The sequence below is a fragment of the Vicugna pacos genome, chromosome 8, assembly GCF_048564905.1.
Source record: "Vicugna pacos chromosome 8, VicPac4, whole genome shotgun sequence".
NCBI classification, from domain to species: Eukaryota; Metazoa; Chordata; class Mammalia; order Artiodactyla; family Camelidae; genus Vicugna; species Vicugna pacos.
In genome coordinates, this window is record NC_132994.1 from 43,652,118 (window position 1) to 43,891,352 (window position 239,235).

General features: G+C 35.1%; 2 protein-coding genes across 8 annotated transcripts; one reads left to right on the plus strand and one right to left on the minus strand.

Annotated features, from left to right (window-relative positions):
• Positions 1 to 31,922: 31,922 nt before the first annotated feature.
• Positions 31,923 to 197,775, plus strand: HSF2 (heat shock transcription factor 2). 7 transcript variants are annotated; one of them, XM_072965811.1, is made up of 22 exons: positions 31,923 to 31,976; positions 45,844 to 45,970; positions 68,755 to 68,908; positions 76,940 to 77,019; positions 93,428 to 93,598; positions 95,205 to 95,306; positions 126,388 to 126,493; positions 153,459 to 153,540; positions 154,037 to 154,105; positions 160,509 to 160,633; positions 178,845 to 178,953; positions 179,112 to 179,239; positions 180,140 to 180,264; positions 182,257 to 182,332; positions 185,246 to 185,307; positions 186,193 to 186,280; positions 187,779 to 187,927; positions 188,328 to 188,567; positions 189,215 to 189,320; positions 193,409 to 193,462; positions 196,235 to 196,319; positions 196,773 to 197,775. In XM_072965811.1, the coding sequence occupies exons 10-22, from the start codon at positions 160,616 to 160,618 to the stop codon at positions 197,063 to 197,065; spliced, it is 1,533 nt and encodes a 510-aa protein (XP_072821912.1). In that variant the 5' UTR covers positions 31,923 to 31,976; positions 45,844 to 45,970; positions 68,755 to 68,908; positions 76,940 to 77,019; positions 93,428 to 93,598; positions 95,205 to 95,306; positions 126,388 to 126,493; positions 153,459 to 153,540; positions 154,037 to 154,105; positions 160,509 to 160,615; the 3' UTR covers positions 197,066 to 197,775. The 7 variants fall into 7 exon arrangements, 6 of the variants coding, with proteins under 6 accessions (XP_072821912.1, XP_072821911.1, XP_072821910.1 ...); XR_012074976.1 differs by lacking the exons at positions 31,923 to 31,976; positions 45,844 to 45,970; positions 68,755 to 68,908; ... (5 more) ...; positions 154,037 to 154,105; positions 160,509 to 160,633 and adding exons at positions 167,559 to 167,795; positions 194,838 to 194,923 and having other exon boundaries at positions 196,773 to 196,937; XM_072965810.1 differs by lacking the exons at positions 31,923 to 31,976; positions 45,844 to 45,970; positions 68,755 to 68,908; ... (5 more) ...; positions 154,037 to 154,105; positions 160,509 to 160,633 and adding an exon at positions 166,857 to 166,892.
• Positions 197,776 to 203,326: 5,551 nt separating this feature from the next.
• Positions 203,327 to 234,372, minus strand: SERINC1 (serine incorporator 1). Its single transcript, XM_006200109.4, has 10 exons — positions 234,227 to 234,372; positions 218,374 to 218,535; positions 215,335 to 215,504; positions 209,554 to 209,633; positions 209,187 to 209,324; positions 207,361 to 207,530; positions 207,163 to 207,253; positions 205,680 to 205,824; positions 205,345 to 205,575; positions 203,327 to 204,020 (listed from the first exon to the last, which is right to left on the minus strand). Exons 1-10 carry the CDS (start codon positions 234,263 to 234,265, stop codon positions 203,885 to 203,887), a joined length of 1,362 nt encoding a protein of 453 aa, XP_006200171.1. The 5' UTR covers positions 234,266 to 234,372; the 3' UTR covers positions 203,327 to 203,884.
• Between the last annotated feature and the right edge of the window lie 4,863 nt (positions 234,373 to 239,235).

Consider the following 239,235-nt stretch of genomic DNA (forward strand, 5'->3'; position numbering starts at 1 on the left):
CTAGAAAGTACGTCCACTAACCAAGAGGTAAGCCCAGGGCAGGAGGAACAAGAGGAACAGGAGGTCCTCTCTCCAGGACCCACGTGAGTTTGGATGATCTGTGCCAGGTATGTGGCTGCTAGAAAGTAGAGACTCCAGCAATGAGCAATCCGCACAGAATACAGGGAACTCATAGGAAGAAAGCCCAGTTAACTTGGAAAATGAGGGTAGGACAGCCACACACGTATCAAGGTACTGGGTTCAGAGAAAACAAAGAAAAGCAAACTCTTTATTTCTTCCTCTCTTAAAACAAATCTGAGGTGGGGCTGAAACTACAGAAAAGAATTATGAATCCCAGTGATAGAGGGTTTGGAGACAGGAGCCACCGAGGACACTGTACCTAATTTAATGTCTGGCACACGGTCATTGCCCCAGTTGAATTTGTTGGCTTCAATTAATATAAGAAGGACAACATTTGGCATGGTCAGTTCCTTGTAAAAGAATATAGATGGCAACCTTTAAACAAAACAAAAATCTAGATGGAAAAAGAAGAGGGTAATAAAGATTTTCCTTTTTCACATCCTAGGAACTGACTCTTTAAGTTTACATCTCTAATAGCTTGTTAGCTAAACTTAGTAATAAAATATCTATACCCCAACAATGGAAAGGTCTAAACTTTAAAGTGGGACTGATAGCAAGAGATAAGTAATGCTATAATGCAATCCAACAGTAATCAATCATTTCTCTTAGATGACCTTTTCCCTGTATTTTTGCTAAGTGTGCAAAAGTGAAATTTAATGACACCACTGGAAGCTTCCCAGGAATAAAGCTCTCTTACTTTTATAATTAGGTACATCAAAGACAAACATAAAACAAAATTAGATACACTTTTCTTACTACATTTTCAGACTATACTATATACTTTTCAGCTTATATTTTCAAATGTATAGTTTGAATATTCAACTTATTTGATTAAATTGGCATTGATGCCAAAACTAAATCCCTTTTTCCTCTTCTGTCCTCAAAAGAAACTATGGTAATGTAACTTCTGTGACCATAAAAGCACTAAGTATAAAAAGGAAGAAACATACCATATGAAAGCAACAGATACTATTTTACAATAAAACCAGACTATTTTTAAATGATGCTATGAACCCTAGGAAATATATTTTAGTTACTTGAAATTTATTAAAAGTAATTATACTCATTATAAAACAAAAATTGCCAGTGTTGCTATTCTCTAAAGCCATCAGGCAGCAGCCAGTGAAGTGGGTTTATCTGCTTGAGCATCACACTGGCCTTCAGCTATTTCCCTCTGCTCAGATTTGGACCATTAAAACATGTGGAAACAAGAGAGGCTGACATTTAGGCAAATGTTTGAAAGGTTTTGAAAATTTACCTAGAGGCAAACATTTAAATCTATAACTAATGTGAAGTTTTAAAAACTTCAATCTTGCAATTACAACAGGTCATCATACAACCAATTTAGGTAAACGTAACATAACATAGGCGCTAAAAACATGGGCTTTGGAATCAGACTTAATACTGGGATCTGATCTGCACTTTCTCTCTTATTAAGTAACTTGGGAAACATTTTTAAAACTCTCTAAATCTGTTTCTCTTTCTATAAAAAAGTGAAAATAAAATTATGAGTTCCCTTGTGGAATGTACTTAGGGTTAAATTAAGATTATATATTTAAAGAACTGAGCATTTCCTGGTACAGAATAGGAACTTTTTCTAGAATCTTCATTCTTCTCCTCCTTCTCCTTCCCTTCCTCCCCCTCCTCCCCCGCCCCTCCCCCCTTCTTCTCCTTCTTCTTCTTCACGGAGTAGCTCTTAGGAAGCCTTCAGACGAATGTTGGAGATATAATTCTGGTACAGCAGATAGCAATGCCAGCCACTGCTGGTGGGCAGGCAACCACTGACGTTCACCAGAAAGCCCCTGTGGTTGCAGAATGTTGGCTCCCAACACTAGCCCTCACTTCAGCTAACAGAAAAGGCTCCCCATGATAAATGTTACTAATGTTTCTAATGTGCCCACTAAGTATTGGAAGAGAAATTCCAAGAGCTCTTCCAAACCTAAACAAAATTATTGGATTTGATTCAAGCAAAAAGTCTGCTCATTCCCAAACTGTTTGAACTAATCCCCAGAACACAGAGCAAAATGGTTTTTGCTCATTTTAATTAGGAGTCTCTTTTTGATGCCTGTGTCATCTAACAGCAGGAGCCTAAGGAATACTTCCCTTGTTAGTCATTAAAGCTGAAAGCTACAAAGCATTCATAAAACTCAAGACTCCAGTTCTCAACAATCATCAGCCTCTAAATTTAATAAACTCTCTAACCATAGTCTTCATTGACAGTATAATGAGTGACCAGTATACCCTAAATGAACCAGGGTTCTTTGTCTAGCCACACATTGATTCTGATAGGTGGAAAAGGCCAACACAGAAGGGGAGTTGCTGTGAAGTTAGCAATATTGCCTATTAAACACCTTTCATCCACACACACACTGTGAAAGGTCTGAACAATCATGTTATTCTTCTCACATGCCCACTCCAGTCTACACATTTAACTTAACACAGCAGATCTCCAGGGACCTGAATCTGTGGTCTTTTTAACATTCTATGTTCTACTTAGACAAAATGGAGTACAAGAAATGACTCTTCTGTGTGCCTAAGGAGAATGCAAAAGTGTATATTTATATCAGCCCTTGTGTGGCACTACATGTGAACTGGAAATCAGAATTATTTCCTACTGCCTTCTTATTTCTTTCTTTGAATACTGTGTACAAAATGGAAGGGGCAATAGAAGTGAAACAGGTGATCTGCCAACAGATAGAAATAACTCCACTTCCATCACATCTCAACTATTAGTATAATTCACCTTTCACCATAACAGTGCCATTTTCACCCTACACTGTGACAGCTGGAAAGAGTCATCTTCTAGACACCAGGCTGTTACCAACTGAGAGAAATCACTGCCCACAGACAATGCAAAATTGTTCAACTCTACTAACTAGCTTGCACACCAGCATAAGTAACTTTCTAGTCACTTCAAGGAGAATTCTGCCACCATTTTCAGTTCCCTTGCATGGTAACAGGAATGCAATCTCAGCAGATAGGAGGCCCACCCACTTATCCTCTACTCACAGCCTGCTCCAGCCACACAAGGAGGAGACATTACTACCACTGGGTGTAGATGCTCGTCTTTATTCTCCTGTTGAGAAGGAAGTGACCTGTTGAGGAGGTCTGCTGCTGCTGGGCCCTTGGTAGAGGATTCTGAGAAAAGCTTTCTTGTGTGTGGAGACAGAGCTGGGGGATGGGAAATGCTTGAGTGGGGGACTAAATAAGTTACAGGTTGACACCCATTTTATCCCAAAAGGTGGAGAATAATAATATGCGAGGAAGGTAGAAAAACAATGCAAATATAGTGTTTTTTATATGCTAATAGTACCCACTGTTTTATGATCTCTGCAGGTAGTGCAAACTTCTACAGGTGAGATATAAAAGGAGTCTGTTTTTCAGGAAATACCAACACAGGTGGGAAATGATTTTGAAAAGGGGGGGAAGAGAAAAAAAAACAATGAAATGCTCAGAAAATTTTCCAAGTTTTTGATAACTGTATTTTATATGACTAAATAAATTAAGACTATTTCTTCAACAAAAAGTTTATTTTTTCAAGCTTTTATTGAGTAAACACTAAGTATTCTTGAAATAATCTGAGATGTGAGGAAAAATGTATTCACAAAGAAGTGTTAATTTTAGATTAATTTACAATTAGTAAGAAAACAAGGAACATTTTAATGTCCAACCTATTGTTTTGTTGTTGTTGCTGTTGTTTGATTAAGAAAATTATCTACTCCAATATAATGGGGTAATATGTAGCCCTTAAAATGTTGTTCACAAAGTTTTTATTTTTATGAGAAGATACCCATGAGATAAATAGGAAAAGTAATGTGAAACAGAAAAATCAGTATGTTTGATGAGAGTTGAGTTATTCTGCTTGAGAGAGTGGAAGCACTTGTTTTCTTTCTCTCCTGGGAGAAATAAGACTGAGAAGAGAAGGGAGGAAAGGGACTAGGAGAAAGAGCCAAATAACATGAGGAAATCACCCAGGAACTTTAAGAATTTCTAATACTCAATTTTAGGGATGCTTTGCCAGAGTAAACCCTGTTTGGTCCTCTAGGGCCTTCACCTCAGAGTCTGACACAAGCCGAGTCCTTGTGAGAGAAGGGTATTTGGGAGAAACTCAAAGACAGACAACTGATTTCACCTAAGAGTCAATGCTTGGGTAGATATAAAAAAAGAATTTCAAATGAGAATTTGCTAAAGGCAGTAAGCTAGAGCCTGAAGTGACCAGGACACTTGGGAAGGGCCCCGGGCTTTTAAAAGAGCACATGATATAAAACCCTATAGCAAGCAAGTAGCAGAGCAAAATCTACGCATGCTCTTTTCCTCCTCAACTGTTCATCTGTAGGCTTTCCAAATCATTCCTTAATGGAAATGATTACTTTGATAATTAGGAAAAATAACAGTAAAGCACCGAAATGAAGACATTTCAGTACCCACATGAAAGGACCAATCAGAATCTGTCCAAGGACACCTGGGTAACATTCATGCCTGCAGATAGAGTATCATGTGGTTGTAAGGGAAACCTTAACGTGGCTAAGCCTAGAAAAGACAGCATCAGACAAATCATACAGAACGTGGTTGTGTATTTTAAAGGAACATAGAAAAGTCTTGAAAATACAGAAGATGCTATAGTTGATCAAATGGTACAGTCATTTGGTAATAATAACCATGGAGTCCTTACTGAGAAAGGCCTTGTGATAAAAGCTTTATTGTATAGTTTTATTTAAATATCTCAATAAACCTGAGATAAATGCTTTGGTTATCACTATTTTAAATATAAAAAGATGAGGCAGACAAGGATTAAATAACTTAGCTCAATGTTACTCATATATTAAGTGGTATAACCAAGATTTGAACCCAAATAGACCAACTCCAGATCTGCAAAAAACAAAAATAATAAGGATTTATTATGTGCAAGGCATCATGTTAGAGATCTCATTTAGAATGCCTATGTAATCTACAAAACAACCTCTTGAGATAAGTACTATTATTATTTATATTAATGAACAATAAAGCCAGGTCATCCTGACTTATAGGGAAAAGTAACTTATTTGTTCATAATTTGTCATTACTCATGGTGCCAAGATCTTTTTATTCTCTCATTTGAATATAAACTTTGAGCCCCACGAACAAAAGGTACATTATCATTATCATAAATCTGTTTATTATTTGTATAATTATGCATATATTCATTTAGAGGACATTGTATAATAACCAGATGTTAATGTTTTCCATGATAATAATGTGAAGATGACTTTTGGGCAGGAAACGTATTTCAGCCTATCAAACTTGCTTAGATATACCTGTATCATTTTGTGAATTGCTTAAGTGTTTATGATTCATGGTTGCTATCAGTAGTATGGTTCAAGTGATCTCAGTTGATTTTAATGTCAGTTGACATAAAGCATCGTTGAAGTGAAAAATTTTGTGGATTTGTTGGAGGTAATATAAGAAGAATGGAAAAGAAGAAAAGAAAAACAAAAAAGGCAGAATATTTAAAAAATTATGCTTCCCAAAGCAAAGGAATAAGCTCATGAGAATGAATACCTGATGACTGGGCTGTGTGGCTGCACTTCATTTCAGATGATGACAGCACCCCCTGGTGAACAATGTTAAACTTCAAAATTTCTCCAAAATAGCATACGCTCTAAAATCTGCAAGTGGCTTTGAGAAGTAGCTCCTTGGTCCTCTTTCTTTCTCTCCTCTCCTCCCCTCCTCTCCCCTCCCCTCCTCTCCCCTCCCCTCCCCTCCCCTCCTCTTCGTAAGTAAGTAAGTAAGTAAGTAAGTAAGTAAGTAAGTGCCAACATTCAGTTTACTTCATCTCAGAAGCTGTTCCAATGCCAATTGGAGTTTTATGTAACATGCAAATTCTAATTCCAGAAACAAATAAAAATTAGGGGGGGCTTGAGTATCTTGGATTAATCAAATTAGTTGCAGAGCATACTAATTTAGAAGAAGCAAAAGCCTATAAATTTTACCTACAAATTATACCAACATTTTTTTCTTCATTTTCATGTATAAATTTTAAATTTTCACTGGGCTGAAGTGCATATATTCACACACTTTGCTTCCCTACCTCTTTTAGATCTATACTCATTCACTTTCTCAGTGATATTTTTATTGATTATCTTATTTATGAACATAGCCCCAACACCCTTCTTCCCTTATGCCTTTCTCCTGCTTTGTTTTTCACCATGGTCAGGATTGTCAAGCACATTTTTGTCCAAATCAAGACACCGTGAGAGTGAAAAAGGATACTATTAGTATTTACACAGGGACAAACAGGCAATGGGAACGCTGTGACATGGCCACCTCACGCACAGTACTTGTCATCTTCTAATGTATTAAATTTTTTTTTCTTTTCCTTTTTTCTTGGTAAAAACTCACAATGAGCAGGGAATTCTGTCTGTTTCTTTTTTCTTTTTTTTCTTATTGCTTTAACCCCAATGTCTAAAATAATGTGCTCTGTAACACTGGTTAAGCAAATGTTTACCTGCTGTGGTTATTCACTCTGGCTGCAAATTCTTATTTCACTGACAGGTAGCACTTACTACTCCAACCCTTGAATCCAGGCTGGATCTCCGACTACCTTAACCAACAGAATGTGGCAGGAATGCACTGTGACAATTCCAGGCCTGCCCTTAAGAGGACTGACTCAGAGAATTCTTGTCCTTGGCTTGCTTCCTCTTGCAATCCAGCCACTATGCTGTGAGGCTACTCTGCTAGACCAGCCCAGCTGAGCTTCCAGCCAACAGCCAGGATCAATGACCAGGTTTTGAGTGAGCCACCTTGTGGGTTCCAGCCCATTTGAATCCTCAGATGATTGCAGTCCTAGCCAGTATCATGTGGAACAGAAGAACCGACCAGGAAAATCCCAAAGAAGTAATAAAATGGTTGCTGTTGTTAAGTCACTAAGTTGTGGGTGGTTTGTTATGCAGCAGTAGATAACTGAAACATCTGCTGTATCTAGGCTAGGCACCATGAAGGCAAAAAGTGAATAGGAAATGATTGGTCTTAAGGAACTGTGAGTTTAAAGAGGGAAAAAAAAAACCTCATTTATATGAATAAGGTTTTCTTGTAAGTTGATTACTGGTATAAAAAGCCAAAAGTAACTTGGGAGTATGTAGGAAGGAGATGTTGAAGAGGAATTTGGGGAAGTAAAGACAGTCTCATTAAGTTGGTGGGCAGTAAGGAGCACATCACTAGACAGAATCTGACAGACGTGAGGGCAGAGTTACTGGTGGGAGCAAAGCTAACTGCATGAACACAGAGGTAAAGAAGCATGGATACCTATTTATCTAATAGCAAGGAGTTCAGTTTGGCCAGGGGATGGGATATACAAAGAGAAAAGAAGCCAGAAAGGAGGATTTGAAATAGGTCATGGAGCTTAAATGTTATGCCAGTAGTTGTATTTCTTTCATGGTCAGAAGTCAGATGATTTTTTTTCTACATCTACTATTTTCCATCACTGGTCATATAAATGTTATGTATAATCACTGTAAGTGGAAACTTTTTAAATATAAAGAAAATAAAATCACTTCAAATTTCTCTTCCCGGAGTTAACCATTGTTAATCTTTTCTTCTTGCATTTCCTCTATAGACACATGACAACAATTGGGATATGGAAGACAGAAACAGATTGTACCCTCATTCTTTCACTAACATTCATTTCATGATTATTTATCCACCTAATTAAGGATTCTTTGAAGACAGAGTTTTAATATTTACAGAAAATTTATCATATGAAGTATCAAAATTTCCTTATTTAATACCCTACTAGTAAATATTTACATTGTTTCCAAATTTAGATATGGCTATTATCAAAATGAACACCAGTTGTATATTTACCTAAATGTACTTGGTATAGTGCCATTGGCTTATACTTAAGGATTTTTGTAAGAAACAACCCTATGAAATATTGCTACAGCTGTTATGTACTGAATGTTTGTGCTCCCCCCCCAAATGTGTATGTTGAAGCCTAACCCCCAGTGTGAATGTATCTATAGACAGAGCCTATAAGAAGGTGATAAAGGTTAAACGAGGTCATAAGGGTACAGCCCTAATCCAATAGGGCCAGTGACCCTAAAAGAAAAGGAAAAGATACCAGAGCTCTCTCTAAGGGAAGACACAGCAAGAAAGCAGCTCTCTGAAAGCTGGGAAGAGAATCCTCCGCAGGAACTGAGTCAGCACCTTCACCTTGGACTTCCCAGCCTCTGTAACTGTGAGAGATAGACTTCTGTTCTTAGGTCACTCAGTGTGTTGCATTTTGTCATGGCATCCAGGGCAGACTAAGACAGCTGCCATAAAGATTTGGCTGATAACATTGTTAATTACATTGTAGAGTTTACATTTGAAAAGAAAAATTTCTTTTTGTAATGAGGAGAAAATACACATTTTTATTATCTCATGGAGATTAAATTGAACCTGAACCCTCACGCTCAATGTACTTTGTTCACTTCGAATCTTATAGCCAAATATATGGCTCTTTTCTCTTTGCTCCAATTTCCTTATTTATTATCTATTTCATATTTAATTATAGCATATGTATCTTTATAGATAACATTAATCCTGTTTTGGAGCAAGCAGTTTGCCAATAAATAAATAAAAAGATGAAATTAAGTGAACATTATTTCAGCCACTTAGAAATAATTAAATTCAAAGGAGTAGTGATATAATGGAACTAATCATTATGCAAATTATTGAGCCAAGATCATTATCTGAATTGATAGACAAATACATCAGCATTCTTCATATACAAATGCAAATGGTAGAATTGTTACAGTAATCATAAGAAACTGCATATTTAGTCAGAGAAAAATCTAAGGAAATACTTTCACAAGTTATAGCCAGACAAGAAATTAGATTTCAAAAATTCCTTGAATAAAGAAAGGAGTTTAATAATTTAAGGGAAGGCAAGTGTTGTGCTCATAATTTTCATTGAAAGAGAAGACTCAGATGCAGGGAGGGTACTAACTAAAGATTCAAAGGAGATCCAAGTTAAATAAAATACATGATATAAACATTTTTAATTTGATCTTCTTTGCAGACATGGTATGCCTTAACATAAAATAAATAATGTAATTAACTTTTTCATGTCTCTAAAATGGTATCATACTTATAATATATAACTATATGGAACACATAACTTTTTTATTGAAGAATAGTTGATTTACAATGTTATGTTACTTTCTGATGTACAGCATAGTGATTCAGTTATACATATATACTCTTTTTCATATTCTTTTAGATTACATGACTTCCTGAACATGCAAAACAATTTTCTCTGGAAACATTCCTATATTTTAAGAGGCTCAATTAGTCACACAATGTATCTGGTTAGCTTTGTTAGATTTGAAGAAGGTTTTAAGGCTAAGTGAATGATTGCATAGTGGGAATGTTTTGGCAAGAGCCAAACAGTACTTTGAGAATTTCAACCAGTAAAACTTAAATGCAAAATCCATTTGGATTTCATCTGTAATACAACAGAAGAGGAAGAAGTGAAGTTTTTAAAGCAGTATAGATCTTTATATTTTGAGGGGAAACGTGTGATGTATGCAAAATGTCATTTTCCAGGAAGCAAGATCCTCAATTCAACCAATACTTTCAAAATAATATAGATACCTCCTGTTCTCTGAAAATATCTCATAAAAAATTAACTAGAGACATTGAAGTTTATTTTTAATAGTTATGCCTGAAATTAATGAAACAGGAGAAAGAGAGGGCTAGTCAATGTATCAAATGGTATTTCCTATCAGATCCATGTGGCACACACAGTGGAAAGAACCTGGCTTTGAGAACCAGACGCCTTGGCTACAATCCTTATCTCAATGATCCATGAAATATGCAAAGCTGGCCTATATACATGCAATTTCTAATCCTCAACAATGTTAGCTCATGTTATGAATGAAGAAACTGAGACAGAGCTTTTCAATCTGTATGAGATCACAAAGCAGGTAAATGACTGAATTGGAATTCTAGTACAGTTTACTCTAAGGTATGTATTTTCCCCTCCTCACAAAAAAAATGGGGGAATAGTTGCAAAACGTTCTGAGATTTTACCTGTCTCAGTTTCATACGTGCTAGTAGAAGACATGACACTCCTGGGTCAGAGACAAAGGGCTTTTTTCATTCGTAACACAGCAAGCAGCATGAGTTTCATGTTTAAATCGGTTTTCCCCCCGACCACCGAACACCACAGGGCTATGGAGAGAGGCCCAGGTGGGTGGGCAGGCACACAGTGAGTTTGGTTACAGCTTATGAATCTCAAGTTTAGGAAAACTCTCAGTCTTATAAAGCATGATGCCAGGTAACAGTGTCATCATTCTTTGTCCAAGAGGGAGATAATATTTTTACTATCCTGTTTCAGAAACAAATCTATCCTCTACCTTTATAGGGTATCTAGAGACCCTATCTCTATCTTCTAAGACTGTTTGATACACAAATATCCTTTAAAACATAGGCTGGGACAAAAGCTGTCACAGTCACATAGAAATGCCAGGGAGAATTGCCTCCCAACTATGGTACCTGAGGAAAAAAATGTAAATGAAATAGATGTGAGGTCTACTGAACAGCCTGACAAAAGCCCAAAGAGGGTGATGAAGTTGTGCTTGGTGCATGTTTGCAAACATTCATATCTAAATCTGATCCAAATGCAGGTCTTTGGGGCCTGGGGTCCATGTCATTAGCCCACTTGCGATGGGACATAAGGCAGCAATGATTGGGAGCAAGGAAAAGACCAGCATCTTAGTGAAGGAGATAAACAAAATTAGGTAAGATGTAAGGCCCCAGTCAAGGAGACTATGCTTGGGGCAGAAATTCAGCCTAGACAGGAAAATCTAAGTAGAAAATCAGTTGTATGAATTTAGTCCATCTGTAAGAAAAAGCTCCATTCAATTTACTGAGCACTCAGGAAGTTAGTGTCTCTGGGGCAGGGGCAGATTTGTTTCCTGACCAGAATAATAAAGATAATGTCTCCCTCTGGGGCAAAGTCTGTGCAGTTCAGCTTGCAGCCCCAAATAATAGCAGGCATAATTCCAAACTTGGTGAATTTAGAAGCTTTAAATGCACTTCTTGCTCAGATTAGAATTAGCTCGCTAGCTGGGCAGGGCTGCACTTGTTGATGAAAGCATTTCCAGAGGATAGAGACAGAGGAAGGCAGAAACTGAAAGAGAGAAGAGATAAAGAACAAAGATGGGAGTTCACTTTTTTCAAAGAGATAGAAAATGACCGAGTGAAATGTCAACAATGAAAAAACATGTGCTTTCTGCACAAGCCAAACTGCTGCAATCTTTGCCCAGGACTTAGAAGTGAAATGACAGGCCAGCTTAATAGCAGGGGCTACATGATAGCAAAGCCAAAGGATTATAATTTACAGAGAAAATGTCCCTCCTAGTAATTTAAAAGAAAGCATTATTAAACAACTCAGTTCAATTAGATTCAAACTGGTTTGAAATCCAAAATACTATCCTTTTCTTGCTAAATCCCGAGGCACTAGATAGCTACACTTGCGAGCTCTTAGGAGCGCTGCTTTAAGGCACTGCGTTATTGGAGAGAATATCATCTTTATGCATTTCCACTCTGGTGAGTCATCTCAGAGTCTGTTATATTCAAATCCTGCAATCATTTCATGTAAAAAGGTAATATCATTTGCCATATTACATTGCAGTCATTTCCATAATAAAAGTTATAGTTAATGCTGATAACATCACTAATTAAAAGAAAGGTGTAAATGTGTATATGTAATTCCAATAAATTTCTAAGAATAACTTTTAAGAATAAGCTAAGGGACATCATTTTTATCTACTTATGAGTCACTGTATTCTCTTGCTTTAATTTAAAGTTTTGATCATAATAAACTTTTTCTAGGTCTGAGGTAGCAAGAGCAATAATGGCTTATCTTCAAAATTTGTGTGAAATAAAGAATAATTCTCATTTTAACTTCATAAAGTTGATAAGAAATGAGAAAAGATAATTTTTCATTCAAGTAACTTGAACTTCTTCATGTTTAATAATCATGCCTGCATAGAAAAACATTCATAAAAGAGTGTAAAAATGAAGAGAAATGTGGTCAATTTCCTCAGCTATGATTTGTTGCCTAAAAAAAATTGAAATTATTTTAATTAAATACATTAATACAGTATGGAAAGGAACTTAAAAAATAAATATATTTTGTTTACAAAATTTTAGTAGAATTAAAGAGACTTCCTATTCTAGGCTGCTTTAAACATCACAAATGTAAATATTTCATTTTAAAACTTATCATATATGAAAAATTATTTCTGTAAGCCATTTCAAGGGCTATTGTCAGAGTTGCCTCTGTTTTTTTCTAGATCTACAAGTGTAAAGACAAGACAGGTTTTAATTTTTTTTAGGATTGCTTTAGTGAATATGTATGTATATATAGAATAAACATTGGCAAGGATGTGGAGAAAAGGCAACTCTTATACACTGTTGGTGGGGATGTAAATTGGCATAGCCACTATATAGAAAACAGTAGTATGACAGTTCCTCATAAAATTAAAACTAGAACTACCAAATATTCCAGCAATTCCACTCTTGGGTATATATCCAAAGGAAATGAAATAAGTACCTCAAAGAGATAGTTGCACTCCCATGTGCATTGCAGTATGACTCACAACAGCCAACATACGGTTAAACAACCTAAAACTCCTTTGATGGATGAACGGATTAAAAACGTAGTGTATATAAACAATGGAATATTAGCCATAAAAAAGAAGGAAATCCTGCCATTTGTGACAACATGGATGAAACTGGAGGGCATTATGTTAAATGAAGTAAGTTGTACAGAAAAAGAAAGATACTGTATGGTATTACTTGTATGTGGAATATAAAAAGAAAAAAAAATTTCATAGAAATAGAATGGTAGTTGCCAGGGCCTGGGAGCAAGGGGAAATAGAGAGATGTAAGTCACAGGGTACAAACTTTCAGTTACAATAAGAATAAGTTCTGAGAATTTAATTATAACCCACTGGTGACTATAGTTAATATATTATAGTAAATAGATAATACATTATCTATAACAATATAGATAATAATATTGCATACTTGAAAGTTGTTAAGGATCGATTTTACGTATTCTCATCACAAAAAAATAGTTAACTACATGAAATGATGGATATGTTAATTATCTTGATTTTACTAATCATCCCACAATGTACATGTATATAAATCATTATTACTTTCAATGAGGTATCACCTCACACCAGTCAGAATGGCCATCACTCAAAAATCCACAAATGACAAATGCTGGAGAGGCTGTGGAGAAAGGGGAACCCTCCTACACTGCTGGTGGGAATGTAGTTTGGTGCAGCCACTGTGGAAGACAGTGTGGAGATTCCTCAAAATACGAGGAACAGACTTACCATATGACCCAGGAATCCCGCTCCTGGGCATATATCCAGAAGGAACTCTACTTCAGGATGACATCTGCACCCCAATGTTCATAGCAGCACTGTTTACAATAGCCAAGACATGGAAACAGCCTAAATGTCCATCAATGGATGACTGGATAAAGAAGAGGTGGTATATTTATACAATGGAATACTACTCAGCCATAAAAACCGACAACATAATGCCATTTGCAGCAACATGAATGCTCCTGGAGAATGTCATTCTAAGTGAAGTAAGCCAGAAAGAGAAAGAAAAATACCGTATGAGATCTCATATGTGGAATCTAAAAACAAAAACAAAAACAAACAAACAAAGCATAAATACAAAACAGAAACAAACTCACAGACATAGAATACAAACTTGTGGTTGCCAAGAGGGCAGAGGGTGGGAGGGATAGATGGGATTTCAAAATTGTAGAATAGATAAACAAGATTATACTGTATAGCACAGGGAAATATACGCAAGATCTTACGGTAACTCACAGAGAAAAAAATGTGACAATGAATAATATTATATATGTTCATGTATAACTGAAAAACTGTGCTCTACACTGGAATTCGACACAACATTGTAAAATGATTATAAATCAATAAAAAATGTTAAAAAAAAAAAAGAAAATCCAACCACATATTCAACTGGAAAAAAAATCATTATACTTTACATAAACAATTACACTTGTCAATTATTTCTCAGTGAAACTGGAGGCAGGAGTTTTATAATTAATAAAAGAAATGTGATCTTTACCTTCAAGACTGTTTCTTGAAAAAAGATAGGTTTAAAAGTATTTTATAATCTCAGTATTACATTTATCATTTATTCTTAATATACCTAAAGTGAGAAAGTCAATGTAAGGCATACAGGAGACAAAAGTAAGTAGGTCTACTGAAAATATTAACATGCCACAGATTTCATTTTATCATAATTTTAGTCATAAATTTATGGTGCCAAGATTATAATGAAATTATTTGGAAAAATTAACTCACATCAAAGAAAACTCTCTTTAATGATGTGTAAGGAAGAGAATTTCTCTGCAAGTGTGAAAATGTCCCTAAGTCTAAACTAAATGTTCTAAACCATCAAAGTTGAAAGTGCTGGAAATGTTGGACCTAGAAGTTATTACTGCTCTTTTAAATTGTAAGACTATAAACACGTCAACAGGAGACAAGTGCTTGTGAGTCCCTGAGTTAGAACACTGGAATAGAACAGCCCAAGTCACAGATATGTGATTCTTGGCCTTGACTTTTCCTAGCTGAAAAGACTAGAGAAGTAGAGGAGAAAAAAGCAAAATCTCAAACTCAGGTTATATTGTTAATAAAACATGGATAAATAATTAGATTTTAGCTATAAAATCAGTGAGTGCTTGACTTACTACTTCCTCCCATAAACTAAGAACTTCACCTTGAGCAGGTAACCACTAATTTTTAACATTTAATAAAATTGATTAAACAATGAACAATTTTGTCTACCAGCACTGTTTCTCTCCCAGCCCTTCAGTTCTCTTCCACCTCTACATTGTTCTTTGAGTCTCTTTCCTCTTGGCTGCTATCATCTGCTGACCTCTAAGTAACTCCTCCAGTTCTTTGAAAATTTGCAGTTTGACTCCTACTCTTATCTCCACTCAAAATTCTTTTGTCATCTTGAGTCATCTCAGCATCAAGTCTTATTATCCATCCACACAATAGCATTATAATTTCTGAACCTCTTAGCTTCAGCTACATTCAACCTACTCTATACTTCTGTCACCCCCTCCCTCCCAATGAACATCCATGTCACCACAGGGAATTGTTTCATGTTTGATTTCTTTCAAACAACTCTTCTTCAAACACTACTTCCTTTCCTTTCAGTTTCTCATGCCCTTTCTGACAACACCTCTTCTACCACTGAGGACAAAAGACTTTCAGGCCTCCATTCCTTTCCAATCTATCAATCCATTTCTATCCACTTTTCATTCCCTAGAGTCCATGGTTTATCACCAGAACCTCTCCAGCCAGCATCTCCAAATCCCTAGTACCTAAAGTATTCCACTGAAACTAACCAGGCAAAATTCACCTGGAAGAATGCTACAAACTCATCTGGTCTGTTCCTGCACTCAGATGACCAGGCTTGGCTGGAGAAAAATCAGATGACTGTATAACTTAGATTGACCATGAATTCTCATCTCCAATCCCAGCCTAGCCCTGAGCACTGCCTGGCGATCCTGTTATGGCACCATCTTCAGTTATTTACCGTTAATTTATTCTTAATATAGCTAATGCACACTTCTTCCAAGTCTAGGTGCAATTTGCTAATCAAAGGTCATTTTTACCATAACCAATGTTGTCAAAAATATAGTTGATATGTTACTTTTACCAGGGGAACAGAGATAAAAAGTTTACCAAATGTCAACTTCTCACACATAAAGATGCAAGGTTTTGTTAACCCTTTAGCCACACAACAGTTGCATATTTTGTTGATATAGTTCTGCTTCCATGTCTGTTTTCCACGTTAATCAGTAATTTCTTTGAAAAAAGAACTGTATCTTATTTGCATGTATAGCTTTACATTACATTACACAGGTACTCAATAACTATTGCAGACTGAACATATTCAGAGCAGTGAAAGAGCTTTCCTAAGCACTTCTAAAGCCCAAAATTAATCCATGACTGAAAGGTACAGTTTAATTTTGAAAATCAGAAAAACATAGGTATCAAGAAAATAAGAAAATATGGTCTAAATACCATACTCTAATAAAGGAAGCAGTTAAGTATGATATGCTTCAGTAATATTTTACTCAAGTATGCTTTTTATTTTGAAAGTTTTATCATTTGAATGGGGAATTCAGTTTAAAATACATTAAGTATCTGTGATAGACTAATGGCTCTCAAAGATGCTTCCATGTTCTAATTCAGTTAAGTAGGCTCGAGGGAGGAACTTCTGTATTATTCAGGTGAGCCCTAAACACAACCACATGTATTTCCTTATAAGAGAAAGGTAGGAGGAGTTTTGAAACAGATGCACACAGGGGAAGGTAATGTAAAGATGGTGGCACAAACTACAGTGACATGGTTACAAACTAAGGCATTCCAAGGATTGTTGGGAGGCACAAGAAGCTAGAAGAGGCATGAACAGATTCTCCCTCGGAGTCTCCAGAAGAATATGATATATAATATCACCGTTTGTCAGGAACAAATTGAGACTCTAAAGACATGAAAATTAAAAATTAAAAGTGGAGAGGGGCATGCTCCCTGACCACTATTAGCTCCTGGGTTAGTGAGGGAAGGTAACATAGAAATTAAAAGGTGGCCATACAATATGGCTTCCATATTCGAAACATGTATTTTGGCTCTGGAAACTGAAAAGAGATCTAACAAAATGATGAGAAATCATGAACACATGGAACATCATCTTGGAATCAAAGAATTAAAAGAGCATGATAGGTCTAGAGAATCGTGAGCAAATTAAAGTAGATCATAGGTGTAGGGGAATCGAAAGGAAATGAAATTAACTTGGTAGATTATAAAGCAAAGTGTTATTCTTTAGACACTGGGAAGTCACTGAAGGATTTCAATAAGAAACCAATATGACGTGATTTCTGTTTTAAAAAGATAACTGAAGCATTTATGTGGAAAATTCACTTAAGTGGAATAACTCATTGCCCTGATGATGCTCAAAAAACGAAGTGTTAGCTATCTAAATTGGTTCCAATAGCAGGCAATGAATTTTCATTTGTTTTGGCAACACAGTCACAAGCTAGTATGCTTAAATTCAACTACTAGACAAGTCATTAACATTTCTTTACTCAGCCAAAATAGAATTGTTAATACCTCTCATTCCTAAAAGAGTAGGTAGAATCAAGTAGAGAGGGCTCAATATATCACTTGCAGTATTATTTAAGAGTATCCGAATGGATTTTCTTAAAGGCAAGAATCTGGGAAGTGTAGCCTCCTAGAAAAGATTTCTTACATCCTCATTTTCCCCTCTTCTAAATGTTGTGTAATTTTCTCCAAAGGCTGTTGAGTGGAGAATAAATTCATTATGTCCTCATGGGTAAGAAATTATTAGCCTAATAGAGTCCATGACTTATTCCTCTAGGAAAAAAAAATCTTTAAGTAAGAAAGCTGTTAAGGAATTCTTAAAGGATAATAAATGCTGGTCTTAAAAAAAATACAGGAAGTAATATAAACAATCTACTTCTGTTAAGCAGTGGCCAAGTTACACCAACAATGATCTTGCAGTTCTCACTGAGGAAGTAAAGGAAAGAAAAACTACTTCCTAAAGTAGCCACAAGTGAATGAACAGAAGTTACAGATAAAAATCTACATTTTGTAGGTTTAACAAATAAAGCAGAAATGCCAGACCAAAGACACATTTTGAAACTGTTCTGTTCATCCAACTTAGAGCTATTTGTTACTTAATGAGCCCACTTTTTAGGACTTTAGTGCCCAAGCCAAGCATGGACCATTGACCAAGAATCACAAAAGCAATAGTCTTGAATTTTCAGCATTAGCACTAGCCCACAAAACTATGAGACCATGACCCAAGTTATATTTCAAAGACAAATATTTTTATTTTCAGTGATTAAATCAAACCATAGATCTCTGCTTCACTTTTATCCTTGATCAATACAGCCCAAAGAAAAGTAAGGGGCCAGTAAATATCTGAGAGGAAGGACAATGAGCAAAGCCAAATAAGCCTTTAATTTTGCCTGACTACTGTAGATTTACCAGTTGTTTGCTCACTCTGCATTTCACGCTTTGCTGACCCTAATAAGTCTTCCTTCTTCTTTTATTTAATAGACCCTGACTGTACACATGGGAAATTCAGTGAATGGAGGAGAAAATAAAATAATTGTTAATGAATTTATTATTATATTTTGCACTAGTGATAAATCTACTTGCAAAATTCATGACTCAATGAATGTGTGATTAGAAAAATAATGGTATTTGAAAAACAACTGATCTACTCTACCACACACTATAGACTTGGAACGGAGTAGAGAAAAATGTAAACAGTCCTTGCTCTTCCAGTCAGTAAATCTAACTTTACTGCTGAATCAAAATTTTACAGCCAAAAGAAAATATTTGCAATACAATAGTAATTCATTAAAAAAAAAAAGATAATAGTGAAGGTGTTGACAGATATGCCTTGGAAACAGGATGTTGGTCTCGGAAATTAATGTGACAGAATCGCTGTTTCCCAGCAAAGACCAACATACCACAAGGATCTAGTTCATTCTAATCTTGGTCATACTTCTTAATTTACATAATTGTGCTAATTCCTCTGAACTTCACTTGTTCATTATGATGCTTATTATGTACAAAGCATGGTGAGAGATACCAGGTAGGTATGTTGAGGGTAGAGACAGTGTGGTTGGGGACAATGGTGGGGATCTCTGGGAACCCTATGTAAGATCTTGCCTGTGTGTGTGTATGTGCCTGTGTGTGTATGTGCTTGTGTGTATACGTGTTTGTAAAGTTTTTAGTTTTCTCTTGTCTTGAAATCTAAGTTTATATATTTAGGATAATCTTGCAGGATTATCAAATCCACACTAAAATATAGAATTGGAAAATCTTCAGTACCATCAGTTCTCAGCAATTTATTTTATGCTTCCAGAGTCATAGAAATGATGCTTCTGAGGTAAGTTATCTGAGACAATATTGGACTGAAGGGTCTCAAAAGAAGAGCGTCCAATTCAACATTGGTTGGATCAGCAAAAGATTTACAAAATACATACATTTTGATCTGAATTTTTGAAGTTAAAGAGACATTTTCCAAAAAAAAAAAAAAAAAACAGTCTCCAAAAAAAAAAAAAAGAGCCTATTCTGAATAGAGGAAAATACATACTCAAATGTACAGAAGCATACAACAGCATGGAAAGTTTAGGAAACAGAAAGTAGTTCAGCACTGCAGTAGAAGTCTAAAAGTCTGGAAGAAGACGAAATAGAAGTGGAGCTCCCTGCCCCTACACCAAAAGCTCAGTCTTGGATTCTCATCTCTGCTCCCACCCTCTTCCTCAGCATACATTCCAATCACATTCCCCAAATATCTATCTCCATGTGTTGACCTCTCACTCTTACTGATCTTGTACCTCCAGGCAGCATGTTGTATTAGAAAAAGCATGAGTTTGGAATTGGACTTTTGTTTTTGGAGTTGAACTGGACTTTTTTTTTTTTGGATTTGAATCACTGCTTGCTAAATTAGTAGTTGTATGGTTTTAAGAAAGTTGTGTGATCTCTAGGTATGAGTTTCTTCTCCTGTAAAATGGAAAAGATAATGTCTTTCTCATAGTGTTGTTCTGAAAGTTAAATGAGAGAATTCCTCTTGAAAACATGTAGTATATATTTATAACTTCAGAAAAAGTTAGTCCTCCCTTTCCACTACTATGAGAAACCTCCAGAAAAAGGCATGCTTTTTGAAGGCAGATCATCCTGTTGTGAATTCCAGCTTCTTCTCATATTGCTAGCTATATCACCTTGGATTTAACTCTCTAATCCTCTATTTTCTTGTTAGTAAAAATAGAGATAACAAATCCAATCTCAGAAAGTAGTACGTAGTGGATAAAAGGCACCTCTTCCATAGGTTCTCCCCTAGATACTCCCTTAGTATCTCGGGGAATGTGCTTATGATTGCATAAGGATTCTTACAGTCCTACTCTAAAGCTTACAGTCTAGTGGGAGGAATGAAGGGTCTCATGTACCAAGTGCAAGACATAGTACATAGTTTATTTTATCTTTATAACAACCTTGGGAATTAGGTAAGTATCAGTATCCCCATTTTTATACAAATTCAGCCGAGTTTCATAGTGGTTAATAACTTGTCCAAGGACACCAAAAAACAGAGGTGGAGTAAATCTTCAAACAACATTTGTTTTTATTTTAGAAAATCAGTTGCCTGTTTCATCAGTCTACAGCTCTTCCCTATGTAATAGCATTGTACATTTATATATGCTGTACTGAACTGCCTCCAGCTTTAAGAATTGTTCATACTTCTTTGAGGAAAATACCCCATTATCTCCTGAATTACATGGTTTAGCAACATGGCACAGAAAGTCAGGCTAATCTATAATGGAAAATATTGTGTCTAGCTCCTGAAGCCAATTTAGGAGTATATTCAACATATCTATCTTATAATGGTCAGAAGAGCCTATGAAGCAACTTTCAACCCCATAAAATGGAATCAGAGCTCTTTCCAGCTTTGGGTTCATCCCATCATTAATATTTCTGGATTTTACTAAACAGTGAGAATTCCAACACTCTAACAAGCCAACAAACTCTTTTGAAATCTTATAACAATATTCAAATAATCTACATAAGAAACAAGCATTAATCTTATGTCTGAACAGTAACAAAAAAGCAAATCAATGAATTAACAACAAAATCTCAGAACAGCACACTAATCATTACTGCAAAACACATTGTTGTTTTTGGCCTTTGAAGTTTAAATAGACGATTCTATATGCCAGGATTATATTAGAAGTGTTGATAAGGGGCATTTTATAGCATTGTTTTTAGACAGCATAAATTCATAAACATGGTATCGACTAAGAAATGATTAGTCACAACTCTATTTCTGAGCAGTGGGTAATTAAGAGAAACATATGAAATAAGTAGAATTATCTTCTTTCATCTTTTTTTTTTCTACAAAAGGACCAAATCTGGTTCCAATCAATGGGAAGATCTTTGCAAACCCTACCTTTGCAAGTCTGATTAGAATTTTTTTTTAAATCCCACAAAACAACAGAAGTAAAATCTGTTGAATAATACAATTTTTTCTCCGAATTATTTTTCCAAATTCTCTGCCAAAGCAAACACATGGTGTATGTTAGTCAGCTGGGTCTGCATCAATTCATCAGTTGTATGAACTGCACTGATTTTGTTGCCAAACCTATTACACTAAATCCCACTGTTTTTAAAACCTGACTCCAAACATCCTTTTAAGCTTGCAGAACATTCTAAATGTAGCTTAAATGTACACTATTTTTAAATTACTTTTTTAAAGCAAACTTGGGGAATACTCCTCTTGGATAGATCCCACATTACAAATTCTTTTGATACCTGCTAACAGAAAGGTACAATATAAACCTTTGTCCTTTTGGCACAAAGTAGAGAAAGAGAAAAGCTTATTTTCTTTATTTTTTGTTAGGATTTCATTTAAACATTCCCCAAAGCAATAAGGGATGTTAGAATAGTTTGACAAGAAATGTTATCAGATACTTGGAATCCAGAATTTTAATATACAAATGTGAATTTTATTCTTTCTCCCACAGACTCTTGTCACTGAAAAGTCACTTATTCTACCATAAAACAGAAATTATTCATTCACCCTACGATGATTTTAACCCTCACATAAAGAACATCATATTTATTGCTGTCCTTGGTCTTCAAAGATAAGGTTGATAGTGATGATTATATCTCCTGTATCTCCTGTTTCTGAAGAAAAAAGACCTATAAGGGAACAATAGCTTTTTCCATGAATAATCATAAATTTTTATTATAGAAATAAAAAACAACTATTTAACAGACATCTGAATCTGCTACAATTTTCAAGAGGCTTTATTCTCAGTTTATGCCACATTCTAGTCTTTAATTTTAAATTTTTAATTAAGCCTCCAATTCAAGATACCTGAGATTTACCTACCTAATCTGAATATTATATAATTTAATGTAACATTACATGCCAACATCTCACTGTAAGCCAATGATTGAGAACTGTAGAAGAAAACATCCACAAACCATCACCACTTCATCCCCTAGATAGCTGAGTCTAATCTGTCTTCCCTCTGGTTAAAATGGATGAACTCTTTGTTCATCTTTTGTTCTTAGTAAACACCAGCCTCTCCACTTGCTTTCTAATCTAATCTACTCTCTCCAACACAAGATCCCTGATTCACTCTCCTCCATCATCAGTTTCTCTCCCTCTTTTGAATTGTTTCATCAATGTATAATAATGTTATTCTCCCATCTAAAAGAAAAACCTTCTCACGATCTCATTATGCATTTCCCTCACTCTTTTAAGCACTCCATACACCTTCTTCCCTTTAGAGGAAAACTCCTCAAAAGATTGTCTTTGCAAATTCTCTCTTAAATCCACTCTGTTCAAGATTTTCTCCCACCATGTTACTGAAACTGTTCTTGCTGAGGTCACCAGTGACACTCATGTTGGCAAATCCAGCGGCCACTTTTCAGTTCTTGTGTTACTTGATACCACAGCAGCTTTCAACACAACTGGTCACTCTCTCTGCCTGTAAACATTTTCTTTGCTTCCAGGTCTCTAATATCCCAGTTATCCTCCTTTTTGGCCACACTTTTTAATTCTCCTTTGTAGCTTCCTCTTAATCTCTCCAACAACCTTTGAACGTTGAAATACCCAAAGGCTGAATCCTTGTATACCTTTTCGTGTCTTCACTAATTCCCTTTCATCCAGTCCCTCTTATAACTGATGTTTCCTGACATAGCCTGAACGTCCCCACTGAACCCCAGGCCCAATTACACATCATACCTCCACTTGGATATCTAACAGACACTTCAACTTACCATGTTCAGAACTGAGCTCCTCATCTTTTATTCTCTCTCCAAACTGGATCTTCCCATATCAATTAAGGGCAACTCCATACTTGTAGCTGTTCAGAGAAAACCCTCTACAAAGTTTTCTCTCACAACTCACATTGAATCCAAAGCAAATACCATTGTCTCTACATTCCTGATATATCTAGAATCTATATTTCCCCCACTAGTCACTATTCCAAGGCCCTGAATTAATGCCAATAGTTTCCTCAGTGGTTTCTCTCCTTCCACCCTTTCTCCTCTTTAGGCTTCTCCCAAACTGATAAAATATAAGTCAGATCATGGCACTATTCTCAAAATCCTCCAGTAGCCCTTTATCTCACACAGAGAAAAATCTAAGTAATTGCAACAGCTACAAGGTCCTATGCTGTTTGGCTCCCTTTTCCTTTGTGATCTTATCTTCTACAATCCCACTTACTTACTTTGCTATAGTCACACTGGTCTCCTTGATGTGCCTTGAATTTGCTAGGCATTCTCCCATTTCAGAGCCTTCACAATTGCTATTTCCTTTCCAGGAATCCTCATTTGCTGAGTAACACCACAGCAAGTTTCCTTCAGCTCCTCTGGGTTTTAATTCATAAATTATCTTCTCAGAGTGTTTTCTTCCCTAAGCATCCTATTTAAAATTGCAGTCATCCCCCTGAATACCCTCAACCTCTTCCCTTGGTTTCTTTCTCTTTGGCAGCATTATAATTTAACATAGTGCATAATTTACTCACTTAGTTTTATTTCTGTCTCCCACTCTCTACCTTGCAAGTTCCAAGAGGGCCAGGTTTTTTTGTGTGTTTTATTCACCCCTATAGATCTGGTGCCTAAAGAGTTGTTTCAAATACTATAGGTGCTCAATAAATATTTGTGAACTAACTATGTAAGCAAGAAGTAGAGTCTATGGTAGTTAAAAGCACAGATTTCTGTGTCAAGGAGATCTGAATATGAATTCTTACTAAGTGATTTACCTTGGACAAATAATTTTTCTGAGCCCCAGTTTATTCATTATAAAATGGATATAATGATACATAGCACTCAAAGTTGTTTTTATAAACTTGAAAGGAAATAATAAAATTTAAGTAAGATAAAAGAGAAGTTGTCACTTTTACAGTGATTCATATTCACCATCAATAAAGAGTAATAAAGTAAGATTGTCCAAATGTATATAATAAATTGTAATTACTCTGACCACTAAGTTAATTATTTTAATTATTTCAAACTTACTCAAAATTATTTTTCACTTTATAGTACCATTTGATACTCATTAAAAGATGATTAAGAGAATTACAGTACATTTCTCACCAGTTTTTAATTATAAAATATAATTTTCTAAATAAAATATTTTTCTAGACATACTTTCCATAAAGAGTTCCATGTCCAATTTTAAAATGTAATTACAGTATTCAACAAAGGCATTTTAAAATAATTTAGATGTTAATTATTTTGATGAGCTCCAAACTTACAATGAGCTTTATTTTAAAGTTGGTCTTCATTTTGTCTGATGGTCTTTGGCTGTTGATCTTACAGCAGAAATTTCTCCCACCATTCTACTTATCCATAGGATTTTTCCACCTACCTATCTTCATTTCCAAGGTAAAGAGATTATACTCGATCAAACCCAATATTGGCTCTATTCCCAGATACATGGATTTCTACTTCCCATAAATTTTTCTGTCTCCTTACCTCCCAGTGTTCACAATAACTATCACCAACTCAAGCTCCAGGAAAATAAAAAACAACTCTATTCCACAAAAACATTGACGTCTCTTGATCTAGTCAACTTCCCTCATTAGGGAATAGGAAAAGTGAAGCACAGATACCCCAAGTGGTTCAAGTACACAAAGCTAGTCTATGAAAATGTTGGACCTTGAATCCATTTTGCCAACAAGTCGACTGACTGTTTTGTTTGTAGATTTTCTTTTAACTGAACTGTATAGCCTCAATTATCTTCTCAGCTTTACTTTAGAGCCAAACCCCTTAACTGTTGTCTTAAGACATATATGTATGGTTCTAAGAAACACTTTACTCTTGTTGAATATTGTGTTTGTAATATCCATGTGCCACTGAATATTGTCTTCTAGCTCTCTATCTTATAGTTTTAAGTTATTGGTATGGGAAAAGCCTGGAAGAAATGTCAATACACTTTGGTTATTAAACACTTTCACTTAATTTTTAAATTGTAATGTAAAAATAAGTTGGATATCCAACAATTGGTTGTTTGAATTTTTTTACTAATTATTTTTATTTTGTGGAATATCTTATATTTGCCAGCCACTGTCCTAAGAACAAAAATGCATGCTCTGCACCAGATCCCAACAACAGAATATGAACTTGAATGGAGGTCTAGCTCCTGCTTTTTTTCCATTTGCTGCAATAATACTTGACTTGTTTATGTACCAGGAAAAGCACTGTCTACTTTCTATACACAGAAGGATTTTAAAATGCAAACAAATGTATTAATTTCTCCCTTCACTTTGTACCTCAAAATACTGAACTCATAGCTCACCTCTAAACAAGCTTATTCCAAGATTTTTGGTTCAGATTATGTTGGATGGCCTTATAGTTTCAAAGAGCTATTCTTTTTAACAAATACTACTGTAATTTTTTATCCTAAAGTACATAACATTTGTGGGTAATTTTGACTCCCAGCAAAACAGTTGTTCATAAGTAATGCTGCCTATTATATAAACTGTTAACTAGATGTGAAAGGAGCTCTGTATTCAGCAATAGCACCTTTATGGACTAGAAAGTGACATTCCATCTCTTGTTGCACTAATACTGGTATACTAAAATTGGCTAAGGTAGGTCTCCATTACAAATAAAGTTTGTTATGCAGAAATTATTAGATGGACATTATAAACAGCAATCATCCCTTTCTGATTCTCTATTATAATATGCAACCAAATAATATATTATTATTGTTTGGGTAGTCCTCTGATAGCAGCATCAATTGTTCTTTAAAGTCCTCATATTTAAAATGTTAGTGGAAACCTCAGTAAGCTTACTGGAATAATAACTCAGAAATGTAAATTTTAGTCACTGAGGAAGACTTTTCAATAGGCATGCAGCTCTTAACTCCAAATAGAATGTGATATGTAATGCATTAGTATCTATTTACCTAGGCAACATTGGAATAGATAAAAATAATCAGAGGAGAATTTTAATAAAGAAAAATAATGTCAGCTTAAATTTCCAAAATCTACCCTTCCTTGCCTACATCAGAAATGTTTTACCTGCTTTGGTTTACAGTTTAGGGTTACAGATATGGTGAGTTCTGAGTTGTTCAGAATCTACCAGGAGTCATGAATTGATTCTGTCTTCACTTCTATCTTACCAACTGTGTAAAATGATTTTTTTCATCATACTTCAAGAACCTTACAGTTTTTTTGATGATAATTCAATAGCATTCCTATTGTTAAACGATCTTGATTCAGTTTTAACATGTCATATGTAAAGCTTAAGATTTTATCTTTTAATGAAAATTATATTGTATATATACTACTACTAGGTCTCAAAAATGATGAATGTGCTCTTATTAGACACTATACGAATAAAAACTTCAATCGTAAATCACATCACTAAAATCAATGCTATTTACACAATGGATGAGACTAAATGTCCACAGTATGTTTATAGCCAGAGAACATTTTGAGGAAGGTAGTAAAGCAGAAAGTGATACTAACTCACAGCAATAGTAATGGCTAACAGAAATTCATACTGTGTACCAGGCACTACTCTTCATATTTTTAATTTTTTAATGAATGCAATCTATTTCAGAACATTATGAGGTACATGTCATCATTGTATCCACCCTAGAAATGGAGAAACTGAAATACAGAGAGGTTAAACAAGTGGTCAAGGGAAAATTAGAACCCAGGCAGTTGAGAACCAAAGACTTGTCTCTTTACTGTGCTCTACTGCCTCTGGTACCTTTGGAAAGAATGTGAAATACGGATTCTTCTAAAACAGGAGAGAAGAAATTAATGGGTGACATCATAAGTATGTACAGAAGTGGAGGGGAGAGAAGCTGAGTAAGTATTCACTTGATAACTTGTATTTTCTCTATAAAGTAGAAGGCAATATCATCTGTGGATGATTACATATTTGTAGGTAGGAAAGAGAGTTTAAGGACCATAGTACACTCGTCAAGACACCAGACCAGGCAGCTTAAATACAGTTGTGACCATTAATTACCAACCTATTCCCCAAATCATCTCCCCTACATTCTTACAGAAAACTTTAAATCCTTACAGAAAACTTTACAAGAAGTATTATTCCCATTTTACATATATAGAAACTGAGGATCAAAGAAGTTAATAATTTGCTCAAGATCACCCAGATAATAAGTGCTGGAGTTGGGATGTGAATCAAGGCTTATCACCAATGTCCATGCTCTTCTACTCTGCTACACTGTCTCAGAAAAGAATGGAAAAGGGGACCACTGAAGGCAAGTAAAAGTAATAGTGAGAAGTAATGAAGGCACAGCTTAGAATGAAAGACATAACGGTCATATAACATCAATCTGCACAGGTAAGCAATGTTCCACACCCACCCAGGTAGTTTTTGAACCCAGATCAGAAACAGAGAGTGCCTGCTTTCAACTATGGTAAGGAAATAACTGCTTAGGTGAAGACAGTAAAAACAGAAGGAACAGGAAGAAGAAAAAGAAAAAGCAGTGCCAGGAAGGAGGTGTTAAACAAAGAGAAGGTGGAGAGGTTGTGGCCGTGAGGACAAATGGTAGGTTGAGAGTGACATGAGAGAAATGGAAGGATCACAGGCACTGAAGAGAGAGTGAGATCTCTGAATGCAGGACTTTTGCAGATGGAAGAGTTCAATAAGGTTTGACTGGAAGCAGAGCTTTACAAATTCTTCAGTAACTGTTTGATGGTTTTCATGTTTTTGTGAATACCTAGAGACAGTTATTTGCTTACTTTAGCTAATTCTAGTGACATCCCTAAGACTTCATAAAAGATTATTTCAGTCTCCATAAGCTAAAAGCTTTATAGAATGAACCTTTGTTCTCCTTGAGTATTGATGGTTCAAACTATAAAAACTTTTTAAATGTCATTTTTTGATGTTTCAGAACTTTATTAAGGATGGGCAGTTCTTCATTTGCTTTTGAAATTCCATCAAGTATGTTGAGCTTTATTCCAGTATTCTACATTCTATTCAGTGGCTACAAAGTCCAAAGTGAAAGCAGGACAATCAGCCTATTTGGCGGGATCAACCATCATCGCAGGACTTGGACAGTGTGGACCACAAACAATAACTTTCTACCACTAAAACTTGCCTGACAACAAAGCTTGTAGCTTCTGGTAAAAAAAAAAAATAATAATAATTTAAGATTACAAGTATCTCATTACAAATAATCATTTTTAACCCCATATTCTAAGTTGCTGCAGCCAGTCTCTTTGAGATCATTATTCTAATACTTATCTCAATCTACCAACAAATTAATAAATGTTCAAAATTTATTCTAGTTAACTGCAACTGCCAAGACCTGAACATTTGGTTAAGAATTCTGTCCTGACCACTTAAGGTCTCTGAAACAATAGATCTTGACATTACCGCTTGATTGACCTCCTGATCAGCTTACAGAGAACGACCTGTCTTAATTTAACTCAAAAAACATATAAGCACTGGCGCATAGCAGTTCACTGTGCGTTTAAACTAGAACAAATCACTAGCAAGATTTTCCATTGAACGATATTTTTTAAAATGATACTCTAAAATGATGTATATGTTTCAGCAAATGGTGTGTCATATAAGCAAGTGTCATTAATGATTATCAGAAATGTACTCCTATACAATGAGACATTGGTTCTACAACCTAGCTGCACTGTTAAGAGGCAAACTTTTACACTGAAAAATATTTTAAGAGCTGTAGTTTTTCCTCATTACCTTTCTTACAAGCATTATAAGCAGTAAAACTTAGTGAAGGCTGAAATAGGTCTCTCAGTCTTTACATTCCATATCCCTGAGTATTTCAGGTTACCTTCTTATACCGATTCTGTAATTTTGTAATTTTTGTAATGCTTTTTGTAAACCTTGCCTGATTTTTAAATATTACAAAGAAATATGTTTCTACTACTCTTCTTGGAAGATTAATTCTCCTCCAATCTTTAATGCCATATTCAATCCTTAAAACATACATGTAAATTCTTTCTCACAGTGAAAGTTTTACCTGTTGAGCTTTCTCTATTATAGTGTACTATATCTTGCAACAAAAATACACACCCTCCACAACAGGGTAGCTACTCAACCTGGTAACATTTTACATATGGCAGTAATGAGTTGCCTTCAGCTATTCAAAAAGAATAGTAATTCATTACCATGCCCAGTAGAAATCATTCCCTCCTTAAAGATAGAAAAGATGAAGCAAAATGATCTTTAAAAGTAAAATCACAGGTTTAAAAATGGAAACTGTTTTGCCTTTTGTATGACATGAAGAAAAATGTGACCTACTTAGAACCGTTTTTAAAGAAACAGATTGTCAAGAATTTTGTATGGTATAATTATTTTCTGATACTTTTCATTTTTATTTTTTCCTTTATTCTTAGTTTTCATTCGTTTCCTACGATTTGGGACAAGATTCAACAAACATATTTCTTCTGCAATCTAGAATTGACTCAGTACATTGTACAAAATGCAGATCTTGAAGTTGATATGTTTTATATTAGGATAAATTCCAGAAATATGTAGGGGGTATGTTTCTGTGTGTACTCCTTATTTTATCTAAAACTTAGAAAAATTATAGTTGTCATATTTCCAAGACAGATTTCTTATAATACATTTGGTAAGGTATAATATCTTTTAAATTGATCCTGTAAGATAAAATCTTACATATATATATATATATAAAAAACAACATCAATTGGTGAATAAGCATGAGCACTATTACACCATAGTACTGCTTTTATGCTTCATATAAAATAAATGGAACTTTCTTTATTGTGAAACTATTTTGATAATATCAACTGATAGGAAAATAGGGGAGAATTTTTCACGAAAGTGCTTAATTTGCTATAAAATATTGCTATGCTATAACTCAACAAAGCAGGGTGTTGGTCAAAAGAAGGGTTTTTCAAATGAGATATTATGGCCCTGAGATCAACGAGAAACAAGTCAAAAGTAAGGGACACAATAGAAGCTGCTGAGTTAAGAGAAGGACATGTTATTGATTATGCCTTCATTCAACAAGCCTATGTTTTTTACTCACATCACAGTCCAAATGGATTCTGCCAACTGCAACTGGCTTTCCCTGGTGATCTGGCATCTGGATTCTCCATCTTGTGTTGCTGAGATCTCCCATGGCATCCTCAATGTCCTCTGCATTCAGGCAGCCAACCAGCAAAGAGCAAAGGTGAAGGACATCACCCAGGAGGGTTCATGCCTAGGCCTAGTGATAGCATGTATCAGTCCGACCCACATTCACCTGGCCAGAACAAGGCAGATGGCCTGACTTGACAGCAATGGGGGTCAGAAAATGTTGTCTTCAGGATACCTAAGAAGAGAAAATCGGGTTGGTGAGCATTAAGATTTGAAATTTGTCCCCCTAAAAGCATATGTTAGCGTTCTAACATATAAGCCCCAATACCTTAGAATGTGGCATATTTGGAAATAAGGTCTTTAAGCGGTAATCAAGTTCAAATGAGGTCATTAGCATGAGCCCCAGTCCAATCTGACTGGTGTCCTTATAAAAAAGAGCAAAATTTGACCACAGAAACAGAAATGGACACAGGAGACCATCACAGGATGAGACATAGAGAAAAGACAGCTATTTACAAGCCAAGAAAAGCCTGAAGCAACTAGAAGCTAGGAGAGATCTGGAACAGATCCTTCCCTAGCACTTCAGAGGGAACATAGCCCTGCTGAATCTTGATTTCAGGCTTTCTGCCTCCAGAACTTTGAGACAACACATTTCTATTTTTCTGAACCACCCAGTTTGTGTCTCTTTGTTACAGCAGCCCTAGCAAACTAACAGTGAGCATCTTGTTGGTCTCCGCCACTCTTCCATCTCTGGAAAATAGAGGCTAGGTTATTCAGAAAAACCTTTCCAAAGAAAACAAACAAAAATTCTGGGCAAAATATTTGTAAACCTACTTAAACCTCACCTCATGCCACAGACACACCAAAATTACAGCTATTTACAGAGCAACTACTGATGAGAAAATCCTGAAGACTATCAGAAAAAAAATCTTATACATCTAAAAATGCAAAGAAATCACGAGACAGATATGAGGACCTATCTGTCGGTATAGTTAAGATCCAATGCCTAGGAAATGGGAGGATAATCACAATTGCGCAGGTTCTCCCCAAGGAGTGAGGGGTCACAGCGCCACACTGTGCTCCCCAGCCTGAGGGTCCTGCACCAGGAAGATGGCCCCCAAAATGTTTGGCTTTGAAAGCCCCCCAGTGCTTACTTGCAGGAGGCACAGGCTGCTGTAAGAAACAGACTCCAGCTGGGCTTACCTTCTGGAGCTTCAGAGGTCTGGGGGAAAGACTCCACTCTTAAGAGACGCACACAAAACCTTGCAGTCTCTCGGGCCCAGGTCAGAAACAGTAATTTGAAAGGGACTGAGTGAGACCTACCTGCCGATCTGCAGAGTCGCCCACTTTTTAGCAGGGGAACTTGGCCCTATTGCCGCTCCAAAGTCTGGAGGCACCAGTGCTGCCTGCTGCTGAGTGGGGCTGGAGCCCGGGATCCGTAGGCTGGTGTCCGCCTTCTGGGTAAGGCCGGGACCTTCTGGGTAAGGCCGGGGCCTTCTGGGAAAGGGCGGGGCCTTCTGGGTAAGGCGGAGCCTTCAGGGTAAGGCCAGGGCCTGAGGCGAGCACCGCCTAGTCGTGGGCGGAGCCAGGTGCGCGGGGGAGGGGTGTCCTTGGCTGCAGGAGGCCGGGGCTTCCGGAGTTGGTGCTCTCTCACAGGTGGGTAAGGCTGGTCGTGGGGCTAGTGCCGGCTTACTGGCTTACTGTGGGTGGACCAGGAGCCTAAGGTTTCCTGGACTTCAGGTTGCCCTGCTGGTGAGCAGGTCCAGGTCCTTACGGCTGCCTGAGGTTTCCGCTTTCCTCGGAGCTGGTGCCAGAGCAGTGGTGCAAGCCGTGTGCCAAGGTGGCTGGGGGCTCAGGGGTTCATAAAGCAGGCGGCCTGCTGGGTGGTGTCTGGCTACTTGGCCTGAGGTGTCCAAGTCTTGGTGCCGACAGGCCGGTGGGCGGGCGGTCCTGGCTCTAAACAGCTGGAGGAGGGAGTCCAACATGGCGCCGGCCGGCACCAGTGTGCCTGTGGTGGAGCAGGCTCCACAGATCGGCTGCTGCCGGCGTCTGTGTCCCCAGGGGACGCGCCAGTTGCTTCCCGCCTCTCCGGGAGACTCTCCTAGACCAGCAGGTGGGTCTGTCCCAGGCTCCTTTCAAATGACTGCTCCTGACCTGGGTCCCGGAGTGTGAGAGACTGTGTAGGTCTCCGCTAAGAGTGGAGTTTGCCTTCATACCCAAACTGGGGAATTATTTTCTGGTGCAGGAACCCCAGGCTGAGAAGCCGGATGTGGAGTTCAGACCCCTCACTCCTGTGGGTTCAAGAAGCTCTGTAATTGAAATTATTCTCCTGTTTGTGGGTCACCCACCTGGGGCTATGGGACTTGACTATCACAACTCTGCCCCTCCTGCCTCATTGTGGTTCCTTCTTTATATCTTTAGTTGTAGATCTTTTGTAGTGGGTTCTGGTATTTTTCATCCATGGTTGTTCTGTAAATAGTTGTAAATTTGGTGTAATGTGAGCATGAGAAGAAGTGATCTCAAGGTCTTTCATCCAGTTCAAAACTAGGTTCTGCCGTGTACCCACAGCATCACAGGCAAAATTTTGCCTTTTGTACAGAAAAACAAGTTAACTGTAGGCAGTCCTTCATTCTCAATTTTATTCTGCTCATTAAATACGTCAATTTTTGAATGTTAACTATTATCTGGTCTCTCTGAAATATTTTAGGAAATACAAACATGCATACAGTAGGGTTCCTGCCTTTGGAGACCTAGCGAAACAGCTGAGACTAAAAGATATGAAACAGAGAATAATAAAAGATAACACAACAAAGTTGTAAATTAAGTTTGGTGAATGTTACTTAAGTGAATTCTTATTTGAAGATAAAAATCAAATGCCATATAAAATATTTCCATTGGTTATATTAGGTAAATCTATTTTATTAAGTGTGTTTTTTTCTCCTATGAGATGAGTATGTCTGAACCTTCAGTTATATGGTGATGGGGAGTGTCTTTCAATCCTTGTTCTTTGCCCTAGATTCTGTAGTTAGTATTATATTTCTCCATAATTATAAAAATATCACTGAATAACATCAGGCCTGTTGAATTTTTATTACCCTCTTGCAGGTCAGATTAAAAAGGAAAAAAATTCAAATATTTTATCACTGTAAGGACTCTATTTGGTATAATGAATTACATTCTGCATCTTGCTATCAAAGCTCTATTTTCTAAAGTTTTTTTAAACTCAACTCTTAGATCCTCAAGCCATTTTTAAAGTGATGCAGGATTTAAACAAACATGAATTAAAATAAGCTCATTTCAAGTAGAGAATCTATAGAGTAATACATTTTAATTCTTTTATTTACAAGTGAGAGATGAAAGAATTAAATTCTCCAGTTTTCAAAGGAATGTAAGACGACAGAATAAGCATGGGATGGAGCTCTAACATATGGGCAGATGTTGAAGAATACAACCCCAGACAGCAAAGTTTTTTGATATGTAACAGGTGATTGTGAGAATGCTTACACACACACACACACTTATTTTCTGTGCATTACTGAAACTGATTACAAACATCAGTAGCTATGCATAACTACTCTGAAAAGTTTAAAACCGCTGAATAAGAGAAAGAATTAGCTGTCTGATCCCAAAAGCATTCATCTTCTGCTCTACTGCAAATAGCATACTTTGAGAAGTCTGTATGCTCTGTGGGCTAAAACACATGAAGGAAAATGTAAATAATTAAAGAAATCTAAAATGTGTTCTTATTAAATTTGAGGGTAAGCATTCCAAGAGATCCTATTACTCTCATATTACAAGTGTCTAGAGAAACAAAAGACAAGATACATGCAAGCCATATTTGCGGTTTGAGGGGACCTCAAATTCTTTAAATACCACTTTGAAAAGTCAAATCAAACACAATCAGTCAAGCTAGAAATCCAGGCACATCTCTGAAAGAGCCACCATTGTCAAATTCCCTATGCTGGTTTTTGGAAATCAAGTCAAAGGGGACTAAAATAAAAGTTCAAAAGATGATTAAAATTAAGATCCAGCTGTTAAACTGATCTTTACCAAGCGGCAATTTTTTTTTAATTAAACCTAAATTTGAGCAACCTACTCGTTAGGATATTTCAATTCACTCTGAAAAATAATCTTGCCCATCAATGAGATAACAGGAGTCCAAGGATATGATTTAAGGATGCTAGAAACTGGTTAAAAGCGGGGGGGCATTGGGGGTGGAGGGAAGGGGGAGGACCTGAAGGTTTTATAATAAACTGGTTACATAAGCTAGTGGACATGGATTTCTTTAAAATTGAAATAGAGCAGAAAGGGATTAGCAGGCCAAACCAAAACCCACTAAAAAGACATCTGCAATTGTCTTTTGAAATCTGTTACAAGTGAGAAAAAGAACATCCTACTCCCACTTGTAGAGCACTAAAACAGAGTGCTTCATCTGAAATAGTGACAAAAGAGAGAATCCTGAAAATAGTTCCCATCTTAATTATCCTTAAGTATCCTTTGTTATTATAGGAAAAACTGAAATCATTAGTGTTTAACCAACAATATATAAACATAGCATAAAAAATTATCCACTAATTGAGCTAACCTCCAATCTAGGTATGGAAAATTGCATTACTTGTTCATTTTACAAAGAAATTCAAGGATTAAGTTTCAAGCTTCAATAATTTAAGCAAGTTGTATAAGCAACTGAAACATTTGTGTAAAATAAGGTAGAATATTAAAAACAATGAAGGATTTGCATCATTTCAGTTGCTTAGAATATTAAAATGTATTTTTGGCAGGCTATTTTTTTCCTTATTTAGTTTTAAATTTTCTACAGATAATTTTGAAACTGTCCCATCACTTGAAAATTAAAAGTTCACTCTTAGTATTTAAATTGTTTCACTACAAAATGTAAGGCAGGACATAGTTTCAATCATTTAAAAGGTAAGACCAGAAAAGCTTACCAGTGATCTTGATAAGTATGATATTATACTTTATTAACTAAGGGGAATATTGCTAATTATAAAATATTTGTTTGGCCCTTGAATAAAACAAGTGTGGAAAACCATACATGTTAACTTCCCAAATCTAGCATTCTAATAAGGAAGAGAGAATTGTACATAAAGCATGAACCAACAGCCTTAACTGGCCCTCTATCCTGTCCTGCCAAGGTGTTTTTCTAGTCAGCTAATTATTCACAACCATTCTTAATTCCTCTACTGTAATCAAATCTCCAATTTCCCCATAACCAACCCTGGGTCTCCCATTTAATTATCAGCAAGTGATTATGCCTTCTGCCAAGCAAAGGAAATACAAGCCATGAGACAGGGACTCCAGCTCGCCACAAGGGATCTACAAACCTGCTTGTATCCGTGCCCATCCTCTCCTCCTGGGATTCTAATAAAATAACAAAGGTGCCTCTCCTCTTATCAAGACCAATACCTAACCTTTGTGCTAGAGCCTGTCCTCAGCTGCTTTACCAAGATCTCATACTTTTTATTTTCTCCACTTGCCCCATTTTTCTATCAGTATTGTAAACAGTCTCAAATCTCTCTCATCTTTATAACCTTCCCTCAGTACCCCTTTAGCTACTGTCGTATTCCCTTCACAGCAAAATTTCTCAGGAGTGTGGGTTTATACTTATGACTTCCCTCTCCTCACTGCTTTCTTACCTTTCTGCAGTCTGGATTCTACTCCCAGCTACTCCCTAATATCAGAAGGTCACTGCAGTAATCTGTGTACTCCATATTGCTAAACACAGCAGTTACTTTTCAGTTTTCCTTGTGTTTGAGCCTTCAGCAGTAAAAGCCAAAACAGTTCACTGCTCCTCTTAAAAAAACACGTTTCCTTTAGTTTTTGTGACACAGCATCTCTTGGTTTTCCTACCCACTCCCTGCTCTCTGCCTTTTGGGACCCTCCATCTATAAGTCATTCTTTTTTGCCCAGGCTTTCATTGCTGGAGGTCTTTTAAGACAAGGTCTGAGTTCTCTTCTTCCTTAAGTCCATGGAGAAGATTACTTTGTCTTTAATAATAATGCATTTCTAATAGTAAATCAGATGCAGGAACTAATTTTTTTACAGATGAAAATATTGAGGCACAGAGATTTACCTAAGCATTCAGGAAAACACTTCCTCCCCAATCCAGATGCTTTCTTGTGGAGAACCCTCCCTCAGAGAGTAACACTCCCGGCCTCTCTCACTACAGCCTGGCATGCTCCTCCCCACAGCACAAAGAGAGATGACCTGACTGGTGAATTTGATGGAAGGAATTGAACATACTCAGAGCCACCTAATTCTTCTCTCTCTTTGGTACCTGTCTGCATGCTAAAATCAAACATCCATCTACTCTTCCATACCATAAATTTAAAGAGACAAGGCCCTCATGGAAAAAGCCTCTCATTGTCCGGCTAATGACTAGGTAACTATTATAAAGGGTGAAATTTGAGAAAGTCCTCTAGGATAACAGATTTATTGTTAAGTTCTCCAGCAGCTTTCAAGAAGAAAGCTATTATTTTATTCTCCCTCAAACTGATGTTTCTGTTTCAATTGGTTTAGAACATGGATGGACAAAATAATTTTTATGTACTAATTTTCATAAAATACTAAAGTTAATGCCATACAAATGTATAGGCAGGAATGTACTTTTTGAGGCCTCCATGATGATGAAACACAAAATAATTTAAACTTGTACAGCTAATGAAAAAAATCTCAATCTCTTAAATTATTAAAATATCAAGTAGATGGATATCTAAGCATCAACAAGTAAGGGTAGTAATGGATTTAACTCATTGAATAAAATAAAAATCATGAATCCATGTTGACAATAAATGCATAGGTAGGCAAATAGATAAAGGAGAAGGGAAAGCTCTGTCTTCCATAAAATGTTAACTAATAAATATAAAAAGAACAATGATATTAGAAAGCACCATTTTGCAATCATCAGAGTAAATATTTATTCAGGCACAAATCAGCAACAAATGCTAAACTCAGCAGAAAAGGAGGATAAATTTTAAGAAGAACAGGATATTTACATAGTCTCAAAATATCTCCCTATAAATCATTTATTAATTACAAAATGAAAAGTAGTAACTACACAGTGGATAAAATGGAAACACATTGGCCATATAATTCAAACTAGCATCTCCAATAGAGAACAAACAGATTCATCCATGTGCCTTAGGTTGTAGTACCCCAAACAGGACACATCATCACTTCTGTGGCATTCTAGCCAAAGATTTGTAACCTAAATCTAATAATCAGAACACACAAGATAAATGCAAACTGAGAAAAATGCTACAACATAATTGGCCTATATTCTTTTTTAAAATGGAAGTATAGTTGATTTACAATGTTTCAAGTTTACAGCAAAGTGATTTGGTTACACACACACACACACACACATATTTGTTAATCTATTTTATATGTAGAAGTGTATATCTATTAATCCCAAATCCCCAATTTATCCCTCTCCTCCTCCTTTCCCTTTTGGTAACTTTAAGTATGTTTTCTGTGTCTGTGAGTCTATTTCTGTTTTGCAAAATAAGTTCATTTATATCAATTTTTTAGGTTCTACATATAAGTGATATATAGTATTTTTCTTTCATTTTCTGGCTTATTTAGTATGATGATTTCAGGTCCATCTATTTTGCTGCAAATGACATTATTTTATTCTTTTTTATGGCTGAGTCATATTCCATTATGTGTATATAGCACAACATCTTTATCCAGTCATCTGTTGATGAACATTTGGGTTGCTTCCATGTCTTGACTATTGTAAATAGTGCTGCTATGAACATTGGGGTACGTGTATCTTTTCAAGTTAGTTTTTATCTTTTCTAGGTATATGCCAAAGAGTGGGATTGCTGAATCATACGGCAACTCAATTTTTAGTTTTTTTAAAGAAACTTTGTACTGTTCTCCATAGTGATTGTACCAATTTACATTCCCACCAGCGGTGTAGAAGGGTCCCCTTTTCTCCACACCCTCTCCAGCATTTATTATTTGTAGAGTTCCTGATGATATCCATTCTAACCAGTACGAGGTGGTACATCATTGTAGTTTTGATTTGCATTTTTTGTAATAATTAGAAATGTTGAGCATTTTTTCATGGGCCTCTTGGACATGTATATTTCTTCTTGGGAGAAATGTCTACTTAGATCTTCTGCCCATTTTTTGACTATGTTTTTTTGTTTTTGTTTTTTGTTTTTTTTTTTTTATTGAGCTGTATAAGTTGTTTGTGTATTTTGAAAATTAAGCCCTGGTCAGTCATATTGTTTGCAAATATTTTCTCCCATTCCGTATGTTGTCTTCTCATTTTGTTTATGGCTTCCTTTGCTGTGCAAAAGCTTTTAAGTTTAATTAGGTCCCATTTGTTTATTTTTGCTTTTATTTCCATTCCTATAGGAGACAGATCAAAAAATACATATATATACACATATATATATACACATACATATATTGCTGTGGTTTATGTCAGAGAGTGTTCTGCCTGTGTGTTCCTCTAGGAGTTTTAGAATACCCAGTCTAACATTTTGGTCTTTAATCCACCTTGAATTTATTTTTGCATATAGTGTTAGAGAATGTTCTAATTTCATTCTTCTACATGTAGCTGCCCGATGTTCCCAGTACCATTTATTGAAGAGACTCTTTTTTCCATTGCATATTCTTGCCTCCTTTGTCATAGATTAATTGGCCATATGTGTGTGGGTTTATTTCTGGGCTTTCTATCCTGTTTTACTGATCTGTGTGTCTGTTTTTATGCCAGTACCATGCTGTTTTGATTACTATAGCTTGGTAATAAAGTATGAAGTCAGGGAGCATGATTCCTCCAGCCCTGTTCTTCTTTCTCAAGATTATTTTGGTTGGTCTACATTTTTATAAACTACTAATGTCATGGAAGACCAAAAAGAAAAGCCAAAAAGGCTGAGGACCTGTACTATACTAAGTAAGGCTAAAGGGACATGACAACAAAAGGCAATAGGTGGTTCTAGACTGGGAAGTATTGCTATCAAAGCTGTTATTGGTGTTACTGGGATAACTGATGAAATCAGAATATGGACCAGAGATTAAGTTAATGTGTTAATGCTTAATTTCTGAATTTGATGACTGTATTGCGGTCATCAAGAAAATATTCCTATTTTCAAGAAATGGCCTTAAAGTTTTAAAATGTTCAGGAGCACAATAAAATCTACTTTCAAGTTATTTAGAATATTTTTTAGAAAAATTATATATATAGATAATATATGGATATATATATATGAAAGAGAGAACAAACCAAATAAGGCAAAATATAAAAAATTCGTAAATTTGAATAGAAAGCTTTTAGAAGTTCTTTGTACTATGCTTGCAACTTTTCTGTAGGTCTGAGATTATTTCAAAATAAAAAGTTTTTTTAAAATACTGAATAGATAAATTAGAATCCACAGGTTTTAAATAATACTTTTATATTTCCTTGGTAAAATCATTTTCAGTTTTCAAAGCACATTTGCAAATATTATCTAACTTGCTCTTGCAGCCATCTCCCAATAGAGTATGTCTTTATTGTGTAGGTAAAGCAATGATAATCAGAGAGACTAGTGCACTTGCCTTTGCCTTCACAGCTGTGAGTGACAACGCTGAGGGTCAACACACGTATTCTAACTCATTGTTCAGTGTTCTACCACATTATTCCTTAACATCTGACAAAAGAAGAGAATCTTTCAGAATCACTTCAGATGCAAATATTTCTTTACATCAGAGAGTTCCAAAGACCAATATATGCACAAAGCTAGGTCAATAAAAGCTGGGTTAACAAAGGTAATTAAAGCATGACCCAGAAAAGGGGCCTATGCCCCTGCTATGCAATATTCATAATTGTATTAATATCCAATCATGTATATCAGAGTTGCAGTTTTGTTTACATTGTACTAAAATATGCAAAAAATATATTGCCTCAATTTCTAGACCTAACATAATCTTCCTAAGCCCTCTCGGTAACAAGGAACCTTGGAATTGTTTATTAACAAAATCTCAGTCTCTTCGACATTAAACAGTCTCCTTCAATTCAAATACTTGGTCTGTTTCAAGTTTAGCTCTGTGTTTGGTTTAGTTTAAATAGCTCTTTCAGGTGGCTTACTGTTTCAGGGAAATGATCAGTCTCTGAGAGTTTGGGCACCTCACCCTTTTCTGTTCAGGAGACATCTGACTGGATGAGGGAATGTATACCATCCCCACAATGGTCTGGAGTGGGCACTGAGGTAGCAAGAAGAGACCTGGGACTCCTGACTGGTATCTGCTGAGGCGAGGCTACTGTGGTCTGCTTTTGGGAGTTCTCCTTTGAAGCTACATCTCTCTTTGGTCTTTTTAGAAAAAGAAATTCACTCTCCCAGCTCTTCTTAGAGACCTTGTCTATCTGTCTGGATGTTCCACCCTGAGAATGGATCTGGAGGGTAAGAAGCTTGGAGTTGGGAGACAAACAGGACCAAAGAACACTGCCATCAGATTTTGCTAACCCTGTATCCCTCCTTCCCCTCAGTTCACTAAAGAAAGTTCACTAAAGAAGTAGATCTTTTTCTTGTATCTCCCTATCCTTTTTTTTTTTTTTTGACGGAATTTCCCTCTCACAACCCTTCTCAGATTTACAGGCCCAACAGAGGGGAAAAAAAACCAATAATGTAATGTAATGGAGGCATAAAAAAAATCTCATGTACCCATTACAAATATATAAGCATTTAAGTATGTCTGCTAACTAGGTATGACTCCAGGACTGAGAGAGATTCTGTTCTGCCAGTGTTACTCTCAAAAGACAACTCCTCTACCCTGTTGGTATTTGAAGGCAAAAGAAAGGCATTATTTGGGGTGTTCTTATGAGTATTTGATATTTTAACCATGAGGCTCCTCTCAGTAATCAAAAGCATTTCAGTTCAGTCAAAGTTCAATGGAATCTAACTGAGCAAACAAACAAAAGGAGAGGCAGATCACTGTGCCCTGACCAGCACGCCATCCTGGCACATAGAACATGATCATGTGTGATAAACATATGTGTGGAAGACACCCTTCCTTTCACCATCCAGGATAAAGTAATTAAACTACCAAATTTCTTTGCTCCCAAGTTGACTCTGCTGTAGCCTGAAACTTCTATCTGTTCATTTATACAAGCAAGTTCCATTTGGTAGTTTCTATTGTCTATTTTAATCGTGAAATACATACCATCATCACTAATTCCATAGTTCATAATTAAAAAATAAAAGTTACTTGACCGTATGCAGGTATCCCTGCAAACTCAAACTGAGCTAAAGGAAGGCTTACTATGCCTAAAGCAGCAATGTGCTATTTTCTTTTCATGTCCTTAAATTCTATCTCTTCTAATATTCTTTTCCCTGCACATAAACAAATTTGAGGCCAAAGAGTAACTATTATTTCACAGGTAATTTGGTGAGGCTTTTCAGAATCAAAAAGGAAGGCAGAATAATAAGGTTAAACTTATTATCATAAAGTCAAATCATACAAATAGAACAAAAATCAGATAAGTTAATGGAAACTTTATTTGAAAGGCATTGCATGGGTGAAAGGCAGTGAGAAGAAAATTTCAGTAGTTATGAGCTTATATCTTAATAATAATCTTTGACTTACTAGACATAATACTGAGTCTTTATCCAATTAAATATCTGCACAATTTGAAAGAGAGCCTTAACCTTTGCATGGTGGAATGTGTTTCCTAAGAAGTTCTGCTCTGTTTAAAGAATGAAAGCCATACTATGCTCATCCTGAACCATAAAAGGCAGTTGTATTTTGTGGTATAAATAGTTTCTGGAAAGTGATTTAAGTACAGGATCAGTTAACAACATCTCTAGGCTATTATTTTGTTTTCTGATATTTTTTCCTTTGGGGGCAGACTTTTAAAGTACTTCAAGGAAGTATTTAGTCTCATATATCCTGGATAAAATTAAGACAGCTACAGAATGCAGATTAAATTAATCGTCTTAATTGGCTCAGGCTGCCATAACAAAATACCGTAGACTGAGGGGCTTAAACAACTGAAATTGTTTTCTCACAGCTCTAAAGCCTGGAAAAGCCAAGGTCAGGTTCCAGCAGGACTCAGATTCTGATGAGTGCCCTCTTCCTAGCTTTCAGATGGCTGCCTTCTCACTGTGTTCTCAGATGCAGGAGACACACACACACACCCCTCCTCCTCTTCTTATAAGGCCACAGTCTTAACAGATTAGGATCTCATCCTAATTAAAAACTAATTTAATTTTAATTATCTCAGAAAGACTGTCTCTCTAGAAAAGTCACATTAGGGCTTAGCTTTTCAGTGTATGAGTTCAGGAAGGGCACAGTGTAGTCACAGAATAAATTAGTCCATTAAGTTTCTTAGAAATGATCTTTAGGATTGTACAACCCTATTTTCTGCTGATACTTCTTGATCCAGGTGAAAAATTAAATAAATTAATGTCTTGATTGAAAAAGATGAAGGCTGGAAGTGTGCAGTCTTACTGTTGACCCCAAGGTTGAGAAGTAAATGTTAGTAATTTTCTAAGCCTGAAGGATTTATTCCGAAATATTTGAGACCATGGCCATTAGTTAACAGGTTGTTGCTAGTATAATTTTGAAGTTTCCACATCTGAAACTTGAATGTCAAAATATGTATTTTCTTTTCCTCTGCTATGTTTTGTAAATCTATCTTTACAAAAAACCTACCAAGTTTTTCTTGACATTTTACCGTAACAACAGGAGTCAGTTTTCCTCATCATGAGGTCCATTAGGCTTATGAGGGTGTCAGCAGTCATCAAAGCCACAAAATCAAGCAGTGACCTGGCAGAAAGCATGTTATGAATTCTTTGATTAAATCCACTAATAAAATAAGACCAATAAAAATGAACTCATGTCCCTTTCTGTCCTTATTCTTACTTTGACTTTTACATTATCCTTTTGATCTTTACCTCTAGGACAGAACAATATCAGATTTGCCTTTTAGAATTGATAAGCTGTTTTCTAAAATATCTGAAACAAAGAACAGGAATTTTTCTATTGTTCTTTGGTATCTGCTTGCTGAGAGAAACAAGTATCAGAAAGTAATGCTCTTGGTCTTTGTGCCCTCTGCATGCCAAGCCCTGAACAGATTCACGTAACAAACTGAAGTTCCTCTGAAGAAATGATTTCAGTAGCATATTTGAAACAGTTAAACAGGTAAAACAGTTAAAAGCACATTGTAAGATATCAAATATTTTTATAAACTAAGAACACATTTTTAGTTGAGGATCTGACCAGATGAAAGTTAAATTTTAAGTAGCATTTATGAAAACATAATATGTTAGCTTTAAATACTGTTAATAGTTATCCATTAAAATGGAGACAAATATGAAACACTTTCACCAAATCCCACAATTTGTCATCCAAATGACATTCTCTCTATTTTTTAACCTATTTTTAAAAAATCAGTACCTGAAAAAGTCAAATATCAGATTTAGTTTTTTATTTTCTTACAACCACACATCTTTTGAGGGTGCACTAACAAGTATTGTCACTGTTAAACAGAAAGAGACAGAGAAGAAAGGCTTAGATGATCAGCCTTGTCTAACTGATGTGGTTGTCACAGCCATTTAATAGAAGATGGCATATAGTGATAGTAAAAAAAGGAAGCACGTGGAAGAAATCAGAAAGCTATACCTCGTGGAAAAAAATTCCATGTCAACCTATTATTTCACCATTGATGAGTTGAGTATTTCTTCCATGAGATCCCTTTAGTTGGTTTTATTTTGTTTCTGGTATATAAATAATTAAAGATGGTTCCTATGTATTAATTAGCCCATATGTTGTTTATTTCTTCACAGCACAGTAAGAACCATTAGCCCAAGCCCACCAGCCCAAAATTCAAACGTTTACACATCCATCCAGTTGCTTCCAAAAACACAGGATAGTGCAAAAAATAGTAGTTCAAAGTATAAATAAGTCCAAATAAGCATATTTTTAGCCATTTTGACCTCAATTACTTTGCATACCTACCCCACAAAACAGCATTAAACATCTGATAGCCATAGATGTGACAAACCCTGTGGCTGGAAATTGCTGTTGCCCTTCTGAGTTCTCTGACCCCGAGATGTCACACTGTGCTCCTTGTGCTGCTGAGGGTCATCACCTAAATAAGCACTATCACGTAAACACGCAATCTGTGAATCCCCTCTCCCCCAGGAGTTCCTTTTCCCTCTTCCCCTTCTGGAATGTAGTGCTGTGCTGCTGTGTCTGAAAGATCTCCAGCTGCAAGGGACTTCCCTCTCATGCACCCCTGCCCAGTATTGTTATACATTACAGTCATCGCTTGGTCCTCTTTTCCTTGCGGGTCCTGTCAAACCCCTTAAGTAAATCATGGATCTATGGCAATTTAAAAAATGAAATTACGGTTGTATCTGGCTCACCAATAGACAAAGGAAAGGGCAGTGTAAAAACTAGAGGGCAATATATGTGATCTATTAAATTATAAATCCACATTTAATGAATCAGAACTGAAAAAACATAGTATGGATAGTGCAAAAAATAGTAGTTCAAAGTATAATTATAGGCAGTTTATTTTGATAAATTAATAGAAAGAGAATTGAAGAGGAGTTAGATGATATGACAATTATATTTATTTTAGGATATATTTTGAATATTTGGGAGGGATTTCTATTTCTCTGTAATAGAATAACAATAAGAAAGCTATACAGATCAGGGGTTGGAAGGTTTCTTTTGTGAAAGTTCAGATAGTAAATATTTTAGGCTTTGCAAGCTACATACAGTTCCAGTCTCCCTTTCCTTTTTGGCCTCCTTTATCTCTTCTTATCCTTTTCCTCCTCCTTCACTTTACTTTTCTTTTTCAGCAAACTTTTAAAAGTGTAAAAACCAGTCTTAGTTCACTGATCATACGAAACAGGCTTCAGGTTAGATGTGACTCATGGCTGTGTTTGCTAGCCTCTGATACAGGCAAACAAAACAAGGCTAATATCTTTATGATCTTCCAATATACCATAATCTTAACTTCTCATTTTCTACTTTCATGACTTTGAACTTGCTATTTTTCTCACCTGGACTGCCCATCCCTCTTTCTTGGCTAATTCAAGTCACATCCCCTTTAAGATAAAATTTACATTCTACTTCCCCCAAGAAGCTTATCAGCATAAGGTAAAACTAATATTTTTGTTATGAATATAACCATAGAAATCTATGTAATGTCACATATTTCGTTACTTGCATTGACAATTCCAGGTACCAATATCCAGTTGTTTTAATGTACAACTTCTTTATAATTTTATTGACCATATTTCAACATTATAATTATTTTAAAGTTATACTCACTCTTTAAGTCTCAAATTTTGTGAACCATGTTTTATTGTTTTTCTGTTAAGATTAATTCTATTAAGTTAATGGATCTGTTCTGCTAACTGGCTGCTTTAAAATAACTATAGGGACTCAGAGAGATTCCGCATCTGCCTAGGATTCAGAACACTACAAGAGAATGTTGCTATCATCCTAGCAACAAGAAAATGTCAAATAATCTACAAAAATCTACTTTTTATTTACTCCGTAGGAGAGCTGAGGTAGTAAGGCAAGCAAATACTCTGAATTCCAAAGAGTAACAAGCTCTCTGAGGAGAAACGGTACACACATTTTCAAGGCATGGCATGAGAGGATGAAAGTGCTCACCATCAAAGTGGGTAAGAAGAAACCACATTAAATTTCAACAAATTTTTTAAAGGCTTAGAATTGACTAGCATGTAGATTTGGAGAAACTGAAATCCCTAAAACAAGTATATTTCACATTCACTCACAAACATTTTTCCATGAGCCAATTCCATGAAAATTGAAGGCTAAGGCAGAAAACTGGAGAGAGCCTCCCTCAGTAACATTGGTATGCAGGTGATCAGCAACCTTGGAGGAACAAATACAAAACTTCTTCATATTTTCTTGGAATCCTTCTCTTATAAAAAGAAAAAAGCATTAAATTGCTAGACTAGAGACAGGAAGTGCTATTGCCCCTAGAATCCAGGCAAAAATCCTATGTTTCTGGAGGATGGATTAGAAACATAACCCATCTGCTTCTGGGGAATGATTAAGAAGCCCTCCCAGCCTTAGGACATAGACACATCCACTGTTCCTGGGGGAAGAGTGGAAAGAGAAGAAGGAAAATCTTTCTGTTCCTGAAAGAGAGGCAGGTAAACCCCTTAGACTCAAAGACGAATAAAGATAAAGAATTACAGCAAGCTTGTCACCAAAGACTATAAAAACCAAAAGATAATGGAATAACATTTTTAAATATTGATAGAAAAAAGCTCCTTAGAATTGTATACCCCGCAAAAAAAAGCTCTTAAAAATTAAGATAAAATTAAATTTTTTTTCAAACAAACCAAAAAAAAGGGTGAATTCATTGCCAGCAGACCTGTACTACAAGAAATGTTAAAGGAAAGACTTCATTCATCAGGAGCATGAAACCAGATGGAAACTTGAATTTATACAAAGAAAGGAAAAGTACCAGAAATAGTAAAAATGAGGTACACTTAAAGATTTTTTCCCTTGTGTTTAATAACTTTAAAAAGATAAAAGTCTGTCCAAACCAAAAATAGTAAAAATAAATTGTGGGATTTACAGCACATGTAAAAGTAAAATGTATAACAATGGTAGCATAAAAGATGAAATGGAAGAAATTGAGTAAACTATATTTGAAGGTAAATTAATAATAAGTTAAGATGTAATGGCAAACTGTAGACCAACCACTTAAAAAAAATTGCTAGGGCTAATAAGCCAATAAAGGAGATAGAAAAAAAAACATAAAAAATAATCAATTAGTCCAAAAAAGAGCAGAACTGAAAGAAGAACTGAAGAGACAGACTGATGGGACAATAGAAAATAAATAGCATGAGGATACATATACACCAGTCCTATCATTAAAGTAATAATTACATTACATGCAAATGGTCTAAACACTTCAATTAAAAGGCAGATAATGTCAAGTTGAATGAAAAAGAAATAGCCACCTGTATGTCATCTACAAGATGACATAACTTATTTGTGTTAACTTAGCAGAGTGGATCTCACAATTTGATGTATATCAGAAGATCTAAGGAACTTGTTATATTCAACAATGGTTGTGACTGGCTTATTTCACTCATTAACGTCTTCTGGGTTCATCCATGTTGTCACAAATGGCGGAGTTTCCTTCCTTTGGGGTGCTGAATAGTATTCCATTTTCTTTGTCTTTCTTTTCATCTGTCCTTGGACACTTGGGCTGTTTTTGTGTCTTGACTATTGTGAATAATGTTGCAGTGAACATGGGAGGGTAGATAGCTCCTCAGTATTCTTTTGGATATATACCCATTGATTCCACTTAGTTGGGAATCTAAAATAGTCAAATTAATGGAAGCAGAGAATATAATACAAGTTGCCAGAGGTTAGGTGTTGAGGGGAATTGAGGGTATAAACTTTCAGTTATACTAGATGAATCATTTATAGAGATCTGCTGTACAGCATCATGCCTATAGTTACATTATGGTATTGTGCATTTCAAAATTTATTAATAGGGTAACTCTTATGTTGTTTTATTGCCAGGCAACAAATAAACAAAAAGCTAAAGACAGGAAACTCTAAAAGGTGCTGGATATATCTAGTACCTTGATTGTGGTGATGATATCATGAGTGTTTGCATATTTCCAAATTGATCAAATTTTACACATTAAATATGTACATTTCTTTTTATATACCAATTATACCTCAGTAAAACTGTTAAACGTTTTTTTGAAAGGAAACCCCTTCGACAAAAACAAACAAATTAGTAATTGAAGGAAGAAAAATATATACCATTCAGCACTTGTCAAAACTAACTTGGAATGATTAAAATCATCAAAATAAACTTCAGAATAAGAAATATTATGAGTGAAAAGAAAGATATTACATAATGGTATAGGAGTAAATTCATCAAGAAAATACATTAATCTTAAATTATAGACTCCAAATGACAGAGCTCTAAAATATAAAAGTCAAAAATTGATAAAATTAAAAAGAGACATAGATAAATTTATCAATGAAAATTTCAACTACTCTTTTTGAATTATTGTTAGTACCAGAAGGGAGAGTACCAGTAAAGAGAAAGAAAATTGGAATAGCACTACAAACCAACTTGACCTAACTGACATTTATACAACATTCCATCTAAAAACATAGGAAAATACAGGCTTTTCAAATGCCCATGGAGCATTTACAAAGATATATTAGGACATAAAATGAATATTAACAATTTTTTAAAATTGTCATACAAGATATGTTTTATGATCACAATGGAACTAAGCTAAAAATCAGTATCAGAAAGATGCCTGGAAACTCCCCAAATGTTTACAATTTAAGCAACACTTCTAAGAAACTACAGGCCAATGAAGAAAGCATAAAGAAAATTATAAAATATTTTGCACTGAGTAAAAAAGAAAAGACAACATATCAAGATTTATGGAATGAAGTTAAAGCAATACCTAAGGGGTACTTTCCAGCATTAATTGCTTAAATTAAAAAAGAACAAAGGTTTCAAATTAATATTTTAAGCTTCCACCTATAGAAGCTAAAACAGAAGACCAAATTAAAGCCAAAACAGGCAGAAGGAAATAATAAAACAATACATGATATATTTATAGAGTATCTATGATAATAGAATGTAGGATTTGTTTCAAATTATTTACTGTATTCTTCAGTGTAGATTTTATTTAAGCTTATAAGCAATCAAAATATTAAAAGGCAAACAGAATTGATGGAATTTCTATAATAAAAGCTAATTGTCAAAAAAATTGGACTTTTTAATGTGATACATACATCTTTATTAGGGTGGAAATTTATCTTAAATATTGCCCAGCCAACTGGATATACACAGTTAAATTTGCTTACTTTCTCCTGGAAAATAACCCTTCATAAAGCTTTCATAATATTTCAAATAGTCCTTTTTTTTTTCTCACACATAGGTTATTTTGAGATCTGGATTATTCCAAAGAGAAATAAAAACCTGTCCAATTTTAAACTGATATTTAATAAATTCTAAAATCTATGAAGTTTGAGTTTATTTGGCTTTAAGAAATAAGAGCCAAATGAAATTCCAAGTCACAATTTATAGAGTTATATTTAGTTTCTAAAATTACTTGCCAATTCTATATAGACTTTGTTCTGGTTTATAAAAAACAAAAGCTATATTAATAAACACAGGTTACAATTTGAAACATTTTATGACTGGAAAATAAGCTAATCTTGGCTAAAAATCTCTTAATATTGGCTCAAATATTTTGGCATTTAAAAGCAAAAGATTTTTATTAGATAACAATTAACATAATTTTCTGACAATTTAAATCTCTTTTGTCATTTTAATTAATTTCTAGAATCTGTTTAACTAAAAGTAAAAGACTAATATAGCTAGTTAAAAATTACTATAGCCTCTGTTAATGACAGATGCTTTAGACCATACAGAATTGCTTCATCTTGTATTTCTTCTAGAATTAAGTAATATATTTTTCATTCTAGGATACTTATTACTTGACACATTAATAAATATAGTTGTAAGAATCTCAGGACTCTATCATTTTCAGTTTGGTGAGCATGCATGATATAGGTACACATTCTCAACTTTTTATCATTAATGGGTTATTACTACCAACCAACAGTTATTAAACTTTATTCATAAACAAAGAGATTTATCATTAGATTCTCTAGCAGCAAAAGCTTTTAAAATAGTAAGCTTCAGGAAATGGAGAGAAGACACGACACATTAATCCAACCTTTCTAAACAGCACAGTGTGCACTGAAAATCAGAACTAGATCATTCATTAAAGTCCCCTGCAAGAAGCAACAAGGAGACAAGCATAAGGATTAAATTAATGTGGAAAAACCAAAAAGGAAAACAGAAATCAGAGAAGAAATTAAATTTAAAAGTGTAGTTGTAAATAAAATAAATTTGAAATAAGATTTTTCTAGCATTAATTTGATCTGAATCTACCTCTTAAAATGCCACAGTTAGCTGTTTCCAAGAATAAGTTGATGCTTTTCACCTCATATGCTGAACTCTTGTTGAAGCTATGTGCTACCAATTTTGCCTTCTTTGACCTTTCCTTTTCATCTAGCCTATCAATATAAGAAAAATTCAGTAAGTATATACTGGAAATTGAACATATTTTCAGCACCAGTTTTAGAATGGTATAAGGTCATTTAAAGCTATGGAACCAGAACACTCTAATTGGTCAGTTTTACCTTTGCTAAGTTCAGATAACCTTTATAACCATTTATTTATTTACTTTTTATTAAAGTACTGATGTGCACAATTATATGTTACCGGTATACAATGTAGTGAGTCACAATTTCTAAAGATTATACTCTTGTTTATAGTTATTATAAAATGTTGGCTATATTCCCCATGTTGTACAATATATCCTTGTAGCTTATTTTATACATAGCAATTTGTACCTCTTAATCCTCTACACCTACCTCCCCCCCCCACTGGTAACCACTAGTTTGTTCTCTATATCTGTGTATCTTCTTCTTTGTTGTTATGTTCACTAGTGTTGTATTTTTTTAGATTCCATATATAAGTGATAGCGTACAGTATTTGTCTTTCTCTGTCTGACTTGTTTCACTCAGCATAATTCCCACCAAGTCCACCAAGATTGCTGAAAATGGCAAAATTTCATTCTTTTTTATGGCTGAGTACTATTCCATTGTATATATGTAGTCTTTTTTATCCAATCATCTGTCAGTGGGCATTTAGGTTGCTACCATGTCTTGGCAATTGTAAATAATGCTGCTATGAACATTGGGGTACATGTATCTTTTAGAATTAGTTTTTTCAAAAGAGAGAACTACTTGAACACAAGGTCATTTATTTGATCAGAGGAGTTGTCATAGTTACATGTATCACATATAATGATTCACAATTACAGCCTAATCATCCAGTTGTTCCTCTGAATATAGCATATCCTTTTTTTCTTTTTAAAAACAGCATAATAATATATATCTTTTTTACTTTTAGATATGTCTTTTTGTAATTAAGATCACTTGAACAAAAATATATTTATTCTACTCTGACAATTTCTTAAGTTTTACTTCAGTTCTTTTAACTGTAGCTTAATTCAAGTGAAAATGAATTAAATACTTTTATGTTAATATGGAAAATATGATCTATTTTTCTAAAATAACTCATATTTCTTTATCTCAATGAAAATGGCTTTATTCTTTCATCTAATTATATAAATAATATTTACCCAACATAAAACTTTCAAAAGATATACACAGGTATAAACAAAGACACACACAAATAAAAACAAAGATTTCCCAGAGTCCCACCATCCTGGGAAAACCATTATTAACATTATGGTGTCTGTCACTTCATGTATTTCTTTAATTCATCAATCATGAAAGTAGCTTAAGTAAGTACATCAACCATGCCTTTTCCATCTATGTAGATACCTTGTGAAAATATTTTTTCAAAAAGTTGATAAAGGAAGCATTCTTTCTATTTGATAGTTTTGAATAGTTAAACATAATGCATTAAATACAAGAGCAAAATCCATATCTTGTAATAAACACAAAAGCTAACAGCTACACAACAGATGCAGCTTTTATTAACTGTTTCTACTGATTAGGGAAGGGAAATTGGTAACTGTAGGAAAGATCAGTGGGAACCAATCGTTATTAAAGATCTGTAACATGTCTGGATCTTTGACATCATCTCATTAATCTTCACAAAATCCTCTTCCTTGTGAGGAAATAAATACAATTTTATTTGTTTAGTACAAAAGTAGACATCACAATCTGGTGTCCACAGGATGAATCTAAGCCAAAGAGATGTTTTTAAAATATTTTAGTTACTTGCCAAATTTAAAAACCAGAGGATTAAACACAGAAATACATATATCCACCTTCTCTCAGAAATCAAAAGATCTAGGAACACTGAGCCTGAAAACAAGTGGCTTCCAGTTTGGACGAGGCACAGACACTCTAGATCTCCAAAACTCCAACCTGCCACTTTCACTCAGTTCAGTTTTGCCGGGTCCTTATAGGTTTGTAAATAGGTCCTTTGAGGTTTGTAATCTGGCTTTGAGAAAATTTTCCAGGTTTATACTTTTAGTAAGGCACTAGGTTAAAAATCAAAGCCAGATCTGTTTGTCTCCAAAGTCCTTGCTCTTATTTATTGCTCCAGTTTAAATATTTTTATGTATAAAGATGTAAATTGAAATTTTCCATAAATGACTCTGATTTGTCCCCTGCCTTTAAAGAATCACTGGTGTAAGCAGCATTTTTTCCAACATCAAATTTCATCACCATTTTTTAGCTCAATTATTTACTTTTCCCATATATTGTGTATAGACAAGTCAAAGTAAAGTTGGAGAACTATAAGTTAATGTCAATATGGTTCCACCTCATTTAGGTATACCCTGTAATTCTGTGAAGTGCACAGGTAACACTGAATAGCTTTGTTTAATTTCAGTGAAAGCTATAAATAATCCACTTTGTGGACAGATTCCCCTCATCAATATAATGAACCAAATCTCTACAGTGTTTAAACTTTTTATTAAAACTAATCCAGTTTGCCATGTCATCTCTAAGCATCTTTATGATTTAGGGAAGTTCCAAAGATACCCACAGTTAACATCTAAATATTACTGATATTATGGAGAAATATTTCAATATGTACACATTCAACACTGAGCATTATAAATATAAGTGCAAAGAGCAGATTTTCAGTCATGGGCACAAAGATATGCTCTTCAGCTTAAAGAAGGTAGCTTTGTCAAGATGGGCAGCTTAAACAAGTTCATCCCAAATAACCTGGAAACTACTATATCAACACTGAGGCACTTTGAAAGAGCTGGTCCTGTTATGAGCCATAGCAGTTGGTATGGCTACTATTTAAATATAGATGAACCAGGAAAACTAATGAAAGAATTACTTTGGTTGGCCTTAAGTCTTCTATACCCTCTGTGAACTCACTGCTTTTAAAATGAGTCCCAGATGGCTGGTTTTGTATTTCCTCATTTTTATGTTGGCAAACATGTATCTCCTTGTACTTAAATTAAAACCGTCTTACTATTAGAAAAGCTACTAGTTTACAAAACAAATGAAATGTAATTAAATAACATTTTCATGAGGTATAATCATAAAATATTGCTGTTGACCTCACAAAGAGGCAAACCTCACCATGTTCAAATATTATTACAGGCACTAAGTAGTAACACTGATCTCTCAAATATGTTTTCAAAAATTAGAGAATAGAGGTTCAAGTAAAAAGATCACCATTGCTAAATTAGGTTAATGGATTTTAAATTATTTTAGAAAGCCACATAAGCCCAGAATACTTTAATATGCTCCATAATAAGGTTACACTTTAAATGTTTTTCATGTATATAAGTTTTCAACAGCATATCATTAGTGTCATTTAACATAGTTAAAATGTATACAGATTCTTAAAAATAATATTTTGAGGAAAATCACAGTATTAATTAGAGTTAAATGTAACCTTTAAATCTTTCCGAGAACTCTGTAGTTCCAGGATTATGAGTATCTTGATAAAGTAGAAGCTTCTTTTAACTTCTTGATTTTTATTTTCTGTGGGTAGCCTGCATCTTCCTTAACAGTCTACCTGTAGTAACCACAAATTATCTAAAAACAATGGCCTAATAGCATATACTAAAATATTTTCTTATGAAACTTTTATATAAAACCACTCAGTATTCAAAAAAGGAGATTAAAAGTTAATTTGTTAACAATCTTTATTTTTAGACAATGTTTAAATTTTTTCTGTGTATCCAGTTGAAAACATTTATATAGTTCAATAGCTGCAATTACAGTTTTTCTGAGTTTCTTTCATCCCAATATTGTGAATAAGATAGATTTAAACTGCTTTAATTAGTATACTTAACTTTCTTATATACTTATATTAAGCATTAATAAACTTCTCTAGTTTACCCATCAAGTGACTTTCAAAGTTGTTTATATGACATAATTTCCATTTTAAAATAACAACTTCACAAAATATAAAAGAAATGTATTTATTGAAAATCCCTTTTAAAAACATAATATATCTTTATGTTTTTCAATTAATGATAAAATATAATACTTCTAATTTCTTCCTTCTCCTGATAAATGGTTGATGCTCATCCATGGATGAGTTAAGGGGAAGAAAATGCCAGTGTCCTTCTTCCTCAAAGCCTGAAATCTTAATTCTTTGGGTAATAGCACGGTGGTAGCAGTGATGTTAAAAACATAATGTCAATAAATTCCAGCTCCCAGATTGTCATAACAATAAATCAGAAACTATTTTAAGGATAATGGAGGCATGGGTACCTCACAAATTATTCATATGCCATAGTCAGATCTGATAATGTATGTCAAACACATAAGTGCAAAAATTCTTGGACCAGTGAACTATTATAATGCATTTTGTAGGCTACAGAGTACTGAGTGAATAAACATAGGATGAGTTAAAAAAAACTGGTCACACTCTTAGATCACAGTGTGAAAAAAAGAATCCAAAGGATCTCCTTGAAGTTTCCTAATATCTATGGGAAGAAATTAATATTCTGTTAATGACTAATTAAATCTTTACAAGTACTTGCAATAAATGAGAATCCGGAAAACATACGTGTCTGTTTAGTAATAAGAGTTTTATCTAGAATATTTGAAAGTGTGTGACTCTGAATTGGTACACACAAGAATGGAATGGCTTTTGTTTTCATTTTCTTTTTCAGGTAGAATCCAAAAATGGTCTGAGAGCAATCAAAGGTTGTGGTGAGGAACATGGATGTTGAAATGATAAAAATATGGGTTTGACAGCCAATTCTGTCCCTCATTAGCTCTTCAAGTTGAGTAAATTATTCAGCTTTACTAGATTTGGTTCAATTGAAGTAACATGAAATCATTCAATAATTAATGAACATCCATCTGTACCAGGCCTCATTCTAGGTGCTAGAAACTCAGCAAAAAACAAGACAGAGACAGTCGGTCCATGGTTTCTTAAGCTCTGGGTACAATTGTCAGGGAAGGGAAAATAATAACAAGTAAGCAAATAAGATAATTTGTATATATTTATATGATAGAAAGCAAGAAATAAAACTAAATTATGCGTTAGAGCCTGGGACCCTCTTTAGATGAGATATTATGGAAGGCCTCCCTGAGAAAGAGATATTTGAGGTAAAACTGGAAGAAAAGCCTGTGTGAAGATCAGGAGGCAGATTATTCTAAATAGAGGAAAAATCCATTCTATGAGGATTAAAATAATGATTGTACAAAGACTTAACATAGTGACTGATATATAAAGAAAATGCTCTACAATCAGTAACTCTAATCAAAAGGAAATATTTGCTTATTAATGATCTCTACATTATTTCTATATGGAGTATCTTTGAAAATAAAAGTCACATGGTATATAATTTACATCCATTATGCTCATCTCTTTGAGATGGGTTATGAAGGACTGTGGCATATAGTACTGATGACAATATTAATTCCATCACCACTGGTTCAATCCCCAGTACCTCCATTAAATATAAATAAATAAATACCCAGTTACCCCCCCAAAAAAATAAAAAATTAAAAAACGGTGAGCTTAGAGAAACTCATTTTCCTAACATCTATAACTAGAATTGGCCAGATGATCTCAGAGCTTCCCATATAGTTCTGAAAGTCCATGATTCTGATAATAGGAAAAGAAAATTATGTATGTATAAATATGATGAATATAAATGTCCTTGAAAAATAATGGGTCGTATAACCTGTCAATCTTTATAAAGACAGGCTTTGAGACTATTTGTCTAGGAATTGCAGTCCTAAAATATGAAACTCAGTTTCTTGGAAAATAAATGAAGAATGAAATATTCAGACTGGGAAGACCTGGAAAGAGGCCCTAGGAGATTTGTGGGGAAATCTGAATAGCCATCCAAACTAATCAAGTTTTATCCAAAATAAATATCCAGGCCTTTTGAAGTTTGCCAGCTCCTAATCAAAACCCCACTAAGTGCTTAGTATCTCAGACAGTTTTAAATAACATCAAACCAATTATCATGTAATACAGTGAGTAAGGCCAAATCTGGATTTTCTCTTACAGCTGCACAGACACAAAAACTTGTCTGAAGTAGCATTAGTAAGAATTTAAGATAATTTTAATTGCTCTTATGCTACTTTACTCTTAAAACCATCGTAGTGATTTTTTAAGGGGTTAAGATAATCAGTTTCCCATAAAAGCTGAACTATTAATGAAAACTATCAGGAAAATTAATAGTTAAGACTTTGCAAGCATTGCTTAACACTCTTTTGCAAATACACTGTAAAAAAAATTAAGGTTTACTAATGATGAAATGAAAGCCTTAATTGTCCAAGTTTCTTATGTCGTGTTGTTCTAGGTAGACAAATTTGAACCTAAAATAAATTAATAGTACTGCTTTGATCTTAATGCATTTCATTCTCTCAAAATTATAACAATACTTTGTCACAGTAGAAGCTGTGATATGAATCAGCATTCTGCAGCTATGGTGTGAATCAGGTTGTTGGCCAATTTTCTTGAAAAAGAACTTCAAAATCTCAACAAAACGATGAAAGTATTATAAGATAATCTCAACACATCTTTTATCAATTTAATTTGACATGAAATAAATATATTACAACAATATGCTAGTACTGTCATTTTTTCCACTTTTAATCAACTCACTTTTTTTCCTTGAAACAAAATTAATGAAATGTCAGAATGGAAAAACATTCCATTTTATTGAAGGAAAAAAAAATTCAGTCTTACTGAAACACACATGTTCTCATTTTCCCCAATGCAAGTTCCATATGTACATTATGTTTAGATGAGGGGGAAAAAAAGAAAAGGGGAGTCTGTGCACGTGTGTGCATAAACTTATCTAGAAAGGCAAAGGAAAAAGCATTGGAAACTCTGAGGAGATGGTGGCCATGTCATTGACTTCTTTATCAAGGGGCACCTGCCAGGGTGTGGAAGATGGCAGAACTTAGATGGTACTAAGGAGCCTCTCAGTCACTGTTATATTGCTCTATTTGTTTTCTCTACATAGCATTTATTCAATATTTTCTTGCTTATTTAATTATTACTTATTTGTTGGTTGGTTGATATCTATCTCCCTCCATCAGAATGTAATGTTCATGACAGCAATTATCTTAGCTCTCTTGTTCACCACATATCCTCAATGGCTGGAATGTAATTGGCCTTTGATTTGGCAATGAATGAATGCATTGCTAACCACCAACAAAATTGACAACCATGAAACTTCAAATATGTAAGAAGGAAAAGGGATAAACTAAAACTTGATCAAACTAGAAAAATTTTTAAGTAAACAAAAATAAAATAACAGCAAAAATGAGATAGAAGAAATACAAACAAGTATTTCAACTATTTCAAGTTATATATAAAGGGTTGCTTTCCCTACCAAAAGACAGATAATCAAACTGTGTTTTATTTTTAAAGCAGCTCTTTGAAAACTACATCTAAAACAGTGACAAGGAAAGATTGAAGATAAAAAATGAGTAAATGCAAGCAGAATAAAAATAAGATTAGATATTTAATATTTTGTATTCATAATTAATTAATGTTAAAGTGAAATTTAAAGCTAATGACATTGAAATAGAAAAGGGGGACATTTTAACATATTGGCAAATGGCATAATCCATCAAGAAGGTATCATAGTAATACATTTTTTAAGCAAAAAGCAACATGAAAATTTTTCAAAATTAGGAACTCTTCAGATAAAAAGATTAACTTCATTAAAATATAATTATAGGAAACCATTTTATTACATCTTTTTCAGAATTTTAACAGTGAACTGTTAAAATATCAAGAATATTAATTATTGAATTAATGTAATTAATTGAATATATATAAAATAGTGTGTTAAAAATAGAACATGCATTCTTATGTTCATAGAAATTAAAAACATGCATCAATTTTATAACACATTTTAAAAATACTAAAATTGTTCAAAAAGAAATTTCATAGGTCATATTCTTTAAATATAATCCAAGTTTATATTAAAGGAAAGAGTTTTATAAATTAAAAAGTTTCCATGAATCCAAGAGAAAAAAAAAATCATAAGTTATTTAAAAAGTAATTAGCAACATTACACTAATTTATATGGGCACACAACTAAAATAAGACTCAGATGATAGCTGAGTTGCCCTTATCATCAAATAAAAATAATATAAAATCTTTACTTTGAGGAAAAGTAAAAAAAAAAGTATAATAAACCACAACAGGAATGATAATGGCATTATTAAAAGGAAAGTTGAAATTATTGAAAAAGAAAGTAGAGTAAACAAAGGAAATTACCTATGAAAAATGAGAAAATCTGGCCAAACTAAAAATCATAGAAGATATTAGAAATATAAAGGCCTATTAAAAATTTTTTTTTACCAATTGAAACAAATTTTAGCTTCATTTTATAACGGTTTTAAAGAACAAATACTTCATATGTATTAAACTACTCTGAATTATAGAAAAAGTCCTCTAATCTAATTTATTAGATAGCCAACCTGGAGTCTAAAATCTAATTAAAGATAATTCAAAAGGAAAGAGAAAGAGAGAGAGTGATCAAGGAATGGTAGGATATGTGCATAAAAATAGGTATATTGATTTTTTGAAAAACTGCCCTACTGTTACTAAAGAGCTTCACATTTTAACATTCCTACCAACAACGCATGAGGATTCCAATTTTTCCACATCTCCATCAACACCTGTTATTGTCCATGTTTTATTATAATCATCTGAATAAATGCAGAGTGGTATTGTGGTTTTGATTTGCATTTAACTAATGACTAATGATTTTGAGCATCTTTTTTTGTGTGTTTTTTGGGATATTTTTGTATCTCTTTTGGAGAAAAATATTTCTCACCCTTTTAAATTACATTATATTATATTTCTTTGTATTGTTGAGTTGTAAGAATTCTTTGTATATCCTAAATACTAGTTCCTAATGATAAAGCTCAATTTATCTATCTTGTTGTTGTTCCTTGTGCTTTTGATGTCATGTCTAGAAAACTGTTGCCTAATCCAAAGTCACAAATATTTATTTCTCTGTTTTCTTCTAAGATTTTTATCATCTTAGCTCTTACATTTAGGCTTTATGAAGCACATTGAGTTAACTTTTGTATATGCTGATTTTAAATGGTCAATATTCAGTTCTCCAGATTAACATTTTATTCACATGGAATATTCCTACACATTTCTACAGTCTTACAGTTTGTACTGCTACTGTCTCCTGATTAAGGAGACGAATATAGGGGGAAAGATTTTGACAAATATCTCCACTTACAGAATCAGCTAAAACTTTTTTTTGACCTTTCATTCTACTCTGAAATTTTAAGGTGGATTAGACAATGTAAGGTATTCTGATAGAGCAGTGCGATGAAGGTAGATAGATCTTTTATTATTTTACGTGTGTACTTTTCTCACAAATCCCTCAACTTTATTGCCTTCTGTACTGGCTCATATCCCTTGAGGAAACACTATAGAACATAAAGAATGAAACATGTGACTTATGTTCCAAGAAATATTTGTATTCATCATCTCAGAAAAAAAGATGACTCTTAAAAGGTTCAGTTGTTTTTCAAAATATTTGGAAAAACCCTGTCAAGGTATACTAGAAACAAAGGAATCAAAATTGAGGGTGCCAAGTCTGCTTTATTTTGAAGTATTTGTTTACTCTTACCACTGAAAACTAGGTCTTTCCCCAAACCACAATTTTATTAGCTTCAAGTTAGGGTGGCAGTTTTAGAACACTAGGCAAATTACTTACAAGAACATTCTGAGAGCCACATAGGATCATTGTCTTTATATTTAACTGAAAAAATGTGCAGAAAAAAAATCTGCCAGATATTTCTTGTTTCATCAGTTCCACTGGATTTCTAAGACTTTCCTGTTGAATATTCCTACTTATGGCTTGGAAACATTGTTCTTTTCTAATGTGCTTAACTTCTTTTGAGGTTTCATGTATTTAATGGATTTTGTCTTTTTCTTTATTCTCAATAGCACTCACTTTTTTGGCCGTGATTTCCCTATTATTTTGTAAGATTTCACTTGGTTTTCAGTCACTGTAAATAACCTCTTTTATATACCAAGACATTTGATCAATTAGAATATCAGTTTCAAAATTTATGAAACTTGGAGTTTTTTCTTGCTTAGTCTTTTCTTTCTAGCAATTGGCTACTCTGTTATGTTTTAGTAGTCTATAAATCAGGAGGAAAATGTATACTTTAATGTCTCTCACTGAGTCCAATTTGGCTCTCAGAACCAGGACTCTTTCCCATAGAAGTCAAACTTAGACTTTTAATTTCCTTTACCTCATTCCTTGACCCAATTCAAAATAAAATAGTAGTCTTTTAAGTCCTACAAACTTACTATACCTAATGTTTGACCTGAATAAAATATAACGAAGTTTGTTTTCCCAAGCAAAATGGGACACAGGGCTCATATCTTGCATTGGAATTTGTTTCTGATTAATTAGACCTCTGCACCTTTTTCTCTTCTTCTGTCTAACCCTGAACCCTTTTGAAGCTTTACCTAAACTTCTTTACAGTATATATCTGTAGATTACAAACAGTAGAAAGCCAAATAATCCTGGTATTTTTTAGATTAAGGGACCCCTTTTTATAACTCATAAATCATAGATTGTTTAATGTTCTTGTTATTTGTCTCAAAGAAAGAAATGGAGAAGAACCAATTTATAAACAATTCTTTACTTCTGTTAAGTCCATTTAAGGATCATAGAGTTAAAGGCAGGCAAACTGATGAAGCATTATTCAAAACTATCTCTCATATCTGTAAGGTACACCCAAATATTCAAAGAATTTCTCTTATTATCTTCCAAATAACTAAAAATAATTTTCTTACGCCATACTCAGACCTTTATACTTATATTGAAACATCAGCAATTCTAAATCATGAAAAATTTAAATGAAACTTTCAAACAAAAAGAGACCTTAGCAACCCAATCAATCTCTTTTAAATGAATAAATGGAGATTCAGAAGTCTAAAGACTTGTCAAGATCACACATAATGTTCAAACACAAGTTGCTAAAAATTATAGAAGTGTTCTATCTCATCAGTCTTCCTATTGTACAATGAAGTGTCTCTTAAAGTTAGAATATGTTTCACACATTAGAAAGCATGAAGACATAAACAGGAAAATAACTCCAATTGAAAAACTCCTAGCTATAAAACCACAGGTTTATGAATTTTGCTAGCATGAAAATACTCAACAAAAATAAGAAATATAAAACTTAAAATTGCAGCAATTTCTAAATAAAAGTACAGCTATTTCTAAGTATAAGTGAAATATTTGAAAGAATCTTAAATCTTGTTTCTTATTACTTAAAAGATTCTTTTCGAAGTTGACTAAACTTAAAATTTTAGGTCAGCCTTCTACTTCTTTGCCTGCCTCTGTTCTTTTGGGGAAAAAAAAATCTTTCCCATTACCTGAAATAGAACAACTCAGATGTTGTCTAGTGTTAACTATAACTCCAAAACTATGCACTATCTGTAATGCTCATGTATTATATACAATACAGTGTGTATTTTTTTAAAATCAATAATTTTCCATTGGTAATCCTATTTCCATTAAAAGGAAAATATCTAGAGGGGAGGGTATGGCTCAGTGGTAGAGTGTGTGCTTAGCATGCATGAGGTCCTGGGTTCAACACCTAGTACCTCCATTAAAATAAGTACCTAATTGCCTCCCCCCAAAACAACAACAACAACAAAAAAGCAAAAAATAAATAAAAAAAGGAAAAATATCTATTATTCTGGGGCTTGTACTGAGGAAAAAGCATTTTAGAAAAATTATTTTTCCCCACAATAGTTCCACAATTTTGCCCGACTACTATTTTGGCTTAAACATGGAACCACAAGATTAAAGTCTAATGTTTATAGTCTTTCATTTTAATTTCATTTCTCTGGACTGCCTATAATCCCTTCTAATCATTTCAGCCATGGCAGTTTTACCACCTGTGATGATGCCTGTTCCAACATTCAGGCTTTGTATGTGTAGCTGTGTTATTCTACTGGTTTGGCACATTTGTGTCATATTATCAAGCCTGAGTTTTCTCAGTGGGCCTTCTTTGAGCTTTGTAGTCATTAACTTAAAGTACTGCTTCTCGCTGAAATGTTAGTTCTGTCCAGACAGTCCACTGTAATCCTGTTCTATGTATTATTCTTCTTTATGAGGGAGAAAATTTCAAATATGCATGAAACAAACCTCCATTTGCCTTTCAACCTTATATCTAAGAGAAAGCGTGAGCAGTTCCATCCTATTAAGTAATATTTATTATAAAGGTATACTTTTTAATATAAAGATATACTAAACCAAGACCTATCAAATAAGTAAAAGCATGTTGGTTATTTCTAAATCAAAAACAGGATAAAGGCTCTTCTAGAAGGATATTTATCAAGTCAAGAGATTGAACAAAGTACCTGAGATTCAGTTTAGGAAATCAAAGTAAAGAATTAAACTATGAGCAGAAAAAACTATGGAAGAATTTAAGCTTCATGTTTCAATAAGACCTCGAGACATTCAAAATACTAATATCAACTGCTTTTCAAGATTGGTTTACAAATTCAAAGAAATATATTCCACAAACTACCAGAGCCTACTACTTCATTTTGCAGAAGTCATACATGACCTGTCGCACTTGTCACTGCAGAGAAATTGTAGAATGATTCAGAGGAAAGAGACAGGGAAGTCTGGAAATCGACGGGTGAGGGTTTTCCAGCTTGCTACTCTTGCTCTTCTCGTGGGATTCAAAGTGGCAGCTGCCCTGACTGATATTAATGTGTCATTTTCAAATGCCAGTGTGATCCACTGCATCTGATATCTTTCCCAGTGATGGAATTATGGGGACCTAGTCCAATGAGCATTAGGAAGACACAAGATTTGACTATAATGCTGAGTGCCTCAGGGGGACACACTTGACAGGAAGCTCAAAATCCAGGAGCTTTAAAGAAAGCCTATCTGTAGTATTACACAGATTCAAAATACTTTTGAAGCTCCTGGTCAAATTATAGGAAATTAAATATTGTCAGGATGATAATCACAGTAATTTAAACCTGTAAAAATCCTTGAATGCAATTAGTAATAGGATAACAATGAAATAAAATGCCTCTAGTATTCTCTAGAAATCAACTATCTCCAAATAAATATTTATATAATGCTAAATGATCAATAACATTAATGTGGTAGTTTCTCTTAACCTGCCTCAAACTCTTCTGAATTTGTATAAAAGAACATTTCAGAATCAAAGTTATTTTTAATGATTGAGCAGCTAATCAAGCTTTAACAAAAGCCACTGCCATCTAGATAACAAAATCCAAAAGCCCTTCAAGACTAATATGGTGATATCAACCCTGAATCTTTCCTAATGAGGCCCTTGTAAGTCTTAGACCTATTTTTCTAAGCTTGAAATCTATATGGATCTGTCAGAGTTCGTCCTTTTAATTGAAATAATACTTTATATTTTGCACTTAAAGTGTTAGGAAGAGTCTCTGACATTAAAAACTCAGTGTCGGTGTAAAAGGAACTTTATAAAAGACCCTAAAACAGTTCTTCAACTCACAGAAGACAAGAATAGCCTGTGGAGATTCAGGGGAATGCTTTTAATAATTCATCCTTCTATTGTGTAACCTTTAAATTATTTAACTCCAAATATTTGGTCCATTTCTAGACCACATTCATTCAACTACATGTTCTTCATCCTATTTCTACAAAGTGATTCAAAGTCCATGTACATTTTTAAATGATTATAACACATGTGGAAATGTGGTCATCTGTAATCTACCCTGTGCCTAAACAGTACTGACCACCTAGAAGTTAATCAAAGGTTGGACTCTATTCTCATCATGACTGGTCAACTTGTTAGTGTGCTCGTGGTCACCCTGAAACAAACAATATGAAGTCAAAGTGTTAAGGACTAAACATTTGTTTTGAAACCCTTAATCAGTAAAAGCTAAAATTTCATAATGACAAATATGAATATTTCATTTTAAAAGCTAAAACAATATCTACATGTGAGATTTGTTATGAAAGGTTTTCAGTTTTCTCTGTGTACATTTGTGTAGACAAGACAAAACATTAGGTCATCTCTGAAGAAAGGTAATTGAAAAGGTCCTATGCTCAGGCCCACACTACAAAAGCCAACTAGAATGCTTTGTAGGGTCATGTTATAACTCCATACGTTGACTTGGCAACACTTAAATTTTAAATTTTGATGAATTGACCCTTCATATACTTTTTCTCCTCTTTCTCCTTCATAAAAGTCATTGTTATCATTAAGAATTAACCAAGCTGTACTTTCATGAAAATAAAAAAATACTTATAGATAACTGTTCTCAGATGCATGCTTTAGGTAGGAAAATCACTTCCTTAAACCAAGATTTCAAACTTTTCAAAGTCACAAAACTTTACCATGTGTCTTATTTTTGCAATGTCTTCACCTGAAAAGTGAAAATATACATATACTCATTGTGTCAAAATCAGTTAGAACTGGGGGTTTTAATGTAATTATTTAGCATTTGGAGTTGTTAAAGATTATGTACAATGGATTTTTTTATCTTATATGATTTGTGAACTTTAGTCTTGTGTGCTAAAGAGTCCAATAGTTACCAGTTGCTTTTTTCACACTAGGATTGCATAAGGTGTTTGATTTAAATTACAGCAAATGTTTTCCAAGTATGTTTTCTGTGCTGTTCTTTTACATTACATATGCAGAATACTAACTTAAATAAGTGCTATGTCCTTGGAGGAGAATATTGTTTGATATTTAAAAGAAAGTTCAATATATGCTAACTGAGAGAGGGAAATAGCTCCATGGTAGAGCATATGCTTAGCATGCACAAGGTCTTGGGTTCATTCCTTAGTACCTCCATTAAAAAAATATATAGATACGCTAACACACAATCAACTTTTATTTCCTAAGTAAAAATTTAGAAATCAACATTAAAATGTTTTACTTTTGGAACCATAAAAACAATGATGGTAGCAATGAAGGTATAAGGTACTGCAGGTTTATTTTCATATTTAGGTGCTAAATGGTAAAATTTGGTGTTGAAATACCAGAGAGGAGCATCTAGGAATGGTCCTGCTTTGTAGTTTGGCTTGTATAGTGCAAGACACCCATAAGTGCAGGAGGACAATGTAGACAGCACCATAAAATACAGAGAGGAAAATTTAAATACTGGGCAGTAATTGATGAATCTGGTAAATAATAACATCGCTATTAACATGGTAGCACTTTTTACCCTCCAGTCCATACTCACTTCTCCCCCACCTTCACTACACTCCCAGGGCAGAAGAGCAAATGGGACTTGTCTGTGTCTTCAGAATAAGGAGTGAGTTACAATTGTCTCAACAAGTTTGAAGCCATGTAAATTGTCAGGACCCAAAAGAGGCTCACAAAATAAGAACTTGATTTTGATTTTTAAAAAGAAAAAAACTGTGAAATAAAGCACAGGCAAGACTCAGGGAGCGGTTCAGATGCAGAACTTTCTGAAATTCACTAAAGCAAGAGGGATTTTTTATAGTATGACCATGGCTGAGGACCTAGATGGGACGATTTGTTAGAATGCTGACTCAGAAAATTTCCCAATAATTTTTTCATGTTAACATGTACATGCAAGAGTTTTACATAAATTTTCTCCTTAAAGAGTAATAAGATGGAAGTAGCCCTACCTTATATTAAAACATACAATAACGCTACTGTAATTAAGAGTTTAGTGTTGATATAAGGACAGATATAATCAATAAAACAGATAAAATACCATGAATATTTAATATTAATTTAAATAATATATTACATAATATAAAAAGGTCAAATGAACAAGGAGAGAAAATAACTTTCCATAAATGGCTCTGAGACAATTAGCTACTTGGGGGAAAAATAATTTCAGATCATATTTACATATCATAAGCCAAAATGAATTTCAAGCAATGAAAATTATGTTAAGATAAAATGCTAGAAGAAAATAGTGACTTTTTACTAACACTTGAATAGGAAGGGCACTCTAAAGTTTGAATTAGTGAGAGAAATCATAAAGAAGCAATTTATTTGACTACGGAAAGGTCAAATTTCAGTGCATAAGAAATAGCAAAAACAAACGTAAGGTGACTTAACTCTTTGAAGGGATTGAATTCTCATCTTCAAACACAGGGCAGATTAAGCATTCTTCCAAAAACTCAGTTTCATCTTTTTCAAGTCACCAAACTTGTTCTATAGATGCTGCGAGATAAGAGTTCTGGTTCCCTGTTTATGATTTACAACTCTTTCTGCTGACAGAGAATGTACAAATAAAAAGTAATTTAGAGGTATAGCTCAATTAGGTAGTAGTATAATATAATCTTCTTAGAAAATATATGAGGTACTCTTTTAGCTTATACAGTTAATTTTCACTGGATACTATCTGTTACAATACAAATTGTGCAGACAGCAATAACCATTATAATAGTCCACTTCTTCAAGTCAGGAGTCTTGTAATTCTCAGTAGGAGTCATTTTAGTTTTCATTTCTCTTCCTTGGAGAACACCTTTTGTATTCTGTATTTTGTATATATAGTAGGGAACTTTTAAAAGATGTTTAAGAAAAAGCATCCTTCTCTAACTACAGAAGGGATTTCATACATTAAGGGAAACTGTTCTTTTTGCATAGACCTTTGCCACATGAATATCAAATTAAGGATGTCCACCTGACATTGTTTTATAAAGCTATATTAATTTAACACATGCTAGACCAAAGGCAATCAAAGCAATCTTCATAATAAATGATGCTTTGCTTTTACTTTTACCTGTATTTCAAGACCAGAGTGTGAATTCAACTTCAGATTTATGAAACAGCTTGATTAACAATCATTATAGGAATTCATGAATCTATAATAAGAATAATCACTAATCAAGCATGCAAATATGTAGCAGACACAGTGCTCAAGAGTTTACTGTACTTTACCATAATCTTATGAGTTATGGACTCTCATTGTCAGCATTTCAGGGATGAGAAAACTGAAGCTTAGCATGGTTAAGTAATTTGCCCAGTCACACAGGTGACAAATGGTGAAGCTAAATCTAATTCCAGAACTCAAGTATTTAATTACTACTTTGTTTTAGACATTCTCACCCACCATACATTGACTTAAAATAATGGAAGCCTACTTCATTTAAGAAAATTAAATTTAAAACAGTTTCCATGATGCCCAGCAGTAAAACAGAAAGGATAAATGCAGTCCATTTTCAAAACATTTTCTAAATTACATTCAATCAGTTACTACATGTAAAAATATCTAAATAAGGGCATGAATTTGTAGATTTAGTCTACATATTGGAATCAAATTTTGGAGGTCATTTGAAAACCATTCAATTATAGGAAAATTATTGATCATTTGGGTTTTTGTGATTATTCCTTATTCAATTACTAAGAAATTTTCTATAAGTATATGCTGAAGTATTAATAGTTACTCTTTCTTTCACTCACAGAACTTCGATTTAAAGTGAAATCCCGTATGCAATTTCCTTTATATTATACCATGGTATCTCACATAATTTCATATAGGTATCAAACAGCAGGATATTAGCCCTTTAAAAGTAAAGATTTGTTTTCATTCAGGGAAAAAAGTTTCTTCTTTTCATAAAAAGCGAAAAAAAAGTGATCCCCAAGCACAAAGAATTTATTTTAAAAATCATTGCGTATTAGCAGAATTATTTTTCCTACACATCTATTATCTGATGCTAGCATGCTTTTTCAGCAGTACCACCCTTTCTGTTAGAATTCTTATTTTTGGATGAATGATCAGTTGTTTCATGTTGATTTTTCCCAGCAAGCTGTAGGTTCACCCCAGCTTCAAAAATTTTTAAAACTCTGAGCAAAGGTTCCATAGGCGAAGTCAGGATATGAGCTTTCAAACACAAACAGTGCAACTCTGTAGGACACTGCTCAAGAATTTGAGAAACGTACTTTGTGAGAGAAGTAAGGCTGTGGCATCTATGGTTGTTTGCAAACCTGAACTAAAATCGTGATTGAAATCCAATATAAATGACTATACTTAACTCTCGTATAAGACTTCTGATATACTAAGTTTATTTAGTTTACCAAAATTTACACTGACTAAATACATAGTATTAGCTCTGTTACAAAAGAAATTAAGTCAGAAGCTTGGAACAAGTTGTTCAGGAGGACCCAAGATGGACATACAGCTTCTAGTCTTCTAACCCTAAGTCAGTAATGCTGAGGGTATCCCTCTAGTCAAATATTGAAAACATGCAGATTTCCCTCAATAGGCTGGATTTATTCCATGTCTTCTTTCCAAAAGAAATTGAAATTGAGTGTTTAAGAATTTGAACAGAGTGGAAAATGTATAAAATTATTTGACATACGTTTGCATAATTATCATTTCCTCAGAGAAGTCTGGTGAAAGTAAAACCACATTTATTTCCTTTGGCCTTTGCAGACTCTGCAAGGACTTAACCAGTTGCTCCCTAAACTAAGAAAATACAGGCTGGAGTGAATCTTGTGTCCTGCACATGACTCACAGGGGCTTTACACCAAAATGATACCAGCATCAGGACTCCATTGCTCTCCATTTATAACAATCATGCTACAAAGTAAGTAAAACATCCTACCTCCCTCTTACAAAGATCTTTCATTTTTCCCTCAGCTAAATGCCCCTCATCTATTCCATTAATCTATCATAAAAACATTTCCTGTATTGACTGCAATATGAAACTTCATTACAAATGGGTTTACATTCAGTGGCAGAGAATTTATCCTCTAGTTTCCTTTCTCTTACCCTTCCTTTTAGGAACACTCCTCCTCAAGATATGATTACTCAGCTAGAGTTTCCTAGCATTCATTGCAGCTACGTGTAACCTGGGGTTTGTTTCTTGCTAATGATAACAGCAAGAGATGTGTACAATTTCAGCCTTCTGTCTTTAAAAGAGAGTATCACTTGCCTTCTACTTCTCTTTCCCAGATCTGAGTCTATTAAGCAAACAGTGGTGAGCCAGTGCTCACTAGGCAATCAAGGCGAGGACAACCTTAGGGAATAGCAGAGCAGCAATATAAAAAGAATCTGGGTTCCTGTATGACTCAGCAGCCTCCTTGTGGATAATTACATTAAACATCTGCTTTGTTTGAGCCACTGTGTTTTAGGATTTCTTTGCCACAGCCTCTTGTCTGTATCCCAGAACACAAGTATTCAAATTAGAACTCCTTTCACTTCATTTCTACTACTTTTGTATGTGCTGAAACATTGCTGCTGGTGACAGTTTTGCCCACGTATGTAGCAAAAGACTATAGTGGGTTTAGTGTTGTTTCTCCTTTTGGACAAACAAAAGCTATTTTGTGGTATATACCTGAGCCACTGGGTTTTTACAAACTTGGGGGCATCCAGGCTGCTACCGCTTAGCTCCATGATACTGGTTTTTAATCATTTTATTATACCACCAACATTATTTCAAGTTTTTATTCACTATGTTCTTATACTGAATCTTATTTCTGCCTTTTTGATTATCATCATTGAACATTTATTTGTGTGTCTATTATCCATTATCTGTATGTGTCTGACCAAGAGCAATTTGGCATTAGTATTGATTTCACTGATACTCACCAAATTTCCTGACAACTGATACATCCTCCCAAGCTCTCCTACTGGACTAACGCTAGATATACAAGACCTATAGCAGCAATGTTGCTGCAGGTGTTAGCCCAAGTTACTGTGGCCCCAGCATACACATATTTGTATGTGTACTGATGTAAGGTTTGTTGATAATGTTCTACAACCTGAATTTAGTGCAAACAAAAAGATAATTCTTTTTTGTTTCTTAATCCTTTTTATTTAAAAGGCGAAGTTTGAAGTCTCAATGAAATGATGCACAACTGAATTGTAAAAGTCTTACATAGTATCTGTGATTTCCAGTCTTTCTTAAAACTAGAAAAAAAAAGCCTAATGCTTTTCATTTTTGATCTCACAAATCAGAGTATTTTCAAAGATAAAAGAACCTAAAGTACTTCTTTTCTAAGAATTTTAAAACTGTGTTCCTGATACCCTACAACTCCAGAGAAATAAAATATGCCTGAAGTGGGGTTGGTGACGGAAGCTGAGTGGCAGGGACGAGAGGCTCCCTACCCTTCTTCAAATGAAGCAGCTTTCCTTTTCCCTTAAAAATGTTAGGGTTCAGTTTGAGATTTCATTTTTGAATGAGTTTCCTAATATTTGAAAAGTTCCAGTCTAGTCCAAATCAAATGAGAGAACTAAGAGCTCCAGAGAGTAAGAATTACGTATGAAGTGAGAGCTGATTGGTGGTGAAGCTAAGATGGGATCCTAGTCTTTTGACATCTTACCCAGAATTTTTTACCAAAGTTACAGAGATTATTTAATAAAACGTGGGCACTCAACCGCACACAGTTAAAATGACGCAGCTACTCTGGTACTCATGTGATTAATAGCAGTTTCAATATCAACTTCAAATTTCCCTATGTTTTCCATCTGGCTTATAGTTCAGAATAATGCTAAATGTTTTAATTTATTAATTCAGCAGTTAAGATTAGTATTGATATTTTTCCACTTTAGGAAAAGCAACTTTTTTAATTTAAAAAAATATAACTGCTCTAAAAAAATAAAATATTTTTAAAGAAGGAAATAATGATGTAGCAGAATGTACAGGACTGTAACAGGAAATATGATTTCAAATACTGCTTTGCCATCAAAGAAATAGCTTTGTGCTCTTTCTTTGCCTATCACATCATCTTGACAGGCCTCAAGTTTCTTAGTTTTTAATGTAGTTAGTCTGTACGACTTACAAGCTTTCTTCTAGATCTAAAAATCTAGGACTCTCTCTTCTAGGTAAATTCTGTCCATCTCCAGATCAAGCACTAAAATATATAATTATTCAGTGTATATCTCTGTGCATAATTTATGTATGCATTATTAGCATACATAAATAGTATAAGTACTAGAATACAATGTGAATGATACTTATAATATCATCTTAACTCTATGAGATCAATACTCAAAAGACGTTTGCAGAGTCCTTTGCTGTCAGTAAATTCTATTTAGCTCACAGGGAAATAAAGACATCAGAAAGCAAATAAGTCTAACGGTTCAAAAATCAGAAACCTGATATTAATGGAGTGTTACTGACTCCAAGTTCAGACAAATATGTCAGTTATTCATCAACAGAATGAAAGTTAAGGTCAATCACCTTTATTATTTTTTAAGTGTAGCTATATTTAAATGTAACCATACCAATGTGTTTTGATTGGTTCAATTTCTTATTATAAATGAACTCAAATTAAGAGAAAGATACATCTGCTAAAATATTTGGGTAGATACATGAATCACTATAAAAATATTTTACATAGAGCAGAATAAATCAAAAATGCTTAATGCTAATATAGTTTTTACCAACAGTGCAGGAGGAAAGAGAAGGGAAAACATTTATTCTTTTTAGAATCTGTTGCCTTTGTTAGGTCCCCAGGCAATTTTCCTCTAAACCTTTCTGTCTTATGTGCAAACATTCGACATCATTAGATTGAAACAGTTTAAATGAGGGAGTTCCAATTTATACCTCTCCTAGATCAATTATTACATATAAGTTGTTTTAAGTGCCTCCTCTCACTTTCAAAAGTGTCCTGATTTGAGATGCATTATGTGGTCACCCTAAATATGATGGATTTCAGTAGCTCTCAGGAACGGTAGATAGCAATAGAGCCCTTACTTCCAAAAGGCCATGATTCTGTCTCTGTGAAACAAATTAAGGATACAAAAAAGGATCATTCTCTCAATACTATGGCTAAACATTTTTATGAATTGTCACTTCAATTACCTATTCTAAGAGCATATTTAGGGATTTCTGTACAAAGTGTATAAAAATAATTCTAGATCAATGCTTTGAGAGGTTAAGTGATTTTCTCAAGGCCACACATGTACTAATTGGCAGAGCTAGGATGCTATCCCAGATTTGTTGGATTCCAAAAATTAGTGCCTTTAACTAGCTACACTACAGTAACACCCTCCACCTTAGTTCATCATTTTCGCCCAACTCACAGTTTGTTAGAACTTCATGTACAAGTGCTGGCATGCTGCTCTTTTGCTGCCCAGGTCAACACCTCCCATAACCCTCATCATGAGATCATGCCAACTCTAGTTTCTCATATTTGTATTGTTCTCTGTCAAATCAAATTAACTCTTCTTCTCATGACCTAACCTGAGATTTGTAACAACAGCCGGTCATAAGTAATCAGATAAATTAATCATCACTAATGTGTTGATATTGAATGTGCAATGTCTTCTCAGAGAAAGTAGTATTCTAACCATTTAAAAAAGACATGATAATATGGTAATTAAGGAGCAATATAAATATTATAAACTAGATGTCAGTGGTGCTGGAGGCATGGGAGTCACCAGAAAGGCAGAATTCTGGGTCAACTGCATTCTGACATCTGTTAAAACTACTGTGTAAGCCTCTCAGTCCACGGCTATGTAGGTCAGATCTAGCTACTCTCAGCCCATCATGAACTGTGTGTTTGAGATTGCTCATGTAAAATACCAGGAACAAAACCCTTCTGTGTATTGCCCCCCAAAGCACAAGAACAGCAATATGCTTGCATTGGCTTAAACAAAGGGCTCACCTGTCTGCCCTCACCTCACTGACCCACGTACGTGCAGAAGAAAATGACTCTGCAGTGCTTTCCAGGTTTGCTGACTTCATGAGAAAGTAAACAGGGCTAAGTGAAGAAAGTCTATAAGCTCAAACATTCAGAAAGAATAGTCAGTAAAATCTCAAATTGTATGCTATAGAATAATGTATTTTTATGTTTCATCTACTTTACAGAAGTTTTATTCAGACCATAATATTTTTAGTGTCCTGTCTTCATATCTCAAAAAACATTTTTATCCCTCAAAGGCAATTTCTTTATTCTGTCACTGCTTCTCAAATCACTAAGCCAAGAGATCATGCCTTACAGCTTTAAGAGTATAGATCCCCAGGCAAAAGCAAGAAAATCAAAAATTGTTCCATTTATTTTCCTGACATGCTCAAGTCATTTGTGGACTATAACCTGACTTTTACTGGCCTTTAAATGAGGTTTGTATATCTTCTCATTTGTGCTAAAGCTTATTTTCATGAGAACACTATTCCCATATTCACTTGTCTGCAAACCATTCCTGAAAAAATGGGTATACCACTACCCAGAAAAGAAGCTGTCACATCTCTTCAGTAAAGTAGACAGGTATCATCAGTCAGAAGGCTGATATCCACATCACGTTTTTGGCCAAAGTTAGCAAAAGCACCAGAAATTCTGGTTTTACACATTGTAAGAGGCATGATACTGCTGTTCAGAAATTCTTCTATTTGTTTTATATAGTTCTCCACTAGTCTAAGCTAAGACATCCTCTAAAAACCCACAACCAAGTGCATGCCTGCTAACACACTCTAGTACACTGGGTCTTAGGATGCAGCTGAAGTCTTATCAAGCCTGTTAAACTCAATTAATTTCTGTGATATCAGAGGGGCCAAAGATTAGCATCTCGTCTCAAAAGTCGAGAAAATATACAGTCTTTAGACAGGCATCAAACAATACTATTGGCAGTTTATGTCATTCAATATAATGTTCTGGTGTAAATTTGAAAATCCCTGTGAGGCTGTTTGGGCTCATTTGGAGCCACTCTAAATATGAACACAACTTGTGACAATAGCTGTTAAATCCATGGCCTGCCTACCCTAAAGTGTTCAGGTACCTGTTTGCTAAGAAGCATTTTCCTTCTTTAATACCAGTAATGTTTTGATTCTTAAGCTCTTTCCCAGACCATGGCCAAAGTGAGATGTTTTGAGCATAGCAGATATCTAAAATATCACTGATCATTTCTACCTTTGGTTTTTGTTATCCCTCTATTTTTTATCCCTCTATTTTCACCACTGCCACCGTCCTCATTCAAGTTAACAGGATTTCTCACCCATATTTCTGCAATATCCTCATAACTGATCCCCTTTCTCCCAGTCACACCCAATTCTATTCACTCTTTATTCTGCAAGTGAATTTGTTTAACATGTCAAGTTTCTATCCCATTAAAACGTTTGCTTAACTTTCCATTTCCTTAGGACAAGGTTAAACAGAATCTTAATATGGACTATAAAGCATAATAAGATCAGGCTGTCTACATTTCCATCACTGATTTTTCCTGCTTTCCTAGTCTTTCTGCTCCCCATACTCACCAGAGTCCCACTAGCCTGCAGAACTTTGAAATGCTGATTTCTGCCTCCTTTCGATTATCTCACCTACCCCATCTTCTAGCATCCCTTCAATAATTTATTGGCTCACTCCTCCTGCATTCTGTGATTCCCCAAGGAATCTTTCAGTGACCACTGGTTTCCATGCCATATCCTCATGGCATCGCGCCCTCTACTTCACCTATCTTGACACTCTTAATGGTTGAAATGACTTATTATCTATATTTCCTACAGGTCACAAGTTCTGTGACATCAGGAACTCTGTCTGAACCACGCTTGACAATGTGTATACCCAGTGCTTAACATATAAAGGGAGCCCAATAAATATGTGTTGAATGAATTAATGAAGGTGATAGAACTCTGATTTCTGCTCTAAGAGCAAAAGTCTCCAGGAAAAATGTGCTCAATTCTAGGATAATTGCCCACATATTTGTCACTGTTGTAGAAACAGATCTAATTTCTATTGAATTTGCAGAACTCAATGTGCCATTTTGAGCAAAACTGGAATGAGAATTAAAAGAGTGTATTGAAGTCAGTTATGTATTCTGCCTGGAAAAAAATGATTTAAAGCCATGTGAATATTTATGTATGTACTAATATACCTTCATTCTTATAATGTGTGTTCCATGCTAATTGCTTAGGGAATAAAAGCTTAGATGATAGGAAAAGTAAAATTGTGTGCGTATGTGCACCTGTGCATGTGCACACGTGTACATAGGTGTCATGGACATGTGTGTGCGTGTATATATACATGCACGTACATATATGTATATATATATAGGGTTAAAATAACTACATATTAGAGGTATATATGTAGGGAGAGTTTTTGTGAGAATTAAATGAAATAGCACTCATATTGTGCTTGCATGTTGGCTAGCATATAAAGGGCAGTGTTTTAAGACACAGGAAATTTAAATGATATATAAAATGGAGCATATCATGAATTAGTCTACTTTATTTACAGTGCCTTTCCCTCAATGTGTTAAAAACATCCTAAAAGTGGAATTATTTTTATTACATACTTCCTTATATCACTACATGTAAAAAGTTTATGTTGTCAGGAGAATGAGAAGACAAACCACAGACTGGGAGAAAGGACTGTTATCCAGACCATACAAAGAACTTTTAAAACTCAGCAGTAAGAAAATGAACAACTTGATTTTAAAAATGAACAGAAGACTGAACAGACATCTCACCAAAGGAAACACATGGATGGCAAATAAGCATATGAAGGGATATGCCACATAATATGTCACTAGGGAATTGAAGGTTAAAAGAATGAAATACCACTACACACCTATTAGAATTGTGAAAATCCTGAACACTGGCAACAGCAAATGCTGGCAAGGATGTAAAGCAACAATAGAAACAGTAACTCACTTATTGCTACAGGGAATGCAAAGTCGTACGGCAGCTTTGGGAGAGAATTTGACAGCTTCTTACAAAACTAAGCATGCTTTTGCCATATAATCTAGCAATCACAATCCTTGATATCAACCCAAATAAGTTGAAAACTTCTGCCCACACAAAAACCTACCCATAGGTATGTATAGCAGCTTTGTTCATAACTGACAAAATTTGGACGCAACTAAGTTGTCCTTCAGTAGGTAAATTGATAAACTGTGGTATGTCCAGATAATGAAATATTATTCAGCACTAAAAAGAAATAAGCTATCAAGCCGTAAAAGACCTGGAGAAACTTAAATGCATTTTAGTAAGTGAAAGAAGCCAACCTGAAAAGGCTACATGCTGTATGATTCCAATTATATGACATTCCAGAAAAGAAAACTATGGAGATAGTAAAACAATGAGTCATTGCCAGGAGTTAGGAAGGAGGAGGGATGAATAGGTGGAGAATAGAGGATTTTTAGGACAGTGAAACTATTATACGATACTACAATGGTGGATACATGTCATTACACATTTGCCAAAACTTACAGAATGTACAACATGAAGAGGGGTGAACCTAATGTAAGCTATGGACTTTGTGTGCTAATGGGTGATAATATTTCAATATAGTTTCATCAGTTGTAAAAAATGCAGCACGCTGGTATAGGATGTTGATAGTAGGGGACAATGTGGAGGAAGGGGATAAATGAGAATTCTCTGTATTTTCCACTCAATCTTACTGTGAACCTAAAACTGCTCTAAAAAATAGTCTAAAAAAATTTTATATTGTCATCATTGCCATCATTTAATATATGCATAATTTACATTCCTATTTTTAATTCTTTCTATTTATTAGCATATTTAATTTAATTTTTTTATTGAAGTGTAGTCAATTTACAATGTTAGTTTCAGTTGTACTGCAAAGCAATTCAGTTATACATATACATACTTTTTTTTCAGATTCTTATTTACCATTTGACAAATATTTACTTGTGTGTATGTGTCTTATTATTGAAGCCTCCATGGAATATAAGCTCCATGAGAGCAGGGACCTGTCTGATGTTGATCACTTCGAGTTGGTGCCTGACTCATACATAGTAAGTGTTTGATAAATATTACTAAATAAATAAATTGCCCTTGTTTCTTGTAGCTAAAATAAATAGTTTTAAAAGCATCAGTCCCAGGCAGACCTTAGAATGGATAAATTTTGAACAATTTAATGGCCTAATTGCCCAAAATATGTTTCCTAACCAGATGCCACTGTGTATGAAAACATCATTATAATCCAGGTTTGGCTTTAAAAATATAGACTCTAAGCAACTCACACTATATCTTTTCCACTTGGCAAGAGTGACCTAGATAATAATAGAAAGTGACTTGAGTGAAGGAAAAACTATAACCACAGCAGTAAGGAGAGATAGAAAAACAATGTCACCTACTTTAAACGTTTGCCTGGTGCTTTCTCTTTTGGAATCCTAGATGGACTGTTTTAGGAAAAGACACTGAAAAATCAGGGCCACACTAAACCAATGAGAAGCTATTCTATTTTTAAAGATTTCCACAGACATCACTTCCATGCCTACTCAGTTATTTTGATTTGTTTTACTTCAGTCATAACTTCCCATCATATGTATGAAACAGTCTTTTCCCTTGTACCTCAAATCACTTGTCTTCTGAACAGCAGACTTTATTGTGAGCTTATAATGAATTTGAATAATGTCAGGCTACGTAAAACCATTTCCAAAAGAAACACAGAAATAAAAAAGTGACCAGTTATTCTGGTTTCTGTTCAACTAGTGAGGGTTATCCAAATGGATACAGGGAATGGACTTTTCCCCTGCATATCTGGGTATAATTCAGCTCTTTGTTCAACTACCAGGAAAATAACTTTACAAGGCTTTATAGGAATTTATGGACTTTTCCACTCTCAATGACTTTTAATAATATTTTAAGTATTTTTGAGAGTTAAGAGCTGAATGCCTAAAAATTAACTTTTCTCAAATAATATTCGAGAGAAATTCTTTGATTTGATTTCCCCTGTACCTGTCAGACATTTTTTGATGCTGACTTTTTCGATGCAAAATCAAAATTAGCATGAATTGTGCACTCTAAGGAAAATGAAGTAAGATTGCTTCTAGCAGCACCTTCAGTTGAATGCTTCTTAATGTAATGAACTTTTATCCCCCTGGAGAATTTTGGAAATTCAATAATATTCAGAATATACTTGGATCTGAAGATACTCTGACCACAAAATCACTTTTATATTGCTGTATCCAAATGAAATAACTATTAATCTTAAATAATTATAGAGAATAATTTTAATGAGATTATTAAAATAACTATTAAAAACTCTCATTTTCAGACTTTTTGCTATAATGCCAAAGTTTTTAAAGTATATTTTTATATATATGTAATTCATATATAGTGGAAAATTCATACACTCTGGAATGGAGAAAATTTATTTTAAGTTCCAGATCCAACTCCTACTGGTATAGTCAAGTTACTTGACCTCTTTAAGGCTCAATTTCCTTATAAAAAGGGATATTAACACCTACTTTATAAAATTATTTTATCAGCAAAATAAAGTATTAAAAATATCTGAAAAGCTCCTGGCACATAATAGGTACTCAATAATTAATAGTGGGGGGGAAATAAACTGTTGGGTCCAAGTCAAAGATTATTTCCATTAGGCAAACCACTGCTATCTTTTCCAAGATTAGTGTAAACTGACCACTAAATGATGTTACATGTCTGGATATGGCCAGCATGATGGTGGGACATATTGAGCCACTATGTTAAGATCTGGCTCAATGCCTTCATGAGGATTTGGATGAAGTTGCCATATCATGTCAGTATGAAATTGGCCTCTATCAACTTTGCTTCCATTCACCCCATGTGATAGATGGGAAATTAGTAACTTGTTCCTGTTCTGAATGTCATATTCCAACATGGGAGACAGTGACTAATGAAACTGAGAGATCCACAGTTTATTTAACTTTATTTATACCTCTTTTCTAAGAAACTCATTGTTCCTTATGCCTTTGCTTGTGCTGATCTGCTGAATAAATAATCTCAAAACAGAATTATACCTTCTGCACCTTGAAGGTAGGCTGTACTCACTGATTTGCTTTGAAAAAATTTAATATGGAAAAGGGGGGAAGAAAATTTACCATGATAAGAATGGTACTTCAACTCTTGCAATCTCCTCATAACCCTAGTTTAATTATGAGAAAACATCAGACAAATCCAAATTGAGGGAAATTCTACAAAATCTCCAACCAGTATTTCTCAAAAATGTGAAGGTCGTGAAAAATAGGAAAGATTTCACAAACTAGAGAAGACTAAAGAGACAAGACAACCACAGTTTCTATTCTAAGAATAGAAATTGAATTCTAGAATAGAAAAAGGCATTCATGGAAGAGTAGTTAAATCTGAATAAAATTTGGAGTTTAGTTAATACAGTGTACCAACATTGGTTTCTTTGTTTATTTATATAAAATAGTAATAATAGGAAAAAACAGATAATGAAGTTATGGGGAGCCTCTGTACTAGCTTTACAACTTTTCTGTAAATTAAATTTATTTCAAAGTAAAAATTTAAGTAAAAAATTAATTTAAAAAATAAAAACTAAACCATAAAACAGAATTATAGATAAACAAAATGAAAGGCAACTAAGTAGTTACAGTCTTCATTTTACCATTATTTTATTCAAAATAAAAGATTTTAAATATATAAAGTTTAAAATTTCTACCATATCATCTACATTATGAATCAATAATTTGAATAATTTTTGTTCAGTTGTCTAAAATATGTAGAAATACATTCATTTGCTGGAGTCAGAGCTCTCGTTAGCTTCTCAGAGGGTTCTAGAAATCAAAGAGGGTTTGGAAGGAGGAGAAATAATATTCGTGGAGTGCAAGCCTGGGGGACAGGACTCTATTAATGATTTTATCTGTATTAATCGAATTCTCACAGTTTCCTGAGTTAAATATCATTATTATCCCCATTTTCCCAGTCAAGCAAAAGGAGCTTAGGATCTTGTCCAAATTCACACTGCTAATAGTGAGGAATATCTAACTATACAGTCCAAACGAATGTGCACTGTTCTAAAGTGCCTACTTGTAAGCCAAAAGGTTTTAAAGGCCACTTGTCCATGTGGATGGGAATGACAGAGTTCTAACAACAATTCTAAAAAGAAGGAAAAAGAAAAGAAAAATTTAAACAAAGACAAGAAGGCAATGACAAAACTTAGTAAATTATTCACTTACTTTTTCTTAAAGGTGCTTAATTTACATTCTGTGAATTATCTAAGCCATGGAAATATCTGACCTTATAGATAGCTTTGTGCTGTTTTTGATAGTTGCTTTTATGAAAAAAAATATTTTATAAGTTGCTTAAAACAGCCTAAAAGCCACTAAGAAAATCTGTTTCAATTCTGAGACCTATGTCTATTAAATTTGGTGACTAATATGGGAAGCCTCGATTAGAATTCAGAGTTCTGGACTTCTTGTTCACCCTTGGGAACTTCTAATATTCATGAAACTTAAACTAGAACTCTTGGAAATGGCAACAGTAGTACAAGCATTTCTAAGAAAATGAGCAAATTTGGGAAGCCTTATCAAAAGAGGAAAACATTTTTTCCTTTCATCAGCTCAGGGGATTCAAGCAAACTGTCTGCCAGCTCACATGTTTCCATCATAATTATTTCTTTCAGTTGAACTTACTGCATCTCCCATGAATGAAACCACTGGGCATGCTTACAAGGTTGTGAAATCAAGGCCCATCCCTGTTGCTAAAGTTTACAATCAAAAGAACACAAAGAACAGATACAAAAATAAACTTCATCACACAGGGCTGACAAACTCAGGGACAATCTAAAACTTATCCATTATGAAAACCTAATGAGAAGGGTTTGTTTCAGAAAAGGAAAAGATGACAATGAGATATTCACTTGTATTTGGACTTTAAATGTCTATAGAGCCATTAAAAACATGGGTTTCTTTTCTACATTATGACTGTTAAGCACCACTTGGATTCATTCTTTTGCAGAAGTGCATTCTGCTTTTTAAAAGGAAAAACAATGGAATTCAGCTCGCTGAATTATTCACAGCACACTCTGAACCCAGGAGCACCCATTATCATGTGATCATCAGAGGCAACATGGAGCATTGGAAACAATGAGTTCCCCGATACAGCTCCACGAAATTAATAAATAGGGTCTCTATGTCATAGTAACAAATCCAAAGTGACCTAACCTAGTCATCTCCAATGCGATGTGTCTATCCCTCTCAAAATAAGGGAATCACTACAGTTATAGAATCCTTAGAGTAAGTTTAAGGGATATACAAATCTACTGCCAGTGATGAGTTCTTTGGTGTTAGGTGGCTATAAAGTTAAAAGCTATAAACAGAATCCAAGTAGACTGAATTACCTGATTCTTTCCCACATTCAAATGGGAAAGAGCATGCAGAGTCCTTTGCACAAAGCTTACTACATATAAAAACCCAACAAATCTTGGCTATTGTTTGATTATTGTTAGTTTTTCATGGCCCTCCCTCTGATGTTAAAGTTGAAAGAAACACATTTGTGAAATCATAGGTAAAGACAACTAAATCTGGAGAAGTCTATCAGCTTACAGACAAAACTAGCATAATAATAAGGGGAAAGAAAGAATTTAAGAAGATTTCACAACCTCTCTTTCTGATTCATTTCAGTGTTAACAACCCTGTCAGGAAATTCCTCAATTATTCTAACCTAACTACCTTATACTGCAATTTAAGTTTATTTCCTCGTATTCTGGCTTCAGTGGAGATAGAGAACAGATGGTCACTATCCTTTGCATCATAATAGTAAAAAAAAATATTTTATATGGTTCAAAGACTTAGTAAATCTTTCCTTGATTATTTTCTTCACCTCAACAAATAAGTGTAGTTTATTAAACACCATCAGTAGCACTATGTTTGAATATAGTAGACAAATGTTAAATATCAAGGAAAACATACCCATTGCTATTTATGTGCACAAAACATCCTCAAATTTGGCTATTTTGAACAGTCAGCTGTATACACCATACAGCAATGGGACAGCAAGTGATTTCACTCAAGTTCTCTTTGAAGAAGAGATTTCTAGGAACTAAATACAAAATAAAATTAAGAAAATTCTTGTTTAGGTCTTCTACCCATTTTTGGATTAGGTTGTTTGATTTTTGTTATTAAATTGTATGAACTATTTATATATTCTGGAAATGTTGTAAACCTTTGTCAGTTGCATCATTTGAAAATATTTTTACAAATAGCCAATAGGCACATGAAAAAAATGCTATCACTAATTATCAGAGAAATGCAAATCAAAACTACAGTGAAGTATCATCTCACACCAGTCAGAATGGCCATCACTAAAAAGTCCACAAACAAAAAGTGCTAGAGAAGGTGTGGAGAAAAGGGAACCCTCCTACACTGTTACTGGGAATGCAGTTTGGTGCACTTATTGTGGAAAACAGTATGGAAGTTCCTCAAAAAACTAAAAATAGACTTACCACATGATCCAGCAATCCCACTCCTGGGCATATATCTGGAGGGAGTTCTAATTTGAAAAGATACATGCACCCCAATGTTCATAGCACCATTATTTACAATACCCAAGACATGGAAGCAACCTAAATGTCCATTGACAGATAAGTGGATAAAGAAATTTTGGTATATTTATACAATGGAATCCTACTCAGCAATAAAAAGAATAAAATAATGCCATTTGCAGCAACAAGGATGGACCTAGAGATCATCATCCTAAGTGAAGTAAACCAGAAAGAGAAAGAAAAATACCACATATCGCTCATATGTGGAATCTAAAAACAAGAAAAAAAGAGGACACTAATGAACTCATTTACAAAACAGAAACAGACTTGCAGACATAGTAAACTAATCTTATGGTTACTTGGGGAAAGGGGTGGGAAGGGGTAAATTTGGGAGTTTGAGATTTGCAAATGTTGGCCACTATATATAAAAATAGATTAAAAAAACAAATTTCTTCTGTATAGCACAGGTAACTGTATTCAATATCTGATAATAACCTTTAATGAAAAAAGAATGTGAAAACAAATATATGTATGTACATGCATGACTGGGACATTGTGCTGTACACCAGAAATTGACACTTTATAACTGACTGTACTTCAATTAAAAAAGAAAAAAATTCTTAATCAATCAACAGTATAATAACTTCTGCAAAAAAGTGAAAATGATTGGGATCAATTCTGTCATATTTTTAACTCATGTTCAATTTAAATGGGATCTGAATAGTTTTCAATTAATTTACCTAGTATAACATAAGCTTCAGAACAAATTATAGAGTTGTATATTTTATAGAAACAAAACAACAAAATTCTGGATAAGAAAATAACGCACATCATCACAGAATCTTTGATAAGACTATTGAGAAAAGCAGACATCTGTTCACGTAGCTGACAAGACTTGAGAATACATCAAGAACTGAGTAGATGAAAACAGAAATGTTTACTAAAAAGTAGCATGTCTAAAACATAGGCAGGACATTTCTGCATATATTTTTAAAGTGAAAAAAAAAGATTTCTGGCATCAAAGGACAGTTGGTTGATCTGCACCTTCAAGGATTTAATTTTGTCATTTTGGCTGTCATTTTCTCTTCAGTTTTTTTTTTCTTTTCCACTAAATTTGTTGTTGACAGCCTCTTTCTATCTCTCTTGCTTTCAAACATTTTCATCAACTTTTGAGCTTTAAAAATCTATTCTACTATTAAAATCAATTACTGCTAACCAATCCCTTTTATTTTGGAAATTAAAAGAATTCAATATAAAAAGTGTGAGTAGCTTTTTGTATTCCTTAGGCAGTGGGACATGTTGATGCATTTTCACAAGTATTGGACAAACCTATATACAGGACTGAGCACGACATATTTTCTAGACTTACTTTTCCACAAATTTATAGTCACCCAAAGCCAACGTGCTTTTTTCTAGGAAATATTCTCTTAATTTTCAGCCTGTTCATTTTCAGGAACACTTAATTCACTTGTAAGACTCATCTTACAAAGTAACCTAAAAATCAAATTTTATTTATTTAAATGGAAGTTAAATTCATTTCTGAAAAACAACATCTCCCATTTAAATAAGTGTATATCCATCTTACATGTGTGAGAGATTTGTTATTAAGAACTCATAGCACTGACATATCCATGTTTTTGCTAACAGAATATGCCAACTTCTTTTTCCTAATTCTGGCATATTTTGCTCTTTGAGTTGCCCTATAACCATTCTATGTAAGAGTAAATCTTTCATTCACCAGTGGAAACAGGCAAACTATGTGTATGTAAAAATCTTATTTTATTTTAGATAAAGAAATAAAAATAAACTCTAAGGGAGTTTTTTTTTAATCCCAGATTATGTTAGAACCTTCTTTTGAATATTTTAATGATACACTGTACTTCTCCTTCAATATGAAAAACACAGTTGTAATTTTTTAAATTACTTTGTGAAGTTAGTTATTTAATCTCCCTCTCCCCTGGGAGGACCTAAATTCCATGGGAATGGGTACCGTCTCCCTTATTCACTAGTACATTGCTGCATAAAATAAGCATTCAAGTATTTATTAAATGAAAGAATTAGTTCGTGAATTTAAACTTTCTGATATTTAATTAAAATTGGAAATAATCTCTTATGGCTGTAAGAAATGGCCTTTAGGGGAGACACGATCAAGGTGGCAGAGTAGGAAGATCCTAAGCTCACCTCCTCCGCTCAAACACATCAAAACTACAACTACATATAGAACAACTCTCTCAGAATGACCTGAGGACTAGCTGAAAGGCTATTCTACAACTAAGGATACAACTGAGACTGGTAGGAGGGGAAGAGAAGCAATCTGGTTGGGATCCACACCCCCCAGTGGCAGTTTACCCAGAGGATGAGGGGCACATCACAAGCTTGGGGATCCACCCTAAAGAACAAGGGGTTCAAGCCCCACATTGGGCACCATGGTCCCTAGGGTCTGGACCTGGGAAAACAAGGCCCCTTGCCTGGTTTTGAAAACCAGTAGGGCTTACCAGAAGGCTAAAGAAAACTGAGACTCCACTCTTAAAGGGCCTGAGCACGGACTTGCTCACTCCTGGTCCCAGCACAGAGGCAACAGATTGAAAAGTGCCTGGTGCTCCGGCTGGCTTGCCAAGACTGCCCCAGCACACTCTACAGACCATACGGGGGTGCAGCTCCAATCCCTCCAACCCCAGCCCCACCACCTACCAAGATAATTACTGCTATTGCAGTATGAGAGAAGCCATGTGTTGCACTGGGTTGTGGCTCCAGCTCCTACAGCTCCAGTCTTATCCACCACCAAAGCCGTGACCGCCAGTGCACCAACGGAGAAGCCCAGGCCCAGCTCACTTAAGATCCAGCTCTCCTACCAAAGTTACTGGATACATGCAAACTGCATACGAATGCTCCCATGCAGAGACATATCTTCAGGACTAGGTAAGTAACTGTCTCACCTAATTTCACAGAGCTAAGCAGACAAAGTAAAACAAAATGAGAAGATGGAAGAATATGTTCCAAACTAAGGAGCAAGATAAAACCTAGAAAAAAAAAAAAACCTAATGAAATGGAGATAAGTATTATACATGATAAAGAGTTCCAAATAATTGTAATAAAAATGCTCACCAAACTCAGGAAAAGAATAGAGAAACATGGTGAGATCTTCAATGAAAAATTAGAAAATAAAAACAGAACTAATCAGAGCTGAAGAATACAATAACTGAAATGAAAAACACACTAGAAGAAATTAACAGCAGAGTAGGTTATACAAAAGAATGCATAAGCAACCTGGAAGACAGATAATAGAAATCTCCCAATCATAACAGAAAAAAAAAAAAAAAAGGGAACACTTGTGCACTATTGGTTGGAATTTAAATTCCTACAGCCACTATGGAAAACTCTGTGGAGTTTCCTTGAAAAATTAAAAAGAGAACTACCAACAATCCAGCAATTCTACTCCTGAGTATTTATTCAAATAAAATGGAAACACTAATTTGAAAAAATCCATGGTTTATAGCAGCATTATTTACAGTAGCCAAGATATGGAAGCAACCTATCTGCCCTTCAACAGATGAATGGATAAAGAAGATGTGGTTTCTATACATACACAATGCAATAGTACTCAGCCATAAAAAGAACAAAATCTTGCCATTTGTGAAAACATGGATAGACCTGGAGGTTATTATGCTTAGTGAAGTAAGTCAGAAAGAGAAAGATAAATACTGTATGTTTTCTCTTATATGTAGAATCTATAAAACAAAACAAACAAACAGAACAAAAACAGACTCACAGATATGGAGAACAAACTAGTGGTTACCACAGGGGAGTGGGGAGGGACGAAATAGGTGAAGGAAATTAAGAGTTACAGACTTCCAGTTATAAAATAAGTAAGCCACAGGGGTATAGTATACAGCACAGAGAATATAGTCAGTATTTTATAATAATTCTGTATGGTAGCCTATAAAAATATTCAATCATTATGTTATACACCTGAAACCAATATAATACTGTAAGTCAACTATATATCAATAAATTTTTAAAAAGAAAGTGCTGTTAGGAAATTTGATTCATGGCACTGAGGTCAAGTTTGTTTGGACCCCTATTACTATCTAGCTGTGTTATTGAACATGATGCTGTTAAGGATAGAGGAACAGATACTTTTCTCTGGTTCATTTAACACTTCTATAAATGATAGAAACTGACTACCTTGATAGTCTCTTTTATTTTAAACAATAAAAAAATTGTTGGATGACAGTTCTGTCGTAGAATAAAGTTATCCCATTAAGCATCTTACTATAAAATGATTCTGTGATGCTAATCATATCCCTAGAGATAGTTATGTAAAGAAACTTCTCCACTAAATCAACAGAAAGCAGATGTTTCTCTTGCCCTTACATGTCAGAATTGTAAAGGCATTCTATTATATAAATTGTGCATCACTTTATGTTCATTGTGTCCATGACAGTGTAAAACTAATTATGGGGCAAATCCCTGGAGCTCACTAGCTTTCATTTTCCTTTTAGGACCAACTTCATAAAGAAAACAAGCTCTCATTAATGTTTTTGGCTCATCTCTTCTCTTATTTTGTCTTAGTAAACATGAATATTTACCTGGAGTTGTCACCTTTTGAACAAGGTGTCCTGCTTCCAAAAATATTTATTTGTATTCTGGCCCACTGATCAAAAAAACAAACAAACAAACAAAAAAACCCCACAGATGTCAGAAACCAGCCTGGGTAATACAGTTATGCCAAAACTTATCTATCAGTCACCCATGGAGGATCAGATTCACAAAACATTTTTCTCTGTTTCTTTAAACTCAGACAGTGCTGGAGAAGTTCCAAATGTTTTCGTGGGCTGGAGAGCTAATTCAATTACAATTCTTATATTCTGATTATATTACAAAATATTAATGAGACTATCCTTTCTCATCATTACCAGTCAATCAATCCAAAGAGAGATACTGATCACAGGGAGTCATCTCAATTATAGCCATCTTAATACTCCCATATAATTTAACATAAAAATAAGGAGCATTCAAGGTATTTAAGTAAATTTGTTTGAAGAGCAATGGGAGCATGGATGATTTTTTTTCCTCGACAACACTAATAAAGCCTTCAAAAGCAGTGCAACCCAAACCATCCATGGCTTCGATTTGTTTAATACACAGTTAAAGCCTTCACTAGCTTCTCCAGTGAATGATTTGACAAAATAAAACTCCCTATTTGAACCATATTACGTGGTATATTAGGCAGAAAATGCCAAGAGCAGAAAGCAATCATGAGATGCAAGATCCGTGAAGCAAATTTACTCAAAATGTTAGTAAATTTACTGGATCATTGCTTTGGGAATTCCACATAAATCATACAGATCCCTGTATTTAGAAAAAGTGTGTAACTGCTAAATGCAATGTCAAAGAATGATAATAGAATGCTCCCTGATACTACTTTTGTTGACAGTGACCTGCCTTTGGTTCAGCTTTTCCTTCAGATCCAGACAAGTGTGTTTCAATCCTTATTCAAATAAAGAGTATGGGTTCGCTTTTCAAAGCCAATAACAGAAAATTGCTTTTGGAAAGCCAAATAGAGAATACACGTCCACTTGTGTACTTAGCACACAGCCAGCACAGGCTGTGGTCCTACACCTAATTTCAGTCAGCCCTTCAGTCCGAGGTGCGCGTGACGAGCAAATGCCCAAGAACGGAAAGTTGCTGCCATCTACAGGCTTTGTGAAACTTTACCCAAAATATTTCTTTTTTTTTTTTTTTTTCCTGAAATCAAGGACAAAGAGCTCCTGTGGGAAACAGATTTGGTTTATCAGCCAGCATTCCCATAAAAGAATATAAGAGAAAGTTCCCTGTGTGTTAAAACCTTCCAAATGATCTCTGAGATCTCTTCATATTAGTTGGACTTGACCTTTTAAACCCAGACACATTTTGTATTTTAAAAAATGCTTAAACCTAGAATAACTTTAGTAAATTCACTTTCTTGTATCAAGTAATATAAAGAGCAGTAAATATCTCTCATGACCTTATCTTTATTTTCACAGTGGTCTTAATTGTCATCTAAGTTTTTCCTCCTATAACTACTAATTAGTAACATGTAAATTACTATTAAATGCCATGTGGCAAAATGATTAACTGCTGAGAATCTGAATTCAGAGGGCTCATTTTCAAGTTCTGGCTCTACAACTTATCAGTTGTATGACATTAGATAAGTAACTTGGCATCTCTGTGCCTCAGTGTTTTCATTATTAAAATGGAGAGAATGCATCCTCCATAAGGGTACAATGAGGTTTAAGTAGAAATTGCATTAAGAGCACTAATGACAAGTCGCTGACATTTAGCTCCTCAAATGTCAGCCTTACAGTAATAAATGCTATTATTTTTTAATAAATGCTATTATTATCAGTAAAAATCACATATGAAAAAGTAAGAAATGATATATCATTTATTATCTCTGTGTGTGTATGTAAATGTGTGCATTATATATATATGTGTGTGTGTGCGTGTGTGTGTATATATATATATATATATATATATATATGAAGGTGTTATGTACATTCCCGTATGTCAACATAGACGGTAAAGCCAAAGTATTTATTCCAGTGATTCTCAAATCAGATTGAGCAATGGAATCTCTTTGGGAGCTTATAAAAATTGTGAATGTCCCAAATTCACTCTGAGATTCTCATGTGAATAGGTCATTTTTTACAAAGCTCCCCAAGTGATTCTTACATGTGGCCAAAGTTAAGAACCAGTTCAGTTATACATTTTTATTATAGAACATAAAAATTAAAATACAAATAAATTATGTCAACTATGCACATGAGTTGAATATTTGTTATAATACTTACCAACTGTATAGCTAATTTTACCATGCCCTGTCTATTCCTTTTCAGTTATGCTTATGTTGAAAATATTTATTTATAAAATAAGCCATTTTCCTAGTTGTCAGTACATTTTGACAGTGAATTGGAAAAAAAATCGTTTTTTTTTTTTACCTACCAGCAACACCACCGGTGAGGATTCTATTATTAAAGTATACCAGATCTTTTGGTTGAAGCATTTTAGCTTGTTAGTTTGTGGTTTAAAAATTGGGAGATTTCTGTAAGCAAGTTACCCTAGCCAAATTGGAGTAAAGATTGAAGACTAATTCCATATTTGCAATCTGAGAACAAATGAGACAAGAAAACTAAAAGAGACATCATTATATTCTAAAGAGGCTAGAATTTTACATTTCAACAAGTACATTTTGAATTTTTAAATCACAAGATAATATTTACAGAGGCTTTGTCATATCTGAATTCGGTAGCAAAGAATCAATGTAAATGTTTATCAACTTAAAAAACACATTCCAAGTTTATGTTACAGATAAGTTTCTCTGTTGACTTCCTCATACCATAATAATTACTCACAATGTAAAGGTTTTATGTATTCTAAACAAAAAAAAAGGTTTAATGTATTCTAACTGCATGTCTGCGTTAGTCCTAACAATTTCAGCATGGCTAAAATGATGCTCTCAAGTATAGTATGAATATGAAAAAATAGTACTAAATTAGAATCTTTCAGTAGCAACCTTCTTCAAATGGAAATTTTTAGCACAATGATTTACTATTTGCCCAGCCATGCTCACCTAACAAATACTGGCATACTTTTAGAACATAAAAAACAGATACTTTTCTACTTCTTCCCAGAGTATGCATCTTCACATGGTCTATGTAGTGCATGTAGTTGATAAATACTTCAGACATTAAAATCACAAAAATGAAAATATTTCTCTCAAAGTAGCAAGTTAAACAGCCTGGGGCAGGAAGTAAGCTTCTCAAATATAAGCAACCTATAGGATAAAGCATGGCATAATTACTTACACTTTGTGTGAATTTAATGCACTAAACACAGACACACACACACACACAAGCAAGAGTTGTAAGTACCATAGGACAAGTCTATACTCCAAACTGGAAGAAGGAGCAATAGAAGATGAATTTGCCGAAACAATTTAAAGAAAAGCAAACCTGCCTTTATTTTTTATAAGCTTATTGCCATAAACTGAAAAACTAAATCAGATAGAATTGCTTCAAAATGAGTGTTTCAAAAGCATATAATTTATGATTACAAAAACCTTATACTAAAGATGAAATAGCTATTGTTTTATAACGATATATAAATCCACATGACAATAGAGATTAGGCAAAATTAAACTAGTATCCGAATGAAAGAATTTTAGGGATACGGCGATGGTAAAGACTATGTAGCCCAGTGCTTCTCAATCTTTTAAAGCGAAGACCATTTTTGAGAAATAATAGCAACAGATGTATTGGAGACTTATCATGCACCAGACACTGTTCTGTGTGCATTGTGAGGTAGCTATCATTATTTCTCAGCTTTTTGGAGGAGGAATATGAGAAACAGAGAGGTTGAGTAACTTGCCAACTATTGCCTGGACTGGCCAGGCTTCAAAACTGAGGACCTGGCTTCAAAGCCAAGACTAGCATTCCCTACAAAGTATGACAATAACAAAAACATGATCTCTGTCAATATTTCTACTTTAAAAATAGGTCTTTAATTTTTCCAAGTATTTTACAATATTTAATATACCTTTTGAAACAGTCACATCCATGAAAGAGTCTTACACTCCTCCCTCACTCTCCAGATTGAAAATCACTGCTCTTGTCCAACTTTCCTATTTCACAGATTCATGCTTTAGGAATATTTCTTAAACAACCTATATTGGGTGATAAGCCAAACACAAACTTTCCTCAGTGATGTTTTAAAAACTAACTATGTAAATTCATAAAAGGTGTTACATTTTATAAAAGATGGGACAGTACCTGATAATTCAAAAAGCAAAAGATTACCTGAAGGCTTCCTGATAGTAGTATTAAACAAGATCCTAAAGAATGGATTGGGCTTGGATAATTTAAATGGTTAAGACAAATGTTCCAAGTATGTGGGAATTATGAGCAAGGGGGCAGAGATAGCAAAGTGCATGATGAATAGGAAACAGAGTCCAGTTTTTCAGAAACAAAAAGTATATAAATACACATAGAAAGAAATAATGTTGAAAGTAGATGAAGGAGGTTCTACAAAACTAGACAGTTCTGTTAACAAGGTTATGTGAGGTGGATGGGTATAATAAGACTAGAGCTCAGTTTTAGGGAAATAAATCTAGTAGCAATGTGTGAAATGGATTGGTATGCTAATGAGACAGACATGGCGAGAGAACTTTAAGAATGGTAGTGGAATGGAGCAAATAGGAGGAAAAAGGAAAACGTAATATACAAGTAGAATCCATATATTTTGAGGAACAAGTGAGACAGAGGAGTCTAAGAAGGCACTGAATTCATGAGACCGAATGACTGTGAAGATGAAGGACCATCAGCAAAGAGTAAACTCAAGAGAACAGCAGATCTGGGAAACCAGACTGTAATTTCCTTTTGAAAGGCTGAATTTGAATGGTCAGAACAGTCATGGAAAGATAACCAGACATTTTTTTAAAATATTGCCCTGAAACTCAATGGCAAAACCAAGGTTGAGGACACAAATATAAATGTTATGTTAATTACAGATTCTGCTATAAGATATGTAAGAGGATACCAAGGCAAATATTATAGAATGAAAAGACTAAAGAATGAAAACAGGTCCTTGGGAAACACCTACAGTGAGGAAGGTAAGAGAAGTAATTGAAAAGAGAGTAGTCATCAAGGAGGGTGGAAATTCAGGCAAGTTGTAATTAGGAAATTATGGGTGGGAAGAGTTTTGAGAGAGTATGTGGTAAAGCCTGAGGAAGTCAATTGGATTTGTTAATAAGTTACTGACATCCTTTGAAAAGGCATTATGTAGCCAGAATAATGGCTCCCCACAGATGTCCACATCTAAATCCCTGGAACCTGTGAATACTTTACCTTACATGGCAAAAGGGACTTTGCAGGTGTGATTAAGTTAAGGATTTTGACATGGGGAGATTATCCTGGATTAGGTGGATGGATCCTAAGTATAGTTATAGGGTCCTTAAGAGGGAGACAGAAGAGTGAGAGAAGGAGATGCGATATGGAAGCAAACTTTGGAGTGATGCAGTTGCTGGCTAGTGGAGCATAAGCAAAGCATTTGGCCTCCAGAAACTGAAAAGGCAAGGAAACCTCTCCTCTAGAGCCTTAGTAAGGAACCAGCTCTGTCGAATCTTGATGTAGCCCCATGAGACCCATTTCATACTTCTGAACTAAAGAGCTGTAAGATAATAAATGTGTGCTGTTTTAAGGCACTAAGTTTATAGTAATTTGCCAAGGCAGAACTAAGAAACTAATACATTTTGGTTAAACTAGTTGCCACTTCCATATAAATGCTTGAGCTCTGGAGTTGAGAAACCTGAAATCAAATCCCACCCGCACAAATTACTTTACTTTTCCATGCTTCAGTTTCCTTGTCTATAAAATGGTGGCAGTAGTAATGCCTGCCTCACAGGGTTGTTGAGAATATTAAATGAGATAATAAAAATATCTGGATTAGTGTCCAGCACATAGCAAGTGCTCAATAAAATTTATTATTATGTCCTATGATGAAGGATTAAAGAGTATCCTAACAGCAAAGAAGTAAAGCAGGGAGACCTGGAGAAAGCCAAGACCTGTGGAAGCTCAGTGATCTCAAGGTCACAAGAGTACTTTGAACTGACCCAAGTCAGATTCCCAATTATGTTGACCTCTGGTCCAACAGATCTATTGCATTATATTACATGACTTGTGTTAACTGTCCCCTTTACTTTAGTCATAGAAGTCCTACATTTTCTCCTGGCACAGGGTCACACAACAGACTGCTTTTTGCATCCTTCTTTAAAAATAGATGTCTCTGTGTGCCTATATTCTGATAGTGGGGACGTGCACAGAATTGAAATATGCCATGTCTGGGCCAGTCCTCTAAAAAGAAGATGTTTATCTCTCTTTTGTCCCTCCCCCAAGAGCCTAGAACATGAGCAAGGTGCTAGTGAAGCAGCTCCAGCTATGTAAGAGAAGACTTCCTGCTAGGAGACAGTGGACAACAAAATGAAAGAAAACCAGATTCCTAGATGACCTCATTGAACAGAGCTCACCTCTGCCTTGGATCATCCACTTACTTCTGGACTATCACATGTAAGAAAATCAGCTTCTATTTTGTCCAAGACACTCGATCCATCCTCTATATATTTATACTGTTTCTGTAAATAATTTAATGAAATAGAAGGGAATATAGAGCAAAAATAGAGAACCTTAAGGTTTCATATTAATAAATCTAATCATTACTCTAGGGAAATATTGAAAATTTCTTTTCTGAAGAGTAATAAAAATATTGACAATGACTTTAATTGCAAACACATTATGTCCCAGGCACTAAGCTGTTTTTTGCATACATTGTCCCATTTAAGATCTACTATATTTCTATGAGGATGGTCCTAATATAGCCTCATTTTCAGATAAGAAAGGTGAGTCTTAATGATATTCCAAGGTCACATGAGTAGAAAGTGATAAAGCTGAGATTTTTAATCAAGATTGGCCTATTCTGTAACCCTATATCTTAATCACTCTACGTCCTGCCTCCATGGAGGAATAGTAAATAACGTAGTAGTTTTAGACGTAGCTAAGGTACAAAGAGTCTCTATCACATATACTTTCGTATTATACTATTGCCAAGCAGTTGTGTTTTTTTTTTCTATTGGGATACATACTTTACATAATTACCTTTTCTTTTACTTATATGTTATGGGTGTCTGGACATTTTTTGAATTGGAAATGTAAATTTGAGCTACACATCTTATGTGCACACACATACATAAACACATCAAACTTTTCAAGTTAACAGTGGGGTCAGCTGGCTTGAAATGAGGGAACAGCACTATAGGGTTTGAAACATAAGCTGATAATTGGCTTCTTATTCAAAGAAGCCAGTATTAAGCAAATTGTGACTTCAAATTATTATATAGCCTTCAAATAGACATTCTTCAATCAGTTACTAAAGATTATTTCTGGAAACTGGAGCCTATCTCCTAATTACATGTTTTTTGATCTTTGAATGAGACTTCTCAAAAAAAAAAATAGATTGTAGTTTTGTTTAAAGACTACCCAGAAATTTCAGTCCTTTTTCAAAGCATATTATTTCCTTTGAGTATAATATATATAGTTGGGCATGAGTAAATACCACTAATTTGAGATTTGATTTCTAGACCAGCAGTCAGTTCAGGAAAGGACAGCAAAACCTGATTGTAAATGTGACGTTTGGTCCACTATTTAGAAATCTGTAAATTCTTTCATTGAAACTATGTTATCAAAACTATGTAATATATTCCAAGCAAGCTGAAAATTTAGTGTTCAGTACTAAATTTAACAGGACTCAAATCTAGGCCCATTGAGGGAGGTATCTGAATACAGATAATTTCAGATTTACAATCAAAGCTTTGTTCTTATAATAGACTGAATGTTTGTGTCCCCTAGAATTTCATATGATGAAATTATGTTGTGGGTGAAGCCCTCATGAACTGGATGAATAAAAGAGACCCCAGAGAGCCCCCTGGTGCCTTCTGCCATGTGAGGACATAACAGGATGGCCATCTGTGAACCAGGAGGCCAAAACACAGACCCTGTCATCACAGAGTGCTCCATCTACCTGGAGGGTGGGCGGGGGTGGGGAGCTGATTTCTAATCAGAGCACCACGAATACATGTTAAACCACAGCTATGACAGAAAGATTATATTGTTACAATAGGACAAAACAGGATGACATGGTATCAAGTGGACCTTCACTGAGGGAAAAATGTTCAAGCAGCGTACTAAAAGATGAAAGAAGTCACCGGTGAAGCAGCTGCAGGTGGGTGGAACTCTAAAGGGAAAGGAAAAAGCATTCAAGAAATTAAAAGGAAGCCAGTGGGGAGCTTGGGGCAAGATGAGGTTGGAGTAGAAGTCTGAGCCAGAATTGGCAGGGCTTCATACACCATGTTAATGACTTTGATCACTGTCTTAGGAATAGTGAGAAGCCAGTGAAAGATTTTAGCCGAGGAGTGACAGGGGGACATAAAAATTCCTTGTCCTCCGCTGACCCAGGGAAAGGGAAGTCAGCAAACAAAAAATTATCTTGATGACCTACTGGCTATTTAGTGATTTTCAAAAAGGTGATTGTGACTATATATGATTTCGCTTTGAGGGCTAACTTTATAACTAACATCCTCCCATCACCACTACCACCACCTTCTTCTCATTAATATGTCTGCCATTAGATGGGTACCGGGAGATTGCAAAACATCTGATTAAGTTATAAGGGAAGTTTAGTGGTATTAAATTCTGATATTAAATTGTACTTTGTCGTCAGCTGTTGTCTTATTCCTTTTTCCATAGCTGTCTTAGAATAATCGCCTTCTTTTTAAAATTCTCACTCATTTACCATGGAACCCTGAAATTTAAATTATAGCATTTGTGAAAATACAACTACAATGACTATTAAGGAATATACTTTAAGAGTATGTTTTTCATTTTATTCTAAATATCTCTATCAGTTGTAATAAGGTTTTATTATATATAATGTGTGGGAAAATTATATAAATTTATTAATATAAGAGAACACAAGACAATTACCTGAGAAAGTTCTAAAGAAGTAAAATTCCTTTGCAAATAAAACAAATCACAGAAATAACAGTGTGACAGCCTGAAAAAGATCTGAAATATACTTCTAATGTTGTGAAAGGATTTCAAGGAGATGGAAAAAATTAAACAGATTTACAAAGACTATTCCAAATATTTGAAAAGTATTTTATAGGACCTTCATTTCAGTGTTTATTGGATTATAAAAATGGAAAATAAACTCTTCTAGAATTAGAGGAACAAAAAGAAGGAAGGAAGGAAGGTAGAAAGGAAGGAAGGAAGGAAGGAAGGAAGGGGAATAAAGGGTGAAAGAAGGAAAAAGGAAGGAAGAAAGAGGGATGAAAGGTTGGAGGGAAGGAAGGAGAAAACCAGAGAATCTAAATTCTTACTCAGAAAAATATTCACTTTTTATATTTTATTTATTTATTATTGTATTATTTAATTATTTTTTCTTGGCAGTGGCAGGGGGAGAGGTAATTAGGTTTATTTATTTTTAGAGGAGATACTGGGGATAGAACCCAGGACCTCATGCATGCAAAGCATGCACTCTACCACTTGAGCTATAATATACCCTTCCCCCAATATTCACTTTTTAAATTGAATTACTGTCACTTATAAACTGATTATAGAAACTGCTAAAGCCTTCTATATCCCAAAACATTGAGATCTCCTAAACTTAACATTTTTCAGATTTTTGGTTATAGCCACATTAAATAAAAATGAAATGTAGGGCTTTCATGTGAGACCTCTCCATAGTAGATGTTGAACCTCACTGAGGTAATAGAGAACATTTAAATCAATTTTTAATGATAAAAAAACTGCCTCTATCTGAATGACCTCCAGATCTTGACAAAAACCTCATTTTATGGAATAGGCATACCACCAAAATGTTGTTCATAAACCTTTATTTTTTCTAATGGAATCATATTTCTCCACTAACTTATAATTTTTAACTTGCTTTAACTTTATTCCAAATTGTTCTTCAATTGGCAGAAATGCCTAACAATTTGGCTTTTGGTTTCTCTGTCAAGAACCTCTCCTATGGCCAATGATTTATAACTTTTAAAACAAAAGAACCAATAGATGTTACTTTTCAAAAAAAGAAAAGGGGCTTTGCAGGGAATATTTTTATGATACAGACTCATGTAACAGAATGGCAATACAAAAAAATACTCATCTTACCTTCCAAACTGTATTAGTTAGAATCAGGTGGTCTTCGTTACCATAGCAAATAAGTCCCCAAGGATCAGGGGCTTAATATACCGAAGTTAATTTGTAACTTCTTGATACTAGCTAGGGAGCACTTCATAGCATCTCTCTTTCATGTGGTGACTCGGGGAGTTCAGGTTCTCTCCATCTCAACTCATGGGTTTCAGGGTTGCTGTGGCAGTAGAAAATGCTACTAGAAGGTCCTAAAGGACCAGCCATGGTCAGAACTATAATTCGCATGCATCGTTTCTACCCATCATCCCTTAAACACAATTAGATACGTGGTCTCCATCTAACTGCAAAGGGAACATATAGATGTTTGGTGAGGTCTCTCTCAGCCACTATTTATCAGGTTTTATTATTGGCAGACACACTTTAAAGAGTGTCTACAGCACATTGGAATTTATGTCCTAATAGGTTTCTATTAAGTGTGTATGGATGCAAGTTTGAATAGACAGGACACTGAGTCATACCCACTGAATCATTCCCAGCACTAAAACTCTCCTACAAACTTGTCTTCCCTTGCTGTTCCATTCATTGGAAACATCCTCTCTCCTTCCATCTCTATATCTTTCTCTTCTATCACTTTTTGCCTAGGAACAGCATCCCACCTCCAACTTCTCCATTCTTATTTAACCAGAGGGCTGATCCAAGATGTGATCTACCATAGTAGAACTAGTTAAAATGAAGATGACTTAGAAGAGGAGAAAGATGGAAATCTTTAGCTACCACTCAACACTCAGTTGCCATTACTATCACTAAGTCTTCCACCCCAAAGCTGATTTGTGGAACAAAATAGACAGCTCCCTCCCATATTCTCACCCACCAGCCAATAAGGGGAAGGAAAAAAAAGAAATAGAAGTTTAGGGATTCTAAGAAAAAAGAGAGACTGTTTCCTGCTTTATAATAGCACCAGGAAGAAACAAGACTTAAGGATAAATGGCTTTATGGTACATTTGGACACAAATTTACTCCTTCAAATGATCCCCATGCCCAGATGTGGAAAAGAAGCAAGAGAAAGTTTCTAGAACTGAAAGAGCTTTATCTGGGAACACAGGGTGTCATTTCTAGAACAATGAAAAGATACTCACTGCTGCCACACACACATGCACACCTGGAGAAGTCCCTGGAACTCTGGCATAACTGCAGAGAGCTAGAGGAAACACCAGGATGGATGGAAGTTACCTAACTTCCAGTCTCTACCCACTGGAACAGCAGAAATTAATGCAAATTGAGTTATTTCATAGAAAATTAACAGTTATAATCTATGTTTGTAAACAGGTTCACATCTGTTATATCCTATACAATCATTTTAAAAGATGTGTATACAGAAGGGAAAAGCAAAAATAAGACATGCTAACTTCTAGGGGTTTTGAATGAATTTTATTGTTAAAATTTCCTTTAATGTAGTTTTAATAAGCCTACTGTGCATACTTACTTAAATTACGAATGACAGTATGGTTGCAAAGCTCTCAAGATAGTAAGACAATTTCGAGAAATGTAGTAAAATACACAAAAAAGTGTTGGCCAGTATTTAGTAGCTAAATTAAATTATAGAGTAAATACTTGAAAGTAAAAAAGAGAAGTTTCTCACATGGATCTGATTGTGTCTATTCTCTTTAGTAAAATTTCCAGTGAAAAAATCTAACCAGGCCCCTTTGAAAGTTAACACCATTATTAAATTTTAAAAGCTGACTTCCTAATACTACTTAAATGCATGTTGATTTTCCCTTATCTTTATTTTTAACACCTTTTTTTGTGGTATCCTGTACAGTAAACTACACATATTTCAGATGTACAATTTGATGAATTTTGATAACATGTATATACCATGAAACCACCACAACAATCAAGGTAGCTAACATTTCCATCACTCCCCAAGAGGTGCAAATTTTGATCTCCCAATTTATCCCTTCCCACCTCCTTTACCCCTGGTAACCATAAGCTTGTTCTCTATGTTTGTGAGTCTGTTTCAGTTTTGTAGATAAGTTAATTTCTGTTCTTTTTTTTTTTAAGTTCCACATACAAGTGATATGGTATTTTTCTTTCGCTTTCTGGCTTATTTCACTTAGAATGACAGTCTCCAGGTCCATCCATGTTGCTGCAAATGGCATTATTTTATTCTTTTATATGGCTGAGTAGTATTCCATTGTGTGTGTGTGTGTGTGTCTGTGTGTGTGTGTGTGTGTGTGTGTATCTCACAACTTCTTTGTCCAGTCATCTGATGATGGACATTTAGGTTGTTTCCATGTCTTGGCTACTGTAAATAGTGCTGCTGTGAACATTAGGGTGCATGTGTCCTCAAATTATATTTTTCTCTGGTTATATGCCCAGGAGTGGAATTGCTGGATCATATGCTAAGTGTATTTTCAGTTTTTTAAGGAACCTCCATACCGTCCTCCATTGTGGTTGCATCAGTTTACATTCCCACCAACAGTGTAAGAGGGTTCCTTTTTCTCCACACCCTCTCCAGTATTTATCGTTTGCAGACTTTTTTAATGATGGTCATTCTGATTGGTGTGAGGTGATATCTCGTTATAGTTTTGATTAGCATTTCTCTAACAATTAGTGATGTTGAGCATCTTTTCATGTGCTTGTTGGCCATCTGGATATATTTTTTGGAGAGATGACTATTTAGGTCTTCTGCTTGTTTTTTGATATTAAGCTGTATGAGCTGTTTGTATATTTTGGAAATTAGTCCCTTGTGGGTCACATCATTTGCAGATATTTTCTGCCATTCTATAGGTTCTCTTTTCATTTTGTTGATGGTATCCTTAGCTGTGCAAAAGCTTTAAAGTTAATTTTTGGATTTATTTCCATTACTCTAGGAACTGTTTCAAAAAAATATTGCTGTGATTTATGTCAAAGAATGTTCTGCCTATGTTTTCCTCTAGGAGTTTTATAGTATCTGATCTTACATTTAGGTCTTTAATCCCCTTTTCTTTAATATCTACCTGCCTAATATCATAACTGATTCATCACTAATTATCAGAGAAATGCAAATCAAAACTACAATGAAGTATTACCTCATACTAGTCAGAATAGCCATCATTCAAAAATCCACAAATGACAGATGCTAGAGAGGCTGTGGAGAAAAGGGAACCCTCCTACACTGCTGGTGGGAATGCAGTTTGGTGCAGTCACTGTGGAAAACAGTATGGAGATTCCTCAAAAGACTAGGAATAGACTTACCATATGACCCAGGAATCCCACTCCTGGGCATATATCCAGAAGGAGCCCTACTCCAAAATGACACCTGCACCCCAATGTTCATAGCAGCACTATTTACAATAGCCAAGACATGGCAAAAGCCTAAATGTCCATCAACAGATGACTGGATAAAGAAGAAGTGGTATATTTATACAATGGAATACTATTCAGCCATAAAAACTGACAATATAATGCCATTTGCAGCAACATGGATGTTCCTGGAGAATGTCATTCTAAGTGAAGTAAGCCAGAAAGAGAAAGAAAAATACCATATGCAATCGCTCATATGCGGAATCTAAAAAATAAATAGATTAATTAATTAATTAATTAATACATACTTACATACGAAACAGAAACAGACTCATAGACATAGAATACAAACTTGTGGTTGCCAGGGGGATGGGGGTAGGAAGGGACAGACTAGGATTTCAAAATGTAGAATACATAAACAAGATTGTACTGTGTAGCACAGAGAAATATATACAGGATCTTGTGGTGGCTCACAGTGAAAGAGAATGTGACAATGAATGTATGTATGTTCATGTATGACTGAAAAATTGTGCTCTACACTGGAATTTGACACAACATTGTAAAATGACTATAACTCAATTAAAAAAATGTTTAAAAAAAAGATTCATGGATGAACTAGGAAAACAAAAATTTAAACATTTTGTTAACTGCCTACAATTGCTGATTTTATTCTTAAGGCATGCTTGTATTTTTGATTAAAGCATTCTGACTATTAACTAAATATTACCTACTGTTGGAATGAAGCAATAGGCATTCTAGTGAGCAAACAACATCATGATTACTTGAGGCATAAACAAAATTAACACTGAACTAAGAATGAGTCTTTGGTAAATAACAACAGTAAACTTTTTATCAGTCAGGAGAACTGTTTTATCCTTTACCTTGATGAACAATGAAGAAAAGGTTTTTAAAAATCTGTAGCTAGTTGAAGCAGTCATTTAGGTTCATGACACAAAAACACTGAGAAATCAATGAGCAACATGACTGCTTCTTGTGTATCTTCTCCTGCAAGGGTCCTTTGGACTTCTCATTAAATATTGCTTCTAGAAGCTATGTTGAAACTTCAAAGTGCTTTTCTCCACTAAAAATGGAGAATTTTGTTGCCTGTTGTAAATAGTTTTGTTGCAACATATCATTTAGTAAGGCAAGCAAAATATGGCTCCTTACTCTCATTTAGTGAAGTAAAAGTAGCTATTAAAAGATAAAGACACCTTGTAATTTAAATTGCTTCCAGCTGAGCAGTCATCTGGACATATGCTATGCAAATGATACTCCACTTCTTGTACTACTCTGCATTTTTTAATGACCTTAGTTTTACCTCTCAAATTTTGACACTGAAATAAAACAAATTGAAAAACAATTTAAATAAAAATTGTGTAATTAAACTACAAATAAGGTGAGATAGTCTGCCTAACCCAGTAAAATATAGTATTTCACTATGGTTAACATTATTTTTCAGTAATTTTGTAAATTCCAAGGCAAAAATAATAATCTAAAGTTTGAAAAAATGTCTTCATACTACAAGAAATTGTTTAATAAAATCATAAGCAAATAATACAATTTATCAAACATACTGAATTGTCACAGGGAGGGCTTTGAAGTCATATGGACCTGGATTTATTTACATTCTGGTTCTAACACATATTTTATGATACTGGATAATGTATTGTATCTCATTAGGTCTCAGTTCCTCATATGTACAATGGGAATAATAGTACTTAATTCATGTTGTAGTTATGAAGTTGAAAGGAAATAATAGTTGTTTAAGTACTCATCATAGTGCCTGGAACAGAGCAAGCCCCAAAAAAGTGATTATGAATATTATTACAATGTACACTATGCATGGTGTCAAAAATCAAGTAAGGGAGAAACATTGTAAGCTTTGATAGATCAGGCTTAGTAAAATCCCTTATCCGTAGAAACTTTGATGAAAAAAAGTGCAGAAAATTGGTTTCATAGCATGCTAAGTATAGGAGGAAAAACTCTTTGCTCAGTGTTGTGTTCTTATTTTACATATTTGGAAAGAACTTGTTGTGCTTTGCAATTATATAAAAACTGCTCTCTATGCTGAAAATCTGCTTTTAAGATGTCAGTCCTACAAAAGCAAGCAGATACTGGAGAGATAGTGGCACTTTTTAGAAGAGAAGCAAAATAAGAGAAATCCATATTTGACTGGACTTTCTCTTAAGACACTCCCAAGTTTGTACAGTGCATAAACAACAGAGCTCAAGCAGAAAGTGACAGTCTTACAACGCTGCAGAGTGATAGGTCAAAGTTCAGGACTTACCCAGCGGATGACAACTGAAAAGAGAAACTCTAGACCCAAGGGAGATACAGAGGACAGTCAGCCATAAACTGCATACAAATAGCTCTTAAATCTTTGAATGAGTCCTAAATTTTAGAGTGTAGGTTGAGATTTCAAGGGAGTACCTGGAAGACTAAAAATTGCTTAGCAGGAATTTCAGTAGTTTACTATTTCTGGGAAGTCAGAGCTTGGCGTTGAAATTCAACTGAATTAAAAAGAATTCACTTTCCATCAAAACTCAAGAAGCATCAGCCTTACAAAGAATGACTATATCTCAAGACTAAGGGTTACACCCTTGGGATAAAGGTAAAGTGAAAACAAACCATCCTAATGGAGCCTAAACAAATCCTCCACAGGACCAAGGTGATTTGCCAGTGATTTAAGTGCCTGTGACAACAAGATTCAACACTCTTTAGAGCAAGAGAACAGAATCATTTGTCCATAACACATTATCAATAATGGTTAATATTAGACATGCAAAGAGGCTGGCAAAATTGACTCCTAATCAAAAGAAACATCAATAGCAGAGCCACAAACAACCAGAAGGAGGACTGGGAATGCTGAGAAAGCCTTATTCCCAAGGTCCAGGAATACAAGCTCTACCTAAGGATGAAGCTGTACAAGAATATCAAGTACAGAGACTGCTTCAGTATCAGTGTTGAGGTAGAACACTGAGATAAAGTATCTGCTGCCCCGGTCTCCCTAGTAAGCACACAGTACTGTCAGGCCACCACTGGAGGAATTTAAAGCCTAATGTATAATGTATAATGAGACTAATGATAACCTAAACTCATCATCTGCTAACTATATTGAACTAAACTCCCACAATAATGAACTGACAGAAGAAAATACATGCCATTCCAAAGCATAAATAATATTTCTGTCAGCCTCTCTAGTTCTTCTCCATACAGTGGCTGATATGACAAGACAGGTCAGTTGGTCAGTGTTCTCCAGAGAAATTGAATCAACAGGATGTGTTAGCGTTTATAGAAAGAAATTTGTTTTAAGCAACTGGCTGATGCCATTATGGAGCCTGACATGTCCAAAATCTGTAGGGCGGGCCAGCAGGCTGGAGACTAGGGAGAGCTAATGCTGCATTTTAAGTCCAAAAGCCATCAGGCTGAAGACTCAGGGATAAGCTGACTTTGCAGTGCAAGTCTGAAGGCTGTCTACTAGAAGAATTCCTTCTTGCTTACAGAAGTTCAGTCTTTCATTCCGTTGAGGCTTTCAACTGATAGAATGAGGCCCATCAACATAATGAAGGACAGTCTGCTGTAGTCAAAGGCCACTGATTTAAATTTCAATCTCATCCAAAAATACCCTAAAAGAAACACCCAGAATAATGTTTGACCATATATCTGAGTACCATGATATGATTAAGCATCATAATTTGTTTTTTAGTAAATGCAAAGAAAAAAAAAAACATTGTCAAGAGATAAACAATCAACAGAATTGGAAGATAAAATGCAAATTACCAACATCATAAGTGAAATAAGTGACATTACCACAGATCCTAAAGACATTACGATAATGAGGAAATATTATGAATAACTTTATAATGTTGATAACACTATAGAAAGGTACTAAGTCACACAGCAGTCTTAATGACATTACCATGATGGGGAAGAGAATGTTGAGTAAGTGTTAACAATAATAGAGTCTGCCATAGCCAGTAATATCTCCTTCTTTAAAAATACCATAATATATAACTATGTATTCTTGGAGGTTGCAACATTATTTTTTAAATGTAAAAACATTAGGAATCACCTGGAATAGAGGTTGAATATATTTTAGTAAAATCTTACAATGGAATTTTTTGCAGATAAAAAATAATTAGAACTATAACTATTCACCTGATATATGTTAGAAAAAAGTAAAAAAGTTAAACTGCATGTTATGTACATGATTTTATGAGCATGAAAGGAGATATTAAAAGATATAGCCTGCTGTTAACATCAGTTACCTCAAGGGGGTAAATTTGGATGGGATTGGTAGAAGATGATGATTAATGTGTTTCTTATATGTGTTTGGATGTTTCACTTTTTTTTTAAAAGGCATATATTATTTTTGTAATTAATTCAAAAATTATTTTTAAAGTTAGTGTGGTCCAAGAGCAAAAAGTAAAGGATGTATTCTTTTCAGAAAAAAATAATTCAAAAAAAGAAAAGCTCGACAAATGAAGATCTAAATAGTCTATGGGCAAAGGGCCTAAATCTTTAAATTATAGCATGATTGGAGGACAATATTGGATTTATGCTGTGTAAATGCTGTCCACAATTACAGTGGAAGACATACCAGGCCACCGGAAGTGGGAGAAAAGGTAGAGAGGTGCTTGCTTTTTGAAATATGCTGTTAAGTATAGGCAAGGCCAAAGAATGGATGGACTTCAAAATATAGTGTAGAAAGTCATACCTTAACTCTGAAATCCTTGACCAAGAGGAATCTAAAACAATTGAACTCACTGAAACAGAGAACAGAATGTTGACTGCCAGAGGCTGTGGGTGGGGAAGATGGGGAAATGTTGATCAAAGGTATTAACTAACCCTATTATGGTAATCATTTTACAATCGGTATATCTGTCAAATTATCATGTCATATATCTTAAACTTATACAATGTTATATGTCAATTATATCACAATAAAACTGTGGAAAGGGAAAACAAAGAAGAAATGAAGGTATTTTGAAGGACAAGAGTTATTCTCAGTATAAGCCAGCAGAAGTTTAACCTTGAAATCGCTGAAGAGTAACACTGCCAGGAATTTGTATAGACATCTGGAGAAGCAAAGATGAAAGACAAAGTAGACTCCCTGAATTCTTGATAGATTTCCAGTCCCAGATTCAGTTTGTTTTGAGTTCCAGCCTTATATCTTTGAATAATACAGAATACCAAGTATTCGTTTAATCCCTTTTGCATCAGCTATTTCCGGTGGGTTCCTATTCTTTGCAAACTGTATTGTTTTGCATACTTTTTTCTCCTGAGCATTGTGATTTTGCCTGCTCACATATATAATCATCCTCCTAAACTATAGGCATTTCAAATATGCACAAGAAACATCTGAGACATTTCCATCCTTCTAGGCATGAATAGGTCATATATTCAAACCTAGTACTGGAAAAGTTTCCTTTAAATAACAGCAACAACAATAACAATAAAGCACACAGCAATTATACCACGACAACTGTTAATGCCAATTTTTAAAAAACCTACTTTCATATGAAACTCGTCTCAGCTATAGCTTGAGTTAGAAAGGCTTAATCTATAACAATTTAAATCTTTCAGTTGCCAATCCATCAACGGTTAATTATAGTTCTGATGGTCAAGCAGCAAGTTGATATTTCCTTTCACAACATTATTTACCTAGTGTGGTTGGATATGTTTTGGAGCACTCAGACTATGCATTTCCCAAAAGATAATAATTCAAATCAATAAAAAAATACTTGGAGACTTGCTATATGCCTAGTTATGTGCTACATACTATAAAGAGCAAATTTAAAAGATAGATATTTGCCCTTGAAGGCTTTATATAACATTTGGCGAGAATGTTATAGAAAAACACAAATATAATACAATACTTTATTAGCTATTTCACAATGCCTGATTTAAGTCAAGGCAAATGAGCTTTAAAATGGTATATTATTTTCTTCACTTTGCACTCAGTTTGTGGCCCTGAAGTCTCCTTTTCTGAATATATGTCAGTCTATTACATTTTACAACATTATATTAAAGTAATCCATGCGAAACTTTTCCTAACAAACTGTAAGCACTTCTATATCAATTATTCTTGTCTTGCTTATATCTTGAGTATTCAGTACAAGCGAATAAATGCTAACTGAAATGCAATAAAATTGATGCTGCCTGTACTGACTTGAATTACAAAAGCAGGATCTAGGAAGGGTGGTAGACAGTTGTGTTTCTTTATTGCCCTGGCATGTTTTGAATACCCTTCCTTTGAGGAATTTCCCCCTATTTACTCCTGCCTTGCTAAGGCAGAACATATCCCTGCAATCAGGAGCAATCCTGAAACTCAGTCAGACATTCCAGTAGGAGCCCTTAGTGAGCAATGAGAGGGACCACACAGAATTGTTTTCTAGTGAGGCTGGAAGTGGGAGTGTGTCCAGCTCTCAGCCACAAAGCAATTGCAGTGTTGTGTTCCTGGTGCAAAATGGCAGCAGGGTAAATTCTAACATCTAGCAGGAGCAGCAGCAGCAGCAGCAGCAGCACTGTCTCTTCTGACCATTCTACAGTGTTCTTGGACACTTAGCCTTGAGTTTGGTTCTCCAAATCTCTAGCAGTCTGATGAGCTTCCCATTATCCTTTTAAATGAACTCCTTTTCTGTTTAATTCACCCAGACTTCTTTTCACTTGCTTTCAGTTAACATTAACTGATGCAGTTAGTTTGAGCAAAGAAAAGCAATGCTAAGAGTCACTGATAACATTAAAAATTTAGTGATACTTTTCTGTATATGTGGGAAATAGGGGTAATCAGGAGTTATCAGGAGTACTATATTAGGAAGAAAATCATGTTGTAGGAAATGGACCAGGATAAGTTAGAACCAATACTAAAGGATCCATTTTCTGAAATCCTGCCATCCCTGAGATCAGGCAAGTTAATGTGAAGAAATCAGCCTTCCAAACACTCCAGTCTCATGCAGGGAGAAACTAAATGGCTTATTTTTCTTATTTCAGCCACTATTCCCAAGACATGCTTATTCGCAAGAACTCAATAGCAAAATTGTGCAAGGACAGAAACAATAACATTGCTGAGAGTCTATGCAGCCAAACATATCCTATGTGCACTGGGTTTTTATTTAAATAGTGTGGTGCACGTTTTGTTTTCTCAGCTGCAGTCTGTTGTAATGGAGTAATTTGACTTTCAGTTTATGAGTGATTCTAAAGCACCACTGGTGTGAATCTACCAGTTCTTGCCAATGATAAGGGACAATAATCTTCTGACCAGTGGTTTCTCAAGCCTGACTGCATACTGGTATATCCGTGGAGAGATTTTAAAAACACTGAATCCTGGTTCTCAGTACTAAAGATTCTAGCTTAATTGTTCAGAGCACCTGAGCATCAAGGTTTTTCTGTTTTTCCAGGTGGTTCCAATGTGAGTCAATGCTCAGAACCATAGCTCTAGACTCTGTTAGGTCCAAAGACCAGAAGTCTGTGGAAGTTTGTTTAAAAAAAAAAAAAAGGAATATAATATCTCAGGCATCACCTCTGTAAAAATCAGAATCTGCATCTTTAAAAGGTCCCAGATGAACTTTACAAACACCAAATTTGGAGAAACACCATCCTAGACCATTTTTACATCATTTGTGCCATTCAGTACAACTCTATAATCAGTACTGGTCAATAAAGATTATTCTTCTACCTGTCTTTTCTTTTCCCTTTCCCTTCTTCTTTCCTCCTCCATCCTCTCCCATCCTTTCCAGTGTTGTTTGAAGTATCCTGAGAAAATATTTCTCTTCAGGTTAATAACATATATGCCTGGGATTTGTTTTAAAGCTGCATCTTTCTCCAGAAATTAACCATTTTTCACAATTAACCTGGCTGTGGCTTAAGATACTGAGTGCACTATGAAGCATAAGCTAATACTAATCACAGGAGTAGCATGTGAGGGAAACACTGTCGACAAAGAATGTTTTGCATAGGAAGGCTATTTAAGTTTGAAATGAAAAAAACACTTATGTGCAACATTCTGACTTTACTAAATTGACAATAATATTGTCAATTGAGGTTTTTATAGAATGAAGTAAGAAGTCCTTCTGAAATTAAAAAGTAGCTGTATTGACAGTGTTCCACAGCAAGGAAAAACCTCTTAAGTTATTTTACATGAAATCAGGTTAGTTTTGTCTGGCTTTTTATCTTTGGTTGTTTTTCTTTGTTTTTATAAAAGGAATAGCTTAAGAAAGAAAGAAAAATTAAGAAAACATAGGAATATATTCTCTGTAATTACTATTCTTTTGGCTTATACATGGTATTTAATCCTGGCAATTTCGTGAACTCATAAATACTAGATAGAAGTATTTTAAATCTTTAAATTTAGTGTTTTAATTTACAAAGCAGAATATAAAAATCTACCAAACAGGGAAATTCCAGAAACCTTGATAGTAGTTTTTAAATTCAAAACCAAGAGACACTTTTTGGAGGCACAGGTTATCGTTCTACCAGATTTAAACCAGACATCCTCTGGTCCTTTTGCTGTCTTCCCATTATTTCACAATATCTGAGCTGGGATACGTTTCTCCCTGCTCAAAGTTTCTGTCACCTTCATACTTCCCCATCCTGAGAGTGCTCAAACCTCATTATAATTATCCCTTTGTTACCTATCTTCCCAAGATGTTAATTTCAGGAAAAAGAAGAAAACAGATCTAGTTGTTCATTGCTCTGTTCCCACATTGGGACTCAATAAATGTTTAAGAATCAAATAATCAATTTATAATGAGTGATATCCAAGTGCATATTTTACTCACTAAATTTTAACAAAATTTCTCCTAATCAGGAGACAAAGTAATTTATAGAAGTTAGGAACCCTTTTATAAATCTACCCATTTTTAGTTATAGGCCTTTCTAATCAATGTTAGAAGTGGAAATAAAGCACCCAGAAAGGAAAAATCTTGCTGCATTTTTCCAATTTGAAAATTGTGCTGCTCGGCACAGAATAAAAGTTAAGAATTTCCTCTTCTTACAGTCATCTGTGAAAGTTACACAACACAGGTCAAGCAGTTCTTACCCAGAATATAACTTAAAAGCCTTCCCCACCTTGCTTGTCATGAATATTTTCTTCAAGATTCTTGACATAGTCCAATTGCACACCAGTCTTTTCTATTCCCTTGGTTATCGCTTCTCTAGCCTGAATACACTCTTTGGTGATGATGAAAGGAGGATGGTTGTTAGTTTTCTGGAATGCTATCTGCAAAGTCACATTGGGATTTGTTAGGAGATTTTCCTATTCCTTCTTTATCAGAGATTATTTTTTAGCCTCTATTTCTTCTCATAATATTCTTTATATGTCAAGCTGCAAGAGTCTAAATTGGAGGCATCTTTGCCCTTATTGATCATTCAATCAGTGTTTAACTATGCTAACATGTGGTAGAGACAAAAGATGAGTATTCTTTTACGAGTTTTTAAACCAGTATGGGAGATTAGATTTTCATTTACACAACTGCTGCACAAAAATGTCATGAGAGATGTAAATCAAGTACGTTGACAGATCAAAGGATTCATGTACCTCCCTCCCCCACTGCTGTAAGCATCTTCTCTAGACACTACTCCAAATTACCACGGCAGTTAAAAATTGCTGCCAAGTAATAAAAATCCCCAAAAAGGTGATCTAAACAAACCATGTGTTGTGGTTTTTCTCACATCATGAGAGGTCTGGAGATAAGTTGTTGGTGATATTAGTTCAGCAGCTCAAGAATATCACGGCTCAAGTCTCTGCATTCCTCTGGATCCTTCCCTTGGGATGGCTTTGTGGTCATAAGATGCCTGCTCCATAGTCAGGAAGAAGAAGGGCAAAAGACATACCAGTTAAATCTGGCTCCCCTGTAAAGAACTTTCCCAGAAGCCTCACTTCCACTTCCATCTCCTAACAAATCCCAATGTGACTTTGCAGATAGCATTCCAGAAAACTAACAACCATCCTCCTTTCATTGGCCACAGCTAAGTTAGGTAACTACTGTTATCTTCAAAGGACGTGAGGATTTAATTTTTGGTTGAATTATATTGCTGCCCCCTCCCCCAAATATCTGAATTCTCCAAGTATAAAAAGGAAAATGACTTGGGTAGGATACAGCATGTCTACATTTTTCATTCTTTCCCTAAAATGAGGCTTCCTTACATGCCACTTCTACTGAGGCTTTTATTGTATTCATGATTCTGTCCTAATGACATCAATATGTTTGACAAATATGTGTGGAAAACTGTGTGGAAGTGTAGCAGTGAGGAGGGTGTGGTGTGTATGGTACATGTAGTAAGTCTGTGGGAGCATCTGAATAAATTACTTTCTGGTCTGCAGTAACACAAAGTTTATAATACAATGAAAAATAAATAAATTTGGGAGAAATCTATTTCTTCACAAGTAAGTACCCCAAAGATATTTCATCCCCTAAATTTTTATGTCATGTGAGAAGTAAATGGTCTGCAATCCATTCTCTCCCTTTGCCTGTGAAAGAAAGATTATCCAAACTAATCTTGAAAAATACAAATGGTAGATTCTGACACACAAACTAATGGTACTTGAAATTATTAGTAAAGCTTAATATCAGGTAATATTTTTAATTTGCTGGTCTGATTTGACAATCTGATCCTTTGTCTTATACTATGATATAAATGCATATACATCAGGGAATCACCCAGATCTATAATTAGGCCAAAACTTTGAAATCACTGGAGATATTATGAGACAAATTCAAGGAAACCTGTTAATAAGATGGCCATTATTCTTTAAGTAGGAGTGTTAGTTACATGTCCAGAGAGAAGTATAGAAATGCTTATCATTATTAAAGAAGTTGAAAAGTATAAAATAGTGTTTAATATAGATTTCAAACACTCTACTAAAATAAAGAGTTACATATCTTGATTTCAGATTGATCTATTTAAACCAATTCTCTAGTAATGGGTATACCTGAAAGAAATCTAAAAATGCCCACTGAAAATTCCCAACTCCTGTGTATTTAATAAAATACTAAACTAGGTACTGTTCTGAAGGAATTTTGCAGACGTAGTTAAAGCCTCAAATCAGTTGATCTGAAGATACTAAAATCATTTGAGGGAGAGAGGATATCTAATCACATGAGCCCTTTAAAAGCAGAAGAGAAAGGCAGAAGAGGAAACCAGATAAACGCAAAGCCTGAGAAGTATTCAATATACCATTGCTGGTTTGAAGATGGATGGGGACATATGAGAATGAATGCAAGCAGCCTCCAGGGACAGAGAGCCATCCAGCAAGGAAACAGGAACCTCAGTCCTACAACTCCAAGGAACTGATTCTGCCTACAACAGAAATGAGCTTGGAAACAGGCTCTTCTCCAGATCCTCCAGATACAGCCTATCAAGACAACATCTTGATTTCAGTTTTTAGAGACCCTACGCAGAAAATTCAGCATGTTGGCCTTCTGATCTATAGAACCGAAAGCTAATAAATTTGTGTTGCTATAAGCTGTTTCATATGTGGTAATGTGTTACAAATAAATAGAAAACTAATATAGATTTTGGTGTCAGGAGTGGGGTGCTGCCAGAACAAATACACAAAATATGGAAGTGGCTCAGGAAGTAGGCAGTGAGTGGAGGCTGAAAGAAGTTTGAGGGGAACCTAAAGGAGCACTCTAGAGGAAGCCTGGATTGCCATGAACAAACTGTTAGTCGAACCATGGATGTCAAGTACACACTAGAAGGGCTCAGAATGAAGTACTGAATGTTACTGAAAACTAGAGAAAGAAGATTGTTACTATACTGTGACAGAAAGATTAGGAGAATTTTGTCCTGAATTTATGTAGAAAGCAGAATTTCTAAATGATACAGTTAGTTATTTGGGTAAGTAGATTTCTAAGCAAAGTGTTGGAGGTGCTGCCGGGGTTTTTTACTTGCTGCTTATAGTAAAATGTGAGAGGAGAGAGACAAATTAATGGAAGACAGTAAACAAAAAGGAACCAGGACTTGGTCCGGGAAATCCTTAGCCTTCCCTGATGGCAAAAATCTGCTAAAATTAAGAGAGTGTTTCTGAAAATGTAACATAGAGAAACCGCTGGGTGTGTGGCTGGGCACCTCTTTGCTCCAATTGTGGAAAGATCAAACGATCAGAATATTAAGTCACAAGAGATTAAGGGGTTTGCTTTATAGATCATCTCAATTCAGGGAGCTTCTAGGAAAGGGTCCTGTACATCAGCCATTTCAACATAAGCCAAAGATAGAGAAGAGATTGTCTCAAAATGTATTGTGAACATGAGATCTGTCTAATGGGAAGAATTCGTGTGCCAAGGGAGACCCGTAAGGTTCTTGAGAAATCTGTGTCCACGGAAATACTGCTAGCATAGACCAAAAAGGAAAAAAAGAAAAATTAACAAAAGGAAAGGAGATTGTTGGACCCCTGAAATTCCATTGGCAGGAAGTGGGCCAGGAGCCCAGAGAGTGGAACTGAGAGCTCAGTGGGGAAAACTGAGAATCATAGACGATTACTCCCAGGCTTTGAAACCAAAGGAAATCTGCCCAGATGGATTTCAAAACTTCTTTGGACTAGAGACTCCCTTTTATTATCCTTTTTCTTCCATTTTGAGCCCAAATGTCTGTAACTATTATCTTCTTAATGTCTTGCCATTTTACTTTTGGAGCAAATGAGATGTTTATTCACAGATCCACCGATCTACCGATGATAGGAATTGTACCCAGGAGCCTCAGCCACACTGATTTAGATGCTTTAGATGATGAGATTTTGAATTTTGAGAAGATGTTGCATTAAAATGAGTCTTTTGGGGATATTGAAATGACATAAATGTACTTGTGGAACAGATGTGAATCTTTGGGAGGCCAGAGGGTAGCCTAGGATAGATGAAACTATGCTCATCCAAAAATGTCTTGTCCTAATCCCCAGAACCTGTAGAATGTGATACTATATCACACCCAAGATTACATGATATAGTGTAGCATAGTTGACCTTAAAATAGGGATATCACACAAGCCCTAATGTAATCTAATCTAATCTAATCAAAAAGAAGAGAACCTTTCTAGCTGGTGGCAGAAGAGAAAGTCAGGAGAAGGTTTCAACATGCCTTGTTGACTTGGAAGATGGAATGAGCATGAGCTAAGGTATGAAGGTAATCCTAGAAGCTGAGAACTACCTCCAGCGAGCAACCCTCACTGCTAACTACCTGAATAAGCCTGGAAGCAGATTGCCTTCCCAACAAAGCCACCAGATAAAAGCCTAGGCAAGTTGCCCCTTTAATTTCAGCCTTGTGAGACTAGAATAACCAGCTGAGCCCACTTGGGTTTTTGATTTATATAACAATAAGTTATGTAATAAAATAATGCATAACTGTACTTTTAAGCCACTGAGTTTGTGGTAAATTGTCACACAGCAATAGAAAACTAGCATTATGTTGAAAAAACAAAAAGCCTTTGCAAAGACTTTTTTGGCATCAGAAATCATCTTGGTATGGGAATGCTTGCCATTTCAACTGAATAACAAACATATTTTCTCTGATTGCAGCCTGTGAAAATCATTTGCATGTGAATCTAGAAGCAAAGCTTGAATCTTAATGATTTTCTTTTCAAATTGTAGTTTTAAATATAAAGACAAGAATTTATAAGAATGAACAAGGTTAATGAAATAAAGACTTTGGTTCCTAAAGCTTTTTTTTTTAATTGAAGTACAGTTAATTTACAGTGTTGTGTCTAAAGCTTTCTTAATTAATTAAATTTAACAAAAATTTTCGAGCATCTACCATGTACCAGACTCTATGTTTTAATAGTAATGTAAAAAAATAAACCAGATATAGTTGCTAAACAAGAAGAATCACAGAAGACAGATGAAAAATTTTCCCAATGATAACAACTAGCATTTATTGGACACAACTTATGTGCCAGGTATTGTGCTAGGATTTTAAGTGTATTCTCCTTTTGAACAAACAGGTAAGTCCACAATGAAGGACATGATACATGGGTATACTAGGCAACACTTACTCCAAAAGAAACTAGCGAACATCACTTGTGAAGGAGCAGAAGGTTTGAGCTGTTAAATTGAAGACTAACTAAGGGCTCACAAGACAGATGCGATAAAGAGAAGCATTCAAAGCAGAGCAAACAGTGTGTAGCAAGTCTTGAGGGCATGAAACAGTGAGGTTTATTTGGGAAAGTTAGAGGTCATGAGAAAATAAGTTAATATTGAAGAGAGAGGCAGCAGTCAGTCAATGGAAGAACTTGTATGCTTCGCTAAGGAATTAAAGACTTGTGCTAGCTTGGCAAAAATATTTTAATTGTAAGAACAGACCCTTTTCTCTTTGCCACCTACCGCCTTGTTCCTGTGTTGAAGGAGGTTGACCTACCTTGAAGAGAATATATACAATAAGAAAATAATTTATTTTAGAAACCTTAATGAAAAGCTACTCAGTGAATTTTACCTGTTCCCACTCACTTATTTTAACCACTGGGAATAGTGGGACCAGAGCAGTTACACTATTTACCTGAGTCCTGTAACTAGAAAGATGCTTATTAAGAATCTGGATTCAAGCATTCTGGCTCCCATTCCAAGAATCTTTCCACTATGCCTTAAGTTATTTTTGTGATTTTCACATAAAGATGTTTGAAAACTAAAGAAATTTTTGTCTTTAAAATATTTGAAAGATTTTTTTAAATAAGTAAAACTTTTACATCAAGTGTTCAAAGTGAGAAATACAGTTTTAGAAATCTCATATAATATGTGTGACTAAATGAATTGGCCCTCAGTTACTTACTCAAAAGAAGGAAGAAGTAAAATGGATGAGAAAGAAGAATGTAAAAAACTCTGATCTCAGTCTTGTGATGCAAGCACACTGAGGTTCTGTACTCAGCTAGGCTACCTCTAAGACAATGGACATTAATCTTCTTCACAAAATTATAGAAAATTTTATTCACCTCATGATAAGAACATTGTACCCAGGGACACCATGGAAGCAGACTGGACTTTTCTTAAGCCTGACACAGCAGAAAACTTGCATCCACGTTTTTACAGATGACTGTCTGACAGCTATTATGATCTCTTCTCTAACTTTCTTCTCCACACATACACACACACACATACACGCACACGCACACACACGCACACACCTTCCCGTCACTAGAGTAATTCACATTCCATAGTGATAATCTACATTATTGACAAATGAATCTTCCAACATTTCCCTTTTGATTATTTTCCTATCTTTTAAAATATATATTATTTTTAAATATATTAAAAATATATTATTCCTAAAATACAGTCAGTCATAATCTCAAACCTTAATGCCCTCCCCTGTAACAATGTCAATCATGGAAGATAATATTCTACAGTACCCTCATATGAAAAATCTCAGGGGCATAGGTTTTATATCAAGAAAAAAAGTTTGCATGTTTTTTAGCTTTCCTGTATCTATCACAGGATATAACCAGACCCAAGACAGAGAAGAATGTCAACAAGTTATCTTCAAAGGATAAGGATTCTCACCTCAAAAGCTTTTTAACTAAGCAAAGAAAGATGTTGATTACTTAAACAAGACTTTTTAGACTTAGGAAAGTTTACTTCTTTATTTAAATAATTCTTTTGTGGGTTTAGAAAAAGGGTAAGGGGAAAAATAAAATAATTCCATGACTATAAGTTTTAAACTGTGGGCAGAAGTCTTTATAAGATGTAAATAGACATAGCTATTAAAGTAGTTGACTCTACCCTCTGTGGACAATTATATTAGTGTTCAAAATATTTGCAGCCTTTCTTTAAGATACCCTCTCTTTAAGGGAGGAATATATATTCCCAGCCTGTTTAATTCAGGCATGGCCATTAGACATCCTTTGGTCCTGCCCATTCCAGGCAGAAACTTTAGGAGCCAAGACACTGTTCACCATGAACTGTTTCCCTCAGCCATGTAACTGGTAATATTACAAACAGAATTAGCTCCGTCATCCTTTTACCTGGCATAAGGTGATGGGAGCAGAGCCACAGCTGACCCATAAGGGAGAAAAAGTGTGAGCCAGAGATAAATGTTTCTTTAAAAGACACTGAAATGTTAAGGTCATATGTTATTACAGCCTAACCTAACCCATCCAAAAGGACATTTCTTATTTGCCTAAAGCAAAAATGACACCGAAGAGTAAAACATTGAAGTATGCTCCCTGAGATAAAGCTAAGAACACCCACTGTCAACAGTATTATATAATACAGTATTGAAAGTCCTAGCTAGCTCTGCAAGACAAAAATAAGAAGATAGATAAGAGATGATAGATAGATGATAGGTACATAGGTACATAGATACATAGAAGTTTATTTATGTGTGTAATATCTACAGATACATGTTTTATAAGTGTGTTTGTTTTATATATATATATATATATATATATATATATATATATATATAAAAGATAAAACAAAACTGCTATTTTCCCAAGAGAACTGACAGCCAAATAACTACAATTAATCAGAGACTTTAGTAAAGTTGCTAGATGCGTGGTCAATGTAACAATCAATGCAGAAAATCAATTGTATTCCCATATACCAATAACAAACAGCTAGAAAATGAAATTTTTAAAATTTCCACGTATAACAGCAATAAGATACCAGAGATAAATCTAACAAAAGATGTCATGAAGAAATGATAAAATATTATTGGAAAACATTGAAGAAGATCTAAATAAATGGAAATCTATACACCCAAATTAATCTATTAACTTATTCAGTTACTTCCAAACTCACAGAAGGTCAGTTTATTGAAGTTAACAAAACTTTTTTGTCAAATGTATAAGAATGAGCAAAGACCCAAGAATACTAAATATAATATTGAAGAAAAATAGTAAGATTCAAGATAAAGAAATACAGTACCTAACAAGAATAATAAGGTATGGAGAATCACCCTACTGATATCTTGGCTAACTAAAAAGTAAAAGTAATTGATACAGTGTAATATTGGCTCAGGGCTTTAAGAAAAAAAAGGAAAAATAGACTAGAAAGAAAGCCAAAACAGAGCACACTTGAGAACTTGAGGACATGATGAATATGAAGTGACTATATACTGGAAAATATCTTTAGGCCTTTGGGATGGGAAGAATAAACCATTAAGGAAAAGATTAATAAATTGACTATATTAAAATTTAAAACTAATGTACATCAAAAGACACTATGAAAGAAAGAGAGTAAGAAGGAGGAAAAGAGGAAGGAGGAAGGAGGAAGGGAGAGAGTCTTGGAAAGGATATTTGCACTACATAAAACCAGCAGAAAATTAGTAGCCAAAGTACATAATCATATATAATCAATAAAAAGTATAACCATAAAAATGAGGAAAGAATAGAAAGAGTAAATTTCTTGAAAAAGAAACCAGAATGGCCAATAAACATATCAAAATATTGATAAAGCATTAGTAATCAGAGAAATCCAAAGTTAAATAAGACACAATTGCACATCCCTCAAATAGGCAAAAGTTTAAAAGCCTGACAATATGAAGAAATTGGGAAATTTCATGTGTTACTGGGAGGGTAAAATGGTGCAATCACTTTGGAGAACAACTGGTCTTGTGAGGAGAAGATGTACGTTCTCTCTGATCCAGCAATTCCACTCCCAGGGAGGTACCCTAGAGAAACTCGCACAGACCGCCAAGAGACACACAAAAAGGGTCATTGCACTACTGTTAGTATTGATGAGATTCCCATCCATAAGATAGGGATAAAATTAATACTTACCTCATACAGTTGTTGTAAGCTATAACTGAGTTAGATAAACATGTAATCCTTAGAACAGTACCTGAAATTGTGCAAGTGTTTAATAAGTGTTAGCTGTTAATAAATCCATGTCTAGGGCTCCCCTTAGATTATTTTGATTCCCAGCACCTACTGTGTTATGCTCAATACTTGAGTTATGTTCCTTTGCAAGCTTTCTTCTCTTCACCACTGCTGACCTCATTTAGTGGGTAGTTCCCCAGGTCCCAGACAAGTAGGCTGGCCATGTAATAAGACTGCAGCCAGGCCTGCTGTGATCTGGGTGGAACTCACTCAACCTTGCAGGTCATGTTTATGCTAAACCTTTTCTCCAGAGGTGAGCTGGGCAACTATCCCATCTCACACTCTCCCCAGTGAGGTCTGCCAAAGTTCTTACAACTATTTTGATCTGTGAGATTAACAAATGCTAAATCATACCAATAGGCATTTCAGTTTTACCCCTTAACAGAATTTTAAATTGTAAGGTTCTACTTTAAATAAATGTAAAATGAAAGACAGAAGGAAGGAAGAAAGAATGGGAGGGAAAGGGAGAGGAGAGGAGGGAAGGGAAATTGAAAGAAGAGATTCCAACTACATGTAGTTAACAACATAGAGAAATGCTTTAGGCACCCCTATCCAAAATTTCAACATGAGTAAATTTTTCATTCCACCTTTACCTATAGCTCTTTTATGACTCCTGTCTCTGAATAATTATTCCCATTCCCTCAGAATTATGCCCTTTGAAACTCTCAATCCTATAAACAAGTCAATATTAAGGAGTAATGGTTACTAGCATAATAATGTATCATACTTTCAAGATAACATATTGACATTTCTAAATAGCCCCTAAAATAGATATAATTCATTTGCTATGATTCTCTAGAAGTCAGTTCCTCCAGTGTTAAAAGTTTTAGTCACCATGGCCATTGAGTATGAGAGAAATTCTGGAAGAGTAGACTTTTAGGAATCTACCAAACTGCATTAACCATCTGACTCATTTATAGGTAAGATTGGCTCTGCAGGTACCCCTCAACCCACCCCCTATCTGTTTCATGGTATAACCATGGGGGGAAAGGGAGGAACTAACTTAATCTGAGCATTAAAAATGTATTTTCTTATTAATGACCGATTTATTTATTTTAAAATATTTATGAAGCATTACGATGTATCAGGCAAGTATTAACTCACTTAATTACAAATCATTATTTGATTTTTGTTTTACTCTGTATTTAACTACAGCTTTTTCCATTCTCACAGCTAACACTTGCTCCTGTCCCTTCTCTTGGTCTTTCCCCTCTTCCTCAAAACTGACAGACAATAAAGATATGAGGATAGTGTCCATTGCTGGGGGGAAGAGTCTGGCAAGAGGTAGGCCAATAGCAGTGAACTGGGAAACAACCTAGGATTCAGTGAACTTACGACACAGCCATCCAGAATGAACCAAACATTCTAACACAAAGGTGCTTTTTCAGTTCTTTTTTGCTAAAACACTGAAGGATTTTATATTCTGCTTCTATCAGGGGAAGCTGCTTGCTGAAAGAATTTGTGTGCATGTTTTGTTATGTGTCTCTACATGTATGGGGACAATCACGTGACACAGGTTCTGTGATTTCAAGTAACACACTATCACAGTATGGCCACAAGTAAGTAAGACTACAGATTAGTTCTTACTGAAATTGCCAGCAGGATGAGAACCACATTCAGAATTAAATACTGTTAATTCAGAGCTTACTCTAATGAAAAAGTCAGCTACTTCTGTTTAGTTCTGGTAGACTGTCAGGGGTTTGAAAGGAGAGGACAGTTTATAGATCAAAAGGAGGAAGTCTTAAGGAAGTCTTTTGATTGGTCAGTGTTCTATTAATGTGGGATTTTCTATTGGGTGGGATCTGGGGAAGTAAAATGAGGAGACGTTCTGATTGGCTTTTGGCAGCTGTGGATTTGTTCTGTATCTACTGGCACATAACAAAGCCTTCCAGGATGGTTAGGGCCACATGAATTTTCCTGTTTTAATAAAAGACCATCTGGTCCTCTGCTTTAGGGTTCAAAAAACTCATAAAGGTAAATTATTTTTCCAGTAAATTCACTTTTAATGATTTTTATTTACATTTATTGCCTCATACACCCCATATTGCATAAGTTTTTAGAAAACTCATGGTTAATGACTGTGTGAATCAACTCTACTTCAATAAGTATTTTTTAATTTTTTAAAAAGTGGTTATTTCCATTGTTCAGAAATTCATTATTCAGGCACTATACAGAAATTTTGTTTATAAAGTGCCATTAAAATAAATCATAGTGCAATAAAATAATAATTTTCAGTTTAATTATATTATAAATTAATAAGATGACTAAAAAGTTATGAAAAACAGATATAGTTCCACATTTTCACTCCAGATGCATGGCATTTGAAAAATAATAATAATCCCATGATGTGAATCTCTAATCTGATATCTCTGTGTTCTACCAAGTCCTTAATTTGTTGTTTCTTTGTTCATTGGAGACAAAGTTCCTTGAGCGGTTTTTTGTTTGTCTGTTTGTTTTTCTTTTTTATTTATCAACAATGGACAGCTTCTTTTTGCTCTTGTTGAAGTGTTATTTTAGCAATTTTTTAAAAAAGTGTTCCTTCCCACATGTCAGGATGACTATAATCCTCCCTGCCATTTGTTAGGAAGACTGTTGCAATTTCCCTTTCCTTTATTTAGTTGCATCAAATACTCTAATCATCTTATTCTGCATTTTGGTCAGCAGTGTCTTCTTTATGCCCTTCGGCTATGTCTCTTCCCATGACCACTCTAAACCTTTTAACTTTATACAGTTGTAAATGCTGAATAACTTCTGCCTTTCATCATAAGTCAATTCCTCCTAGACTCTTCAATTATCCCCAGACTCCTACTTTGAACATTTCCCAATTGGATTGCACACAATTGGTAAAGTTGGTCCAGATTTGCTTTTTAATGCTAACAAAAGCACAGACTTAGTAAACTTCTACCCCACGTAAGGCCCTCTGCTATGTACTTTCCATGCATCTTCTCATCCAATCTTCACAATAATTTATAACATAGGAATTTACAAATAAAAAACTGAGACTCTGTGAGTTCAGGACCTTGAAACTTTTATTTCATTACACAGCTAGTAACTGGGGAAACAGTACATAATCAATCTGATCCCAAAGACAGTCTCCAGCTTTAAACCTTCATCAGGTGATGACTGACAACTGCACCAGAATTACCTGAAATACATGATAAAATTCAAGCTTCTGGGCCCAGCCAAGATCTTTTGAATTAGTATCTCCGAGGAAAAAAAACAACAATATGCATTTTTACAAGCTTTAGGCACACTGAGGTTTAAGAGTCACTGAACTGCCAGGCCCACATTCTATGTGTTGCCCTTTATGTCCCCATCACCAAGCACGGTATCTGGCTAATAAAGAGTAAGTGCTGATAAACTGAAATCAACTAGGCCGACCATAAGGAAAATGTGTTGGTGGTGATTCAGTGCCTTTGGCTCTTTAAGAAAAGGTTCTATAAAAATACTAGGAGAGATTAGTATTTTTCCATCAAAGTCAGGTACGCCTAACACTGGCACCTAGTGAGAGATGTTAAAAATATCTTGTTCAAGATGACCTATTCTAGTTAGTGATAATGGTTGCATAAAACTAACTTCCAGTATCCTGTGGTAAGTACTGGCCACCCCTTCCATAGTCTAATAATAAATTGATAGTTAGGACGGTTTACTGTGATCCATTAGCCAAAGCAACCATCTCCTAGAGACATAATTACGTGCATAAATAAAATCATAGCTAGTCAGCAAGCGTCTTTGGCTTAAAGTAATGGAAGAACTGATGGCTATAAAAGCTAATTTTTTAAAAAATATTTCTTATTAAAGGAAGGACATGAGGATATTGGGGGCATGCCACTGTTTCTCTTTAACCTTCTGCCTCATGGGAAATAGGAAGTACTAAGATGATTGTCAGGTAATGGTAAAATCTTTTCTAGGAAACTTGGAATGCTAGAAAAATCAAACCAAATGAACTCTCAAAATTCCTGCTCTGTTTATTGACTCAGTAAACATCTGGCTAGGTTTTATGAGGGGTGGGAAATTGGAATATATGTATTTCTCCCACTGCCTTCTTTTCTGCTTTAGGATGGAGACAATAGATGATAAAGAGGGCTAAAGGAGGCTTTGTATTCAGCATGATGACCTGTGGTGAGAAGCAGCCTGAGTATCAGCGGGAATTACTCAATAACAGCATGGTCCCCTTACTCCTCCCTTGGGGAAGTCACAGTCTTCTTCCTCGTCTTAAAGCCCCTGTATTAGGCAGCCAACAATGACCAGTTTTAACCCCTCCAAAGGAGTTATTGCCTTTAGATGTTTTTCTGTGCCAGTTAAGCTTCTACATCTCCTTGCCTGTGCATGTAGGGAAGAGAAGACATCGAGCTCTCTCTCTCCGCGCCTCGTTTTCACTAACACAATGTATGCGAGAGTGGACCACGACGACCGTTTTATGCAAGTCCCATTCCAAATGGTTATCCAAAACGCACTTTTACCCAGAATTTAAATCGTCTTACTTTTTATGTCACATCTAACTGACTACAGGAATCATATAAGTTACTAAACTGCTCTCAGAGAGTTTATGTTAAGTTAAATGTTTAGCACTCCAACTTGTCTGAAGCCCTGTAAATTGGTGGGGTCAATTATATTCCTTCTCTTAAACTTTCCTAACAGCTGCACACTCGCAAAATTCTCTCAGAGTTCATGTGGATGTTTCCCCACTGCTCCTTTCCTTCCTAGTTGGGTCACAGGCCACATGGGGTTCTAAGAGTTCCTTTCCCCCAGTACTTCCTCACAGATGGCTCAGAGGCTGCAAGTAGTTCTTGCATACTTCTCGTTTGTGTAGTAGCCACTAGCAGCTGTCCTTGTTTTAATACCTGAGAATCCTGTAGTTCCTAAGATTTGACTAGAGTGTTATTAGTCTGTTGCCCTTGGGACCAAACAATCCTAAAACTGAGGGCAAACCACAGGGCAGATTTTCTCAAAATCCAAGCCCACAGGGCAAGTCCCATCAGATATATGCAACATAGCTGCTAAATACTACAGAAATTAAATTAAATAGGCATAGTAAGAATAGAGAGATCAAAGAAATAGAAAAACTGCCAAACAGATCTCAGATACAATAGAGGAGACACCATAAATCACAGATGATGAGGGGACAAGATTGAGATACTTGAGTTTTGGAAAATATACAATTTAGATACTCAGTTAAGTATAAATTACACATGAATTCAAGTTATACTTAGTCGGTAAAAACATACTTATCTGATCTCAGAAAGGAGAAAGTTTTCTCAAATAAAAGCAATGAAAATAATAAAAGAAAGTTTAAAAACTTTGAATAACCACAAATTTAAAACTTTGCAACATTAAACAGTAAGTAAAAATGCAAAAATTGAGAAAAATCTGAACAAAAAATTTTAGATACTTTGCAAATACAACAAAAAGCTCATGCTTATAAATGAGAAAAATACTGAACCCTCAGTGGTAAATGAATAAAGATAAGGGATGGACAACGTATAAAGAAGAATTGCAAACAGGTAGTGAACATGTGAAGAAAATGTTCAATTGCATTAATAAAGAAAAAGGCAAAATAAGTAAAACTGTAATGCTACCTTATTTTAACCCACCAAATAAGAAAAAAGATTACACAATATTTGCAAGAGCTTAATGATGTACGCACTCTCATACAGTGCTTGTAAAAATGACAATTGGTAGAGAAGCCTTTCTGAAAATAACTGGGCAGTGTATTTCCATGGCTAATAATTTATCATAAGAAATAAATAAAATATAAGACCAATATTTATGTACAAAAATATCCAATATATTATTTACAACAAAAATTATAAACAACTAAAAAGTCTAATAGAGGATGATTAAATAAATTATGATACGTCTGTAAATGGAATATTATTTAGCCAATGAAACTATGTTTAAAAGACTTAAATGAACTGCTTATATTATAACGGCCATGTAGAAAAAATCACAAAATTGCTTGTAAAATAGGATCTCAACTCTATTTTTAAAAGTTAAAAGAAAGTATGTCAATATGTTAACTGGCCACCTGTGGGCAGTGGAATTATGTGTGATTTATTTTTTGGATTCTTAATCCTGATTAGTACTTTCCACATTTTTCTACCAAAAAAAAAAAAAAAAAGCCAGAACACAGCCACACCAAATATGGAAAAATGTTTGCTATTTTATTAAGTCAAGTATAATACAATTGAGAAAAAGTAAATTACAAATTTTAGCTTTGTTTGGTTTTAGAAGTGTCTATAATATTAAAAGTTGTGTAGAATATTTCAAGCATACAATGTAAAACATACACATCAACACATATTTCAGTTATTGGCTCAGCAGCGATGGAAGAAGAGAAGAGGGATAAAAGGGAATGAATAAAATACAAAAATAAACTGTTCTAATAAAGGCATAAAACAGCTTTATTCAATTATTAGACAAATACGACCAGGCTTGATTGAGTAAGATAAATTGTAATTTAAGATTCTGTATATGTTTAGGTTTCATTGTTTACTTTTAAAACGCTAATATCTACTTCTTGAAGTTAGGTCTGTAAACTTTACATAATGAAGCAAAAGACACGCCATACTCCATTTACAGTATGAAAAGAATTTCCAAACTGGTTTCTACCATGAAATGTTCTTTTTTCCCACCCCTCCTCCATTGTTAGCCTTGAGCCACAGTGAATCTACTTACAGAACTCAGCAACCAAGAGGCACCTCAAAAGAATAACCAAAAACCAGTGTAAAGTGCTGTTACTCATTTTGTATCAATTTATCAGAGAATTTTAAAGTTCTGCCAACACTAACTTTGCATAATAGTCATTCCAGTTAAACTTCAAGAACATATCTACCTATAGGAATTATTTCAGAATATAGCAGGTTAATTTGGTCTGTATAGATGAGGTAGAAATTAAAATGAAGAAAAGTAAGCATCATTTTAAGCTGAACACTTGCTTTTATTCCTTTCTCCCTCGGTGTAAGTAGGTATAAGTACTTCACAAATGGCCCAGAGTTACAGAATTAATAATGCCTGCCTTCCAAGTTACAGAGACTCTCTCAGACAGTTTTGTTTGGCATTTACAAATTTAAAGTTCCTCATTTGAGGATAGGATAAATATAAGATCACCAAAACAAACTTGGACATAGTTTAAAATTCATCAGACTTAAAAATTATATATGTGTCCCATAATTTATAATTCTCTTTCATCTTCACTAATAATATTTTCCCCCTAAGACATCACAACTCACCGAAAAGATTCTCATATGAAAACTGTGCTATAGAAAAGTACTAAGAGAAATAGGACATGTTGAATGTCATTCAGCCAGTGGCCTGATTCTCATTCATTCCACACTTCATTTTGGAATCTGGATCTTCATGGTAATTTTCATATTCTTTCCAAAAACATGTTTGACATGTAAACTAAGAATCTAAATCAGTGAATACTGAACTACAGGATTTAGTAGGAATTTGTGTTATATACAAATTTTGAAAGTAGCTAATCACATTTGACATTAAAACAATACAAAACAAAAAAGTTTAAAAATAAAGCATTAAAGTATTTAGAAACAGAATACTACTGCTTTATGGTAGGCATTAAATTTATCCAGAATACTTTATTCCAGGTAAGAAGTAAAGAATATTGATTTTATTATTTTTTTCTTCTAAGAAAATGTGGCCTGAATAATTTACTGTATTCATTGAAAATGCTAGTTTACAGGTTGCTTCGACACTGTTTTTTGGTACCATAATGCTATTTTACTTGTATTTTTTTTTTCATGAAAAAATATTCAGTGTTCCTGGGACTTGCATAATGTTCTTTTTGCTTTTGTACTTTAGCTTCATCAAATCCCTTCTAAATATTATCCCTTATCCTTTTTGAGTAAATCAGGAACTAAAAAAAAAGGTTTTTTTTAAATCTTTTAAATCTTTTAGCTGCTCCCTGTTGTCTACAAGATAAAGTTCACATTCTTTTATTCTGCCCTTTAAGATCCTGCATCTTGCTTTCTTCTACTTTCCTACAAACCTTTTCACTTGTGTATAAAAGCCTCACTCATTAACCTCTCTATTCTGCTTATATTCAGATCTGGGTCATCCTTCAATAGAAGATTGTGGCAGCAGTCCTAGTGTAAACTGATGGAATACACGACAGGAGTGAAACAGAACAGACACTCAGAGGTCATTTTGGAGGTAGAAACCATTTAAGTTTCTTTCTTGGGAAGTGCTAAGTTATAGAGACAAAGAATGTGAAGGGAGAAGAGAAGGAAAGCTGAAAATGATAATAATATTGTCTAGTACTATTATTTGATGCTTTAGTTTTATGTATATTATAATCTCCTTAGAGTGAGAACATTTTTTTATATTTTTTCTTTGTATACTCACCCATTTTTCTTAGCAGTAGGCACCCAATAGAATTCAATAATTACAGGTTGAAGGAAAGAACATCAATTTTCCTTCATTGCCATTGTATTATTATCTCCTTTTGTTTAAAAAATGTCTGTGAACATTTACATTTATAGTAAAACATTTTTATTAAAATTATAGTTGATTTACAATGTGTTAGTTTCTGGTGTACAGCATAGTGATTCAATTATATATACATATTCCTTTTTATATTCTTTTTCATTATAGGCTATTACAAGGTATTGAATGTAGTACCCTGTGCTATACAGTAGACCCTTGTTGTTTATCTATTTTATATACGATAGCATATATCTACAAATCCCAAATTCCCAATTTATCCCTTCCCACCACCTCCCCACTCAGTAACCATTGGTTTGTTTTCTTTATCTGTGAGTCTGTCTCTGTTCTGTAAACAAGTTCATTTGTGGTTTTTTTTTTTTTTAATTTCACATGTAAGTGATATCACGTGGTATTGTTTCACTTTCTGGCTTATTTCACTTAGTATGATGACCTCCAGGTCTGTCCATGTTGCTGCAAATGGCATTATTTTATTCTTTTTTATGGCCAAATAGTATTCCATTGTGTATGTATGTGTGTGTGTGACCACAACTTTGTCATCTGTTGAGGGACATTTAGGTTGTTTCCTTGTCTTGGCTATTGTAAATGTGCTGCTGTGAACATTGGGGTGCATGTATCTTTCAAATCAAAGTTTCTTCCAGATATATGCCCAGGAGCAGGATTGCTGGATCATGGGGTAAGTCTATTTTCAGTTTTTTAAGGAATCTCCATCCTGTTTTCCATAATGGCTGCACCAAACTACATTCCCACCAACAGGGTAGGAAGGTTCTCTTTTATCCATACCCTCTCTAGCATTTATCGTTTGTGGACTTTTTAGTGATGGCCGTTCTGACTGGTATGAGGTGATATCTCATTGTAGTTTTAATTTGCATTTCTCTGATAATTAGCAGTATTTAACATTTTTTCATGTACCTGTTGGCCATTTCCTTCAATGGAGAAATGTTTGTTTAGATATTCTTACTATTTTTTGATCGGGTTGTTTATTTTGTTGTTGTTGAATTGTATGAGCTGTTTGTATATTCTGAAAATTAAGCTCTTGTCAATCACATTGTTTGCAAATATTTTCTCCCATTTCATAGGTTATCTTTTCATTTTATTTATAGTTTCCTTTACTGTGCAAAAGCTTATAAGTTTAATTAGGCCTCATTTGATTATCTTTGCTTTTATTTCTATTACCTCAGTAGAATGCCCTAGGAGAACATTGCTACAATTTATATCAGAGAATTGTTTTGACAATGTTCTCTTCTAGGAAGTTTATGGTGTCTTATCTTATGTTCTCTTCTAGGTTTATGGTATCTTGTCATGTGTTTTTAAGCCATCTTGAGTTTATTTTTTGTATGGTGTGAGTAAGTGTTCTAACTTCATTGATTTACATGCAGCTGTCCAGCTTCCCTAACACCTCATGTCAAGGGGACTGTCTTTTCTCCATTGTATAGTCTTGCCTCCTTTGTCAAAGATTAATTGACCATAGATGTGTGGGTTTATTTATAGGCTGTCTATTCTGATCTGTTGATCTGTATGTCTGTTGTTATGCCAATACCATGCTGCTTTGATTACTGTAGATTTGTAGTATTGTCTGAAGTCTAGGAGGGTTATCCTCCAGCTTCGTTCTTTTTCTTCAATATTTCTTTGGCAATTCTGGGTCTTTTGTGAGTCCATATAAATTTTTGTTCTAGTTCTGTGAAAAATGTCCTTAGTAATTTGATAGGGATCGCATTAAACATGTAGATTGCTTTGGCTAGTATGGACATTTTAGTAATATTAATTCTTCCAATCCAAGAACATGGGATATCTTTCCATTTCTTTAAATTATCTTTAATTTCCTTAATCAATGATAAAACATTTTACTTATGACAACTTAAATGGCAAAAATTGAGAATTCTGACATTATCAGTGTTAGAGAAGATAAGGGTCAACTGTAAGACTTATCGAGGACTAGAGTAAGTTGGAACAACCACTTGGAAAAACAGTTTGTCATTACTTTGTAAAGGCAGAACATGTGAATATCCCATAACCTAGAATTTCCATTCCTAGAGAAATTTTATACATACACTAGAGAAACTCTTGCACATGTGCTCCAAAAGGCTCACAGCAGCAATGTTTGTAATAGTAGAATAAAATTAGAAAAACTCAATGGTCATCTAAAAGAAAGTAGATAAATACATTGTAATGTGTTCACACATGGAATAATAAAACAATATAGATGGGTAAACTACAATTTGCAGCAACATAAATGCCTCTTACACACATAATTAAGTGAAAAAACAAGAATCTGAAGACTATATACAATATGACACAAATAGTATAGCTCAAAACAAGCAAAAATAATACTATATTGTTTAGACATACATACAGTTTTTTTAATTTAAGGCAAGAGAATGATAAATCTTTGTGTTGATTCTCAGAGTGGGGGGTGAATCAAGAGGATGAGAGAGAAAGCAAGCATCCAGTTTAGATGTAAAACAACAGTAGAATTTTTAAATTCAATGATAAGTTCTTTGGTGTCCATTATATAATGACAGTTTAGAATTCACATGTAAGTTGCAAATCTTATTACATAGCAAGTAACATATTTTTAACTGACAATAAAAGAAAAATGTTCAAAAATGACAGCCTGAAAAATAAAAACTGTTTTTAGGGGGAAAAGAACTCAGTACAGTTATATATAAACATGATTTGTAGATCCTACCCTAGAGAAATGGTAATGTAATAACAACTAATAGCAACATCTGACAGTGGGAGACTCAGAATTATAATGAATTTACTGGATTCATTACTTGTTTTTACTTCATTAACTTTTTTGCTTCATCGAAGTACTCTAAACAATAAACTTGGTTTGTCCAACATGTGGGAAGAATTAGACAGAAAATCTTCTGTTTCACATTGTCATGCCCAGAACAATCTCTTTGTTTAACCAGAACACTGGCTTTGTCCTCAAATCTACCAGGGACAAGTAGGAGGTGGAAAGTTATGACAAACATCAATTCAAGTATTTTTTTTGTTTTTTCTATGTATTTTTGCAGCAACTTTGTCACAAAGAGCTTTTCCAAAACTACGTAGTCTGATTGTGATACAAAACATTTGCGCTTTGATAATGTGAAGGTCATTAGAAACTGCAGTGTACCTTGAAATCTTGAGTCTATTATTTCTCATTTCCAACCAAGAGGTTTTGTCACTATGTCTCCTTGAATATCCTCACATACTACCATCTTATCTGCCAGTCTTTCTCTATCCACATCTCCCTTAGGAAGTCATTCTATTCCAGAGGTAACGTTTGCACTCTAAAGTCACATCAAAAGTAAAGCATGTCTTTGAATAACAACACAACACTTCTAGTGGCAGTGATCTTTATATCTATGAATTTCAAATATCCCACTTTTCTATTACAAGAGTGTGTTTTGTGTCCCCATGTCTTGGGGGATTATGTCTTGTTTTTAATCCCTAAAAGTAAGAGATATGAGTGAATGATTGAGCAAAAAATTTTCAAGCAATACAAATCTACTGTAACTGCTAGGAATTAAGGGAAACCCAGGGAAAAGTTTACTTCGTTTGCATCTCTAAATTCTTTTTTATTCATTGTAGGAGAGAAATCAGTAAGAGGATTGCATAGAAACTTAGCAACAAGGGGTTAACTAGAAATTTCGTGATTTCCTAAATGTCTTGAAGAGTTCCATTCCTTCCCATTCCTTGTGCACCATACCCTCTCACTTTGGCTCATTCAAATTTACAGATGCAAACTAAAGAGACATTAACCCCATAAATGTTAACAAATGCCAAGTTAATAAATATTTCCTGAATAATCCAGTAGATTAAAAACAAAAATCTGCAGCGTACGCCCTAACATCCTTGAGAATCAGAAGTGTCTTTACGGACTCCTTCCATGACGTGAACACTCCTTTACCCAGCATCTCTGACCAATAGCCTCCAGTGACAGAAAAGCATCACCATCAAGGCAGGACCATTCTGTCAGTGGACAGCCTTGTTGGTTGGAAAATTCTTACATTAAACTACAATTTATAGCTTTATAGTTTTCCTACTTTTGTCCTTTACCAACCTTTTATAATAACAAGCCTGTCCTCATGTTTACATAAGGATTTTTAAATAATGCCTATTTAAAATGTCTCCTTCTTCATTTTTGTTTCACTCTAGTATTCCCCATAGGACACAGTTTTTAGTTTTTCTTCAGTAGAGTTTTCATTTAATTTTCCTGCATAGCATTTTGTCACTGTAATTCTGAAAACATGGTACTCAGAACAGATGTAATATTTTGGGTGTAAATCACCTTATACGATAGACTCTAGACTTCTGTTACTACAACAAGACGTAATGCTAGCTCTTGTGTAATTCAATAATGACTCATTCAGCAAACATTCACCAAGTATCTATGTGCTAAGTTTCAGATTAAGCCTCAGGAATTCAAAATCAAGTAGCCCCTGCCCTCACATAGCTGCATTATGCTATAAGCTCACGGGAAACTTATGATCAGTTAGAACCCTAGTTCTTTTTCATTCGTGTTTCTGCAAGCAGATCACCACCACCTCTGTCTACTGATATGTAAAGAAATTTTCCTCCAACACTGACGAAGTCCACTGTGACTTTAATCACAGCATTCCCTTCAACATTGCCAATTTTTAATTCTGCTTCCCCATGCTGTATATTCTGTTCATTATCCCTTTAAATTTTTAAATCAAAGATTAGAAAAAAACATTGCTCTTTCATCTTCCTAAATGGCTTTTATAAAAATGAGTACCATCATAGTCAAGGACGGACACCCACAATGAGCCTTCGACTTCTCTGCTCTGTGTAAATCACCATGCAACACACTGTGGCTACACTGTTTTCAACCAGATCAGAATTTATCACTTCTGTCTTTCACCCTGCATTTTATCAGTTGATCCACAAATGAAAATTATACCAAGCATATCAAGTGCTTTACTGAAGTTATTCTGTGTGCGTAGTTTACCATATTAGCAACTCTGTTATGGAAGGAACCAAATTTAATTATGCCTTGTTTGCAGTGAACTCATTTCAAATCCTTGTGATATCACAATTCTCCAAAATTGTCCAAAGTGCTCACAGTTCCTTTGCTTTTTTGTTCTTGTTTTTGTTACTGCATTCTATATTTTTGCTAGAGATTGAGAGTATGTTTTCAGGTCTGATGTTCTCAAGACTCCTCTTTTCATCCTCTGGAAATTTAACAATTAGCTGTCTACAGTTTTCTGTAGACAGAAAACTGTCTACAAATATCCCACCTCTCCCCATTCCCCATGCCCCCATAAGAAAATACTGATTCTTATAGAAGCAGGAGGTCAGCAACACCAAATGACGACATGGACCCACAGAGAGAGCAGAAATGCCTGAGAAGAGGATGCCCCTGCATCCGGTGCTGCACCTCCACCACTAAAGGCTGAATGCCATGGGTGGCTCTGCCACCACTGCTGACATGGGACATGAAAAGCTGGCCCTAGAAACGGTATTACTGCCACTGCTGCTGCCACCACCCATCACCACAGCAGATTTTCCTCCAGTGCCTGCTCTTTTGAATTAGTGACTTCTCATTCAAAGTCGGAGGATATGGATGGAACCTAGGCCGTGGACTGACATCCTAGATGAAAGGAACCCTGCAAAATCAAATGGTTATTATTACAGTGCCATAGTTCCTTAGAGCTCATTTATAGCAAAATAATCCGTATCTTCTTGCCTGTGCCATTCCCTAGTATTATTTACTTAATACTGCTTACATCGTTACTCATGATGCTGAATTATCTCTCATGCTGCCCGTGGATACTGGCTCCCCATGATATCTCAGAGATTGCCAATCTTCTTCTCAAAGAAAGGTCATGACAACCATGAAGGCAATCATGCAAAGGATGCAGGAAGTACTAACAATAATTCATGTACTGGTCATATTAAATTTACTATTCAGAGTTTTGTAGCATAAATGCAGAACAACATGTCTTACAACAGTGGTGGCCACATCTGCCTTCCTCACACTGCCCCATCAAGGAAGATACACAAAGTTCCACGGGTGCTGCATCCAGCGTAGCTTGGGACCGTGTCTGAGGACAGGCGACGCAAGAATTAAGAAACAAAGTGACAAAGTAAAGAGCAAAGATGGGACCAAGATCTCGTGGATCCAGGGTCCCGAAAGCCTGGTCAACATCATATTTATTAGGAGTATATAGCTCAGGAAAAAATGCAGTCAGAGAGGTGAGGCTTTAGATATTCCATGCGATAAGCACTAAATTCTGCTTGCTCGTTAACTGATTAGTTTCAGGCCTATCCCTTCCAGGAACACTCACCCTCCTCGGGGTATGCAAAAGTTCTAAATCTATCCTGTTATTGCCTCTGGGACATCTCGAGATAGCAAGTATTTCCTCTGGGCTTAATTAACCGCATGCTTTCATGCCAGAACAAAGTTCTGTTAATGGATGACCTGGCTTTCCAGGACCTCCATTGTTTCACCCTAAGGAAATATCTGCCCTCCTTCGTGCCCTTAGGGTCAATCTCAGGATTGCTCACCACAAATTTTCTTTAGCATAATACGTGCTGTAGGTCATCTACTGCGTAAAACATTAAAACAAAACGAGCATGTGCATTTTAAGCAAGCAAGTGTGAATATGATATTTTAAGCTCATGGAAATTTAGGTTCGGCTTGTTTTCCAACAGCCTGTTTCCCAGCACATGGGCAGAGCAAGAATGGTCCCATTTACACATGGAATGGGCATCCCTTGTATCACATGCATCTTGAGAACTGCCTGACTCATGACTAGAAGCCTGCGTGGCCACCCTGGGCACCAGCAGTGGGGATGGGGAGGAACACACAAGACTTTTGGTTTTGTAAATGTTTTGCTTTCTGTTGCCTCTCTATTTCACTATCCCTGGCTTAAAATAAATTCTCTGAAAAGAGAAAAGAATTACAGGCACACCTCGTTTTACGGCACTTCTCTTTGTTGTGCTTCATAGGTAATGCCTTTCTTTTACAAATTAAAGCTTTGTGGCAGTGCTGCCTCGAGCAAGTCTTTTGGCGCCATTTTTCCAAAAGCATTTCCTCACTTCATGTCTCTGTGTTACATTTTGGTAATTCTCACAATATTCCAAACTGTTTCACTATTATTATATTTGCTATGGTGATCTGTGATCAGTGATTTTTGATGTTACTATTGTAAAAACATGATTCACTGAAGGCTCAGGTTTTTTTTTTTAGCAATATAGTATTTTTTAATTAGGTTATGTACTTTTTTTAGACATAATGCTGTTGCATAATTAATAGACTACAGTATAGTATAAACATAAATTTTATATGCACTAGGAAACCAAAAATTCGTGTGACTTGGTTTACTCTATTGCGGTGGTCTGCAACTGAACCTGCAGTATCTCTGAGGTCTGCCTGTACATGTGTAAGGAGTCCTTGATGTCACAAATTCTCTATAAATACATCTACTACAATCCTAGTTAATTTGAGGACATTATGTCACTGTTTTCAGCCAGCTGTCTTGATCCCCAGTTTAAATATCCTCCTCCTGTTAAATTACATTTAAAATTAAGCTGCTGACTAATATCTTACAGTGGTCAATATTTTGACAAATATCTGTATGTTATTGCCTCAAGAACAAACTACTAGTTAAACAAACAATTGGATCAAATACAAAAAAATCAAAAAACACAATTAAGTATTTGCTGAATAATCTTGCCTGTGGTTGAACAAATATGTAAGCTCACAGACATAAATTGGTTTTATAGACCTTATGTTTTTGCGCTGCTTTTAACTGTGATCAAAGCATCCTTTGACAAACTGTACAGGGATCATTGGAAAAAAGACAGTCTGCTGGACACTAGTTAGATCAAATCAGGCAGGGGAAAGAACTTTTATTTTAAGTGTAAAATTAGTAACATTGAAAAGTGTTTGTGTTCCTGAGTTTATGTCTATAGTGAAAACAATATGTTTAGCACCATACGCTGAGTTTTGTTGCTTTCTATCATTTTGTGTTGCCTTTTTCCTACAGAATAATATAGTTAATATTTTATCAGAAATTTATCATTAGTATTTTTCAACCTGTGATTTCATTTTTTTTCTTGTTAAGTAAAAAAATTTAACTAGTTAGGTGCCCTTTCTAATTCAACAATGAAAGTAATACGAAAAACATAACAGAATTCACTTAAAGATTTGGATAACAAAGTCTCCACTAATGGAAGGATTGGTGAGTGGCTATGTGTAGCTCAGACTATAAGATACCTTCTCTAGTTAAATAAATGCTTATTTGTACACAGATACAGAAAACTAAAGCATATGAAAAAAGAATCGGAAGTACTCTCAACAAAAATGTCTATAATTTTTGACACAGGCCAACCTCTTCATCTTTGAGAAATAGTTTGTATGGAGAAGTGTCCTAAATTCTTCCAACAGTGCAATTCCTAGCTGTTCCAAGTAATACATCTTGTCCTTGTACGTGAGAAAGTGTTTAGTAAAACCAGATGGCCAGCTGTTTTCCCTGTTCTGAAGCACTTAAAACTGGCAAGAATATATTTGAGGTCAAAAACCTTACAGATTCTAATGACATGAACAGACACTTGAAAACTCTAGTTCATCCGTAATTAAATTATTTCAGTTATTCTCCACCCAACTCTTATTAAGTCACAGTTTGTTATCTGAAAAATATTATTCTAACACACATAGAGCTCAAATCTCCTCCATCATCACCTTTGTGAAAGTTCATACAAGACCTATACCATCATTTGAAGCACCAAAGAACCACTGGGGAGATAAAACTATAGATTTCAGCTCAGCATTTAATTAACCCACCTTTATTACTGGCTACCCTGAGCATCACCCCCTGAATATTCAGCTCAGAGAGATCTACTCCCCTGGACCAAGCTTGTCCATAAAATCTATAAGCCAAGACAAGTGGCCAGTCTAGGCCAGTGCTTCCAAAAGGAATGCCCTCGCAACCTTGTTAATACAAAGATTCTGACTCAGAGGATCTAGAATGGGGCCTGAGGACATGCTTTTCTAATAAGCTCCCAGGTGATACCAGTGCTTCCAGACTGTGGATCATTTTGAATAACAAATTTCCAGGTTCAGACAATGTTCAGAATTCTACTGCTGCCATTCCTCCCAATTTTTCCCATGATTTGTTCCTAGCTTACTTATTCTCTTCTCCATGACCCACTTTCATGACACCTCACCCCAACTCCCGTTTTATTAACTATTGGTACAGCCATACAGTTGGTCTCTTTGTCCATCTCTACAGCCTCCGTATTTCTCAATGGAGATTATCAATTGTAGTCTCTGGCCTCTGGAATCCCCTCTTTCATTTTGACTCACTTCCAGAGCTTCTTGTCTGGATAAATAAGAGTGAAGAGAAAGAGTGAAAGAAGACCCTAAAGTACCAAGAGGAAGTATAAGATAGGAAAGATGCCTTAGGGGAATCTGAAAGCCATTTGAGAGATATCAGACAATCAAACCTAAAATTTTCATCAGTGCAAGCTTACACGTATGAGCCAAGTGATCAACCAGTGCTTAGGAGTTCAGAGAGAAGAGTGGGTAATCCCAGCAGACTGAAATGGTCGCGCTTCATGGAAAACAGGAGGGTAGACTCTACTTTAACACTTGTATAGGGATTAGATTGGTGAAGTGGTGTGGGGGTAACATTCCAGGGAGAGAAAAACATAAGCAAAGGTGCAAGGGTAGACAAGTTTAAGTGAAGGATGTGAGGAGATCAGTGAGTACATTGTCAGAGAGACACAAAGAATTAACGTGAAGTTCCTGAATGCCAGGCTGAAAAAGTTAGTTCTATTCATTGGTGATGGAAGGCACTGAGGTTACAGAAGAGAGTGACATGACTAGGATGGTCCTACTTCCCACTTTGCCTGGGACAGTTCTAGTCTAGACGACCAACCAGGCACAATTATAATAGTTATTAATATCCTCCCTTTCATTGTTTAAAGTGATCCAGTTTGAACAATAAATTATATAGTTTCCCCAGACATAATGAAATTAGTATTTCACTTATATGGATTAGAACGGTGGTATGCAGCCTACGGCCTCAGGATGTGTGGCTCACAAATGAAGGACTGCACAGGATACAGAAAGAGCATATTTTCTTGGTGTGGTTATGCTGATTATTTACATTTGGATCAAATTTTTATTGCAGTTACACATTACATGTCTTGGATTTATTAAAATATAGATAAATCAAGTAACATTGCAACCTACAAATGCAGTTTATGGCCAGACTTTTTCAAAACATAAAGTTTAGAGTGAGGAAATTAATCAAGGGATGTACAGAAGTAACCTATTCATTAGAATATGCTGAGAATAAGTTGAGAAGGCAATGGCAGTTTGGGGACTGTGCAGGAAAAAAATAAATTAGATGTTATATACCTTTTAGATGGAGAATCAACATGTCTTAGAAACTGCCTGGCTACAAAAGGCCAGAGAGAGGAAAAGGTAAAGGATGATTTTCTGAGTTTTAGACTTGGATTCCTGAAATAAATAAGAAACATAAAAGGGATTGCAGAGTTGGAGAGAAAGGAGTTCAGAAGGTGAGTCCATGGCATGATCTTCAAGCAGACATACCCAATAGATATTTTAATTTATATTTTTGCCTTGGAACTGATCCTTCCCTTTCATTTTTCATTTATAAAAGTCATAACTATACTGTCTGTTCTCTTAGATATCTTTAGGTCCAAAGAAAACTAAACTCAATGAAATGAATCCTTCCATTTTTGTAGAAATATCAAATTTCTTGTTTATAATCCCAGTTTCAGAGACCTGGAGGTACAAAACATTGATGTGACTTCTTTGACATTGCTTTTTAAAAATTAAATAATCAATGCCAGGGAAATTATGAATTTAAGGAATGGTTCACAGTACATAATCTTAGATATCAATCCGTGCCCAAATATAATGATGTAAGAAAGCAATTTTCATTAAAAATCATAAATGAAAGAGAAAAGTAGCTTGATTTATATATATAAGTCTGCCTTCTTCTTTACCTAGATTCAGTTTATATCAGCAATATATTCCTGCTTTACTCTCTCTTCCTTCATTTCCTAAGCCATACATAATTGGGGTTTGTTATTGCCTGAACAAGAAGTGTATGAGGGATCAGGGGAGGCAAAGTGTTGGAATGAGTGCTTTAAATCTGCCTTTTTATTCGTTGGCCCTGCAGTTATGGCTCTTATCAGTTTCCTAAGTCCAGACAGATCAGACTTTGAACCCTCTAGCCTGCTTTGTCCTGGGTCATGTGATTCCTCCAGAGTCCTACCAGTGTATCTGACTTCCATATTAAGTATGCCCTCACTCTTGTTTTCCATTTTAGGTTCCAATAGCATTTCAAACTAAATCTCTCATACTCAGGAATGCTTCTGGGCTTCTAACCTCCTAAATCATAATGTTAAAATAAGAAAAAAATCTTGTGGAACACATAGAAATTTTATAGATGAGGAAACTGATCCCAGATACATTAATCAGAACCATATAGCAAATCTGTGGCAGAATTAAGACTAGAAGCTAAATGCTATATCTTCTAGTTCAAGGGTTTGTCTACCACAAAAGCTTTTATTCCTTAGCTGTGGTCTCAGTGCTGAGACCAAATTTAACAGTAATTATATTTTGATCTTTAGCATATGTATCATCCCATCATTTGTATCCTCCTACTAAGCTTTGTTAACAAGATACAGGTAATTCATTTTCACCTGTAAAATTGAGATGCTCCTAGGGTGAAATATAATAGCAAATCACTAAAAACAAATTAAATTCAAGTGACAGAGAAATAATATATTACCAATTTGAAAGGATATGTGGAATCTAAATGATGCTGAGTAGCTATCAAAATGAAAACATAGATACAGCTCAAATACATTTTGTCACCTTAGTAATGTTCTTGGCTAATGGCTACCAACAAGTAGAAGTTTCACGAGGTTTTTAGAAGTTAGATCTTTAAGATTTCCCAGGAGCACAGAACTAATTCAGTTGTAAAGTTCTGATTCAATACTATTCAAAAGACTAATTCCCCATTCTAAATCACCAGCATTGATGCTCTAACAGGCTGAAACTCATTTTGTGCACAGACTTCAATTCCATTTGAAGATAAATTAAACAAGGAATAACAATACAAATGTTATAACCCAACCCTGATAGTTGCTACGAAAAAGCAGAAAGAGAGGATAAAAATCACAGTAGAACACCAGAGACGCAAATGCACATCTTGTCCCGGCAACAGCCCACATGAATTTCATCCTTCCCCACCAAAAACCAAAACACTAATGTAAGTGCTTCAAAGCTAGTATGTTTTTTGTGCAAAACACTTATTGGATGCTTGACAAGGAAATAAATCAAGAGATGGTGAAAAAGATGTTTTGTGCAAAAAAGTAAAGATTCAGAATCCAGGTCAATGTATTTTATTCCTCACCCTTTTCTGTTTTCCATAGCAAATCCTATGACATAAATAATGACATGGGAAGAATAAAAATGTGGACATTTAACTTCCCAAGCCCTCAATAGAAATATATCAACAGAAAAGAAAGACAAAAGCTGAGGCTTGCATGGTCTCTCAGTGATTCTCAGGAATAGGTGCCCCTTTTAGCTAAAAACCCTCTTATGTGTGCATCTTTAAATTTAAAAAACATATGAAAATAACAGGGCTTCTTATAAAATGCCTTAAAGTTAACAAAATCAACTTCAATCAGAAGAATTACTAGATTTTTTTTTTCCTCGAGGAAAGTGGATACTCCACAGACTTTTGAGCTAATGAAAGGTAAGAAGATAGTTCACATTTATGTCCAACATCAGAAGTTACTGTGTCTCTGCTGGATGTTTTCTCCACCAGTAAGTTAGAGCAGCTTGGAGGATCTTTTAATCGGTTTTAATCACTCAAGTATTCATGGTAATGGAAAAAAATCTCGGGCACAGGTCAATCCCCCTCACTATTCTTCTGAAAATCTTTTGGAGAAAAGTAACAACTCACTGAACAATTACTGTGTTCCTGTGTTGATGCTGGGGGCATTAAATACATTATTTACAGCAACTTTAGGAAGCAGATATTATTGACCTTCTGTCAGAGACTATTATGACTCAAACGGAGCCAAAGAGAAGACAAGAATTCAAACCTAAATTTTTTTGACTCCAAAACCCATTCTCTCTCCACAGCACTGTGCTGCCGCTAGTAACTGCAGGTGATTGACCAAAGATGCGAATTAGACAATGATTTATTGCATTTACTACAGAGATCATATAAGCTCATTTAATTTCATTTACTGATAACTACAGAAAAAAAATACTTATATAATTATTTTAACAGGTAGGCTATCCTATGAAAGCATTGTGGTTTTTTTTCTTAAAATATTACTGATGCACATGCAACTAATAAATTTCTTCTAAGTAATTTAGAAAAAACCTCAAACTATTCAGTGTATCATATCTCTGAATATGCATTTAATTGCTCTCTTATTTTCCCTTACATTTTCCTACTAGAAGGAGTAGTTAGTGATAAGATGATTTCACAGGTGAAATTACAAAGTGTCAAAAGATGCAACTTCAAGTTGATTTCTGTTAATAGATGTATTTGCTCCAACCTTCAATTTTGAGCAAACATATATATATAAGAAATGGCCAATCAGAAACTTGAATACAGCCTGTGGCCAAGGAACAGTGTGTGTCTCTGTGTGACACTAACCAGCACATAGAGCTAAGTCATGCTGACCTCACTGAAATCAGTCTGTCATCAAGTGAACTATCTGGGTAGAATGACCCATGAACTCTTGATGGTCCTTCCAAAAACCCAAGAGTTAGCTATATGCATTAGTTCCAAATATAGTCATATATTCAGTTACCAAAACCTCAGTTATGCATGAAAATGTTAGGAAAAGCCTTCAAGTCTACTTTCAACCCAGAAACACTTTCTGATTTATAGGAAGAGAATGAAAATGTTGGTTGCTTCTTTATACTGAGACAGCAATAAGCCACATAATATTCAGAAGAAGCAGCCCCTTAAAATGAGATATCCTCTCCTTTAAGACTGTGAACTTTTTTTGCTTTACTTTAGAAAGGAGTGTTTGGTATTAGGTTCATCTTGCTCAAAGCCATGTTACTGCTGAGTGAAATAACAAAACCCGATTATTCAAGCACGGCAGCCTGCTAGGCAGCACATTTCTGAGTGGTTATCACAGACTGCACCTCAGGGGACCGCTGTAAGGCCTGAGGCCAAAAGCAAAGTGATTCATAAGAACTGCACACATCAACTAGAAATTATTTTGTTTGGCTTTCATATTGCTATTGTAAACTGAAATTAATATAGACTAATAAAGAAAAATCTGTTAGGTGCCTTCTCCTCATGGTCACAACAGCCTTTGGTTTGAAATGTACCATAGGATAGAAACCAAAGATATAATTCTCTGGCTTAAAATAGAAATTCTGTAGCTGGTTTCTGGCCACATACCAAGTGAATTATCTAGGGACACCAGGAACATTGTCGAAGTCAATCATATGACAAATGAGGCAAAAAGACCATCCATGCAGGGAGATAAAGAAGGCAAAGGTGTTTTTCATACATTCAGAAGAAAAATGTTAGCCTCGAAGGACTTTTAGAGAAGGCTAATCAGAAATTTTCAACAGGTGATTTTGGGTTACCTGCATGGGTAGCTCAAGAGAGCTACTCCTGAGAAGCATACAGCTGGACCTGTTGCCTAGGAACCTCAGATTTCTGCCTGCTCTACCTGGCATTCAGTAAATTTCAACAAGAAATTGAAAAAGGTTAGTTATAGACCAAAAAATATATACTGATGATAATAGTATCATTTCATGAGTACATGTTATGTGCCAAGAACTTGGCATTCATTGCCTCATGGAGTCACTGTACCCTTATTTTAGGAAAATTCCACTTTAGGGTCAAGGAAACTGGAATTCAGACGTCAAATAATGTCTTCATTCACTTGAAAATTATCTCCATCAGGGCAAACATAGCATAATTCACTAACATACATTCAGCTCCTTAAACAGTGCCAGGCACACAACAGATGTTTAGTCAATAATTGTTGATGGATGGTCTGAACAATTCCAAGGTTGAAGGCACTTTTTCCTGTGCCATGCTGCTTCTCCTGAGATATAGGAAGACAAGGAAAGACAGAGGAATGGAAGGAAGGAAGGAGAAAAGAGTATCATTTTCTTAGTGGAGAAAAAAATTTCTGTATTTTCAACTGTTAAAAACCAATGGACAATTTTTTTAATTGAAATGACTTAACAATATTATGTTAGTTTCAGGTGTACTACATAGTGATTTAACACTTATAATTGTTATAAAACAATCACCACAATAAGCCTAGTAACCATCTGTCCCCATGTAAAGTTACTAAAATATTATTGACCATACTCCTTATGGTGTATATTACAGCCCAACGGCTTATTCACTTTATAACTGGAGGTTTGTACCTCTCAGTCCCCTTCACCTATTTCTCCCTATCACACCCCTCTTTCCTCTGGCAACCACCTGTTTGTTCTCTGTATCTATGAGTCTGTTTTTGTTTTGATTGTTTTGTTTTGTTTTGTTTTTTAGATTCCACATATGAGTGAGATCATACAATATTTGTCTCTTTCTGTCTGACTTATTTCACTCAGCATAATGCTCTAGATCTATCCACACTCTCGCAAATAGTAATATTTCAATTTTTATGGCTGAGTAATATTGCATTGTGTGTGTGTGTGTGTGTGTGTGTGTGTGTGTGTGTATGCCACTTCTTTATCCATTCATCTTTTGATGAACACTTAGGTTGCTTCTGTATCTTGGCTCTTTCAAATAATAATGCAGTGAACATAGATGTGAATATATCTTTTAAATTAGTGTTTTTGTTTTCTTTGAATAAATACTCAGGAATGGAACTGCTGGATTGTATGGTAGTTCTATTTTTAACTTTTTGAGGAACCTCTGTACTGTTTTCCATAGTGGCTGCACCAATTTACAATCCTACCAGCAGCGTACAAGTGTTCCCCTTTATCCACATCCTCATAATAGCTAATGAACAATTTTATGCCTGTAAATTCAACATATTAGATGAAATGGATGGAGTCCTTAAAAGATATAAACCACCAAAGCTCTCTCAGGAAGAAATTGATCATCTGAATTGCCCTTTATGTATTAAAGAAATCAAAATTAACTTTCCCACAAAGAAAATTGGATTCCATTGTCACTATCTTCCTCCCTCACATCTAATCAATAACCCATATTTATCAGTTTTTCTTTAAAATGTCTTCTTGTGTCAGTCCTTGTCTTTCACCACCACCTGGCCAAAGCCTTTTTCAACTTTTATCTGAATAGCTTCTAAGTTGTGGCTCTGCTTTCTTTCTTTCCTGGTAAAATCTCTGTAATGTTTAAAGCATTTCTTTTATTCATCGGCTTAAAACAATTTTAAAATTTCCCTTTGTCCACAGAAGTGGTCTCAGCTGTGTTGAGAGTCAGTTTCCCAGAGATCGACCACAGATTCATCAGGTGAAACAAAGCACTGACTGCCCTTTGTTTCGGATATCTTTTCAAAAATGTTTATAAAGAAGATATAGTGTCTCTCCCTCTGGAACAAAGGGTAGGCATGCTGCCTTTCAGCGTAGAATATTCAGGTCCCCTAAACTCATGTAATGAAACCTGCTATGTGTGAAGGTGTCATCTGTCCCTTTTTGTATCACCCTGAGGGACTTAAGTCTCAAACAACCAACACCAAAGATGCTGATACTCTGGCTACTGATATTTCTATGAATAATAAGCTGCCCTTCATTCTCTAACCAAGGAATCTCATGTTCTATGCCAGCATCCTTGAAACTGCAGCAGACTAAGTTTTTAGCTAGCAGATAAAGTAAAATTTCAGACCCATCACTGTTCTTGAGAATTAGAATCATCTTGGGAGACATTTAAAAACACCATGTCCAATCTCCATCAAAACAGTTAACTCAGAATCTCTGGAAGTGAGCCCTAGCTTTTGGCTTTTTTAAAGCTCTGCAGATAATTGTAATATGCAGCCACATTAGAGCAATCTATAGGATAGTCTGCATTCAACGCCCTCCAAAATCTGGCTCAAATTTGCCATCTCAAACTCATTTTCCAAGTGGAAAACTGGACACAAATAGAAGAAGAGACTAACTAAGCTGGAGAAAGAGAGACATTTTCACAAAAGAAAATTGAAATATTGAAGAAATTAGATTCTGAAGGCCAGAATAGAAACACATAAAAAGGAAAAAGAGATATATCCAGGACTGCTTGCTGTTAAAGAAGTCATTAGAAAAGGAAGAGCTATCTAATGACTATTAGGGCCCAACAACATCTAGAGAAGAAGAGAGAGTTAAAATTTCAGAAAACAAAAAAGGAATGATTTCCCCCAAGGATGCCAGGATCCTGGAAACTATTAAGAGGTGGTTTCTTAAGCTACGAATACAGACTCCCTTGTAAAGGTAATTTGGGAACAAAACTCTTAATGTTAGGACAGCAATACTAAGTTGTTGAAGAAAATAAAAATCTGCATAGATTTGAGGAGAGAACGTTGGGATTATAATAGTAAAATACTTGAAGAATTTTTAGGTGAGTTTCAGAGTGAAACAGTGCCCTGAAAGTACATGCCAGAAATATGGGTAAAATTAGTACTCCAAGGGATGGCAAAGCAAAGGAGGGGCACATTAAAGTGGAGCCAGGCAGAACCAAAGCAGATAGCACCTGAGTCAGATGTCGGTCTGATGGGAGGACAGCTCCTGGGTGGGACTATCCAACCCCAAACATATAAACTGGGAAACAGTTATAAAAATTTGGCAAGCAAAGGTTTCAGCAGTCCCAGAACCCCACTATACCATTATTAGCACCTACACATAACCTGGAGGAATAAGGTAGAAGCACAAAGAATAAATTAAAGGGGAAAAGTGAATAGATCAAGAAAACTGTGTTAGAAGAGGAAAGGAAACAAATTAAGCAGCTGATTAAAAATTCAGTTCAGCTTCTCTGAAGATGTAACAGAACATTAGAGACAAGTGAAACTAGAGACAAATATTCTGCAACCACAGAAATAGACTGGGAGAAAATAATGTTCCTCAAGACCTGGCACATTTGAAAACTAAATACACTGCTTTAAACAGTAGGCCTCTAGGGGTACAAGTTTCAGAATTAGCAAAAGGGTCTTCAGTTGAGAAATCAACCAGGAGTGATTCTCAGGTAAGTACCAGGGAAGAACTGCGCCAGTAGCGGGCTTCTGGAGGTAGACAGTTCCTGTTAAAGAAGAGAACAGGCACAGGTCTGAAAATGCCTGCTGGCAAGATACTGGATAATTACAACTCTAGTCAGAGAGATGTCCACACTCATTAGGTTCTGGAGTGCCAGAAGCACGATTCAAGAAGAAAAATGGAAATTGAAAGTGTCTTAATACGCAGAAGGAAAAGAAAAACACCTCAGATGAGATCCACGGACCAAAGTTGCCACCATCATAACTTCTAAGTTTGGAGGAAAGAATACACGGTACGTGGATACATTCCCCTCCCCAGTTCTGGCCATGGGATTGTGCCAAAATTACTTCTTGCTAGGAGAGATCTTGGGCTTTCAAGTTTCCCGGTTGTGGATTTGAAAGAACTAATCATGGACAAGAATTGCCACAAGTCTAAACAGAGAAAAAACTCTACCTTCTTTCAAATGCTACTTGGACTTTGGCAACACTAAGTGGAAGTTCCCGGGGACACATGCTTGGGAATCACTGCTCTTGGAGGTGGGAACTGGCCCATTTTCTAAACTGGATGAGTGAGGGGTGGTACTCAGAGGAATTTTTTGTTCTGTTAACTGCACACTTTTTTAAAGACAAGAATATGAAAGATTTGACTCTTACAACTGAAGGAACTACATGTATTTTGGTGAAAAAGTCTAGCCACAGGTGCTAAAGAAAACCTGACTCAACCGAGGCACCAGAGAGAGAATTAGAAATTGGGGAAGACTGGAAGTGCTTTTATTTTAATTTAACCTAAGCAATATTATCTGATTCAAGACTTAAAATCTTTGGAATCTCCCTCGAAATGTTATACTTAGAAGGCATTTATATTCAAATTGGAGACATCAGTGTGCTGTTAGCAGTTGGTTACCAGATTATCTTAATGTTTGCATTCAATCTCACTGCAAAACTCTGCCAAGTGATTGTAGGTATCATGGTCAGCCTTAGTTACAAGATGTTGATTTAATTAGGATACCTCTCTGACTCATTTCAGAGCCTTCTGAGGGCTAAATCTATATAGATAGCCAGTGGTGGAAGAAGGCTCAATAACAGGTAAGGGAAGAGTGGCCTCCTGAGGAAGGAAGCTGTCTCATGACATTCATCTTCTCCCAAAAGTGGGAGAGCCACACTCCTGACTGACTATTGTCTTAATGGTGAAACCCAATGGGTTGAAAACCACAAAAACAGTAACTCCATGGAAGTGACAAATAGAGGATGGGAGAAACAGTGTATTCAACTGACAAATTTGGGAAGGAAAACCAGACAAGCAGAGCTGATATCCTTCCCCTCCATCTCCTTTTTGAGAACAGTTTGCTTGCAGAGTACGTATCATCCTCTATCCTTAACGCAACTGAAAAGTTACAACTCTGCCCTGGGGGAGGAGGCCGGCTGGAGTCCCGACAGGCCTGTGGGTTGGAAAGTCTGGATATTTATGGGATTCAATATTTATGGGGTTCAGTATCTTTGCCGCATACCCAAGTGTCCCAGCAGCTCTGGCAATAATACAACTAACATTTAGATTCCCCTCAGCTAGACCTCTTTGTCTATCTCAGCTGAATCAGAAGACGATAAGTTCAGATGGATGTTATGTACTGCTCCTCTCCAAACCCCAAATCTCTCTGATTCTAAAAGGCGAACCAACACCATATTTTCATCTTTACTCACAGTTAAAGATAAATTAGCTAATACATTGAAATACAATTTTAATCCATTATATAGACAAAGACAAAATTAAAAGGTTGATAATATTCAGTGTTAATAAGGGGGTGGAAAAATCGGACTTTAATTCATTGACAATACAATTAGGCAAATATATACATATACATGTGTGCATATCCTTGCATGTATACACACATACATACACACAAATTTATTCACTAAACATTGCTGTGCCATTAAAAATACTACCTAGGAAACAATCCAAAGATTATATAAGAAGTAAGTAACCAGTTAATAAATTATGATGCCTCTGCACAATGGCACATTGCACTTTTGGAAATTAAAAAATATATAGGTGTATGATTGATCCATATGTATTAATATGGAAAGATACTTATGATATGTTGTTAAATGGAAAGGAAAAGCTGCTGCAATAACATCAATGAATCTCGAGGAAATTATGCTTAGTTAAAAAAAAAAGGCAGTCTCTGTCATGCTAAGTGAAGTAAGCCAGAAAGAAAAAAAAATACTGTATGATATCACTTATATGTAGAATCTAAAAAAATGACACAAATGAACTTATTTACAAAACAGAAATGGACTCACAGACATCGAAAACAAACTTACGGTTACCAGAGGGGAAAGGAGTGTGTGGAGGGATAAATCAGGGGTTCAGGATTTACAGATGCTAATTATTATACAAAAAATAGATAAACCACAAGGCCTTACTGTATAGCCTAAGGAACTATATTCTATATCTTGTAATAGCCTGTAATGACCAAGAATATAAAAAAGAATATATACGTATAACTGAATCACTATACCCTACACCAGAAATTAACATGTTGTAAACTAACTATACTTCAATAATAAATAAATAAATAAATTCCATTTTATCTTTGCTAAACAAAGGTAATCTCAAAAGTTTACAAACTATACAATTCTATTTATAGAACATTCGTGAAATAACAAAATTATAAATATGAACAGTTGGTGATTACCAGGGGTTAGGAATTGAGGGTGCAGCTGTAACAGGGTAGCAGAAGAGAGCCTTGTGCTAATGGAACAATCCTGTACCTTAATTCTGGTGGAAACTATAGGAAGCTGCATTTATGATGAAATTGCATAAAAGTACACACACACACACACACACACACACTCACAAATGTGTGCATATATTACTGGTAAAGTCTGAATAAGCTCTGTAGATTGTATCATGTCAATTTCTCAGTTCTAATACTGTTCTACAGATGTTAACATTGGAGAAGGGTAGGTGAAGGGTGTATGGGACCCCCCTGCATGTATCTTTGCCATTTCCTGTGGATTTATAATTATATCAAAATTAAAAAATTTTTTAAATATATAGGCACTCTCTCTGTGTTCACAGAATATACAGTTAATACTGTGTAATGACTGTGCAGGTCTTCCTAGAACACAAGGCTGAATATTGGTAGTGTATTAAAAGAGAGCTAGCTGTTGTGTAATAGGGTTAGAATTGTTAGCACATGCTTACATAATCCTATAATCTCTTGATAAATCTTTCTGTAAACAAAAAATAGGGAAAAAAAGCAAAATAAGCAAATGGTTATATCTCATTGGTGTAAAATATGTGACTATTTATGTATTAAAATATCACGGAATACCCACACTTAACAACAATGGCCATCTCTAGGGGATGTGGTAGGAGAGCTGGGGACAAGAAAGGGGGATGTTTCTGACAGTATACATTTCCATGTTATTTAAGTTTCTTTTGGATTGGCATGTATTTCTTTTACAATTTAAAATTGATTGGGAGGATAATGAGGAAAAAGAGAATAACAGAGAAAAAAAAAAAAAGGAAAGAAGGAACTTCTTCCTCTGATCCCATTTCTTCGAGGCCCATCGTAAGACTTTCTTTCTTACATGAGCTCTGCACAGAACTCTGAACTTCAGAGGTATTTTACTTATTGTCTACACTGTGGACTTGGGATTTAGAAAAGTCTTCCTTGAAATACTAGACCCTGGAATAGCAGGGTTCTCAGGAAATGTTTATCATGGTAATGCCAATACTTCGTATTTGGTAAAAATGGATTGTTCACAAAATATCCGAACCACATTGTCTACCACCACAAAAAGAAGAATAAAGAAGATGCTAATTTGAAACACATGGACTTGAATGACTTATAAGTCAATTAGTCATTCAGAAGGAAAAAAAAGCGCAACATTAAAGAATTATTCATATTTAATAAAGACTTTAGGGTTATTTGAACACAACTACTACCTTTTAAAAGACAACCTTAGCTTTAAAAATTATTAAAACTCAGGTTAATACCTAAAAAGTGATTCTATCGAGCCATACCAGTCCAGTGCTCCCAGTCCACTGCTGTCCCACTTCTTGCAAGAGCCTGCCCTGCACTCTTGTGGTAGTTTCTGTCCTATGCAACAGAGAGGAGAAGTAATCCAAACTGTGTAAGTCACAGCATTCAGACTTCCTGTGACTTTCACGGATGAGGGAGAGATGGGAATTATTTAATGTATGTGAAGCCATGGCAGCAGGACACACCTTCAAAAGTCAGTCTGAAACACTTGAATGTAGACCTGTTTCCCACTCTGCATTGATAGTTGTGTGGCTGATGATGGTGATATTTGGATATTTAACATTCACTAGAAATAACTGAAAGAAAGGGATATGACATATTAAAATTTTCTTCACTGAGGGCTAAAAATTAATTTTATAATAATCTATAACAAAAAAATCTGTATTTTAGTAGACTCCAAACAACTATTGTAGACAAGCCACAATCTCAAAGATCTGATGTCATGTCATCTCAATTAGTAAATTATAGTAGATAGAAAAGATTTGTGTTTATTCAGATGCAGAATAAAATACAGAAAGACATTAGGGATTTTCTGTTGATTTTCCAACATAACTGTGCTTTGTGCACCACCTAGAGGAAATATGTAAAATTCATATTGAACATAAACAGTTGTATTGGTTATAGAGACTGAGTGAACAATCCTATTATTACAGTTATGAAAAAGAAGCGATTTTCATCTTCCTGAGATGATTTTCATGTAGTCCTGTTGCAGTATGACTTCCAGTCTTATCTAGATGAAGTAGATGCCGTTTGGAATCTAGCATAAATATTTATAGTTGCAATTACTAAAACTTTTTTCTTGAGCATAATTTAAACTGTAATTTCCCTTAGTAAATTAGAAAGCCTCCAAGTAGATTTTTTCCTAACACTAAACCAAAGTCTATTTATTTAAAATTAAATATAGCACTTGTATTACCAACAAATAATTTAAACAACAAGGAAAAACTGCTCTCTCTTTTCTCTCCATACCAAAAAAAAAAAAACCAAAGTCTGTATTACTGACGGGGAAACTGAAATGCAGGTTATAAAAACTTCCAAACTTAAGAGTTTTATTACCAAAAAGAGAAGGGAAAAGAATTAAACTTCATCACCAAATATTTTTACCAAGTATCTTTCTGGGTCTCACAGCATCTATGTAGCAAAGTATATTAAATTAACTACCTTCTGTGATTAAACATTTTTAATATGCAACTCTGTCTTTATGGTGGATATTCAACTTATTTTCTAGAAAAAATATTATGACTTATAAACACAAATTTTTTAAATGAGAAGAGGCTGTTTACTCTTACTATACTATGTTGAATACATTTAATCAAGAATAAAAACCTCCCCCTCAAAAAAAAAATTAAAAAAAAAACTCTGTGCCTTCATCTCTTCTCACTATATGTTCTCTCTTCCTAGTTAATTTTATTCAAAAATAAAGTCTCAGTTAATAGTTATGTGCCATTGACTCCAAATTTGTATGTCATACAGATCTTACCAGTTCAGCATCTCTATTTGTATATCTCAAGGACAGTTCAACTCCATATGTTCTTTCCCCGCACACCTCCTTCTCTTGCAGCTCTACTTTGTTTAGGCTATGATGCCATGAAACTTGAAGTCATCCTTAAAAACTGCCTTCCCCTCTCTCTTCAAATCTATTCCATTGTCCAGACCACTAGATAACTCTCCAATCTGTTCACTCTGGTCCATCTCCACTTTGGCAACCCTAGTTCAAAGAACCAACACTTCTGAACAGGTCAACTGTCATAACTTGCAGGCTATCTCCCTTCATCCCTCTTGCCCACACTCAGTTCACCACACAAGGGCCAGGCCGTGCTCTCCATATGGCTCCCATCCCCGAAACCCTCTTACCGTCCTTCAGTGGCTTCCCAATGCTCCCAGGGATCAGGACTCCAGTCCTTAATGTACTAAGAAGGCCCTGTTTCACTGAGTCCCTCTGGCTGGCACCTGCTTCACCCAACTCACGTCACACTGCTCTTCTCTTTGTCCTCCAGGCTGTGGCCACCAGAATCCTTTCAGCTCCTCTAAGTACCATCTCTTTTTTTCAGCCTGGAACTTTGTAAATACTTTTGCATTTTCCTGGAACACTCCTCCTTCCCCTTTTAATCCAATTACCTCATTCTGAATTATTCCTCAGATCTCAATTCAAATATACTTTCAGGGAACCTTCCCCCTGAGATTAGGCTGAGCGCCTTTTCCCATCTGTCCACTTTAGTACCCCCATAAGCATAGAAAAACCCTCTGATTTTGCTTATCATTATATTTTCAGTACATGGCATAGAGTTAGTAAGCACTTAATAAATATTTCTTGAATGAGTAAATAAATACATGAATGACAAAGGCCATTTTTGTCTTCATTCCAAGAAAAAAATACCTATGTTTGTCTCCTCTCTTTCCCAAGACTCAATAAAATAATACAGAGGTATACACAAAAATGGTATAAACCGACAATGAGAAAGAGAGTAGAAAGTAGGGGCACTCACCCAATAATTTTTAACAAATTTTGGGAAGATTGAAGCAGATGATGATGAACTAGTGACTGATAAAGTAAGGCAAAGAAAGATGCTGTAAGTATACCCACAGCCTGGGCTGTAGCAGAAAACTAGCCTGCCCAGTGGAGCCAAGAACTTTGAAGTGCCAACTACAGGGGAGAGCAGAAGTGAGGCTGGGGCTAAAACCAAAGAGATTCTCTGAAAGATTTCAGAGAAAACAAGTTCTTTCCCCCTACACCCTCAAGGACAGTTCAACTCTCTATGTTTTTTCCCCGCACTCCTCCTTCTCTTGCAGCTCCCCAACATCTTTCTCAGAAGGTCCAGTTACCTAGCATTCACCCTCATCCCAATGCTGGGCGAAAGGAAGGAAGGCAGGAAGGAAGGCAGGAAGGAAGGGAGGGAGGGAAGAAGGAAGGAAGGAGCAAAGAAGAAAGAAAGGAATAAAAGCAGCCAGTCCTTTATAAAAATTGAATACACTGCTTGAGAAGTAGGGCAGCTTGTGTGGGAAGTGGAACTCTGGCAGTTAGGAGTCCCAAATTATAATGTTCAGCTCCACACACACACCTTAAAACAAAGCTTGTCAGCACAGTAGCCGCCTTTAACAAAAAACTCATTCAGCTTTTCTGTTACCTCTTCCTTAAATATAACTGGAAAAGCAAGAACCACCAAATATCTGAGGAAATAAACCTGCAATATGAATGAGAAAGATCAAAATAAGCGAAAATGACTCTAGGAAAAACAGGTAATTTATCAACAAAGGAGGGTTTAAAAAAATACTTCTGATTGCATCTTCAGAAATATTCAAGAAGATACCACATCTATTGCATGTATAAAACAAAAAACAAGAACAGGCTGCTATTAAAAATGAAATATCAGAAAGCAAGTGTGTTACAATATATGTCAAATTTAAATATGCGTACTAAATGTGTCAAATTAAAATATGAATACTAAAAATTCTCCAGAATAATAGAACTAATAGACAAGAAATAGAAAATATAAGAGAAAACGAGATGCAGATGTTTACTCCAGGATGTCCAACATTAGCGAGAACAGAGTTAATAGAAGAGAGGTGATAATGATAATAAATACTAATAATCATCCTAGAAGAAATGTCCTACAGGTAAGTACGTCAGTGAGAGTCTGGAGATTAAAAGAGCCCGTAATATGCCTGGCTCAATGCATTAAAGAAAGACACTCACTGAGTAATCATTTTAAAACCTCAAGACAAGAAATGAAGAGAATATACTTTAAATTTCCAGTGTGGAAACAAAAACAAATTCCATAAAAAGGAACAAAACACAGACTGTCATCAAAATTATCAGCAGTACTAGATGATAGAAAACGGTGGAAGAATGCTTTCAAAATTCTGAGGGAAAACGATTTTTCCTCCTAGAAGTCTGTGTACAGCCAAACCACCTATGAAATGTGAGGACAGAAAAAAGAAATATTTTCAGACATGTGAGCAATCACAAAGTTTAGCTACACCGTGGTGCTTTCTGATGAAACTCCTTTTAAGATATACTCCAATAAAAAAAAAAAAGTAATAAGCCAGAAAAAAGTAAAATTCCAGGAAAGAGTGGGTCCTACTCAGAAAGGCAGTGAAGGTAAGTCCCGGGATGACAAGGGACACCCTGGCTGACCCAGGAAGTCACCCTGGCTAACCCAGGAAGATGATGGAGGGGGTCCAAGCAGGAGAACTTGGAGGGAAAAAGAGGTCCACAATATCATTGATTGTATGATAAAAAGTTTGAACAAAATTTAAAATTTAATAAAGGCAAATGATGCAAGAGAAAAAAATGAACCCAATTAGAAACTCTACAAGAAAGAAAAAAAATGTAAAAGAAAGGAAATGTAAATACGATGTACTACTTGATTCTTCAGTGAGCAACGTTTCCACAATGACAATACCATTAACAGTGTCTCCTGAATTTCATGTTTCAGAATCAACCTACAGACCAAGTATGGAATTATTGTGATTATGGAGTAGAATGTAAGTGGTGTGAACCTCAAAAAAGCTTAAAAGGTCAGTGACAAGAGGTGAAGGTGGGAGGGAAAGTAGGAAAACTGAAGGACAACAGGCTACAGTCCGTGTTTACAGACAGGAGTCGAAAGTTACTCTATAGCTGGAGAAACAAGAAATCAAGGCAGTAAAACATTATACTACCTAAACTAAACTAAAGCTACAGAATAGAAGGTCAAATTTTTTATAAAAATGTATTGGGAAGTAGGGGAATACTGGAAGGCTTGGTTAAAAAAAAATTGAGCTAAATCCTGATCTATCATAGCAAGAAGTCAATAAAGAATAAAACTGGTAAGTCTAGGAATAGATACATGAGGAGATTTTGGAGATATCTTAGAGATTTACTAACTTTGTGGCAACTGAATTATTTTTAACCCCACTGTGCCTATTTCCTCAAATGTAAAATAGGAACAATAATAGTGCATACTTCATGGTGTTTATTGTGAGAATTAAATGAGTTAACATATGTAAATCTTGTATCATCTCTTGGTGTCTGCAGGGTATTATTAGTTCTGGAACCTCCTCGGATTTCAAAATCTGCGGCTGCTCAAGTCCCTTATATAAAATGGTATGATATTTGCCTATGACCTACCACATCCTCATAATACTTTAAATTATCTCTAGATTACTTATAATACCTAATACAACATAAATGTCATGTAAATAGTTGCCTGTGGGTGGCAAATTCAAGTTTTGTTTTCTGGAAGTTTTTCTGTTTTTTTCTCTGAATATTTTTGATATAGGGTTGATTGACTCCACGGATTGTGACACTTAGAGACAGAAGTCCAACTGTACTGCCTGGTGTATTGTGAGTGCCACATACAATCGTATATGTGTGTGTGTGTGTGTGTGTATATATATATATATATATATGTGATGCCTCTTGGTGAGTAATATTGGTGGAGATGGGGAAGGAAGCCATAGGGCTCTTAATTTTCATTACTTGCCCTTCTTATTGTTTTATTTCTTTTAACAAGAATAAGTATTGCTCTGATAACATAAAAGACACTTGTTTAAAATAACGTTCAGAATCATGTTTTACCATTGAGAAAGGTCAATTCCAAAGCATAAAAAGGCCAAATTTAAATTTATACAATGAATTTTTGAGCTCTGCTATAATACTAGTAAAAGCTATATAAGATCAAATTGAATTTAAAGGATTAACATGAGTAACTAAGCCAAATTCTCATCCTTCTATGATCTTCCAGGCAAAAATGCATGCTCTCTTCCTCTTTGCTACATCATACAAAAATATACAAACAAAAATGTTTCATTCTTTTTCCCCTTCATTTCCTTTCATTCTCCCCCACCTCCACCCATCCCATTTTTTTCTTTCATTGTCTTCTCTTCTACACTGGTTGCCATGCCTAAGCTTTAGGATATTAGTGGCCTGTCTTACAGTGTTTGCTTATCCCTGTTGGAGGTATTTAATACTCAGTGGATTGATGACCATGGAAAGAGTTCTTTCAGAAATCAAAATGTACTGATTTCTATAGTATAGTCATTGTAATATATATTCTAAATGCAACTTATTCTATATTATAAAGTTGGAAGGGTTTCCTAAGATCTCAGATATGACCACATTTTTAAAATTTAAGAAAAAAAACCCTCTAAAGATGTTTAAATAAATATGAACCATACTTTAAGAGTATTTCAAAACTCTATGGTCCTAATGAATCAATGACATACTTAGAGAAATTTTCTCCTTGAACATCATCTAGACATTTCTAAAAATAGCCCTACAAATAGAATCACTTGCTATGTATTTATATCTAATCATTAGTTAAAATAAAACTGACACTAATCGAGGGAGGGAAATCTGATCCTAGGGCATACAGATCTCTGAGGTACTACATTCAGTGACGTAGTTTTGCCAAGAATGAGCAATTCTAGTGCTAGGAGAGTGGAACTTAGGAAATTAATCATATTAAACATATCTTGGGGGCTTCTTAAAGTGATATTCAGGTTTCTTTAATAGCTATTTTTCTTATAAGTAGTCTTTTTCTGCTGTATTTATTTTTAACTCAGAGGCCAAAAATAACGCATGCATTTACAGATCGCAGCAGTAATGCAGCGTGAACAGCAGAGGGAGCTGGAGGCACAGGCCAGGCTGCGAATGCCTAGCATCTCACCACTACAGCTGAACCAGGCTTGAACTCCTATGAGGCAAGCATGTGCAAAACTCTGCACTGTGAGGGAGTGCAGAGCATATTGATGGAAATAATTAGGAGATCTCTTTATTCTCAAAAATAGTATGAAAACTTCAAACTATCCTTAATGGAGCTCATTCTTGCCAAATATTATTTCTTGGGCAAATATAATTAGGAAAAGATTTGTCTGTCTATTTTTAAAATATTTTGGAAACACCATTTGCAAATATTTCACCACTCCATGGTTGTCTTTGTATCATCAATCAGTGCAGAGTCTGGGATCCTTATATGAAGACTTGCCACCCTGGAGTGGGGAGTCAAGCCAAAACAGATCATCTCACTCATGACTTCTACTAAGAAGGATTTGCACGGCAGCCCAGTTACAGACTTATTCCCTCAAATGAGGCAATTTAAAATTCCTATTCACTGCTCTCTTCTCTATTGTCTCATGTTATTCTCCCTTTTTTTTAATGCATATCTTTTCCTTTGTGTTTTACTTCTTTTCATTTTTTCTTTCGTTTCCACAACTTCTTTTCTCCAAATGACTCCTATGTGTTTTCCTATTTTTATCTTTTGTTCCAATCACATTTTATTTCAACCCCTATTTTGTATTGCTCTTTAACTTCTTTTCAATAATTTATTCCTTTTTTTATTCATCCTTTTCTTTCTTCTGTAAGTTTTCCCTTTTATAATCTTAGCCATTGTTTCCAAAATTTTCTTTTTTCTCTTTCTCTTTTCATGTTTATTGAAAAAGCTATCTCTTTTCCACTTTAGTGAAGTAGGAAGAGTAATATGTGCTGCTGTGATCACTAATTTACTTATTTTATAAATGCTTAAGTCATGCCTACAGTATGAAAAATAAGTACTAGGCACCAGGGTTGGAGGGGATAGGAATAAGGAATGAATGAAGATAAAAATGAAAGAGACATTTTTCCTTTCCTCTAGGGCTCATAATATAATAAGAAATAGACATAAATAAATATCAAGGCAGGATAGTATTAGTACTATTAGAAAAATATAATATTTTCTATGGGGATATGGAGGATTAACATGAAAACTCTTTATAAGGACACAACCTCTGTGAGGAATCTTGAGGGAAGGAGGGATATCAGTGATTGTAAATGGAGAGAACAAAATGAATAATAACCCAAGGTTAAAGAGGGCACAGTTTCATCGTGTTAAGGCATTGGGTGTGTGTGGAAGAATAACTGGGGATTCTGTATGCTATGTGTCAGATAGTGAAGCTGGTCCGTCTGCAGTCTTCCTAATAGACTCTGTCTTTCAGTAAACCTCTTCCACTTTTCTGCACACTTGGTGAGAAAGATTGAATATCACAGTTACTAATCTTCACCCTTCCTTTGCCTCTTTGTCCCTTTGTAAAATGGGATTAAAATAGTACTTACTGCATAGGAGTTTGGTGAGAATTAAATGAGTTAATAATGTAAAGTACTGTAACGGTTCCTGGAACATATTAAGTGTTGTGTAAGTATTTCTTATTGTTGGTGTTTTTGTTATATTAAGGGTTAATTGAGGCCAGTTCGAATAGTCCTCTATGCTCTTTCCATGAAGTTTTTTTTCTAATCTCTTCAGCCCACTCTGACCTTTTTTTCACTGTACTCCTAGATGATGTGACCCAGTTAATATTTACTCTGATTATTTTATGAATTTTCATTTTGTATCTTCATTAGATCATAAACTCCTTTTGGCAGGTACCACAAAGTATTATACACTTGCTTGATTTGTCAGTGGAACTAATATGATTGAGGACACCTAAGAGATGCTCTAAGAAGCATCAGCTAAACTAACCAATGAATTCCATCTCTTAGGAGCGGATAGTGACTAGTATCACATGTAAGTCTGCACATTCATTAGTGGAAGATGAAAATTATAAATAAGCTCAGACGAAGTCTAAGAAGAACTGCTCAGAGAAATAAATGGTATTTTACTGTTACAGGGTTATTCCACACTGTGAGGGAGCATTTGTTGGACAGTCACCATTACGTATCTGTTTATCTGTAATGAAGTCATTATTTAGTTAAATTTTCCCAACAACCTTATGAGATTTTAGAAAAGAGTGAGGCTCAGAAAGGTCTACAGTCACACTGTCGTTAATAATGACCAAGCTAGGGTTCAAATCTGTGTCTACCAAACTCCAAGTACGTTCTCTTTCTTCTATAACATCTTCAATTAATAGAAGTAAGATAAATTGGAGAAATACTATTTAGACAAAACAGGTAGAGTACATAGGCAAAACAATTGTGGAAATACAAAGAGGAAGTATAAAAAATCAAAATGCCTATCTCTAGAATTATTCAAGGAAATCTAGCAAGAATTATCAAATGTCAAAAATTAACTAATACAAAAGATTAGAACTCTGTAAGTTTATGGTCAAATCTCAAATCTGTTAACATTTTTTGAAGGTGAAAATTTCAAAACAATTTTTACGAGTGGTATGTAAATTTGTGGACACGGATTTATGGAGGGAACAAGGTTAATAATAACAACAAAGTACTTTGATTTTTCTTTTACATTTTTAAGGATCAGCCTAAACTCTTTCTTGACCCCATAAGTGGGCCATTTCTTTGATAACTTGGAGAAGGATTAATACAGTATTAAAAGGAGCCTGTCCTTATGCCAGATCCATTTTTTTTTTTTACGTATCAAGTATTGCTCCTTGATTAAATTTTTCCTAGTTAATGACAGATATCACAGAATAAATTTTAATTTTAATGGAGAAAAATAATTGTCTATTCACCTAGGCTTGGAATAATGCCTTAATGTCACCATAAACTTTTGATTATTAAAATAAAAATATTAGTAGCCATTAAACTGTGTTTATCAGTTTATCTAGTTGTTATAAATCAACTATGTTAGTAAATATTTTGATTAAAGTTGCTTCAGTATGAAGAGTAGTTGGACTTTTGGGATGACCTCAGGTTTTGCTGTAGCTGAAGGGCACAGACCTCCTCCAGAAGGTACATCAGCAGTCACAGAAGCAGGGCTTCCAGCAATGCCAGTGTGCAACGGAGGAAGAGGGAATGCATAGAGCAGGGTAGTAGAGGGAGCCTGGCTGCAGACCAGACGGGAGTGTGGCCATTCGATCCAATCACAGTGATCAGTGGTGAACTTCTTCCTCAGCCAGTGCTGATGCCCAAAAAAGGGAACCCAAGGAGTAGCTGGGCTGCTGTACTGCTTACCTAAGGTACAGTTTGCTAACACTGTCATAACAAAAATCACAAACTAGGTATCTCAAACAACAGAAATTTATTTTCTTGCTATTCTGGAGGCTAGAAGTCCAAGATCAATATGTTGGCAGGTCTGATTTCTTCTGAAACCTCTCTCCTTGGGTTGCAGATGGTCAGTCACCTTCTCATTGGGTGTCACATGCTCGTCCCTATGTGTTACCTGTGTCCTAATCTCCTCTTCTTATAAGGACACCAGTCATATTGAATTAGGACCCATCCACCTGACCTTATTAATTACCTTTTTAAGGACTCTGCCTCCAAACAGTCACATTCTGTGGTCCTTAGAATTTCAACATAGAAATTTGTGGTGGGGCACAATCCAGCCCATAACACGTAGCATCAAGATCTGAATCATCCATCTGGTTGAAGCAAGACTTGGACAGGAACACCCAGTTACCTAACCAAGCAGTAGGCAAAGCGACAGAACCCAAACATGTTTTTGTCTGTTTGTTTGTAGGGTTTTTTGTTTGTTTACTTCAGATTTTTGTATTTTTAAAAAGCATCAAAGCAGCCGTAATGGAAAAATCAAAACTTTATTGCAGTGTCTTATACTTATTATAATAGTCTTATTAACTGGCCTCTAAGCGTCTTTGCTGGTCTGTGGCCAACCCTGGCTGAGAGCTAAAGAAGCAGCCCAGGTAAACGGATGGGTAGTCGAGGCAGGGCTCTGACCTAGCATGGAAATTAGAAAGCAAATCAGAGAACTATGACTGAATTCCAGTTACAGTGTCCGGAGGAGTAAAGAGAGTTGAAAGGGAAGGCTGCCACCATGGACTGGGAAAGCCACACACTCCAGGCACATCAGAAAGGAAACCTGGGGTGCCAGGTTTGGTTTGAATTCTTGTAGGGTCCTCGAGGGGTAAATTCTAAGCAAAGTGGTGGAAAGACACCAGCTTTAAAGTGAAAATGTTCTGAATCAAAACACTAAATATATATCAAACTGGTGGTGAATATTTGAGAACATGGTCAAACCTCCCTGGGTCTCAGTCTCAGTAAATAGCCCTGTAAATAGTAGCTCCTTTGCTTTACTCTTTTTGGACAGCTGAGTAGGACTGGCGGAGATAATTACCAACAATTATAAATCTAATCTAGTCAATAGTAAACCAGAACTAAACAGGGCCAGTAGCAACACTGAATATATCTTCAGCCACCAGTGCTGGCAAAGTCACATGCAATCAATCTACAGCTTCCTGGCTTTGCATTAATATGTTATGAAAATATCTAAGAACAAAGGTATCTCCTTTAATTCCTGTCTAGTAGTCAAAACTTCCCTGAACACCAAATATTAGAGTCTTCTCAACCCAGCTTAAACATTTGCTTATTGCCATAGAAGCATGATGTTGACATTTCTGGTTGCTAGGAGCGTCACAGTGTTGGATACGTATACAATAGCATTCCGTCAGCTCAAATGTGGGGTTTCTTAATCAGCAGCTCTTTCTTCTTACATGCCAGTACAATAATCAAACATACACATTTACCATGCAAATTATACATGAATATCTGAATTCACTAATCCAGAAAGATAAAAGCACCAGCATTTAATGACTTATGTTTAAGGATTTTTTTTTTTTTGCAGCATCTTTCAGAGTGAAAATAAATAAATAAAAGCCTTGAAACAAAGCGGATGCCCACCAGTAACAGAACGGCTGAATATATTGTGGCTGACACGTACCACGGAATACCATGGAGTCATTAAAAGAGGTAAATTATAGCTGTGCCAGTTGACTTGAAAGAATTTCCACCATGCGTTGTCAAGTGAGAAAAGCAAAATGCATAAAACTATGTGTGTACAGCAATGTTCATAGCAACATTATTTACAATAGACAAAAGGTGGAAGCATTTAAAATTTGATTACATAATTCTTAATATTGTATTACTTTAAAACATTAATAGAACCTTAATTTTAATATATTACATTTATTTTAAAATACATTTTATAAAATTTGGATTTTAAATACAATCGTGCTTTGAATACAATTGAATTTTTAATACCTTGATCATTATCATTAATAGTACATAGATGATGTAAAAATCTTGGTGACAACCTAATGATTTTGCTGAAATAAAGGCGAGAAAAAACAATTTTATAAACATATAATGATTTATGAATTATACATGTCTTTATTCTATTAGTCACCTAAAACACTTCCCAATCAACAGAACATCAGACAATAACAAATTTTGGTCTTCTGGCTATTTCGTCAGCTTACTGTCTTTACAAAACTGTAGCTTTACATATATCTTTCAAATGTTATTATGAAGATATATTTGTCAAGGTAGGAAGATAGAACATGTTTTTACAGCGTGTTACCTTGTTTTGTGATCTTCAAAGTTTCTAAATATGTATGTGGGCCTCTATTTTTATTTTTGACTCAGGCCACCCAAATCTCCTGAACAGGCATGGAAGGCACTTTGAATATAGGATTTAAGAGAGTTTTAAGATTAGGGAACCTGCAGAAGGGCATAAGTTACTAGCTCAAATATCTTATTACCTGGTTTAGTCAAGAATGGAGAAAGCCAATACACTGTTTCTAATCAACACACATATCCTGAACTTCATTCATTTCACCAAGGAAAAATTGTTTCCACATCCATTTTTCTAATCAACAAAACTTTTGATGTTGATTTTAAAAATTTGTAAATAATATTAAGAAATAGCTTTCGGAGTTAGGCTTTTGCTTAGTCTTTCAAGTGTTAAATAACCACCCCTGGAGTATGTATAACTAATTAGGGTAATTCAAATGTAAACTACCTGCCCCTAAGGTGTAAATTACAACGGACTATCACACTATATACCACTGTTTAAATAGCAGTATTTTAAGGGAAATTATAGCAAGTGCAACAATCACCATATATAAGGGCTTTATAATCAAGAGTCTTGCCATTAATTAGCAGTTCTTTAATAAGTTCTTGATTCAAACAATGCCAGACTTTTCTCTGAAAGATCAGAAGTCATTCAGTTCTGTCCTAACAGGCCCAATTTGATCTCTGCTGTTTGGAATCCACACTGTGAGCCCACAGAGTAGAAAGGACATCTCCTTTTCCAGCTGGTCCCTCAGTGGTGCTCATAGTACTTGGCTAAACTTTAATGGGTTAGAAGGGTTCCCATCTTGCCACCTCTCCCTATACATCTCTCAGACCTTGGCACACATCTCTGACAGTGGCTATCTCCTCACTGAAGCTGATTTCTCCAGTTTAATCTTGTATTCGAGGTATGAGTAAATTTCAATACACTAGCCATATAACCCAACTCATTTAAGCATTGAGATGACTCAGATCTCCACCATCAAATGATTTAAATAAAGGGATCATTTTAAACCCCACTATCCTGAGAGATGAAGCCAAAACACCTTCTATCTTGGCCACCTCCACTTGGAGCAAAACAAGTCACAGGGGAATGGAAACTGGAACCCCAGCAAGATGCTATTCTAGTGGAAGTCTTTTGTCACATGCCATGTCGCTAATCTACTACATTTTTCTAATGCTTTCAGTCCCTTTAACTTTTCTGATCTTGAGTTCTCTTTCTTATCATCATCTTTCATCCTGGGTCTGGACCTCTGCCATCATATTGGTTTGTGGGGTACATAGATTCCTTCTATTTATCAGCTACCTGTTGGGGTGCCTGTGAAAGTGTTCTTCCACCTTGCTTCCAGAAAGGCTAAGGACTGCATTAAAGTTTTAGATTCCTCGTGTGCACTAGCTGCTCTACAAGTTACCTGACTTAGCTTGATGAGTTCCTGCTTCCTGTCTAACATCAGTAGATCAGAGGCTGGAGTTAAGGTGTCCAACCATCCTGGTTTGCCTGGAGCTGAGGTAGTACCTGGGGCATAGGACTTTCAGTACTAAAATGTGAGAGTCCTGCACACATCTGGACCAGTTTGTCACCTTTGTTGGATGCCTGGTTGGATTCTAGCAAATGTAAAATACAATGGAAATTTTCATGAAGAGCAGCCCCAGCTCAAGTCTGGTACAAGTGGTAATAGCACATTTCCTACTTTAAAAGCTCCTCTGGCCAGTGCCTTTTACATCTAAGTTGTAGCCTGAGAGAAAAAGAAGGTTCTTCTTTGACCTTGAAAATTTTAAGAAACTAATTTTCATAGTCCTCTAGCCCTCTACTTATCCAAAAGCCTACTATGGGTTTTTTGAGCACTTACCACTGTCACCAAAGTTCTGTTTGTGTCAAAGACAAATGACCTCAAACCTGGGACGCTATGACATTCCATTAACAGCTGGCATTTCCAAGAGTCTGATATTTGCTCCACTGATAGCTCCTCAATCATATGCCTCTGAGTTGGGCTATCCTTAAACTCTCCTTCTCTTTGTTTTCTTCTCTTACAAACTGAAAAAAAAGTTTATATAGACTGAGACTTAATAAGCTGTAAGTCATTTCCTTATTATTAGGTAGACTACACTTTATCCAAAAGATATCAAAAACTAAAATAGATCATTCAACAAATATTTATTGAGCAGTTCCTATATTATAGCATTGTGTTTACTGCCAAGGATACAAGAGTGAAAAATGCAAGGACAATCATCCAGGCTAGTGAGGGTTGCTGAGAAGTAAATCAGCAACAGCAGTTTGCTAAATACCATAAGGGTCAAGTTCCGTGTGCTGTGGGAGCACATGGAGGAACAACTAATCCAAATTTAGGGGTCATGGAAGACTAAATGAATGGTTTGCATTCACCTCTTCATGTATTCATTGATTAATTAAACAATTATTTATTGAGGGTCTAATGTATATCAGCACTGTGATAGCCATTTTAGATGAAAATGAATGTAAATTTGACAGTTTTTATGTTGAAAGAGTTTGTCAGTCTAGGATGAAAAAATAAACATTTAAATAAATAATTATACTATGATGTAATAAGTGCTATAATAAAAGTCTTCAGGGAAGGTTTCACAAAAGAGGTGACTTCTGTATGGAATTGTACTTGACCTTTAAGAAAGGTTAAGATTAAGGAAGAACTTTTGGGATAATGGGGAAGAAGAAGGGCTCTCCACACAGAGGAAACGGCTCCTGAAAATACATAGAGGTATGAAAGAATAAGATCAACAGGGTAATTACAGGAACTGGGTGTGGCTAAGGTTTAGGTGTTTGTGAAAGTTAAGGTGCAATGACTGGAATGGTAGGTGGCATCAGATCACAGAAGGTCACTTTATGCCATCTTAGAGTGTTTTGGTTTCTTCTTAAAATTATGGGAAGCCACTGAATAGTTTTGAAGTCAGGAAGTGATCTTTTCAGATCTGTGTCTTAGAAAGAGATCTCTAAAGATTGTGAGGCTGGACTGCAGGAAGAAGGAATTTATCTGATCCTCAAAACCACTCTGTGAAGTGACTATAATAGGTATTTTTACTCAGATTTTACATAGAAGAATCTAGGACTTGGAGATGGCAAGTGATTTACTTAAAGCCCCCTAGGTCATTCCAAAATTGAAGAAAAATCAACAATTTGTCCAGATAGGAAAGTAGATGGAAACCTCTATGCAATTCACCTTTGGCTTCAGTCATGCTATCCTCAAAAATAATCTTTAAAAGCTAGTCTTGGTTGCCCTGTTGTTTCCAACTAGTTTTGCACAATTGGTTATACAGAATTTGTACAATCTGAATCAGATACTTTGAAGCATTAGAGTGCACCACAATATGCATTTCTATTTCCTAGGCAAAGGCCTGGGTCACTCATATTTTCCAAATCTTCTAAATCTTACACTCCAGGCTGCAAATGAGCCATGGAACTATTCCAGCATTTTAAATTTGGAGTCAACAGGAGGCAATTCACTTTAAGAAAATGATATTTTTATTCTCTAATATTGTAAACATTTCAAAATTGTTGCCACTGGCTTGAATCTGTTTCTTCTGACATTTGTGGGATACTGTAGGTGGCAAATAATTGTAAATTAGCCTGATTTGCTTTTCTTCCTTTCTCAGTTTTATAGTTAAAAATGAGCCAATAATGATTTTCTCTTCCTCCAAAATGTCTCTAATTGGTACTTAAAGCTTTCAAAAAGTGTATTAATTACAATAAATATTGAGGATTATATTCAAAGAAAAAGAAAACACAGTAGTTTAGATTATGGCAAGTCTGGATTCTGTTGAGGTGAAGGGTGAGTAGCAACAAGCCTGTAAATGTTAGCAAGGGAAAGTCAGTTTACTAATTTTTCATCTATACCAGTGGTTCTCAAAGTGTAGCCCCAGGGCTCGCAGCATCTGCATCACCTAGGGACCTGGTAGAAATACAAATTCTTAGGCTGACTCTCAGATCTACTGAGTGGAGCAGGTGGAAGAAGCAGCAATATGTTTTTTTCAGAAGCCCTCCAGGCTATTTTGACACAGACTAAAGCTTTAGGCACACTGGTATAAAGGACAGAAGGATATGCCTCAGACTACGAAAGACATGGATCCAATTCCAATCCCAGGCATTTGATTTTATACACATCATCTATTTCTTGGTGCCATCATCAGGTTATCTGGTTAGTAACTTAACTCCTTAGCTGGCCTCATGAGTATTATAAGTGATACGTGTTCATTTGTTATATTGACAGTCTACCCCCTCTGAGTGTATTGAATATATGCTTAAGTTTAAGAACCACTCGTCTGTAAGTATAATGTATTGAAAGGAGACCAGCTACATAATTTGAGGGGCCCAATGCAAAATGAAAATAGAATCCTTTGTTCAAAAATTAAGAATTTCAAAACGGTGACAGCACAGCATTAAACCAGGTACGGGGTCCTGCTAAGCATAGGGCTGCATAGGTTGAATGTCCAAAGAGGAGTTCCTGCATGTATCTAACCACATCAGTTTTTAATTTTTCTTTAGATGGAAATAATACAATGTCATAAAAGTAGGCCACATTACCCACTCAGACACTTCCTCCTATGCTGTCAGTCTCCCCGTCTTTGCTCAGTGTTGTCTTTCTTTTAACCATCCAAATGCATTTATATTTCAAGACCCAACTTAAAGTACCCATCCTCTGGGAAGTCTTTCCTTATCACCTTAACTCACTTAATGCAGTCTTTCTAAACTTTTCAGTACTTGTTTTATGACATACATTTTTAAAATATCAATGATTGCTGATCATTGTGTTCATCTTCTTTCTTAGGTTAGAATACAAGCATTGTAAACAGTGAGATACATCATACAATGTAAAGAGCATGGGCTTTCAAACTCAGTAAAGCCTGGGTATAAGTACCCTCTCTCATTTACTAGCTGTGATATAGGTAAATTCACGTTGAGCCTCAGAATTTTCACTGGAAAAATGATATAATAGGACCTACTACACTGGGCTGTTGTGAGGATTCAATGATATAATATATGTAAATCCCTGGGCATATATAATTGGTCATCAGATATTAGTTCATTCATTGGATGTCTCTTGCCAAACATCTGATTTTGTTTCAGCAAACAGATAATTGCTAAACAATTATTTTAAGAATATACCTGTAATGTACCTACAGGAAAAATCAGTGAGACTATTTCTCTTATCCTTTCAGTATTCAATAAACATTTGCTCATTGGAAATTGTGTATTTTATTTTTTATTGTATTATTTTGCACGTACCCAATAAGTACACCAATCCGATATTGAATTTCATATAGTGTTAATTATCTCTAACTTGTTTGTAAATTCTTATACTCACATTCTGACTTTTGCAAAAAAAAGTTTAATTTTGTACAATCTTTATATTTTCAAAGTATTTTCACACCTAGTATGTTATTAATGTTATTTTATAGGGGTGAAGAGCCAGTCTTATTCCCAATAGGGAGATGGGAAAGATTAAGAGATTGTTCTAAATTACAAACACGACCAGTGTAATTTAATATCCACTAACGTGTCCTTGAAGCTGGATCTAAACTCAGATGTACTGACTCTGTGCGATTTTTCTACTATACCAAATCTGTAAAGGACGTACGGAACAATTATTTTAAGAATATACCTGTAATGTACCTACAGGAACAATCAGTGAGAGTATTTCTCTTTACTGGGCATATGGTGGGTATTCAATGTTTGTTGAATTAAAAACAGCATGGAAGGTACCTAGTACAATTACCGGTTCACAGTAGTACTTGCTTAGTAAGGAGTAGTTGTTATTATTATTAAAATTCCTCTTTTTGATAAATGTATTTTAAAGCGACCATTTTCTCCTAACAAAGATTTAAGGACTATTCACTATTTTTCAGTTTCCATTTGGGGCCTAGCACATCATGCTTGAAAGCTGTTTTTTTCCCCCATTTGTGAATTATTATACTTCTTCCCCCTGACTGGCTCAAACCACACTTCGCCTACCAAACTTATGACTCAAAGGCCCCTGAGGACTTTCTGCAGCCTTCCAGCTTTCCAGCCGTAGCCCAAACACCCAAAGCTGTTTCCACGTGAAACAACCAAACACAGTGCCCCAAGCCTAAGGTCCACTACAGTGAGAGCTCGCGTATAAAAGGCGAATGAGAAGACAGCGCCCCCTTTTGCTCCCACCCCTCTACGTCTGCAACATCCAATCGTTTTTCTCTGTCGCGCGGTCGGCGCCTAGGATTGGCTGGGAACGGGACCGGCGCGGGACCCGTGCGCACCGGCAGGGCGGGGAGACTTGTCCATCACGTGCGGCCGCCGGGCCACCCCGCCTCACTGCGCGCCTGGCGGGGCCCGGGGGGCGGGGCCCTGGAGCTGCTGCGCCTGCGTTGTGGGCGTTCTCGGGGAGCAGCTGCCGCCGCCGCCGCCGCCGCCGCTACCGCCGCGTTCGGGTGTAGAATTTGGAATCCCTGCTCCTCGTTAACAATGAAACAGAGTTCGAACGTGCCGGCTTTCCTCAGCAAGCTGTGGACGCTTGTGGAGGAAACCCACACCAACGAGTTCATCACCTGGAGTCAGGTAAGGGTGAGGGCACAGCGGCCTCCGAACCCCCTGACTCCTCTCTCGCTCTCTCCCGCGGGGTTGTCTCCCGCGGCCTGCGGCTCGACGCTCTCTGCGAGGCCCGCGGCGCGGGGGTGGCGGGGTGGCGCGGGGCCTCGGCGTGCGGCCTCGCGGGGGACCCCTGGTATTGTTCGCGCGGGGAACCGCGGGGTCCCGGCCGGCGCCGCTGGCTGAGGCCGCGGTGGGGGAGGGGCGGCCCGCGCGGGGCACCGCGGCCCGGGAGACCCCGTAACGGTCCGGCCCGGGCGGCGTTCGGAACCGCGCGGGCGGCGGACGAGCCGAGGGCGCGGGAGCCACGTTACTGCACACTCATCCTCCGTCCTCCCGCCCGGCTCGCGGGCTGCGACTGGCCGAGGGCACGGGCGGCCCCGGCCGGGATCTTCAACGCGCGCGGGGTTTATCTGAGGCAGTCTTTCCCTTAGCGACCCGATTCTTGTCCGTAAAACGGGCACACACCCCCCTCGTGTCTGGGAGCTTTATGAGGACAGCAGTCAGGGAAGGAGGCAAACATTCAGACGCAGGTTACTGCTGCTCAGTCGGTAGGTTTTAAAATGTTATCTAGAAAGTCTTGTTCTTTAGCGTTTCTGAGCCATTTCCATAAAGGGATTTTTATGATTATTTAATACAAGTGCCAATAGACGATATTCAGTAATACAGCGAAGAGCTAAGACCAATCACTAAATTTCGCTAAACAGTTGCCGGCATTGTTGTATATAGATGTCTTGATTATTTGATCCCAATTCGACCAGTAAACAGGATGACCACAATCAAGTTCTGTATCTTGTCTGGCCCAGGTGTCATTGTCCATAACATGAATGGATTGCTTAGGTGATCCAGGACCCCCTCTAGTTCGAAATACTAATCTAATTAGAATAATTATTATGTAAACAATGCGTTTGCATTAAAACACACTCAGGCTTTTGGAATAATTTTGTGAAGGGGGTGGAGTTCTCTTACTGTAGATGATCATCTGTTTGGGATGCTGTCTCTTCTGGAGATCTGGGAGAGAGTAAGTGAAAACTGCCTGCACAGTGCCTGGCACCTACCTGTTAAGTGCTAAGTAAATGTTTTCTCTTTCTCCCTTTCTTTTCTGTTCCTTTCCTGTTATAGGAACCCTCAGTTTTATTATTTACTTTTATCTTACTTAATAGAGAACACTATATTGAGTACATGAAGTTTTGGCTACTATAACACCATATTCTGCCTTATATTACTATCATTTGTTCATTTTCTTTATCTCCCTCTAGGAGTTATTTTCTTGAAGGTCAGTACCATCAGCTAGATGGTGTGTATTAAACATTTGATGAATTCTGTACAGTTGTACAAAGAAGGGTGAAAGTAAGGAAGCCAGCCACCAGTGTACACTTAAAAATAAACATGTCTCATGCTTTTTCATCGGTCATAAGGATTAAAAGTTGACAAGGATGGATCAGCACAGACTGCTATTACTCAGCCTTGTGCATGTAAGAGTTTGGACCGAGAGTCTCCTCTTCCCTAAGCCGTCTTTATATCATACCTATTTGGTTTGGGTGGGCCTTGTTTTTATTGCCTAGAAATCCTACCTAAATATATTGGTAATTGGTTTTAATTAAGGTGTATTATATTGGTGACAGGGCTAATAAATTCATTAGCCAAAATATTTTAGTAATATTCTTATGGGTAGTATCAAATGTGGAGAATTTTATACTAATCCATAAGTGCATCACTTTATGAATTCTAAGCCAAATAGGCAACTTCATAGTCATTCTCATTTTTCCCATGTTTGAGTCTAAGCTTATGTTTTAGCTAATCTTTTTTTAATACATAGTGGGACAATTAGATTGTAAACTCAGTGAGGGCAGGAACAGTGTCTGTGCCAGGGACGCAGTAGGTACTTAATAAGTGTTTGATGAAGCAATGAAGTCTCTGGAATATGTAATGGAATTGGTAGGAATGATAAAGGTAGAATTATGCCTGAAAAGAATCTCAGGTCACCTGGTTTAGTCTCATCACTGTATAGATGAGGACATGAGGCTTAGACAGGTTAGATTACTTACCTATAATTACAAAGCTATTCATTATTGGAGGTGGGCCTCTAACATAGAATTCTGACCTCCCAGATCATTCGTCCATCAATGGCATTACACTTAATACAGGTTGTCACAATATTTAGTTTTATGCCAAAATATTACCCCTCCACAAGTCAGTGGACAATTGTAAATAGATAAATAAATAAACCTAGTTACCTACCCCCCACCAAAAAAAAATTTCAAAAAAAAATTGTGGATTAATGTTGTCTAGGGCTAAGTTTAGTTGCTTAGGGAAGCTGTTTTATACCCTCAGAGATTTTTCCCGAAACGGTGTTAACAATGAAAGGTAAAACTTTAATTGAACAATGGTGTTAGGTGGAAAAACCAGAATAATTTACTCTCATCTTTTAAAAGTTTAAAAGTTTAAAAGCTATTTATGGTTGTTTCTGGTTTCCTTCAAACTTGTTTTGCTGGACTTCTGTTGAGGTAATTTACCATTTATACTATCTGAGTGAAAAATCACATTAAAACCTTTTAGGAGTAGCAGATGTTTTGGAAACCAGGCAGTCTTTTATGCAATTGTTTTCACTTGTAGAAAATAATTTACTCCTCTAGCTTGAGTATAAGGCAAGGGAAGAAAACTCTTACCAGCTGCAATTTGAAAAGCTTGGCCTAATATTCCTGAAAACTTATATAACTTTAGTTCTCCTTGAAATTTATAATATGACAATGAAATAGTACCCCATTCACATCATTAACTATAGAAATATATTCTGAACAATCAAAATTACACTATTATAGACTCAAATAATAAAATGTCTTTAAATCCAGAGTGTCTTTAAAACATAGTGTACATTCCCCAGATTTCCCTGATGTTTTCTTACTCTTGTTTGTTTATGCATTTTCTATAACTTCAAAATTTTATATAGCTATTTTGGCTCTGATAGATAGTGTGTTACCAGAATCGACAACAGAGATAGTGCTATTGGACAACCTAAAGCTGTTTTATTTTAAATGTAACAGAGTTCTAAACAGAGGGCACAGGTTTAGCTTTGAAGCAACTGGGGAAACTTGATACTCAGGGACGATAGGTTGTGGAAGTTGAATGGAAGTTCTAGCCATTGATAGTGAGGAACAGCCTTTACTGTTACTGATATATGATACTCAATGTATGTTGAAGTGAAGAAGTTTAAAAAAAAAAAAGGGAAAGAACTGGAAAGTCACTGTTTTGTAAAGATTATTACCTTTGTCTTAGTTCTTCAGGTTGCTTGAGAAGACCAAGAAGTGATTGTCACCAAAAGCTTCATACTCATCTGTTCCACCTTTTTGTGCCCTTTGGCAGTCTACTTCCACCTCAAATCACAAGAAACAAATCAGGAAACAGGAGGGAAAGGAAGCAAAATCGGAATTTGTCCAGTGTTTTCTGGCTGTTTTGGATGAGTTTAGCAGTAGGTCTTTAGACTTCCCAATGTTAAGGTATCGTTTTGAGGTTCCCAGCAGTTACTGCATTGTTATAGTATTCTTAAGTGAAAACAAGAAAGGCGGCCACAAATGTGCCAGAGTAGGGGTAAAATTCCCTTTAGATGGGCCTACAGAAAAGTTGATTGATTCATTGACAAGTATTTTTTATTTGTATACATGAGAGAATGAGCTAGAGGCTCAGAGGGAATGGTTGGTGAACATTAAGAAATTATAGATTGGTTGTTTAAAAAAGTGTTAACAGATTTTTTTTTTTTATAACAGATTTCTATTTTGGGTGTTTTAAAGTAATGGGGCTGAAGTATAAGATTATTAGTAAGAATATTTTGGATGTTTTTGACTAAGAGTACCAATTTGAGCAGTAACAACTGTTACTAAGATTTAAACTTGCCAGTGTTTATAGGTAAGGCCTAAAGAAAAGCTGCCAACTCTCGCATCCTAGAATAGTGACTTTCTGTCCCGTATAAAATGTGAAGGGAGAGTTCTGTGTTGTATTGCTTAAACCTCACAGATTTACATGAATAGATGATGGTACTGTTTGTTGAGATAGGGGAAGATTTGAGACGTGAAGGTGGGGATTCTGTTTGGCCATATTAACTTTGACATTACAAACAGATCACTAGTATTACTTGAAAATGTTTTTGTTTCTCTTACATTTCATTGACCACACTTGGTCTATGCCCACACCTTATTTCAGAGGAAGTGGTGAAGTGCAGTGCTAGAAAAGAGAGCCACATGAATGACTTCTACACTCCAAGACCTTCAAATGGCAATGTTGAATAGGATATTTAGATAGTACAAGACTCTGGCATTCAAAGTGGAGTTTGAAGCTTGTGAATGGTAAAGCCATGGAACTGGATGAGATCACCCAGGGAGACAAATGAAGATAGGAACTGAAAGATGGAGTATTGCAATATTTAGAGGGTATGAAGACAAGACAAAGCCAGCAAAAGTGATTGAGAAGGAACAGTGAGAAAGGAGGAAAAACAAGGGAGTGAAGTCATAGAAGTTAATGAAAGAAAGTGGTTCAAGAAAGATGATCAACTGTGTCAGACACTGTTATGAATATTCTTATACACCTCTCCTGGTGTGTATATAAGCAAAAATGTCTCCAAGGTAATTATACCTACATTGAAGAGTGGAATTTCTGGAAAATAAGGTATGAAATGTTCAACCTCAAGGTAGTTGAAATTATTTTCTGAAGAAATCAACTTGTACTCCTGTTAGCCATGCATGAGATTTTCCATTAATCCGGATCTTCAAAACTTGATATTCTCATTCTTCTTAATTTTTGCAAGTCTAGTGGATAAAATCTCAGTGAAGTCTTAAGTTATATATCCCTGATAACTAATATGTTCAGACACCTTTTCATATTTGTTGGCCATTTGTATTTCCTATTCTATGACCTGTTTGACCATTTTTCTATTGGATGGTTTGTCTTTTATTATTTATAGAATTTCCTTATATATTCTGTATATTTTTGGAAGTATCTATTGCCTGTGCCTTCTCTCAGTTGTGGTTTATTGTTTTTACTTTCTTTTGATGAATAGAAGTTCTTGATTTTAGTATAATTTAATATGTCAGCCTTTTTTGTGGTTCATGTGTTTTGTTTCTTCAGGATGCTTTTGCTTACTTATCCCAAGGAGAGAAAAATACTTTTCCATCTCTATTTTTTCCTTCTGAAAATTTTAAAAGTTTGCATTTTATATCTAAGTCTTTAATTCACCTGGAATCAATTTTTGTGTGTGGTATAAAGGATCCAGTTTCATTGTTTTCCATATAAATATGTAGTTGTTTTAAGCCCCTTTATTGAATAGTTTATTCTTCCTCTAGTGATTTGTGTAGCTACCTCTGCCTTATAGCAGAATTATATATAGATATGGTTGCTTTTTGTCTGGGTTCTTTATTCTGTTCCATTGGATAATTTATCCTTTTGTCCAGTTATCACATGTCTTAATTACTGTAGCTCTATAAAAAGTTTTTCTTTTGAGAGGGCATCCTATTCTTCAGGAACGCCTTGACTCCTCTTGGTCTTTGCTCTTCCATCTATGTTTTAAAACCAAGTTCCATTAAAAAAAAACTATTAGGATTTTTTTATTAGAATTGTACTGAAACTGTAAATCAGATTAGGGGAAATAGATATCTTTATGATATTGGCTATTTCCAAGAAAAAGACGTATTTCCAAATTCATTTTGCTGTTTAATAAAGTTTTATAATTTTTGTGATTAGGTCTCTCACATGTTTGTTAGAATTTATGGATAATTTAAGCAGTATCCTTTCATGAAAAATAAATTGAGCTGCTGCTAGTTGGGTTTTCTAAGTTTATAGCCATGAACATCTGGATATGACAGTTTTGTTGTTACTTTCAGAACCTTGTACTCAGTTTTTCTTTTTCTTGCAGTGGTTAAGACCGCATGGTGTCAGATAGAAGCAGCAATTGTGGGATCCCTTTCTCTTATTTTTAAAGAGAATGTTTTTAAGTATTTCCCCTTTAAGTAACTAGCTGTTAAAATTGAGAGGTTTTAATTTGCCTTTTTGTTATTGATATCAAAATTAATTGGTTAACTTAGAGGGGATGGGGCATGCTACCATGGAGAATGTATGAAAAGTTGACTGGGGGAGTAGGAAGATGGGTTTGAAATAAATAATAGGTTGAGAACATAGTGAGTTAAAGAACGTTGTGTAAAAATGTTAATGATTGAAAATTCAAGTGGGAAATTTGAGATGGTCAGGGGCAGAGGCATAGATGTGATAATCATTATACATAATAAAAATCGGTAATTAGATACACTGTGTGGATGAGATTGCCTAAGGAAAGAGTGTAAAAGGTGTCATGATCAAAAATAGAAACCTAAAAAGCACACTACCTCTTGATATGTGGAAGACCATTGAAAAGGATATATGAGAGATAGGAGACCAAATAATGTATAGTTTCAAAGCCATAAGAGCAGAGCATTTCAGGAGGGAATTGTCAGTAGTGCCAACTGAAGTGCCACAGAGAGGTGTAAGAAGATGAGGACTGAAAAGAGAGCGTTGAATTTGGCATTTGACATTTTAGAAAAAGTAGTTTCAGTAGAGTGAGAAAAGCTGAAACTAGTTTTTAGTAAGAGTAAGTAGATAATCCTGAATTGGAGAAGGGGGCTTAAAAATATTTGTTAAATTTTGCAGTGAATGAAAGGACAGATGGGGTGGGTAGATTGAGAGGGAAGTAAGGTAGAGGGAAAGTTCTTTTAAGATAGAAGATGATGTATGCATTTTTTAATTTTAATAGCTATTACCTGATAACCAACACTGTTGTTAAAACTTTTAAAATGTTTGCCAATCTAATATTTAAAGTGAAAATCATTATCTGTTTTGCTGTACATTCTGTTATGCTAGGGAAGCTGCTTTTTTTGCATGGGGGAAAGAGGTAGGTAATTTGATTGACTGCCTGATTTTTAATGAAGGTACTGGGGATTGACCCCAGCTATCCCCCATCCCTGTACATTCTATTATAAATGAGACTTCGCCTTCTTCTAAATTTTACATTGGGTTTTTCATCTTACTGATTAGTTAGAAAATTTTATTAATACAGTTAATCGTTTATCATAAATGTTGGAAATACTTTTTATGTTAATAATGTACCTCAACTTCATTGAACTTTTTTATCTCTATTACCAGTTAAGTTTAAGTTCAGACATTAGTAATAGAAATCCAAACAACAGTGGCTGAAAGTAGAAATGTATTTTTCTCTTACATCTATAGATATTGAGTCAGTCACCTTCTTGTCTTTTCAGCCATACTTGGTTCCTCTAGCTCAGTGATCGCTGGAGCTCTAGCCATTGGCTCCAGGTTCCAGGCAGGGATATGGTATGTAGGGGGTTGACACTTTGACTCTTTTCCCTATTAGAAGCTTTTGTGGAAGCCCTACTCAATCCATTCTGCTTATATATTATTTGCCAGGTGTGTTATTTGGCCACCTCTATTTGTAAGGGAGACTGAGAAATGTAGTTGCAGCATCAAACAAAATTGTTCTGTTACTAAGAAATTAGAGAATCATCCATGTTGTTGCAAACAGCAGGATCTTTTTCTTTTTTAAGGCTGAATAATGTTCCATTGTGTATGTGTTATGATGTATATATCATAACTTCTTTATCCATTCTTTCTTTGACAAACACTTAAGTTGTTTCTGTGTCTTAGTTTTTGTGAATAATGCTGCAGTGAACAGGGGAGCATAGATATCTCTTTGAGATACTGATTTCATTTCCTTTGTGTATATACCCAGAAGAGCGTTGCTGGATCATCTGGTAATTCTGTTTTTAATTTTTTGGGGAACCTTCATACCATTTTCCATAATGACATTATCAATTTACATTCCCTGTAATCGTATTACAGGGGTTCTCTTTTCTCTACTTCCTCACCAACACTTGTTGTTATCTTTAGTTTTTTTTTTTTTTATAAAATAGCCAGTCTCATAAATATGAGATGATAGCTCATTGTGGTTTGGATTTGAATTTCCCTGATAATTGGTTTTGTTGAGCACCTTTTCACATACTTATTTCTCATTTATGTGTCTTCTTTGGAAAAATGCCTTATTTGGGTCCTTTGCCCATTTTTTAATTGGATTGTGTTCTTTTTGCTGTTGAGTTGTGAGAGTTCCCTGTATGTTTTGGATATTAATCTTTTATCTGATAAATGTTTGCAAATCTTTCTCCCATTCCATTAAGTTGTATTTTTATTCTATTGATTATTTCCTTTAATGTGCAGAAGCTTTTTAGTTTGTTGTAGGTGTTACGTTAATTAGCTTGGCTGTAGTAGTCATTGCACTGTGCATATGTGAACATATGTCAAATAATCTGTACACCTTAAATATATACAACTTCAGTTTTTAAAAATAAAATTAAAAAAGAAAGTAGAGGAATCTGAAGGTAGGTTTAGCAGCCAACAATCTCCATGAATAAATGTATTAATTTTTACCTGTATGGACTTCTTGGTTTATTATGTCATGCTTCCAAAACATGGAATAAAGAGTGAGGTAGCATAGTTAGCATTGAGCTTTTGTTTTTTCCTTCCAAATGAAAAGTTTATTAACTGATCCTTTTCCTTCCTGACTTTCCCCCCTGAATGCTGCCCTTATTACCTGTTCAGTTCTCAGATTTGCTGTTTCGTCTCTCTAGTCTGTCCATTCATCTGTTTGACTATCCCTTCTTTAGTATTGAACTCTTGTAGACTCTAATTCTATCATCTGTGTAGGATGGGGTTAACACCTCTCTCCCCATTGTTTTCAGTAGTTTCTTGCCCATTTGTTACATAATTACTTTTGTGAATGAACTTTAGTACCTAATATTTGTTTTTTCAGCATCTTTTCTACTTATCTCCAAAAATTTTTTTTAATTGAGAAAAATAGTAATGTATTGGTTAGTTTAAGGAGACCTGACAGCTTTACAACACAGTATCTGTCCTCTTTAGTTAATATTTTCTTAAAGGTCTAGTATATTTATAAAATTTATTTTTAGGTACTTGACACTGTTCTCTTACTGGACTCTTTTATTCCATTTTAGCATTAAATTTTTGTATAAAATACACATAACATAAAATTAACCATTTTAACCATTTTTAAGTATACAATTCAGTGGCATTTAGTACATTCACTTGTTATGCAGTCATCACTATCATCCATCTCCAGAATGTTTTTCATTTTCCCAAACCAAAACTTCATACTCATTAGACAATAACTTCCAGTTCTCTTCTTCTTAGCCCCTAGTAACCATTCTACTTTCTGTCCCTATGAAGTTGAGTATTTTAAATACCTAATATAAGTAGAATCATACAGCATTTGTCTGCTTGTGACTAGTTTATTTCACTTAGCACAATGTCTTCAAGGTTTATCCATGTTGTAGCATGTGTCAGAATTTCCTTCCTATTTAAGGATGAATAATAGTTTGTTGTATGTGTATACCACATTGTATTAATCCACTCTTCTGTCAGTGAACATTTAGGGTGCTTCCACCTTTTTGCTATTGTGAATAATGCTACTATGAACATGCGTATACAGATGTCTTTTTGAGTCCCCGCTTTTAATTCTTTTGGATATATATATATAGAGAGAGAGAGAGAGAGAGAGAGAGAAAATTGTAGGGAACATACGGTAATTTAGTGTTTAATTTTCTGAGGAACCACTATACTGTTTTCCATAGCAACAGCTATTTTACATTCCCACCAGCAGTATACCAGGATTCCAGCATCTCTGCATCCTCACCAACATTTATTTTCTGTTTTGTTTTGTTTTATATGTGGGTTTTTTAAAAATAGCCATCCTAATGAGTGAAGTGGCAGCTCATTGTGATTTTGGTTTTCATTTCCCTAATGATTAGTGATGCTAGGCATCTTCTCAGGTGTTTATTGGCCATTTTACTGTCTTTTTTGGAAAAATATCTATTGCCCATTATAATCAGGAGGTTTGTTTTGTTGTTGTTGAATTGTAGGAATTTTTAAAATATGTTATGGATGTTAACCCCTTATCAGATACACAATTTGCAAATATTTTCTCCAATTCTGTGGGTTACCGTTTAACTCTCTTGGTAGTGTTCTTTACACAAAAGTTTTTAAGTTTGTGGAAGCCATATTTGTCTCTTTTTGCTTTTGTTGCCTATCCTTTTGTGTTATACAAGAAATTATTGCCAAATTCATTGTTGTGAAGCTTTTCCCCCTTATGTTTTCTTAGAGTTTTATAGTTTTAACCCTTACATTTAGGCCTTTGATCTGTTTTGAGTTGATTTTTGTATATGGTGTAAGGTAAGGAGTCACCTTCATTCTTTTACATGTGAGTATCAAGTTTTTCCAGCATTGTTTGTTGAAAATAATGTTCTTTCTCCATTGAACTGTCTTGGCACCATTGTCAAAAATACTTGGACTGTGTATATGAGGGCTTATTTCTGGGTTCTTTATTCTGTTCCACTGAATGGTCTGTCTTTATGGCAGTACAGTGCTGTTTTAATTACTTTAGTAGGAAGTCTCAAATTGTTTATTTTCTATATGAAAGAACACTAGTGACTTTAAATATTAATTGGTAACCAGTTACCTTTCTGAATTCTTTTGTGGTTTTTCAATTGATTGTACAAAGATATAATTATGTCTATTGATAAAATACAGCTTCCTTTCAAATTTTATCTTATTTTTGTTTTAATTGCATTGGCTTTAAGGTAGAATTAAATAATTATGCTGGCTACATGCTGTATTTCTTTCTATTGTTTTTGAGTAGAAGAATGGAAATTCTTCTAATATTTTACCATGGAGTATGCTGCAACTTTTGGTTTGAGACATATTCCTAAACTTTTGAGATTGATGTCAAAAAGCTTAATTGCAATTTGGAACTTAATCTCAATTTGGAACTAAATTGCAGTTTGTTTTTTGTTGCTATTTAACAGGAATAAAAAGATGGTCTGAAGGTATCATGGAAGGTCTGCCAAGTTTGGGGGTTTATATATATCAGCTAATGTAATAGGTTCTTAACTAATTGACTTTTTCAATTTTTTTCAGAATGGCCAGAGTTTTCTGGTTTTGGATGAACAAAGATTTGCAAAAGAAATTCTTCCCAAATACTTCAAGCACAATAACATGGCAAGCTTTGTGAGGCAGCTGAATATGTGTGAGTATGGACAGCAGTTTATTTGGAGTACTGTCATCAGCCACTGATTAAACCATTTTCCCCCCATTAAGGTGGTAAAGGAAAACATAGTCCATAGAAGCACCATTAATTTTTGACTTTTGTCTATTTTATTCATCTGAATTTTGAATCTTTTTCAGATGGTTTTCGTAAAGTAGTACATATTGACTCTGGAATTGTGAAGCAGGAACGAGATGGTCCTGTTGAATTTCAGCATCCTTATTTTAAACAAGGCCAGGATGACTTGTTGGAGAACATTAAAAGGAAGGTAAGCTTTATAAATCAATAAAAAATTTTTAAAAAAGGAAGGTAAGCTATTGTTAACGTGATTTAATTAGGTCATTACCATATAGTTTACTTGGCCAAGACTTATACTTCAGTTGTTGAAAATACAAATGTGCAGAAATACACAGGTATTCTTTGTTGAGATGACTTAGACTAATAAAGCTTTAATTATTTCCTCTTTCATTTTTTTTTTTCTTGCACTCAATTGTACTGAGGACTCAGTCATTAAATACCTTTTAGAGGGAAGGAAATGTTTACATTCTGACTTAGGATAAGGAGTTGTCTATATTGGAATGGTTCACTCCTTCTAATTTAGCTTAAAAAATGTGAACTCCTATTAGAACAACAGGAGGACAACAACAATTACCTGGAGGACGTTTTTATGTAGTCCCTGTTGAATATCCAGTGCCCAGAATAAGTCCCTTACATATAGTAAGCATTTAATAAGACGTTTTTGAATGAAAGATATATTTTGCTGAATTAAGATATTTTGACTAAATCCATAAAAGGGATAAAAGAGTTATGGACCATGAAAGAAAATGGCCTTAGCGTGCAGCAATTACTGCATAAATTTAATTAAATGTGGAATGTGATAATAGAGAGGCTTGGGGAAATTACAGGGAGTTAGGCAGAAGGAAGTGAAAAAAAAAAGCCCTTAAGATGTTCCTGCTCATGGAAACTTTTCCACATTAAAAATAAATATATAAGCTGGTTATTCCTTATCCTCTCTCTTTGAGCTATGAAGTTTATTCTCTTCCTGGACCTTTTGGAATTAGATCTCACTTCCTGAACAGGCTACAAAAACGTCTTATAACAGGGAAGCTTTGAATTATAATCATGGTGTTTAGTATTTGATTAATTTCCTAAATTTGCTTTTTGAAAGGTTTCATCTTCAAAACCAGAAGAAAGTAAAATTCGTCAAGAAGATTTAACAAAAATTATAAGTAGCGCGCAGAAGGTTCAAATAAAACAAGAAACTATTGAGTCCAGGCTTTCTGAATTAAAAAGGTGAAGTCTGATTTCCAAATATAATCCTAATATGGGAGTTGGTGTATCTCTGTATATGTGTGTTGAGGATTGGAGGTTGGTGCTTTAAGTACCTAGATTATGTTGTTGAAGCCAAGATGAAATGCCATTTTTCCAAGTTTTTATAATTTTTTATATGTAGTTATAGACTTTACTTTATATTTTCATGATGGAGGTGGGGAGAATATATAAATCTAGGCAATCGAAACAGTTTAATGCACAAATCTTACTGATGAAATAATAGAGCATTAAGTTGGTGTAGGATATATGATTTTACTTAGGTTGACTTTCATATGTTTACACACATAACACAAGCCATAAAAAATACTGCATAGGTTACACATTCATTTTTTTTAATAGCAGTTTCTTAAGGCATTTTCTACGTGGCCTATCTAGGAATAAGTAGGACACAAAAAATAAGGGAAAAAGGACACAAGAGACTTGCCCTACTTGATACTTACTTTTCATAGACTTGGGAAAGTGTTACTCAAAGCTTTTATCTGCAGAAAGATGCTTTATTTTTTTTACTACAATTTTTGGCACCAACCACTATTGTAATGCCACGCTAGCAGCTTGTATATAGGGTTGACATGTATTTCTCTTCTTAGTAGGTAGCTGGAATTTTTCTCTTACTGTAATAGATGTCAAGGTCTTAAGAGTAGTTGTTTCATGTATTGTTCCTCCCATTTCAAATGTGGACATTTGTTTGGCTAGTCTTAACTGAAGAATCTTCATTAAGAGAGTAACCTTAGACTTTATTCCCTTTTTGAATAAGCCCTAATTTTAAGCTTGTCCATTTTGCATGTTTTATTGAAGTACTTATGTACTGTATGTATCTTGTGTCTGCTGAAGTGCCCTTTAACCCAGTTTCTTGAATCTCAGGTTTAGCCCTTAAGGAATGGGATCCCAAATTCATCCTATAAATCTTAGTAGTAACCATTCTCCTACTTACCTGTAGTAGGCAGATGACAGTATCTTTATATTGCTGTCACAAAAAAGTACAGTATTTATTCAGTAAGTATTAAAGAAAGTCTCATTTTCTATACCCTCTATATTTAAATACAGTTCCTTTTGTAATAGTTTGGATTGAGGAAGATGGCTTTTGTGGAAATTAACAGAAGAGCAGAAATTAAAGCATTTAATAGATGAATTATCTTTCATGCCTTCTCAGAATTATCATTGCTGCTAGCATTTAATAGCTGCAATGTCAGTAAAAAATGGTGAATGAAGGGGAAAAAACTGTTCACCACTGGGAATGTAATTAATTTGTCAGTTACATATTGGATATACTTTTTAAAAAAAACCCACATTTTTAATATGCTTAAAGAAAACAACTCAAACATTTATATGCTTGTGTTTGAGACAGATCTTTAGACAGTTTAGAGTCTGATAGACTTAAGTTCGACATCAACACTGACCAAATTGTATTATGTCTTGCTGGGTACGTCTTCTCAATTCTCTGAGTCTCAGTCTCTTCCTCTATAAAATAGACAATAATTCCTTTCTTGACAGGTTTTAGAGAAGTTTAAATAGTACATATAAAATGCTTAGAATATTGCCTGGCATAGCAAATGTTAGTTAAATTTCACTTCCCTTTAAGAATTTCTTCCTAAGCACAAGTCCTGAATTCACAGGGTAGTCATAGTTGAAAAGGTAGTTTTTTTTTTTAAATAAGAAATAATGAACCAGATTGTCAGAGGAGTAAATGGCCTACTACTGTTTCAGTGTAGACATGAGTCTTAAGTTTTTGTGTAAAAATTGCCATGAGTGAAAGATGCTACAGTTGTGAAGGGAGGATTTTGGAGTTCTGTCAAGATACTTGCCATTCCGTGTAATTGAACCCAAGTTTCCCTAGTTTCATAAAGATATATAGTAAAAACTAGTTCTATTCTCTGGTATTCTTAATTAAAGATATTGAGGCTGGCTTTTCTGATTGAATTTTTTGATTCTGTCTTTTAATAAATGATAACATAGTGAGAATGAGTCCCTTTGGAAGGAGGTTTCAGAATTACGAGCAAAACATGCACAACAACAACAAGTTATTCGAAAGGTAAGCTTTTTTTCCCATTACTATAACCTGCATTTGTTTAATGATCCCGAAAAAACTCTGTTGAATAGTCAGTGAATGATCTTGGTTTCTTATACATTGGGTACACAGAAGTAAAATTATGAAATCAAACAAATTAAGCCAAGTGTTATATGTTCTTTTTAATAAAACTTTCTTATTAGCTAAATACAGTCATCCCATACTCCAGCTAATGTTTTGTTAGTTTTAGTAATATCTTTTGCCTGATATAACAACTTTCATATACTGCATTCTTAGGAGCATAATTAATACGCTACCAGTTTCTTCACATGTACTATAAAAGACAGACTTAACTGTGTGGAATTTTTTGTTGTTTTTGTTTTACTATTTTTTTATTCTAAAAGGCATAGATACCGTCTGAGAAGATAAATGACTAATATTTTCAAATCAGTTGCTCAAATTATGTGTTCAAAAAAGTAAGTTATTAGCATACACCATTGTTAGTCTGTGCAGTGAATGTTAAAAGTAGTTAACGTAGTACTCTAACATAAATCCTAGATTTTGGTATCTGAGCTGAAAATTACGGAGGGAACCAGAAATCTCTGCTGCATTGTGTCCTTGTGATTTAATCTTTTCATATCAGCTTTCATATGTTAATAAGAGGTGAAAGATAAACATAATTAAGGCAGCTATTTTTTGCTCATGAGTAAACTGGACTCTAAGTTTAAGCAACAGGTTTTTTGAGGGGAGGGAGGGTAGGAGAGCTTCATCTTGTTCCTACACAGAGGACTTTAGCTAAAAATAGGGTTATGACTGAAAGGATCTTGGTCTAGTGGAGCAGGCTTAGCATGTAGCAATGAATGTTAGTTGCAGCCTTTGCCCTATAGTCAAAATAAATATACTGATTTTTAAAAATTAGTATGCAAGTGAAGATTGAATGTAGGATTCAGTTTTAAATGTTTAGTCCAAGTACATGTATTTTCAAAACTTCCTTAGTTGATTCCAACTTGAAGCCCTATTTAAGAATACCTGATTTAAAATAATGTACCTTAGTCTGTACTTTATCTTTAAAAATCTGTTGATCTCTTTCAGAAAACAATGTTTTGGTTAAATATTAACTTATAATACTCTATAATTTGTTGGGTTTTTCTTTTTTCCTGAAAGCAAAGATAGCTGGCAAAATACTTATTTAGCATGTCAGTTTTTCATGAAAGCTAGCATTCTTTCTGCCCAAATTTATGTTTGAATCTGTGTTTTTAAGTGGGGTTAGGGAATTTACGTAATGCATGATGACAGCTGATAATTTTTGCTCTGTTCCTGAAATTGGTTTTTAACTCTGCCATTTACTCTTTGTCCTTGGATTAATTGGAATAATATATGGGAGGTATCTGTTACACAACTTGTCAGGTACGGAAGTTCAGTGATGTAGATGTTAAATGCCTCATCTTCTCCTTCAGGAAACAAACTCTACAACATGATGCTAGAGTGTCAAAAGAGAACTGAAATGTTACAGCAAATTTCAGGAGAAATGTTACCAGTGATTAATGTTCTTATAAATTCAACCAATTAATGTTTTTAGAATTTTCCCATAATGCTTTTCTGTAAATTAACAAAAATAATTGAAGTTGAACTGTTTCATAGATGTCTTCAAGGTTAAATGTTGTCTTTTTGTCAGTTGTGAACATTTTCTTTTGAATAAGCAATTTAGTGGCTATTACTTTTTCATAAACTGTGCTGTCTAACTCTTCAATTAAAATGTCTTATTTTTTTTCCATGGATAAATTCATATTGATTGCAAAGAATACCATTTAGTAGCCTCTTTTGGGGGAGAATGTATAATGTTAAAGCTATATAGTATGTATTTTCAAGTGACAATTGTCTGTTTTAATCATGTAATTACATTTCACAAAGCTTGTACAAGGAATTCTTCTGCAAAGCGTATAGTCATCAGTCACAGCCTTTTTTATTAACAGCCTTTCAGTGATACACAGCTTTTCATGTTTTACCATGTGGCCCTCCCTTTTTAAGCTCTTTTAGGTAGTTATCAGTATAATTTCAAGGCATACCCTAAATCAGTGGTTCTCACATTCACATCAGTATCACCTGGAGGGCTTGTTAAACACACACATAGCTGGATCTCATCCTCAGAATTTCACATTCAGCAAGTCTGGAGCAGGGCTGAGAATCTGCATATCTAAAAGTCTCCTAGGCCAGTGCTGCTGGTCCATGGACCTTACTTTAAGAAACACTGTCATAGAATATGAAGGATTGTTTATATGTCTTGATCTGTTTAATACTTTTTCTTCTAAATTTAATCAGATTTTGAAGATTAAACCAGCTTCTCTTATTGTCAGCAGGAAGCTTTGACAGGTGTTTAATGTTTCAAGAATAGTTTTTCTAGAATTAGACAATAAATTTTTTCTAACTTGAAAATATTATGATCTATTCTGTGAGAGTTGGCAATTTCTTTTGCCTCTAATTGTATGACCTGGTATAAGAAAAATGTCTTGTCAAACATCAGTCTTCTTTTTTGCATCATAATCATCTTGAAAGAATTTTAAGTAAAAATTTGAGATCTGTATCCAGACATGCTTGGTACTTATCAACAAGACAAATAATTGAACTGAATATTGGATAGATAAATAGATGGTTAGGTGGGTGGGAAGATAGATAGATACATGGGTAGATGGATGTCCTACGCATCTCTATATCTTAGGTAGCTGCAGCTTTATCCAGGTTATTCTTCTGCCTGGAAGCTGGTATGTTTCTTTACATATCATTGTAAGATGCATTCAAATTTAAAATGTTAATATGTAAGAATTATGTGACTTAGAATAGAGGACATATAGTACCTGAATTAATTTATAAGACTTGTAGTGTGGACTGAAGAATTAAGAATCTATGATGGAACATTTTTTGTTTATATTTTCCTTTTAGATTGTCCAGTTTATTGTTACATTGGTTCAGAATAACCAACTTGTGAGTTTAAAACGTAAAAGGTAAGTTTTTATAACACATTCTAACTTACCAGTAGACAACCAAACATGTTAGTGTTTAACTATGAATGGCCTACATCTGCTGAGTGTATGCATGTTGTCCCAGATGAACAGTCCTCCCTTGTTAAATTATACTCTCAACATTTCAAGAGTGGTGTTGTTTCCCACTACTGTCATCTTGCTGTTTTTGAGAGATAAGGATAGCCTAAATGGTCACTTTACGTGCATACAGTTAGTAAAGAATCCATTTTTCATTCACATTAGCAAATTATTGTAGTGTTACAAGGACTCATGAGGGAAATTCTTAAAAAGAGACTACATGCTGGAAAAACAAATGAAAATTTTTTATTTGATATCTCTTGTGTTTAATCACTCACAAGGGTCTTTAAAAACCTGTATATTGACCAAGGGTTGTGATACCCGTAAATGTCAATAGCTGCCTTTTTCTCAACTAAAACATACGAGGGATAGTGGACAAAGGAACAGGTAGAAGGAGAAGATTATCTTGTAAGGCTAAGGATTGAGGAAACCTCCATTATACTCACAGCTTATGCTGTGGAATTAACTCTGCTTCCACTGATTCTTTATGCTATTACCTATTTGTTTCTTGCTATGTAAGTACCATACAGTTACATAGTTCGGTCAGCAATGAGTAATTTATTATAACAAAGATAATACAGGAGAATGGAGAAGTGGAAGTCCTAGACACACTCATTCCCCAATTTGTATTTCTAAAAGGTAATCATTTTTAAGTTTCTTGTATATCCTTACTGAAATTTTTATTCATTATTAAAGTGAGTGTGTTTGTGTTTGGGTAAATTATTAAAAGCAGTTTACATTCCTTATTTGTTTGCTTCACTGAACTTAAAAATGTCTTCTGATTTTCAGGCCTCTACTTCTAAACACTAATGGAGCCCAAAAGAAGAATCTGTTTCAGCACATAGTGAAAGAACCAGCTGATAATCACCATCATAAAGTAATTTTTAAAATTCTATTTTAAGTTTATTACCTCAAACTAAATTTTATTACAGTAATAGTTCATGCATTTTAAAAAGTTCACTGAAAAATCTAATCCAGCTTTTTAAGATTGTAACTTTTATTTACTTTAGATTATTTTAAGACATAAGCTGTTACAAATACAGTTTTCTTAATTGCCTGTTCCTAAGTTCAATTTTTTGAAACCTCTACAGTCTCCCCTCTCACCCAGAGATAAATTACTGTCTTGAATTAGTATTTATCATTCCCATAGCCATTTTATATGTGTGAATCCATGAACAATATTTGGTATTATTTTGCATATATCTAAACTTCATATAAATGATAGCATTTTGTACATATCATTTTGCAATGTGGCTTTTTTCACTTGGTCTTGCTTTTGAGATTTATTAAACATGCAGATTTAGTTCATCTTAACTACTATATGAGATTAATTGAATATTATGATAATGTAATTATGCACATGCCAATTGATTTTTTTTCCCAACTTTTATTATAAATTTGTATAGATTAGACTCTCTTTTACTATAGCAATTTCAAAAAATATTTTTGTTTACCATCACTGTTTCAGAAGCTCTCTGGATAACTTGTCAGACCTACACCCAGTGGCAAGTTAGTTGAGTCCAGACTTCTTTTAATATCTGACTATCATTGTTACTTTCAAATCTTAGAATCCTAAGTACTGCTTTATATTTATTATTAAAGTACTGAGATTTTTGTTCTCAGGCAAATCAGAGTTAACCTAACATCTGGTTCCTCTTCCCACTGTTTTTAATTAATCAAGCTTACCTGTTATTAGGATTGAAGACTGCTATAAATGGATGAAGATTTCTTAATTTAACTTGATTTACTTCTTTTGCCTGTAATTACCTAGTGTTGAAATTTATAGAATTTTGCATTATAATAATAACTTCAATATGCTGTAGAGAATATTTATATTTATGTACCTGTGGTCTGAATAAATCTGCAGTTGAATTCTTTAAAAAAGTCATTGCTTGAAAAGCCAAACTGAGTTATTTTCCTCTTATTAATGAAGCCATTTAATGACTAAGAATAAATCATGCGTCTAACAGAGTAGCTTGAGATAAAATAATCCCCATCAGCCTATTGGGGTTATGCTTGAGGTTTCTGATGAAGTCCCAAGACTTTTTTACTCTTTGGGTATGAAAAATACCTTAAAATTTGAAGATCTTTTCATAGCACTATTCCGAGGCATGCCATCTTTAAGGTCCTTTAAAGTTAAAAAAAAAAAATAGGTAGAATGCAGATAATATACTTCATACATCTGTGAACTGGTACTTCTAATACGAGTTTAGTGTGTAAGTCCCATAATGTCAGGGAACATATCTGTTTTGTTTACATTGTATCTCTGACATGTAGTCAAAGAGCAGGTGTCCAGTTAGCATTTTTAAATGGTATGTTGTTTGGTAGTCAAAATAATTTCAGTTCTCTGATATATCTTCTATCTGATTTTTTAGGTTCCACACAGTAGGACTGAAGGTTTAAAGCCAAGGGAGCGGATTTCAGATGATATCATTATTTATGATGTTACTGATGATAATGCAGATGAAGAAAATATCCCAGTTATCCCAGAAGCTAATGAGGATGTTATGTCTGATCCCTCCAAGTAAGGAGATTATAAAATAAAATTTATGAAAATATTAATTACTTTTCTTATCAAAGATCTAAATTTAAAACTACTTTAAAACTAAATTGAAAACTACTATATCTAACTCATTTTAATTATTGAACTGAAAAATTAAGCCAAATTATTCAACCAAATATCCCTCTCCCTCTAGCAAAAAGGCTCCCAATCTAAAAGTAATGAGAGTTAATTCTTATTTTTAAAGTTTGATTCTCTGTGATCTTTTATCTTATGAAGTATCAATATTTGTCATTAAGCTATACACACAAGAAAACTAATCCTTTTGATAGGTGGTTTGGAGAGTTTCCATGGAGAATGGATGGATAGAATGAATTTATTGGTCTGAAAATGTAATTGGTTTTTTCTCATATTGCTGATCTAGCTGTAGCCAATACCCTGATATTGTCATTGTTGAAGATGACAATGAAGATGAATATGCACCTGTCATTCAGAGTGGAGATCAGAGTGAACCAGCCAGAGAATCACTAAGTTCAGGCAGTGATGGCACTAGCCCTCTCATGTCTAGTGCTGTCCAGCTAAATGGCTCATCTAGTCTGACCACAGAAGATCCTGTTACCATGATGGATTCCATTTTAAATGATAACATCAATCTTTTGGGAAAGTGAGTGCTCATCTAAATGTTGTCTAAATTTATTTGCTTTCTTTGTTTACTTCACATGTTCTATTTCTCTTTGAGTGATTTTCCTCTCAGATTATAAATGTGTGTAGTCAACCTTTTTCTGTTTTGGTCAGGGCTGAGCTCTGCAAATGATATTTTGAAAAAGATTTAATTATCCCCAGAGCAGTCTTGGGATTTTCTTGTCAATTCCTCAGATCTCTTTAATGAAATACCTGTTTTTGAATGTCCACAAAATGTGTGATTGTGTGTATTTGTGTTTTTGCAAGACTATGGAATAACACAATGTCTATTAAGGAATTTACAGCATAAGAAAACTAGAAATCAGTAGCAGTAACTAGTAATAAGAGGTTAAACATTTTATAATTTATAGTATAGAGGAAAAAATAAATCAGATTGTATTACTGCAGAACCTTTTTTTCTGTAAATACTGAAGTTTTGTGTAAAGGCTCTGGGTTCTCTGATAACCAAATTCTTTGAAATTCTGAATACTGAATAGGATCTTAAGATTAAGAACTGGTAAGGATTCAGCAGTTGCTAGGAATATTTTGCCTAGCTAGATTGCAGTGTGATTTTAAACATAAAACCAAAGAGACCTAGTATTTGATTTTCTTTTAATCTTTTTTCCTTAGGGTTGAGCTGTTGGATTATCTTGACAGTATTGATTGCAGTTTAGAGGACTTTCAAGCCATGCTGTCAGGAAGACAGTTTAGCATAGACCCAGATCTCCTGGTTGATGTAGGTACTTTGAATATTCTTTGCTGTACTGGCAGATGTGTATTTATGTGTATTATTTATAAATCAATGCATCATTTTCTTGAATTCTACACTGTTTTTGCACTTTCTTTTTTTTAAATGAATGGTTTTGTTTATCAGAGAGAATGAACAGATGGGTTCAGGACAGTGAAGGAGGGTGATCACTGTTCGTCTCTGAGCAGAAGTTCAGTTAATCCCCTTGTAACAACATATCATGTCTATTCAACAGTGCTGTTAAATCCAGGTCTTGTCTGGACTTGTTGCTGTGTTATGTTTTGCTCTAGAATAAATTGTCACTGACTAGCAATCGGTGGAAATTAGTAGAAATGCTTATCCAGGAAACAGCATGGAGATACTTCTTAATCCTTTGAGAATTAATGTTTTTCAATCAAATGTTACTATATTTGCTATATTTAAAAAATTTTCGTGTCCTGAGTCCTAAGGTTCCCCTGCTCCAGTCCTCACTACCACCTGTATGAACTTGATTCCAATGTTGTCTCGAGTTTGAATCTCTGTCTATCATATTTGGCACTAACTGCCTTCCTCGCTCTCTTTTCTCTTGTTCCTATGACTCCTGTCTCCCTTATCTAGAGCTTCCTTGTGTGGCCTGGTCTCATCCAGATGAATCTTGTTCTTTTCTCTATTTCCATTTTCTGTTCTGAACATGTTCCAGGTTTTTTGTTCCTTTTTTTTTTCTTTGCATTTCTTACCTTAAAATGCAACTCCTCTCATATTAAAAGATGCTACAGTTTGTCAGTGTCATATGACTATCATTTTTCCTAAATCATTAGTGCCTCCCAGGATAGATATCACCTTCTTTGAAGATTTCCTTTCCATGTTACCCTCTTAAGTGAATTCAACGTCTGTGTTAATTACCTACTTTGACTTGAACAGTAACTTGACAGCCCTTCTTGATTCTATCAGTCTTTGTCCCCAGTCTGAATCCAGAGACTTTTTAGAATATCTGTCCCTTAGATCATTAAGAAGGAAATCAGATCCTATAATTACGACTCTACAAATCCTCACAATCATCAACTAGGTCGTTTTAATTTAAATTTAGAACTGTTACGTTCGTTTATCTTCAGGATCTTATCCAGCCAGTTCCTTATTCCCCATTCACAGAGAGTAATTCACCATGCCCTGGTCCTCTCATAAGCTGTGGAATCTCATATCCTTTCTTCTTAGAGGAAGTACTTCCTCTTTAAAGCCAATTTGTACACCTGCCCTCTGCCTCTTTGTTTTTCTATCTCTATCCTTGATCTTTCCCAACTGCCTTCAGTAGGTACAGATCATCTCCATTTTATAAAACATTTTGATGTGTTGCCCTGCTCAGTTACCATTCTGCTTCTCTAATCCTTTTACTACAGAACTTTAGAAATGAGTAGTGTATTTGTTACTTCTTTTTCACTCTGTATTTCTTTTGAAATCCTGGATTGTCTTATTTACTTACTCAAAGCCTGTGCTGTCTTGATTTATCTGTTGTAAGTAGGCTGCAACTTTTTTTTTTTCTCCCAAAATTAGACCAGTGGGCTAGTGGAAGGTTTGTTTTGAATCAGGCAGATTTGGGTTCCAGTTTTGGCTCATGCTCTTACTAGCTATGTTTTCAACCATGGGAAAGTGAACCTGTCTTGCTCAATATCCCCATCTATTAAATGTGGCTAATGCCTAATGTGAAGGGCTTTTGCAAGGATTAGAAGTAATTAACACTATTATTATTTAACAGTATTGATTTTCTACAACAGAACTTTTTCTGTTGATTTTAAAGGTACTGGACCTCTTTATTCTTCCTGTCTCCTTAATCATTCTGTTTCCTCTAAGAGCTTTTCTTTTCCTTGCTGTCTTCTACTTGTGGATATTCCCTAAGGTACCCAGTCTTTTATCCTATTTTTTCCTACCTCTTTTCTTTTTTCTGTCCCTCCCTGGAGGAATTTGGTTTATAGGATTGCTCTCAAATGTATATCTTCAGCTCTTAATATTTTTTACGGTAAACTTTTCTTGAATTCTAATTCCATGCCTTTGAGATCATCAGATTTTGTCTTAAATTATTTGTGTTTAACACAGACTTTTGTTTATTCTCTAAACTAGCTATCTTTTTAGCTTTATTTTCTGTAGTAGTATCATATTTCTCTTCACTCACACAAGTTAGTAATCACAGTCATCTTGATTTCTTTATCTCATCATTCACCTAGTACTGTGTATTTTCCAAAACAGCATTCACAAACCATCCCTACTTTGTTTCCACTGTTGCCTCTGTCATCTGAGACCTTCGTTGTTTCATCCTTGAATTATGCTGTATTGTCATAAATAAAAATCTTGTTTTCTGAGATGGCAAAGATGGTAAGGCCGTGTGTGAGTAATAAGTGTGCTGAAGAGGTCATGGATTTCTTGCTGCAGAGTTCAGTACTGAGTGACCCAGTGTGGAATCAGCAGGAAGGACCTGGCCTTAGAAATCAGCCATCTGTGTCACTTCCTCCTCCATATATGATTTACTTTTTCCTGCTTCACAGTGTGTCTGCTGGGAATACATGAAGGTATCCGTGAGTTAGTGGGTGGGGGAAATAGGGCAGAGGAGTGAGGAGTTTACAACTGCTGGTCCTCCTCAAATGCCACTCTCAGTAGGGATAAAATCTGGTTAGGCCTTTGGGGTGATGACAGGCTGAACTGGTAGAGATTGGCAATGATGTATATATAGTTCTGTATTCTTAAGGAGCTGAGTCTCTTCCTCTTCATGGATAGTAGGTGGTATGAAAGGAGGAAAAGTTAAGGAAAGAAAAGGAAGAGCTAGGGGTGTTTTTAGGGCTACCATGAATGTGGAACTTTAAGGAGAGGAATCAGTGTCTAGAGAGGGTAGAGGAGCCTCTCTGCATTTCTTTCTACCCTGTGAACTGTTTGGTGTGCTCATTCTCTTAAAATGCTTTAAAATCAGTAAATTTCATTGCTCAGGCCATTCTCAAGTCTCTTATTTCTGGCAGAATGTGGTCCTGTCCAGTGATTGGCCTTGCCTTACTTTCTGAATCTTATGTATACCACTTACTATTCAACTCAGAACTTTTCTGTAATCATCTTATTTCTAGAACTTGCCCCAAAACCATTCCTTCTTCTCTGTTGTTTCTAAAGCTATAGCAATGTACTTTCCCCTTCATCCTCTCCTTTCTAAGTCCTAACCATTTTCCAGGAACTGATACATGGCACATAGCTTTATCAAGACTTTTTGTTTCATCCTGTGTCTGCCGGTCTGTGTCTGTGTTCTTCTTTCTCTTAACTCCTTAGTACTTTTGAGCACCCCCCAGTCTCATTATTATAATGCTGGATTGTATCAATCTTACATTGCTATTTGAGGTTGTTCTCTTATCTTGTCTTTTAGATTGTAAGCTCCTGGAGAGCAGAAATAGTGTCTTCACTTTGTATTCTTCATGATGTCAATTATTTCTTAGATTCTCAGTAAATCCCTGTGGAATGGATGACTTTGAAGCTTATGATGTAAACAGAAGTTATATATGTAAACTGGTTGGTCTGAGGAGTGTAGTAAGCAGTGGTCTTAACATTTATAGCTTCCCTTGCTAGGTGAGGTGAAAGGAACCAACATGGAATTATGCCATTTGGTCTGAGGGCTCTACTTGAGGTATAATTTAGGGGCCACTGTCATAGAGCAGATTCTATAAATTTATCACATAATTTAGCAGGTAGTCAGTGAAGGCTCAGTGTCAGGGCAAGGAACTCAGCCCTGGGTGCCATTTAAGGCCAAAGGCATTTATGGAGGAAAAAAAATAAAGGAAATGAAGGAGAGGAGAGGTGGGGAAAACCACCATTTGTCTCAAGTAATTTACCCCACTATTTTATTGAATAGAAATTCTTACAACATCTGATGCATGGGCTAGCTTGCTCTGCTTTTGTTTGTTTTTCTTTCTGCTTTCCTGCTTTTCTCTTCCAAACTTGTTTTACTGTATGGAAACTTCTAGTGCAGGAGCTACATCTCTTCACCCAACATGGCTGTATAAAAATTTTGAACACGCAGTTAATTTTTTAAAAATATTTTTAAAACTTATCATCTTTCTTGTTTGGTCTTTCAGCTTTTCACTAGTTCTGTGCAGATGAATCCCACAGATTACATCAATAATACAAAAGTAAGTTTTAATTCATGTTGCTCAGGACCCATAGCTGTAAGAATTTGAAAAAAGTCCTAGTAAGTAGAGAGCGATAAATATCACTTCCAGTTACAAAAAGCATTTTATAGTCTTATTACCTAATATATGTGATCAAGATAGTAAAATTCTAGATGAAAAATTAGCTTTTGGTAATGGGGTGAATGATTGCCCAATTCTTCTGTCCCTTGTGCTATAATACTACCAGTGTGAAATCAGCCCTCAGCTGGGAGATCACCTGACTATGGCATGTTCAGTGATAATCACTGAAAAATTATTAAAATATGGTTTCTTCATGTTTTATGTCTTCATTTTACGTTCTTCTTCTATAAACAATTTCTCAGCATTTTTTATTGAAAACTTACTGGTACCCATATTTAAATAAGTTCCTTCATTTTATTAGTATACAATAAAAGCTCAGGGATTAATACTATTTGTAGGTAAAGTGAGTTGAAATAGTGACATATGGATTTTGGACTCCTTTTTTAAGTAATGGTTTTGTTATTTTCTTAAACATATAGGAACTACAATTGGGATTAGCAAGTGTTGACAAATTCTTTAGAACTTGTTTTTAATAAATAAGAATAATTTGAAGTTGTTAGAGCAGACATTAAAATCATTTTATTATTTTATATAGCTTACTGCCTTGAATAGGTATATACTTCATTTGTTTTGTATATTTACACCATATTGTTCAGTAATCCCTTTTTTTCATTGAGTACAAAGGTAAATCGGGTCCTCTGAAATTTGTGTAAGTTCTAGATTAGTGGAGTCAAATTTAATTTTTATTCTTGTTCTTTGTAGTTGAAAACGAATACATATCAATTAGTATGACTCATTAGAGTGAGGATGTGGAATTTTTCTAACTATTGCCATGTGTTGAGGACCTAACCAGATTTTCTACATTTTCAAAGTTAAGCCTGGGTAACTTAAAGTTGAAAGAATTTGTGAATTTTTGATCTAGAAGGTTGATTATACATTTAGTATTTCGATGATTTATATCAGGGGTTGGCATGCTTTTTCTGTGAAGACTAGGTAGTAGATATTTTTGGTTTTTCAGGGCCAGTTGTTCCCTGTCACAGCTACTCAACTCTGCAGTTGTAGTGCAGAAGCAGCCGTAGACAGTACAAAGAACGAGTGTGGCTGTGCATCAGGAAAACCTTACTGACAGAAACAGGCAGCATGCTGAATTTGGCACATGGACCACGGTTTGCCTAGATGTGCAGTATAAGAATCTGTGGACCATGGCAGCACTGTGTTTCAGTACACGTGATATTATTGAATGTTACTTGAGGTTGAATGAACCCACATCATGTGTTCATTTAGTGAATGTTTTCTACTGTTTGTTTATTGCTAGACAGTGAGTCATTCTTTATTCTTGGATCATCCTCTTATTCCCAAAACCAGAACCTTAAAACAGCCTTCAGAAATAGCAATTAAGCAGTAAGTTGCATATTGCTCCACAATACTACAGAAAAATTAAAATTGAGAGTGAGTTTTTATCATAGTTCTAGAATCCAGATAGTTTTCAAATAATTGGCACATCAAATGTCATTCCATTGCTCATGACGGGTATTATATGACATGGATTTCAGTACTCTTTCCTAATGAATCAGGATGCCTTATACTCCTCAGTATAGTAATCTAAGTGGCCACTACTAATGAGTAAAAATTTGCATGGGAGGTGAAACCCATTTGTTATCCTGATTCTCATACGCTTTGGGAAAACAACAGTGGCATCCAGTACCTATTTTAGGAAGTAGAAAAATAAAGAAGGTATTATTGCATTAATGTTTATTTATTGTGAATGCTAAATGATATTTTTATGTAAATTTTGGGGAAAACTTAAGTCGTTTTTATTATATCTTGGGGACATTATTATCTATGAATCCTGGAGGTTGTATTGCTTTGTTTTATGATGAATCAGGGGAATTATAGGAATTAGTATGTTTGTTTACACCATGTAAACTTAACAAGCATGCAGATATGTGGAACTTACAGCTGTTCAGGAAAAATTGTGAACCTCAGCACCTCAGTTTGAACATCATTGAAAAGAGCACTGAAGAACTTAGCATTAAAGATTTAATCCCCTTACAATGAGATGTAAGGAGAGAAGACAGTGGTTGAAAGAAGCAATTTAAATGACAGAAAAGAACTGAAAGAGCCACAAAAAGGAAATGAAGAAACACCACCTCAGCTTTGAGGCTTCCAAATATAGAGATACATAGTAGTGTTTTTGGGGGGGGGGCAGTTAGGGATACATAGCTTTAAGGTTGTCATTTCATTCTGAGCTACTGTAAATATGTTCACATACGCTAGATACTGTTTGTGAGTGAAAAGAAACGTGTAATAGATTTTTAGTCAAAACTGTTTAAAATGAGTTTAATTGTTTAAAGAATTATCTCTTAATTAGTAGTTTGAAACCAGCCATATTTGATTCATTCCCATCTTCTACCCTTGACAAATTCTGTCTGTTTTACTGCTGAAGTGCTCCTTCCTCTTTTACTTACAGTCTTCCTAGTTCAACTAGTTCTTTGTTTCATCCTCTTGATGACAGCAATAGTTTTCTTAGCCAGTCTTGTGACCTCTACTCAGATCTCTTTCTCTAGTTCACCTTTCCTGACACACCCTCTTCCCATGTATTTCAGATAACATATCAATATTCGTATACTGTACCAGTTTTTAATTTTTTGCAATTTTCAGGAACATGTAAAATATGAGACAAGTATTTTTATATTATTTTTTCTCTTTTAGTCCGAGAATAAAGGATTAGAAACTACCAAAAGCAATGTAGTTCAGCCAGTTTCAGAAGAAGGGAGAAAATCTAAACCCAAAACAGGTAAGTATAAATGTAGTATTAGTTTCTATAGATGTTTTTTTAATTAAGATTTCTATGTAGAAACTATTGTTAGCCAAAGAAAGTCTTGCCATGCTTCACAGTTGAACACAGATTGCACTAGTTTCAATTCTATGCACAGCATATCAAGTATCAAGGTTCCAGCATATAAAGGAAATTGGAATTGGTGTGGTAATAGTTCTTCAAGTTTGTCATGTGTTTTTTTTCCTGTTAATTTTAGGAGAACTGAAAGAACTGTCATTTCTTGACTATTGAATAAAAGACTACATTTTCTGACTCGTACATTTTTAAATTTACCTGACACAGAATATTTCTTGTTTGGTGATACAAGGATAGTGATTACACACATGCACATCTGCTTCTGTTATTTCCACCTTCAGGTTGAACTCTGTATAAGCTGGTGATAAAAGATCATTTTTCAAATCTTTATTATAGATAAGCAGCTTATCCAGTACACTGCCTTTCCGCTTCTTGCATTCCTCGATGGGAACCCTGCTTCTGCTGTTGAGCAGGGGAGCACAGCTTCTTCAGAAGTTATGTCCTCTGTAGACAAACCCATAGAAGTTGATGAGCTTCTGGATAGCAGCCTGGACCCAGAACCAACCCAGAGTAAGCTTGTTCGCCTGGAGCCGTTGACTGAAGCTGAAGCTAGTGAAGCCACGCTGTTTTATTTATGTGAACTCGCTCCTGCACCTCTGGATAGTGATATGCCACTTTTAGATAGCTAAATCCCCAGGAAGTGGACTCTACATGTATATATTCATCAAAATGATGAACTATTTATTTTAAAGTATCATTTGGTACTTGTTTTTTTTTTTGTAAATTGCTTTGTTTCGTTTAATCAGATACTGTGGAATCAAAAGCACCTTTTGCTTTTATCACTAACCACACTCTTGCAAAGCTTTCAGATGTTACTCAGCTACGTAGGTACCTAAGATTTGATGTGTTAAATCACATTATTGGTATATCTTTAAGTTGGATTCAGATGGCCAATTTTCCCCAATTGTAGTAAATTGGATTTTTTACATATTTGCTCATTAACCCCAGTTAAACTTTTTGTTTTACTTGTTTGTGTCTGTTTGCATTGAGTGTAAGTCACTTATAACTAATGGTAGAACTTCTAAAGCTTTCTCTGTTCCAGTTGCTTTTATTAAATATTTTTCACTCAGCTTATTTTTAAAACTGGGAACATAAAGTGCCTGTATCTTGTAAAACTTCATTTGTCTCTCGGTTCAGAAAAGTTCATTCATGTTCAACACGAAAGGCAAAGTGTACTTGAGTGCTTGCTCTCTGATACGGTTCCAGCTCTGTACACATACAAGAAGGGGATGGGATGGTGTCAGCCTGTCCACTTCATTGGACTAGTTTTAAGTAAAAGTTTTCTGGTTTGTGTTTTTTTGAAGCATACTATTTAGTAAAATAAATATAATGAATGTTACATACTAGTGTCTGTTACATGTCTTCTTTGTAGGTGACATCCACATTTGACAGTTTTTCCTTTTCATAGGAAATACCCAGATTTAAACTGTACTTTTGTCCATTATTCTTGATGAGTCATACCAAGACCTTTGTGCCTTTTCTAAGAAGACAGACTGTGTATTGCAGTGAGGAAGGAATATGGTGCCTCCAAATTTAATGTGTTTTAGAGGGTTTTTTGGTTGAAAACTTAAACTGACTTGTGTTCTGTTTCTAATGAAGAACTGAGAGAAGTATGCCTCTCATTGTCCCAAATGAGGTAAGAACATTATCACTGGACGCCATGGCCTACAATTTTTGCCCTGAGAGTAGATAAGAAAAATAGTCAAATCACTTCCTCCCTTTGGAACATTTGTTCAGAGAGATTACAGAGACTTATGCAAGGCCAGGCACTATCACTTGAAGAATTCCACTTTCAAGCAGAGGGCAGGAAGCGATACAGCTAATATATGAATATTTTATAGGGCTGTTTGATGATGAATTAGGAAGACGGCCTTCCTATTGGCTATATTCTCTCAGTATCTTGAAACTTCTCTTACTAAAAAATTCAAAGCCTAGCACAGAGGGACAAGAAACCCTTCCCTAGCAGATCCTAAAATATTTGGCTCTGACGCTGGGATACTGGTGAACTAATTCAAGCTATGATTAAGTTTCTTCTCCTTGGGGATATTTTGGAGCTCTAGAAGTATTTTAATAATTTTGAAAACTTTTATCTCCTGGTACTAAGTTGAGATTTTAACATTTTTCACCCTAAGTTTAAGTAGTTGGGAGGACTTTAGGATATTGTTAATAATGCCTTTTTAAAAAAATAGAACTGTTAACATGCTTTTAAGTGTATCTAAAACACTCTAAATACCATAATGATTTTGATAATCCATTCTACTTCCTCTGAAGAACTTTATTCTTTTATTATGTGTGAAGGTCATACACTGACGAGTACTCACACATGTTTGCAACTACATTTGAAATTGCTTCCTGTAACATTAAGATTCTAAGCATTAAAGTTTACCTCCAATTATTAATACACAGTTGGTCAAACTAGTATAAATTTATGTGGCAGAGACTGACTGATGGCTGAACCATTTCCTATCATGCAATTAGATTATTTCCACTGTTGTAAACAGGGAAGCTGTGTAACCGAGTTCTAATAAATCAGGTGAAGTGATGTTCAGGACTTCCAGGTCTGGTCTGTGACAACCTCCGCCATGCAACCTTCCTCACCTTTTTTACCCTTCTACTAACTTGATGCAGAGGAGTATGTGGCTTCCTACTATACACTCAAGAAGGGAGAAACTTAGCTTTCTGAATTACTGCTTAGAGGAGAACCACCCAACAGCCCTGGATATTCATTTTAGACTTCAGGTGAAGGGTGAACTTATGTCCTGCCTCTGAATTTTTGAGGGTTGATCTGTTAAAGAGGAGTTTTTAAGTATTTACTAATATAATATAGTTCAAATTTTGATGAACTGTTATTAAGGTGTTTTTTTTTAAATCAGAAATACATCTTTTAGAGAGATAAACAGGTCTTAGGGGGGGTTTTCGTTCCCAAAATTTGTATCAGTATAATAGCATCAATTTTTTTTATCAAGTCCTAAGAAACTTACAATACGAAAGATGAGAATAGAGTTTCGTTACAGCAGTGTCACTCCATTCTTTGAAGTCCTTCATAATTATATGCCAGAATTACTATAATTTCTCTCATTTTCTAGCCGGTGACTTAATTATATTGGCCTGATTCATTTTCATTGAAATTAAAAAAAAAAAAAAACCTACTACCACCACCACAAAAACCAAAAAACAAACAAAAAAAACCACCTGAATTGCAAAGGATTTTTTTAACCCAGGGTCATTCTCTTACCAACAGTTAAAAACTGTCTCTACTGGGTGTTCAGCAGCTTTATCCAAAGTGCCTTGGTAACAAGATTGAATAAGAATGAATGAGAGGGGAAAAAATGAGTAAGAGGTATCTTTGTTTTGTCAAGTGTGAAAAGAGTAAATTGTTAAGAGGGAAGATGCCTTGTTCTGGGGGCATCACAGGCACATTGACTTTAGGAAAATGTGTACATGGAAATTGAAGATCTGGAAGCTGATTCCTTTAAAAATATTCCAGCTTGTGTTTACTGGAGAGTTTCTGTGTGCTATGCAGAAAACAAATACCATAGTATGAGGAATTTAGCAGGTACCCCTCCTCTTCATCTTATCTCCTAGTTTCCTTTGCTTCAGGGAGATGTAAGTAGGGCCGTAGGAGAGCCCGTGACGGAGCTAAGTATTCTTTCAGGGTGTACCACTGTGTTTCATAGGAATGGAATACTCAGCTTAGAGTCTGAAGTAAGAGAGAACAAAGGGTCTGCGGACTGGGAAGATGACCAAATGACACTCATGATGAACATATATAAAATGCTACATTGATGAATCAGAACCTATGTGAAATAGGAAGCATACATGAAATATTTTGAGAACTGGTTGTGTATTAGGCCATAAAACAAGTCAAATTTCAAGAAATCGGGTTTCAAACAGACTACAATACAAGTAAGTTGGATCTTGACAATTCTGAGGAATACTCACCTGATATTTTGTAGTGTTCCTCAATTTGGGGTTACCTGATGTTTCTTCCTGTAATTACACTGGGATTTTGAGTTTTGGTGAAGATCACGGAGGTGAGGTGCCACTTTCAACACATATGAAAGGTACATGCTATCAACCTGTTTACTCACTCTTGATGTTAACCTTTACTAGGACTTTCAAAAGGAACACTTCTAGGAGTCCCAAACTTCTGTAATACCTCCCTCGCAGTCTCAAGAACAACCCAAGGAGCCCATGGCATCACTGCCTACGTACATCAGTCTTTTGTGTCCCTGTTCGTCAGCCCACAATGATTTTCAACTTACTAGCCTGTGTAATTGGTGAGCCAACTCCACACGTCATTCTACATAATATAAATATATCCTGTTGGTTCTGTTTCTCTAGAGAATAGGCCCACTAAAAAAGGAAAGGAAGTTCTCTTTGCATCTTAGAGCATAAAAATCAAGGATGGAGGAGTATCTTGCCCAGAAAATAAAGATGCTTTCAGAGCTGTCTCAGGACAGTACTAGATAGGGTGCACATTGGCCAAATAGTGACAAGCTGAACACAGGACAGCAAGATAGATGATTGGAACGTGTGAGTTCTTTTTAAAAAATTGATAAACTGATAACAAATGGCTAAAAGAAACGAAGAGACTTCACTAAAGAGAATATAGATGGCAAACAAGCACATGAAAATATATTATTCATCATTAGCCATTTCGGGAAGGTAAATTAAAGCCACAGTGAGTTTTCACAACATTCCTATCAGAATGGCTAAAATATAGTGACACCAAGTGCTGGTGAGATGCAAAGAAACTGAACTGTTCATTCATCAAACGTGTGACTATGAAATGGTACTCTGGAAACAGAGTGGCAATTTCTTGTAAAACTACACATTGAACCCAAACAGAAGTTATCTCTCCCTTCACCCCTGACTCTGGGCAACCACTAATCTGTTCTCCATTTTATTAATTTTATCACTGCAAGGATGGTAGCATTAGAAAGGATGACAGAGATCATCAAGGATGACAGAAACCATGCCATTATATACATGGCATGATCTCTGTGACCTTTTGGGACTCCGTTTTTTTAACCCAGTACAACTCCCTGGAGACCCACTGAAGTTGCTGCATATACCAACAGTTCCCTCCTTTTTACCGTTAAGTAGTACTGCTATATGATACAGACGTACCGCTGTGTTTTAAAGTCTCACACGTTTAAGCACATCTGGGCTATTTCCAGTTTAAGCTACTACATATAAAGCTGCTATGAACATTCACATACAGGTTTTTGTTTAAACAGTACTTACTTCGCTGGGTAAATACCCAAGAGTTTTATAGGCATTGAAGAAACTCAGACCACTTCAAATGAATTATTGGAAAAAAAAAAAAAAAGGACTGAAACTTGACAACTCAGACGGAATAGAGCACTGTATTGTATTTTTTTAGTAAGGGATTTCTTTATACACTATCTTAAGTGTCAAAGAAGCATCAATTGGCAACTAAGATGTCCTACACTTGCTGTGTCCTCCAGGGATTTTTTTTTTCTATCAAATGAATTAAAAATATTCTCCAAAATTAAGTTTGAGATTAACATATACACACTACTATATATAAAATAAACACAAGGACCTACTATTACTATATACCACAGTGAAGTATACTCAGTATAATTCCTATAATGGAAAAGAATATGAAAAAGAATATATATAACTGAATCACTCTGCTGTACACCTGTAACTAACACAACATTGTAAATCAACTATACTTCAATTAAAAAAAAAAATCTCCGAACTTAACTGGTCCATCTCCTGAAGGTTCTTGGAGAATATCACTAATTACCCTGAGATCCAACTTCATGGGGTTACTTCAGAGGACCAAAAGGGTGAATACCACCTTTAAAACAATTCAGTTTTTGAGGACAGAAAATGGTCAGTTAACCCTCTACTGCCAGGTTCTTTTATACACAAGAAGAAAGTAGGTCTGAATATTACAGCATCTAGATTTGAATTGCTAAAGAATTAATACACCACAAACTTTCTCTGAATTCTTTTATTTAAGGATAGGACACAGCCATTCAAAATCACAGAACACAGTATCAATACAGAATAAAGTTGGGAGAATTAAACTGAATTGTTTTATTTCATTTACAATAATAAATACCTTAAAAGTAAACGTACATTTTAATATTCACCAAGATACTAATGACAACTAAGAGTTTCTAAGTTAACAGTGATACTGCTTGATTTTCAGGTTGAAAGATTATAATAACCTATATATTTCAATTAGATGGCAGCAAATACAAAAGCATTTTGAACTGTACAGTGCACTGTAAGCAGGAGTTTACTCTACAGCACTCCATCACTCCCCTGACCTCAGTCTATATGCAGAAGGCATGCTGGACACCAGCGAGTCACACCACATAAATCATCCACCACTCACAAGGTGTAAAATCTATTATGCATATATTTGAAGAGAAATTACTTTTTAATGCCAGAAAGAATGCTAGTTACTTTGATAGACTTGGGATTTCCCAGCTTTGCTGCTGCTGAGCTGTTTAAGCCTATGCTTCAGCTTCTTCATTTTTAAAATGAGAAGACTGGCTAGATTTTGTCTAAGTATCTACTGAAGCCTATTTTGCAGTTTCTTCCTGTCCTGTCAAAAATTTACCAACTCTGATTTTCAAAACACACTTTCAAAGTGATTCTCAACAACCTCTTTCTAATGCATGATTATTCTTCTCTAAACTTTTGTCTGAAGTCTTCAGAGTTCCTAACACCTCCACTGAATGCACTAAACACATCTGCATGTGTTCATCATGACAAAAACGAAGGTTACTATGTAGGTATGGAAGGCCATCCCTACCCAGGGAACATTACAACCTACTGGGTCTTCAATTTAGTACCCACCATCAGCAGATACTCTGACTTTCTTTGAAAACTGTGTCTCAATCTCCATCATAAACTACATACACTGTTGTCAATCAAACACTCCATACCTGTATTAAGTTCCTTATCTTCATATGAAGGGAAAAACCTGAAAAGATTTTTCAGAAAATTGGCATTTAAGTGACTTGTTTATACAATTTTAGAACAGCCACATTCTTTGCAGTCTCCTGTTGGGCAAGGCATCAAATATTTCAAAAGGCAGCCGTACGTTTCTATCATTTTCTAAAACAGCTTAAGTTCTAACAATTAAAAATCAAACTGTTAAGCAGTTGTTTCTATTCTTATTTTTACAGGTACAGAGCAGGAGATAAACGTAACAACGTCCACTTCTCTTAACCACCATACTCACAAAACCCTCTGTGGTTCAGTCTAATACACACATCAGTGCGCTCGGCAAGACTACAACGGATAAAACGGCAAGCAGTAAAATCTAACTCATGCCAGAATACTGGAGAAGTTACATGGGAAACACACACATACACAACTTTACAAAAGCTGGGAATACTGTTAATTTCAAATAAGTGATGATCAAAGCGAGACCCTCATGCCAGAAGTCCCATTCAGTCAAAATCACGGTTTGTAAGAACAAGCGGTGCTACCAGTGTCCAAACATACAGCACGATGCCGATCCAGCTAGAAGAGATTTTCACCCAGACAGCTGTCCACTGACTTTTCATCTCCCGAGAAGGTTCATACCTAAAATTTAAGGAAAACAAAAAGGGGGGAGAGAGGTTGGATTACCAGTCATCAAGTCACTAAACTTCACTACTTCAGAAGTGTTCTTTGTATGTAATTTGTGGTAACAGACACATCGTTGCCAGACTAATCATCTGTTGCCTTGCTTTCAATACCACTTTGACAGCTACAAAGCAAACAATCAACTTTCTTTCACAGAGTAAAGGACACAGCCCTCTAAAGTAGCTCCTTTACGTAATACTCAGAATCTTTATGTATTTCTGGCTCAGTAATTACAAGAGAGCAGAGAAACGGAGTGTGACCTCTGGATAAATAAGACGCTACAACAAAGACCTACCAACCCTAACGTGTGTAAAGAATATAATTTGTTCAAGATGTATACGTGGGAACCCCGTCCACCTTCTCAGATTTAAGAAACTGGGAAGGAAATCCATCCCAAATGTAGCTGATTCTTGTTTTAATGAAACGTACCAAAAATATTTTTGATTTAAAAGTCTTAACATTTACTATTACCTGACAGCCAAAGCTGTGAATTACTGAGAGCTATTTGGGTTCTTGTACCTTAATATGCTGCAGTGTAGAAATTTTTAAATATATATTTTCTCAATAATAAATGCTGGTAAAGGCTGCTCTCAAAGAAATGAGGCAAAGAATAATCTTTTTTCTACATCTTTTGCTGGTATTCAAAGTCTTCTTACAAATTGTCAAGGGTATTATGCATTAAATTTTATTAAAAATAGAACTGCCCAAACCATAGAGTTCAACTGAAAATTTTAAATCTTTCAGTAATCCTTTGGACAAAATTAGAATTTTTAAAAACATAAATTGCTACCATCCTCTTAACAAAAAAAGATTATTAGTTTTAAGTTGACTTCTAAGAAGCCTAAATTACAGTTCTGAAGAGCTCGTTTTGTTTTTTTTTTAAGAGTTCTAAGAACCCATCTATATTAATGTATAGGCACCCCAATTCTGAAATCTTCAGAGCTTTTAATGACAAAGTTGAACAAAACAGAAAAAGACAGGTATCTTTTACTACACTATGTTAGGAACTGGTTACAATCAGTATTAAAAAGAAAACATTTGTTGGATCAACTGTCAACATGTATTTGCCTAAGAATGTGTTTCATAAAACTTCCTGCAAGATTTAGAAGTTTTTCAATGTTTGCTATAACTAAAGCAACAAAGTAAAAGTCTACCTTCTCACACTGATCTCACTATTCATTTAGTTGTGAATTTTGAAATACACTCTACACATGTTTTACAACAGAATTACAGAAGAGCCACCAGTATTATCACATGCAAAGGTTTCATAAAATGTAAGTACCTGTACCAGTTGGTAAGGGTCATCATGATGTAAAGTGAAGCCAGGAAAAGCATAAAGTGAAAGAAGGAGTAACTGTAAGTGACACCATCTCTTTCGTTGTCTACAGCTCGGTGAACATCATCTCCATCCTCCAGTGATCCATCACTTCTAGCTCCACCATCTTCTATTAACGTTGATTCATCACTTGTTAGAGTCAGTTTATTAACCTGACTATTGTTCGAAGTACGGATGCTGCATGAATGACAGTTTAGAGAAGGAAAAAGGGCATTTAAACAAAAGATGCATAAATGAATAGCAGGACTTCCTTAAAAAATAAAATTCGTAATTTTTCTTACCTTGAATAAAATACACACAATAAAAAGAGAATTAGTCCAATAATCCCTTGAGCATGCCACCACTGTACAGACTGCCCATCCTTTGGGATAGTGCTTGTTGTATTGTATCCAATTATGCTCAGTAGACTCGGGTTGCAGTCTGTTTCTGCAATGTAAGTTAAGGTCAAATTAAAATGTTAGAATAGTATAAAAACTAATTAAGAACAAAATTCAGATATTCTAAACTAAAACACTGTCTTTCTACTATATACTGTGATAACAATAGTGAGCTTATGAAATTTATCAATTTTTCAAAATACATTGCTATAAAGCAAAGTAGTGTACACATAAAGCCAGTTATTAGAATTTTAGCAAATAGTCTGTGAAAATGACCAAATAAGTCATAATGACCTAATGCCTATTCAGCTTCTTAACTCTTATAAGAAAGAATTAAAATGGGGTTTGTATTCACTTAAGTGTCCCAGATATGTTTTTTCCCTCCCACAAAGTCAGATATGTCAATAGCCACCTTATTAATGAAAAATGATTCTTACCTAAAAGCCATTCAGGTAAGGACAATCCCTAGAGCAATTTAGTAGTATTTTTTTCTACACATTTATTTTACAAAAACAGTAAGGAAGCCTTCTCTAATATACTAAAAAAAAAAAAAAAACCTTTCTCCAACTAGTGAAAAAGCACCTATGAAATTCATAAACTATATGAAATGAGATTCAGAAAACATTTTATAATTTTTCTTTACTTTGAGGAAAAGAGACCATTTTCTTCATTTTCAAAAAATAATGCAGTTGACTCTTGAACGAGGGGATTATGGCACCAACTCCCCACCAAGTGGAAAATTTATGTACAACTTTATGGTTGGCCTCTGTATCTAGCCCTTCATATCTTCAGTTCTACATCCATGGCTTCAACCAAATTCAGAATGTGTAATGCCGTAGTACGTATTTTTGAAAAAAATCCATGTATAAATGGACCTGTGCAATTCAAAAACTCTTGTTGTTCAAGAGTCAACTACAATTAATTTCTCACTAATCTGTTATTATTCTCACTAATTTGTTATTATTCTCACTAATCTCACAAATGACATACATGGGTGTCTACTTTCATGAAGTGCAATGTTACTGGCTTATAAAATGATTACAAAGACAAAATATATTCACCTGCAAGGTAGTCACAGACAGAAAGAAAACTTTAATAAGTGAAAAAAACCACAAAACTATACTGTTTACAATTCAATCAACAAGCATTTTAACAGCTATTATTTCTTTCTACACACATTATCACATGCACTGTAGAAACTGGCTATATTTCTTACAATTTTCATATAATTTTTTTTTTAGTTCTTTCAAAACTAAGTGAAAAAAACACAGCAACACATCAAGGATGAAAATGGTATTACTTCCCCTCCAGGAGTTTGATTCTCAAAATGACTATCTTTGACAAAAAGAAAAGCTGCAGGAAATAAATCCAAGCAAACAAAACATACCTGGTTCATTGGTCATAGCAGACCATGTCAGATACATTGTGTAGACTGTAATTACTGAAGATTGTAACAAACCAGATCTTGGTTGTGATTCCTTCAAAAAAAAAAAAAAATCAAACAACACAGAAAAATATTCTGTTGTCAGTCAAGATTCAGGAAAACTTAGAAGCTTCATAAAAACTAATGATATAAAGATCTTACTTGGATTTTAGGCAGGATGGACATTACAGAAGCACCAAGACAGAGAAGCATGTTGACACTGATGAATGCTTTATTTTCTGCACAACTGGCTGGATGAGTATAGTAAACAAAAAATAGGACAACAGCGACTAAAGACAGCAGATAATTCAGAGCTGTAGCTGATAACAAAGCTGTGAAAGAAATGCATTGGACAATTAGGCTTTATTACAAATATCAGGAATTAAGCATTTTAAAAACAATTTTATTCACAAATACATTTTAAGCAACTTATGTTGTGTCAGCATTATACAGGTAAGTAACGATATTAATTCTGAACTTTATCACAAGAATTTTATAGTCTGTACACATAGCTCACTATTGTATTTTCAAGGACAGTAACATATTAACATGATTTTTCTTAGTAGGAATACTTATAGTACAGAGTTTCTAAAACACATTCACATATGTTAGCCATTATTTTAAAAATTAAGAAAAATAACTAGAAGGTGAATATTACTTAAGGTTTTTAAAGAACAATAATCGTTTAGTTGTAAACAAGGGCATAAGAATTATTTTTATTAAGCTCACAAAACAATGATGCTTTTCCTCATCAACTAAAATCTTTAAAAAAATTATGCAAGAATAAGTCATTATTATTTAGTGAGACAACATAAGCTTCTTCTATGTAAACTTCATCACACACAGTTTAGAGTGGGTGCAAAATGTGTGCTAATATACATGTATTTACGCAGATGTGCCTCACTGACAGTGGAGCCACTCAACATACACTTACTGAATGCCTACAAAGTTCCAGGCCCTGGGGATACAGTATGGAACAAAGCAAATTTCTGCATTACACTTACCATTAAAAAATGAAATAATCTACGTAAGTAGATGCTCCAAATGACTAAAACTTACTTCTTGAATACCAAACTCTTTATTTTAAACACTGAGATCAAATACTACACACTAGTTGTGAAAGAGAAAACATGAAGCTAGCAGACATGCTGAATTTAGCATTCATTCTGGGTTTTTTTTTATTATTATTATTATTTTAGCTAAAACTCAAGATCATTTCACATAAAAATCCAGACTTATGGCTTCTTTTGAAAAAAAATCAGAAAAATTAAGCAATACTGGGTTCCCATTTAAACAAGGCAACTACTGGATGGAACTGAGCAGTAGCTATGTATTTTAGATAAGGATCTTCATGCTCTCTAATTCATCAGTTTCTTCTATTTGCACACGGATTTAAAATGCACTTAACCTGGTTCTCCTCCCTCATTTTTGTCACCTGTTGTAAGCATCTGAATGACAATCCCTATCTTAGAGTATAACCATAGGGCTCAAGCTCATCACTGTAAATAAACATCACATACACTACTATAATCATTTTCTTTGGTGTTACTGTTACACATAAGACATCCTTTGCACTTATATATAAAATGTTTCAGAGCTGCTTTATTTTTCCTGCTTGCTGATGTTCAGGAATGTACCACTGTTCGCTCATTTCTAGCAGTCTTTGTCCTTCTAATATTTTACTTTCAACCTGCTGTAGGCAGGTTAAATAAGGCTGTAAAATACAAACACATTCAGCAATAGGCTTTGGAATTTCTACTGTTGCCAGTCAGGGTCTTCTGGATTATCTCCTGGTTCCTGGCTGGCATGCCAAAAGCTCTCTCTACAAAGTTGATGATATAATGCCACTCACAAATTGTTAAACTAAAATAAACTCATCACAGAAAATTTATACCATAAAAATCATGATTTCCTCATAGTATACATTATCTGCTTTCACTATCAAAGTTCAACTATCTTGAAGATGTTCTGTAAGACAAAAAGCTTACCTGCATACCAACATCTTGAGTTTCCTTCTTCCATTTTTTCAACCCATGACTCATTCCATGAATGGGCAAAATCAATAAGTAAGACTAGCTGTATGAGAATGAAGCAAAAGGCACCTGCCATTCCTACATAAAACCACACTGAAAGGAAAAAAGCCACAAATGAGTGACTGGTTCACTTTTTATTATTTCATTTTCACAATGAATGCACAAAAGGGAAAATAAAATTTTACATAAATGCTTGATTTTGCCAACAGAGGCAGGGGAGGGGGGAGGACAAAACAAATAGCTAAGTGCCAGGCAACAATTATTTCAATTTTCTTATAAAATATCAACATCACACAATTAAAAAAAAAAAAAGACTTCTTACCAGTTGTAAAAGTTCCTTCTGGAATGAAGAAAGCCCCAATAATAATTGCAATTGCTGCAGCAAATTTAAAGAACCAGAATCTAAAACAAAAGAAATACCAGTTTCATATATGAACTCTTTAAAGAGCTATTCTTGAAGAATAGCTACATTTTATGTGACTATTACACAGTTTGTAGTAACTTTCAGCAAAGTTATCCTTCAGGTATGAAGGAGAAATAAAGATTTTCCCAGTCAATATCCAAGAAGTTTACCCCCCACTAAAACTGCCTTGTAAAATATGGTGAAAGGAATTCTTCAAGTTGCAATGAAAAGACACTGTATTTGTGACATGAAAACATACAAAAGCATACAACACACAGGCAAAGTAAATACACAGATTTAGAAAAATACAATTCTTTAATAGGATGGTATGTTAACTACTTAACTACAGCATAAAAGTTAAAGAGTATTAAAAAGATAATAACTACTATAATTGGTTAATAGGTATACAAATATAAAGAGGTAAACTGTGAGATCAAAAATATAAAAGAGGAGGAATAAATAGGTAGAACTTTAGTATGCAGTCAGCTTATTACTATCAGCTTAAAATGGACTGTTTTATCTATAAGATGTTTCAAGTAAGCCTTATGGTAACCACAAAGCAAAAACCTAGAACAGATTCACAGAATATAGAGAAGCATACCATCAATTTACAAAGAAAATCACTAATCTGAACAGGCGTTAACAAAAAAAACCAATGGAAATACAAAACCAGAAAACAATGAATGAAGATGGCATTAGTAAGTCCTTACCTATCAGAATTATTCTAAATGTAAATGCAATGAATTTACCAATCAAAAGGTACAGCGACTGGATGAATAAAAAACAAGACCCAACTATGATGCCCACAATACTCATTTCAGATTAAGAAATGGTTCAAAGTAAAGAATAGTAAAAGACATTCCATGCAAGTGAAAATCAAAAGGAAGTAAGCGCGGCATACTTCTACCAGACAAAATAGACATTAAGCCAAAAATGGTAACAAGACAAAGAATGCTATTGTATAATGATAAAGGGGTCGATTCATCAAGCAGATACAATTGTAAATACAACTGACCGCTGAATAATATGGGTTTGAATTATGTGGATCCACATATGTTTTTTAAATAGTAAATACTGAAGTACTAAATAATCTGCAGTTGGTTGAAACTGTGAATGCAGAAGCGCAGACATGGAGGAACCTCACATATGAGGGCACTGCGTGTATCGAGGGCATCTATAAATTACGTGCAGATTTTCAACTGTGCAGAGGGGTCAATACCTCTAATCCCTAAGTTATTCAAGTGTCAACTGGATATATAAAACCAACAATGGAGTACCTAAATATGTAAGCAAACACACAGAACTGAAGGAAAAAATGAACAATACAACAATGACAGTGGACTTAAACACTGCACTTGTCAACAATGGATAAATCATCCAGACAGAAAATCAACAAGGAAACATTCGACCTGAAACGTACCTTACACCAAATGAAGCTACAGACATTTACAGAACAGACATTTATTCCATCCAACAGCTGCAGAATACACATTCTTTGTAAGTGTACACAGAACATTCTCCAGGATAGATCAGATGACAGGACACAAAGTAACTTTAAGCAAATTTAAGAAGATCAAAATCATACCAAATCTCTTTTCCAACTACAATAGAAAAATTCTAGAAATCAACAAAAGGAAAGCTGGAAAAATTGTAAGCACATGGAAATGAAAACACAGTCATTCCTGAAAAAAAAAGGGGGGGGCCAAAGAGTTCAAAAGGGAATCAAGAATTCTCAAAGTAAGTAAAAATGGAAATTTTAAAAAATAAAATGTATGCAATGCTGCAAAAGCAGTTCTGAAAAGAAGTTTATAGTGCACACAAAGAACTTCATAATTGCATATAGTAAGAAAATGAAAAGATCTCAAATAAACAACCTAACTTTATGCCTCAAGGATGAGAAAAAAGAACTAAACCCAAGTTAGGAAACAGAAGGAAACAACAAACATTAGAGCAAAAGTAAATGAAATAGATACCAGAAAACCAACAGAGAAGATCAACAAAACTAAGAGCTGGTATTTCAAAAAGATAAAACTGACAAACGCTAGACTAAGAAAAAGAGAGAAGACTCAAAATCAGGAATGAAAGAGGTATTACAACTGATACTGAAGAAATACACAGGATTTTAATAGACTGCTATAAACAATTTATACCAACAAACTGGATACCTAGAAGAACTGGATAAATTCTTAGAAACACACAACCTATCAAGACTGAATCAGAAAGAAATTGAAAATCTGAACAGTAACAAGGAGATTAAATCAATAATCAAAAATCTCCCCTAAAAGAAAGGCCTAGGAGCACATAATTTCACTGGTAAATTCTGCCAAACATTTAAAAAATTAATGCCAATCCCTTTGAAACTGTCCCAAAAAATTGAAGAGGATACTTCCAAACTCATTTACCAGGCCAGCACCACTCTGATGCCAAAGCTGGACAAGGATGGGACAAGAAAAGATAACTGTAGACTAATTCCTCTGATGATTAAAGATGCAAAAATCCTCAACAAAATGTTAGCAAACTGAATTCAACATCACATTAACAAGATTATATACCGTCAACAAGTTGGGTATAAAAGGAATATACCTCAACATGATAAAAGTCACATGTGAAAAATCCACAGCTAACATACTCAATGGTGAAAGTGTGAAATCTTTTCTTCTATGATTCGGAAAAAGACAAAGGTGCTCACTCTCACCACTCTTGCCCAACACAGGACTGGCAAGTTCAAGCAATTAGGTTAAAACAAAGAAATAAACGACATCCAAACTGGAAAGGACAGAGTAAAACTGTCGTTCTCTGCAGATGCTGTGATCTTATATACAGAAAATCCTAAAGACTAAATCAAGAAACTGTTGGAAATAATGAATGAATTCAGTGAAGTTGCAGGTCATTTAAAAAAAAAAAAGCAACATAATCAACCGTGTTTCTATACATGAACAACAAAATATCTGAAAAAGAAAGAAAACTATCCCATTCTCAGCAGCATCAAAAACAGGACATACCTAGGAATAAATTAGAAGAAGTGAGAGATCTGTACAATGAAAACTACAAGACTTTGATGAAAGAAAGTCAAGAAGACACAAATGGGAAGGTTTCTCATGTTTGTGGATCTGAAGAATAGTTAAAATGTCCATACTACCCAGAGCCATGCATAGATTCAAAGCATTCCCTATAAAATTTCCAATGCCATATACAAAGAAACAGAAAAAAAATCCTAAAATTTGTATGTAACCACAGAAGACCCTAAATAGCCAAATCAGTCATGAGAAGGAAGGACAAAGCTAGACTATCACTTACTGATTCTAAACTATACTACAAAACTATAGTAATTAAAACATAAAAGAAATAAAAAGCATCCAAATTAAAACAGTAGTGCAATAAAAACAGACACACAGGCCAATATAAAAGAATAGAGAGTCTAGCAATAATCCCTTGCATTTTGGATCAACTAATATTTGACAAGGGAGTCAAGAACACTCAATGGGGAAAGGACATTCTCTTCAACAGTCTTGGGAAAATGGGATAACCACAGGCAGAAAAATGAAATTGGACTTAAATGTAAGATCTGATACCGTGAAAGATACCAGGAAGATATGGATACTGGGAAGAAGAAAATGAGGAAGAAGTTTCCTGAACATTGGTCTTGGCATGAGTTTTTAGATAAGACAAAAGTAAAATCAAACAAGTGGGACTACATCAAATAAAAAAACTTCTGCAGAGCAAAAGGAACAATCAACAAAATGAAGAGACAATCCACAGGAGAAAATATTTGCAAACAATATATCAAAGAAGCGGTTAATATCCAATATATATAAAGAACTCATACAATTTAGTAATAAAAAATAATATCCAACTTTAAAAATGGGCAGAGGAACTAAATAGGTATTTTTCCAAAGAAGGAATATAAAAGGCCAACAGGCATACAAAAAGGTGCTCAACATCACTAATCATCAGGGAAATGTAAATCAAAACCTTTATGAGACAGCATCACCTTATACCTGTTAGAACGGTTATCAAGGTGACAAGAAGTAAGTGTTGGTGAGAATGTGGTGAAATGCAAACCCTTATGCACTGTTAGTGAAAATGTATACTAGTTCAGCCACTCTGGAGAATAATATGGAGGTTCTTCAAAAAACTGAAAATGGAACTACCATATAATCTAGCAAGCCTAATTCTAAATAAAGAAATTGAAAATAGGGTACTGAAAAGATACATGCATACCCATGCTTACTGCAGGATTATTCACAATAGGCGATATATAAAAACAACCTAAGTGTCCATCAACAGATGAGTATATAAAGAAATTATAGCATATATACTCAATGGAATATGATGCAGCCATGAGAAAAGATGGAAATCCTGCCATTTGTAACAAAATGGATGGAATATGAGAGCATTATGCTAAATGAGATAAGCCAAAAAAAAATAAATAAATAAATGTATGATATTACTAATAGGTGGAATCTGCAAAATCCAAACTTAAAGTCACTAAGAGACTATATAATTGTTCTCAACAAAACTAACAAATAATTATGTGATGTGATAGGGTTGTTAGTGAACAATGATGGTAATCATACTGTAATATATAAAAGTATGAAATCAATACTTTGTACAATTTAAACCTAACACAATGTTATATGTCAACTGTATCTCAATTAAAAAGATATTAACAATGACAGTTTTAAGAGTGCTTAGTGCATGCTTTGAGAAAATGTTATTTCAGGAAATGATTGTAACTGCCATCCTGTAATGTATTTTAAAAACTGTTTAAAAACATGTTTAATAAAGATGCTTATAAGTGTAAAAAATAAAATTAAATTAAAAAACCAAAAACAATCAACGACTAAGGAAACAAAAAAAAATAAAATAAAATCAACCTAGCACAGCACATTTTCTTTCCTTAATATCTACATTTCACTTGTTCATTCTTCCTCTCTTTGGTAGCATATAGTAATAGATAAGCAACAGCAGATATTCAAAAATATTTAGTTTATGGGGGGAAAAAAGATAAAATTCAGAACCTTCAAAACTGTCCAGTACAACCATTTAGAAAAATCAATCAGTCACCTTGTTAGGAATAAAGTTTCTCATGCTGGATGCAATTGGGTGAGGGGGATCTTAGGAAGTGATTTCAGTTTTAGGTAGTGAGACTGGTCCACTAAAAGCTAAGAGGAGGAGGAGGAATAAGCTCCTCATTATTAGTCACAGATGTGGTAAATCTTTTTAGGATGAAAATACAGCTGACCCTTGAACAATGCTAGGGTTAGAGGCATCAACTCTGCATGGTTGAAAATCCACATATAGCTTATAGTTGGCCCTCTGTATCTGAGGTTCCTCATCTGTGAATTCGAAGTCATGGGTTATGGATTATCTAGTACTGCAGTACTTACTGTGGAAAAAATCTGCACATAAGTGGACCTGCACAATTCAAACCCATGTTGTTCAAGAGTCAACTTTATATTAAACATTATGCATCAGAGATTATACCAATAAATGACCCAAGGTTACTACTCAATATTTATATTTACACATCCTGACACATTCTCCAGTAGAGACAAGAGGATTTTCTTACTTAGTCATTCATGAGTAACAAAATAATTCTACATACTGTTTAAGTCTATTTCACTTTAAACTTTCTTTAGGCAGACTCAAAATTACTAGAAGTGGCTACCCAGACTTTCCATTTATTCAGAAACTTACCCATTGTGCACTGCAGCTCGAGGATCACTGCTACTCTTCACTTTGATCATTAGTAAGGACAGGAGAAGATAGAACATAGCCAAGCCAAAGCACAAACGGTATACGGCTTTATAGCCAACCAGAATATTACAAGGGACCACCCCTTTCTCATTCTCACAAAATCCAGGAATCTGAAAAACGAAACAATTTGTGGTCTAGAATTTTTTCAAGTAAAAAATGAAAATTCTTTGTAGTCAAATAGTTTTTAAGATTTAGAAAATTGAGGCTGGCTTTACAGTTTACGCTGAAAATGTAATCAAGGCAAGACGAACATTTTCAAAAAATAGAAGTTTAACTTTTTTCACTTTATGTGAGCACAGGATAAACTACAAATGCCAATCCTAAAGTAGATGCTTATTTTGACTTTGAGACATTCTAAATTTTTTTTAAAGTGGCATTCTACTGTGATATGCTGAATCACATGTATAAGAGAAAAACATAATTAATAAAAAGTTAAAGAATTAGAGTAACTAAATCAGTTTCTAAATACTAGAGAGAACAATGATGGCTTTTCAAAGCCAGTGCTATTTAAAATTATTTTGAGTTTGGTCCCTTATTCTACAAGTGTTATTTCTGATAGTGAATGGGTTTGGATTAACAGTACAAATGGCTGGCTGTACTTTTATTTTTTAACTTAAAATCTTGAAAAAGACTGATAACCATTTCAGAAAATCACACTGGAATCAGAGTACAAGAAAATATTTTTAAGTGACATAAATGAGAGTACATATACTATTCACATGTATCAGAATTAATCACTCCCTCTAGAAAATGTTGAAGTAAACCCAACATGAAAATGTAACTGTTAAACTGTGCCTTTAAAACCAAGAAACTAAAATTACATTTAAGCTACTGAAGGTGCCCCTTTTGCTAGTTCCTATACAGTCTATAGGCTCTTTCTTGGTCTCACTTAAAACCTCCCTTCCCAACCCAACAATTAACAATTACAGCAATATATACTTATCCATACTCACTTGTAACATGTACTCACTAGCACCTTTAATTATCCCATGCCCTTAAATGAGATCAGCACATCACCTGGCTAATTCCCAGCATCAACTTAATTCAACCATCTATATTAGGTTGGGTGCTATAGTTAACAATCTCCAAATATAAGTGGCTTAAGCCACAAAGGTATATTCTTGCTCACGTACATGTACATGATTGGTTCTGAGTAGTTAACTAAAGAATCCAGGCTGTAAGAGAAGCCACCATCTCAAATGATGTACAGGTTGTGACAGAAAAGAAAGGAGAACTTGCATAGAAAGTAGAGGCTGATGTGTTACCACGTCTACTCATAACTCACTAACCAGTCCTAGAGACATGACCCCACATATCACAAGCACTCAAGGAAATGCAAATCTCTGAGGACCTTCAGAAACCAGAGAAGCAGAAATATTTGGTGATAAGCACTAACATCTACCAACTAAACATTCATAACAAAGATCAACTGAATCCATGACAAAACCATCTGAATGTCTTTTGGTCTGTCTTTGCTTATATCCAGGACTCGCAGGATTTGAATAACATTAACTGAGCATCTGTATATGCCATGTACAACCATGCTACTTTCACAACTGTAATAAGCTCATTTCTCAAATTTACACTATTTTTCCTTTCCCCAAAGCCAACCCCAAGCAGATAACTTTCTTTTAAAATGGAGGTTACCTGACATAAATACTCTCTCTCAACCTCAAATTTTCTATTGTCTTTTATCTTTCCTTGGAGGAAAGCTAACTTCCATATGCCTTCTCTTGACCACGTTCTCTCAAGGGTTAGATCTCTTATGACTTTTCTCAAAATACAAATGATTAAATCTCCCCATCCTAAAAAAAAATTTTTTTTTTAAACTCAGCCTCCTGCTAAGACTTACTATCTTCATTATAAAACTCTTCAAATCAGCAGTTTATATCCATTGAATACATTTCCTCACAGCCGTTTGATTCTCCCTCCCACTCGTCGTAGCCCCAGCACTCTAAAAATACTGCTTTTCCAAGACACTAAACATATACTGGTTGTCAAGTCCAAAGCCTACTTCTTGATCCTGACACCCCTTTACCTTTTTTACTGACACTATCCTGTCATTCTGAAAACTGTTTCTAAGGCCTACAAAACAGGTTCTTGGTTCTCTTTTTTCACTGACCCTTCAGAGGTTCCCTTTTCTCCACCAACGCGTTGGGCCCTAAGAGCTTTCGTCAAAGTTCTAGCTCTGCTCACTGTCTTATTCAGCACACGCTGCCAGTTTCAACTTTCATCTCTATCCCTGATTTCTTTTGAGTTACACAACCGTTTTCCACTTCCTGCTGCATACACACACATATGTAGCACAGCATCCCCAAGCCAACATGTTACAAACTATATCTTCCCCATCTCCATCCACAACCTGACTCCCTGAAAAACTTTTTTTAAAAATAAAACGTCTTTTCTTTCTTTTCCCCTAGGTTAACAGCAACAGTTTCCTCTCAGTTATCTAGGATCACAACTGGTTATTATTTACGATTCTACCACTGTCAATATTTAAATCAAGATTCAGTCAATTCTACATTCAGAAAATCTATTTCAGGCCTTCTGTGCACTTCTTGATTACACCACTGCAACAGCCTCCACTTAACTGCTTGCCTTCTACTCAAATTATCAGATAAATCTTCCTAAAGTATACATACTCTGCTCAAAGATCTTCTATCCTCATTCTGCTTCCTATTTTTCAATCTCTGCATACAAAATTTATACTCGTTCTTAGAATATCCACTTTTCCATGAGACCCACAGTGATTGATATTTCCCTGACTAGAATTACTTATTTCCTCTTATCACAGCAGTTTCTGTACCACTTTCATAGAATTTAAAGAGCTGCCTTTTATTATTTAATTCTCCTAAAAGATTATGAACGACCAGAATTAGGATTAAGTATTATCTTACTTGGTATAGTATTCGGTTTCCAATACATAAGCAGTTTTATGCATATACATACTAAAGGTTCAGTAAAATAAAAAAGACTAACCTTATTCAGTTGTTCTTCCATTCCTGGTATCAACATTATACAAGCTACACACACTCCAACAAGCAAAAATAGCGCATAGATCAACCTAGTTACAGTGGAGTTGTTTCCACTAGGACAGCACCGACACAGCAAACACGGGGCACTGCCACACAAGCATGGTATCTAGGAAAAATAATATTAAAAATCAATAGTTTAAAATGATACAGTGAAAATTTATATTCTATCTACTCAGAAAAGAAAGGACTGAATTCAAGTAATTACCAAGGAACAAACAGTTTTTGGTTCACATATATTACCTCTAAGCTATAAAACTCAGTAACTTCTCGCTAAAGGAAAAACAAAGTAAGATAAAAAGTGCTTGCCCTTTATATCAAGCAAAATGAATAAACTCAGCTAAAACAAAGGGAAAAAAATCACCAGCAACAATCAAAATTTAGCTGAAAAATGATCTCCAACTACTGCCCTTTAACCCCCAGAAGTCATGCTGGTGAATTCACAAAACTCAGATTTCTGACATACCCCACAGAAGGAAAAGAAGTGAACTGGTATCCCTATCTGTTCTCTTTTCTGACTTGGTGGCAGTGATAACAGTAAAAATTTCTAATAGAATTAGGCAAAATAAGGTAAGTGAACAACTGGGGCTAGCTAGCATTCTCTAACAGAACTCGACACTTAACTAGTAGTATATCCCAGCGGAACAGGATATCTCCCTAAGCAGGAGAGGTGAACACTGGTAATGGCATTTAACAATATCTCAGAAAGGGAAAGTGAAAGTATTCTCATAAGAATTGACCATAATCTAGGCTGAGCTCCACCATACCCAGATACCATAGGGAGTATTGCAGAAGCCAGACACACTATAACAACCAATATAAAGCAGGATCAGAGCCTCTTATACTAGATTTCAGTAAGACAGAAATAAATGTCACAACAATGCAAACATACTTCAGCAAAACAAACAAGCCCACTCAGATAAAAAAAAGAGCAAGGCATTCGAAAAATCCAGTCTGAAATAAAACAGCTCAGTTAGAAAAGGAAATTCCCAAAACTGCTTCACTTGAGCTAAAAAAAAAAAAAAAAAAAAAGCAGCAAAAAGGAGGGCTCAAAAATGAAACAGAAAAAGAACAAACAAGATGAAAAGGAGGAATGCAGAGCTAAGAAATAAGAAGAGGAAAAACAAGCTTAAAGCACAGGGAACTACATTCAATATCTAATAATAACTTATAATGAAAAAGACTATGAAAAAGAATATATATAAATGTATAACTGAATCACCAGAAACTAACAAAACATTGTAAATCAACTATACTTCAATTAAAAAAAAAACTAGTAACTATCAAGGAACATAACAAAAACAGGTGAAAACAAAATTACTCATGGATAAATAAAGCTTGGGATAAGTATAATAAATGCAGGCCAAGACAGAGTAAGTGACCAGACTTACCCTGCTGCCTTAAAGCATGGAGGAAAAGTAACTAAACAATGGTTTTCAGACAATTACATTAGACAATGTACGAAATTAATTTCTGAGAGACCAAACAACATAAGCTCTATGATTAATCCAATTTTTCTGCCTGCAGACAGTTTTCAGTACAGGGAGGGGAATCCAGAGGCCAGCAGTCTACTTGAGCTGAGGAAACAGAGCTGGGGAAGAGTTGAGAGCTCAGAGAAGTAAAAGCAGCTAGAGTTCATATGGCAGAATCATGGAGAGGAGAAAGCTACGTGGAAAGTGAGCTCTGGAGATCTGCAGAGGCTTCAACTTGTGTCTTCAGCAAAACACTGATCAGTGTGCACATTTGATAAAATTACTCCACGTCGGGGTGGTGGTATTATCAGCCAGAATGGAAAAACCTTGTAATCCTTGAGACCTTGAGTACAGTTATAAGGCTATTATTGCACAGAAGTGGAGGGAACAAAAAACCAGCCATAAGGCTATAGGCCACTCCAGTCTCACTCTACAAACCCTAAAAACAAACACTGAAAGATCAAATTACCTTCAAATAACTCACCTATGTCTAAAACAGGGCTCAAGAATATTTTCTTAAAATATAAGATAGCTAGTACCCAACAAGGCAAAATTTACAGTATCAGACAGCTAATAAGAAATTGGTAGGCATGCAAAGAAGCAGGAAAATACAACCTATAATGAGGAGAAAAACCAATAAATCAAAACCAATCTGGAAACAACACAGATGACTGAATTCAATTATAAATAGTGGCACTCTAATGTTACTGTTAGTGTGCTTCATTTGCTCAAATAGAGGAAAACACGGCACGTTAAGGAGAGACATGGAAGATAATTTGAAAGATCCATATCAAACTGCTGCATCTGAGACATCAGAACCAAAAAGTACTTGTTAAGACACTGCAGAAAAGATTAATAAACCGGAAGACACAGCAAAATAAGTGACCCAAAATGAAAAAGAGATTAAAAGACTAGAACAAATACAATAGAGGATCAGTGTTGTGAGACAACTTCAATCAGCCTGATGTATGTGAAACTGGGGCTTCTGAAGGAGAAAAGAGACAGGAGACTTTCCTTTTGAGGCAGGAACTGCCAAAATGTTCCTAAATTTAATGAAAACTACAAACTCACAGATCCAAGAAGCTCAACAAAGCCCTAGTGATATAAAATACAAACATAATGAAAACTACACACCAAGTCACATCATAATAAACCTGCTTAAAAACAAGGATAAACTGAAAAATCTTAAAAGCAGGAAGAATAAAGGCACATTGTATAAAGAGAAACAAAGAAAGGTATCAGATTTCCAGTAAGAAACACTGCAAGCCAAAAGTCAGTACTGGACAAACAAAAAAAAGCTGTAAAGATAAGTTTCCATTCAGCGAAAATCTTTGAAAAATTAAGCAAAATAAAGACATTTTTAGGCATAGAAAAAAGAATCCAAAACTAGCAAACCTAAACTACTAGAAATGTTGAAGGAAATCTTTCAAAGTTTACACCAGACAGAAATGTGGATCTACACAAAAGAAATGAACAAAGGAAATAATAAGCATAGATTTTTCTTTTATAAAAGGTTACTTTAAAAGATAACTCTCTTTTTAAAGCAAAAATAACAGCAATGAATTCTGGATAGTTATAACAAAGAATTAAAATATGTGACAACTGCAAAAAGTCTAGAAGCAGAAACATTCAACTCTACTACTGTACGGTTCTTAAATTAGAAATGAAGTGATATGATATGATACAAGGTAGATTGTAATAAGTTAAAGACAAATACTATAAACTCTAACCAAAATGACTTCTAAAAAAGCAAAACAAAGAAATACAGCTAGTAAGCCAAAGAATATAAAACAATACTAAGAAATGGTCAATTAACCCAAAATAAGGCAAAAATTAGGGGAAAGGGACAATGAATAGGGAGGACAAACAGAAAACAAATAGAAAAATGGCTGATTTAAGCCCAAACACAATCAATAATCACACAAATAATGTACAAATGGACTAAACACTCTCAATTAAAAAGCAGTTGGTTAAGATTGGCTAGAAGATCCAACTGTATCTTTTCTAAAAGAAACTCACTTAAACACAAAGACACTACTGGTTAAAAGTTAAAAAAAAAAAAAGGAAAAATACATACCAAGCTAGAGCAGTATCAGACAAAGGAGATCGAAGAATTTTACTAGGGGTAAGGAAGCCACTTCATAATGAAAAGGGGACATACGTGGAGATATGGAATATTCGGGGAGGAGACATACAATCCTAAATATTTCTGCATTTTAAAAAGAACTTCAAAATGCATCAAGAAAAAATTAACAAAACTGAAAGCATAACAAACAAATCTATACTTATGTTCCCTCCTTAACTGAAATAGCAAAACAAAAATCAACAACTATACAGAAAACTTGAACATCATTATCAATCAACTGTGCCTAACTGATCTTTAGGAAATACTGCATCTAACCAAGCAGAGTAAAAATTATTTTCAAAAGCACACAGAACACTTAACCAAAGGAGACCATATTCTGGGCCATAAAACAAATCTCAAATCTCAATAAATATAAAATGATTCAAATCATACATGTATTCTTGGCCCATAAGGGAAATAAATTCTGATCAGTAATAGAAAGATATCTCCAGAAACTAAGTAATGTAGTAATTAAACTCCAGGCAGAAGATATCAAAAAAGAAATTAAACAGAATGAAAATAACATATCACATTTTTGGGATGCACCTAAAGCAGTGTTCAAAGGAAACCTACAGCACTAAGTGGCTATATTAGAGAAGAATAAACATATCAAACCAATGATTAGAGCTTCTACTTTATTAAGTGAGTAAATTAGAACCAAAACAGGCAGACTAAAGGAAATCATAAAGATAAATCAATTAAGTAAAAAACAGAAAAAATGTCACTGAAGATGATTTTAGAAGACCATTACAATTTAGAAACCTACAGTCAGACTGATCAGGATAAAAAACAGCAAGAAAGTTAACACACAAATCATCAGTACATTTTTCTATTTGTTTTCTGCCTGTCCTACCTGAACTGTAACTGAAGAATTGCTGGAGGCTCACTGTGGACAAGTCTAAGAGTTTAAAACTCCAGAAAAAGCCAGTTATAAAAGGGCCCCCACAATTTTGTGAACTTTTCCTCTAGGAGTTTAACCAGATTCTCACAGTAAACGAGAGAAAAATTCCCTCATGCTTCTTGCAGCAGAGGGGAAAAGTAACCATTTAAAAATATGCTAGAACACTCTGTTCTTAACACCTGGCCTCAGGAAAAACCAGTTAAATAGAGCCTAGCCTACTGGGGTATTATCAGAAGATAAATAACCTAGGGGAAGAGAAATACTCAACTCCAGCCTATTCCAGCCATCTTCTCCCACCTAAGGGTGGGGGAGAAAAAAAACGGAAGCATTTGTGAAGTTCACAGTCCATAGGCACAAGATTACTAAAATACTAAGACCTAATTAAAGAATGACGGAATGTTTCTCCTTCCCCCTCATCTCACCATGACATGATCAAAAGTCTAGTTATAGCAGTTCCTTTCACCTGGTTCATCATGTCCAGCTATTAGGAAAAAAAGCTACAGGCATAACAAAAGGCAAAAATAATAATTTGAAGAGACAGAGCAAGCATCAAAACCAGACATGGCAGGGGTGCTGCACTTAGCAAACCAAAACCAAAAACCAACCAATAATTAAGAGTTCTAACGGATAAAATAGCATGCAAGAAGCAGAGAGATGGAAATCCTAGGAAAGAACCAAAGAGAACAGCTAGAAATAAAAGGCACTGTAACAGAAATAAAGAATGCAGACATGGCTGAGGGAATAATTTATGAGCCTGAGGTTATCTCACCAGTAATTGAAAAGCTGATAGAGTAAAGACTGATACTCTGTTCAACAGAATATCCAAGACCTGCAAGAAAACTACAAAAGGTATAATATAATGGAAATACCAGAAGGGCAAAAAAGAGAAAAAGGAACAGAAGAAATATTTGGGGAAAAAAAACCCAGAATTTTCCCAAAGTAACATCAGACATTTATACCCCCCCAAAAACCCCAAACTACCAACAACAAGAAAACCTCTATAATTAGTATATCACTTTCAAACTACTGAAAATCAAAAATAAGGAAAAAAATCCTGAAAGAAGCCAAAGGAAAAAACACCTTACCTACACAGAAACAAGGGTAAGAATTACATTCAAGTTCTCCTCAGAAAGCATGCAAGCAAGAACAGTAAAGTGAAATATTTAAAAGTGTGAGGAAAAAACACACCAACCTAGAGTACTATACACTGAGAATTATCCCTCAAAAGCGAAGGAGAAATACTTTTGCAAAAAAAATTGATTGAATTTCTTGACAAACTGTAGACCAGCCTTGCAAAAGAATGTTGAGAGTTCTTCAGAGATGAGGAAAATAATATAGGCCAGAGATTCTACTCTACACAAAAAAAAAAGAGCATCGAGAAAGGAATAAGCAGAGGTAAAAAATAACCTTTTTCTTCTTAGTTGAACTAACATGTTTGTTCAAAATAACAACAGCAAGTGATTTCAATAATGTATGCATACAAATATGTTAAGTCTATATACATATACTTGTGTACACATATGTATGTTTGTGAAATGAATGACAGTAACGTAGGACAGGAGAAAGGAATTAGAATTGTTTTGCTATTATGAAGTATTCACTCTAGCCGTAAAGTGGTACAGCATTATACCAAAGTGTGTAGTGTACGAGTATATTGTTATTTCAAAGTGGATTTGTTGTAAATATACACTGCAAATTCTAGGATGCTATAGATTAAGTATTTGTCACCTCAAAATTCGTATGTTGAAAATCTAATGCAGAACGTGATGATGTTAGGAGGTACAGCCTTTAGGAGGAATTAAATCCAAAGGGTAGAGCCCTCATGAGTGGAATTAGTGCTGTCATAAAAGAGGCCCTAGAGAGATCCTCAATCCTACTACCATGTGAGGACACAGCAAGAAGTTGGCCAACTGCAACCTGGAAGAGGGCATTCACCAGACACAGAAGATAACCATGTAGGCACTACCAGCCTCTTAAACTGTGAGAAGTAAACTTCTGTTGTTTATATGTCACTCAGTCTGTGGTATTTTGTTACAGCAGTCCAAATGGACTAAGAAATAGGGCAACAATGCAAAAATAAATAAAAACTTTAAAAGGTAAAAAAATATAACTGATATACTAAGAAAGGAGAGAAAATGGAATTATATACAATGCTCAATTAAAACCAGATACACATACACACACAAAGAAACAGGAAGAACAGGGAAACAAATAGAAAACAGTAACAAATATAAATATTAACTCAAATTGATCAATAATCACGTTGAAGATCAAAGCTCTAAATGCATTAATTAAAAAATACTGTCATAGTGGGTCAAAAAACAAGATCCAATTATGTTGCCTAAAAGAAACCCACTTTAAATACAAAGACATCTGCAGAATAAAGCTAAATGGATGGAGAAAAATCACCAGGCTAACACTAAATGAAAGCAGCAGCTATATTAATTTCAGACAGAGTAGACCTGTGAATAAGTTATCCAAGACAGAGAAGTGCACTACATAATGATAAAGAGGTCAACTCTCCAAGAAGACATAACAATTCTTAATATGTATTCAGCTAACAATAGGGGATCAAACTATGCAAGACAAAAACTGATTAAATTGCAAAGAGAAACAGAGGAATTCACTATCAGTTACAGACTTCAACATCCCTCTCAAAAATGGACAGAGCAAGAAGAAAATCAGTAAGGACACAGGTGAACTCAGTAACACCAATCAAATGGATAACTGACATCTACAGACTACTTTATCCAATAACTACAGAATACACATTCCTCTCAAGATCACATGGAACATTCATCAAGATCACATTCTTGACAATAAAACACACTTTAACAAACTTACAAGAGTAGAAATCATACACTGCTGCTCTTAGACTACAATGAAATTAACTAGAAATCAATAACAAAGAAAAACTGGAAAATCCCCAAATACTGAGAGATTAATCAACATATTTTTCTAAATAAACATAGGTCAAAAGAAAGGTCAAGAGAAATTTAAAAAATTTTTGAACTAATTGAAAGTAAACAATTTATTGAAATTTGTGGGATGCAGTGAAAGCAGTTTGAGGGAAATTTACAGCATTAAATTAAATGCATTTACCAAAAAAGAAGATAGAAAATCAATTATCTAACCTTCCATCTTAGGGAAACAAGAAAAAGAAAAGCAAATTAAATCTGAAGCAAACAAAAGAAATAAGAACTAGAGCAGAAAGCAATGCAATTAAAAACAGGAAATTAATAGAGAAAAATCAATGAAACCAAAAGCTGGCTCTTTGAAAAGATCAATAAAATCGATAATCCCCTAGCTAAGCTAATTAAGAAAAAAAGAACACAGACTACTAATATTAGAAATGAAAGAGGGGATGTCACTAAAGGTCCAATGGACATTAAAAGAATATAGGAATACTATGAACAACTCTATGCCTACAAATTTTACAACCTAGGTAAATGGACCAATTCCTTGAAAGACACAAGCTGCCAAAACTCATACAAGAAACAGTCAATCTGAATAAGCCTATATCTATAAAAGAAATTTAGTCAGTCATTAATTGCCTTCCAAAACAGAAAGCGCCAGGCCCAGATAAGTTCACTGGTGCATACTACTAAAAATTTAAGGAACAAATTGTATCAACTCTCTACAATCTCTTTCAGAGAACAGAAAGAGAGGAAATACTTCCTAACTCATTCTATGAGATTAGCGTTACTCTAATAACAAAACCAACAAACGCATTACAAGAAAATAAAACTACAGATTAGTATCTCTCATGAATAGAGGCATAAATCTTCAACAAAATATTAGCAAATCAAATCCAACAATATATAAAAAGAATTACACACCACAACCAAGTGGGATTTATCCTAGAAATGCAAGACTGGTTCAACATTTGAAAATCAATTAATGTAATCCATCATATCAAGAGGATAAAAAAGGAAAAATCTATGATCACATCAACAGATGTAGAAAATGCATTTGAAAACTGAGCAGTGACTCATGACAAAAACCCTCAATACTAGAATAGAGGAGAACTTCCTCAATTTCAAAAAGAATATCATCAAAACACCTTCAGCTAACATATCCTTAATGATGAGAAACTGGAGGCTTTCCAATTAAAAATCAGGCAAAGATGTTCCTCTCACTACTCTTTTTCAACATTTTACTGGAAGATCTAGAATGCAGTAAGACAAGAAAAAGAAATAAAAGATAAACACACTGGAAGGAAGAAATAAAATTGTCTTCATTCACTAATGACATTATCTAGGCAGAAAATGCAAAAGGATTAACAAAAAAACTCCTGGAACTAATAAGTGATTATTTTAAGGTTGTAGAATACAAGGTGAATGTACAAAAGTCAATCATTTTCCCTACACAACAGCAATGAAAAAGTGGAATTTGAAATAATACTATTTACATTAGCATCCAAAAACACAAAACAGTATAAATCTAATAAAGTACATACAAGATTGATATCAAGAATACCGCATAACTCTGATGAGCAAAATAAAAGTACTACACAAATGGACAGATATTCCATGTTCATGAATTAGGAAGACTCAATACCATCAAGATGTCAGTTCCTCAAACTTGATCTATAGACTCAATGCAATCCCAATCAAAATCCCAGCAAGTTACTGTGTGGATAGTGACAAATTAACTCTAAAGTTTGTATGAAGAGACAAAAGACCCAGAATAGCCAACACAATACTGATGGAGAAAAACAAAAGTTGAAGGATTGACACTACCCAATTTCAAGACACTATATAACTACAACAGTAATCAAGACAGTGCGGTATGGCAAAAGAACAAACAGATCAGTGGAATAAAATAGCACAGAAATAGATCCACATAACTAGAAAAGACACAGAGGAAACTTATTAAATGAACATTACTAACTAAAAGAAACCAATCTGAAAAGGCCACATGCTGTATGATTCTAGGTGTATGACATTCTGGAAAAGATAAAACTATGAAGACAGCAAAAAGACCAGGAGTTGGAAGTGGGTGGAGGAATGAACAGGTTAAGGCACAGGGAGGATTTTTAGGGCAGTGGAACTATTCTGTATGCTACTATAATCATGGATATATGTCATTATACATATGTCTAAACCCACAGAATGTCCAACACCAAGCAAGAGTGAACCCCAGTGTAAACTATAGACTTTGGGTGACTATGATGTGTTAATGTAGGTTCATTAATTGTAACAAATGCACAACTCCGGAGGGGAATGTTGGCAATGTGGGAGGTCATCCATGTGTGGCGGCAGGGGATATATGGGAAATCCCTGTATCTTCCTCTCAATTTTTCTGTGAAGCTAAAACTGTTTAAAAAAAAAAAAAAAGTCTTCAAGTATACAAAAGGATAATACATTGTGACCAAGTAGGGTTTAACTAGGGGAAAGCAAGGCTGGTTAAGCTTTTGAAAATCAATCAAATTGATTCATCACATTAACAGACTAAAGAAAAACCATTATGGTCATCTTAACAAATACAGAAAAATCATTTGAAAAAAATTCAATACCCATTATAAAAGAAACTACAAAACTCAGCAAATGAGAAACAGAATATCCCTGACTTTAAAAAAAGGCACTTACAAAAAAAATCTATAGCTGTCACTAATACTTCCTGGTAAAAATCTGAATGATTTCCCTTAAGACCCAAAACAAGGCCAAGGATATCTGTTCTCATCACTTGTATTCCGACTTCACTCTGGAGTTCCTAGCCAATATAACAAGGCAAGAAAAAGAAAGAAAAGGTATATATTTTGAAAAGGAAAAAAAAAAACTGCTTTCTTTCACACATAAAACTGCCTTAAATGAAAAATTCCAAAGAACTTACAAAAAATGCTACCAGAACTACAAGTGAGTTTAATAAGGTCACAGGACACAAGATCCATAAATATGTTATCAATTATACTTCTGCATACTAGCAACAAATAATTGAAAATTGAAATTAAACAGAAACAAGTATAAATCTAACAAAATACACACTAGATCCCAAATGATTTAAATTAGAAAATCACTAATGAAAGAAATCAAAGATCTAAATAAACAGCAAGATAAACTGGGCTCATGAATTGGAAGACTCAATATTGTTAAGAAACCAATTCTTTCCAAATTAATCTATAAATTCAACCCAATTCCAATCATAATTCCAGCAGGAGTTTGGTAAGAAGAAACTAGCTGCTTCTCAAACTTTTATGGGAAGGTAAAAGAACTAGAATAGCCAAAAGAATTTTAAAAAACAAAAGAGTTGGAAGACTCATACCTGATTTCAAGACTAACTTTAAAGTTACAGTAATCAAAATAGGATATTTGAGGCAAAAGTACGGACACATAAATAAATCGAACAGAGTTCAGACATAGATTCACACAAACATGGTAAAGAGGTTTTTGACAAAAATTCCAAAGCAAATCAATACAGAAAGAACAACCACTTCTACTCTTTGAAAGACATCATTAAGAGAATGAAAAAGCAAGTTACACACTTGAAGAAAATAATTGCTGGTGAGAAAGAAAACTGGTACAACAGCCATCTTGGAAATCAGTTTGGCAATTTCTTGTAAGTCAAATACACATTTACCATATGAGTTACCGATCTCACTGCTAGGTATTTAGGTAAACAAAATAAGAAGTTATAGTCACAGAAAAAAATCTTTATGGGAATGCTTACTGCTACTTTATCACCAAAATCTGGAAATGCCCCTCAACTGGTGAATGGCTAGGTAAGTACATCCAAGAAATGGAATACTATGCAACAATAAAAAGGAAGAAACTACTAATACACACCCTAATATGAATAAATCTCAAATTAATTATACTAAAAGCAGCCAGACTCAAAAGGCTATATATGCTGTATGATTCCATTTATATGACATTCTGGAAAAGCAAGCTCTGGAAACAGAAAAAACAGAGACTGTCCAGGATGGAGACAGCATAATTTTTAAGGTGACAAATATTCTGTAGTGGTTACACAACTACATGATTTGTCAAAACTCACAGGGCCATGTAACTACAAAGCATGAATTTTACATAAATTATATCAACTAAAAAATTAACAGAAAAATTTCATGGAAGGAAAACAAAAACAATGTAACATGAAAGTAACTCATACCCTTAAGAGAGAATCCTCAAAATAAATGAAACAAAAAAGGACATTCAAATATAAAATACAATAAGAATTTCCTTAGATGAAGAAATAAATCTGTATTTTCAAAGAATACTATAATCCAGAATAAAATAAGTGATAAAAGACTTAAAAGTATAACAGACTTGATTAACTAATTTCAAAGATAAGTAAAACTCTTCTGATACTCAGGTAGAAGAAACAAATCAATTGAGTATGAGATGTGCTAGAAGTGGATGGCTACCAAGGCAGGTAAAACAGAACATAATCCATAGAAATAAATACAAAGTTCTGAAGGAAATGAGTATACTATTATGCCAGTCTACAATGTCTCTCAAGAATGCAAGAGGAATTCTTAAATATGAAAAAGTTCAGAGATTTCATCATTCATGAATCTTTTTTGAAAAATCTATTAAGCAACCAAATTTGGTCAATTATGAGATGACATAATTTAAAAAAAAACTGGGAGAAGGAAGAAATGGTGAAAAGGAATGCTTTGAGTTTGAATCCATGTTAAGTACAGAACAGTGCTTTTCAAACTATTATCCATGAGAATCACCAGGAGAGCATATTAAAACAAAATGCTAGGCCCTAGTCAGTGTTTCCAGTAAGTCTCCTATTGTGCTGATTCTACTGGATCCAGAACACTTCAAGAATGACTGATTTAGTTCTAAGATTAAAAACCTTTGGGAATTATGGTTATAAAACAAAATGGCCACATATAAAAATAATACAAAGGGATTCTGGTTAAAGACGGCAAACTGAATATATGAATTTACTTTAGAAACACCAATAAAGTGAAAAATAAAAGGATTTTTAAAAGAACGAATAAACTTAGGTCAAAGCAGGAGAATAATTTGGAAGGTACAAAGTAACATCTGATTTAACAGGTCAAGAAAGTTGAATCATGAGCCATCAAAGAAAGAAGTTAAGAAACAATAAAATTTGTACAGAATACCCAAATCTATCAGGAATTGGTGGCACCTGGTGCTTCTGTAAGTGAGGCTGAATGTAGGGGGAAAACAGGATGATTGGTTGAACGTCTTTTTAAAGAGCAGTTAAGACTCCTAGATTTTAATGCATTTCTTGAACTGGCCAAGTAAGGAGGATGAGGTACTACAGACATTTTGGGACAAATTCTGTTGTTGAGGGCTATCCTGTAAACTGTAAAATATTCAGCAGTATCCTTAGCCTCTTCCCACTAGATGCTATTAGCACCCCTTACCCCAAGTTGTGACAATGAAAAATGTCTGCAGACAATGGCAAATGTCCCCTGGAGGCAAAACAATGCCCAGCTGAGGACCACTGCTTCATAGAAACATCTCCTTGAAATATTTTCAGGAACCTCACCTGATGAAGAAATGTTTACTTAACATTCAACAATTCCTTTACTTTTATTTCTCTTTCGTTAGATTCAGAAAAAAAAATAACTTAATGTTTTATTTAAAAACACATGTTTAGCAATACTACTATCCCTTAAAACAGTATTTTTGCCTATTCATTCATCCATTTGTATAAATGCACTGAGAAAGAAGGAATGTTACTGGTGGTGGAATATTTTTTTGATGACATTTTCATTTTGTACTCTGCACTGCTTGACTATACATAGCAACTATGAATCATTTCTTTAAAAAAAAAAGCCATTGTACCAAAAGAATAAAAATCTAGCAGAGGCTGCACAAAATAAGCAGTAAGGAATCACTAGCTCTTTCTTCTCACTTACTTAACTACATTACGTATCTTGGGCAAAATATGATAGTTATTGCATGCAAAGCCTAGCGATTCAAAAAAAATCAATTCTATTAACTGACAGCATTTTAAGATTGGGGTAGGGAAATGCACTTAAGTAGGCATAAATTGCTGGTAATGTAGTTACAGGATTACGCGGAAGATCCAGATGTTTACAATAATGCTTAAAGTAATCACCAATCAACTAGATAGCCATGCATAAACCAAGGCTCATGATCAATCTAATCCTAGTCCATTTAACAGAAAGAAAAAAAAACCCACACACAAGATGAAACAGAAAATTTAACTCCAATCTCTACATAGTAGTGTTTACTTGTAATTTTTCTTCTTGTACGTCTTTCAGAGTTCACTTTCTACAGTTTTATAGAAAAGAAAAAGCCTTTTACAAAGTTGATTAAGTCTAAAGGAACCTGAGCAAAACAAGGAGGTCTGTTTTAATTCTGGCTTAACTGATCTAATTTAATGACGTGATATTTTGAACATTTGAATAAATTTTAAATTTGTCAAAACCTCTTAAGTAAATGAGCATACGGACTGTTATGAATGTAGAAGAAATGGTTTGTAAAATACGAGGCATATTCCCTTTTAATTGCTATCGAACTGCACTAAAATTGAACAATTCAGGAATAAAGAGACTGAGGCATCAAGAAAGAAAGGGAAAAAGACCAGAATTGCACACTATAGAACCAATTCCTAGACTGGCCACCATAATCTAGAACCATGATGAGCACCTTTAGCCACGTAGCCTCTCTATCAGAGATCTAATTACTAAAAATTAGAAAATTGCCTCCATTACTATCTTTCCAATATACTTTGATATTAACAGTGACTAAAAGGCTTTGTTAATTTTATCACCAACATATTTTTTTTTTTTTTTAGTCAGTAAAGGTTGAGAACTAAGTTGTAAAAATATGATCAGGAATATAATTTTTCCCATATTGTTCACTAAAACTATTTTCTTCCTGATTTAAAACACAGACATATTTTTAAAGAGCCCTAAAAACTTGAATTAGTCCTTGAGGCAAAAAAATTGATCATCACTGATTTAGAAATTGAAAACAAAATGGAAAACATGTATTTCTCCTTTTAAATCTTTACTACACACAAAGAACATGCCCACTTGCTAACAGGAATCTGACTTTACAAATCGAATTACACATCTCCCCACCCCCCAAGAAATTTAGACAATTTTATAGTAATCATTTACTACTTCGTAATACATTTTATTACACTAAATATGCCTCTTATGTATAAAACAGTTAATAGATTCAAATGGAGTCTCTTTCTCACACCCAACTGCAAGAGAAAAATGTAACATAATCAAGACAATGACCTGGGTTGGAGTAACAGCCTCCAGGTACTGTTTTATTAAAATTTAACACAGTTCAAGTCACACGAAGAATTTTCTGAAAAGAGGCAAAGTACGTAAAAAATAAAAATGCTAGCTAATGTATATAATGGAGTTATTTGGAAAGTCAAACAGTAATTGTTGTAAGTGTAATTTAGAAATCATGGATTAAAGAAATGATTCGAACCCAAATACATCGCCCCAAATCACAAATACCTGTATTAACTGTAAAGTCAATTTTTGTCTACTAGACGGCGTATATCAATCTCAAGTTTATTTTGTACTACCTCAATCAAGAAACCTTGCCACTATTATGAAGAATGGTTTCACTCTGACAACGCTATCTAATCAATTTCAACGTACACCTAATTAAACCTGAGATGTCAAATAACACCAGGATCTTTAAGTCAAAAAAAAAAAAAGGTATTTAATACCACAGAACTGACCAGTTTTTTCAGTTACATCAATTATTACTTGAGATTATTGTGTACAGTAATTTTCTGATACCATGAAGGTCGAGGACTAAGTCGCAGAGCTGACTATTTAAAAAGGACATAATTGCATCAATATTACTGCCAAGCTGCCCCAAATATCCGGCACTTAACTGTAGTCTGCGCGACAGAACAAAGAGGCCGGTAGGCCTCCAGGGATGATAGTGCTGCAGTCTGAGGTCGTTAGGGGAAGAGAGTAGAAGAGATGGGATTCCCCAAAGAAAGGGACCTAAGGCCTTTGTAGAGATTGCCTAGGCAGACCTAAGAAAAAGACAAAAAGCGGCCTGGAAGAGTAGGGAGAAGCTTCCCCAGAAGACGGGTGGGGGAAAGACTACCAGCTCCCTCCTCCAATTCTTCTGGGGGGGTGGATCATCTTCCCAAGAGCACTGCTCCCCATGGCCACCCCTGTCAGCTCTTCCAAAGACTAGGCCCTGAAGCTAAGTCGGGAGTGATCAGCGGAGAAAACGGGGAAGGAAGGCACTCCCCGTTGGGTGGGGTAACACGGTCCCCCCGGGCCTCACCCAGCCCCGCGCGGTGCCTTTCTCTTCCGTCTCTCACGCTAGCAGCCCGAACGCTGCTAAAATCACCTTACCCAGCTCGCCATGGAGCACAGCCCCAGGACGCTCCCCATCTCCACAACGTCGCAGGAGCAGCCGAAGCCAACAAGATGGAGACACCGCCTGTCTCGCCTTTCCCCGCTTATTTACTAACTACGAGCCACTTCCGGCGCATAGCCCACCCCACCCCTCGTCTTTGCGTCACTTCCTTTGCGGCCTGGGTGGGGTGGGGTGGGGTGGGAGAGGGAGTGTAGCGTGGTGAGGTTGCGCAAGCGCGGTTCTGAGACCGCCCCCTCCCCCAGGCCCAGGCACTCTCCTTTCGATCTCTTGTAAGCCAGCTGGAGGAAGCATCTTGCGTTTCCACTTCGGCGTGTTTTTATTCCTCACTTGCATTTCAGTTTGTTCCTGCATCCCACTGTCTAGGACAAGTTTTATTATAATATTTCTACTCATTTGGGTGCTTCCTGTTCTTTCTATCAGTTTGTGGTTACCAACGCATTTTAATTTCTTGTCCTATTAGGATGTTACAAGAAGTTTGCACATGTCACAGTTTTAAATTAGATAAGACGTACTAAAAAAACAAACATATTTCATTTATTTTATTGAATGCCACGAATTGTTGAGATATTTGGAACCCTTGTGCATAGGTGATAATGGACATCTCCAGGGAATGTATTCATTAAATGTTCTAGTTATTTTTATAGTGATTTGTTACTGAAGATATTCCGAGAGAAGAGTTTGGCACACAGAAACTTGAAATAGTCACTGTCGTAGCTAATAATGAGTCTTATAAAATCCACCACAATTAGGTGGGTGAAGTTGAGGTAGCACCTAGGAGTCTGAGAGAACTATGACCATTAGGTGGTGGTAAAAAGGAAGGAATGGGACTGGATAAAAGATAATGGGTTTAGTTTGGACTTGTTGAACTTGAAGTCTCTGAAATGCTACCCTTCAGCCCTTGAAAGTACAAGCTTAAAAACCAAAAGTTATTGAGATACTAAATTTAAAGTAATTTAACATTGCAGTTATAGTTGAAGATACAGAATTGAGAAAAATAACCAAAGAGAAATGTCCTAGAGTTATAAGAGGCCTTAATGTAGAACCCAAAAATTAAACTCTGGAAGAACTATCAGGTGGGGAGAAGCTATTGACTTAGTTCTTATCTTCTTGCTTTGGTTGTTGATGTCTCTACACACTCCTCCTTCCAAGTTCTGTGTTGTGAATTCTGTTTTGAGTATAAGTTGTGAAAATATCTTTTGTAAGATACTTGACTCCTCAGAATTTCACTATCCTTGTTAGTGGTATATCAACCCTAAAGAGTTGTGAGGGTTAAATACTATCACGTGGTCTTATACTTGATAGCACCAGGTGCAGCATCTTGTAGATTTCATTACAAGCTAATTTCCTTCCCTTTTTTCCTACCAAAACTAATTAGCTTTTGTGGCTTGCCAACTTAGAACAGGCATAGTGTATACCCAAAGGGCTACTTCAAATTCTCAGATAATTTCCCCAAGTTATCTAACATTTCCTGGTCTATATCCTTGGGAAGGATATCATATTGTGACCTATAACATGGAAGCTTACTTCCCAGACTCCTTGATACTTTTATGGATGAAGCCCAGATAGCATTTAATCTTAAATGCTCATCTAGAGATTTTCTACTCAGTTACAATTTCTGATCTCAGAGCTGTGTCTTTTCCTTAGGCAGACTTATAGTAATTTATATGAGATTGACCTTTTTTGTGCAATCCAGCAATAAAATGATATCTTCACTGTAAATATCATAGCTTCTATACAAGTTTGTTTTATCACAATCCTTAGGAAGGCATTGGAAAATCTACAATTAAAGGAGATCAGAAGATCTACCAAATCCAATTAAGAAGGAATGGCATGCAAATAGTAGAGTTTCAAGAAAAAGGGCCAGATCCACATTTCATCTCCATAAGGAGATGCATCTGGACACCTAATGGGCACTTAAATGCAACACGTCAGAAAGTGCAGTATCACCCAATAAACTACAAACAGCTTTAAAAGTTGAAATATTTTGACTTTCAAAAAGGTAAAGACAATAATGTCTTAACCATGAACTTGCCCATTTCAAGAAATAAAACATTACAACTAGAATTGCTCCTTAGTGCATTGCTCCTCCCCCTCCACCAAGAGATCATAATAAATGAATGTTAGGTACCAACTAGCAATCTGTGCTACAATGTCTTCAATTTACTGACTGTTGCAAATTGTTCTTCAAAGTGGTTTTACCAATGTGAGCTTTCTCCAGCAGTGTGTGAGAATTGCTCCACATCTTTGTTAGCACTTGGGTGTGTCACACTTTAGCTAACGTGACAGAAATGATGTCTCATTATACTATCAATTTGCATTTCCCCGATAGCTGATAAGGCTGAGAACTTTTTGTTTATCAACCATTGGGACATCCTCTTCTGAGTAAAGTGCCTTTTCAAGTCTTTTGCCCATTTATCAGTTGGGTTATCCATCTATTCTTTATAGATTTGTAGATAGCCTTAACATATTTTTGGATACAAATTCTTTGTTATGTGTGTAGCAATTGCATTCCCCAGTCAGGACTTATTTACTTTCTTGTGGTATCCTTTGATGACACCTCCATGTAGTTTTAAAATTTATTATAACGTAGTCAAATTTAGCAAACTTGACCCTTAAGTTACATGATTTTGTTGTTGAGAATGCATTACTAGTACCAAGATTTTAAAGATATTTTCCACTGTGTGTTTTCTTCTAAGTTGTAACATTTTGCTTTTAACACTTAGCTTTTTAATCCACTTAGAGCCAATTTTTGTGTATGGTATAAGGTAGAAATCCAATCAATGATGTGCTGGCTCTCCAGGGAAGAGGGCTGGAGAATAGCCCTGATAGCATTTGCTAATTTCCAGTATAAATACTCCCACCAGGGCTGATTCCCATCTACCAATGGTGTAACAAACAATACACTTGTGAAATTCTGGACTATTTAGCAGCTGGTCAGTTTGATCTAGCTACAACATACCACTGGATTTAACTGTATTCTAGTTTTTCTTATGGATTATCAGTTGTCCTAGTGTGAATCAGAGGATAGCAGTCCTTCATGTCTCATCTGTAACACCATTGCCGTCATATATCACATTTTCATACATGTGTCTGTTTCTGAACTCTGTTCTATTCTATGGATTGAGTTGTCTATCTACACATAATTTACTAACACATAGCTTTAATTATAGTTGCATCTCTAATACATAGTTTCAATTATGGTTGCTTTAAAGTCAGTCTTGATATCTGGAAGTAAGTAAATTAGGAGTTTTAAAAAATGCCATCTAATTGCTCAGTTTTCTAATCACATGACCTGATTCAGGGGTCAACTTTAGAGTATCTCTAGTGGGCAGCTTCCAAAAACATTAAAATATTAATTTTTTGAGGTGTTAATAGACAGCCACCCCAAAAAAGATTTCAAATAAGTTTGGATAGTACTGCATATTATATTCTTGTTATTGATGTTGCATGTTAACATTTGAAACTTATTTGACTTTTAAAAACTTTTTTCTTTTCCATGCAACATGTATTAATATCTGTCATATTTAATATTCTGTGGAATACAGTTTAAGAAATGCTGATAGAGGGAAGGACAAACTGCATAGCCTTCTGGCAGTCCTCCTAAAATATCATTTTTCATAACTGAGCTTTTTGATTATTAGTTCAAAAGATGAGGTCTTTTTGAATGTGGACAGCTCAAGGTTATATTCTTTGGCAAGAATCTGAGCATGCTCTATGTTGCCAATTAAGGACAAGATATAAGTTTTACCATTAAAGTAAATGGAATTTAAAATTAATAGTCTCTTAGGGAAATTCAGGAGTAAGACCAAGACACAGGTCAGAATAGACATGCACAGAAGTGGGCTGAGAGAATTCTGGAATACCACAGGTGGGCTTAAGGTTTTCCTCAAGAAACATTCTGGATTCATTCTCACATATGGATAAACAAAGAATGGAAGCTCCCACAGACAGCATGATTGTGATAACTGTAGCCTGAGAAAAATGTAAAGCAGAGTCATCAGGCTTATTTGGTAATGGTAAAAGTTTCAGAATTACATTAATAAAAATCAGTTTAGATCTATGTAATCCCCAGTATGAATTAGGCACAAAATTTACCCAAATGTAATTAAATAAGTTATTCTGAAATTTAGACTTATTGACTTATCAGTCATTAAGTATTATGAGAATATCTACCTAAAATACTAATTTTGGTTTTGGAACTTACCTGCATGGCAGTAAAACCATATCTTCAGTGTAAAGGAAAATACTTAGCTTTATGTTTTCTATGGCAATCCATGCCTAGCTTCAAGTCAGAAAAAGGGTCAAGATCCATCTCTGCTTTGTAACACTCTGGAAATTACTACTGATCTGTAAAGAGACCTATTTGTACTATCCTTAATTCTCAGATTACATTGAAGCACAAGTTTAAGAAAAACAAGAGTGGGCTGGGCCTCATATTGAATTCCTACAATCAGTCCATGACTGATTTTTTTTCTCCAGAATAAGTGTGAATAATGAAAAATCTTTTTAAAAATTGGTTAGACACCTCATAGTCATGCACTATTCTTCCCAGAGGGTTTATTACGACAGAGGAATACAGAACCGACATTCTGGGCTTCACAACCTTGTACTTTTTGGAACTACCCCACATTTACTCCTGAGCTGCTGCAATTCCTGCTCCCTGAAAATTAACACTGTCGAAACTCTTCTTTTAAGAGGTTGAGACTTTTCCTTTCTTACTATCTCTGCAAATCATAGACTGGGAAGAAATTAGTTCAGCATCTCATGCAGTGTCTGGCAATTTTAGGAAGCATATGGAATGTATAGAGTTCTGGTTGCAGATTATCAGTGATGACCTTTTGGACAATTTCCACTGCTACCTTGGCCAGTTCCTGCTGCCATGCTCCTTTCAAAACTGTCTAGTGTTCATTCACAGACAATTCCTTTCCCACTGCTTATTTTGGGAAATACCTGTGCCTGGAAGTCAGCATTCTGTAGCCTTTCA

Coding starts and splice junctions, on each gene's coding strand:
- HSF2 (XM_072965808.1), top strand. CDS start 167,703: ATGAAACAGAGTTCGAACGTGCCGGCTTTCCTCAGCAAGCTGTGGACG. Junction 185,308..186,192: donor GTGAGTTTAAAACGTAAAAG/GTAAGTTTTTAT, acceptor TCTGATTTTCAG/GCCTCTACTTCTAAACACTA. Junction 196,320..196,772: donor AAAATCTAAACCCAAAACAG/GTAAGTATAAAT, acceptor TCTTTATTATAG/ATAAGCAGCTTATCCAGTAC.
- SERINC1 (XM_006200109.4), bottom strand. CDS start 234,265: ATGGGGAGCGTCCTGGGGCTGTGCTCCATGGCGAGCTGG. Junction 209,325..209,553: donor AGAAGGAACTTTTACAACTG/GTAAGAAGTCTT, acceptor TTTTCCTTTCAG/TGTGGTTTTATGTAGGAATG. Junction 207,531..209,186: donor CTCAAGATGTTGGTATGCAG/GTAAGCTTTTTG, acceptor TTTCTTTCACAG/CTTTGTTATCAGCTACAGCT.